The sequence below is a fragment of the Drosophila willistoni genome, assembly GCF_018902025.1.
Source record: "Drosophila willistoni isolate 14030-0811.24 chromosome XR unlocalized genomic scaffold, UCI_dwil_1.1 Seg144, whole genome shotgun sequence".
Classification (NCBI taxonomy): Eukaryota; Metazoa; Arthropoda; class Insecta; order Diptera; family Drosophilidae; genus Drosophila; species Drosophila willistoni.
In genome coordinates this window covers 8,428,442-8,688,658 of record NW_025814057.1, presented here as the reverse complement: position 1 = coordinate 8,688,658, position 260,217 = coordinate 8,428,442, and the positions used below count along the sequence as shown (strand labels likewise).

The 260,217-nt window shown below is 37.0% G+C and overlaps 33 protein-coding genes and 2 long non-coding RNA genes across 54 annotated transcripts; 17 read left to right on the top strand and 18 right to left on the bottom strand.

Moving 5' to 3' along the window:
- Positions 1-13,921: 13,921 nt before the first annotated feature.
- On the bottom strand, positions 13,922-14,573 carry LOC6639292. Its single transcript, XM_002061816.4, has one exon. It carries the CDS (start codon positions 14,430-14,432, stop codon positions 14,091-14,093), a length of 342 nt encoding a protein of 113 aa, XP_002061852.3. The 5' UTR covers positions 14,433-14,573; the 3' UTR covers positions 13,922-14,090.
- A 7,961-nt stretch (positions 14,574-22,534) lies between these two features.
- Positions 22,535-35,850, top strand: LOC6639293 (semaphorin-5A). The gene is made up of 10 exons (XM_002061817.4): positions 22,535-22,692; positions 23,519-23,618; positions 31,817-32,024; positions 32,127-32,300; positions 32,367-32,498; positions 32,559-32,761; positions 32,827-34,598; positions 34,658-34,813; positions 34,877-35,082; positions 35,154-35,850. The coding sequence occupies exons 1-10, from the start codon at positions 22,536-22,538 to the stop codon at positions 35,364-35,366; spliced, it is 3,321 nt and encodes a 1,106-aa protein (XP_002061853.2). The 5' UTR covers position 22,535; the 3' UTR covers positions 35,367-35,850.
- Positions 35,851-48,887: 13,037 nt separating this feature from the next.
- Positions 48,888-101,292, top strand: LOC6639294 (protein TANC2). 4 transcript variants are annotated; one of them, XM_047011994.1, is made up of 7 exons: positions 48,888-49,475; positions 78,187-78,441; positions 79,759-79,916; positions 95,687-96,218; positions 96,386-96,718; positions 97,557-100,924; positions 100,999-101,292. In XM_047011994.1, the coding sequence occupies exons 1-7, from the start codon at positions 49,256-49,258 to the stop codon at positions 101,290-101,292; spliced, it is 5,160 nt and encodes a 1,719-aa protein (XP_046867950.1). In that variant the 5' UTR covers positions 48,888-49,255. The 4 variants fall into 4 exon arrangements, with proteins under 4 accessions (XP_046867950.1, XP_023034800.1, XP_023034795.1 ...); XM_023179032.2 differs by lacking the exon at positions 96,386-96,718 and having other exon boundaries at positions 48,889-49,451; XM_023179027.2 differs by lacking the exon at positions 96,386-96,718 and having other exon boundaries at positions 48,889-49,475.
- Positions 62,000-63,817, bottom strand: LOC6638594 (trichohyalin). Its single transcript, XM_002061819.2, has one exon. It carries the CDS (start codon positions 63,677-63,679, stop codon positions 62,000-62,002), a length of 1,680 nt encoding a protein of 559 aa, XP_002061855.1. The 5' UTR covers positions 63,680-63,817.
- LOC124460670 lies at positions 78,734-79,763 on the bottom strand. 2 transcript variants are annotated; one of them, XR_006954679.1, is made up of 4 exons: positions 79,488-79,763; positions 79,235-79,396; positions 79,149-79,180; positions 78,734-79,074 (listed from the first exon to the last, which is right to left on the bottom strand). It is a non-coding gene; the product is annotated as an uncharacterized LOC124460670 (long non-coding RNA). The 2 variants fall into 2 exon arrangements; XR_006954678.1 differs by having other exon boundaries at positions 78,734-79,180.
- A 787-nt stretch (positions 101,293-102,079) lies between the features above and the next one.
- LOC6638595 (sodium-independent sulfate anion transporter) lies at positions 102,080-107,105 on the bottom strand. 2 transcript variants are annotated; one of them, XM_002061820.4, is made up of 6 exons: positions 107,057-107,105; positions 103,867-104,478; positions 103,520-103,795; positions 102,781-103,453; positions 102,538-102,717; positions 102,080-102,328 (listed from the first exon to the last, which is right to left on the bottom strand). In XM_002061820.4, the coding sequence occupies exons 2-6, from the start codon at positions 104,458-104,460 to the stop codon at positions 102,207-102,209; spliced, it is 1,845 nt and encodes a 614-aa protein (XP_002061856.1). In that variant the 5' UTR covers positions 104,461-104,478; positions 107,057-107,105; the 3' UTR covers positions 102,080-102,206. The 2 variants fall into 2 exon arrangements, with proteins under 2 accessions (XP_002061856.1, XP_023036129.1); XM_023180361.2 differs by lacking the exons at positions 102,080-102,328; positions 107,057-107,105 and adding an exon at positions 102,335-102,442.
- Positions 107,106-107,951: 846 nt separating this feature from the next.
- Positions 107,952-114,149, top strand: LOC6638596 (CCR4-NOT transcription complex subunit 7). 2 transcript variants are annotated; one of them, XM_023178197.2, is made up of 4 exons: positions 107,952-108,328; positions 110,267-110,613; positions 110,690-111,107; positions 113,110-114,149. In XM_023178197.2, exons 1-4 carry the CDS (start codon positions 108,320-108,322, stop codon positions 113,233-113,235), a joined length of 900 nt encoding a protein of 299 aa, XP_023033965.1. In that variant the 5' UTR covers positions 107,952-108,319; the 3' UTR covers positions 113,236-114,149. The 2 variants fall into 2 exon arrangements, with proteins under 2 accessions (XP_023033965.1, XP_023033963.1); XM_023178195.2 differs by lacking the exon at positions 107,952-108,328 and adding an exon at positions 109,307-109,398.
- A 1,135-nt stretch (positions 114,150-115,284) lies between these two features.
- On the bottom strand, positions 115,285-122,706 carry LOC6638597 (mucin-2). Its single transcript, XM_047012146.1, has 3 exons — positions 122,651-122,706; positions 122,342-122,574; positions 115,285-122,261 (listed from the first exon to the last, which is right to left on the bottom strand). Exons 1-3 carry the CDS (start codon positions 122,690-122,692, stop codon positions 115,346-115,348), a joined length of 7,191 nt encoding a protein of 2,396 aa, XP_046868102.1. The 5' UTR covers positions 122,693-122,706; the 3' UTR covers positions 115,285-115,345.
- Positions 122,707-133,409: 10,703 nt separating this feature from the next.
- LOC6638728 (cationic amino acid transporter 4) lies at positions 133,410-135,872 on the top strand. Its single transcript, XM_002061825.4, has 2 exons — positions 133,410-133,760; positions 133,876-135,872. The coding sequence occupies exons 1-2, from the start codon at positions 133,619-133,621 to the stop codon at positions 135,786-135,788; spliced, it is 2,055 nt and encodes a 684-aa protein (XP_002061861.1). The 5' UTR covers positions 133,410-133,618; the 3' UTR covers positions 135,789-135,872.
- A 7,394-nt stretch (positions 135,873-143,266) lies between these two features.
- LOC124460728 lies at positions 143,267-154,906 on the bottom strand. Of its 3 annotated transcripts, none has more exons than XR_006954744.1 (3): positions 144,831-145,054; positions 144,073-144,224; positions 143,267-143,601 (listed from the first exon to the last, which is right to left on the bottom strand). It is a non-coding gene; the product is annotated as an uncharacterized LOC124460728 (long non-coding RNA). The 3 variants fall into 3 exon arrangements; XR_006954746.1 differs by lacking the exon at positions 144,831-145,054 and adding an exon at positions 154,855-154,906 and having other exon boundaries at positions 143,268-143,601; XR_006954745.1 differs by having other exon boundaries at positions 143,268-143,601; positions 144,877-145,054.
- LOC6638729 (tribbles) lies at positions 145,110-150,848 on the top strand. The gene is made up of 2 exons (XM_002061826.4): positions 145,110-146,437; positions 149,644-150,848. Exons 1-2 carry the CDS (start codon positions 145,512-145,514, stop codon positions 150,317-150,319), a joined length of 1,602 nt encoding a protein of 533 aa, XP_002061862.2. The 5' UTR covers positions 145,110-145,511; the 3' UTR covers positions 150,320-150,848.
- Positions 154,790-156,350, top strand: LOC6638730 (F-box/WD repeat-containing protein 4). The gene is made up of 3 exons (XM_002061827.4): positions 154,790-155,135; positions 155,195-155,779; positions 155,840-156,350. The coding sequence occupies exons 1-3, from the start codon at positions 154,945-154,947 to the stop codon at positions 156,291-156,293; spliced, it is 1,230 nt and encodes a 409-aa protein (XP_002061863.1). The 5' UTR covers positions 154,790-154,944; the 3' UTR covers positions 156,294-156,350.
- A 6,116-nt stretch (positions 156,351-162,466) lies between these two features.
- Positions 162,467-172,461, bottom strand: LOC6638785 (pantothenate kinase 3). 3 transcript variants are annotated; one of them, XM_015179061.3, is made up of 8 exons: positions 172,346-172,461; positions 171,828-172,116; positions 165,870-166,048; positions 164,535-164,827; positions 164,329-164,454; positions 163,892-164,068; positions 163,689-163,824; positions 162,467-163,628 (listed from the first exon to the last, which is right to left on the bottom strand). In XM_015179061.3, the coding sequence occupies exons 2-8, from the start codon at positions 171,880-171,882 to the stop codon at positions 163,329-163,331; spliced, it is 1,266 nt and encodes a 421-aa protein (XP_015034547.1). In that variant the 5' UTR covers positions 171,883-172,116; positions 172,346-172,461; the 3' UTR covers positions 162,467-163,328. The 3 variants fall into 3 exon arrangements, with proteins under 3 accessions (XP_015034547.1, XP_023033979.1, XP_002061864.2); XM_023178211.2 differs by lacking the exons at positions 171,828-172,116; positions 172,346-172,461 and adding an exon at positions 169,679-170,477; XM_002061828.4 differs by lacking the exons at positions 171,828-172,116; positions 172,346-172,461 and adding an exon at positions 167,318-167,384.
- A 434-nt stretch (positions 172,462-172,895) lies between these two features.
- On the top strand, positions 172,896-174,479 carry LOC6638786 (charged multivesicular body protein 7). The gene is made up of 2 exons (XM_002061829.3): positions 172,896-173,445; positions 173,514-174,479. Exons 1-2 carry the CDS (start codon positions 172,981-172,983, stop codon positions 174,405-174,407), a joined length of 1,359 nt encoding a protein of 452 aa, XP_002061865.1. The 5' UTR covers positions 172,896-172,980; the 3' UTR covers positions 174,408-174,479.
- A 19-nt stretch (positions 174,480-174,498) lies between these two features.
- On the bottom strand, positions 174,499-181,722 carry LOC6638787 (rho-related BTB domain-containing protein 1). Of its 2 annotated transcripts, none has more exons than XM_002061830.4 (12): positions 181,345-181,722; positions 178,496-178,762; positions 178,129-178,430; positions 177,529-178,065; positions 177,196-177,454; positions 177,022-177,135; positions 176,858-176,944; positions 176,713-176,796; positions 176,407-176,649; positions 176,076-176,346; positions 175,495-175,696; positions 174,499-175,181 (listed from the first exon to the last, which is right to left on the bottom strand). In XM_002061830.4, exons 2-11 carry the CDS (start codon positions 178,682-178,684, stop codon positions 175,518-175,520), a joined length of 2,265 nt encoding a protein of 754 aa, XP_002061866.3. In that variant the 5' UTR covers positions 178,685-178,762; positions 181,345-181,722; the 3' UTR covers positions 174,499-175,181; positions 175,495-175,517. The 2 variants fall into 2 exon arrangements, with proteins under 2 accessions (XP_002061866.3, XP_023033976.1); XM_023178208.2 differs by having other exon boundaries at positions 175,495-175,675.
- A 222-nt stretch (positions 181,723-181,944) lies between these two features.
- Positions 181,945-186,252, top strand: LOC6638788 (insulin-degrading enzyme). Its single transcript, XM_002061831.4, has 13 exons — positions 181,945-182,261; positions 182,328-182,456; positions 182,521-182,655; positions 182,716-182,986; positions 183,045-183,273; positions 183,341-183,543; positions 183,656-183,741; positions 183,802-184,612; positions 184,680-184,911; positions 184,977-185,183; positions 185,252-185,544; positions 185,611-185,820; positions 185,877-186,252. Exons 1-13 carry the CDS (start codon positions 182,179-182,181, stop codon positions 186,105-186,107), a joined length of 3,120 nt encoding a protein of 1,039 aa, XP_002061867.2. The 5' UTR covers positions 181,945-182,178; the 3' UTR covers positions 186,108-186,252.
- LOC6638533 lies at positions 186,223-187,511 on the bottom strand. The gene is made up of 3 exons (XM_002061832.3): positions 187,196-187,511; positions 186,660-187,121; positions 186,223-186,590 (listed from the first exon to the last, which is right to left on the bottom strand). Exons 1-3 carry the CDS (start codon positions 187,479-187,481, stop codon positions 186,223-186,225), a joined length of 1,116 nt encoding a protein of 371 aa, XP_002061868.3. The 5' UTR covers positions 187,482-187,511.
- A 485-nt stretch (positions 187,512-187,996) lies between these two features.
- Positions 187,997-190,853, bottom strand: LOC6638534 (protein inturned). The gene has a single exon (XM_002061833.3). The coding sequence runs from the start codon at positions 190,711-190,713 to the stop codon at positions 188,014-188,016; it is 2,700 nt and encodes an 899-aa protein (XP_002061869.3). The 5' UTR covers positions 190,714-190,853; the 3' UTR covers positions 187,997-188,013.
- Positions 190,854-192,385: 1,532 nt separating this feature from the next.
- LOC6638535 (toll-like receptor 2) lies at positions 192,386-196,393 on the top strand. 2 transcript variants are annotated; one of them, XM_023181369.2, is made up of 5 exons: positions 192,386-193,142; positions 193,427-193,660; positions 193,762-194,010; positions 194,146-195,877; positions 195,944-196,393. In XM_023181369.2, exons 1-5 carry the CDS (start codon positions 192,812-192,814, stop codon positions 196,170-196,172), a joined length of 2,775 nt encoding a protein of 924 aa, XP_023037137.1. In that variant the 5' UTR covers positions 192,386-192,811; the 3' UTR covers positions 196,173-196,393. The 2 variants fall into 2 exon arrangements, with proteins under 2 accessions (XP_023037137.1, XP_002061870.2); XM_002061834.4 differs by lacking the exon at positions 193,762-194,010 and having other exon boundaries at positions 192,387-193,142.
- A 255-nt stretch (positions 196,394-196,648) lies between these two features.
- LOC6638741 (DNA primase large subunit) lies at positions 196,649-198,388 on the top strand. Its single transcript, XM_002061835.3, has one exon. The coding sequence runs from the start codon at positions 196,716-196,718 to the stop codon at positions 198,336-198,338; it is 1,623 nt and encodes a 540-aa protein (XP_002061871.1). The 5' UTR covers positions 196,649-196,715; the 3' UTR covers positions 198,339-198,388.
- LOC6638742 (vitellogenin-1) lies at positions 198,385-199,956 on the bottom strand. Of its 2 annotated transcripts, XM_047012026.1 has the most exons (4): positions 199,563-199,956; positions 199,245-199,504; positions 199,031-199,166; positions 198,385-198,974 (listed from the first exon to the last, which is right to left on the bottom strand). In XM_047012026.1, exons 1-4 carry the CDS (start codon positions 199,762-199,764, stop codon positions 198,418-198,420), a joined length of 1,155 nt encoding a protein of 384 aa, XP_046867982.1. In that variant the 5' UTR covers positions 199,765-199,956; the 3' UTR covers positions 198,385-198,417. The 2 variants fall into 2 exon arrangements, with proteins under 2 accessions (XP_046867982.1, XP_046867983.1); XM_047012027.1 differs by lacking the exon at positions 199,563-199,956 and having other exon boundaries at positions 199,222-199,296.
- A 63-nt stretch (positions 199,957-200,019) lies between these two features.
- Positions 200,020-201,424, bottom strand: LOC6638743 (DNA/RNA-binding protein KIN17). The gene is made up of 2 exons (XM_002061837.4): positions 200,374-201,424; positions 200,020-200,305 (listed from the first exon to the last, which is right to left on the bottom strand). Exons 1-2 carry the CDS (start codon positions 201,343-201,345, stop codon positions 200,105-200,107), a joined length of 1,173 nt encoding a protein of 390 aa, XP_002061873.1. The 5' UTR covers positions 201,346-201,424; the 3' UTR covers positions 200,020-200,104.
- Positions 201,425-201,555: 131 nt separating this feature from the next.
- LOC6638744 (cysteine sulfinic acid decarboxylase) lies at positions 201,556-204,817 on the bottom strand. Its single transcript, XM_002061838.4, has 4 exons — positions 203,816-204,817; positions 203,160-203,350; positions 201,843-202,818; positions 201,556-201,779 (listed from the first exon to the last, which is right to left on the bottom strand). Exons 1-4 carry the CDS (start codon positions 203,999-204,001, stop codon positions 201,591-201,593), a joined length of 1,542 nt encoding a protein of 513 aa, XP_002061874.1. The 5' UTR covers positions 204,002-204,817; the 3' UTR covers positions 201,556-201,590.
- Positions 204,818-205,503: 686 nt separating this feature from the next.
- On the bottom strand, positions 205,504-211,110 carry LOC6638745 (eukaryotic peptide chain release factor subunit 1). Its single transcript, XM_023181756.2, has 8 exons — positions 210,921-211,110; positions 210,283-210,629; positions 209,026-209,201; positions 208,491-208,960; positions 208,270-208,425; positions 208,008-208,205; positions 207,562-207,709; positions 205,504-205,734 (listed from the first exon to the last, which is right to left on the bottom strand). Exons 2-8 carry the CDS (start codon positions 210,366-210,368, stop codon positions 205,652-205,654), a joined length of 1,317 nt encoding a protein of 438 aa, XP_023037524.1. The 5' UTR covers positions 210,369-210,629; positions 210,921-211,110; the 3' UTR covers positions 205,504-205,651.
- A 221-nt stretch (positions 211,111-211,331) lies between these two features.
- LOC6638835 (retinoblastoma-binding protein 5 homolog) lies at positions 211,332-213,478 on the top strand. Its single transcript, XM_002061840.4, has 7 exons — positions 211,332-211,515; positions 211,583-211,803; positions 211,871-212,077; positions 212,145-212,326; positions 212,394-212,513; positions 212,572-213,200; positions 213,262-213,478. The coding sequence occupies exons 1-7, from the start codon at positions 211,497-211,499 to the stop codon at positions 213,348-213,350; spliced, it is 1,467 nt and encodes a 488-aa protein (XP_002061876.1). The 5' UTR covers positions 211,332-211,496; the 3' UTR covers positions 213,351-213,478.
- Positions 213,479-213,565: 87 nt separating this feature from the next.
- LOC111519305 (serine protease inhibitor 77Ba-like) lies at positions 213,566-215,061 on the bottom strand. The gene is made up of 4 exons (XM_023179408.2): positions 214,709-215,061; positions 214,380-214,644; positions 213,955-214,308; positions 213,566-213,891 (listed from the first exon to the last, which is right to left on the bottom strand). The coding sequence occupies exons 1-4, from the start codon at positions 215,059-215,061 to the stop codon at positions 213,625-213,627; spliced, it is 1,239 nt and encodes a 412-aa protein (XP_023035176.1). The 3' UTR covers positions 213,566-213,624.
- Positions 215,062-215,801: 740 nt separating this feature from the next.
- LOC6638837 (serine protease inhibitor 77Ba-like) lies at positions 215,802-218,847 on the bottom strand. 4 transcript variants are annotated; one of them, XM_023178767.2, is made up of 5 exons: positions 218,772-218,847; positions 216,979-217,411; positions 216,648-216,918; positions 216,208-216,576; positions 215,802-216,131 (listed from the first exon to the last, which is right to left on the bottom strand). In XM_023178767.2, the coding sequence occupies exons 1-5, from the start codon at positions 218,830-218,832 to the stop codon at positions 215,865-215,867; spliced, it is 1,401 nt and encodes a 466-aa protein (XP_023034535.2). In that variant the 5' UTR covers positions 218,833-218,847; the 3' UTR covers positions 215,802-215,864. The 4 variants fall into 4 exon arrangements, with proteins under 4 accessions (XP_023034535.2, XP_023034525.1, XP_023034528.1 ...); XM_023178757.1 differs by having other exon boundaries at positions 218,790-218,847; XM_023178760.2 differs by having other exon boundaries at positions 218,750-218,807.
- A 510-nt stretch (positions 218,848-219,357) lies between these two features.
- Positions 219,358-222,288, bottom strand: LOC6638838 (alpha-soluble NSF attachment protein). The gene is made up of 4 exons (XM_002061843.4): positions 222,043-222,288; positions 221,067-221,382; positions 220,681-221,001; positions 219,358-220,621 (listed from the first exon to the last, which is right to left on the bottom strand). Exons 1-4 carry the CDS (start codon positions 222,132-222,134, stop codon positions 220,472-220,474), a joined length of 879 nt encoding a protein of 292 aa, XP_002061879.4. The 5' UTR covers positions 222,135-222,288; the 3' UTR covers positions 219,358-220,471.
- A 595-nt stretch (positions 222,289-222,883) lies between these two features.
- Positions 222,884-225,640, top strand: LOC6638839 (serine/threonine-protein kinase polo). The gene is made up of 5 exons (XM_002061844.4): positions 222,884-223,267; positions 223,585-223,809; positions 223,891-224,670; positions 224,731-225,159; positions 225,232-225,640. The coding sequence occupies exons 1-5, from the start codon at positions 223,169-223,171 to the stop codon at positions 225,424-225,426; spliced, it is 1,728 nt and encodes a 575-aa protein (XP_002061880.1). The 5' UTR covers positions 222,884-223,168; the 3' UTR covers positions 225,427-225,640.
- Positions 225,641-226,045: 405 nt separating this feature from the next.
- On the top strand, positions 226,046-226,876 carry LOC6638840. Its single transcript, XM_002061845.4, has 3 exons — positions 226,046-226,236; positions 226,294-226,587; positions 226,648-226,876. The coding sequence occupies exons 1-3, from the start codon at positions 226,093-226,095 to the stop codon at positions 226,855-226,857; spliced, it is 648 nt and encodes a 215-aa protein (XP_002061881.3). The 5' UTR covers positions 226,046-226,092; the 3' UTR covers positions 226,858-226,876.
- Positions 226,877-227,641: 765 nt separating this feature from the next.
- LOC6638841 (DCN1-like protein 5) lies at positions 227,642-234,960 on the bottom strand. Of its 3 annotated transcripts, none has more exons than XM_002061846.3 (6): positions 234,538-234,960; positions 233,964-234,024; positions 233,604-233,896; positions 228,520-228,865; positions 228,241-228,448; positions 227,642-228,175 (listed from the first exon to the last, which is right to left on the bottom strand). In XM_002061846.3, exons 3-6 carry the CDS (start codon positions 233,708-233,710, stop codon positions 228,096-228,098), a joined length of 741 nt encoding a protein of 246 aa, XP_002061882.1. In that variant the 5' UTR covers positions 233,711-233,896; positions 233,964-234,024; positions 234,538-234,960; the 3' UTR covers positions 227,642-228,095. The 3 variants fall into 3 exon arrangements, with proteins under 3 accessions (XP_002061882.1, XP_023037059.1, XP_046867967.1); XM_023181291.2 differs by having other exon boundaries at positions 227,745-228,175; positions 234,517-234,960; XM_047012011.1 differs by having other exon boundaries at positions 227,745-228,175; positions 234,561-234,960.
- On the top strand, positions 230,531-232,501 carry LOC6638842 (lysosome-associated membrane glycoprotein 5). The gene is made up of 5 exons (XM_023181286.2): positions 230,531-230,897; positions 231,102-231,184; positions 231,257-231,505; positions 231,618-232,027; positions 232,102-232,501. Exons 1-5 carry the CDS (start codon positions 230,768-230,770, stop codon positions 232,142-232,144), a joined length of 915 nt encoding a protein of 304 aa, XP_023037054.1. The 5' UTR covers positions 230,531-230,767; the 3' UTR covers positions 232,145-232,501.
- A 417-nt stretch (positions 234,961-235,377) lies between the features above and the next one.
- Positions 235,378-240,608, top strand: LOC6638843 (tectonin beta-propeller repeat-containing protein). 2 transcript variants are annotated; one of them, XM_002061848.4, is made up of 6 exons: positions 235,378-235,680; positions 235,761-236,903; positions 236,968-238,406; positions 238,464-238,727; positions 238,797-240,075; positions 240,145-240,608. In XM_002061848.4, the coding sequence occupies exons 2-6, from the start codon at positions 235,851-235,853 to the stop codon at positions 240,181-240,183; spliced, it is 4,074 nt and encodes a 1,357-aa protein (XP_002061884.1). In that variant the 5' UTR covers positions 235,378-235,680; positions 235,761-235,850; the 3' UTR covers positions 240,184-240,608. The 2 variants fall into 2 exon arrangements, with proteins under 2 accessions (XP_002061884.1, XP_046867948.1); XM_047011992.1 differs by having other exon boundaries at positions 235,757-236,903.
- Positions 240,609-240,917: 309 nt separating this feature from the next.
- On the top strand, positions 240,918-242,142 carry LOC6638844 (protein FRG1 homolog). The gene is made up of 5 exons (XM_002061849.4): positions 240,918-241,034; positions 241,103-241,294; positions 241,352-241,550; positions 241,612-241,811; positions 241,877-242,142. The coding sequence occupies exons 1-5, from the start codon at positions 240,976-240,978 to the stop codon at positions 242,022-242,024; spliced, it is 798 nt and encodes a 265-aa protein (XP_002061885.1). The 5' UTR covers positions 240,918-240,975; the 3' UTR covers positions 242,025-242,142.
- Positions 242,143-243,941: 1,799 nt separating this feature from the next.
- Positions 243,942-244,904, top strand: LOC6638845. The gene has a single exon (XM_002061850.1). The coding sequence runs from the start codon at positions 243,942-243,944 to the stop codon at positions 244,902-244,904; it is 963 nt and encodes a 320-aa protein (XP_002061886.1).
- The last annotated feature ends 15,313 nt before the right edge of the window (positions 244,905-260,217 follow it).

Sequence of the window (260,217 nt, the reverse complement as noted above, 5' to 3'; positions counted from 1 at the left end):
TTATCAGGCTAGTATTAGTAAACAAAGAAATTGATTCGATTTTTGTGTCAAGTGATGATTTAAGACACATTTCATTATAGTTGACTTTGAAAACTTTGCTAAAATTTAGAAATTGTTAAACAACTTCCAAAAAGAAAGAAAGCTGTAGCTCTGCAAGAATGTAGATCTTAAAATGCAAAGAAATCGAAAAATGTGTTTCATTAATAATGAAGTCTCCTTATCATCGCCAAGTCTTTTGGCCTTACTATTACTCTAAAAGATTACAGGCATCCACAACATATTGTTGAAGTTGAAGCAAATGTTGACTTGAGAAGTAAACGGTCACGGAATCAAGTCACAACTTCGCATGAAGGAGATGCGATGATGGCTCAACGGAATAACAATCTCTATACGATGCAAGGGAAAACCTTGCCCCATAAATACAGACGAATACCCGCTATAGGGTGAAAAAAATTAAGGAAAAGTCTTTGTTAAACGTTATACTGGAGCATGCACATCTCCCCCAGAAATTGCGTATTGAGTTTTTATTAGTTTATAAAATATTTTATTTAAACGGCATTCAAAAAATTAAGGAAAAATCGTTGTTACTGGAGCCTCTCCCGAACTTGCACACGTTTTCGAGAATGCGCATCGCCCGCAGTTGTTGCATATTGAGTTAAAATTGGGTTTTAATCAATAATTTATGTGGGCTTCAAAAAAATTAAGGAAAAAGTCTAAGGTTATACGTTTAAACATTATTTCAGCTATTTTGTTCTGCTTTTAAACGCTTTAAGGAAATGTTTGAGGATTAAAATCCCTTTAAGTGGGTTTAAAAATAAAAGGGAAAATAAAATTAGATGTTTGCGTGTTGAAGGTAAGCAACTGAATGAACGTATTCCTGGTCCTATTCCAGCTTTTATAGAAGTTGGAAAGCTGTAAAGTCATTGCCTACTAGAGCTGTTTAACTTTCGATAACAGTGTATCGTTTCGTTATCGATAAACCAATTGTTTAAAACTTTCGATTGATCTTTCTATCGATATAGATTACAATCGTTAGCAATTTGGTCGTACTTATAAGTTTAAACGCAAAACTCTGAATTTTTTATAAGACTTTTTTTTTCCTCTCCTTTTCCTTCTATAGTTGATTTTTAACCTTTTGGGATTACGCTACAGTCGAGATGAAAAGGGTGTTTCGACTTTTTAAAGATATGAGTAAAAGTGATAAAAGATTTTCACAATGGGAACATTTTAACACAAGGTCAGAGTAGAAGTTGCACATTGAGTTAATATTTTTTAATTCAATATGTTACTTTAACGGAATTCAAAAAATTAAGGAAAAATCGTTGTTACTGGAGCCTCTCCCGAACTTGCACACGTTTTCGAGAATGCGCATCGCCCGCCGAAATTGCGTATTGAGTTTATATTGGTTTATGAAATATTTTATTTAAACGGGATTCAAAAAATTAAGGAAAAATCGTTGTTAGTGGAGCCTCTCCCGAACTTGCACACGTTTTCGACAATGCGCATCGCCCGCCGAAATTGCGTATTGAGTTTTTCTTGGTTTATAAAATATTTTATTTAAACGGGATTCAAAAAATTAAGGAAAAGTCTTTGTTAAACGTTATACTGGAGCCTCTGGCAAACTGGCAAACGTTTTTGACAATGCGCATCGCCCGCCGAAATTGCGTATTGAGTTTTTCTTGGTTTATAAAATATTTTATTTAAACGGGATTCAAAAAATTAAGGAAAAGTCTTTGTTAAACGTTATACTGGAGCCTCTGGCAAACTGGCAAACGTTTTTGACAATGCGCATCGCCCGCCGAAATTGCTTATTGAGTTTATATTGGTTTATAAAATATTTTATTTAAACGGGATTCAAGAAATTAAGGAAAAATCGTTGTTACTGGAGCCTGTCCAGAACTTGCACATGTTTCGACAATGCGCATCGCCCGCCGAAATTGCGTATTGAGTTTTTCTTGGTTTATAAAATATTTTATTTAAACGGGATTCAAAAAATTAAGGAAAAGTCTTTGTTAAACGTTATACTGGAGCCTCTGGCAAACTGGCAAACGTTTTTGACAATACGCATCGCCCGCCGAAATTGCGTATTGAGTTTTTCTTGGTTTATAAAATATTTTATTTAAACGGGATTCAAAAAATTAAGGAAAAATCGTTGTTACTGGAGCCTCTCCCGAACTTGCACACGTTTTCGAGAATGCGCATCGCCCGCCGAAATTGCGTATTGAGTTTTTCTTGGTTTATAAAATATTTTATTTAAACGGGATTCAAAAAATTAAGGAAAAGTCTTTGTTAAACGTTATACTGGGGCCTCTGGCAAACTGGCAAACGTTTTTGACAATGCGCATCGCCCGCCGAAATTGCGTATTGAGTTTTTCTTGGTTTATAAAATATTTTATTTAAACGGGATTCAAAAAATTAAGGAAAAGTCTTTGTTAAACGTTATACTGGAGCCTCTGGCAAACTGGCAAACGTTTTTGACAATGCGCATCGCCCGCCGAAATTGCTTATTGAGTTTATATTGGTTTATAAAATATTTTATTTAAACGGGATTCAAAAAATTAAGGAAAAATCGTTGTTACTGGAGCCTCTCCCGAACTTGCACACGTTTTCGAGAATGCGCATCGCCCGCCGAAATTGCGTATTGAGTTTATATTGGTTTATGAAATATTTTATTTAAACGGGATTCAAAAAATTAAGGAAAAATCGTTGTTAGTGGAGCCTCTCCCGAACTTGCACACGTTTTCGACAATGCGCATCGCCCGCCGAAATTGCGTATTGAGTTTTTCTTGGTTTATAAAATATTTTATTTAAACGGGATTCAAAAAATTAAGGAAAAGTCTTTGTTAAACGTTATACTGGAGCCTCTGGCAAACTGGCAAACGTTTTTGACAATGCGCATCGCCCGCCGAAATTGCGTATTGAGTTTTTCTTGGTTTATAAAATATTTTATTTAAACGGGATTCAAAAAATTAAGGAAAAGTCTTTGTTAAACGTTATACTGGAGCCTCTGGCAAACTGGCAAACGTTTTTGACAATGCGCATCGCCCGCCGAAATTGCTTATTGAGTTTATATTGGTTTATAAAATATTTTATTTAAACGGGATTCAAGAAATTAAGGAAAAATCGTTGTTACTGGAGCCTGTCCAGAACTTGCACATGTTTCGACAATGCGCATCGCCCGCCGAAATTGCGTATTGAGTTTTTCTTGGTTTATAAAATATTTTATTTAAACGGGATTCAAAAAATTAAGGAAAAGTCTTTGTTAAACGTTATACTGGAGCCTCTGGCAAACTGGCAAACGTTTTTGACAATACGCATCGCCCGCCGAAATTGCGTATTGAGTTTTTCTTGGTTTATAAAATATTTTATGTAAACGGGATTAAAAAAATTAAGGAAAAATCGTTGTTACTGGAGCCTCTCCCGAACTTGCACACGTTTTCGAGAATGCGCATCGCCCGCCGAAATTGCGTATTGAGTTTTTCTTGGTTTATAAAATATTTTATTTAAACGGGATTCAAAAAATTAAGGAAAAGTCTTTGTTAAACGTTATACTGGGGCCTCTGGCAAACTGGCAAACGTTTTTGACAATGCGCATCGCCCGCCGAAATTGCGTATTGAGTTTTTCTTGGTTTATAAAATATTTTATTTAAACGGGATTCAAAAAATTAAGGAAAAGTCTTTGTTAAACGTTATACTGGAGCCTCTGGCAAACTGGCAAACGTTTTTGACAATGCGCATCGCCCGCCGAAATTGCTTATTGAGTTTATATTGGTTTATAAAATATTTTATTTAAACGGGATTCAAAAAATTAAGGAAAAATCGTTGTTACTGGAGCCTCTCCCGAACTTGCACACGTTTTCGAGAATGCGCATCGCCCGCCGAAATTGCGTATTGAGTTTTTCTTGGTTTATAAAATATTTTATTTAAACGGGATTCAAAAAATTAAGGAAAAGTCTTTGTTAAACGTTATACTGGAGCCTCTGGCAAACTGGCAAACGTTTTTGACAATGCGCATCGCCCGCCGAAATTGCGTATTGAGTTTTTCTTGGTTTATAAAATATTTTATTTAAACGGGATTCAAAAAATTAAGGAAAAGTCTTTGTTAAACGTTATACTGGAGCCTCTGGCAAACTGGCAAACGTTTTTGACAATGCGCATCGCCCGCCGAAATTGCGTATTGAGTTTTTCTTGGTTTATAAAATATTTTATTTAAACGGGATTCAAAAAATTAAGGAAAAGTCTTTGTTAAACGTTATACTGGAGCCTCTGGCAAACTGGCAAACATTTTTGACAATGCGCATCGCCCGCCGAAATTGCGTATTGAGTTTTTCTTGGTTTATAAAATATTTTATTTAAACGGGATTCAAAAAATTAAGGAAAAGTCTTTGTTAAACGTTATACTGGAGCCTCTGGCAAACTGGCAAACATTTTTGACAATGCGCATCGCCCGCCGAAATTGCGTATTGAGTTTTTCTTGGTTTATAAAATATTTTATTTAAACGGGATTCAAAAAATTAAGGAAAAGTCTTTGTTAAACGTTATACTGGAGCCTCTGGCAAACTGGCAAACGTTCTTGACAATGCGCATCGCCCGCCGAAATTGCGTATTGAGTTTTTCTTGGTTTATAAAATATTTTATTTAAACGGGATTCAAAACATTAAGGAAAAGTCTTTGTTAAACTTTATACTGGAGCCTCTGGCAAACTGGCAAACGTTTTTGACAATGCGCATCGCCCGCCGAAATTGCGTATTGAGTTTTTCTTGGCTTATAAAATATTTTATTTAAACGGGATTCAAAAAATTAAGGAAAAGTCTTTGTTAAACGTTATACTGGAGCCTCTGGCAAACTGGCAAACGTTTTTGACAATGCGCATCGCCCGCCGAAATTGCGTATTGAGTTTATATTGGTTTATAAAATATTTTATTTAAACGGGATTCAAAAAATTAAGGAAAAGTCTTTGTTAAACGTTATACTGGAGCCTCTGGCAAACTGCGCAATGCGCATCGCCCGCCGAAATTGCTTATTGAGTTTATATTGGTTTATAAAATAGTTTATTTAAACGGGATTCAAAAAATTAAGGAAAAATCGTTGTTACTGGAGCCTTTCCCGAACTTGCACACGTTTTCGAGAATGCACATCTCCCCCAGATGTTGCATATTAAGTTAAAATTGGGTTTTAATCAATAATTTAAGTGGGCTTCAAAAAAAAATTAAGGAAAAAAGTCTAAGGTTATACGCTTTAACTTTTTTTTTTGCTATTTTGTTCTGCTCTTAAACGCTTTAAGGAAATGATTGAGGATTAAAATCCCTTTAAGTGGGTTTAAAAAAAAAAGGAAAATAAAATTAGATGTTTGCGTGTTGAAGGTAAGCAACTGAATGAACGTATTCCTGGTCCTATTCCAGCTTTTATAGAAGTTGGAAAGCTGTAAAGTCATTGCCTACTAGAGCTGTTTAACTTTCGATAACAGTGTATCGTTTCGTTATCGATAAACCAATTGTTTAAAACTTTCGATTGATCTTTCTATCGATATAGATTACAATCGTTAGCAATTTGGTCGTACTTATAAGTTTAAACGCAAAACTCTGAATTTTTTATAAGACTTTTTTTTTCCTCTCCTTTTCCTTCTATAGTTGATTTTTAACCTTTTGGGATTACGCTACAGTCGAGATGAAAAGGGTGTTTCGACTTTTTAAAGATATGAGTAAAAGTGATAAAAGATTTTCACAATGGGAACATTTTAACACAAGGTCAGAGTAGAAGTTGCACATTGAGTTAATATTTTTTAATTCAATATGTTACTTTAACGGAATTCAAAAAATTAAGGAAAAATCGTTGTTACTGGAGCCTCTCCCGAACTTGCACACGTTTTCGAGAATGCGCATCGCCCGCCGAAATTGCGTATTGAGTTTATATTGGTTTATGAAATATTTTATTTAAACGGGATTCAAAAAATTAAGGAAAAATCGTTGTTAGTGGAGCCTCTCCCGAACTTGCACACGTTTTCGACAATGCGCATCGCCCGCCGAAATTGCGTATTGAGTTTTTCTTGGTTTATAAAATATTTTATTTAAACGGGATTCAAAAAATTAAGGAAAAGTCTTTGTTAAACGTTATACTGGAGCCTCTGGCAAACTGGCAAACTTTTTGACAATGCGCATCGCCCGCCGAAATTGCGTATTGAGTTTTTCTTGGTTTATAAAATATTTTATTTAAACGGGATTCAAAAAATTAAGGAAAAGTCTTTGTTAAACGTTATACTGGAGCCTCTGGCAAACTGGCAAACATTTTTGACAATGCGCATCGCCCGCCGAAATTGCGTATTGAGTTTTTCTTGGTTTATAAAATATTTTATTTAAACGGGATTCAAAAAATTAAGGAAAAGTCTTTGTTAAACGTTATACTGGAGCCTCTGGCAAACTGGCAAACATTTTTGACAATGCGCATCGCCCGCCGAAATTGCGTATTGAGTTTTTCTTGGTTTATAAAATATTTTATTTAAACGGGATTCAAAAAATTAAGGAAAAGTCTTTGTTAAACGTTATACTGGAGCCTCTGGCAAACTGGCAAACGTTTTTGACAATGCGCATCGCCCGCCGAAATTGCTTATTGAGTTTATATTGGTTTATAAAATAGTTTATTTAAACGGGATTCAAAAAATTAAGGAAAAATCGTTGTTACTGGAGCCTCTCCGAACTTGCACACGTTTTCGAGAATGCGCATCGCCCGCCGAAATTGCGTATTGAGTTTATATTGGTTTATGAAATATTTTATTTAAACGGGATTCAAAAAATTAAGGAAAAATCGTTGTTAGTGGAGCCTCTCCGAACTTGCACACGTTTTCGACAATGCGCATCGCCCGCCGAAATTGCGTATTGAGTTTTTCTTGGTTTATAAAATATTTTATTTAAACGGGATTCAAAAAATTAAGGAAAAGTCTTTGTTAAACGTTATACTGGAGCCTCTGGCAAACTGGCAAACATTTTTGACAATGCGCATCGCCCGCCGAAATTGCGTATTGAGTTTTTCTTGGTTTATAAAATATTTTATTTAAACGGGATTCAAAAAATTAAGGAAAAGTCTTTGTTAAACGTTATACTGGAGCCTCTGGCAAACTGGCAAACATTTTTGACAATGCGCATCGCCCGCCGAAATTGCGTATTGAGTTTTTCTTGGTTTATAAAATATTTTATTTAAACGGGATTCAAAAAATTAAGGAAAAGTCTTTGTTAAACGTTATACTGGAGCCTCTGGCAAACTGGCAAACGTTTTTGACAATGCGCATCGCCCGCCGAAATTGCTTATTGAGTTTATATTGGTTTATAAAATATTTTATTTAAACGGGATTCAAAAAATTAAGGAAAAATCGTTGTTAGTGGAGCCTCTCCCGAACTTGCACACGTTTTCGACAATGCGCATCGCCCGCCGAAATTGCGTATTGAGTTTTTCTTGGTTTATAAAATATTTTATTTAAACGGGATTCAAAAAATTAAGGAAAAGTCTTTGTTAAACGTTATACTGGAGCCTCTGGCAAACTGGCAAACGTTTTTGACAATGCGCATCGCCCGCCGAAATTGCGTATTGAGTTTTTCTTGGTTTATAAAATATTTTATTTAAACGGGATTCAAAAAATTAAGGAAAAGTCTTTGTTAAACGTTATACTGGAGCCTCTGGCAAACTGGCAAACGTTTTTGACAATGCGCATCGCCCGCCGAAATTGCTTATTGAGTTTATATTGGTTTATAAAATAGTTTATTTAAACGGGATTCAAAAAATTAAGGAAAAATCGTTGTTACTGGAGCCTCTCCCGAACTTGCACACGTTTTCGAGAATGCGCATCGCCCGCCGAAATTGCGTATTGAGTTTTTCTTGGTTTATAAAACATTTTATTTAAACGGGATTCAAAAAATTAAGGAAAAGTCTTTGTTAAACGTTATACTGGAGCCTCTGGCAAACTGGCAAACGTTTTTGACAATGCGCATCGCCCGCTGAAATTGCTTATTGAGTTTATATTGGTTTATAAAATAGTTTATTTAAACGGGATTCAAAAAATTAAGGAAAAATCGTTGTTACTGGAGCCTTTCCCGAACTTGCACACGTTTTCGAGAATGCACATCTCCCCCAGATGTTGCATATTGAGTTAAAATTGGGTTTTAATCAATAATTTAAGTGGGCTTCAAAAAAAAATTAAGGAAAAAGTCTAAGGTTATACGTTTAAACATTATTTCAGCTATTTTGTTCTGCTCTTAAACGCTTTAAGGAAATGATTGAGGATTGAAATCCCTTTAAGTGGGTTTAAAAAAAAAAGGGAAAATAAAATTAGATGTTTGCTTGTGGAAGGTAAGCAACTGAATGAACGTATTCCTGGTCCTATTCCAGATTTTATAGAAGTTGGAAGGCAGTAAAGTCATTGCCTACTAGGGCTGTTTAACTTTCGATAACAGTGTATCGTTTCGTTATCGATAAACTAATTGGTTAAAGGTAAATATTTACTTACGTTTCTCGGGCCCAAAACAGCCTTAAACTACATAAATTAGACATCAAATGAGCGAGAAAAATTTCACGAGAACGACTTTAGGTGCGCCTTGGCGATTTATTATGTAGTTTTTGTGTAATTAACAAAAGATAAATTGTGTTTAAGCGGGATTATAGCTAAAAGTAGCTATTTCCGGCTAAACGAAGCTGACAAATTTAGAGATAGTGTTGCTAAATGCCAAATTTCGGATACTCGAATACGCGGGCGTTTTGAAACTTTTGTTAGCACTATTCTCAACAAACGAAAATATTGTTGAGTTTACAATATTTCTTGATTTTAGAGATCAAATATAGTTGAGAATACAATATTCGGCTCCAAGAGCAGTCGAATATTCCCTAATTCAGAGTAAAATATTTGGCTGCCAGGGCGGTCAAACAACGCGCCATATAAAAAATAGCATTTGCCAACACTAAAATCTCGCTTTAGCCGATTTTTTTTTTACTTTTCAACACTGAAATCTCGAGTAGCTTAAGTAAATATTTACCAAATAATTTATTTAAACGGGATTCAAAAAAATTAACCATGACATCAAATCAAATTGGTATTAATCGTTATGCTCTGTCCAAAAAAGATGAAGGGAGAGAAGAGCGACAGGAGAATTTGATGCATTTTAGGAATCATATTTCTTTAAAAGGTCGGGGAAAGAGCAAACTAAAATGAACTCGTGTAGGGTATTTTAAACATCGGCCACATCAACTTGCAATGTTTGCAGTGATTTTTAATTTCCTTTAAAATGTAGTTTGCAAAGCCTTGTAATGCGATATATGTATTTTATATATATATATTTGCCAATTTTTTGTTTTGTTTTTGATTTTGCTTGGTTGGTTCCCATCATAAACTTGTCGACTGGTTTCCTTTTTGGCCACTGCGATCGCTCCGTTTCTGTCAGTCAGTCAAGTCAGCGAGACCAAAATTGTGATTTTCTTCTTTCTTTTTTAGTTATTTTGTTTTTATATTTTTTTTCGTAATTTTATTTTGATTTCATTTTTGGGGAGGTTGGGTTTGAGGTTTTTTTTTTTTTTTTTTGGGTTGGTATGTGGGTCAAGATGCGACACTTGGGAGCTCAGCAGCAAACATAATGTCTTGATGTATTACAAAAGTCGGGTAGGTAGCTCCTCTTCCTCCCTCTCTCTCTCTCTCTCTATCTTCTTCTCGCTCTGAAACGATAAGGCGTGCAAAAAAGCTGTGATTATGTGTTGTAAGCAAAATGTATTTATTATCGTCCAAGAGAAATATGATTCGCAATTACAGACGAAGTGGACTGGGTTGGCATTAAGGTAAGAGACTTTAATATCCTCGACAATGAGGCTAAAGGAATGTGTCTGGGAGATGAATTAATGACCCACTAAAAAAGCATTAAAACGGACCAAGCACAAAACTGCAGAAGTTACCAGCGAGTTGAATTAAAATTATAGATCTCTCTTTTGTAACATGAAAATGATGGAATGATTTCAGTCCGAGTTCATTTTGATTGAGTTTCAATTGACCAAGCCCAAGGGTGTGGAATAATTTGGTCTTGGAGGAGAAAATACGCAAATCCGACCCTGAAAATGTGTTTCAAACGAATAAATCTTTGTCTAATGCCAATTACAACGGACCAACTAATTGTATAACCTTATATGTATAGTATTAAGGTCTAATTGTAAGTGGCATGGCGCCAATGGGGACTTGAAAGTGACACAAATCGAGATTTATATCAATTGCAAATTGTTCTCGTTACAACTAATTGCATTAAAGTAATAAATTCTCATATTAATTATATTAACATATTCCCAAAGACAAGTTCCAACTGTACCCCCTACCTCTTAATAATTACAATATCAAAGAGTTTTTTCCCTTGAACATTTAAAAGGTTTCAATCAAAATCATTAGATGCAAGCACACCTTTCGAGGGTGAAGTGGGGGGAGACCTCTATGTATTGCATAAATGCTCAAATCAAAAAGTTAAAAAAAAAATAATAAAAAAAAAAAACTTTCTACAATTATTTTTCAAAAAAGAAACAAAATGTATTGAACTTTTTCTTCTACTTCACGCTGATTTACGCAACTTTCACGGACGGCTACAACAACCACAGACAAACAAAAAACGAAAGAAGAAAAAAAAAACCACATCGAATTTATGGCCTCAGCAGCCAATCGCAACGAAATGAAAAGCTCAATGGCCTGGCCCACGCAATGCAACAGCAACAAAAAGTAATGGAAAACGAAACCCTTTAGGAAATTTTGTAGTAGAAAAAAAACAAACCGAAACTTGCCGCTTTCGGCTTTATACATAAATCCGTTTCAAAATCGCATGAACCGCAGCGCAGCAGCAGCAGCAACAGCAACAGCAACTGCACCTCCAACTGCAACACTCAAACTGCAGCAGCAACACCAACGCAACGATGAAACTTTGGCCTGAGGTTGTAGGCACACTGTGCGGGCGGACGACGACGTCGACGACGACCGACGACCAACGATCTCACCTACTAACAGTGGCTTAAAACTGTAAAGATATCTCGTCTCACAGTTTGACCTTTATTTAAGACCCACTAAAATGATTTTAGAACTAGTTTTGTAGATTGAACCGGTTCAGATGTATCTAGAGATATGTTGTCTTTTCTGATTTGTCACAAACAAGAGTGTGCTTGGTATAGATCATAGAGATGTATCATATTTTGAACCACAGTGCAGCAAATTGTTGATACTAAAAATTTATATTGAGGCCATGTGGATATGGCTTAGATCTGTATTGTAGTGTTTTGGTATTAATGAGCTTTAGACGCACGCTTAGCACAACGTCGAAGACTTTTGCGGATTAAGCGGGTGTATATACTACTATATCTTGTTGGAGGCGTCAGCATCAGATCATCATCATTATTGTTGTTGTTGTTGGCGTTGGCAGTCACTACCTGAGCCACCACCTCTGCGCCACCAAAAATATTATATGATGGCAATCTTCTTATTATAATGTGAGTGGGGGAGATCATGATCATGATGATGATGATGGCGATCGTGATCAAAAACTGGGGGCGAGCGCAAGCAAAAGTATTTTTTTTCTTTGATTTGGCAAGTGTCGCACGTTTGGCCCTTGTTTTTTTTCCCCCTGATTAATGTCTGCTAATAAAGCAGTCCACTTATTTCCCATATATAGCATATTCTACATATATATGTATAATCATATTGTAAAAGCCATTAATCAAATGATATATAACAACAATTTTGTGTTTTTCATTTTTATTTTTTGTAGCTCCACTATTTTCGCGGAACATTTATTTAATGAATGGAATCGTAATAGAGAGGTGAGTCTGCAGATTAATTAATCACAATGAACTACATAATAGAAATAGATGTGTGCCTACTACCAGTCTGACTTGCCATTGAACTTGATTTGAAGCGAAATGTTTGTTCTAAATAAGATTTAGTCTGAACTTAACGTGAAGCACATTAAAATGAGGCAATGAAGGCTCAATGGAAACTATTTTCAATTTAGATCATTTAAAATATAATTATTCAAATTCAACGGGTTCAAAGTCGTTTTTATAAACAACTATCTTTTGTTTGCAAAAATTTCTGAAGTTCTGAAGAAGCGTTTTCGCTTCTGCGCTTCCATTTTTTGCTTTATCTAGTTGTAATTCCCAATTAGCATCGGTGATGAGTAAACTTGTTAGTTCCTGAAATAGACCTCCATATGGTAGACAACCTGCTTATTCTTCTTTGCTCTACAACAGACCAATTCTATAATAGCTAAGAAAAAGGAGTCGAATCAAGATAATTGAAATTCTAACAAAGAAAAGTACATATTACTGCGATCAAAAACTCTTAATCTAATGAATCCAATATTTCTAATTGATATTTTACTTCATTTCTATCCGTATACCAACCAAAAATGCATTTAATTTTTGGTCAACACAAAACTCGATTTAAAGTTCTTTTAACTTTGTTTATTTTTAGTCAAAAACTAATCAATTATGTATTTCTAATTCAATTTCATTGATGATTTTGTAATAGACATCTCAAGAGAGCTAGCAAATCAACAGCGGCAGGTTCGTTTTAAGGAATTCTGTATTCTGTTTTGAAAAATTAATTGTATATATTCATTATTTATTTTCCGGGGCCTTCCAATTACGTTAAAATTATTTATGTATGTTGGATTTTTCAGCGGCATTTATCACAACTGACAGTTGACAGCGTTTGGCACGCCAAATCGCCGCTGGGCAGACAAAACTCCATTTTTTTCTCTCTCCTCTCCCCCTTTATCATTCGAATTTTATATATATATATACATATATATGTATTTTAACCAATTTTGTCTTGAATGCAAATTTTTGTGTACATTTTTAATTAACGTCAAGTTTTTTTTTTTTTTTTTAAAGCACTTGTTTGGCATGAGTTTTCTTATATTTTTTTCGGGTTTCTTTTTTTTTTTGTGGTTTATTTGCTGATTAGACAAAAAAATAAAAAAATACCGAATCCGAAAATCAAAGAAAATCAACATGAAATCTTATATTGAATCACGATAGTGTGTTTCGTAAAGCCGAGCAGTAATTTGCTTAATGTTTACTTATGCTAATCGCAGACATTAATCAGACTTGTTAACAACATTTTGAGCACGAGTCAATCGTGAGGGAGGAAGGTAGATGAATGGCGATCGGGGCAAGAGGAAAGGGGAACAATAACGCCCTAACAATAACCCAAAAAGAAAAAAAAAGACTCTTCGATGATATGAAGATGAATTATAAAAGAAACGGGGAGGAGGGAAACGCATATGAAATATAACAATGCAAACGTAATAACACACAAAACGATAAATTCAGATGAAGCAAAGCAAAACCCCAATTGGAAATGAGATTTCAATAAGTGTACCAGGGATTATCGACTAGTTCAGGCAAATACAAAATCTTAAACAAGCTAAGAGTAAAGTCACTTCCAGTCGGGCACATTATAGTCATAACTGGAGCATTTTGGACAAGTTTGTTATTACTTTTGGTCAAAACTTTCATGCTATACCACATCACATGTAGCTGAAAGCGGCTGCAGTTTTTCCACTAGGGCAAATGGAAATGTAAGCACGTGCCCCCATTGTTGGGCAGCGAGAAGGAGAAACACAAAAGGCCAGTTAAGAGAGTTAAAAGAAGAGTTAAATAATGAAACAATAATATAACAATGGGACACAGACATCAGAGATCCGACGACTCTAACTTCGGTCTACGCACTTTTCGCTTTTAAGACAAGCCAAGCGGAACTAAAACTCTCTTGGCCCTCTGATGATGAAATGTGTTTACGAATTTTCTTCAATTTACACAAGTTACCCACCTGATGCTCTCCCTCTTTCTCTTGTGATGGTCTTTCATGGAAATCGACATCAGCTAGGTGGGGAGGGAGAAACCAAAAAAAAGGTGTCGAAAGTCCAAGACAAATACAAAATTACACATTTAATTATGCTAAAGACAAGGCAGAAGATGTTTGTAATCACTAAGTTGATAAGGAAAATTTGCAGAAGATGTTTGTAATCACTAAGTTGATATGGAAAATTTGCTTTTTGGGCTACCTTGTCCTTGGCCTTCGCTTCTTCTCTCTATTGATTGGCCACTTGTCGATCCACATTATTAAAGAATGCTGTGTGGACATGACGCATGCGGCGCTGGACGCGCAACAATTTGCGATGAGTCTTCAAAAATGTCCTCATTACGACCGTCAAATGTCCCGATAGAGCTTCTCGCACCGTTCGAACATTGGCCATTTGATATAAATTGTTAGAGGCTATCAGGCAAGGTATCTCATCATCACGATGCTCAAATAATTGTAGTTGTTTTTTCATTTTACGTAGACGCTCCTTAAGTTGATCTTTCTTGGCCATTAGTTCACGTTCACGATTCCGTTGAACCAATAGATATTGCATTACATCAAGTTCACTCATATTACTTAAAAATTTTGGCAAGAATTTATTATATTTTTGTTTTTATTTGTGTTTTTTTATCGTGCACAATTTTTACACTATTTGTTAATTTTGAAATTTCAGATGTTTCTGTATTGATTCTATGCTAAACATTTGCAGCTTCCTTGAAAAGTTCAACCTACTGAGAATAGAGATTTTTGAATATAAAAAATTTCACACCTCACAAAGTGTGATGGGCAAGAAATTTAGTAGGTAAATAAAACAATGCCCCGCTAATAATAATCATAAATTATCCACACCTTCGAAGTGAAGCCACACACTATTATTCTAATCATGTGTGTGTGTGTATGGTGTGAGTTGGTGTTTTTTTTTTGTCTTCTCTTGTCATAACGATATATTCTATTTAAATTGATTTGGACAATAGCATCAATAGCTTGCCTACATATGTAGATAAATTTTTGATATTGATTTATGTTAATTTTTTATTGTTTTGTCTAATGGCCTTTTGTTGTTGTTTGTTGATATGGCTGATGTGCTCAATGCTCAATGTGCTAAATGGTAAAAACAATTTCTAGCCATCATAATGGAAAAAATAAAAAAAAAACCCAAAGTTTTTCACCTTGAAGAAGTTTGTTTGTATTCCTTTTCCTTTTCTAATTTCAATTATTCCAAGAAAGCTTAGACCAATTTTTGCAATTTGGGTTTACTATGTTTTTGTTGTTGTTGTTGTTGTGTTTGTTTTTTATGGACAAACACAACCGCTCCCACTTGTTTCATTGCATTTGGTTTAGTAGTTTAATAGATTTGTGCTACTTTTCATAACATACATATGTATATGTAAATTGTATATGTATGTGGAGACGAGCCCGGTCGCTTGGCCAGTTGTTGTAATTGTAAAAAAGAAAAAAAACCACAACAACAACAACTTGGACACACAATATAAACAAGCCAAGATCCATTACAACAATTTTCCCTAGACGAAATGCTTTTTGGCCCAACGACCACACATGATGTTAAAGGTTTGTTACTTGTTTTTTTTTTTTCTTTTTTGTGTGTGAAATGTTGTCAAGTCATAAATGTAAATAGAAAGCTTACAATTACAACTAATTGTAATGACTGAGAATAGCGAGGGCAAGACATTTGGCTCTTACTCTAAATTCAGAAGCAAAAAAAAATTCAGAAAGAAAAAAAAAACACAAAACCCTCAAGAAATTTACATAAATTTTGTCTCAAATTTTTTGGCGCACCTTCTTTTCTTTATAATAATGTCTTCATTCAACGATTGTGGGTGTTTTTGTTGTTGTGTTTTTTTTGTTGCTGTTGTTGTACATTGACAGTGAAAGCCATAGAAATATTCCATGAATCGGATTGGCCATATAAATCAAATTGTATGTATGTCCCCGTATGTTCCGTGCCATGCGCACCCTTTTTTTTTGTGTTCGTTGCCTTTTGGTGTTGCCCAAAAGGATTAAATGCTCATAAGTGACCCCTTCATATTGCGTGTGGTCTTTGGTCATAAAACATATGTACATTGCATATGACAAAAGATATAAAAAAAAACCAAACTTGTTTCATACATTTTTCCACTGAAAATGCAATTGTGAAAGTTTTTTCTTTTTAGTAATTTGAAATCAAGTACACTCAAGGAAATTAGCTCATAATTTGGTAACAATTTAGTTACTGTTTTAATTTCACAGCTCTAATATAGAAGCTTAAGATATAAATCCATCCATCCATAAATCATTTAAATCTTCCTATCCAAAAAAAAACTATGTAAATACAGTAAAACTCCAACTTCTCAGAAGTTTTTCTATGATTTGAAAATTTCGGTTTTTTTTTGGCAAAAATTGAGGCTAAATAACGTTCCATTTTCTTTATGGTTTTAATGGTATTTACAAAATAGTCACAAAAAAAGTCATAAAATGTAAGGTAAGCTTGTTTAATATTGGCAAGATAATAATGGCCGACAGTTCAAAGCCATTGGAAAGAGGAGTGTTTTTATTTATTTTGACGAGAAATCAATAAAATAGATTTATGAGCACATTAAAAACTAGAGTTCTTAATGTCCACTTTTCAAATAGACAACCAAAAAGTCTTGGAATGTTTAAGAAATAAAAATTTAGATCGTATGCATTTAATAATATCAGAAATTCTGCATAAATTCACATTCAAAGAAAAATGGGCTGCTGATTTGTAATTTAGTTTAGTGAACATTTGTTGTTCGCAGTTCTCGGTTTAATTTGCACTTTGGCTTGTCATATGCTGAATGGAGTAGGAGATTTAGCAATTGTCAGTTTGAGTTGAGGCCATTAAGACGACGCGACATTTGCTGTTATTTTCCACAATAAACACGTACATATTGCCAGGCAGACACTGACTGGGCCGTTTTAATTTGACAACTGAAAGGCATGAAATGACACCAGGCCAACCAAGCCATTCAGCTATAGAGCCATTCGACTAGCCACTCATTAATCTGTCTAAATAAAGAACAAAACTGAATTCACTAGAGCAAAAGTTGTAAATTGATTTCACTCCAAATATGGCCAGACAGTGTATGTACACGACGAGCTCTAAATTTCAATGTTTCAAATAAAAACAAAACCGCAAAACTTAAAAACCAAAAAATCTAACAAAATGGAAGCTCTACCCCCCCTTCAAAAACAAAAAATTGGCGTTTTGGGAATGTTTAAAGATCCCATCATCATTAGAGCCACAGCAGGTGGAATTGAAATAAAACTTTTTTGTATTTTATCAAACATCTAAACTTTACTACGAAGATTTTATACTCTTAGAGCGTTAATGTTTCCACAATCACATTTACTTGGATTCGTTTTCTAGAGCTATAGATCAAGGCTGATGTTTGCCAGAGCAGTTAAAAAGGACACAAATTATTATATATATATATCAAAGTAACTTCTTTTTATTTGCTATGCCCCAGCATATATGCCCATTTGACTAAAGAGTATAGTGGCATAAGAGATTCAAATGGTGTTTCTTTGGTTTATTCGTAAATAACAAATTCAAAAGCGCCAAAAAATCATCATTTGCATAATAATCCAAAACCATGGGGACACACACAGTAAATAAGGTGTATGAGATGTGAGTGAGTGAATATCGATGGCGGCGAGTATGGTTAAAATTTATTAATTTTATTTGGCAGCTGCTGAGCAACAAACGCATTAGTTATATAAAAAAAAAGGGAAATTATAATAAATTAGTTTTATTACAATAAATTGTCAATTTAAATGAAATCATGGTAATGTAATTAATATGCAAATCGCTTTACAAAACATTAGGGATGCTCAGCGAATGAGTATATCATTGATAGTTGTAATAAAGACGAGTACTAAGTTGGATCATAGATGATTTATATACGATTTTGATTCTTGAAGTAAACTTTGAAATAAGATTCACTAGGCATAACCTTGAATACTATGCATCTGGAGATTGAAATGGTATATTAAAGTCTCCAACTTGTAGATAATAATAAAATGAACTTTCAAATGTTTCTTAGACTGAAGTCATGTGAAATCTCATTATGTTTAAAGATAAGTCTGCACTTTTTGTCTGGAAAATCGAAAATCTGTTAGCTTTTATTTTACAAAATGCTACAAAAAAGTTGAAATAATCGCTTTTAGATGGAAGTTTCTTTAATCCTATTATCTATCAATCCATCTATCATTTTGTCTATCTAGTCCTTTGTCCATCGATTCCTTTATCCATCTACTCACTTATTAATCTATCTATCCAATAGAACTAAAAGTATCTGTCTGTATTGCGGACGTCTTGTAAGAATTTCAGATATTTTTAAACAACATTCCACACCTTTTTGTTAAATAAAAGGAGTAAACAATTTGGTATTTCCTTGTTTTTTTGATTTCTCATTTCGAGCCACCCTAATGTCATAAATTAATCGATTGTTCACACACACATACACATACACACCAGATACATAAATAAGTATATATACATATATTTGCATTATTTTCTTAAATTAATGACTGCGCTTAAATGTTTTAGTTTGTTCATTTTGCTCATTGGCGATCGTCGATCGATGCCATTGGTTGGCGTTGGTTATTTATTGATATTTTCGACACTTTTATATTGTTACGATTTTCCAAATTTGAAAATCATATTCGAATATTAATATTATTTGAAGCGGTAGTCGAACACAGTGGGCAGTAGGCAGCAGCCACTTCGTGTCGCCACGTGTCGATGGTTTTTTTGGTGGTTGGCGGTTGGTGGTGGGATGTGGTGTTATCGCTACCAAAATTGGTGTCATAAATAAAATGATTTTTCTTGCCCAACTTGAGCTTGAACCTCGGTTCGACTCTCTTTCGACTATTTAATTTATTGATTTAACACGACAACAACAACAACAACAGCAGCAACGAAACAGCAGCAACAAAAACTATGTATAATGATAAGTGAATTGTGTTTTTTGTTTTTTTTTTTGTTAGTTGTTTTTCCTTCTATATCTTTTTACGAGTCGCTTTATGTATGCATTTTCTTTGGAAAGTTTGTAAGGCGGGGGTTGGTTGGGGGGTAAACCAAAAATTAACTATGCAAACACCAACGCATTTTAATTGTCATGAAATTTATGACTTGGTGTGTCCCCAATCAGCGGAATTGGTCTTCATTCTCAGTGATAATTCATTTCGACTGATCGTTTTGCGTTTGTGTGAGAATTCTTCATTGGCTTCAATTCTATTTTAAGGTCTTTTCAATTGGCGCAATTTTGATTGAAATCGTGGTCGAACGTGGGTCTGTCTGTCTGTCTGTCTCCATCTCTTATTGCCTATCAAGTATTCTGCACTGTGCATTTCAATATTTTATGATTAAATTTATTGAATGGCCATTAAATTTTGTTTTTAGTGTGTTTGAAAGTTTTATGTAAATAAATGATTGCGACAAACGATTCGAAAGAGTTGTCTTTTCTTCCTGTCCCTCAACAAAGACGTTGATTCATAGACATATCAAGAGAGAGAAAGAGAGGGGAAAAGTAAAATGTTTTTAGAAGAGAAAGGGTATCCAGTTTCAAAAAAAAAATAAAAACCACATGAAACTAATTTTTGTTTTATTGATAAAGACTTATCCAGATCAAACACACACACACACACATACAGTCACACAATCGATCATAATTCATTTTTTTTCGTCTTTTTTTTTTTTTGGTAAACACAACTGTGCTAACTAACTAACAACCCCTTTTTGAATGGAACCCTTTGTCAAAAGGCTCTGATAACCAAAAAATTGACAGGTGAAAATCGTATACCGGATGAGGTGGGATGGGAAGTGGATTGTGGGGGAAGGGGAATGGGGACTTAGAATGCATTTTTGCATAGAATGCAGCATAAGGAGTGGATAAGGATATACATACAGTAGTTAAATTTATGGCCATTTCCTTGATGACTCACAAGCAGCCACATAGCCATCTACTGGAAGGAAGACCTACCTGAACCTATTCAATGGTTGACGGTTGATGGTTGACAGTTAAAGTTAAGCTGTAAATTATCGTTACGAGAAGTAAAGTAATTAGCATATTTGACCACTGTTCCTTTGCTCTCCCTCTCTTTGTCTCTCTTTTTCTATGTCTCTTTTGGCTTTTGTGACCTTTGCCAGAGAATAGGTTTAGGTAACTCAAGGCACGTCGTTTCGGTGCGTGTTGTGGCATAAACAAACATTAACTGAAAACGAACTGAAAAGAGAGTCCCCAGGATCGTAGAGAATCGTGTTGCAGCAGCTCAGCATCAATATCGGTACAATTGATTCATCTTTTGTTGTCTTTTCTCTGAGAATCCAGCTGTGTTTTCACACTAGCTAAAAGTCAAGGTTAGTATGTAGGTACATATACATACATATATGTATATGGACGACTTGTTGAAAGAAATGAGAATGAAAGTTTAGCCTAGATCATATTTCGAGGGACTAATGTTTGAAAATTCCATCAAGTGGTCGCATCACATTCGGGAGAGTTGAAGTGGATAATTTTTGGCCTGTTGCTTTGTGTTTTTTTACCTAATATTATATTAAATATTCTGCTCAGTGGTTTTTTGTGCTGATGAATCAAAAACAAACACAAATTTTCGACCCTGATAATGAGATACCATCTGGGCCAGTCAGTTTCTTGTCGCGGCGGTTGGCTATAGAATATCGCGTCGTTTGCTGCTCTAATGTCAATTTGTCAGGCTACCAGAAACAAAAACAACACCACACACACACACACAACAAACGGCAAGTGTGCTCTGAGCTCTGGCCCTGGCCCTGGCACTGACAGCGATTCTCTTCCCTGTCTTCGTACCTATCTGTGTGTCCTGACCGAAAAATCTCATTTGAATGCAGCCACCGGGCGACGACGATCCTCTGAAAAGAGATTCTGAAGAGTCGTCGTCGTTGTTGTCGCATGATATATGAGCGCGCCCTACCCCGGCTATTGCCACTGCAACCGCGCCCATAAACGGAATATATATGTATATATCTACATATATAGTAGTAGTATCTTAAGCCTCGCAGGCAAACCCAAACTCAAGCCGGTTCTTCTTACAGCAAACTCAAAAACAAAAAGAAATAAACCAGAGTTGGCCAGGCTAACTTCGGCCACGACGATGTCTGTATACCCTTATATAATGTATAGTTATCCCATTTTTAATCAAATTTGGCAGTACTAGAGTCTATTATCCATGAATCCGTTAAACGTTATTTAAAACAAGCGTTTTAGGACCAAATTATTACTATGGGATTTATATGTTGTAGTTGTCCAATTTTGTTGAAATTAGGCACAATCATTAATAAGTGCACTGAACTAAAATTTCTTAAATTTTTTGAAAATCACTTGGAAAATATCAAAGTTATTGTGCAAGAAGTTGATTTTCCTATCATAAGGTGGTTGAATCTCGATAAAAATTGGTTGGGAACTCACAATTATTAAGTTTAATATTAGTTTCGTGAAAAATAATAAAGTTATGTCCTAGGGATTCTATATGATATAGTGGTCTGATACGGTTAAGTCTGTGTAATAGAAAAGACTCTAGCCTGAATTTGAGTTGTTGAGATAGACAGTAGAAAGTGGTCACTGTACGATCCCCTCTCATCGTGATGATTAAGAAAAGATATGCTATGAACCAAAGTTAAAATGCCCTTTAATGGTAAAGGTATTGAAAAAACAAAACACCATCTCCATCTTCGCGTCGGCGTTTCGTTTCGTTTGGCTCGTTCGTTTAGTTTGGTTTGTTGCTTTGCTTTTCAGTTTCTCTCTTTTTCTCTCTCTCTCTCTCTGTGTGTGTGTGTGTATTTTTTCAATTTTGTTGTTTCCACTGCTCTTCGCCTTCTCCATTATCGGCTTCGAGACTCCGACTGACTGACTGTATTTTTGTAAAGTCTCTCGGTTGCCTCAACAGTCAGTTTGTTTTGACTCGTCGCGCGGTTAACTTCGCCTACTCTGGGGCATGCGCGACTCACTCAGAGTTCTATAGATTGACTCCGACTAGAAGAACCGAAATCCAAATACGACGAGCGGCTAAAAAAAACAACATACATAACTAAAACTGAACTTAACAGCACAACAAAAAGAAAGAAAGAAGAAGAAGAAAACTAAAACCCGTCACGTATCTCAATCTCCGGTTGTGAGCGGTTGTCGTTTCATTTAATATTATTTTTTTTTAGTGTCTTACTTAACACACAGAAATAACAAAACAAAAACAACAACTTATAGAAATTAAAATTTCGCTATAAAATAGAAGAAATCTATTGATCAAGAAATATTATTATTATTATATATTGGGTGTCATTGGTGTTGAAAGTGAAGTGCTTCATTTTATAAGAAAAGTAATGGAATCGTACGAATAACGTGATCATATATATATACACTAGACAGAGAAGTAAGTGTATTTGTGTTTTAGAAAAAAAAAAACACTAAAATATAATCCATTTGTCTATTTCTATTTTGATTACAAGACGAACTTGACCTTTCACTTAATTGAAATCAAAAACTATTCCGAAATATGAATTAATTACCCAAGAGTGCCATAATTTAGTTTAAAATTGAATAATTAATTTTAAATATTAATTATATAATTAAATGAAATGTTTGTTAATTTTTCTTTTATTTTTGTTTTGTTTTACAGCATGTTAATTTTAAAATTTGCTAAAATGCCACACTTAATACAGTGGCTTCTACTTTTGTTAATCGGCTCAATACATGGACTGACCTTTGTGGGTGATTCCCGGACACAACCGAATTTTGAGCTATTGGAAAATGATTCGCGTTATATCACATATCAAGGTAAGTGTAAGAGAGAGAGAGGGAGACAAAAGAAACTCATTGTAGATTATCAAAAGAAGGAAAACTATGTCAATTGCTGGGCAATCAATCAAGACCAAAAGTAAATCTACTTGAGTTAGAGTACTTACATTAAAATTGGGTTGATTTACTTCCATCTGCTGTCAGGTTTTTTACATTACTTTTGTTAAGAGTCTGCACTTTGATTGTGCAATCTTAAGTGAGAGAGAGATAGAGAGACAGACAGACAGACTGGGAGAGATCTGATCAGATCATATCGCATATTGCAGGTTGTTGCTGCTTAAATCCCCCGCCCAAATAATCCCACACAATTTTGTTTTTCCTTTTAACAAGAATTTCAAAGCCAAACTGTTTGTGTTTTTATATTGTTGAAATATTTGCACTTTTCGCATGGAATGCGCAGCTTGAAGTACGCTTCAGAGAAGAGTAAACTCAGCAAAAAAAAAAAAAACAAAAATTATGGATAAATATGAAAATGAAAAAACAAAAAATAACACCGATTTATTTACAATCGTTTTCAGTTTGTTTTTGATTACTTTTGATGACTGACATTATCCAGTGATGCTCTAAAGATTTGTGTATAAAGATTACTATATGATAGCAAATTAATATTTTAAACTAAATAGAAGTATGTCAAATTAGACTTAAACGAGGGCTTAAATCATAGGCTATTGATTTTGAATATCATTAAAATCAAACTAATCGAAGTTCAATCCTATATATGTTAAATTTGGCATACAAATTTTCTACTTAGACTTTATTTATTCATTTTTTTTTTACATATATTTCTTTTCCGTTCTCTTTATAGATTTAATGTCCACAGCTAAACGATTTTACGATCCAAATACAACATGGTATTCCGAACTTCTATTCGATGTGGGCAGAAATCAAGTCATTGTGGGTGCGAGGTGAGTGTTCCCACAAAATAGAGTCTTAAAATTGTATTAACTAGCCATCCGGTCAGTTTGACTCACAGTTTAAAGTCTTTTATTTTAAGTCATCATGAGTGTTCGCTACCGAAAATAGAGAATACAGAAACCCCCACCAAAAAGCAAAAAAAAAAAAAAAACGATTAAACAAAAACAAATTAAGATAAATGGGTCAGCACATTTTGAATTGCTGATAAGTGATAAAGTTTGGCTTTTTTTTTTGGTTCTTTTTGGGAAAACACCCCCGACTAGGTACACTATAATTGTCGACTTTTTTATACCCTTCAACCTGGTGTAACACATAAAGCTTTATCGGTCCACTTGTTCCCTTTAAATTCTAGCTTTAATTGTTGTACTCTACTCTATCAGTTAGTTCTTGTTTTCAGTTGCCTCTGCTAGATTAGGCGACTATATAGAAGTAGCTTCTATCGAAACCATCGATTGGGTCTATGCTTAGGAAAGACAAAGACTAAAATAGCATCTTTAAACTTCAGTTTTGTCGACCTTCATTATCTTAGTTAATCTCAACATGTCTTTGAAAAGCTATATCTTAGGTTTTTTGTTTTAGAAGTCCCTGATCCACTCACATATATTTTGATCTATCCCCAAAGGGTATTAAAAAATACGTAACGTTTTGTGTTTTTTTTTTAAGGCTATCAGCAAAAGTATTGCGTAAACTTAAACAGATGCAATGTGTGTTACAAATTAAAACTGATAAAGTTTCGGTCGTTCTTTATGTTGTGGTGATTTTTTTTTTTTTGCTTTGCTTTTACCTCTACATTATATACCAAAAAAAAAACAACAAAAACAAAAAGAACCACAGAACATAACCCCAACCCCTTAACCAGCTTTATCTCAAGTACCTGCGTGCATGGTGAATAAATAAAGATAATTGAGCGTAAAAAAAAGAAAGAAAAAATGAAGTAAGTAAGTCGTCTCGCCGACTTTGGTATACCATACACCAGTAAAGCAAATATTTCAAGCATTTTCACATGCTTCTTACAAGCATATCTTAGTATCTCGCTCACTCAATCATACGAGCACCCTAGCGCCCCCACCAGCCAACGGCCAACTCCGGCCTTATGGAAAAACGTTTATATGCATAACTCGGCTGTTTTTTATCCGATTTTGATCAAATTTGGTATTTTGATAGATATTAGTATTAAATTGAAGTGTGCCAAATTTGATTGCATAAGGTAAAAAAATACGAGAGATAATCAAGTTTTTCAAATTACGGGGGCGGAAAAGGGCGTGGCAAAATTTTTATACATACAAAATGTGTGCATTTACTAAGCGAATATACATACCAAATATGGTGTCTCTAGCTAGAATAGTTTTTGAGATAAACGCTTTTTTTAAATTGCGGGGGCGGAAAGGGGCGTGGCAAAAATTTGAAATAAACTTGATCACTCTACATACTACACGAGTCTACATACCAAATTTGGTGGCTCTAGCTCTTACAGTCTCCGAGATCTAGGTGTTCATACGGACAGACGGACGGACGGACAGACGGACAGACGGACGGACAGACGGACATGGCTAGATCGACTCGGTTGTTGATCCTGATCAAGAATATATATACCTTATGGGGTCGGAGAAGCTTCCTTCTGCCTGTTACATACATTTTGGCGACTTTAATATACCATTTCACCCTATGGGTGTATGGTATAAAAATTGAAAGAAATAAAAACTAAAGAAATGAAAACCTGAGGAAAAAAACAGAAAAAAAAACATTGAGAGACGAGAGACAATTCTGCTTATTTGTTAAGCAATTTGATGTATCTTCAACTCGTAGTATTTCTCATACAGTTTACTTTACATTTACGCTGAAGAAAATAAAAGAAGAACTATCACGAGGTGGATGGGGGGGAGGCGAAGACGAAGCCATGTACTATAAATGTGACACCTTCTCTAGTGTGTGTGTGCGATAAGAAACACTATGTACGGATCATCGTGTCTTGAGTTGAAGAGAATATTTAACCCATTGTCGCATCATACCATGGTTGAGAATTGGTTTGTGTAGCATGCGGCATAAAAGTCGTCAATCATTCGTCAGAGTTGTATTTTCTTTTTTATAGGTATATTTTCTACTTTTTCCTTTTTATTTTCTTATTCTTTATTTTGTTGCTTTATTACCTATGATATTTTTTTATGTACTCTATTTCACCTATTTTCTACTAGAGTTTTTTCTTTTTTTTTTAACGTAACTAGTACTTTGGTGATTTATATATAGATGATGTAGGTGATAAGAAATTGTTGAGATATTAAGCCATTTAAACGAAGGGCCTTGTGTGGCATATAAAAAAATAAACATATAGTAAGTAGGTAGATAGCCAGGTGGGTTTTTGGTTAACTATGTGGCACAACAACAGCAACAACAACAATAATAATAATAATGTGTAGGATTTATTGATAAAATTACAAACTATCTAGGGACAAAGACTGGTTTTTTTCCTCTTTTGAAACAAGTGGGTTGAGATTATAAAAGTCGCTCCAAGTCTGGAGAGATGGCAATTCCAAAAGGTTTAGATACATATATCACAGAAGCATTCCATTATCTTTATGTTATATATCTATGTATATAGAAATCAAAATTTGATCCATTTTATTAAAATGGCAAGTTACTCGACTCAAGTAGAAATTCTAATTGAATGGTGTTCATTTATTTAAAACCAGATTCAATGTATTCGTTTAAAGCACTTTAAATTTCCAGATTCCTCCTAAAGAACTAAAAATTCCCAAAACATCAAAATTTACGATTATGAGTGAGAAAGGCTTTAAAATTTCTGTTTTGAATATTACTAAATTGTGCTTTGCAAAAGAAAGTCTAGATAATGTCTGACCAGGTGAAAAAGTGACATGAAAATGTCTGTTAGGACGAAAAAAAAGGATGTCCACTTAGACAAACGATTGCAAATTGACAATTACAAGAAGAAAAGGCTTAAAAATTGGATATTATTTCTACTCTTATATTTTTAAGGAAAATCTAAGCAAAAAAGACTTTAAAATTTTCGATTATACAAAAATTTTAAATCTATACGAAAGAGTGGATTATTTCTATTTTGAGGATTACTAATTGAATTTACGTAATCTTTATTGTTAAAAGTTGACTGAATAAGCTTAAGAGGGAGGATTTCATTTCGTTACAATTCATGCGGATAATATTTTTTTAGAGTTTTCTGTGTGTTTACTTTAATCTCTGATGAGTTTGCCATATGGATTATTCCTTGTTTTCCACGAATACGTAATCATCATATGTATATAAACCAAATAAATAAATAATGTTTAGCCATATGTATAAACATTTCAAATGCTTCCCACAAGAGCGGGTCATTTGCATGCTCCATTTGCGCCAAGTCAAGCCACAACAATGCTTCAAGACCGACGAAACGACCAAACGTCCGACGACAGACAGTCCAAAAAATTATAAAAAAAAGGGAGTTCAAGGAGGGTTTGGGGGCGGTGGCAGTGGCAGCAAAATAAAAAAAAAAGAGACCCATGGAAAATGAAAACAAAATGGCATATTATTTTAATGCAGTCTATATCAAATTTCGGGCCAGTTGCTGCACTGTTACTTCATGTACAAGCGCAATGCAGCGCAGGCGCTATACATTCACTACTTACTCATTCCCTCCTTTCCTTGCCTCATTCCCATCAGTCGTTGTCGTCGTCGTCGTCGTCATCGTCATCTACTCCACTCGTCATGGGACTCCTCTCATTTGTGTTGCGATGTAATCGGAGCCGATGGTCGTGTCAAGTGGTGGTGGCCTGTGACCAGGCTTTGAAGGAGCCATGTCATGCCCGGATCATCCAACTTTTTGTTTCCTTCTCTTTTCTTTATTTTACGAACATACACTAACCGCAAAATCATAAAAATTATAAAATTCTACAACTAGTTGTAGAGCGCATATGAAAGAGTGAAATATAACAACACAATTATATAGCCATAATTAAAATGCGGTTTATGGGCAAATGAGTGAAAGAGTTAAACAAAAGAGTGAGATGGCAAAACGATATTATATATGATTAACGTTGTGGATTTAGTGGTTAAATTGTTGTAAAAGACAACGACTTGAGGGTCATTTGGTGGCTTTCGCTTAAGGCATTAGAGGCATACCGAAAGGCAGTTGTGGGTCTTCAATGATCCACATTGTCTACATTGGGAAATCATAGAAGCATCCATTTATGAATACAAGAAACCACGTTTAACTAGAGTTACATACAGATTTAGCAAGGTTTTATGAAAAAAAGTTTCGATATTATTACAAATGGCTTAAACTACATAACTTAACCCTGAGATAGATTCTCTTTTTTCTGTTGAAACTCCAAAGATCCAAAACTTAGATGTTCAATGTATTGGCCGCTTTTTATGACCCTTTAATAATTTGAGGGCTGTTAGTCTATATACATATATCTATCATTTTCCTTGTACGAATTCGTTTTAAAGATTCGAAAACTTAAGATTCCTTAGCTTTTCTTTCAATTATTTGCCCATTTGTATCCTGTTATATGGAATATTTAATTGAACAATGCATAATATTCGATTTAAATGCACATATATGTCTGTAATCTAGTTTCAATTTAGCCATAAATGCTTCAGTTTCGTCGACCATTATATATATACATACATATATCCCATTAAAAGATACAAAATGCACCTGACAGTTTTTGTTGCCAGTCAACGTCATTTTGGCAGCTACTGGAACAACGAAAATTGAAATCAAAATTAATCAAACCATGTTACACCTAAAGTAGGTACCCAGGCCAGGCCAGGCAAGTCAACCAGCCCCCTCTCCAACTCTCTAACTGACACAGTTTAAGGCATTAAAGGGGGAGAAGGAGGTGGTGCTGGTGGTGGTGAAGGAAGGTGGAGTAGGAGGTAAAGTCAGGCAGGCAGGCGCTTTGCATATTTCTATTAAAAAACAAAATTGTGTGACTTTTAAACAGTCAGCGCCAGTCTTTATAGAAAAAAAAGGAATGCGGCAGCGTAGGCAGTGCAAAAATCTGCAAAAATTGAAGTTTGTTTCGAATACACAAAGATTAGGCAGTCAGGCGCAGGCGCAATGGCCAGTCGGCCAGCCAACCAGCCAGCCAGCCAACTTTTAATTACAACCTCGCCTTGGGGTCCGCCGCCGAGCAGGCGCGCTCCAAAACACCCACACACAAAGCGACTCACAGATACAGATACAGATACACATTTTGGTTTGATCTAACTGGCCAAGTTAAAGCCAAGTTGCCGCCATTTACAAAAAGACCATTTTGTTATCTTGTCTCTTGTCAATGATCAAAAACGGTGTGGGAGGGGGTTGGTCAGAAGGGGGGGCTAGAATGCCCGCTCTGCAAGGTGTGCAAAATATGTGAATATTTCTACATGTTCAGTTCAATAAATGAAGTCAGCTTCATTTTTCCCATTACCTAACAATTCGAACAATCTGCCTTCATTTGAGATATAGGGCAGTGTATTAAATGGGAGGAAGACCTTGTCGTATGATTAATACACGTATAAAGTGTATGTAGACACACGTTTTTAACTCTCTTTTAATTACTTCCTTAAGCACTTATTATTGATGGGGCGACATGCTTGGAGGGGCGCATTAAAATTCCATGGAAAAATGTTGCGATAATTTTTCATAGTTTCTCTCTTATTTGCACGCATACGCTTCGCTTGGGTTAATGACAAATAAAACAAAATTCAACAACTGACAAAACAAAAAATAAATATTTGAAGAGCAAAAAATAGAGAAAAACATATGTATCACAGACATTTTCACACCTACTACAGATATACCTACAATATTTATGTATGTATGTATGTCTGTGTATGTATGCATACTCTACTCGTAAAGTAGAATATTTGCTAGCTCCATTGGCATGAAGTGAAACGAGAGATAAAAATTGAATCACTAAAAAGAAGGCTGAAAAAGTTTGCCTTGCCTTTACCCAAACGAGCGTTGCCAATGCTAATTGACAAGGTCGTTTGTTTGGTTGCTTATCGCTTTTCAGAGTGAAAGAGCGCACATTGAACTTATCATTAGAGTTGAAGTGATGGTTGCTGGTGCATCAACAGGTGCGAAGAACCTCTTATGCTTGGCTTAGAAAAATTTCTTTGGCCAATTACTTCTCTCTGGCTTTATTTGGGTGAAGCATAACCATAAATGTTCTTGCAACACGGAATGTGGCTCGAGAATGCTACAACTGAAGAATTTCAATAAAAACTAAGAAAATATGTGCTGCATTAGGAGATGTTTTTGAGGTTAAATGAGTTCATTTAATTACTTTCTTAGTGAATGAGTAAAGTTTGCATTAAATTTGAAAACTCTAAGCACAAATTAATCGATTAGTCACAGAAGAAACGTTTTTCTTGGATGAAATTTCACGTTTCCTTGCCATTCAAAACGGAACTAGTTTTAACCAATTCAGAAGACAAACTCTTTTGACTGTATCTTTGGTTGGTTACAACAGAAACGTTTCTGAGTACATTTTTGATGAAATTTCACAACGTTTCCTCGACACTCGAAACGGAACTAGTTCCAATCATTTCGCTTGTATAACACTTACGTAGGCAAACTCTTTTGACTGCATCTCGCCCTTCGTTTATCTGTTTGCTTTTGCGGTAAGAAAGTAAGCAAAAACACAATGAATTAAAAACAAACACAAAAAAAAAAACTTTTTCCGCTTTCTGCTGTAGGCCAATGTAATCACACCGTAAAAAAAGTACTCAACAATAACAACAACAACAATAACAACAAGTGTGCACAATCAGCAATAATTAATATTTTGCAGCCGTTAAGTCTAGGCCCGATTTGTATACAATATGTATATAGTATATATGTACGTTAAATGGTTATTTCGTCTTTTTTTTTACGCGACTTTTGTCACGTCACTTTTTTTTTCACATGGTGTTTGTTTGCTATTTCCGTTTCGATCTTATCATTGCTAATTACCCGGGCCGCTTTAGCGCTTTTACGTATCAAAAGTCAAAATCCAATTGATAAGTAGAGAGGGTTCAGAGAGATTTCCCGTCAAGTTGGTTAGACATTTAAATGAAATGCATCTGCCAACGCTCCAAGTCCGCTTCAACTCAAGTGATTGTCAACTTTTGTGGCTTGGAGGAACACACCTTTTGCGGCTAAAAATTTGACTTGCTGACAGCTGGCAAATAAAAAACAAAAATTAAATAAAAAAGGGCGTTTAACTTCTTTGCAAAATGTTGGCGTGTTTATTACCTCATCACGTAGCTAAACACGGTGAAGGAGACGGAGACGAAGATGGGAGGGTGAGAGGGAGAAGGAGATGAAGGAGGGGAAATACTCTTGCACACACACACACATCAAGCACGCATTGAGCATCGAGGGGAACCTCTCAGGTTACCAACCACCTGAACTGAGCCACGCGCCAATCGTGTAGTCAGCTGCCAACTACATACATACATACATATATGTAGTCTACAATATATATGATATATAGATAGATATACATATGACTGATTGATATTGGGCGAACCTGGTTACGTCTTAGAGTTGTTTCAAAATATATTTTTCTCGTTGAGGCTGCTAAACTCAGCCTCAAACTGACCATTAGATGGCTGACATGTGGTGGCGTGGCGGCGGCTTTATGGCGTCGTCTAGCCGTCGTCGTTGTTGTCGTCGTCGTCGTCGGCATTCCTTCAAGCCTCCCAGATCTTAAGGGGGAGGGAGGTGGGCCAGCCAGCCAGCCAGGCCTGGCGTTCTTTGCCGTTCGAGATGTAACCATTTAACGTTTGTTTCGCGCATTGCACTTGATCTCCATTGATCTTTGTGTTCGTTTCTGCGTAGCACAGTGGTATTTGGCTCTAAGAAAACTTTGATTTGTGGCCAACAAATGTTTGCTTGGCACACTGTGCTTGGGACTTGTTACCTGTTTGCCTTGCAGTTCAATGCACCGGCATCGGGGCGGCCAACCAGTTGAAAATTATGACAACTGGCTATATGGCTAAACGGAAAAGAGGGGCTCTGGCAAAGATGTTGGGGTAGGCAGGCGGCAGGGTGGCAGGCAGTAAGGGGTGAGGGGGCGTCTAAGTCTGCCTTATTTGTAAACAATTGTGGGCCGCGTCTGTTACAGTTACTCCTGTTACCATTCCCAACTACATATTTTAACCACATTTTATGTGTTGTTTTTTTTTTTTTTCTCTTTCATAGAGACACCTTGTACCGCATGTCTTTCGATTTGGAGCCACTGGAGCGAGCCATTTGGGAGGCGACACCATCACAGATTGCCATGTGCCAGGCGAAAGGCCAGTCGGAGCGTTGGTGTCGCAACTATATACGCGTGCTCCATAGCAACGGTGAGAACCAATTGTACGCGTGTGGGACGAACGCCTTCCAGCCGAGCTGTTCATGGCGCCAGGTGAGTGGTGGTCGTCTTAGTCTTCGTCGCGACAACTAAAAACAAGCGTCATTTTGGCATGTGTTTTTCGCATATGTTTTTTTTTTTTTTGTTGTTGTGTAGATGGAAAACCTTAACGTCACCAGAGTGGATGATGGTGTGGTCAAGTGCCCATTTCATCCACAAGCAAATAGTACAAGCTTACTTCTTAGCAATGGCAATATGTTTGTGGGCACTGCAACTGATTTTTCAGGCAGTGATGTGGCTATACTTCGTACTCAGGTGCAGTCTAATAAGGTAAGTCAATCCCTCCCCGTTTGAATCATCAGATAATTTATCAAGTTGCATCTATTTCTTCTTTAGCGCTTTCTACGCACCAAACAATATAATAATAATTGGCTAAATGGTGCTCAATTTGTTGGCAGTTTTGAGGCTGGAAATTTTGTTTACTTTTTGTTACGCGAATCGGCAGCAGAGCATATGACATGTGGCAAGGTAAATGGCAATACTTTTTTGTTGAATGTCCTTGATAAATTGCAATTCAATTTCATTTAGGTCATCTATTCACGCATAGCAAGAGTTTGTAAGAATGATGTGGGTGGCGGTGGACAATTGTTGCGGGATAATTGGACCTCCTTTTTGAAGGCACGCTTGAATTGCTCTCTACCTGGTGATTATCCTTATTATTTTGATGAAATTCAAGGCATGACCTATGCCGAATCCGAGCATCTACTTTATGCCACCTTCAGAACATCGGGGTAAGAGTTTGAGTTAACTGATGCTAATGTACTTTCATTCTAATCCTTATGAATTTCTTATTTAGATCGAGCATTTTTGGATCAGCCGTATGTGCTTATAATCTAACTGCCATTAATGATGCCTTCGAGGGTGCTTTTCGTCACCAGGAGCATGCGGATGAAGCCTGGCAGACGGTAAATACACGTCAACGTAGCCAATTCCAGTGTGCTAGTGGAGCCCAAGGATTTGATCATTGGTTAGAGAGTTCTCGCTATCAGTTAATGGATCAAGCCGTACAGCCAATCGGTTCTCAGCCGTTATATCATTCGAAGCTCGAGCAATTCAGTCACATAGCCATGGATGTGGTGCAAACGAAGACGGAGCAGATCCACATGATCTATGTGGCCAGCAGTGGGAATCATATTAAAAAATTATCAGTGAAATATGGTGCAAATGGCAATGAGTTGGCTCAGACTTGTCTTGTGGAATTGTGGCAAGCAGATGACACGGGGAGCAATACGTTCCTTAACATGGCCTATCTGAAGGTCAGTGATTCACTCTATTTGGGCACAGATTTGGCTCTAACAAAGATCCCAGCCCAACGTTGCCAACGTCATGTGTCTCAGTCAAGTTGCCTCAATGCCATGGATCCCTATTGTGGCTGGAACGAGTTGGTCGAGCGTTGTGTGCCCCAGCCTTTGGAGGCAACTTACTACCAGCATTGGCAACAGGCTCCCGTGTTGACTTGCCCAGTGGTCAATGCCCCCATCGATGGGGCTTGGTCCGCGTGGTCGCAGTGGGGCGTGTGCCAGCAGCATGAGCAGCCGGACAGTAATTGCATGTGCCGTCAACGGAACTGCAATAATCCGCGGCCTCAGCATGGTGGTGCTGCTTGCGAGGGAATCGCCACAGAGGTTACTAATTGCACCCAACACGGCGGATGGACGGATTGGTCGGCTTGGTCGCCATGCTCTCAGACCTGTGGCATTGCGGTGAAAACTCGAAGACGTACGTGCGGCAATCCAAAGCCAGCTTACGGCGGACGCACATGTGTCGGTTCTGAACAGGCGGAAATGTATTGCCGGCACTTGCCTCCGTGTCCGGTGGCCAAACCACCATCGATTGACGGCGGTTGGGGTCCTTGGGGAGAGTGGAGTGAATGCAGCGCTCAGTGTGGAGGTGGTTTTCGTATGCGCCTCCGTGAATGCAATGATCCCCAACCCCAGAATGGTGGCCTAGAATGTCCGGGATGTCGCCTGGACTATGAGGAATGCAACATGCAGAGTTGTAGCGAAGTACGAAAGCTAAGTGCTTGGACTCCATGGCTAACAGCTGCACCCACAGTTCCAGCTGGTGACAACAACAATTCATCATCGACGGATGCGATAATAATCGAACGACGCTTTAGGTATGCCTGCCGGGCAACAAGCCCCGACGCCAGCTCGGTGCGAATCAGTTTAGCCAAGGAGGATACACGCAGTTGTCGCTCGGATGGCATTTGCCAACGACATGGCGAGCACGAATCCCCCAGCACTACGGACAACGATGCCGACTCATGGTCGCCGTGCAGTGTCAGCTGCGGGGGAGGCACTCAGCAACGTCAACGTGGACGTGGTAGTACCCAGAGTAGAGCCTGCAATCTTCAGGCTTGCCCCACTGACTCCGATACGCAACCCGATAATAGCATTGACAATGAATTGGACCATGAATGGGGCTGTTGGTCGGAGTGGTCACCTTGCTCAGTGACTTGTGGTCTAGGCGTACGCAGACGTACACGAAAGTGCCTGGGAGGTCATGATCGTTTATGCCAGGGACGAGCTCTAGATGAGCAAAAATGCGAAATGGTTCCATGCGAAGGTAGGACTAGTTGACTATTTCAAAGTTCTCTTGTTAAGCCTTTTTTTTTGTTTCTGCAGATTTCCTAGGATGGAGTACATGGAGCGAATGGTCCTCCTGTTCCAGTGATGGCATACGACTGCGTCATAGGCGTTGCCTCGTTGAGCAACCGAGCGCCATGGAGTGTCGTGGCGGCGAATTCGAAAAGACAGCTTGTGTGCCTGGTGAATGTGAAGGTAGGTTAACTCCTCCTGCACCTTATCTTACAATATAACTGATTTGTTTTTTGTCTTTCTTAGACCAAACCCAAAGTGCCTCTGCCATGACTGTGTCCATTGTCATCTTTGTATGCCTAATTTTCACGGCGGCCTGTTGCCTGGCCACATATCGTTATGCCAAGCGTCAATTCTTAATTTCAAGTGAAGAGGCTCTTAATAAGACAACCACAACGACAGCAAGTTTTGATAGCTATCCGAATCAGTACTCCAGTTTGCCCACCAAGGATGTAAGTTGCATATAAAATCACTAAAGTTGACCAAATTGATCTTTACCTTTCGCTTCCTTTCTTTTGCACAGTACTATGATCAACGTCCGAAACGACAGTCCAGCTTCCGTATGCCTGCCAAAACTAGCAATATAGGCAATGGCACACTTAATCGCAATAATATGCATCATAATAATACACCAAAGGTTCTGGCCAAGACCTACAATGACTGTGAGACGGGCACACTAAAACGACAATCGGCCTTAAATAATTGCCGAAGCAATATGGACGATGAGAAATTCTAGTATATAGAATAGAATTGCGAGAGAGAGACTCTGAGATCAGATCAGATCAAATTAGTGCCATCATTTGCCAGAGTTCATATGGGAATGTTACAACGATAACGACATATATATATATGCTATATATTTATATATATATATACACACATTTTGCTTGCAAAAAGTTCCTTTATATTTGACTCATATTGAGTCGTCTCGTAATTAAGATCCAAGTTGTCTTTAATCTAAGTTAGTTAGTTTTATCATTTAAGTAATAGTTATATACGTAAATGATTTAAGGACTCTCCATGGATCGTTTTTTTTTTTAGTTTGACTTAAGTTTAATTTTATTCGAGACTGAATGACCCCCCAAAAACCCTCCCTTCCCATCCTTTTTTTTTAATTTTACATATATAAATAGTATTTAAAAATTTTGCTCAATCCAAAATTTATGCCATGCAACGATTTGAAGTAATATTTTGTTGTTGTAGTTGTCCAAAATATTTCTTAAATTTAATTTATCAGTTTTTTTGGTTTTTTTTTTCTTAGTCTAAGCTACAGTCTAATATGTTGTAAAGTTTAGTATTTAAAAAATGAAAACAATGAATGAGAGCAAAAAAAAAAACACCCATTGAAATTTAAAATATACATAATGAGTTTTACTAACAAAAATAAAATGTGATGAGAATGGGAATATTATGTACATGGTATGTATGTATTAAATCAAAAGCTTAATTTGCGATTTTTGGATGAAATTTTTAAATATAGCTAAAACGTTCGTAAAGAAGAGATGGATTGGATCAGTCCAAATGAACTTTATGAGTGTTATCAGATAAGGCTTTTGCCTGGTCGCAAGACACGGACAAGAGGTTAAAATATTTTCACATGCGTTTACTTTAATAAAAGAGAAATGATTGTTGCGATTGAGTGGTTTCAATACGATAATGGTCTATATATTCATATTAATATACACATATGAGCTTACCTCAAACGTATCAAATCAAAAAGGTTGAATTTATCAATGAATCTATTCTAATGTCGTTTTTTTTGTATTTTGTTGTTGGAAATCCTCAAAGATGGATGATATAATATTAATTAAAGGAAAAGTAGATCAAGGCCTAACGAATTTTAGTATTCAATTGAAGAAAAGTATAGGTTCAAACAAAATTAAGTGTTTTAGACTTTCATGTTAATTTTCCCTTTGGATGATTAATGAATATAGATCGAGAAAAATTCCCTACAATTCTTAAAAAACTCCTTATCTTTGTAAATTTGTTTGATAATTTTCGAACAATTTTCTGGAATTTTTTCAATTTTGTTACTGGAAAGTGATTTATTAATTCGTATACAAAACTCGAAAACTTATAATTTTGCCAATTTGTGCAAAAAATTTTAAGCTAAGTCATAATTACTTTTAAAAATCAAGCCGAAAACTTTTTAAATTTGAAACAAATTGTCCAAAATACAGAATGAAGGATCTAGGTAGATTGACCAAAAATGTAAAATGAAAAATAGAATTTCATGTTCCTTATGTCGTATGGAGACCTTGACTTGGACTTGATTTCTCATAAGTTAAACTCATTGCAAAATTCTTTGAGATAGTTCTAAATATTTATGCTTTTGTTTCCTTCTGAAAATGTTCTCTTCTAAATATTATTTCTAAAATTGACTATTTCCTCTATAACTATTGAATAACCGGTTAACTAGATTCTTGAATATGTATACATACTGGAATGCTTTCTAAGTTTTAAATTTCTGTTCATATCATATTTCATTTATGATCATGTCATTACAAATATTCATGTCGGAAAAGCTTTTTTTCTCTGTACAGTGAAACTTCGAATAAAAAGCTTTTTCTTTTGGTGCATAAACTGACTGCAAAATCAGATTTATTAGCTTTTGAAAAAAGGGTAGCATATTTTTCGCATGTGCTCCTAAAAGATGCCACAAAAAACACAGAAAACGTAATTCGAACTTCTTGGAAACCAATTTTCAATGGGAAATGTCTGAAATTACATGGATTTGAATTAAATTGTATAATCTTATGAATATTTTCTTGAAAATCCCATCATACGATGCATATAATTTTCCTACGCTACATAAATTTATGAGATTTTCCCACAATAATTTATCATAGAGTCAAAAAAGCCATTCAACGAGAAAGAGGGGGAGAAAGAGTAATTCTTGGTGTAAGAAAAGTCCTTGAATTATCTACTCCGGATGATAAAGATTATCAGGCTGCAAGCGTAGGAAAGTCATCAAAAAGGTGTCACAAATCATTCACCCTCGTGCCCCGCTCTACCAATCTCCCTTCCTCCCTCTCTCTCGTTGGCTCTCCTCCCCTAGCACCCATTCTTATCCTCCCCCGTTTTTGATCCGGTGGCTAGGTAATGTAAAAGTGGAAATCAAAATTTTTGTAAATTAAAACAACCAAAGATAAATACTACGGAAAAGAAAGGCGGCAGGCAAAGAGAAATTGAAACAGTTGCTTGGAAAAATCAAAGAAAAAAAAACCAAAACCCAACATCCACAACATTTTCTCTTACGTTTTTCCAATGAAGCGCATTTAGTATTGTCGTGTAATACAATCCGTGCGTAACTAGAACTACTAAGTGCATCTGTATCTCGATATTTCTCTCCTCCAAGGTGAACAAACTCCGAAACGCTGCGCATGCGTTGCAATCGTTATGAGATAAAAGAGACAGGAGGCAGGGGCAGACACCTCCTGTTGCTGTCATCTAATTTCAAAACATGAAAAATTTGTACTAAAGTTGAATGAACTAATGGTGGGGAAGAGATCCTGTGAACACTAGAGGTTAGAACCGGTGGTTTTTCTTCTTTTTGTGGGGTACATTGAACTTGGAGTTTAGAGAATCGTTGCTGTCAATTCAAATAGTAGGTACAGTTGCTAAAACAAAAATAATTTAAAAACTTGAATTAGTTTTTAATGATTGACTTCTTGCCCATGGAAGGAGGGAGGGACTCCCGTTTCAGACATACAGTAAAGATTATGTGCGAATTCATGTATAGAAATTCGTTTAGGCAAAAAGTTTTTCCCTCTTTCTGTGTGTGCGTGTATGTGTGTGTGTGTGTGTGTTAAGGCATAAAATCTGTATTTTCAGTCCTGGGCGGCAATTTAATGGCAACCAACCGTATACATATACCACAGCTCTGACTCTATGGGCTCCAGGCTCTCCCCCAATTAGAAATTGCAACGGTTTTTGGCGACTTCGCGGGGTGCTAACCAAACAACAGACGCATCGTCTGCCATCGCGGGGAAATGGAATCTAACAACAACAACACCAACGACAAGAGACGAACACAAAAAAGTGACTGCACACGTCCAAGACTTGATACTATATTTAGATTTTAGATGGGATATGCTGTGACTGCATCTTCGTCTAGTTAGTATCATCTTGTTGCTGTTGTTGTTGTTGTTGTCGAGGGCCGTGCCGTTGTTCCGTTCTGTTGTTGCGTCGTTTCTCTGAGCTGAGCTGTCGCAGTGCTGCCTGGCAGCATGCTCGTGGCCATGATCGTGATCTTCTTCTCGCTCCTCCTCTCAGAGGACTGCTTTTCAATTTCAATTGCATTCCAGCGCGCGTTCGGTACGGTACGTTATACGGGTGGATACTGTTTTTACGGAACAAACATCTAAAGGAACCTAATACCAAAGAAAAACTCCCAAAAAAAACCGTTCGCACACACACTCACACACACACACACAACAGTACGGAAAACACCTAAAATATATATATATATACAAATTTGGATTATCAGTGCAAAAAAGAAAACCCATTAGTGCAACCAAAATGCGAAATATAACTTTAATAAATCCGTAAAGTTTACAAAATTGGCCATACATATATATTAAACATCTGAGCAAATCGGTTGCCAGTGATTAATTTCTTTTTTTTAAGTTCCTATAAACAAGCAATTGTGAATGAAAACAAATCTACTTCAACTATTATTATTATTTTTAATATTATCAACCAAAGAAATCAGACAAAGATTTATATCTACAAATATTACACACTATATTTATTACAGAACGAAGACAGTTATATCGAAGGTATGTATGTACATATGAATATTTATTCGAATTATTCATTCATCAGTATATTGGATTATGTTGTTTGACTATATTTAATAATTAAAATTTGAATTTAAGATTGTATTGCTTAGAATTTGATAGTTTCACAATGTTAGATAAAGTATTTATTGTAGAACTATTATTAATAATACTTAACTTTAGAAATGTGTGTTTAAGACTATAAATATAGACATTTAGGACTTAATTGACATTTAAAATTTCGATTTAACAAGTTTCGCAAATTAATCTTCAACGGATTGGAATAATACTTTGGATTATACTTTTAAAAACGGTTCTTGGGATTTTAATTTGTCGTTTTTTCTTAGCTTTAATTTTAAGATTACTTTTGAAATGAAAGCATCATTCTTTTGATCAGGGAGATATTTTTTTTTTTAGAAAAGTGGGGTAAAAACCAAACAAATTTATTGGTTTGAAATTTGAATCGATCTGTGAAAATGTCTGAGAATTTCCAAACGAAACTGAATGAGTAATGCCTTTGTAATTTGTTGACAGCGCAACTTGACAAAATTAGCATGCCTTTTCCATGTTATCTCAAATCCCTTCACGACAGCAAGCAAAGACAAATATAGATCCTTCTCTATATATGTAGATACAATATATATACATATATTGTGAAGTGACCACATCCCAATGCATTTAAGTGCCAATGTCTGGAACAGTGAACCGAAATAAATGACTAACCGAAACAGAGGACGGCAAACGAACGACGAAAGAACAGAGTTTTCAATTTAAATTGAAAATAAGAAAAATGTCGCATGTTTTGGGGAAACGGGGAGAAAAAAAGGCTCCTTCCTATCAACCTACCTCCCTCCCTCCGTTCTCAGTTTATTTCATTTCACTTTTCACCAAACCAAAACCGAACGGAAAAAAAATTAAAGAAAAATGTAAACAACACAAAAACACCAGAAAACAAAAAATAAAGAGATATAATGTAAAGAGTGAACGCAGCACAAGTTCAAGATTCTCACACATACAGGGAAAAGTAATAGCTAAAAGTAGAAACACACACACACACACACACATACACATAACTCGAAGCAATAAACTACAGAAAGTAGTTTAATGCAGTTTGCTGGGGATCCTAGACCCCGCAGTCCTACCCCTCTCCGCCTTCCCCTTTAGCCACCTTCTCCATTTCTATCTTCATCTCTATCTATGCTGCATCACCTTCTGCTGCTGCCCTCCTCTTCTTTTTCTCCTCCTCTCCTTTCCAGTTTGTTTGAGTTTCCCTGTTTGGCGCACGACAACAACCACGTCGCGTCATTTAGTTTCCTTTTGCCCCTGTCCCCCTTGTTTCCAGTCGTTCCCAATCTTCCGATCGTTTGCTTGATCTATTTTTGGTCCTAACCTATAGCTAGAGCCTAGGCTGGGGCATTGTGTGTGTATGTGGTGTGTGTGTGTGTGATGTGTGTAGTTTTTCGTCGCCTCAAGTAATTTGTTTGTTGCATTAGTTTTTGCTGCACCATCTCCATACACTGCAACAAATTTTATATCCTATATAAGTCGATATATAATTCAACCCACAAATATCATCTCACCTTTCCAAAGGTTCCACTAAAAGAGTCCTTGACAAAAAAAAACTAACAAAACAATCGAAATCAAGCAAATTCCATCTCTTTGATATGAGATATTGTTCAAGGATTCAGAAATGTGGGCAATGAAAATTTAAAAACTTTTAAAATTTGGTGACAAAATATAAATTTTCAAACTTTTTGATTAGAATTTAAGTTTTCCGATTGATCGGGTCAATTTAAGTGGAATGAAGGAAATTTGTTTGTTCTTTTCTTTCGATATCCAAGAACGATTTTTGCTCCAAAATTCCCGGTACTCTATCCCGATAGAAAGTAGCTAAGTATAGCCAAGGCTTGGCTTTCTATATATTTCATTTTTTAAGGTGTAATTTGAAAAATTTCAAAACCGCAGCCAAGACATAACAAAAAAACAACTAGAGAGAAATGGAAAACAGAGAAGAGCAAAAACCAATATTGTTTATTTAAAAACTGTAAGACAACTTCAAGCAAGCAAACCAAATAATAAAAAAAAATTTGCTTCACTTCAGCAGTAAAATGCAAAAAAAAAGAAAACAAAAAACAAACATCAGCTCTTAATACGTTAGTTTTGCCAATAGAATGAACTTTAGGGACACCTTAGAAGAGGTTAGGAGGATAGCTTACCTTTCTTAGTTATCACTTTCATGTTTCTTTGCAGAGTAATGGGTCATATCATCAGTTTTTGTCGGTCATTTGGATTTTTTCAGGTGGCAATTTTACATTTTTTGGGTTAATTTATATCTATGTAAGGAGTAAGCCGATCAGGAGCCCGTTGATCAAGAGCCGAGAGGCATATAGTCAAAGTGTGTTAGAGCAACACGTACTTGAGAGAATTTCAAGAGTGCGACGACATGCCAAAGATAACAGCAGCAGCAGCAATAGCAACATCAACGTTGACGTTGACGTCGGCAGAACTATTACGACTTTGAGTTCTTTGCACTGTGTGTCCCAGGCCATGTCAAGCATCTGCCCACAGACGCCGCCAGCAACAACAATAACAACAACTGCAGAAAGAATCGCTGCAGGGGGGCACACACACACACACATAGACCAACAAATGCCATCGAGATGCGCACCGCTTGTGCCCATAAATGGGGGAAGTTGCGTGCGCATTTACTCTACTCCATCCAATCCACCCCATCCACCTCATTCCCCCATCCATCCCCATCCCCATTCCATTCCATCCATTGCCATTGCCATTGCCACCACCTTTCTTCCCTTTATTCTCTAACTATTTGGGGGCCACTTCCGTCTGCGTTTGCTTCTGCTTCTGCGTCTGCGTCTGGGACTCTATTCCTCGTCTTCGTCTTCCATGTGCGCGCGCATGTCTGCAAACTGCTAGAGCGAGAGATTTATGTTGAAACAATTTCATGTAGTTGTTATTGTTGTTTTTGGTACCGCATTAAGTGGCATTAAAAGTGGAGCCTACAGCCCAACTGGGGGCTTGACGCTGCTTATCATTTACACAAGCTCGCACCTAGATGAAATTTTCTATTCCTCTCCTGACCTAACCTGAGCTCAGCTCAGCTCAGCTCATTTCCGTTTTTATGACAGGGAGAATGGGGGAGCAGGAGGAGGAGGAGGCGGAGGATCGTTAATGTTTAAGTTTTAAGATCTAAAATTACACAAAAAAAAAAAAAAATGTCAAATTATGTTTAATGCCCATAGATTAATATTTCGAGAAAGTACAGTTGCGTCAACTAGAAACAAAGTGAAGACTATCCCCGGAAGCCAACAGTTTATACTCTGCAGATAATTTAAAGACGTTTCATTTGGCTTTTAAGTAATTACTTTTAACTATCAATTTCTGTTTGCTTTCGCAGAATGACAACCGCCATGCAGTTGCCCATTGCCCATTTCGATGATGATGATGAGGATCAATTACAGACACCTCCATTGCCCATTAATCCACCGCCAGCGTTACCCAATGGCATCATCTATGGTTTTCGTACACGGCATTTATCCTGCATTGAGGAGAACGATTCGGATTCATTGCATAGCTCATCTATACCACATAGCGCTGCCTATGATCTTATGCAAAAGGCAGATGAAACATTTCAGAAACTAAATGCAACAAATAAGGCGGAAAAACGATGTGACCACAATCCCTGCACCTCGGACTGTGAGGCTCAAGAGGAAGAGGACGAGGACGAGGACGAGGATGATGCTGAAGCTGATGAGGATAATCTCAATGATACCATTGCCATGATAGATGAATCCCGTCTATACGATGCCGACTATTTGGATGAGCTGGTGGCAGCTGAATTGGCCGATTCGGGTAATGCTGAAGAGGATCAGGATCATGATGACTATTGGCAGCCAAGTTTCAATCGTAATGACATTATGATGACCTCCTGCTATGGCACATTAAATGGCTCATTTGGTTCCAATGAAATGTCAGCTACGGTTGGTCCATCAACCCACAATGATCAGATGTTAATGACAACGCCCAAAAAGTCCATGGAACCATTATATGCCACGCCAGAGAAACGTCGCGAATGTAATCGTAGTTTTGATTCGACATGTGCCTCCCAAACAAGCTCCATTTATGGTGGCTCAATGAACTCTTCATTGGACCTAAAGTACATGATGAGTGTTTCACTTGGCGGTGGTCTTAACGGTAGTGTTGGAGGTGTAGGTGGTGCTGGTGGTGGCATAAGCGCCACTAGCACATTGCGTGGCAATTCGGTGCCACCCCTGGATCTATCATTGATGTCCTGCGATGGAGTTAGTGCCCTCGATTGGGGTTCGGCAAGTGTTAGCTGTGTCCTAGACAAAGGCGGTGGCAATCCAGCCGAAGAATTGAACGAGGAAATGGCAGCCAAGTGTCTAAGTGCAGCCGAGAGTGGTAAGTTAAGAATATTTTACATTATATAGATCAAATTAAAAACTATCTAATAACTTTCTGTGCAAAGGCTTGACCTAGAAATGTTTAAACAATTTCTCTTACACATTTCCCTGGTTTGTTTGTTTGTTTGTCATTTATTTGAATTACTCCCTGTTTGTCTGCCTCCGTTGAAAGGCAATTCATCAATTGATCATTACCAATCCTTCATTACATAGACATACACACACATTTTAATGACCCACTCTGGCCGAACTCCTTTCAGTGTGTACATTTTGGCATTAGAAAGGTAGCCCGCAAGGCGGCGTCTGACCCCCAAACACAAAACTCAGGTACTACATCCACATCCACATCCACATCATCATCATCGTCGCTCATAAAAAGGGGATAAAAAACACTAACCTGGCCATTTGAATTGGCAATTGAGTAAACAAAGCCAGAGAAAGCCATTTCACACAGATGTTTAACAAGCCTTCCAAACCGTCCAGGGTCATAAATCATCAAAAATAAAAAAAAAAACAAAATATATATATATATATAAATACAGTTTTTATATATCTATTTTCCTTGCTGTTGTTGTTGTTGTTACTTTTTGACCGATGGGAAGCTAGTGTAATAGGATCGAGTATAAAAAAAAACTCCTCCGGGTGAAATTTACTGACATTGACAGTTTCTAATAAGAAAATTGCTTAAGATTTATGCCGCCGTCGATGATTTCGTTTTTAATTTAAAACTAATCAATAAAACGAGGAGAAATAACCGGCACACCAGAACACAACAACAAAGCACAACAAATTGCCAAATGATGCAGCAAAGTGCAATGTCACAGTAATTTACGTGCCATTTCGAAGCCAACTTCAACTTGCAACAACTGCAACAACAACAGCAACAAAACAACTGATGAAAATTTATGCAAAGGGTTAAGTGTCAGCTGCATATGGTAAGAGAGTATAGCCCAAAAAAAAAAATACATATGCATAGTGGATCAATTTGATGGTATTGTATGCAAAAAGTCACCTAGACCAATATTCCATATCATCCTTTTTATTGTTAGAATAAACTGTTACAAAAAGGAGCGATTTTCAAATACTTTAACGGAAGTAATTCAAAACCAAGTCCATGAACTTACGACAATTTTTTCTTGGTTCTTTAAGATGATGTTTTAGGCACAAAAAGCTTAAAACTCTGTTATTGTAAGCTTTGCCAAGCTTTTTTCGCTTAATTAATCTGCAATTCTCAACTAGTTTTAGCGTCAAGGATATGTTGTATAGCCATAACATTGTATTATATGCTGATAATACAAATTCTTAGTTCTTGTTCATTCTTTTGTGCAACCTATGAAATGATCTTCGATCCGTCTTTAAATTCAGATTTTATATATACATATAGCTTCTGGCAATATATATTTCGATGAATAGATTCTCTAGAAAAATACCATCATATTTTCAGTCCCATGGTGCAATGGTTCCACATTTTTAGCTCTTTATTTTTCTGCAGTCGTGCGTGTGTGCGCAAAAGTGAAAAGTCATGAATCATATACATCATGATCGCACCACACCATGGCAAACTAGGATGATGGTGACGACGACGATCATGTGGTGGTGGTGGTGGTGGTGGTTGGATGGTGATGATGATGACGCTAACGCTAACGCTAGAGTGCTGAACGATGATCATATGCTCAGGCCCACAGCTAGAGCCACAGTCAGAGCCATAGACACAGCCAAAGCTGCATGGCTATGGTTGCATAGAATTCGAGTGGTAGTTTGAGGTACCATAAAGTTACATTGCTTATCGCTGGAAAACTTTTAAAAAACACTTGAGATAGCGACTGAGAACGACGTGCAGCGCGACCAAGTGCAACTTAGTGCCGCCGCCACATAGCCATAGCCATAGCCATCGCATCCATGTGGACAGGTAGAAAACAAAACAACAAAAAAAAAAGTCAGAGAAAGATCGAGAGAGAGAAAGATCACGAGAGACAGAGAGAGAGGGCAAGAGAGAGGGGTAGAGAACTGCTTAGTGGCAGTGGCAGTCGGTTGTTTGGCTGCTTGTGTCTTCTACAAATAGACTCTCGAGACCTGACGGCCACAAGACAAAGTCAAACAAAAGATCCGAAACGGTAGTTGCCATGAATGGACCCCAAGCCGAAGCCGTAGATACAAACCGGCTGTGTCCAAACTCCCAGTATCTGACGGATGCTAGAGTCATAGCAACTAAGTTGCCCCACGGATGTTCTCTCTCTCTCTCTCTCTCTGTCTCTGGGTATCTCTCCTACCATCTCTCTGCATCTCTTCTCTTCTGTTGAAGTGTGTGTTGTGTGTGGAGCTAACTAACTATTTATGACTTTGAGGCGTCGTTGTTTAGCCCCACTGATACGATACGAATTCAATAAAAACCGCGCACGCACACAACAGCCCAGTCGATTTCCCACAATCGGTGATGGTTTAGACTTGAATTTGCAATTGGCCAATTGCTTTTGCGGTCGGCAATTTATGGGATAAGTAAACTATATAGTTAGTTCTGGCCAAGATAATGAAAGTGAAGTGGAAATTTAAATTGGGGAGACCCACTGCAATTTAAATGGATGGGAATAGAATTAAATTTCACCTTATCAATAAACGACAACTGATCGATATTTGGTTAAAATATATTTATGGTTTAAAAAAAAAAAAAACAAAAGGTGTCCACATACAATCTTATCTCGTATTGTATTATTGTTTATTGATTTACAATCCATATAGATTCTTGCAATTAGTCGAGATTTCCATTAGAAATGAAACCCAAAAACACATTACAAATCGCCATTGGCCCCATTTATCAAGATTGTGTCAAAGGTATTAGCTCATTTTGGGGTACCACTTGAGTGACTTAATGACTATGAACCATTATTGTCACTGTATGTACATATGTATGTGTGTATGTATGTACATACATATACACCTTCTGGGGCCGGGCTAGATTAAAAATGTAAAAATGTTAATTGAAATATATATTTCAATGGATTTGTGTTATCATCGGTAATGAAAGAAACCAACCAACAACTTGTTGCCAAATGTGGAGCAAGAAATGGAAAGCCCCAAACGAATAATAAATAATTGAAAAAAAAATTGTAACAGAGAGCATGGTAAACTCTTTTTGACTAGGCGATAACCCCTTTTCACTATCGAATGCTATATTTTGATTATGGTTTTGAAGTTTATCTACCGTATGCTGATCCTTTAAAATAAGTATTTTGTTCTATTTATTCTTAATGTATAAAATATTATTATTTTCATTTTCACTTACCAAATTAATTTGATGAGTTTATTCCAATTTCTAAAAGTAAAAACAAACGAAAAAGAAGTAGTTAAAGCAATTATCGATATCGGTTTTTTTAAGATAAACATAAAGTAAGTTTTGTATGGAATATCACATTTAGTAGTTTTTGTATTAGCAACGTCTTTCGGACAACCTAATTTCTCAAAGATTGGATCTAAAATAGCCACGCAATTCGACGCTAGAGGCGCCAAAGTGCTGGTGTGCTTGAAAGAGTAAGCAAGATAGCTTAAAACTTAGTTTAAAGAATTCGATTTAATAGTTTCACGGTATATTGAAGTTGTTATCGGTCTTCCTATTATTTTTATAGCTATGGTTTTATTTCTAGCATATCGACTCATAGAGAACCGATGTTTCGATGTTTACATTTATCGATAACATCAATTGTAAACAAGGAGAATAAGGTCCTTGAGAGTCCTTTAAATCATGAATCAAACAGTTACTTTATGAATTCAACAAGTGGTTGCTTATCAGCAAATTAATGGCTCGAGTAGTGTGTAGAGTCACATTTAAAGGTTTGCGTCACTAGTTTAGCCCTTCCCCACCCCCTCACGGAGTGTGTGCGTGTGTGCGTGTGTGTGTGTGTGTGAGCGAGCGTGCGATAAGGTAGCCCAAGACCAACGAGCAAACCTCAACATCATCATCATCATCACCTCAATCAGTCAAAACTCCATAAAAGTACAAATATAAATACAAAGCGTGAATGAATTCTTTAACACAAAATTAAAAGAAGGAGAAAGAAACACAAAAAAAAAAGAGTGTGATAGCCGAACTGATAAGCTAAAGACAACGACAACAACAACAACAACCAGGCAAAGAGATCGGCTATCAGACTACACCAACAATAACGAGACATTGCCTGGGAGAGACGGATAGAGGGAGAGAGAGAGGGCACGCGTGAGAGAGGTAGATTCTCTCTCTCTCTTTTGTAGACTTTGTTGGAGAGTTGTTCGCTCTACTCTGCTGCAACAACACTTGTTTGGCTTTGGCTTTGGCTTGGGCCAGGGCAGTTGGCTCAGTCTCGAAACGCATTTCAAAGCTCGTGGGTCGCTTTGTCGCTCGAAGCTCGGCGAAGCACAATTTATCGTTATTCGCGATTCCTTCGATATTGAACCCTCTCCATAAACGCGATCGACCCGGCATCTTTTGGATACGGTTTTTTCTTTTTTTTGGATTTTTAATTTTTGTCTTCTTCTAACGAATAAAATTTTTCTAACGAAAAATTTAAACTGCAAATATTGCAAAATCTAACGAAATTACGCCAACTTGGGTATGAGTAATGTGAGAATACATTAAATGAAATGTAATAATATACCTGAATATTTACCTAGATACAGGGTGAAGAGAAAAAAAAGAAAATGAAAAGAGAATATGAAGTGAAGTGAATTGAATTGAGTGTTTGTTTGTTGTATATGCATCATTATTAAAAAATGTGTGCAAAAGAATTTCTTGTTTTTTTATTTGGTAGTTAAGCAATAAATTTCATTATAAATATGACATGATAGAGAAGATATGTATTGTTGTTAACTGAAAAACCTTTTCTAATAGAGATAACGACTTTTTGCAATTCAAATACATTTCAAATACTTGGAAACTATTCACATTAATTGATTAACTTTTTCTAATAAATATATTGAACATTTTTAAATGAAATTTTATGCTTAACTTTAACAAATAAATTCATTCAAATCTTTGTAGTTATAAATCAAATTTTTTTTATCTGTTCTGTGAGTGCGTTTTGAGTAACGAAACGAATTGAATAACGAAAATTACAAGATTATAAGAAGAAAAACGTGAAAAGTGAATCAGCAGAGAACAATCAACGAAGAGGAACAAGGGATACAACAACAAAAACAACCACACATCAAGTCCAAGTCCAAGCCCAAGTTAGGGCAACGGACTTGAAAGGATTCGCCATACCATTGGCAGCTGGAATTGTATCTTGTATACACACAGCATACATACAAAACCGATACAGTAAAAGAGGATCCCTCTGCTTTTCCCCTCACCCCTTATACCGATCTTTATACTCCATCTTCATCCATGAGGCAGCAGCAACCCAGAAGACAGTGAACCGCAAAAGATACATGCCATGTTCCCACTAACCAACCGCTCTTCGAGTGGCAAAAGCAACAACGACAAAAATACCAAAACCAACATTAACAACAACAACAACAGCAACAGCAGCAACAACAACAACAACAATATTGGCACTAGCACTAAGGATCAAGTGAATTTACAAAATAATAATTGGAGCTGCAATAAAACAACCGGTCGTCGTGCTGGAAGTGGGTATAGCTACAGTTTTTTAGGTAACAACCAAAATCTCATTCACCCCATCATCAGCAAGAATTGAAACAAAAGATCAAAAATAACTTAAATTTCAAACAACATTCATTTATACAGTTAACAATTTAAGGTGGACAATTTCTTGTACGAATTTGGCTTGGCAATTTCATTTCTGTATAAATTCTTTGCAAAAGAGTTTCTGAGGGGTTTTTGTGGGGTAAAATATGAGTTTCAGATACTCAGTTATTTGAAATTTATCACTTTTTGTTTTAAACTCTTTGCTGATCAGTGTAATTGCAATTTCGTATTCTTTTTTTTTGGCGGCATTGTGTTTTTGATCTCGATTTACCATTATTACCCAAAAAGAGTCAAATCTCATTTAATTCCCTGGGGCAAGAGAATTTTAATTTCTCTCTCGACATTGTGTCTATCCCTTTTTTCATGGAACTTTTGCAGCAACAATTACAATTAATTGCAATTTTCTTTATTGTTGTTGTTGTTGTTTGTGGCTTTTACATTAAAATGCAAAATACTTTGCACTAATTTACATGTCGCGCCGTCTACAATAACAACAACAACAATAAAAGAGACCGAACAGACAGACAGACAAAAAGAGATAGATAGATTAAAGAGACAATGCAAGTCTTTTGTTGCATGTACTTGATGGGCCATGTCATGCTGCTGCAATTGGCGGTGGTAGGCGTGGGGTGGTTGGATTGGGGCGGAAGTGTAAGTGTGCATGTGAAATGCCATCAAAATTCCAAGATCACTCTGACTTTCTGAGACTGAGAGATCCAGGTTTTAAGTTTTATATTCATGTGCCTCTATCTCGCTCTCTTGCTCTTTCTCTGTCTAATTCTGTCTGTGTGTGTGTCTTCTTCTTCTATAGCTGCCCTTGCGCAATCCCCAAAAAGTTTGCCAAAAGAGTAGCCCAAGTAGAGACAGAACCTGTGGCAGGGGGAGAGGAGGGCGGTAGGTCAGACAATGTCGGCACATGCGCTTTGTTTGCTACTTACTTTTGTGTGTGTATGTGTGTGTTTGTGTGTGTGTGAAAGAATTCCCAGAAATGTTTTATTTCGAAATTTGTTAACAAGCAGACAATGCTGAGAGGAGTAGAACGAAGTGGAGATCCACGAGAAGGAGTGTTGTAGTAGAGTGTCTTGCCAGGAACAATGTTTGACCATTCGTTCTACATACATACATATACATATGTCTGTATATACCCTAACAAAGGTCTATATACATACAGATATCTATTATAATTTCAAATTCCAACTTCAAAACAATCATTTCCTAAGTTAATTGTGAGCTCGATTCTATTCAGTTCTAGTATTAAGCAAAAGTAACAAAAGGTTTTCCAATAGTTTTTGAAATTTTTTACTGTTTATTTCAAAAGAGAGTCTTAAGAGCCTTTAACCCTTTTTTAAACCATATATCAACTGAAGAAACAGCTTAAAAAACTTCTCATGATTCAATCGGAACAGTTGGAAATATTGTTTTCAAATCTTAGCTTGGGTTAAAGATTTGAACCCTAACAAGGTGGATCCAAGCTGTATACAAAGTTCTTTATTTCGTTCTGATCATTAGAATTCATGAATTTATTAGAGTAAACTGTAGTCGACTTAATTCTCATGTCTCATGCATGGAATTTTTGTTGTTTGAAGCATCTTTCAGACACACACACACGAAAAAAAGAAGAGAAAAAAGTGTATCAAGTGTTTGCGCTGGTTCTTTTGTTCCTTTTGTTGTTGTTTTGTTTTTTCTTTATTTGTTTATCCCTCACTTTGAAGGTTAAAGTTGAGTCTTGAATGCTTCGCCAAAGTTTTTTGCTTTCATTTGAATTGGCAATAGATGATATTCAATGTGATGGGTTTCAGACAGGTCCTTAATGTCGAGAACTTCTTGTCAAGCTAGTTCTAATTTTAAACTAAATTTTCATGGCGGCAACTACTCTGACTGCTAAGACAAACTAATAATTTATCTAATATATTAAATAGCCTTCAACAAATTTGAAGCAAACATATCTCATATGCAAATGTAAAATGCGCAAATGCAAAATGCAAATATAAATATTTGTACCAAATCGTGTTGGCTCATGTTGCCGCACTCTCCGATGTCGAGACTCCGACTCTGAGTCTGAGACTCTGAGACACACACTCGTGTTTAATTTTAATTGCAAAAATTGCAAAACTGACCAGTCATAACAAGTCTAATTAAGGCGCTGGCAAACAAATAACTTGCAAATGTTTTTTCCTTTTTTTTTGTGCTTTTTTTTGCATAGTCTCAATGTCAAACACAGCGACCCGCACAAATTAGAAAGGGAAATGGTGGGTGAAGAAGAGAAGCCCATGAAGAACTGCACAAAAGATAGTGGTAGAAAGGAGAACTCAAATGAACTCAACTACGTCGAGGACGATCACGACTCCGAGACTCCATGGCGAGTGGCAATGAGTTAATTTGCTGCCAAAACACACCCTCAGGGCTCATTAGTTTGAGTGAGATTTATAGGCAAATTAGTCGGAAATGCAAAACAACACAAAACGAAACTACAAAAAAAAAACTACAACAAATTGATGAAAAATGGGGAAACATTTCGCAAGCTCACTTCCTTCTTTTCAAAAGGGTTTTTGATGACAACATTTAAGGATAGAAGTTGGACATAAAAAGGAAGTTTTTTTAACAAAATGCTTTAGAGATAGTATTGGCTTAAGTGGCTTATATTATTTCCATTAAGAATAGAAATTTAGCATCGATTTCGGCAAATTTTCAATTTTAATTTTTAATTGGTTCAGCCATCAGCTTTTAAAATTTGAAACTTCAAAAAGACACAAACTTACCAAATTCTTAAAGAATTGCCGTAAAGTTTGAAGTATTTTATTTAGTATGTTAGCATCTTAAGTTGTACACCAATTTTTAAATGTTTTTCCTGAATCTAAACCAAACTCAATGTTAGTCGTCTTGTGATCTAACGACTATATAAGATTTTAGGTTGTAGGCTATTTCAGAAACCAAAAAGTTCTATTATTAGGAGACTTTACTAAAGTTATATAATATAATTATATATTCTTTTATTATATACTAATTATTATATACTTTTTTCAACACTGAAACGAATTGGAAATAAACTTACTTGACTTTAAACTAGCTAACACCCGGTTTAAAAAAGAGTCAAAATCTAGTCAAATTGTTTCTGAAACCTTTGAAAGTTTTTGTTTTTATATTTAGGTCATAACGATTGATAACGTGAAATGTGTGTGGGTTTCAGGAATTCTCTTTCAATCTAATTGAAAAACTTCAAAGGCTTGAAGGCACAAACGATGCAATTTTGGTTTCAATATATATTTCATGTGATTTATTTTTCAAATTCAAGTTCAATACAATTAACTGAACAATGATCTATTTAAAGATTATAGATAAACATATATGTACATATGTAACAAAAACTTTCAATTTTCTATAACTATGTTCAACTATTTGCTGATTGTTAAGCCTAATTTTTAAACAAAATAATTGCAAACATTACAAAAGAAAGGGAGGGAAATAAACCAAAGAAAAAAAACAAATGACTTTCGATTTATTTCTACTTTTGCGGTGACATTTTGAATGATTTGACACTTTGTCTGTGTAAGAAGAAGATATCATCCTAATCATCATCAGAGGCAAAACTCTTGTATATCTTTTCCTGCTTCCTTCTCGCTGTTTCTATCTCTCTCTCTCTCTCTCACTCTTTCTGTGTCACTGTCTCTTGTTGCTGGTTGGCTATGGCATGGGGCATCGTCTTTCTTTTTGCCGTTTTATTAACTCATTATTTTGAAATCAACTTTGCCTGGCAGGCAAAACATGTTGCAGAAGTTTTCTGCCGCCTGACAACTTGACTGCACACACAGAGGGACACACACACACACTTAAATGCTGTCGCTTGCACAACTTTCCTTTGACTCCGACTCCAAGTTGCAACTGCAATTTGCAATCCAGCAGTTGTTGTTTGGGGTGATTAAATACCCAGCACTCTTTTATTTTTCTTCCTTTTTGGACCATTTGGCAACAGATATAAATTGAATTCACATTCATTCATTGACATTCACAAGTTTTTTGTGTTTCCTTGCATATACCAATCAATTTAATATTTATATGTACATGTCTCTAATTATCGTCTTTACATGTCTATATCATCTTTCATAGCATCACCATAAAATCTCAAACGGATCATAAAAAAAAGTAGCTAGCTAGTAACTTTTTTTATTTTTAAACTTTTTGCATGAATTTTGAATGCTTTTTTTGTTTTTTTTTTGTTTTTTGTAAGATCTGAGGTTAAAAGCCGACATAAATGCGTGTTGGCAAACAAAAACAAAACAAAACAACAAAACCAATTAATTATTTGCACATTTGCTTGTTAGTTTTGTTTGTTATTGCAAAATGCCACAGCACACAACAACAAAAAAATAGATAAAAATTTATATTTCACATTGTTGTTGTTGGAGTTGGTGATGTCAGTGTGTGTTGTTGTAGGCATTGAAAGAGAGACACGAACAAGTAGCCGAGGACATGGCCACCGAAATGAATACAAGACACAAAACAATTCATATCGCATCTACATACTATATATGAATGCATGTATGTATGTACGTATATATGTTGGAGATAGGGCGATTTAATCAATGAACGAAATTTAATTGCTGATCAAAACAAAGAAAACCTTGGGTAACAAAAAAAAAAAACAAAAAGCCAAACACATGCTTGCAATGTGGGCAAGAAGGCGCCATCACAATGGGAAAAGACAAAAATGCATAATTGTGAGAATTTAATAAGCATATACATACTTATATATACATATCTTGTAGTGTTGGGTTGCTCATGAGTGAGTGAACAAAAAAGAGTTGTTCCTTAAACTGAGCAACTGAACATGTTCCTCTCGAATTGTTCTTTATTACTCACTTGCTCTTTTTTGCTCACTTGTTCTTTATTGCTCACTTGTTCTTTTTTGCTCACTTGCTCACTATTGTTAACTTGCTCTTTTTGCTCACATGCTCTTTTGCTCAGCTGTTTTTCAACACTCACTAGCTTTGAGCTGTTCATGAACAGTGAGTAACTGAGCAATGTGAATGAGCAACTGAGCAAAGTGAGCGAGTCGACTCACTTCGAAAAAAGAACAAGTGAACATGTTCACCAAATTGAGCAATGTTTACCCAACACTAATATCTTGTAAAGTGAAACATGGATTATTTCTACAGCCAAAACTACAGATCACACAAGAATCAATATATGTATATATTATATTATATTTAGTTATCACTGCTATTTTTATGAACAGCACAAAATGTTCATTTTTTACCGCTTTGCTCATTTCTGAAAAAGGGGAGACTTTTTGTTCAGTCCAAAATGGTAGTAATTTTATTATATATAAATATAGATTATAAATTTAAAAAATATTGGTGGATTTATGGTTTTTTTTAGTATGATTTAACAATTTTGAAGTCAAAGCTTAAGGGCACTGCTATTTCTTAGAACACATCTGTACACACATATATCCTTTAGGAACTGGAATAGTTAACAATGGTTGCATATTTAAATTTTTGGGTTTTTCTTCATATGTTTTTTCAATATATTAAAAGTTAATGCATTAGTATTTAAGGGGAAACCTTAAGAAAGGGTAATTATTGAGAAAGAAGAACTGCTTCAAATAAATCCGCAAGGTGGGTTATTTACCTTTATGGAAAAGCAAAAACCTTCAAATGAATTTTTACTCTAATTTCTAATCATGCAGAAATGTAGAGAAATTTTAAGAATTCAACTTAAAAGAAGAACAAACATTTTTAAACATTTAAACATGAACACGTTTATCTCTAAGATGCAAAAATATTCTATTTTAAAATTAAATCTTTCAAATTTAGCAAGGTGAAACTTTTTGGTTATCACGTTTTGATCACAATTATTATAAAACACCCTCCCACCCATTTGCAAAAATAAACAATTTAGATTGAAAATTAAATCAACGAGACGACGTAGTAAAATCTAAACATAAACAAAGTGGGAGACAGAAAAACAAACAAACAAAGAAACAAAAAAAAAAAACGTGCCAAAAACGCTTAAAAATGTTGGTCAAACATTTGTCGACTATGCAAATTTAACAAGTATCTTTAATATTTGGTCTAGAAATGCAAAGTACAAAACTATTCATAACTATGCGACAATTTGCAAAACACACAACCGAAAATAAGGGGGGAGAAAAACTGGCCAAAACACGAAACAAGCAAAACCAATTATCGTTTTTAATTATTTGTAAATATTGAACAAAAGTCGGACGCCGCTCAGTTTAGTCCCGGCACGGCGCGACGGCGCCTACCCACAAAAAAAAAACACCTTATCGAAACGTAGTGACACTCAGCAACAACAACAACAACAACCACAGTCGAGAGAGTCACAGGTGCGCCCAATCAAAGTTCAAGCCACACCACACACACACAAACTCAAACCCATTGACATTTTTTTGTCCCCTTTATCTAATCAAAAGGTCTTTGCATTTCGCGTGCCAAAAACAAAAAGTAAATGAATCATCATCTCACCAGGGGAAGGTTTTTGAGGTCATTGACAATAGAATTGGAATTGCGGACATTAAGTTTAAGTTCCGGTATCTACATATTCCTCAAACCGAACTTATTGATACCCTTATTCTGCAGCTTCTTGAACAATAAATTTAAATTCTTTAAAAAACGTATAAATATTTTCTTAGTTCAACAACAATTTCCTGTACAACAAAAAAAAAAGAGGCTTGTTTGCAAAAACCAAAAAAAAACTCACATATTGATTCAACACTTTTGCAAATTTTCAAAAATTTTCTCCTCTTTTTTTCTCGAGGACAAACAATGAGAGCTTGAGCGAATCTGTGTGTGTGTGTGTTTGTTCATTATCTTTGATTTTACATCGAGCAAATTTGTCAAATATTGTTTTTTGCCAAGACAAAATAATTTTGGTTTTTTGTCTTTTGCACGTGGGCGCAAAAAAAAAAAAAATACAATTCATAAAAATGACAAGTGCACTTACAAATTTAAATTTTAATGCTTAACTTTTTCCGCATCTTCAGAAACCGGTTGAAGTAAATGTCATAAAATTATATATATTTATCAGTCACAAGATAAGACCGAAGAGTCTATACTCTGTAAGGCAGATGTTGTTGTCCTTAAGAAGCTGGCCTCATTATCATCCATGTACCCCAATTTCCGAAAGGGTAAATCACAACAATAACAACAAAAAACGACGCCATTTAGCTGACTAATTTCCTATATAATAATTAAGGCACTTACCTTTCTTGTGGGCGTGGTCAAAATTGTTGTAATTTATTAAGTGTTTCTGTGTGTGTTTTTTTTTTTTAGTTTGTGATTTGTTTTAATTGCTAGCACAAATGATTTAACTAAAACTTTCACTCGAGTCAAATTATGGCCTAATGACTAAACACTTTTCTCCCATTGTTGTTATTTGAAAAAAAAAAAGTGAGAGAGAGAAAAAAACTTAGAGAGATTAAAATCAACTTTATAAATTCTGGGAAAAAAAATCATTTGTGCATTTTCTCGAATTGCATTTTGCACTTTCCACCTCGATTGAATTAATTTATCAAAAAATTTACCGCTACACAGTGTCAACACCAACCAAAGGGTAAACGGGAAGAGAAAAAGAAGGTGGTGGTGGTGCGGGGGGTGGTGCAACAAAAAGAAAAATAAGCATAAAACATAAAAATATTGCAGCATTAAAAGGCAATAAATTTGTGGGACAACTGGCTGACCGCCTCGAACCTGGAACCAAACACTTCCAAGAAGAACAATCAATGTTGTGGTGCAGAGGTGTAAAGAGGGGGGAAGGCGAGAACTGACCGATCGACAGCAAGAGAAGGCAACTTGATATGTGACTGAACACTGACTCCAAACCCCATAACCGCAACGACCAAACGAATACCCTACAGTCATTTTTTTAACTTGAACAATGAGTGAACAGTGAACGAAACTGCATCTACCCTACTTTTCTTGGGTATCACATATTTTTGAATACCCACAAAATGTTACTTTGGTTTGAAGAAAAACTCTCGCGCGCACGGACCAAAGTTTGATTTATGCGTTTTAAGAGATGTTGCGGCTGCTGCTGATGCTGAATGGCCGATATGAAGCCGGGCAATGGCCACAGCAAAGGCAACGGCAACGGCAACGGCAACGGAGGACCACTACCATCTCTCTTTCTCTCTCTTCAACCCCATCTCCATTCCCATCTTAGTCAACCAAGAGAGTCAGTCCAACAAGTTAAATTTTCATAAGACTCAAAATGGCACGACTATCAAACGTTTTGTGTTTAGCCTGGCTGGAGGTTATAGTAAATGCAGTTAGACATAAATTATAAGGCTCACAGAAAGACTAGAGTACACCAAACACAGACAAAGACAAAATATAAAACAAAAACTATTTAAGCCATCATCTCTGCACAGTGGTACAAAAACTAACACACTTAAATTAAACTAACTTGAAGTTTTACTGCTCAAGTTTTTATTTTCTGGTCGTTATTTCTTGATTTCTAGAGAGAATATTAATAAGGGTCGGTGTTCTTTTGTCCATGTGTTTCTTTCTAAGCAATCTAGTCTCTCAGTCAAGGATACAAAATGTTGATTTATCCTTATTGCTATTGTCGCACAACTATAAGATATATAGAAATCGGCCACAACAAAAATGCCAATGAGTGTTAAGAAGACAGATAGTTGGTGTATTTCTAGCCTAGCCGTTCAGAACAGAGAGATAAGATTGATAGAGAACGACAGGAAAAGAGATAGACATATAGATGAGTTCCTTCCAATACTTTGACACTTGTAGTTTGCCTTTTCTGCATCACTGTTTCAATGGCTTCTGGCTCTGGCCATTTGTTGCCTTCCCTTCCTTCTCTTGGTCTATGCAATGTGTGTGTGTAAATACTTAACGAAAGTCAAGCAGATGCAAATATGTATATGTAATATATATGTATATATATATATTGGAGGGCTCGGACTCAGGCTCCTCTTATAATCGGATGCCTTTTTGGCTGCAACACGACAACTTCAACAACATGTTGTTGAGCGCCTGTGTCAAGTTTAAGCCTTTGTCTCGTAAATTTTCAACATTTTATTACTATGAACTTATATATGTACATTCATATGTATGTATGTAAATAAATATTGCATCTTTTCTCTGACAGTTTCCCTGAGTTTCACACACAATGAGCGATTTATTTAGTATGCGAATTGATTAATTACAAACCGGAAGAGGCGAGGCGAGGTATTGTTATGGATAACGACAACGAATCAAATCATTTAATCAAGCTTTACATTTTGATTTGGATTATGATTATCATTATTTGTTGTTGGTATTTATTTTTCTTACACGCAAGCAAGTTTTGTAAAAACTGAAGGTTTTTTCGGTTTCTTTTTTCTGTTTTTGTTCTTTTCAATACCCTTCGCAGAGAGAATTCAATATTTCTGACAATATTTCTAAAAATATATAGAGTCATGTTTGGATCATAAAATTGAGCGTAAAGTTATGTTAGTTTCAAAAGGTTTTTTTTCTACTAAAAGCTGATTTGATCGGTGATCAATGTAATTTATATGAATTTATATAACCCTTTCTATGATTATTAATTTGGCTTGCTTTAAACGCTTGAGTCTAAATTTTGTAAAATTATGTAAATTATTCTAAAAAAAATTGCCTTGTGAATTCGCCATAATTTTCTGTTTCCAGTGTTAGGATCTGGAATTTGGCATATTTTCGACGAATGTCAAAACAATTAGTTCCAAATGGTTGCCTTAAAAAGTTGGAAAAAATTTAAGTAAAGTGTTTGGAGTGAAAAACACAGAGATGTAATTTTAGGGTGTAACTTTTTGTCAAGCAACATATGATTATTCTTGATCAGGTTCAGGAAGTCTCTAGACTTAAAAGACGATAAGACAAATTTTAGATTTATAAGTCACAAAATCAAAAAGTATATTTATTGTTTAAAACAGATCAAATTATTAGTTTTTGTATTTTTCTTTGTTTATTTTTGAAGTTGAATGTGAGATTTTCTTCCTCCCTAAGGTGAGATTTTAGATCCCAATTTAGTTTAGTTGGCTGTAATTGATAATTATAAGTTAAAACCCATGTATGTATAAGTTGTATATTTTTCAAAAACATTCGTATTTAGGGACACCCTAATGCACAATGGGCACATAAAAATTGTCAAATGTGGTTTTAATGTCACATAGATGAAAACACACATACACAAACACAGAGTCAAATATGTGTAAATGTGTTTATTTTTATGATTCTGTGCCACTTAAATTGTATGGAATTTTTTTTTTTGTTATGAACTATTTAAAAAATGTTAGAGCTGTAAAAATGTAATACTTGTGTCTTTTTCTATTTCAATTTCTTATATTTTCTCTCTCTCTCTCTCTTTGCAGGTAAGTGTTCTTTTTGATGATAATTATATTCATGGCTGAGTTAGTAAGTATTTGGCTAAAATCAATATGACAAACGACATATATGTACATAAGGGCAAACATTGGAAACATATGGCAAGAGAGAGGGAGCGAGAAGGAGAGACAGAACTCGTTTCGTTTCGCCTCTTTTGTCGGCGCGAAAAAATAACAAAACTATTTACACACAAAAACTATTGACTTAATGATTTAGTCATCAGTTTATATATATTTACGAACTTGTATGTATTGTATTAGACATCTTAGGTAAGACTGTTTTCTAGTCCAGAATTCCCCCTCTCAGCACTCCCTCATAAAGTAAGAGCCACCTCGGTTTGCCAACTCATTTAACATAATTAGGTCCAAGAAAACCAGTTCCTGATATTGCAAAATCCTTTGACTAATTGGCCAAAAAATAAATAAAGAACTTTTTTGCACTTCAGAAGGCAAAAAGCCAACAGAACAGAAGGAAAAGATTTCGTTTACCTGCAAGGAGAAATTAAATATTTTGTATACCCCTGGAAATATAGTTAAGAAAAGATCGGGCATATAACATAACATAAATATATCTTGGAATCATCTGGTATAAAAGAGGAAGCCCGAAACAGCAGAAAGTTTAATGTACAGGGTATCTTTAAGTTGACATTGTGATTTAAAGTCCAAAAACTCTTTCAAAATTTGTTCTTTGTTCTTAGAATTTGCCAAGAAATATATGTACATATGTATATATCTGTGTATATAGATGGATTTAGGAAAAAAAAACATATGTCTATATGTCATAATTCTGTCTGTGGGTAAAGCCAGACAAATAAATTTTAAAGTTTTTTTTTTTGTTTGTTCGCTTCAAACTTCCTTCCTTTTTTTTCGACTCTTTTGCAGCTTCAATTTTTAAACATGGCTAAAAGTATCTTTTTGGCAGGGTATAAAAACTTCGTCGTGGTGTGGATAGGGGTGAGGATGAAAGATTGGCCCTCTGATTGTTTTTTATTTGCAATCAACAAGAAGACGATACATTAACCCTAATGTTTAGTCATTTTGACAATATTTTTTAACACATTTTGTGGCTGTGAGTCTCGTTGCGCAAATACAACAACAAACATACATACATATAAGCAAACAACCATACATATACAACAGTATATAAATGTATGTATGTATACACCTAACTTGATACATAAACACATGAATGTACGTACGAGACTTTGTATCTAAAATCAACAAGTTCATGACAACAAGCATGAACAAAAAAATATAAGATAAAAACTTTTAAGCATCAGGCAAATAGAAACTCACACACACACACACACAAAAGTATATATATTAATACGTATATATGTATCTGTATACAAATGGCTTCATTCATTGCTAGGCCGTTTGGTTAGAAGGTAAACAGAACCCCCAAAAAAAAAAAAAAAATTAAAATCCAGTTGACTGACAAGAGTTTACCTATACACTAAGATATACATATATAAACAACACGGAAAAGAGAGAGAGAGAGAGAAAGAGATTTACGCTTTATTGGGGTAGAATTCTCTTCTCTAAAAATCAAAATTGATTATGTCACTTGACGAAACTGATTCCTCATTTTATGACAGATGATTGATATCCGTTTAAGTATGTCAAAAACTTTTGACAAAACAAAAGCCATAGGAAACAGCGTTGTGTTCTCTCAGCCCAATTTCTCATCATCATTTAGAGGAATCAATCTAATCAAGAAACAACACAAAAACTAGTGGCAAAGCCTTTTTTAAATCAACACTGCCCCCCTCTTAAATCACCTTATATTTCACTTTCACTTACACTTGAGATGCCTATATGTAATGAAAAGGAATTCGATTACCCTGCGCTGAGTAATGCGCTGACATTGGAAATTAATCGCATTGTCTTCAATTCGAATGGAATTCAATACTCACTTGAAAAATATTTGGGTTAACTGAAATCGATATCGAATTTTGAATTCAAATTACACCTGAATCCACCAAAAGTAATAAAGAGTAAACTTAAGGGTTTTCTTTGTAATTGTAGATTGTAGAATTTGTTTTATGGGGAAGTTTTGCCAAAAACAAAAGCTCAAACTATAAGTTGTATTTATTTCTTTTCTTTCAACTTGGCCTCGGCCAATATGAAATCTTCAATTTTCTTTAGATTCTCGGTAATTTTCTTCTTATGTTCGGCTTCCTCTTGGGACATCGTTTTCTCCTTGTCATCTGTTTCGGATGGTTGTTTCTCTGCCTGACTGTCGCCCTCTGTGCGCCTGCCCATTGTAAGTCTTGTGACAAGATGCGGTGGTATCCTGATGCCAGCTCCTATGCGATTATCGTTTTTGTATTGGCCCACGGCGCGTATGAAGGGTTTGAGGGGATGTCCTTTGGCCTGGGCCTCATCCATCAGCTGGCGGGCATAGTCAAAGAAAAAGACATCCTCACGCAGGCACTCCAGCTGAGCCTCACGATTGTAATTGCGACCAGGCCGGGTCTCTTCCTCGTGGCGTTGTTGCACCTGTTTATCCAGTTGTTGCCGCAATTCGTGCATACGACGCAGGTGCTCCTGGTGTTGCTCCCGCTTGAATTGGACCTGAATGAGATCGTTCTTGAGACGCAGCTCAATGGCTTGTTGTCGTTCTTGAGCAGCCTGCTGCTTGCTGGCCTTGACCAGTTCTTTTTCCTGCTTCTGGATGTTTAGACGTTGAGTTTTAGCCTCTTGACGTTGCTGCTGGCGTTTGGCCTGCTCGGCACTGCGAGCTTTCCGCATTTCCTCTAATTGCCGTTCATAGCGGGCATGATCCTGGCCAGCACTGTAGTGAAGACGTGGTGCAAGATTCTGGGCTAATTGGTCGTTTCGGCGTAGACGTTGTTGTATGCGATTACGAGCATGATCTCGTTTTAGTTGCTCCAAATGACCCTTCGCCTGATTATGCACCTCGCATTGAGTATCCTCTACCTCATCCAACATTTGGAGTCGTTGTTGCACCTGCTCTGACATTGCTAGTGAAGCCAGGGCCTCCTCTCGCCTCTGATGACGCTTGGCCGTTTGAGTTTCTTTCATCTTGGTCAAATGCTCTTTGAGTTGTTGCTGATTTCTCTCTCGCTCCTGGCGGGCTGTTGCCATTTCGTCAGCTTTTGCCAACTTACGCTCCTTCTCCCGCTCGGCAATGGCCTTTAATAGCTCCCTCTTGTGCTCACCCAACTGTTGGCAGCGTTCGGAGCGATTTTTCTGTGCCTCTTTGATGCCATTTATAACTTGCTCCTGAAAGATGCATTTATCCCGTTCATTTGCCAGCTGCTTGGCCTTGGCAAATTCCATTTGGACTTCCCGCTGCGCATTGATGCTGCCCAAAACTTCACTCTGCAAGCGGGCACACTGCAATTCGCGGGGACCTGGACGCAGTTGCTCCAACAATTGTTGCGCCTTGGCTATGCGTTCTCGTTGCCGACGCTGTTCCTCCTCTCGTGATGCTTTACTATCTTCCAAGGACTGTCGAGCGGCCTCCTCTTTATGCTTCTGCTGCTGCGATAATTCCCTGACACATTCTTCCTCCTCGGTGATGCACAGTTTGCGTCCGCCAAATTGACGTAGCAACTCCTCGCCACCCAAACGCAGCTGCTCTTCATATTGACTACGCTGCTCATTTCGCAATTGTTGCTCTAATTTCGTGGCTTGTGTGGCATTCGATTGGATGCGAGAAAAACGCTTTTGAGATATAATCACTGGTGGCTTTTCTCGTATGATAATTTGGCGACGTTCCTGTGGCAGCCAAGAATACTGCATGGTTGCCCCTAAAACTCAAAACAAATGAATGTTGAATGGTGGCAAATTGTTTAGTCAAAGTTGTCATGGTGCGAGGGGGCCGGCGGTTGTCCTTGAGACAACTCGTTGCAGAGGGTTGTAAAGTTGAAATCAAATAATAACAATGTTGATTAACTCGCAAATATAAAAAAGTGTTGACAAATCTCAGATGACTCTCAAATGTTTAACGATTTTTACTTTCAAATTTCAAAACTTAACTACTGCTACTCCATACAATCTCAAATCTCATCAGATTGATGTTGTTTTACCATTTGGAATTTAATTAATTACTCTCTCGGCTGAAAACAACAACACAAAACTGTCAACGTAAATGGCATTTAAACATTTTACTATTTTTGTGCAATTTGATGGCTTAATTATGTCCAAAATGCAACATGCTGAGGTCCATTTGGTGATGCCCGTGCGTACATTTTTGATATTTTTAATGATGATTTTTGCAATTACCTTTTAGCTCAATGATCTGTGGTGAGTGCTGATTGAGTTCATCGTTTTATGAAAAGTTTTGTCAACTCATTTCCTGATTGATCATTACCCTAAACCCTTACAAACCAAATCTATTTGGTGACGCTTCATTTGCCTCACATTCACATTTCGACCAACCAAAATAGGGAAAAGCGAGAGAATCGTAAATTTAATTAACACTTGACTGTGAATCGTCGAAATATTTAGGTATTTACGTCTGCCCAGATAGGTAATGCCCTGGACGAATACAATGAACTGTTTATAAACTTTTTTTCTTTCTTTCTTTTTTTTTTACGATATAAAGTGGAAACAACACGCACTGAAGCGAGATACACCAGGGGAAGGGGAATTGGGTCAGTGAGCTTTGTCGCTTAGAAGGTTAAAAGCCAACACAATAAGCCCTATACACAAGATAATGGTTAAGCGTCGTACCCACGAAATGATTGTAGAATATGTATACCTACATATATATGTATATAGAATAGAATAGAAGTGTATCTATTTAGGTCTAGTGGAGCGCATTAAGTTGGAAGACACAAATATTGTGCATTTAAGAGGTCTTTTGTCGAGTGGTCATTTGGAGTGACGCTATTGGGTAGTTTGAGTATTATTATACTGAACAATGATAACGAAGGCTAGAAGGAGTCGAAAATTAAATCGGGGATTAATATTCGACAGACAGTAATTGGTTGTACAAATTAATAGTAGTTGTGGGTTCAATTTGGATGGATTTCTACGCATCTAAAGATGAAGCCAAAATTGGCAAAATCAAGAAGTTTAGGTGGAATATTTAGCAATGGAACTTTCGCTTTTCATGCCCAATTTGAGGGCTCAGCGATAACCAAAGTTTGTAGACGACCGAGAAAGAGCAAATGAAAATAGACCTTATCCTTATATTTACTTATGTACTTCTTACTTGCAGCAACCTCTTCAACCATTTATTCCCTTAAACTTATCTTATCATGAAACTTATTGATTCCTCAATAGACATCAATTGATAAAATGTTAATAAAACGTCTGTCTAGTCTTCTGTATATGTACCTATATATGTATCACTTGATCGTCAAGTGCGAATGACAGACAGTTGAGAAAGAAGAAGTAAGAAGAATAACAAGCAAACAGTTTGCACACTTCTTCAACTCCTTCAATTCTTACTCCTCCCTTTACACCTCCGCTTCCTCTTCCTCTTTCAGTTGTGTCCAGTGTGTCCATTGGACTACTGTCCAGTTTCTTTTGCTTCCACTTGAATGACTTCATGTGCTGCTGACGTTGCTGTTGCTGCTGCTGCTTCGGCTGCTGGAGCCTCAAGCCATTGGAAAACTTGAAAAACTTGTCTTTGTTTCCAGAGGCAGTCGCAGAGCCATAACCACCGCAACGAACCACCAGAGTCAGAGTTAGAGCCAAGCACACGTACTTTTAGCTGGGTACTTGCACTTAACCAGAGAGAAAGAAGAACCTCAATAGCTCGCTAGGGCAACGACAGAACAAACAAACAAACAAATGAGTGCAACTGTTTCTTCTTGCCAAGCCAAGTCCAAAAGACTGGCGACAGTCGGGCCAATCCAGTTTTCTACTGAAAACCAGAACACACAACTCACATCAGAACGAAAAAACCCATTTTGACCAAAGTTGGCCAAGTTGAATCTTTTGCTGTCCCGATCTTTTTTTTTTTTTTGTCTCATCTTCTCTGCTTTGCTCCACTCGGCTTGTCCCGGCTCTGCTGATGTTTAGGGCAATTAACAAGCAATTAAAAGACGGGTATAGGCCACAGTCACAAAGAGACAGAGCGAAAATTGTAATTCAAGCATTGTAAACACACATTTTTATAAGAGTTAAAGCGAACTTGCCTTTGAACAGCCCGAAAACCCTCCTCCTGTTGGACGCGATGATACGAACAATATTTGCACGTAGATAGCATAAAATAATGAAAGATAACTATTACGTATCGCAAAGTAGTTACGCATACTTCTTATCGTTTAATGCGATCATCCAGCGGATGTTAAAATCATTTCGTAAACAATTCAATTAAGTAAATTTAAGTTATGGTTAAGGATTTGGTGGATTATGAGGTAATTAGTAGTTCTCGAATTGCTACAACTGGTTGGGAATCATAACTAAATAGGCTTAAATGAAGGATTAGGCAGATTATGAGCTTGATTTGCAGTTCTTTAGTTGCTAAGTCTGCTTGCGGATACTAAAACTAGCAGTACTTCAAAACTTAACTAAATCTTATCAACTTGAATTTTAGGTGTATTTATCTCAAAAGATACATCTAGTTGTGTGTTTTAAGAGATACATTTCGAATTTAACATATATGTCACCTGAAAAATGACCCTTCAAAGATTAAATATTTGTTTTCGTGGCGGTTATGTAAAAAACATTTTGCTTATAGAACTTTTATTTGATTGATTATTCATCAAAGGGGTTAGAAATAATGTAAATTTTGTTTTGTTTTCTGATACGATTATCCACTTCGATCCCTCTACTCATGTATCTAGCCCCATTTATGTATATGAATACTCTATATGTTAAATTTGATTTATTAACCCTGTCGCTCAAGCAATTTACAATCATATAAAATGTTTAACATTTACTTTTGCAGTGCTGAAGTATTTTCAGTGGATGACATAATCTCTGGTAGAGACCGACATTCTTTTACACCCTTTTTAAAAAACGAGCACAGTGAATTGGTTACAAAGTTTGCTCAATTTTAAAGTTGGTTATCACTTTTAACCAAGTTCAACTCCTGAACACACGTACATATATATGAGTGTATATTGTATAGGGTATAAACAGTTCATCAAGATCGGTTCCAAAAGCATTCTGTTCTTAATACGCCATTAGAACACAGAGAGCCAATCAAAATTAAAGTAATGTGCGTTTCGTTTTTCGAGGCTTTTCAATTTAGTTGGTTTTTGTTTATTTTTTCGTGGGGTTAGATCAGTTGAACCCTTTCATTATCAATTGAAGTATTCTCTCCCACAGTCTCTCCCTCTCGTATTTCGTTTGATTTCATAATTGTGTTCATAAATGACTTTTTTCGTCATGCTGTTTTGTTATTAAATGTTTCAATGTCAACCCGATCACGTTTTTATTCGTTGGCTGGCAATTTGTTTGGTTAACAATTTGAATTTTGATATGCTCTAAACGGCTTGGCAAATTGCATAGATGTAACTGACTTTTGCCTGTGTGTGTGTGTGCTTGAGGTTTAGCTTACATGAGCTTTTACATTTGCTTATTGTCATACCTGATTTTTTTGGATTAAAAAACATTTTTTGTAACCACTTTGCTTGCGACAATTTTTTTTTTGTGTGGAGGTCTTTGAGGTTTCTCATCGATGATAAAGAAGAAGATAATGACGATCTCGTTCAGTTGGTTTTGGTTTGGTTTAGTACGTTTTGCTCTATTAATCAAGTGGGCAATAATTTATAAAATCAACCAAGAAAATCTGGAAACATGATCTCAAATCAAGGCAATTCAATGACATAAATCAGACTAATCAGCCAACACAAACCAAAAAAGATTGAACTAACTTTCAATGTGATGGGATTTGGAATACCCTTGGACCTAAATGGCGTTCCCTGATGTTTTATTTGTCGAAGTTTGGAATATATTCGTGTTGCCTTCTTAAACTTTATCTTAGTCGGTTGTCAGGTAGTCAAAAATCATTCATTATACACATTTTATGTTTTTCGGTCCTTTCGATTCTGACTTAATACCTTTTTTTGGCTAAACAGTTGGCTTATTTTATTGCTCTTTCATTTAGGTACCATAAAAAGTCTTACATCAGACACGTGTCTTTGTACAAATTTCCAGATCAAGTGCCTTCATGTACATATCATGATTTCACAATAAAAAAAATGAGGAAAAAAAAACACAAAATGTAATACCCGTTTGGCCAATTCTTTAAGCATCAATCAAAGAGTATTAAAAAATGTACAAAAAAAAATCAATCACACGCTCTATTTACAACAAATTAGAAAAGAAACAACAAAACACAAAAAACTGAAACAAAAGCCGACGGCCGTGTAAAACAAAACTAGCCCAAACATAACTATTTATGTATATATGTATATGTGTTATGTGTACGATATATTGGTCAAAATATTTACAACCACGCCCATACACCACACCACACAGAAAGGAGAAAAAGAGAAAATGTGGGCAGAGTGAAAGAGAAAGAGTGTACAAAATGATATGATTAATGATAGACAGACAGTGGAAATGATGCCTTAAACATTATCAACACCAAATGAAACGCCAGAGGCCAGCGGATCGGTTTAGTATTAAAAGTGCCAGTAAAGTGTTGCATTATGTCTTTCCCCCCTTCTTCTTGTCCCTATCTCACGCTCAAGTGGCAAGACGGCGCCCACACGCGACTCATTTGTATGCAAGTCCAGCTTAGTCTGTGCCTCTCTCCATCTCGATCTTCTCCTCTCTCAGATATCTATCGTTTTGGCTCTTGGCGCACTGCTGTTGCTTGTCGTCGTCGCATAATTCCCAAATCGACAAAACTTCTGGACTCTAGTTCCCACAAGAACTTCTACAACTTCTGAGTATATGCAAATTTATTCATCAAATTGTCTCTCTCTCTCTGTCTGTCTCTTATACTCCTTTAGTATATAATTTGTTTTCCAAGTTAAACCTCTTCACGAACAATAACCATTAGCATAATGGAGAGCACAAGGCAGCTAAAAACCAGCAGCCAGTCAGCCAGTAGAGAACCCAATGACAAAATATGGTAAAAAAAAAACCAAAATCAAAAATCAAAGATCTCTTAACGATGTGCTAATGTCGTTACCCCAAACCAAAAAAAAAAACAAAAAAGTTGACAACCAAGAGACATAACAGAAAATATTATTATTAATAATAAATAGATGTAGAAGAAGAAAATGTAAAGTCCAAGACTTGTGCCCAATGGCACATTATAATAGAATAAATATGATAAATATTGACTATATTGGCATTTATATTGACATAAAATGAATCATTGATTAGCATTGAAAACGTTTGTTCTAAGAGCTTAGATACGACCACTAACTATTGTAAATGGTTTAGAAATTTCTAAAAAGAAAAAAAGTTCATAAAAAATATAGAAATTATTTTAAAACAGTTTTGTTTTGCTTTTTTGTCAATTTGTTTCTCACATTCAGATACTTATCAGGTAAATTAGGAGCTCTTTTTTTTCAAGTAATTAAGATATGCTAAAAAGATTTATGTTTTTTTTTTTTTTTTTTGTTTTAGAAACCAAAACAAAACGGAAAAGAACAAAAAAACACTAGAAACAAAAAAAAAATTAGCAAGGCAAATATATTTTTTCAAGATTTATTTGTTAACAATCGAAAAGAATTCTTCTCTAAGCCACAAAATTAATACGTTTTCAATGAAAATGAGCATTTAATTTGCCCGGCAAGAGCAAGAGGGAGAGGGAGAAGAGCAAGCAAAAGAAGATGGGGCAAAAGAAATTCGAATCTCAAATTAGCAACTTAATTGCGTGAAATTAATTTCAAACTAATTTGAAAAGCCTTTAAGCTAAAGCTTTTTAAAAAATTATACGATCTATCCCAATATGTATATAAATATATATAAATATATGTATGTATTATGCATAATTATGCATTTTATTGATGGCAAATGAATGGATCGTTTGGCCCGGCCCTAAGGTCGACATCAACATCATCATCATTATCATCATCATTTGGTTTACAGATGTTATTTAGTAATATTGATTTAAATAAATTTGATTACAGTGTGATTACGAATTTGTTGAATGGTCTGAACGGTGGGTCAACAATGTGATTAGGAAATATTATATTGCATCAAGATTGTTAGATAAATAGCGATAAATGGAAACCCAATAGGGCAGCAAATATTTTTTGTAGAGAATTTTAGACAAAAAGACTAAATTTGACCGCCATTTGACCCAATTTAAGTATATTTTGCGGTTGAACTTCCACTTCAGTCATAATAACTCTTTAGCTTAAATGGAGAAATGGAAACCCTATTCTGACAGCAGCTGGAAAAGAAAAGAAAGCATGTACAGCACAGTAAACAGGTGAGGCAGTAAGTAAAAATCAAATTAAGCGCGAAATTGCTTGCATATTCGTTCTCTCTCTCTCGCTCTTTCTCTGGTCTCAAAAGTAAAATAAAAGAAAAAGTGTCATAAAAGCTTAAGACTTGGCTCAGTCAGTTAAATGAGTCGCAAACAAATCGCCAACTCATAAATAACCCAAATGCCCGTTCGAATGGCAAATTTCGTGAGATTCTGCACTTTGATGCGCGCTTCCCCCCGAACAAAATTCGTGAAATCGTGAGAGGCTCGACGAGAAGAGAAGTTGGACAGAAAAAAAAAAAGAAGTTACCTAAGCATGGCCCAAAGGGTTTTCAGTTTTTTATTTTTTGTATCCATTTTGTGAACTTAACTGAACTGAACTGGTCAGGAAAATTTCAAGGCGTTGCCTTAACTAGAAACCACAAAGAAATAGAGAGAGAGAGAGAGAGAGATAAGCTTGGGGAAGGGGAGCTTGCTTAGAGTTTTCATGGAAAACCCATTTAAAAAGAAAAAACTTGCCAAACACACTTGGCTTCAATAGTGTTTCAGCTGTCTATTTGTACATTTTTTATTTTTTCATCACTCTGACATCAGCACAAAAAAACTATTATGAAATTATATTATAGCAAAAAGTTTTTATGTTGTAATAGTTGCCACAATATATATATATAATTTTTTTTTTTTAACAATTAACAAATTTTAACTGGAATTGACCTTAAGGATGTGAAAAAACTTGTTATTTTATATTTTGTGCCATGCCATTGGCCGACTGTAAAATGAAGGAAAATTGCTCCCTTTAAGTATGCAATAGGCTGAAAGTGTTCAATATTTGCAGAAAGTTCATAACTTCTCGTCTGCCTTGTAACTTAATAAATTTTGTACAATTAATACTTCAAACTTCGTTATATGTTTCAAAAATCGAATTCTTGGTCGACTTATTGTATACTTTTTGGAGCAAAGTTCCCTCATTACACCCGCATAGATCCCCCTATGTGCTATGTACATATGTGAGAGCGATAAAAATCTCTGATTCAACAAAATATTCGCCAGTATTGACTCTCCTAACTTTCCTTTAACTTTATCTCTTTCTTTTTGAGGTATAAAAAATTTGGTTTAGCTGGCATTAGGATCCTTAACATTTTCCCGCTTAGATCAATTTCTAATAGCAACTCGTATAGCTGAAATTATAAGTTTTCTCTTACATATTCTAGGTATATAGCGTATACAAATATTTATATGTCCATCTATATATGTACTTATATACCCACTTGATATCAATTCATTATCTACCCACATTATAAACGAAAACGTGTAAATCAAATTAAATCAAATGACAGAGAGAGAGAGAGAGAGAAACTTAAGTATCAAATAACATTATTTGGTTTAGTTTTCTTGTGTTTCTATTTATCTTTGTCAAAGTATTTATCTAAACTTTAGCATTGACCCAGTTTGACGGAAAAAGCAAGAAGCATCTTCAATTTGTGTAGGTGATAGGTGAGAGATGTCTCAATTAGTAATGGTAAAAGATAAGTGCAACTAGTTGAATTTAGTATACACATATGTACTTAATATACTTATATAGGTAAATAAAATTTATATTTATGGCATTTTAAATGTGTGTCAACTGGCGGCAACGGCCGGAAATTTGCCAACTCATATATATATATATACACACACACACACATACAATCGCACACACGCAATGCGAATTCGAATAAATCAAATGGAACTTCCGCTGATGCGTGGGCTGCAATGGCTGCTGCTGCTGCTGCTACCCGAAATCCAAAATGAAAAGTGACAATTTTATTTGGAAGACAGACAGAGCCAGACATCGAGTCAGACAAACATCGAATCAGACTCTCAACTCTCAAGTCAATGCCGCACGACGACAACGACGTACTTGTAAAGTATTTGATTTTATTGCAATTTTTGCCTATGGGTGGGAAACCCACACGCTACCTACCCAGCTGATTCATTCATTCATTCATACACTCACTCACTCATTCACTCACTCACACGCTTCGGTTTCCATTCATGCTTAGCGTTTTTCTTTTTTAGTTTTTTTTTTTTTGGGAGATACTGCCCATAATTGGCTATGGCCATCGATCAGTGAGTTTTCAACCTCAACCTAAACTGATGTGATGTGATGTGAGGATGGATGATGCGGGCCTCTTGACTCTTAACTTGGCTATTCTCCAATGTTTTTTCAGTGGGCTAAACGACAACGACGCATAATGCCAATTGATTTAATGCATTCGCCTTGGCTAAAGCCAGCTTAGTTTGGGCCCAACTTAGTTAATATATGTAGAGGTATTCATGCAGTTTGAGAAGCAATTTGTTTTCAAATATTTAATTGACCCAGCATGGCGCATTTGTGCGGGCTTCAGGAAGAGCAAGTTCATCAAGTTTTTGGCAAATAGAGATCATCATTAGCATCAATAAAAACATAAAAAAGTATACATTTTTGATCATCATAAACATTTAAGCTGATTTCTCAAGGGGAAAATAAAAATCAGAAGCACAATTATTTAAAGCCTCTCTTTGCAGGCTTTTTCCTCTATATAATTTTCAATGGAATGTTAATAGCTACCGGAAATGCAGTTTTCCTAGTTCCTTTTTTTTATTTTGGATTCTATGGAAAATTTATCTCATTGTAAATGCAAATTGCGAAACGCAGGAATATTGTATTCTCTGTAATTATTCGCTCTATCTGTGGTTTTTGCATAATTTTGCTCTCACTTCCTATTCGGGCCAAGTCTGAGTCATATTGACGGTGATAATGATGACGATGATGATGACAAACACAATTTACACGCAAGTGGGATAGAGGAGGGGGGGGAGACAAAAGGCAACCATGACCCACGCAAAATCTCAAACAAAAGCCGCAAAAGAAGACAACAAATTTCTGCTTGCCCACGCATTGAACTTGAAAAGTAACTAAATGTCATGTTTGCCCTTAACAATATGTATATAGATAAATAGTTATAGAAAATTATCGTGATATTTAGAAAAAAAAAACATATAAAATATGTAATTAAACAAAAAAAAAATATACAAAAGAGACCAAAGTCAAAACAATTTTGTATGCCTTTGTTGGCGACTCTCTACATGGAAATGGTTCCATTTGACTGAATTTGCTTATTTTGCGGAATTTTGTAGGGTATGATGAAATCGTTTATACCTCTACGACAGATACAATGGTCGAAACTATTTAGAGGGTATGAAAAGTTTGTCGATTTTTATATTGTTCTCTTTTTTTTACCATTTTTGATTTGTTGCTAAAATGAAAAGGAAGTTTAATTGAACTTGTCGAACTTGTGGCCTGTTGAATGGCTGAATGTATGTAGTAAATGGTCCATGGTCCGTTGGATATGCACTTTGTTGGACTTGTGAATGGTGTGTGTTGTGTCCAAGAGTTGGCTTGTATCTAGGCTGTCAATCAATTGTAATGAATACGCATTGAATCCAACATTGTATATGTAGATCTCTCTCTCTCTCTCGATCTCTCTGCGGGTGTGCTCCTGGTCAATTAACCCTGAGCTGTCCAAATTCAAATAGAGGTAGAACTATTTGGCCCTGACCTGCCCTGCTAACAATTCCCCCAACCAATTCCCCAATGACTGTCAAACTACAAAAATACTTTACACTAATTGCAAGTGATTATTCATTTATTACAATTAACTAAACTATAATCTATTTTTCATACATATCCCATAATATAAAACACTTAACAGTTGAAATTCGCCTGAGGAAAACCAATTTCTTTGTGTTTAATATTTCTTTGAAGCTAAAGTGGACTGAAATTTAATAAGGAAAGTAAAGTAAAGTCTGCTGTCCGTTTAAAGGCGTTTTCACTGTTTGTTGCTGTGACTCACAAACTGTAAACTCAAGAGCTCGTTTATCTAACATTTTCTTCTGCCCTTCTTTATCATACATAATGTTTTTTTTTTTGTTATGACTTTTGTTGTCTTACCTGTTTTATTTTTTTATATTTTTTTAAACCATGAAAAATTGTGTGTTTTTTGTTTAATTTAACAATTGGACATTATGTTTACAAAACTAGTTTTTCTGAAAAATTCTATTCTTGTAACAAAAAACTATAAAAAACCAAACTAGACATTAAAGATCTCTTACGTCAGATATATAGAATAAATGAAATAATTCTAATGATATATAATCTGCTTAACATCTTCCTATATATATCTACACATACTCTTTGTGAATATTTTTGAAAGTTGCCAAGCACTCGACCTTTGACATTTTGAACTCTTCTTTTGCGATTTGCATTCCTTGGAAATTTAGCAATTTTCTTATTCGACCGCAATTTGAACTTTCTCACTTGCTACTTATGCACTTAATTTTAATGCAAGTAAATTTTTTTAAATCTCAATTTTTTTTAGTTCTTCTTCTTTCTTTGTCTTTTAACTGGCATTCCTGGGAAATGGTTTCCCTGGGTTTTTTTTTCTGCAACAAAACCACAAATTGAATTAGGCTCCAAGACAGAGACAGACAGAGCCAGAGAAAGAGAGAGAAAAACTTGTGTAGATTAAGAAAATAATTTGCAAAGAAATTACATAAAATGAAAACAAGTGCCAACACACATACACATACACAACGCCCACACACACACACACACACACACAGTCACTGGCAACCGCAACGCGCGCGGTTTGCCAATTTAGTTGAAATAAAACGCCCACATGGCCCCCTCTAAACACGAGAGCACAAAGCTCCATTGAGGGAGACCCGGCGACATGGCTCAACTTGGAGGAAAATGCAGCGGAAAATTCAAATCAATTTAGACTTAGACCACAAAACCAACCAGCAACAAACTGAAATGAATGCACAAATCTAATATAGAGAGAGAGGGAGAGTGGGGGGAGAAACAAAAACAAAGCAACTAATAAAATCGTATGCGTAGATTTTTTTTATGGTAGCGCATAATTTAACAATTTACTTGTTATGTGAATTTTTCACATATTTCTTTTTGTTGCATTTTTCTAGAGCTGTAGCTATTGTTAAGCCCAAGCTAAGTACATTGACTTTAGCCTTATTACCACCCGCCCCCGCGTTCTCATTCCCATTCAACACGTTGTTGCCTCATTTAGAAGCATAATTTATGACCAAAGATGGCGAAACTATATTACTAGGCAAATTAATTTGTTTAAAATCCATGAAATTATTCAACTATAACTAGAAAAACTTGTAAACGAAACTTCTGCGTGTCTAGAATAGATAATCAGAACTGGATTGAGGGCAGGGGGCGAAGAGGGTTAAGTTTACGTGGGAGATTCTAGGTAATAGGGCTTAAGAGAGGCCAAAAACTCGCAACACACTTCGGGAGATCGGGTCTAAGCCTAGGACTAAATGACTCGGCCAATTTTTCCTCCACACTATACGTGATCTAATTTTTTGAGTGGGATATTTTCCATAAAGGATCCTTCAACTCTTATCACCTTTCACACGACGACGACGACTCACACAGGTGAGAGACTGTTGCTCTTGTAAGTTTTTTTCCTCCAATCGATTTTCGAGAGCCAATAGTTACAGCAGCTGCTGCTGCTCCATGATGCATGACTAGAGTCTAGCTTAAGTCGTTTCATATTCTACCTCCTAGCCATTCGAAAGCCAAGCGCGCAGACAAACAAAAACGAAAATCCTGTTTCTTGATTTGATGAGTGGGGGGCCGCTGCCATTGCCGCCGCCAACGAGAACCACGTCCGGTCGTAGTCGTCATGGCAAAGTGGATTACATGCTTAGAGCGCAGTCGCAGTCGCAGCCGCATAGGCTTCCATTTCCCATTCATGCCCACTTGACAAAACACTCACACACAAAAACAGAAAAAGAAAAAACCTCCAGCCGCAAAAACCACATTGCCTCTTTGGCTTGAGTTTTTGCCTTCGTTATTTATGGGCAAAAAAGAGCGCGCGCGCGCGCGTGGGCAGCCAGCTGCCAGACAGGATCGAGGGAGACAAGAGAGAGAAGGAGAGAAAGAGGGAGGACACAGCCCACATTATTTCATTTCATCTTTGAACTTCACCACCGTTTGAACTTTCCCCCTTTCAGCAGGGCAGAGAACCCTTTCCTGCTGGCACATGGCTCAACTTGCAATTAGTTGGAACAGTTGTTGGACAACAGACCAAAGACCAGCTCATCTTAGTCCACATCCATCCCCAGCCAGTCAACAACAAGTGACATTTGTTTAGGCAAAAAACAATTTACATATCATTTTTTTTGTTTTTGCGCCAACTTGTCGGTGGCATGGCATCTGCCATTACCAGCAGAAACAACTGTCAGAGCCATGCAACACATGCGGTGGCAGCAATTGCAACTGCAGCCATAAAAATGCCCATATAATTGGGTTAATAGTTGGCTCCTGGAGGCAATTTAAAACTGAATTTTATGTATAGGTCATTATTCAAGTAGTAAAGCCAAGTGATCAGAACTTGTCTACATTTAAATGATTCATCCGAAGACTAATCTATGCAAAGTCTTAAGAGGTGCAAGAGACTCGCTAGAAAAAGATATGAAAAAAGTTCATAAGTTTGTCAGTTAGACAAACTGTTTTCAATCAGTCAGGGGGACTTTTATGTGTGAGTTAGTAGACTGTCTTTGTCTCAATGATTCAGCGACTAAATGTTTCAACTCTTCAACTAATTTCACCTTAAACATAAGCTCATATGAACACTTTTAATCTTGAAGACTATTCATTACAAAAACTGTTTCTAAATTCTAATATAGATAAGATTACCTTCAATGGGCAAATCGTGATTGATATTTACTTAAGAATGTAACTCCATTTTCCATACGGATTATTGCAGAAATGATTAAAAATAAAAACACAAAAAGCTGGGGTAGCAAAATTTTTACATAATATTGACACAGAAAGACAAAGTGCTAATAGAAATAATAAATTGAAGCGCGGCACAAATTAAATCAATTAAATCAACGAAACCAAGAACCAAAGAATTCCGCTGATTGCCTCTCTTGGCATTGAGACTTGATCGAGCGAGGATTGTTGCTGGCTTCTGAGTGAAACTGATGTTTCAAACAGGGTGGGGAGGGGGAAGCAATGCTTAAAGGGGTGCAGCGAAAACCTGATAAATCATTGCAAGACGAATACTTTAGTTCAGTTTTTCTCATTGTTGACAATTGACAGTGGCAAAAACAAAGAAAAACACAAACGAGATTTAATTGACAGAAACAATTTATGCAAACGTTTGCAATAATCGACGTAACAACAACAACAAGTGCATTGAGATTTGCAAAACAGAATCTGTATACGCGAGGAGGGGAGGGGGGGTAAGAGACACAATTGAGTCCAAGCACTTTCCAAGAGCAACAAAGTGGGCACATTAAAACTCTTTTTAGTTTCAGTTTTAGTTGATTGAAGCACCCAATGAAGAGCAGCCAAGATCGTTGGGCCGACTTTCGTATACCCTGCAGTTCCAGATGCTTGGGGAAGAAATTTAAGAAAAATTTCCATCCCAAGAACAATCTTTCAACTTTGAAATCTAATATATGAAGAGTTTACAAATATTAAAACCCATCGACTTGCCCTTGAATCATTGACCAGCAAAGTTGTGAGACCTTTGGTGCACATTTTTGTTATCAGCGTCCATGTTTTGAAGTATAACTCTGTCATTTTCATTCTATTCCTCATGAAATTTGTTATACAAATACATTTTTGATCCTTAATGCAGAGTACAAAATTTAAATACGATATTTAAACTATTACCTACTTAAAATATAGTACGAAGTATGGAAATAACCCAAAACATATTTCAAAGAACAATATTCTTGGCTTTGCAAGCCAAATTTAATGCCTCATTAACTGTTTTGATTAATGAAAGTGTATTTAAAACTTCGGTGCTTGGGCCTAACCCTTAAATACCTTTTTATACTTTTAACATTTAATTCATACTAATTATTTCCATTTTTTTTTTTTTTGCAGATCTTCAGTCGATTCGTCGTCTTTTGGAACACGATGCCGGCAGCAGCGGCATTGGCAGCAGCAGCAGTAGCAACAACAACAGCAGCAACAGCAGCACAGGCAGCAGCAGCAGCGGCTCAGTCTGCCCCTCATGCCGCATCTCCTTCGATAAGGGCAAACGACGGAAACTGATCGACACCTGCGGCCACGAGCGTTGCTATTCCTGTATGTTCCGCAACGATCAGTGTCCCATGTGCATGAACAGCTCGCTGAAAGGTGAGTACCACACACACACACACACATACACGTGAATACCAAGTGCTGGTATTCTTGTTTAACATATCTCATATCTATAGGTTTCCCATATATGGCATACAAATATTCTGTTACAACTTTGCTTCAAAAATTGCACTGAATGTGCAAAAAAGAAATACCAACAAAAAAAAATGCCAAATGTTCGAAATTGTTATTTACATTTGTTTTAAATATCAAAGTTACAAAATTTGTTGCCGTGTTTATTATAGATAGAAATTCGAGAGAAATCGGTAAAAAAATTTCTCAATAACATTGTGGAATGTTCTCAATATCCTTTTCTGTTGTTGAAATTAAAATAGATATAAACCTTTTAATTGGGATTAGATTCATTGAAATTATTATTATTATGTTATTTATTCTCAAACAATTTAGGCTGACCACTTTCACTTGTTCGTCTCTTTTATTCTCCATTAACTTTTCAAACTTTTCGCAGCTTGTTTTTTTTCTTTTCTTTCTCTGTCCTTGATCAAATGCCAAGCATGTGTAGATTGATTATAATCTTTGATCGGATAACAAGAAACGTACCGTTAAGCTTAACTCCTAAAGAATAATAATGATTGAAGTTCATTTCCAGAGAGTTAGGTGTTTCATGTACTAGAAATGTTTGGAAAATGTTTTAAGATTTAGCACACGATAACGAAACGAAACGAAATGAAGGTAGAGCTCACTCCATACAACACCTGGTTAGATCCTCCACCTGCTGAAATACCATATCGAGTTACTACAACTACTACTACTACAAAATGCCACTTACCTTTGTTTAGTGGGTCTTTGCTTGCAATTTGGTGGCTGTTAAAAAATTTATATGCCAATTGTGTGTACAACCAAATTGTTTAGCATGCAAAAGTCGTCGTCGTTGTAGCTTCGTTTCGTCGTTGTTGTTGTTGTCGGGGAAGATCACACAAAACGAGACCGTCTATATATACATATATGTATATATAGGTATTTGTTTATAATATATACATTACACATTGCCCATGAAAATTCAAAGTTATAGCTAAACTTACCGTTGAAATTGATCAGTTTGTCACTTGGTTGTTTTTTTCCTGAGAATTTATGAGCTGCTGTCCGTTTGTTCGTTCATTTGACTATTTGTAGCAAAGTATGAGGCGATTTATTTATGATAATGTTTTCTTTTCTTCTTCTTCTACTACTCAATTAGCATACCTAATTGAGTGTGATTCAGTTCAAGTTGTTAAATAATTATATATGTATAAAAAAAACACACACAATTTGCACCAAATTTTTAAATTTATCTCTCTCCGTTTTTTGTTTCAGTTGTTTTCTTTCCCCGAGATGTTGATGGCGCCAATGCTCAGGGCTATGATACGGGAATCGGTGGTTCGACATCAACCATAGTGAGTCCATTGGGTTCACCACAGCCGCAACTTAGATCTCATGCACAGAGGAATGCGGCATTGGCGCGCTATATGCAGGTGAGTGACTTAAACTTCAACTTCAATAGTGAGGAGTGAGCGCAGATCAATCGAAGATAACTCTTCCTTCTCCACACAAAAAATAAACCCTCTTTCTCCCTCCCCCCCCTTTTACCACTTTCGGCTTGTGTGTGTTTACTTTAATGGCCACTTGATTATAGGCATAGAAAATACATACATATGTGTGTGCCAGACAAAAGATAATCAACAACAAACGAAGAAGAAAAATCCCAAAAAGGTAAAACGCTTTTGTAACTGTCAAAACGACTCTCATTTCCGCTCTCATCTCTTTTTTTTTTTTTGACTTGGGCTTAGCGCCTCTTTTATCTTTGATTTTTCACTTTTTTTTGTTATGCCTATAACATATATGGATGGCATATGTGAGACACAATTTGCCCTAGACACCTTTTCTGGCCATCTTTTGTCGTCAGACGAGACGCTGTAGGCGTTGGACCGTTTATGGGTCCATTGTGAATATTCTAATGGAGTTTAAGACTTTAACGAAGACTCTTCTGGCTCATCATAAAAGTTGTTGTCTCTCAATCAGCAAGAGAGTGTGAAACAATTTGTTTTCGTATCATAAAAACTAACAGCTTTTGGGTGGTAAATTCTATCAATCGATCTATTTGATAGTTAGTTAATTACACATTGGGTTTATGTTGTAATATGTGTTAAATTATATTTTAACATTTCGTGGAGCGGGAAAGGGGGAAAAAAGTGTCCTTTTAGCTACGATTCCAACAGGGCCATCATAGTCTAGACCTACCATCTATTACGATCGATGAAGAACGCCTTCAGAACCGTTCATAACTTTATGTGGGCAATACTTTGAATAATGAAAGAAACCGATAAAATTTTAAAAGAAACAAAAAACTGCACGAATTAAGTTGTAAACCCCAATTAACCCTTTCATAGCCTTATGATTTGCATAGCGCAACCGTTTAATCGATCCAAATTGTAGGTAGATCATTTTGAAATTTCCCAAAATGATCAATTAACCTATGAGTGGGAGAGTGTCTGATCAAGTTCAACTGATTTGGCTCAGTGTACAAGTTTTTTTTTGAGATTGATGTGATGTATTTGTACAAAACAATTATAGTCCTCACTTATTCGCTTTAATTAATTTAATTTGATTTAACTTTAACGTGTTTGGCCTGCAATATCAAGATCTAACCAATAGAAGGCCCTAGCTAGAAGTAAGCGGATGAATGGAAAAGGGGACGGGGAAGGAAGCATCACCGCCGTCGTCGTCGTCATCGTCATCGTCATCGTCGTCTTTGTCGTTGTCTTTCAGCAAATGTCACTTTAAATACGCCAAAACGGCGCAAAAGTTTCAATTGTCGGCATTAGATCGTCAGTGCCAGATACTACTACTACTATATATACATATATATCTATAGCTGGTGGACTCTACTCTGCTGCGGCCAGGATGAATGAGTGAGAGAGAGACAGTAGCTGGCTGCTTGGTTGGTATCTCATATCTTAGCTTGTGTATCTCAAAGCAACTGTCAAATGGTTAAACTGACAGTTTGTTTTTCTTCTTCTCTTTTTTTTGCACTAGAGATGAAGATGAAGTTAATGTTGTGTGTGTGTGTGTGTGTGTGTGTGAATTGTGGGGGAAATTGGGTCAGTCAAGCCCGAGTGGCCTCTAGCCATGTCTTGGGTGTCTCCTCTTCTCTTTTTTGCTTTCTAAGCTCTGAAATTGTTTTACTATAATATTTTGTATGTAATATTTTGCATTCTTCAGTTTCTTTATTTTTTCATTTTACAAACATATTTATTTTATTTGATTTTTGTTGTTTTTTTTTTTTTGTATGTTGCTCAAATTGATTTCTGTTTCAAATGCCGTGTGCCTGCCGCTTGACACGTGACATGGGATTTCACTTAAGACTTTAATACGAGGCATAAACGTGCCAAGTCTGTTGGACATGGACACATGACATGGACACACACACACACATGTACATATACATACACACCTCTCTTTACATCCAGTTTTCCAGAGAGTCTTAGACAAACAATGGCAGATCAAGTCAAGAGATGTAAATTTTTTTGTAGTTTTAAATCCGACGTGTAAATTGATTTCAAATTTGCTGAGAAAGTGGCAAAAAAAAAAAAAGATTCAAGTTGAACAAACAAAAAAACTTCAACGTTATGTTTAGGTGACCCCGACGCTAAAGAAAAAAGAAGAAGAAGCAAGTGCCATCTATCGAACCAGTTGAAAGAAAGTTTCCTCTGATTAATATGACTTGCCTAGATACCAACCAAACCGATAGATACAATTCAATGTGATTCAATTTGATTTCATGACTCTGATGATGTTGATGATGATGCGCCTTGTGGAAAAAAGTAGTCCAATGAATGAGTTCTCATTGTGGGTTTTCCTTTTTTAGATGAAAGTGTCGGAAGTGTGTCAGAGCAAACAAGCCTAAGCACTTTACATAACTAACTAACTAGCCATCCAACTGTATATATGTATGTAGGTACATATATCTATCTATCTATCTATCTATATCTATCTATTGGTAAGTAAAGCAAACCAGAAGTTGTTTAAGCAATTGCCAACTAAAAGTTGATCATAGAGTTAACAGGAGTACAAAGACAGAGTTAGAGTCAACGTCAGAGAGTCCGCAACCAAGTTGGGGTCTCATTTTCAATGGGGCGTGTGGAATGGATAACTGTCATTAGATTAAGTGGCAGCTGGCCAGTTCTCTCTCTCCCTCTCTCGATCTCTGTCTAATTATCGTTTGGAAATCGTGTTATGAGCTAAGCATAGAAAAAACCAACGCCAAGTTTGCGAAGGCTGTCCTTAAAGTTGCAAGTGAGACTAAGTAATAAATATAAATTTGTTGGAAATTGTAAAAGAACTTAGACGAGCCATAAACCAGGAAAATTTTCAGTGAGAAACAGATAGATACTTTTTCTACCTATAGTAATTATTTTATATTTGTTTCAAGTGGAAGTGAGATTTTTTAGGATTTTCTTGGGCTCCTTCCCTTGATTCGAAGCCCTTGTAGCCAATAAATGTTCCCTAAAAATGAAAGCATCTTCCTTCCGAAAGTTATGTAGTGTCGGATCCTTGATGGAAGATGGAAGCGTAAAGAAGAAAACAATTATTTCAATTAAGAACGAAGTTTGACCTGCTAAAATATTTTCCTAGATTAACCACAAAAGAAGGAAACTTTTAAGTCAACCCTCGACATGGATATCGAAAGTTTCTATGTGATTGACATGCACAGGCGACAAATCAACTCACTGAAAATGTGTCTTATGCGAGATTCAAAATAGTTTTGCACATGCACACACACACACACACACATACATATGTACATAGGAACTACATTATATGTTTATATGTATCTTAACTACATGAAAATGCCAAATAAAGTCGACTTTGAATGGTCGGAACCATTAGCAAACCGCGATTTTTATCTCGCATGCAATTTATTTTGTTCATTTTGGTTTCATTTGAGTTTGTGTGGAAGTGTGTGTGTGTATGTTTCTTCTTATTCACGTCTAATTGTCGTCGTTTTGACTAGCTTGAATGCCTGCCTGGCTGACTGCAAATATGGCGTTAATTATACCACATTTTCGATAGCATCACGTATTAATGATTAGTTAAATTCAACTTGCAACGTACAAGAAATAAATGCAATCAATCAAATGGATCACCTTGTGGGTATCTTTTACTTTGTGGAATGTCAAACATTGTAATTGGTCTTCGATTACCAGCCAGACATATGAATGTATGTATGTCTGTACATACATAGGTATCATTAGTTGTCACCCGATTTAAAAAGAGATTTATGTAGGTGACTCTGACTAACTGACTGACTGACTGAATGGGTGACACCTGCATTGCAGTTGTCTCTCTGTCATCTCTTTTTAAAATGTTGCAACCTGCTGGGCAATTATTCATTGCTTATCCATGTTTCAATTATTTGACAAACACACACACACACGCACAGGTTAAAATTAAGGTTCGTTTAGTTTAATTCAACTCACGTTGTGGCGGCCAAAATTTGCTGTGAAATACTCACCACAGACCATACAAATTCGTTATAGTTAACCATAATTCAGGATCAAAGGGGAGTTCTTAGCCAAGTGTGGAAAAGAAAAACTCACCTTTTGGGTGGGTGGCCAATAAGGAATACGTTAGAAAGAAGTGAAACTGTGTAGTAAGAACAAACTCACCTTTTGCAAGTGGTCAAAATGGACATCTTTTATCTCTTTTTCGCTTGTTTAACACTGATGCTGTTACCACTACACTCACAATTACCAAACAAAAAAGATAGCACAAAAACATTAAGGAATTAACCACAAATAAAAAAACAAACAATTAAATATATTTGGAAACTTCTTTTCACCATTGCAACATATTTTCTGAACAAAAACAAAAAAAAACACACACATATTTGCAAATTTTCTACATTTGTTGCATTTCAGCCGCGGCACACTTCACTAACACTTACACACACACAAGCAAATGGATGGCAGAGATTACACCGATACAAATATTAACAGTTTGCTGACTACTTAACAGATTTAAGTATTTTGCCATTAACACAATGAATTCATTAATATGACTTTCCACCGACACTAATTAGCTAATAAGCTTAGTTAAATTGATTGCAATTAAATAAAATATTTCTAAACACCGCGCTTTACCAATGACAATGACTTAGAAGAAGAAGAAGAGAGTGGGTGAGAGTGCGTGAGAGAGAGATCAAAAGCCAAAGGAGCTTCTGCAACTGCTGTCGATATACATATGAGTGATCGATAATTATGCAAATGTTTTCTATCGATTGTTTAAAACGTCCAATTGGATATTTAGCAATTACGTTACGTATTGGAAATTTCTAAATTTCTCATATCAAAATAGATATTTTTAGCTGATACTTAGATTCTTTTTGCTCTAAAAATTCCCAACTCTTATGCAACTCTATATACCAGGCAAATGCTTACGATATGTCCAATTAAAATGCATTTAAATTTCGCTCACATTAGAACAATTACTCGTTAGCTTAATATGATTAAACAATAACTGCAATTAAGCTTAAATGCCTGATAATGAAATTACATTAAATTGTCCATATCATTTACCACACTAATCCATCATTGTTTTTTAGTCGCCGAGCAACATGCAACTTGTCGCACTGTTTTTGTCGCGCCACCTGTTGTTGCACACACACACACACACACACACACACATACTCGGACAATTCGTTTATTTAAGCGCCCTCTAATTAACACAATGCAAAACTACCAATTTATCAATTTATAAACAAAGAGAGACAGAGAGAGAGAGAAATAGAGACAGACAGCAAAGAAAAAACTAAACACTAATTAGCTAGTCAGTTAGTTGTTGTTGTTTTGTTGATCGAAAAGAATTTTTTTTAGCTGCTGCTGCTGCCTGCCATTTTCTCTCTATATCGCATGCAATATGCAAATTAGTTAAATGTCGAGTTAGTTGTGGTTGACTAATAAACGTAAATTGTTGGAAATTGTTGTCTAAATAGCCACGAAGAAAAAATAAATATAAAACAAAAATGTAAAATGTTCATTTGGCATTTAATAGAACTACATACATATACTATATAGAAGTGGGCGTGACCGCTATGGCAATTTAATTGTGACGAATGTGTAATGGCATTAAGTATTTATAAAAGATTTTCATGGTTTTGCACTCTCAAAATGTGAGGACAAAAACTCATAAAGTCAGTCTCGGTCTCGACTCTGTTTGAAAAAACCAAATCTATAATCTATAAACGTTTGTTTTTAGTTAACAAAGTGCATCTGTTTAGAGAGATCCCATAAAATGTAGATAGTGTAATGTATTTAGTTTAAATATTTGGTTTGGGGCTTCAAAAATAGCGTGAAATGGTTTTGTGCTTGTTGGTCAAAACAAATTTGAAACAATACCCACAGCATTATATAGTTTTTATTCATGTGCAATGCCTGTAAAGTCGTTATTAAAGAGGTTATAATAGTATATAATGGAATAGATTCTGAATATATTACGTATACGTCAAGTATACGTATTAATATGCAATGTTATCACCCAATTAATCTGTCTATATCTATCACCTAAAAGGCAAAGTAGTTAATCACAGAATGCAAATATATGGAAAACCCTTTTGGCCAAGGATAAATAGGACAATTTCTACAGAAAATTCTAAGAAATATATTAGAAATTGGCATTAAACTTATTTCTTTCATAAACTTAGTTAACTTTTGATTTTAGTTTATCCTGATATAGTTTTCTTTTTGTTTGCTCTAAGTTTTGTACGTATACTTAATATTTGCTGAGTATCTGAGATGGAGAATTAAGTTATTTAGCTTCATAGATTTCTCTTTGGGCCGTTTTCAATTGACTTTCCTGCCAATTTCTCTCTCTCTCTCTCTCATTTCCTTCTCTCTGCCTCCTGCTGTTTCATCTATCCTTTAGGTTGGTTATCATTCATTTCTATCGAAAAGGTGTCAACATGTTTTATGCTTTTCATTTTGCACTGTTCCACCTTCAAGTCAAAGATACAAGGGGCACGGCCTTTTTTTTGCCATTCATCTGCCAGGGCTGTCAAATTAATTTCAGTCTTGAAATTTATTTCGCCATGCCTCTGGCCAGCTAAATGATTAATTTGAACATTTCTTTTCTGCTGTTTCTTTTTCGTATATCATTTTTTTTGTTTTTGCATTTATTGTGTTGTGTTTTACTTTTTTATATAATACTACAAAGTTGTTGTATGTACATACATACATATATCTGGCAAGATAATTTCATATTTCAGGGGAACAACAATAACAACAACAACAACCACAACAACAAGAGCAACAACAGTCAGTAAGTCAGTCAGGCCCTGTTTTTTATTTCAACTTTCTTTTTAATTTATCATTTTTAACCTTTTGCTGTTTTTGTGCTTTTATTTCTTTTCTTTAAACAAATTTTCATTCCTTTTTTTTTTGCTTTTTGTTTTATCTTTAATTGCATTTCATGGCAGGCTTTAATTTACTTGTTGGCAAATTGAAATTTGGGCCAATAAAATAAAAATAAGACAAGCGCAAAAAAAAAAAAAAAATATACAAAATAAAAGAATATAAAATACACAGATAAGACTGGTAATTTGTTTGTCTCTCTCTGTCTATATGTATGTATGTAGGTACTCTACCCCCTCTACCCCCTCACCCCCTCTCCTTCACAAATGTGGGCAGAGCAAAGTTGAATTCAGATTTCAGCAAGTTAAAGTCAATTTGCAGCGATTTAAGGTGGGTGTGTGATATGGTCAGTAAATCCAAAATTGGATTTAAGCAAATTTGGGTTAAGTGGCAAGAATGATTAACTTTGTATAGAGACATGCCCCATGCCACAAAATGTTTCCCTTCACACACGAAGGGCCTAGTTCATTTTATTATTGTGAAATTTAAATATTTTTCGTGTCAAAATTACCAATTTCAATCGTTTCCTTCATTAGATTGATTGATTGAAGTATTTATTAGGTGTAGGTGACGACAAATGCGTTTTCAAATGATTAACACCTAAAAAATGAAATTTATGAAAAGAAGTGCTGAAAAATTTCAATGCAATCAACTTGAGGCCCCTCTAATTTGGCTTTATCGAGAGCACACGGCTCTTCAGCTACCATTTTAAAAAGGGCTTTCACTTTCTAAGCCAAAACAAATAAACATTATTGAACCCAAAACTGAAACCAACGGAGCCAACTCAAAAAGGTGTTACATCTAAGGTGTTGGCGGCATTTTTGTGTTGATTTTACCAAATTGTTGCTAATTAAACAATTTGTTATTTGCTCATCATAGACGGATTGCATAAGGTTATATATAAGTATTTAGAGGGAGACAGAGAGAGAAAGAAAGAAAGACTTTATCGGCTAATGAAAATTATAGTTTTCCTTGAGATAATAATTTGAATTTTTAGTTAAGGCATGTGATTTAAAACTGTTTTGCCAATAATGCAATTATTTATGTTCTTTTGACTTTCCCCGCATTTATTATAAATGGTTTTTTTTAGGTTTCTATTTGTGCGGGGAGGGGGCGAGAGGGGGAGGCTTTCTTTTGGTCATTAAACATGACCCATAAGTCAATTATGTGCCGAGACAATAGTCATCTCTTGAGATTAGTTACACTTAACTAAGCTTCAGCTCAGCTTCAGCTTCAGCTTCAGTTCCATCTCCAGTTGAAGTGTTTCTGTGTTTTGACTCTACATACGTGTGTGCTTCGGTTTCGGTCATCAGGTCGTTGTAAGTGCCAACACTTGATAGTTATTTACCGTAAATGCTTCGTCCATATCCATTTCGGAAATTTCGGCATGCCTAGCACGTTTCACACATGTCGAGAGAAGAAGAAAAAGAAATAACTAACAACAATAACAACAGCAACAACAGAAACAACAACCAACTGCAACAGTAAGAGGGTCATAAATGACCCATACGGTCGATCTCTCTCCCTCTTTCTTTCTGGAACCTGGGTACTAAGTCTCCATCTCCGACTCCAACTCGGACTTCATTTCGACTCTGGAGCAAAAGAGGCATTAGAAAGCTTTATGGTTGCAAGTGCAATGGATTTTATGCTCAACTTGTTCTCGTTACGTTAACATTTTCAAAATGCATTTCACTTTCCCAGAAATCATTTGCCATCAATACACAGCACAGCTTGATTTGCACTCTCTCTCTCACTTACTCTTCAATACACACACACACACACAAACACACATTATTTTCTAACTCTGTTGCACATTATAAAATGCACTTTAACTTAATTAAACAAAACTCTATGGCAACAATCGAAAATTTTCGTTGATTAACCAATGGGAAAATCTAGCAATGAAATTTAAAGAGAAGACTTGAAGTTACCATTTCAATTCCTAGGAATCATAATTGAATAGGTTTAGGTAATTAAAGCCCTTTGGTTAATTTTGCAGCTATAAATGAAACAACTAAGATTTTGAGTTATCAAGTAGAGTTGGCTACCATTAAGTTATAAATTTTCTGAAATCCTTTCGAAATTTCTTGCATTAATGGACTATAAGAAAGTACAATGCAGTTTCGATATAAAATAGACCTATAATATATATCCAAAAATTTAGCTTAAGTATAAAAGATTTCAATCTTTGGTAGAAAACTATAATTATAGGATTACATGTCGTATGCTTAATGCATTTTCCAAATGTGATGGAAAAACTAATCAAAGGATTACATATCGTATGCGTAATGTAATAATAGAATGATGAAAAGAGTAAAGTAGTTTGGAAAAATAACCAAATATTCCAATTTTTTTGTTCTTTCTTCTATCATATATCAAATATATATATAACAATTCCATTTAGTTCTAATTTACACAGAAAAGAGTAAAAAAAAAAAGTTTAAACCAATAAATTAGAATACTTTTCGTTCCATTTTTTTGTTAAGAAAACCAAATTCAAACAGTGAAAAAGCAAAATGACTGCAATAGTCCAAGCTCAATATACCCCATTTTGTTGAGTTATACAGGGTATTTGCGGCTACAAGACTATTGTTCCCATGTAATTTGATGAGCTTCATTTTTATGATCTTCAAGTGCTTTCTCAGGTTTATGCTCGTATTTCTGTTTTGTTTTTTTGTATTTCTTTTAATAGGTGAACTTTCAAATGTTTTTGACTTCTGCTGAAGCTTCTTTTGACCAAAATACCAAAAGGATTGTTCGCTTTCCCAAAATGCCATAAATAAACGAACCAACTAACAAAGATACTAACTAAGTAAATGAAAAAGAAACCAAACGAATACAACAGGTTAATTTCACTGTTGCCAACATATTTAGCATATATTCACATGATCGTCGTACTTTATTATTCAGTTGGGCTTGGATATTTTCTCACCCCTTTCACCTCTTTCAGAGGTTATCTTTACACTGTTTGGCATCTATATCTGTCTCTCTGTCTTAGTTAGTTGTTGTTGTTGTTGTTGGCATGTCGTCTCTCGTTTATCTCTGCCGCTTCCTCAAATAAATCGCACGGCATTTGCATGTTGAGAAACAATTTCTCAGGAGGAGGCCCACAGACCAAGTTGAAGTCAGAGCCTCCGCTGCTGCTGCTGCTGCCGCCGCCGCCTTTGATGGCGATGGTCATAATATTTTTTCGGTTAACTTCATTTCATTTTGCGCAATTCGGTTGTCGTCGAGCAGCTTTAGCTTTTATTTATCGATACCACGCATCGATCGTTCGAAATGAAATGCATTAATTTTCTTGCACTTTTTCGACATGTTCACACAGCATTTTTACCTCTCTACATACATATATGTATGTATGTACCTAGAGTATGCAATTAATTATGAGAAAATGTAAATGTGTTCAATTGAATATTTTTTCAATATTTTCTCACTCATAATATACACGAAACATTGGGTATATATGGATATAACTTTATTTGTTTATTTGCTCAACTGATTAATTTTGGTTGTGTGTGTGTGTGTGTGTGTGTGTAATCGGGCTTGGTATCAGGTTGGTGTTGGGGCTTTTGTTTATCGTTTCATTAGTCCAAGATTTTTGTTTCCCGCCCCGCCCCACTCGCCCCTTTGATTTGTGAAAGTTAAAGAAATTGTGTAAGAGTCAATGCATCTTTATGGCACAAGGAAAAATCAAAGATATTTCTTTGTATTGCATTTATAATGACAATCAATAATAAGATAACAATATCTTGATCGTCTTGATGGAAAATACATTAATTTGAAATTTCTTCTGCATTCTTTTGCTCCTTAAAGTATGCCACAGTCTATACAATAAATGTGCAATATCTTATATAGCTCAGCAAATATTCTTTCTTTATTTACTCTAAATGTCTCATTTGAAGGGTCATCATCTACATTTTCTTATGCAAAAATAACAAAATAGGTCCTCTATATAAAATAGAGTTGAAAAATTTTAATGAAAATATGTCCTTTATATAGTTTAGAGTTGATAAATATCCTGAGAGTTGACAAATTTTAATGAGAAATTGAGACTTTAAATTCTTTTGGCAGTTTTGATTTTATATGAAAAGAAAATTTGTAGTAAGTTATGGCAATCTTTTATCTATTCAAAGTTTAAATTTGTTTTTCAAATAAATTCAATAATTTAGCAAAATTATTGAGAAGAATGTAACAAAATTATGTAAATAATGAAATTAAAGATCAACAAGAAGTTTGATTAAACTAAAATTTATTTTTCTGCTATCTTAAAGTTGATTTGAAATCGAGATCTCACTAACATTTGTTTTCAATCAAAAGACAATAAATCTATTAAAGTTTAAAAAAAAAAAGTCCCCCTAAAGTTATGCCAAGTTATTTGAATTGTATTGCCAGTTAAAATTTCAATTGATTTCCATGGCTTTTGACATCAAATCAGAACTTCGTTAAGCAAACGAATCAAATGTCTAAAAATCATTAACAAATCTTATCGCCACTTCTAAATATACCTAAATATAAGTAGAAGTACTTAATGTTTTTTTGAGTAACACTCGAAATATTTCAACAGATATGCCAATCGTCTATGCTTATTGATGGAGAATGCAAATCAAATGTCTTGACTATTTAATATATTCCCATCCAAATGCAAAATGCACTTCTATGGGAATAAATATTATGCCTTTTGATTGTTGAATGGGCAACTAACTGATATACCCTTTACTCCAACTTATTCATATGTATTTATTCCAAAACAAATTCATCTTTTTGCTAGGGTATTAAAAATTCAGTGATCTTCTTTGATTTTGTATGCCACCTTGACTATGCATTTAGGTAGTTTACTGACTTGTTTATTTGCAGTTTGCTTGATTTTGTGTACGTTTTTTTTTTTTGGTTTTTTAATGACATTTAAACAATTATTTTTCACAACACAACAAAAACTGTTTGCCCACACCCTAAGCTAACTGGAGAGAACCAAGCCACGAACCAGCCAACCAACCAACCAGTCACCTGGCTGGCTAAGTTGGACACACAGACTCCAATTGGTGGTGTCACCATGTCTGGCACGGCCAAAAAATCTGTGTGTGACGCTGTTCGTGTTGTTGTTGCAGTTGTTCTTTTTACTTGCCCCCCAGCAAAAAAAAAAAAACATAAGATTTGCCCCCCCCTCCACCAAACCTTACTGCAACCAAAAAAAAATAATAATTTTGAACCTGTTTTCTTTTTTTTTTTGGGGGGGTTTTGTTGTTTCGTTATTGCATACGAAAATCGAAATTCTTGAATGAACCATTAATCTTGTTGGCGGTGTCCGCGTCCGCCTCCGGGAGCCGGGTGGATTTTCTTGGCCAAGGGAAGTAGGGGGAATATACGGGGAGGGTCATTAAATGGCTGCAGTAATTGCATGGCCGGCCTGCTGCTGCTGCTGCTGCTCAGTTTTTTTCGGCTTCAAATTTTATGGTTTTTGATTAAACGAAATTTATATATACCCTGTATTAAAATTAGAGTATATTAATATATTTTACTGAACAAAGATCAAGTGCTTGCAGGGTATATTGCAAGTCGTGGCCTCTACTTGACATTCATGTTTATAAGTTGTTTATAGTTCATTTTTTTTGTGGCTGTAAGGCAGATGGTGAAGGGGGGAAGGGAGGCCTCAAGTAAGATAATGCCAGGCTTTTATCATATTGCAATTACAATCTACTTGGTTACAGTTACACCTGCATTTTACATATATTTCTTTCTGGTTACCCAAAAATTGCGGCAGTTCTCCTTTGGTCTTGTTGTGGTTATTTTCAATTGCCAAAGTTCAAAAATTATGATGATTTTTATAGTATTTTCTTGGACAATTTATAAAGTTATCTTCGTAGATGATGTTGCCATTCAAAACTAAAAGTACTCATAAAAAATCAATTACTTTTGCAAACTACTCAACTACTTTTTTTTTGGGTATTAAACTAACATAATGAGACTTAATGAAGTGTAAAATCATTTGCTATATTACATATTTTTTATGGTTTAAAAGAACTCTGATTATAATTGCAACAACAACAACAACACTCATTTTGAAGTAATTAATAATTGGAAAATGTCATTAATGGTATACACATATCGAAAAAGGAAGGTCTTAAGTTTCGGTGAGTGGGTTGCCTAATTGAGGTTCATTCACTCGTTTCATTATGGTCAATTTGTATTTGCTGTTTTGTAGAAAAGTGAAAATCATTGCAGTTTTTTTCAATTAAAAGTTTTCCATGACATGAGACTGGGTGGTGGTGGTGTGGCTGGCTTCGATAGTAGTAGAGGCCGGCTATAATTTGTTAATTATTTTCCCAAACATAACTCGTGTGCCGGCTACAACTTAATCAAAATGATGTGGCCAATTAAAACGCCACCGCGGGATGCCGTCCACAAAACAACAACGACAACGACAACCAGCTTGCTCCAGCTTGAGACGATCAAAGCAAAAACTAGTTTAAAGAAAGCCTTTCTTTCTTTCTTTCTTTCTTTCTCTCCTTAAGCAACTAGCCAAATGGCAAAACGAATCGCAGAGTAACATAGCACAACGAACTAAAGCTTAATTACACCACACAAAGCGTCGAATCGATACGTTAATCTAACTGATCAATAGAGGGTTCCATTCGAAATGGCTTTAACTTAACGTATTAAAATGAAAACTGAAAACATCTCAAAGGAGATGTTTTTGCGATAAACGCTTTCAACTCGAGAGAGTTCATCACACACACACAGAGACAGAGACAGACGGAGAGAGACACAGGTGGACAGGTAGACACACACAGAGCCATCGATAGATAACACCCAAAGAGAAGGCGACAGCCTGTGGGTTAACTGGCTATATACCTACATACTCTGATGGCCAACATCCTACAACCACCATCCGCCATTCTCAACAGGAAGTGGGCGAGAAAAGCATCTCTTGATGCCTACTTGTAGTTGGATATTGTCAATAGAGTTGACAAATTCAACAAGATCTTACAAATCTAGTTTAGAATGTTCTATACATTCGTAGTGGACTTAAATATATGAACGGACATGTGAGAAGAAACGACTCTAGATGCCCTTTTCTTCTGTAACTATATATTTTTGGCTCGTCAGTTTATTTACAAACAACTTCAACACTTTTCCACATAAACCACCTTATTCCAATCCAAAATTCAATATTTTATGCAACTTTTTATCTTATGAAAAATCTAAAGAAATTTTGGCAGAATCCTTGTGGAGCCTCCTTTCCAAGCCACCTGCCTCCACAATTCTTCTTCTTGTTGTCTGTCTGCCTGGTTGGTTGGTTAGTTGGTTACTCTGTCTCTCAATTAAAGCCTGTGTCTGTGTCTGGACGACCAAAGCAGCCAACCAATTTCATCTTATTATCCCACACAAAACACGGGAACAGGTTTTCGGTTTTGGGTCCACTGAGGTCCAGACTGGGGGCAAGCAAACAACGCAGCCAACGCAGACAGCAGATACCAAATGATTTGCAGTTCATTAAGGCGAGAATCCCCCTTCTAGACAGAGAACTGACTGACTAGAACTGTGTGATGACTAAGACATGAAATTGATTTCGCGACGACGACCACGACGTTGGGAGATGGAGATGAGGATGACGACGTGGTCGTGGACGTGGACGAGGACAACAAACACAGCCAGCCAACGCATAGTCTGAAAATTGGACAGAGGCGTTCAATATGAGACTACGAAGATGAAAGATTATTGGTTTTAAGTCTAGCACAAGTCAGTAGATTGCACTCCAAAGTTGAAGATGGTCTGAGAAGTTAAGCCAAACTGGCAAGAGGTGATTTTGTGTTAACCAATTAGATGAAAAGAACATCTTTTAATACCAAATTGGACTTCAGCATAGTAACTAATTAGGTTTAAGTTTTGAATTTAATACCTTACCCTTAACATAAATGGGGTTAGATCAATTTGTAAAGGCTAAACAAATTGTTTTATAACCATCTTTTGTCCAGCTGAAGTTAAGAGCTTAAAGCAAGGAACAAAGTAGGAGAAAATGGATTTTTATACATCTTAAATACAAAATTTCTACTCTAGAAACTGATATCCAGAAAAACTGATAATAACAAATATATCTGCTAAATTTCGGCTATACAAAAATGGGTTCCATATTTTCACTAAATTTTAATTGTCTGTGTTAGAAGAAATGTTTTAATTTTTTAATGGTTTATCCTCAAGTGGAATACAATACAGGATACAGATTTCCATGACCCACAGAACTTGGTCAAGAGTTAACTGACTGGTACGGGCTTATACTTAAAGCATGTTAGACGAGCTATTTTTGAATATTTTAAAACTAAGAACTATAAGAATGCAGAGGAAAACTTTTCGAGATGAGTATTTTAAGGACAAGGATAGTGCAATTGTTTCTAAATGTTTAAAATGAGAGAGGATAAGAGAGATGAAAAGATTCAAAATACAGTTGAGATACTTTGGTTGAATTGTTCTTAAAATTCAGGTGAATATATTTGTATGCACACATATGTATGTACATATGTATGTATGTGTAAGCCAAACATTTCTCCTTTCTTCTTGGTCACTTAGTTATGCTTTCATTCCCGCCTTTAAATTTGTCCCACAGCTTGGGGCAGAGCACACACACACACACACACACACAGACACACCCATCCATCCATCCATCCTACATGACCAATCAATGAGCTACGCCTGCCTTGGCTTTTGGTTTTACCCAAACCTATTTGGGCTTCTTCGCGTTTGGTTGTGATTTGTTGAACTTTCATCATTGATAAAACAAAAAACCAAAAAAATTTGAAGAAATTTTGAGACTCATTTTTTTTGACTCATTCATCTATTTGCAGCAACATCGCCAGGAGTCGCAGTCACCGGAGTACCATCGCTATGCGAGCATAGGCAAATTGCCACGGGCCACAGCTGCAACGGGCGCAACAACAACAACAACAGGAACACCAACAGCAATATCCGCAGCAGCAGCAGCAACATCGACAACATTGTCTAATAATGGCAACGGTCATATACAAACCGTCACTGTCGATGTACACCAACAACATCCGCATCATCATCATCATCATCCTCATCATCTTTATTCCCAGCAGCTGCAGCAGCAGCAGCAGCAGCAACATGGTCATCTTGGTGCAGGAGGCAAGCAGCAAATTATCATTCATAGCAGCAGCAATAACAACATTAGCAGCAGCAGCAGCAACAACAATAACAACTTGCCATATAACGACTTGGCACCGCCAGCCTTTGCCACACCACCAACGCGTAGGCGTTTCTTTAATCACAAAAATCTGCGCAGCGCCCTGACCGGACATCGACGCACAGCCTCCAATGGAGGTTGTCCCATTGACACAGCATCGATACTATCGGGAGGTAAGTTTCACTTGTTCATTCATTCATTGTGGTGGCGGTAAATAAACTTGGGGCGGGAGATGGGGGGGGCTAAGAAACCGCGACATAGAACAACACATATGAAAATACATTAATCCCCGCACCTCATCATCAAATTCCTCAATACCTCAATCATCATCATTGTCCAGATAACCAACACGAACATCATCAGCATGAGCATAACCATCATCATCATCATGAGCACCATCGTGATCATCAGGCAAAGGAGACAAATGCTTTGAACACTTCAACATGCTCGGATTCGGCGGTCACTCGTCGTCGTCGCAAGAATGTCAGTAATAATAATTTGAAAACCTCGGCGGAACATGGAGCCAGTAGCGAGAATCGCTTAAACCGTCTAAGCTTGGCCGGCACATCGGTCTATGCGGGTCATTTGTCATCCTTGGTCTTTGGCAAAATTAAATCGCTGTGGAGCGTCAATTCATCAAACTCCAGCGAAATGGGACTCAATCAATTAGCAGGCATGGGCTCAATGTCATCGTTTAATAATTTCTAATTTCTTATATTTTGCATGGTTTCTATTTTTTTTCGTAACCCCCAATACTAATCCGAAATTTAAATGAATATACATATATAAGATTTCAATAGGGCAAAGTAAACCATATATGAAACTCTTTCTGTGCCTTATTTCATTACAGTTCACAACTAGTTTAAACATTAAAGTCGAGAACATAAACTGTCTATTAGCCTTCTTTTATTTATAATTCACAACGAGTTAAAGCATTGCCATTTTAGAATACAATTGTGATTCTGTGATTTTCATAGCCTAAAAATGGTTTCAATCAAAATCTTATATAATTTTTAATCAGATTTACCAATCATTTGACAATAAAACATTTCGAAAAGTGAAATTTTTCTTTTGCTTCATTTAGTTGTAATTCACAACTAGTTTAGGCCTATGCCTATAGTCGAAAACGTGAACTGTCTATCGTGATTCACCCTTGAGGCTGTTTTAACTTTAATTTAATATAATTTTAGATTAGGTCTACCGATTATTTACTTCAGTTTACTTCACTTACCATTAACTATGAAGAGAACATAGGATCCTTTGCTCTAAAGAAAGTGATTTCCACAAATTCCTTATAGGAACTAAGATGTTTTTTATTTTATTAACTTTAGCATGTTCCTTGGAATGTCCTTCAAATGTTTTCAAGATCGATATCATGGAGAGACCTCTTAAGTTGTTTGACTTTACTCCCCATGCACTTGCAACTCTAACTCATAAGCTAATGTGTCTTGTTATTGAACCCAAATCAGCTTTGAACCATTGACATTAAACTGAGACTTTTCCATTCACAGGTAGCGATGTGCTTGATCATCATTCCTCGTTGCTGCTAAGCGAGAAGCAGCAAAAGGATCAGCTACATGCTAGATTGGGGCTGCTCTTGAATGACAATTGCAACAATGGCAACAATTCCAGCAGCAGTGATCCTTCGGCGCATTCGACCAGCACGACCAGCAGCAGCGGCGTTGGCGGCGGTGGCAGCGGCGGTTGTGGCACCACCAGCAGCACCACGACAAGCAGCTCCTCCCAGAACATCAGCCCTGAACAGACTCTGGCCAGCGGCGGCTTACTCAGTGGCAGTCAATTGTCGGTGGCCACCACCCATGCCAAGGATGATGTCCTGAGTTTATCCAGTAAATTCAAAATGGGTTGCGCCATGCAAGATCATCACGTGTACGAGCCGGGCAAATCCCGTAAGCCGGCTACTCGTCGTTCAGCCAGATCAGCCCAACAGACTGGTCCATCGGCTGGGGGCAGAGCGGCAGCAGCTGCTCACGCAGCCGTTCAGCTGGCTCTGAAACCCTTGTTCTTTGAGGTGCCGCTGCAGGAACCCGACCCACCGTATGTGGGACGCCAGTGGCTGGTGCAGCAACTTTCCAACATTCTCCTGGGCACTGAGACACGCGTGGTGCTTATCAACGGACAGCCGGGCACGGGGAAGACTGCCTTTTGCCTGCAGCTGGTGGATTACTCTTGCTTTGGCCGACGACGACGACAGATGCCCGAAGATCCGGATGGCATTTACAGTCAACTGCAATTACAGCTGGGCAACAATGAACGCATGCGGGGATTGGCCTCCCACATGGTGGGCTATCACTTCTGTCAGGCGGATGCCAATCTAACCTGCCAGGTGCCAGATTTCGTTCACTCCCTGGCCGCCCAGTTGTGTCAGGCACCGCAATTGACTGCCTATCGGGATTACTTACTGTCCGAACAGCATTTACAGGATATATTGAGTGTGCGCGAATGCATTGCGGATGCCGAGCGAGTGATGCGTTTGGCCATCTTGGAGCCCTTGGCTCAATTGCATCGCGGCGGCAAGATACCAGCCAAGGTGGCTGTTATCCTGGTAGATGCTCTCTGCGAGGCGGAATACCATAGGCCCGATCATGGTCATACCATAGCAAGTTTTCTGGCCAAAATGACGCCACATTTTCCGACATGGCTCAAGCTGGTGGCCACTGTGCGTACCCAAATGCTGGAGCTGGTCAAGGCGCCGAGTTACACGCAATTAACCCTGGATAGCTGGGCCAGCAGTCAGTCCCTGCAGCAGGATATGCTGGACTATATCAGTGCTCGTCTCTCCCACAGTCCGGAGATCCAGAATAATATTGTCGGCGGCAATGGCATGGGTAATGGTGGCAGCCTGGGCCTTGGCTCCCAGTCTCAGCCAACCAAATTTGTCTCACATTTGCAATCATTGAGTCGCGGCTCAATGCTGTATGCCAAGTTGATATTGGATCTAATTGCACGTGGTCAATTGGTTATCAAGTCCTCGAGCTACAAAGTTTTGCCCGTCTCCCTGGCCCAGATATTTTTGTTGCACTTCAATTTACGTTTTCCGACTGCACGGAGTTTCGAGCAGGCGGCTCCCATACTCAATATCTGCCTAGCTGCCCTCTATCCATTGACGCTGGACGAGATCTACTACAGCATAGAGGCTCTCACCCACGGCCAGGAGCCGCTGAGTTGGCCCGAGTTTATGCAACGTTTTAAGCTCTTGGATGGCTTCCTGATCAAACGATTGGACAACACATACATGTTCTTTCACAGCTCCCTAAGGGAATGGCTGATGCGCAGGGATGAGGGCGAATCCACGAAATTTATGTGCGATGCCCGTTTGGGTCATGCAGCCATAGCGTTTCGTATGTCCCGCCTGCAGGCTCCATTGCAGCCCCAACTGACCCTGGAATTGGGTCATCACATGCTCAAGGCTCATCTTTATGGAAGCGCCAGTCAAGCGATACTCTCACCCCGGGATTTACAATCATATTGGCTGGCTGGGGCAGCGGATAACATTTCAGCTGCTTTGGGTTCCCTACGCAATGTCTACAGTCCCAATCTGAAGGTGTCGCGCCTCGTCTTGTTGGCTGGAGCGTCGCCAAATCATCGCACCGACTACATGGGCGGTGCTCCCATTCTATGCATAGCAGCACATGAGGGAATTTTGCCTATGGTCAGTCTTTTACTGGAATTCGGTGCGGATGTTGGACTAACCAATAGCCAAGGCTGTTCACCACTTGTCCTGGCCGCCATGCGTGGCCATTGTGATGTAGTGCGTCCCCTGGTGGCTGCCGGCAGTAGCCTTGGTCAATTGGATATCACGCAACGTTGTGCGTTGGTTCATGCCGCCCGCATGGGTCATTTGAGTGTGGTCAAGTATCTGTTGGCCTGTGATTGGACGCCACGTCCCAATTCGCAGGATGTGTCACGGTCTGTCGCCTTGCAACAGGCTCTGATAGGTGCCGCCGCCCAGGCCCATGTTAAGATACTGGAAGATCTCTTGGATCTGAATGAGAACGAATACGATCTGGATATAAATGGCCTGGAGCCGAGCAGCGGGGAATTGGCCCTTACAGCAGCCGGACGACATGGCTGTGTGGATGTCATAAATATCCTTTTGTCCCGTGGAGCACAGATCAATGCCAGGAATCGTCAGGGTTTCACAGCCTTGTGGCTGGCCGTTAAGGAGGGACACTTGAGTGTTGTGGAACAATTGCTGCAGCGGGGAGCCCTTCTGGACGAGCATTTGGGCGAGAATCGTAAGACGCCACTCATGATTGCCGCCGAGGAGGGTCATCTGGAACTGTTGGAATTACTGCTGGCACGCGGCTCTAACTTGGAGGCCCAGGATCACGAGGGATTCACTGCCCTGAGCTGGGCTTGCCTGCGCGGGCATTTGGCTGCCGCGAAATGCCTCATTGAGCAGGGCTGTAATCGCCATCACGAAGATCATAATGGACGAACGGCTCTGGATTTGGCTGCCTATCAGGGTGCGTCCAGCATGGTGCTCTATATACTCGAACAGGGTGGCAATCTAGAGCACATTGATGTGCATGGCATGCGTCCATTGGATCGTGCCATTGCCTGCCGCAATATCCAAGCTGTGCAGGTTTTCCTGCGCAAGGGGGCCAAACTGGGACCCACTACATGGAGCATGGCCATGGGCAAACCGGAGATTTTGGTGGTTCTACTCAATAAACTGCTGGAAGATGGCAATGTATTGTATCGCAAGAATCGATTTCAGGATGCCGCTCATCGTTATCAGTATGCTTTGCGTAAGATCTCCGGCCTTGAGCAGCTGCTGGAGAGGAATGCCGTATTTGCCCAGTTGCGTACGAATCTTTTGCTGAATCTGTCACGCTGCAAGCGAAAATTGAATGTAAATATGACATATCTAATCAATGCATATGCAATACTCACTCATTCACTTTCTCTCTCTCTCTCTCCCTTTAGGAACTTGATGCTTCTATAGATTTGGCCACGCAAGCCATTCTCCAGAAACCCAACAGCTATGAGGGCTACTATGCCCGGGCCAAGGCGCGCATGGAGCTGGGCTCCTTGAACGAGGCCCTTGTGGATGCCAACGAGGCCATGCAACAGGCTGCCCAAAGCGGTGTTCTCTGCGAGGTGGTCGAGGTCCTTAAACGCATCCAAGCGGAGCTGCTAACCCGCATCTCATCCAGTGAGGATCACAATCTGAATGCCGGTGCCGTCTATGAATCTCATCAGGAGATCACCGATTTGTAAATCACACACAAACACACACACACACACACACACACACGCATAATCTATATAACTAATTTTTTAACTAAACAACAATCTTAAAATTAGTCTCCCTCCCCACCACACACACACACACCCCCCTTAAACCCCTTTACTTAACTATTTATTCTATTTTTTTTTTCGAAATATTTGCAATGATCTATATATACATATATATACAATATTTTTTTTTGTTTTTTTTTTATCACTCGCATGTAAAAAATTAAATTAAATTTAAATGTTAAGTTTCAATTCTTATGCGAAATAAGTGCGAATTTTTTTTAAGATCAAATAGAAACTATTTAAATAAAAAACAAAAAAAAAGGCAACAATTTTTTATCTGCATTTCAAATTTCATAATTTAATGAGACTCAAATCTATCTGTCTCTCCATCTCTTTCTATACATAGAAAACATTATACAAAAAACAAAAAAAAATCAACTTATTCCTATATATATATATATATACAATTTAGGTCTAAGCGATAACTGATTCGAAATGATGAACAAGCAATATATATATATTATAGATGGAAATAATTGAATAGGAATGTAAAAATTGATGATGAGTTGTTTTTTTTTTTTTGTTGGACTTATACATATAGGAATACTAGAAACGGCAGAGAGTTTAATATGGGTTAATAAATTAAAAATCAAACACAATACCCACATAAATATAGTACATAAATAACACCATAGAAAGTAAAGAGAGCTTAATTTAGAAGCTAATATTTACGGCTTAGGATACTCAATTTTTTCAAAGGGTTTGGTTTGTTTTTGAAAACATTTTTAGATTTAAATCGAATCCCTTAAATAAATCTTACAAAAACTAATAGGTAAAATGTTGTTGTTGTGTAAAAATAATTTGTGATCCTGACACAAGTTTCAAATTGATGTTTAGGTTCCAGTGCCATTCAATTTACTTAACTCGGTGGGCTCGTCGACTGTCGGATTTCTATGGATTAGCTGAGATTCCACTAACGGAGCTGTTACCTGCAATTGCAGCTCATAGTCATGGGCTAGAAAAAGAAAACGGGAATAGTCAGAGAGCAATCAGAGATAGCTAACAATTATGAACTGGGATGACGGGTGGATGATAGATAGGTGAGCCAATTAACAAGCAACTACAGAGGCTGTAAATGAGAGCATGAAAAGCAGAGGTAACTTTAACAATTAGAAAGGGGGGAGAACACAGAGAATGCATATATGTATATCAATTATAGCTCACTTTGCTCCAGCAAACATTCCAAATCATCGGGTGTATCGATAGTGGGAAAATCTATATTGGTTGACTCTTTCAGAATTAGGCCAATATCCTTGTGAGCGCTCATTAGGAACAATGGAACATTAGCCTTGGCAAGCTCTTTATAAAGTGAACCCATGCCACGTGCAGCTGTAAAATCAAAATCTGCAAATGCAAACGATTAATTAGTTGGTCATAAGCATAAAGTGTCTGATTTTGGGAACTCACCATGAACATGTGCACAGTCTAGGACCACGGGAGCTGTTCCATGGATTGACAACGCTTTGGATATACCCGAACGCACCCATTCGATGGCTGGGAAATATAATGAACTATGCTTGGGACGTATGAGTATATAGTTAATGCCATTGATTGTCTGCAATTTGGATACACTTAGAACAGGACGTGCAGCCCGATAGACTAAGAAAGCCACATCCGCTCCAACGCCCAATAGTAGGCCAATTTCCACGCCCACAGCTAGGCTCATCACGAATGTAATGGCTCCTGGTAACAATTCACGACGACTGCAACGCCAAAGTGGTTTAATAACTTCAAATTCAATCATAAATATCACAGCTGAAATGATGACCGCACTGAGAGCTGCCTTCGGTATATATTGGAAATATGGAGCCAACAGTCCAAGGGCAAGCAGCACTAGAACACTGGTATAGCAACCTCCAATGGGTGTTCTCACGCCGCTGGCATGATTGACAGCACTACGGGAAAATGAACCAGTCACTGGCATCGAGCTGCAGAAGGCACCGCAAATGTTACTCATCGAGAGGGCCACCAATTCCCTAGTCGGGCTCAGACCAGCTCCACCGAATGCTTTCGAAATGGCCACATTTCCAAGCACAGCAATGATTGGTAATATTATCATCGATGGTCCAAGTTCAGAGAGCTAACATAAGAGATAAAGAAAATGATTTTCAATATAAAAATCGATTGTCAATCTCTATTAGCTTACCATGGCCTCAAAATCCTGTGTTATTTGGGTACCATTCTTGCCCAGAATTGTTGTCTCAAATTTAGGTAAGGCCACATTTGGTAAACCGCTCTTAACCTTGCCGGTAAGAATGTACGGACATGTCTCCATCTGCTCACATGTGGAATAGGCCAGGACACTGGCTACTAGAACAACCAGAGCATTTCTACCAGTGGCTATAACCCAAATTGTGCCACTTATCAACTGTTGGGCACGTAAACTGCGCACTCTATTCGCCAGTTTAACATTTTTCAGTTTCTAAAAGGAGTTGAGAAAACGTTGTAAGTTGAAAAAGGAAGTTTTTTTTTGCATGGAATTTTATGGCTTACCCGCAACAGAAGCAACACCATAATGGAAGTCAATCCCAGGGTAACATCACCCTGTCTAACGTGCTGTAAATTACCAAACACGGATTTCATGGTATTAATAAAATCCGAGCCCGAACCGCCGCGCAATCCAAGCAATCCCTTTAACTGCGAAGTGCCTATTATAACCGCTGTGGCTGAAGTGAAACCTACTGTCACTGGCAGCGATATAAGATCCACCAAGGCTCCCAATTTTAGCACAGCCATGGCCAATTCCACTACACCCGATATCAGGCACAACAGAATGGCATATGTTGGTCCCGAACCCAAACCGAAACCTGTATGCCGACTAGTCATCAAGGCCAGCAATGCTGTTGGTCCAATGGTCACCTGACGACAGCTGCCAAGCAGAGCATACACAATCCCGCCAACAAATGCCGAGTACAGGCCATATTGTGGTTCCAGACCAGCTAATGTGGCATAGGCCAGACCTTGGGGCAGAACTGTGAGGCCAACTGTAATGCCAGCAATGAGATCAGCCACCGCATCCTGGGCGGTATACCCATGCAGCCATTTAAGGCCGGGCAACAGGCGATAACCCAAATCCTTTAGCGGCATTTTGTATATAACAAGGCTCTGTAATAGAATAAGAATATATATTAATTTTTATTGAAATGATCCTGAAGGACTTGCCAAATATTGTTCCCTTTTTTGCCCTCTACTTCTACAATAGTTGAGTTTAACGAGGCCTTAAACTGAAGAAATCGATCCCAATAAGTTTCGGAGTCTTTTTTGCACCTTTTCTTTACCTAGACTTTAAATTTAATATGAAAATTTGAACGAAATCGACCAACTAAAAACCAATTTCGATTGCGGGAATGCCTAAAGACTGTTCGGTCGTCTTGATTATTATTATCAAATAACTTTTGCTCACAACAAAGTCAGAAGGCAAAATGATATCTTTATGCTCTGATATCATAAATTTTGGACTATCGATTATGTCAGTTAATGCTTTACACACTTTACAAACTATGCGAAGAATTGAGAAGTTCAACGACTGGATGAGATATGTATATTTGCATATATCAAAAAAAAAATAATACCATATCAAATATATATTTACATGCAAATGAGACAAGACACTGAATACCAAAGAAGTTGATTTGTATGCAAAATTGAAAATGAAACCAGAAACGAAATGTCTAGAAATTTACGTAAACCTTCTAAATGGATTGACTCAACTAAGAATTTGGCCGATATTATGTGACATTGATTTATTTATTCCTAACTCACGAAATGGAAGAACACCTTAAGGGCTAAACATAATATTAACAAATTGTAGTTGTTGTTTATACATTTTTTGTGATAAGAGTTCCTCATGTAGAAATTTCCTTCTCAATTTTCATTCAATTTTTTGAAAAAAACAAAATAACTCGCACAAATATTTACACAATTGTTTCTTTTGACACCAAAAAAAAAAATAAAAGCACGTTCCACAGAATTCGAAAAATAAGAAATTATACAAATTGTATTCTAGAGCCAAGAGCTCTCTATATATACTTCCACTTCGGCAGTTGGCCAAAGACTGAGGCAGCAGAAACCTCGTAAAAATCTCTCGTTAGCCAGGCAACAGTCAGTCAGGCAGATCGCGTGCCGAAGATTGCCACTGGGTTTGGGTCACACGACCATTTCCATTTCAATTGGGTTTAATAGGCGGAGGAGAGTCGTATAGAAACGTGATCATAGTAAACGCAAATTAAATTCCAAGTGTTTTGATCAATGATTTTTGCTTTGTTTACAGACTATTAATTTTTCTGCAATTGTGATGATGATGAATCAATATATTGGTAATGGTGTGTGTGTGACTATGACAAGCAAGAGCAAGAATGTATTATATATATGGGGACATACAATGTTATTTAACATGGACGGATCTAGAATATATATATTACGAGGGGGAATGAACAAAAAACCACTTTGAAATTTTACTAAGCGTAAAGGAAGTCGAAAAAATTTTAAAAAAGAGGGTGAATAGCCCTTCCGGACTACCCCCTTGGATACGTGCCGATTTTCATTAGTACATTCAAATGGTTAAACGATATTCAAATTTTTTTTTGAAATTTTTTGTTGCATACTTTAGGTATTGTTTATAAGCTAAAACCAAAAATAAGAAAATATATCGAGTATACGCCATATAAGCTATTGGAATTCGTATGAGAAATAAGACGAGTAGATAAATATGTATGTAATTCTAATTCGATAATGAATATCGTATTCCGTTGACGTCGTCATTATCAATTTTCACGAATATACGGAAATCAGTTGGAAACTTTTTACAAATCAATTGAATTCAAGTGGGTCTAATCAGTACTTCGAGATAACGGGAAAATATTGTGTATATGTATGTGCTTAAATATTTCATTTGCATGTGAAATTAAAAAAAAAAAAAAACAGCCAAAAGTCTTTTTTTTTGCTTTGCTTCAATAACAGTTTGTTAACCCTTGCCGTGTATACCCTCTCCCGAAGAATCGAGATTATTCGCTACATTAAAAGCTAAAGAAATAACAACAGGATCGAATGACTATAAGCTATGGAGAATTTCAAGATTACTACTTTAGTCAGGGTATATAAATGTGCTGCTTTGAAAAAAAATTTTTGATGGGCTTTCTGTGTAAGTGGAGTTGGTGAAATTGCCGCCAATGGGATTGGGGGCTATCAAAAAACTGAAGAAATGAAAAAAAGAAGAGGATAAAAAGAGAGATGGTGCTGTGGGAAGGGGAGGGAGACAATACATAATTGTTGATTGTTGACATCGCCGTGATGGAATTCGCGCTTTTTTGTTGCTGTTATTGTTGTCGTGTCAATGGCCAGACAGACAGTGGTTAATAAAACAAAACTAGTTTTTGTTAACACTCCAAAACAAAAACAAAAAAAAAAGAGTAAATGAAGTGAACAGAAAAGAGCAATGAAAACAGGTAAGACGTTTCTTCAGTTCGAGGAATTTATTTTTAAAATTAGCTAAATTCGCAAGATGCCACAAATAGGCCAAGGTACTGAAGAAGGTATCACACACACAAATGCACACACACACACATATATATAAATAAACAGCACAACAACACAACACAACAGACAACACAAGATTCGCCTTTGGCGTCCATATATAAAACTTGTAAATCAAAATTTATTTAGTTTAGTTTAATATTTTAGTTACCGGCAAATTGTTTGCTGTTTTCTTTGATTTGCAATTCCTTATTGGACTCCATGGCTAATGATGGGAAAATTATCGATATAATTGTATTAATTCGCGATTAAATATAATTCAAAAAAGGCACTCGATTAATCGAATACACAATCGATTATTCGATTAAATAATAGCTCGAGGGAGTGAATTTCAGCGCGAAAGTGAAAGATATTGGCGCCGATGCAAAGCAAAGTGTGGAAATATTAACACAAAATAAAGCGCAGTATACACAAAATTGTATACAGTTGCACTAGGCTACTAATCTCTGCTAGGCAACATCTGTACCAGCGGACCGCCTGTTCTCAATAACGGGAAATACGGCAGCCGAGAAAAAAAAAAACAAATTAACTACGGAACATCTGTCTAAATTTTGTATGCCTTACTACAAAAGAGTTTTTATTAAAAAACGTTTTAATATATGAATTAAAAATACGTATAACTCTTACTGCTTTCTTTACTATTTTTGCTATAAAATATAGAAGAAATTGTAAAACTCATAACAAAAATAACATTATGAAAATAATCGTTAAATTATTAATTGGTAGTCAAATGATACAATAATCGATTAATTCATTTTTTGCGTTTACGTTACGTCGTTTACATTACGGTATGCTACGTGCTAATCAGCTGTTTAACAACACTATCTGAATTTATCGATATATGAATTAACCGTAACATATGTTTCTCTTATACATTAAACAAAAAAAAAATAATATAAAAGAAATATTTTATTGTATACACGTGCACCTACGTACATATGTACAAAAAGTCACAATTCAAAAATCTTAGAAATTCAAAAAACCTAAAACTGTCACACAAATTTTGTGTGCAGCCCTTGAATTTTGCTTGTCGACGACTTCTCTCACGCGTTGTCCAACCCTGTCGTCAACAAATTGTCTTTAACCCACACTATTCATTATTTTTCTTTAATATTTTTGGCAATTGTCCGACTCGCAAATTATTCACCAAAAAACCATTCGAATAAAGAGCCGCAAGGGGTCACAGAAGTGCCTCGCTAGCAGGTAGTGGTGCATCCAGCCAGGAAGAAAGAAGCCGACTTGAGTAATACAGCCGAAAACCAACTATCGCATCCCGCCACAAAATTTCTCCCCCGCCCATCGCTTGCTCCGGGACGCCGCCGACGACGCTGCTTGCTGTAATATATAATTTAATTGCGTTAAAAGTGCATTAACTAAATAAAAACAACGGACAAGTTGGAGAAAATTATTTACTATGAAATGGGTAAGTCATGGAATTGTATCTGCTGGGAAAGATTGGCAACTTATAGATTTTCCATTTGTGTGTATTAGACCTCTTGTGTGTTGGCCTTGACATGCAATTGGGTGCATTTTACATGCCTATGCAATTGTGTTGTTGTTGTAGATGGCACTATACGTTTGTGTGTGTGTGTGTGTGTGAATAGAAAGAGGAATGATTGCGACCCACTCTCGCTATGGTCCACTTATAACGGTTCTTTTTGGAATAGGATACCCAATTGACCCAATTACGATTAATATTTCTTTCGCCTACTTGACAATTGCTTTCTCTATCCCTCTCTTTCTATTCAGCATAGTGCCGGTCTATAAAGAGTTAAATTGTTTAGTTCATTGTTCGAGATTAACTAAAACATCCGTTTTTTCCTAGATGTTATTTTAGGCTATACGTATGTATGTACATATGTATATGTAATGCCATCGTTTCCTCTTCCAATAATATTTACGATTGTGAAATTGTACCGTATGCAACAGGTTCAACTTCCAAAAATCTCTCGAATCTCTAACATCTCCCTTCCGATTCTCAAGATCACCCTACATCTGTTGTCTCCCTCTAAATTTCTCTTCCCAATACTTGGCCATGTTTCTATCCCTTTCTTTTTGACATCCCAAATGGGATTAGCTTAATATCATCGAAAAAATACCTGATAATTTTTTCTTTGATTTAAGCTGCGATTTTTTATTGATTACACATATATCTATGTATTATCGATTACTTTCTCATACTGACAATTGCTTTCCTCTCAGCTTAAATATTGTCAATTTCTCTAGAATTTTCCACATCGTCGTTAGCAGCAAGTCAAAAAAAAAAAAAAAATTTGAAATCTGTAAAAAACAAAATCCAACAAAACCAAAAAAAAAACAAAAAAACACACATTTAAATAAAAAAGTTTTTAAAATCTTTATAAATAATATCGAAAAGTGAAAAACACTTGTGTTGCTTAAGGCTTCAGCTTAGGGCAGTGGGAAGAGGTGGCTGAAGCGGTTTCGGTACCAACTCCTCCGCAGCGGCAACAACAGACGACGACCGGCGACGATGTAAGTAGCACCACTACTCCATCTCGTGTTAACCTCCAATTCCAATTCCAAAAGCAATTCCAAATATACTCAACCTAAAGTTTTGTTTTTTATTTTTACTATTTTCTCCACCCTCTCTCTCTCTCTCTCATTCTCTCTCAATCTACATTATCTATTTTTGTTTATTTCTTTGGACAATATACTTTGCAGTATATATAATAATATATAGATTTTTACAAATCTTGTCCGTTATGGTCATATATTCTTATGATAATTGTAGAAAAATTTCTTTGAAATTTCCTTCATTTTCACAATTTTGAAAAAGAACTTGCATAATTTAAATGATAAATCAAATTCAAACCAATAGTTGTTATATTCGTAGAAACTGCAAAGGTATTTATTTATATATAAAACTTCGGTGTTTCGAGGTTGGCTTTCGGTATGTTTTTTTATTGCTGTTTTTATCACCACCCTAAAAACCGTTTTGATTTCATTTTCTTTTTCGTAGCAGCAAAATTCTTCTAACTGCAAATCAATAAATTGGCTGGCAAAATAACTTAAATAGTATATATAACTACCAAAATTTATTTACATCATATAAGCAAAACCAAAAAAAAAAATAGTATTGAATTTCTGTTTAGTTTAAGGCCTAAAGTGTCTTTTAATCAATTGGTTCGGCTATATACATATGCATATATATATATATATATACCTATATATTGATAATCCATCCACATGAACACCCAATCAACACTTACACACACACACACTACAAACAACACTTACCCGCATATTGGCATTTAACCCACTGACACACACACACACACACACACACAAGTATATCGAACTGTGTTTTATCCTCTTTTGCTACTTTCGTCCTTTTCGATAGCAAATGCCTTCGGCCATTAGTGGCGCGGCTCATGGCCAAGTGCATATACCCAGCAATGAGGAATGTGGCATACGTGATGTCTGGAAGCATAATCTGGAGGACGAATTCCGCACAATACGCAAAGTAGTGCAAAAATATCATTATGTGGCCATGGACACAGAGTTTCCCGGCGTTGTGGCCCGACCTGTGGGCGAATTTCGATCCACAGCGGATTATCATTATCAACTGCTGCGATGCAATGTCGATTTGTTAAGGATCATTCAGCTGGGACTGACATTTATGGATGATGAGGGTAAAACTCCACCGGGTTACTCAACATGGCAATTCAATTTCAAGTTTAACTTGAGGTAGGAGGAATCTCTTTATTTCTTGCTTGGCTTTTTTTCTCGGTGTACTACTAAAGACATTTTGTTTCGTTTCCAGCGAGGACATGTATGCCCAAGACTCGATTGATTTGCTACAGAATTCGGGCATACAATTCAAGAAACATGAAGAGGATGGCATAGATCCCACTGAATTTGCAGAATTACTAATGAGTTCTGGTATTGTGCTAGTGGATAACATTAAATGGCTTTGCTTTCACTCTGGCTATGATTTTGGTTATCTGCTAAAACTACTTACCGATCAGAATCTGCCCGCCGATGAGGCGGACTTCTTTGAATTGCTACACATCTATTTTCCCAACATTTTCGACATCAAATATCTGATGAAGTCATGCAAGAATCTTAAAGGTGGCCTTCAGGAAGTAGCTGATCAATTGGAATTACGACGCGTTGGACCGCAGCATCAGGCCGGATCGGATGCATTGCTAACGGGCATGGCGTTCTTTAAAATGCGTGAGGTACAGCTAACAAAGGGTTTGGACTTTATGCTAGAGAAGCCAAATAACTTCTTTCCTTATTTGTTTGAGAACACCATGAACATAAAGCCTACATGTGCCATAATCAACTTGCTTCGCAAGGCCAACACTAAAATGCCATTAGATGTTGGTTCATACTGTTGTAAAAGTTGTCATGATGATGATCACCATCATGATCATGATAACGGTGGTGATGATGATGATGATGATGATAGTGATAATGATAATGACAATAATGATGCTAATAATAACAATGTTAATGCTGCAGCTGCTGGCAGCAGTAGCAGCAACAATTGTTGCTCTCCAACGTCAGCAATCATTGGTAGCGAAGGGGAAACTATCACCTCTTTGGAGTTGTTAATCAAAGTTTTTACTAATCTATCACCACACCATGCTAATGTCTTGGAGCCATTAACTTCTCAGGGTGCAACCCATATGCCCAAGCTCTAGTTCTTTGCATTCTTTGTTGATACCAATTTCCATCATCATCATCATCATCATCATCATCGGCGCTATAATCATTTAAACATGGGAGCCACAGGCTCAATTTTCATTCATTTACACATTTGTAAATATATCATCTATGTGTATATTGATATTAATTAGTTTATAGTTTTGGCATGCGGTGCCTTAAACACTTTCTCACATTTCTAATCTATTTATCTACCTATTTCATTAATTTAATTCTAAAACGCATAATTGAATTCAATGACATAAAATGAAATGAGAATGAGCGATTCTTGTTGTCAACTCAACTATGAAATTAATATGTCTGTTAATTTTTAAACAAAAACTAACACTATAACTAACCAACAACACTAAAGTTGAAAGAATATTTACTGAATTTAACAATATGGAAAATTAAAACACACAAGAATTTAGCAATTGGCATTTCTTTCGTTTTTATTTTTTTGTTTTTTTTTTGTTTCGTTTTTAACTACCCTTAACACAAGACACAAAACACAAAACAATTCATCAATATAGTATTTTGGCATCTCATCTGTCTAAATTTTACTTTAAAGTGGTTGTGTGTCTTATTCTCCGCTTATTTTTAACTTTGAGTGCATGGCAAACAACATCTCTTCAGCTAAGTAGATAGATAGAGTATTGAAAATTCTGGAAATCTTAGATTGCAAGCCAAAGTGGGGATAATTTATCAGTCTGGTTGGTTGCTATAAAATGTAAAGATATGAAAAATAATGGGGTGTATAAAACTGTGATGGATATATACATATACATTTCAATATTTATGTAGTTATTATTAAATATTTGCTTTATTTTGCTTTCCCAGCTTATGAATCGTAATTTTGACAACTTTTAAAACATTTCAAAATGTTGGCAAAATTTTGAAATTCATCTCTCTTTTTTAAGAAACTCTTAGTATTATATATATGTGTGTATATTTTACGTATATACAGATATAGTATTCGTATTTGTGGCATTTCTCCGTTTGCTTTCAATAATTTTTTTATAATACTTCAATTTGATTAACATTCCACTGATTATGTTTATTTTTATGTTTTCGATTTATTTGTTGTTGATCTATCTTTCATTTTTATTTTGTTTCATTAATTTTAAGCTCTTTGTTGAGGAACATATAGAATCACGTATTGAATATTAAAAAAAAAAAAAAAGAAAAAGTATAGAGCAAGTGCAAAAAAAAAATCGTATCGAAGAAATTGTCAAAACTAGCTCTCTAAACTGAAAAAAAAGATGTTTAAAAACTATTTAAAAAAATGAAACTAAAACGAACACTTAACATCGGTTAACGGTATGTAAAACTAACAATTCTTTACCAACAAATGATTAACCTCGTGTACTTTTGGGCGCTTTTCTGTGATTGTGGCATTATTATATGTATGTCTTACCATTAGTCAACTTTCGCAAAAGACGCGCTATTTATGTGTAATATTTGTCCTAGCTCTATATTTGTAGAAGAAACTAAACTACGAGATTTAATTTTTTGTGATTTATTATATTTCAGATGTTCTTTGAGGATAATATTGATCATGCGAAATATTCGGGACATTTATATGGTTTGGGCACATCGTTCATTGTGAATGGCACCAATTTCCATGAGAATAATGGCGAAACGAATAGCGCCTCATGATTTATCCTGATGAGTAATGTTGTTGTACCGGATAAGAAATTTGAACACGAATCAGGAGGTGGTGGTAGTGGTGGTGGCAGTGGCGGTAGTGGAAATGGTGGAGGTGTATTAGCAGATGCAACAGCAGCAGCACTAACAACAACAACAGCAGCAATAATGACATCATCATCATCATTAACAACGACAACAATACCACAAATAGCAGCACCACCAATAACACTAACAACAACAACAATAGCAGCAGTAACAATAACATCAATCTCGTCGCCAACTCCAGTCAGGATAATCAATACCAACAACAACAACAACAACAACAACAGCGGCAGCAGTCAACAACAGCATTCAGCCGCTTTATTGCAATAATTATTTTCTTGTTTTTTTATAACATAAGAATTTCTACACCGTTTATAAACAAACACATAGACACACACACACACACACATACACCCAAAAACAGCACACACCATCACAATGTAACACACACACATACTTCCCTTGGTGAGCGTTTGTAGTAATCCAATACCAATTGCTACGCTAGGATCTTCTTTTTCTAAATCAAACAAGAAAATTCGCTACAAATTCAATTCAATTTAAGAACTAACAAAATACATTTAAAGATAAAACAAAAACGCTAAAAAAATATTTGTAAATCCAAAAGGAAAAAACTAAAACCAAAATACAATTTCAATTTCTGCATGTCTTTAAATGTTGCAACACAAAACGAAAAAAAAAAACCATACAAAAACAAAACAAATTAAAACTAAGTTAACTATTGTAAGCCCCACAGATGGCGGCAACCAATCTAGAATATTGTGTATTTGTATCAAAAAACAACAACAAAAAAAAAACAAAGGAAAACGGAAAAACCGTTTTACAAAGTAATATATAAAAAAAATATTTTTAAATTAGTGTAAACACTTTTGTTTGACATTTAAGTTGGTTGGAATTTAAAATCATTTAGATTTGGAAATGTTTATTATTCAAAGAGAAGGTCTGTGGGCATGTGTTTTCAATTATTTCTCAACGTTCTGAATTCAAATATAACGGGCTGAGCCAACAATTTTTTGTAAGTCTGGCAATGCTATGCTCAATCCTCTCTCATTCAGGCTCTCGCTCTTTCACTTCAGTTTTAATGATTTGCTCGCCGTTAGGTTAATGGCTATTTCATTTTTTTTTTGCGCGTCAAAGGGTAATTTTTGTGTTTAATTTGTTTTGTGTCAAATATGTATTTATTTACATACATATGTATGTATATGTGTGTGTAGAAAAGTACTAAAGGAACAAGATCAGAATAAAACGAATTTTCACCCACACTGTCTGGACTTTTGGAGCACTTGCAGCAGCAGAAAGAAAGAGGGCGAAGTATGGATGCGATCAAGTTCCCTTGTTTTGTTGTTGCTTTTTTTTTTTTTTGTGTTACGAAGGACAAATAAAATGAAGGAAAAGAGTGCAAAGTTACCTGTGAATTATAAGGTAAGTGGCTTAATGCTTTGCTTTTTCTAAATGACATATTCAAACACCATGCATTAAGAGGAAAACGTATTAAGAAACGTAGAAACGTTTTAATATACTTGACGGTTAACTGTATTTTGTAGCGAATTTCTTTTTGCCAGTGCAGTATTGCTTTTTTGACAGCTAATTTAGTACAATCGATTGTAAGAAAGTATTTTTATTATTATTTTTTTTTTTTCAAAAGTCATTTTCGATTTAAGAAGAATTGGTGGCGAACCATTTTGAGATTTTCTATATACTCGCAGTTTGAGGTTACCTCTGATGCGGCATTTTCCACAGGCTGGAACGTATCAAACTAATGGTTCCCAATCCGAGAAATACCAATGTTAATTTCTAGACATAGAAATTGATGCAAAATGATTAACCTAAAGTGAAGAGCCCATGTTGTGGAAAAAAATAAACTTCTTCATTTACATATTTATGAAATAGGAAGCGAAAAAGACGCGTTGTATATTATATATAACGAACAACTGAACATACATACATACAAAAATATATATATTTTTTTAAATAGGCATAATAATGAATAACATTCTAAGTAAAATACATATCGGTTTAGGGATGAGTATTTCTAGTGTATAATTTTCATACTATCTGACTATTTCACATTGATCCCGGTCCGTATGCCGAGAGTCAGGGAAATTATTTCCTTTTCCGGTGGACGTTCACTGAATTCACGCTTCATAATCTTCCTCGATAATAGATCATCATCGCTTTGATCAGCAATTATGAGGGGATTTAATTCGGCATCCAGATTAAGATCACGTTTACTTCTCTTTAATTCGCTCTCATCATCTTCGTCTAGTTCAAAGACATTGTTGTTCGTGGAGGCCAATTTGTTGATTTCATTGAAGAATAAACTTCTCGCATCGCGTATGGTCCTATCATAGCCTGGATCACTCAAAGGAGGCAAGTATGTGGCTGGAATGCGGCTTGTGCCCTTATATCCACTATCAGGACAACGAGGATCAATGGACCCTGGATAGCAATAAACAGGAGTCGTTGCAGGTTGACTTGTTGTGGTAACTAAGCTATGAGCACATCGCGGATCCGGAGATCCTGGATAGCAATTTGGTTTTTGAGTGGTCCTTGGCTCCTGTGGGCATCGGGGATCTGTGGATCCAGGGTAGCAATTCGGCTGTGCAGTGGTCTTGGGTACTTGTGGACAACGTGGATCAGTTGAACCCGGATAACAATTGGGTCTTGAAGTAGTTACTGGTGTCCTGGTAGTTGGTGGGAGGTATGTAGCAGGTACACATTCAGGATCATTTGAACCTGGATAACATCTTGGTTTTTGAGTGGTTTTAGGCTCCTGTGGGCAACGAGGATCTGTAGATCCTGGGTAGCAATTGGGCTTTGGAGTTGTCCGAGGTTCCTGTGGACATCGAGGGTCTGTGGATCCAGGATAGCAGTTGGGCTTTGGAGTCGTCTTAGGTTCTTGTGGACAACGGGTATCTGTCGATCCTGGGTAACAATTTGGCTTGGGAGTGGTTCTTGGCACCTGTGGGCAGCGGGAATCGGTGGATCCTGGGTAGCAGTTTGGCTTCGCTGTTGTTATCGGTATTTTAGTAGTTGGATTTCGCGATGTTGGAGGCAGGTAAGTAGCCGGCTGACATTTCGGGTCATCTGAGCCTTCAAAACAACCTGGTCTTAAAGTTGTCGGAACCTTGGGACATCTTGGATCTGGGGAACCAGGGAAGCAGTTGAGACAATCCGGATCGGTTGAACCCGGCCGACAGGATGTTAAAGGAGGTTGAGTTGTCTTGATAAGTATTTGACAATCTGGATCAGTGGATCCGGGATAACATCTTGGCTTGGAAGTAGTTGTTTGTACTTTTGGACAACGGGAATCGGTCGATCCAGGGTAGCAGTTCGGCTTGGGAGTAGTTTTTGGCTCCTGTGGGCATCGTGGATCTGTAGATCCTGGATAGCAATTGGCTTTAGGTGTCGTTATTGGAATCCTTGTGGTTGGTGGGAGGTATGTGGTTGGTTCACACTCAGGATCATTCGATCCAGGGTAACATCTAGGCTTGAGTGTAGTTCTAGGCGTCTGTGGGCAACGAGGATCAGTTGACCCCGGATAACAATTGGGCCTTGAAGTAGTTACTGGTGTCCTGGTAGTTGGTGGGAGGTATGTAGCAGGTACGCATTCAGGATCATTTGAACCTGGATAACATCTTGGTTTTTGTGTGGTTTTAGGCTCCTGTGGGCAACGAGGGTCTGTGGATCCTGGGTAGCAACTCGGTTTTGGACTTGTCCGAGGTTCCTGCGGGCATCGGGGGTCTGTGGATCCAGGATAGCAATTGGGCTTTGGAGTCGTTTTTGGCTGCTGTGGGCAACGAGGATCTGTGGATCCTGGGTAGCAATTGGGCTTTGGAGTTGTCAGAGGTTCCTGCGGGCATCGGGGGTCTGTGGATCCAGGATAACAATTGGGCTTTGGAGTCGTTTTAGGTTCTTGTGGACAACGGGGATCTGTGGATCCTGGGTAGCAATTCGCTTTTGGAGTAGTTCTTGGTTCCTGTGGGCATCGTGGATCGGTTGAGCCAGGATAGCACCTTGGCTTCGATGTTGTCACGGGAATTCTTGTAGTAGGAGTCCGCGATGTTGGGGGCAAGTATGTAGCTGGTTGACATTTTGGATCATCTGAGCCCTCAAAACATCCTGCCTTTCGAGTAGTTGGAACTTTTGGACATCTTGGATCCGGGGAACCAGGGAAGCAATTGAGACATTTTGAATCGGTAGAACCGGGACGACAGGATGTTGAAGGAGGTTGAGTTGTCTTAATAAGTATTTGACAATCTGGGTCAGTGGATCCGGGATAACATCTTGGCTTGGAAGTAGTTGTTTGTACTTTTGGACAACGGGGATCGGTTGATCCAGGGTAGCAGTTCGGCTTGGGAGTAGTTTTTGGCTCCTGTGGGCATCGTGGATCTGTAGATCCTGGATAGCAATTGGCTTTAGGTGTCGTTATTGGAATCCTTGTGGTTGGTGGGAGGTATGTGGTTGGTTCACACTCAGGATCATTCGATCCAGGATAACATCTAGGCTTGAGTGTAGTTCTAGGCGTCTGTGGGCAACGAGGATCAGTTGACCCCGGATAACAATTGGGCCTTGAAGTAGTTACTGGTGTCCTGGTAGTTGGTGGGAGGTATGTAGCAGGTACGCATTCAGGATCTTTTGCACCTGGATAACATCTTGGTTTTTGTGTGGTTTTAGGCTCCTGTGGGCAACGAGGGTCTGTGGATCCTGGGTAGCAACTCGGTTTTGGACTTGTCCGAGGTTCCTGCGGGCATCGGGGGTCTGTGGATCCAGGATAGCAATTGGGCTTTGGAGTCGTTTTTGGCTGCTGTGGGCAACGAGGATCTGTGGATCCTGGGTAGCAATTGGGCTTTGGAGTTGTCAGAGGTTCCTGCGGGCATCGGGGGTCTGTGGATCCAGGATAGCAATTGGGCTTTGGAGTCGTTTTAGGTTCTTGTGGACAACGGGGATCTGTGGATCCTGGGTAGCAATTCGCTTTTGGAGTAGTTCTTGGTTCCTGTGGGCATCGTGGATCGGTTGAGCCAGGATAGCACCTTGGCTTCGATGTTGTCACGGGAATTCTTGTAGTAGGAGTCCGCGATGTTGGGGGCAAGTATGTAGCTGGTTGACATTTTGGATCATCTGAGCCATCAAAACATCCAGATTTCCGAGTAGTTGGAACTTTGGGACATCTTGGATCCGGAGAACCAGGGAAGCAGTTGAGGCAATCCGGATCGGTCGAACCAGGCCGGCAGTTTGTCAAAGGCGGTTTGGTTGTCTTTCTTATTGGCTGACAATCGGGGTCGGTGGATCCAGGATAACATCTAGGCTTGGGTGTGGTTTTAACCGTTTGAGGACACCTTGGATCTGTGGATCCCGGATAACATCTTGGCTGTCTAGTAGTTATCGATGGCCTTGTTGTTGGTGGGGAATTCGTAGTATATTCGCATTCCGGGTCGCTTGAACCAGGGTAGCATCTTGGCTTAGGAGTTGTTCTTGAATCCTGAGGACAACGCGGATCTGTAGATCCGGGATTACATCTGGGTTTTGGCGTGGTAGCAGGAGTCCTAGTGGTTGGTGGTAAATATGTAGCTGGAACGCACTCAGGATCACTTGATCCAGGATAACACCTTGGTTTAGATGTAGTTCTGGGCGTTTGTGGACAGCGGGGATCTGTTGACCCTGGATAGCACCTTGGTTTGGCAGTAGTTACAGGTGGCCTAGTTGTTGGAGGGGGATTTGTTTTAGGTTCGCACTCAGGATCGTCTGAACCAGGATAACATCTTGGTGTTTGAGTGGTTTTAGGCTCCTGTGGGCAACGAGGATCTGTGGATCCTGGGTAGCAACTCGGTTTTGGAGTTGTCCGAGGTTCCTGCGGGCATCGGGGGTCTGTGGATCCAGGATAGCAATTGGGTTTTGGAGTCGTTTTAGGTTCTTGTGGACAACGGGGATCCGTCGATCCTGGGTAGCAATTCGGTTTTGGAGTAGTTCTTGGTTCCTGTGGGCATCGTGGATCGGTTGAGCGAGGATAGCACCTTGGCTTCGATGTTGTTACGGGAATTCTTGTAGTAGGAGTCCGCGATGTTGGCGGCAAGTATGTAGCTGGTTGACATTTTGGATCATCTGAGCCATCAAAACATCCAGATTTCCGAGTAGTTGGAACTTTGGGACATCTTGGATCCGGAGAACCAGGGAAGCAGTTGAGGCAATCCGGATCGGTCGAACCAGGCCGGCAGTTTGTCAAAGGCGGTTTGGTTGTCTTTCTTATTGGCTGACAATCGGGGTCGGTGGATCCAGGATAACATCTAGGCTTGGGTGTGGTTTTAACCGTTTGAGGACACCTTGGATCTGTGGATCCCGGATAACATCTTGGCTGTCTAGTAGTTATCGATGGCCTTGTTGTTGGTGGGGAATTCGTAGTATATTCGCATTCCGGGTCGCTTGAACCAGGGTAGCATCTTGGCTTAGGAGTTGTTCTTGAATCCTGAGGACAACGCGGATCTGTAGATCCGGGATTACATCTGGGTTTTGGCGTGGTAGCAGGAGTCCTAGTGGTTGGTGGTAAATATGTAGCTGGAACGCACTCAGGATCACTTGATCCAGGATAACACCTTGGTTTAGATGTAGTTCTGGGCGTTTGTGGACAGCGGGGATCTGTTGACCCTGGATAGCACCTTGGTTTGGCAGTAGTTACAGGTGGCCTAGTTGTTGGAGGGGGATTTGTTTTAGGTTCGCACTCAGGATCGTCTGAACCAGGATAACATCTTGGTGTTTGAGTGGTTTTAGGCTCCTGTGGGCAACGAGGATCTGTGGATCCTGGGTAGCAACTCGGTTTTGGAGTTGTCCGAGGTTCCTGCGGGCATCGGGGGTCTGTGGATCCAGGATAGCAATTGGGTTTTGGAGTCGTTTTAGGTTCTTGTGGACAACGGGGATCTGTCGATCCTGGGTAGCAATTCGGTTTTGGAGTAGTTCTTGGTTCCTGTGGGCATCGTGGATCGGTTGAGCCAGGATAGCACCTTGGCTTTGATGTTGTTACGGGAATTCTTGTAGTAGGAGTCCGCGATGTTGGCGGCAAGTATGTAGCTGGTTGACATTTTGGATCATCTGAGCCATCAAAACATCCAGATTTCCGAGTAGTTGGAACTTTGGGACATCTTGGATCCGGAGAACCAGGGAAGCAATTGAGGCAATCCGGATCGGTCGAACCCGGCCGGCAGTTTGTCAAAGGCGGTTTTGTTGTCTTTCTTATTGGCTGACAATCGGGGTCGGTTGAACCCGGATAACATTTGGGCTTGGGTGTGGTTTTAACCGTTTGAGGACACCTTGGATCTGTAGATCCCGGATAACATCTTGGCTGTCTAGTCGTTATCGGGGGCCTTGTTGTTGGTGGTGAATTCGTAGTATATTCGCATTCCGGGTCGCTTGAACCAGGGTAGCATCTTGGTTTAGGAGTTGTTCTTGATTCCTGAGGACAACGAGGATCTGTAGATCCCGGATAGCATCTTGGTTTTGGCGTGGTAGCGGGAATCCTGGTGGTTGGTGGTAAATATGTAGCTGGAACGCACTCAGGATCACTTGATCCAGGATAACACCTTGGTTTAGATGTAGTTCTGGGCGTTTGTGGACAGCGGGGATCTGTTGATCCTGGATAGCACCTTGGGTTGGCAGTAGTTACAGGTGGCCGAGTTGTTGGAGGGGGATTTGTTTTAGGTTCGCACTCTGGATCGTCTGAACCAGGATAACATCTTGGCTTTGGAGTAGTTCTAGGTTCTTGTGGACATCGAGAATCTGTTGACCCGGGATAACACCTTGGCCTCGTGGTAGTTACGGGAATTCTTGTAGTAGTAGTCCGCGTAGTTGGTGGCAAGTACGTTGGCTTTTGACATTTCGGATCATTTGACCCCTCAAAACAACCTGGTTTTGGAGTAGTTCTCACTTGAGGACATCTTGGATCTGGGGAACCAGGGTTACAGTTAAGACACTCTGGATCAGTGGAACCAGGGCGACAAGAATTCAATGGAGGTTGAGTTGTCTTAATAAGAATTTGACAATCTGGGTCTGTGGAACCAGGGTAACATCTTGGTTTAGTTACCGGTAGTCTTGTGGTTGATGGAAGATATGTGGCGCATTCTGGGTCGGTTGAACCAGGATAGCATCTTGGTTTGAGAGTAGTTCTTGATTCTTGAGGACAACGGGGATCAGTGGATCCTGGATAACACCTTGGTCTTGGTGATGTTATGGGGACCCTACTAGTCGTTCGCGGCCGGGTTGTTGTGAGATCAGTTTTACCGCAATTGACATTATTGGAGCCAGGAGGACATGGGTCATCGATCAAATCACCACAGGTGTAGTCCCGCTCACAACTGCCATTACATAATTCAATATCGCATTTTAGATAAACCTGAGAGCGGTCTGGGAACTTAAATGCCTTGAGCGTGTTATAAAATGTTGAGGTCTGTCCACCATTCGAAGATAATTCCAATTTTTTCCATTCTCCGAATATTTTTGGTTTCAATGAACAGCCTCTCTTATCGGAGAGCTTAAGCCTCTTGGTGTTGCGTCCATCGAAATCGGTATTATCAGAGGCATAGCACTGAAGGATATTCACATCCCAAGTCTGTGTTAAATGTTTCACATTGATGGTAAAGGTTATATCGGTGCCCAGTTTCAGGGTATAGTTTATGGGCTTAATATTTGGCGGTATTCCTGTACCGATTTCCATCCAACACTCAACCGGACCACTTGGCGTATCCACAGAGACAACTTCCAGCATGTCCACAACGAAGGGCTTAAAGTAAACGGTTTTCTCCTGCTCATCGCCGCGACTGCACGATATCTTACGGGCTATATCCCAACTCTCCTGAACGTCCTCATCATTCTGAATAATTAGAATATTATCAACAGAAGCGCACAGGGAACAAGATGGCTTGCTGCCACAGCCATCGAAAGGAACATTAAAGATGAATGTACGTTCATTGCTGTTGGCCTTTACATAGCTGCAGCGGAAAATAAATATATATTTATGTACATATGTGTATAGGGATTGACAATTAGATATGTATATGTATGTACTCACTTGCATTTGGGATCACTAAAATAGCCCTGACTGTAAATGACTCCATTGAATATTTCATTGAATTCAACTTCAACTATCATGCCATTCGCTTGATCGCATTTCACATCGATTTTCGCAATATTTTGAGCTGATGTATCCCTAATAAAACGGCTAAGAGATCCATCCAATTCAGTAATATCATTGATTGAATCATCGTCATCATCGTTAATAGCCATCACACCTGCCGCTATGACCTTTTGACAAACCCCGGACCGGAGCAAATTATACAGTTAGAGGTATAATAAATTGACTTTAACTAATTGAACTTACCAAAACCTGCATTAGCAGGAAAATATGGCCGATGTTGACCATCTTGAGGGTGTGTCGGAACCAAGCTGAGGTAAAAACAAAAAATAACACAACATTTTTATCATCAAGTTTTATAGTGATGGGTACACTCCCACCTATTAATAATGTTTTTTTGTTTCTGCTTTTATGTTTCTGGTAGGTACTTAAAACAAGAATTGTAACCCTAATTCTAATACGTACTTTATGTAGGTACATAAAATGCAACCAAAAACGATTTGCACAATCATTTACATGATTTTTTCTTCTTTTTTTTCGTTTCTTGTTGTCCCCTTAATTTTTTTAGCATTGTTTTTTCCTTTTTTGCTGATTTATTTGTATTTGTCAAATGGTTAATAGCTCATAAATTACTGGGTGAATGGTAGTACCAAAAAAAAAAACAAAAAATGGAAAAAATGTCCGTATGTATGCACTACACCTTACCCTGGGTAAGGTAAGGTAAATTGCATTTGCTTGGGCCACTTGAGCACTAAAACGGGTTTGTTTTGTACTTGTGTTATTTTTTTTTTCTCTCTTACTCTTAAATTTTAAATAATACAACTAACCTTTGGAAAATAAATAAATAAAAACAGGAGGCGAGAAAAGAAGGGTGTGGGGGGCGTATATAGAGGGGGAGGTAACTGCTGATTTCAAAATCCATAAATTCAAAAACTCACAGACAAAAGCCATTGGAATTGGGAAGAAAGACGAAGAAACAAATAGTTACGAGTGCCTATTACTTATTTGTATGTATAGATGGTTTTTTTTTTTTTATCCGCTGCTATTGCTGCTGCTCTAAAGTTGTTAAAGGGGCCTCAATTTAGGGGCCTTTTGTCTGGCATTGGCTTCTGCAATTTGATGGTTATTTGTTTGATTTGCTTCTTCATTTTTTTTTTTGTTTTGTTTTGGTTTTTTTGTTTTGTTTTTCTCTCTGATATTTAATATTTTATTTCTTTCATCAGCAACAAACGGAATGATTGGGTACTTTTGAGTCCTACTTTGGCTTTTTTTGGCTAGGTTATGGCAAATTAAATATGAATATATTTATGGTTATTACAACATTGAATCTAATCATACATACATACGCCTACCCACATAACAATTTATTTATTTATTATTTGGAAAATCCTATGCTCATGTATGTATATGCCAAACATATCTTTCAAACTTAATCGCTTGAATATTAAATTTATCTATGTTAAACACATTAACTGTCAGTTTTAGCTTTGATCTTGACCATTTTTATCATCAATTCTTAATCGATATAGCCAAATTGATTGACTTGTAATTAGAAATTTTTTTGGTGACCTCATGGCCAGTCGACAAATGTCAGAGATCAACACGCACACATATACATATGTAGATATATATATTAAATATGTGAGATTATGTTCCATAATATTAGACACGAAAAAAAAGACACATAAAAGCTACTTTTATGATAGAAATTTGTATCTATAATGATTATCTAATCTTTTGCTAGTCTCATGTAAAATTCTATATTCCTATTTATTATAGATATAATTGTAATAATCTTACAAATTGCTGTTAATAAAAAAAAGATTCAACATTTGATTTTCAAGTAAAAAGTTGCTTAACTTTAAGTGGCCAAGGTTTGGAATTTACTCCCGCCTTAAATAAAAAATAAAACTCTAATTAAATGACACGTTGAAGTCTAAGCTGGAGGTGTCTACATCATCAGCATCATCATCATCGTCATCATCATTATAATCATTACTGTCATCATCATCATGATCATCATCGACCACATTATCTCATTCACTTTCGTGGAGCTTAAGCAGCTTGATTACGTTTACAACTCCACCTAAATACATTAATAACATATTCCAAAAAATTTCTGTGTGTGTTGTTTGCTTTTTATTTGTTTTTTTGATAATTTTTTTCTCGGTTTTTTTTTTTCTTTTTTTGCAAAATTAACACACACTCGGACAAACAATATTGTTTATTTAATTTGATTGCTGCTTTTCTTTTCATGCCACAACCTTGAAAGTGTTTTTTTTTCTTGTTTGTCTTTTTTTTTTTTTTTTTTCTTCCCCCCGGTTTACGTGTGTGATTTAATTTATGCATATTTTTATATTAGGTACCAATATTAAATTTTATAATTATTTAGAGGAGAGGTGTGTGTGTGTGTGAGTGTGAGTGTGAGCGATTTTTAGCTCATTTGTTTGTTAATTGTTGAAATGTTTTTTTGCAGTGGCAATATTTATTTCTGTTCGGGGACTAAATCTCCCCAATCCATAATTGTGACCAACAATTCATTGCTAATTAAATGAAATTAGTTATCTACTTTTTAGTATATAAATAGTTGTTCTTTCATTTTGAAATCCGGGTTTTATTGACTGCTAGATCTTGTTAGGTGATTTAACATACAGTTAGCAAATACATATATATGTATTTGTTTTTATAACCAACAGAAATGTATTCTTAATTGCGATACACCAATCAAGATAAACGTATCAAATAAAAATCTATACAAAAACAAAATATATATGTTAAAATTCTGGAATTCCTGTTCCATTTTGCGCTGTCGATCATATATCACTTTCTTTCTTTAATTTCAAAAGATTAGAAACAAAAAAAAAGAACATAAAAACTTTTGTTTGATATGAATTAGAACCAGAATTTTAGTACTTTTACTTTCTTTCATTTCTATTTTTGATTTACGTAGTTCTACATACTAAAAAAAAGATAAAAGATTAGGTTAAAAAAAAACACACACACAAAATGATAAAAACCTTTGTTTTGAAATGAATTAGAACCAGAATTTTAGAATAACTTTGTTATGAAATATGATTTGACGTACATTCGCATCACTTTTACTTTCTTTCATTTCTATTTTCGATAAATACACATACATATGTATATCTTTCTATTGCGAAAGATTAGAAAACAAAAACAACATATTAAAATCCTTTGTTTAAGATATGAATTATGATTTGACGCACAAGCATTGATATTTGCGTCAAATTAGTAAACGTTGTTTAATTAACCAAAATATTAAACAAAACGTTATTCAAATTCAAAACAAATTCAAAGTTGAATCAAAGCCTGTTTTAAGACCACAACAGTGGCAAATTCTATTTTCATAGAATTTCAATAGTTATATACGCATATTAATAATGATCTGACTCCTTAAGTCACTATTAATATACTAATCGTATATTATTTATGATCTAAGAAGCCCGTTATATTTCTATAACTATTTGAAATTGTATGAAAATAGAACTTCCTACTAAAAGAAGATAATATTATGATATGTGATTAAAAGTCAAGACAAGAAAAGGAACATTAAACTATGTTGGTATTCTTGCCTAACAAAAGTTATTGATTTTAAAGTCTTTTATATTAAGTCTAAGGAAATCCTTGAATGCGTTTATAGCAAACGAAAACGGAAATACATGACGAGTGGAAATAGTAATAATAATAATAATAAACTTTTAAAGTAAAGCTAATGAGCACAATCAACAAATTGCTAAAACATCTTCAACTCTTTACCAACATTGTCATCGTCATCTATGGTACAACGTCGTCATCATCATCGATGATCATTGTCATCATCATCTCCAGCTTTGGCTGAAAGTCACGCCTAAACGCTTGACCACACACCACACCAAATCAAACCAAATGCCCAATGTTTCAAATAGTTAAATCAGTAAAAGAGAGAAATATTAATAATATGTTGAGGCATTGATTTGACTCTTTTGCCATGAACTTTTGACATTTCGGTTAGCCCGGGGAGTTGGATAGATAGATAGATATATTGGCGGGCATGAGTTGATTATGAGTTTTGGGTTGGGGGGGGTTTTCCATTTGGTGGGTATGGCTTGTTTGGGGTATTCATATTCGTCATGGCAAACAGCTAAACAGGTGAGATTACAACGCGACAGGCGCAATGCCTCTTGCCGCGGTCATTAAAATGTATTTATGGTCCGGTTCGAGACATCTCAAATGTCTCTTTCCCCCGATCCCTCCAACTCTAGACGGAGGGGTGTGATCTAAGTTCAAAGAACAAAAACGCACAGAGCTTCCATTTGTTTAAACAAATTGTTAGCGGCTGCTTTTTTATTGGTTTTTTGTTTTAGTCTTTTTGGGTTTGGGATCGTCATTTCAACATAAATTGATTGCTTAATTTGGTTAGAAAAGAGACAAATTAGGAGAAATATTGTGTACACAAAACACAAAACCATCTCCGAGCCACTTTTGATAAATTAATTCGCATTAAGTGGGGAGGGGCGATCCAAGGGGATCCCGTGGACTATCTCCCCATATAACTATCTATCCATCTATCTATGTGAATTTCCTTTACCTTTTGTTAACTGTATTTCAGTTTTTGTTAACTCTTTTTTATTTTTTTGTTTGTGTGTTATATGTGAGTGTGTGGTTGGGCTTAAAGTGGAGCAGCCTTTTTTGTCTGTCTCTGTGTGTGTGTGTGTATGTTGGGGAACTGGGGACTGGGTCAACTTTTTTGAGTTGTCGCGTGTTAGATAATGATTAAGACGAAACGAAGGAGAAGGAAGGGAAAAAAGCAAAAACTCGGTTAAAGATTAGTTTTGGTTCAAGATGTTGAAATCATAACCATAGGTTATAGCTCGTTGTGGCTAATAATTATCATCAAGTTTAATATATTCAGAATAGCCGCAGAGTAAACACGGATCTCGATGTACGTGAATATACGAATCTAACGTACGGGCGGTGCGTTTGACATTTGTCATACATATCCACATAGAACCAGTTGCTTGGTAAGCTGTAAGTGTTTGTTCATATTATAGTATATACCATACTATATAAATATATATGTATATGATCACATACAAGTTTTTACATTGCATATACTTGAGTGCTCATCTATAAATTCAATTAGGTTCTTTTTTTTTATACATGATAATTAAATGCGGCAAAATATCTGTGAATTGAATTCAATTCGTTTTCGTTCGATACTTGCCAAAAACAAATTACCGTTAAGAAATTCTGGTTTTATTCATTATAATAAACGTATGCGCAATATATTGAAACAAAAAACAACAATATACTAAATATTTTTAACAGACATACAGAGAGTGAGAGTGGAGAGTATACAGGCATGGAGGGGGGGCATGACCAGCAATGACCATCGGAACTTGATTTTAATAATCATATTTTAAATCGAGAACAACATTCTTGAATAAGTGTAATAATTTTCAATATATGTCAATAAAAAATTGATTATATGGCCACAATCCTTTTGTGTAGAACCCAAAATATCAAGTATGTTTGAGTTTATTCACAGATCAAATCGCAGATCAAGTACATTTGAGTTTGTTCACAGTAATATATATTTATAATACCAGAACAAGAAACGTATATATAACAAGATGGTTATCCTGAACTTGCCTAACTTGAAGTATGAATCATTGTTTATCTGGTTCTTGAATTTAAACAAACAACAATCTAAGGCTAAGCAAACGAAAATCTTATACTTAATGATCTGGAACCCTTAATATGAGATCAAAAGGGCCGAAAAAGGAAGGATTGCTTTAAAAATTAACATTTAAACCAAGTGGAAATAAAATTGTTTGATTTTTCTGACTTAATGATGATGAAACTACTTAATGAAAGGAATTTTAATAAGTTGTTAAAAAAAAGGAAACTGAGTTAGCACATACATATATAATCCTGATTGGAAAAAGAAAGGACTTTCATGGCTTATTTTTTAAAAGAGCCATAATACGTTAAAATGAATGAGAAATGGATATAATTGAAAGAATTAAGAAAAACATTCTTTAAAGAAACAAAGGACATCAAAAAGAGAGGAAATTATAAACAATTGAAAACCGGCAAGTTAATGCAACGATTGTTAGCACGATTATCACCACACATATATCCTTATTATGACTTAATAGTCTGCTATTAAGGTTTTCAAACGAAAGATTGTTTAATATAAAGTTATAAGCCAATATAAGAATACCTTTATGTAATTTAAGAATTTTGCACAATTTCAACTAAGCAATTTAGTTGTTGTTTTCTGTAAAACACAAATCACACCAAAACTTAAAGAAAAAATATGTAAAAAAAAAATCAATTAAGAATCAAGAGGTCCTTTAAGACTTGTTGCCATGCCATGCGGCTTATTTATGTTCACTTTTAGTTCACTGGATTACATAATTTTGCATTACTCTCATGCTTTAGTCGCTTTGTAAGTAGATGACACTTATTTGATACACATTATTAACATTTAATTGATTAGATTTCATCACTGAACTTTAACGTTTTTGTTGCTTTTTAATTGCACTTGTCGTGCCGTTGTTGCCGGACTTACTGCACTTAGTAGTTGGCTCCCTGCGTGAGTGTGATTGTGTGTGTGTGTGGGGGAGAGGAACAGGTGAGGAACAGTGGTCGGCCGGTGGTCGGTGGTCGGTAGACGGCAGTAGTAGTCGATGGTGGTTTTGGATGCAGCTGGTTAAGTGGACGTTGTCGCACTAAAGCGCCAAAGAGACGCGTCTTCGTTTTTATACATAACACACGTTCGTTGTATGATTTAACAAAAATCGTTTTGGGGATATTGCTTCAAAAATCCAAAGCCACATCAAGTAAAACGACAACAACAGCACCAGCAACAGCAACATCAACAGCAGCAGCAGCAGCAGCATCATCGGCAGCAGCAGCAGCAGCAGCGACAGCACCAACGCTTTGGTAGCTAATATATTGTTGTTTATTTAACGCTTTTCGGTTGATGTTTTCTATAAGCAAAACTAACCAACACTAAACACTATACAAAAAAAATATAAATACATATGTATGTGGCTATATAAAAATGGGGGTATATCAATTTTAGTTACATAGATAAAACTAAAAAAAAAAACCTCATTACAACATTACAATGAACACCTCCAACAAAAACAACAACAACAAAAAACCTTATAGAATGCAAAATCTTAAAAATAAAATACCCAAAATAAAAAACCTCTATAAATCCCGATCAGACCGCTAAGATAATGACAAATGACCCGAACCAAGAAAGCAAGAAAAAAAAGACATAAAAAAAATATCAACTTGGTAATTTTATAGTCCTTCAACATTTTTTTTTTTTGTTTTTTGTCAAGGTCTTTTACCCGATGACCTCATCATCGTTCGCAATCAGTTTTTTTTTTTCTTGTTTACTCTGGATGAATCTTATGATCATAATAGTCAAACTTATGCCAAGAGTTTTAAAATTAATATTCCTTGTAAATTGATATTAACTGGTAACTAAAATCCTGTCGTAATATGCAGTTTTCAATTCGATTAGCTATCATCCAAATTGGCATAGGTTCTGCAATGAAACTTTAAAACTTATGTTTTAGGCTCTGCTTAAAGAAAATCTTAAGAAAAGTTGAAAATTTATACTTTTTGCTAGAGAAAATCTTAAGAAAAACAGAGATATTCTTTTAAAAATTCTTCCTACAAGAGCAAAATTTAAGAAAAACATAGATATATACTCAACTTTCATTCTACATAACATGGAATATAATTAACTACTAACTTGGCACGCTATAAACCTAATCTGGAATACATCAAATTGGATCAAATTGAATAATTAAAGAAATCAGCAAATTAGAAATTCAAAGGAAATTCATAACAGAAATGATCAGAAGTCAAAAAATGAAAATCTTTGAGATTAGAAATGATTCGAAAGAATTTTCTAGATGAGAAAATTTCTTTTGGTTTACATCATTTAATTCTACTATTAAATAAATTGCACTCAGCCAAAAAAGAAGAAACAAAATTAATCAGAATGAATATTCCAGCTGATCAAAACGAAGTCTTCTAGATCGTTTTCCAGATTAGAAATGATCGGAAAGCCTATTTTAGATCAGAAATTAGAAAATATCCTCTAGCATTCAACACCTACATAACTTTATTAAATAGGATCAGAGGAAAACAAAATTTTTACAAAGAAATGGATTTGTGTTTTTTATAAAATCCAAAAAGGGCATTGAATCTTCGACAACATTGCATACTATATTACATATAAGTAACCCATGTATGCACCTAAGACATAAATTCATAATATCCGTCGTCGTTTTTTCCATTCATCTTTATTTCGTGCCCGCCGAGAAGACAGCCACACGTCAAGCCGGAGAGTCGAGCTGAGAGTTAGCTGGCTGTGTGCTTTGCCTATACCCTATTGCCTATTGCTATATTGCTATCTTGACCCAATGCTGCGCAGACGCGACTGCGACATTTCCAGATGGAAAAAAAAAAATACAAAAAATAACAGCAACAACAAAAATATGAAGATGCGCCATGAAGCTAACGCCTGTATACAAGTTTTTAGGGCCCCCAAAAAAAAAAAAAAAAAAAAAATGAGGAAAAAAAAGCAGCACACCAGACACCAAGAAAAATTCGTCATTCATGTACCTACAATCGTGGCCAACTTCGACATCGACTTGTGGATGTTGTCATGCAACTAACTAATACATACTGTACAGCCGGAGCCGGCAACACCATAACCACGACCACCATGGGCCTGGTCATCCCGAACAGGTATTAGTTAGTCGAAAAAAATATTTTTGGGACGCCCAGCGTCCGCATCGTGATTTTCAACCAAATGGCAAACGGTCATGGCGACTCTGAGATGGCGATGCGGCGAGAGATGCGCCAAGATTGCGCTTGCCACTTGGCTTGATCGATTGACGAGGCTAGGTGTAAGAAGAATCACTAAATAATGACGTCGTAGTGGATCTGGAGATGCCCACGGACACGACTACACGGACCCGTCTACACGTATTAGTAGTAGTCATGAAAGTGACATTCTTTTTGTGTGTTTTTTTTAGTCGCACACACGACAAGCGGCGACATTGTTTAATCGATTGCGATACCGGAAATTAAAATATTTCAAATTAACATTTAATCTCCCCCAAAAAAGTTCCCTAAATCTAATACTTTTGAACTACTTCTAGTTACAATATTAACAATTAAAATCCGAAATTTGACCAAATCATTTACATATACATATGTATGTACACATGTATATAAATTGCAATGATTGCAAAAAAGAAAAAAAAAAAAAACAGCAAAGATGTAAACCTGTTTTAGTACTTGATTCCAAGTAACCCAATGCCCACGTAAAGTCGCTGACAAATTTCATTGATGTGTGGAAAAGACAAGATTGTGTCAGTTGAAAACTTACTCATTGTCAAATCCAGCCTTGCCGCAACCCACGAAATGAAAAAAAAAGAAACCAATAAATGTCTTTGGAGCCCTCTTGACATCAGATTATATATATTACATATGTACGTCTATCTGTCAGACGGGCCTACAAATTAAGAATTATGCAAATAGATGGCAAATTGCAAAACAGAGCTAATAGAACACGCTGTTATTGTGTATAACAAGTTTTAATATAAAGGTATTTTTAAGTGTTTGCCCTTTGATATTTAAATCTAGAAATTAAATATACATTTTTACTTTAAACAAATGAGCGAAATTACAGAAAAATGTTTGTGAGGATTTTAAGTAAATAAAATGCTATGCCATGTATTTGATATTTTCCGATTCACTATAAACTTGTCAAGACATTGTTTTTCTTTCAAAAGAATGTTCAGAAATATGTAATATTATAGGCTCCGACCCTAAACTAAACAAAAACGGGAAAAGGCTTTTACATCGTGTAATTCTAAAGGTCTATAAAAATCGTTACAAATTTATAAAATAAGCTTTGCGTATCTTATAGACGCTTCCCAAAATAATTTTTTCCTTTTTTTTACCTTTGTACACAAGACAAATTCAAATGAATATGATTTTTATCGTTAAAGTCAAAAAAGTTATGATTATGGGGAAAGAATATGAAGCAAATAACACAAGAGATACATATCCAAAATGGATTTTTAACACTCATTAGAAAGACCTCGATGATAATGGAAAATTTTTTCATTTCCTATTTATTATTTCTACTAAGCTAGACAGAAAAATTTTCGAATTATATTAAGTTTGTTCTATTGTATTGAAAAATTAAAACACAGACTATTAAATTGGAATATTCTTTCGACCTCGAGCTAGCAAACAAAAGGATTTGAAGGATAATGTGAATAACAGACCTCTCTGTAAATAGACTGTTAACTAAATATTTGGCCTGAAAGTATGTGTATAAAAGAAACACAGCAAAATATAGAAGAAAGCCTGAAAGTATGCTTAACTTTTTTTTAGTTACCCAAAAAAGTCAAACTCAAATAACGATTTTTATTACATAAACATACGGCAACTTATTATCTTTGATTTTAAACCTTAGTTTTAGTTATTAAAAAAAACTGTGTAGTTTTATTAAATATTTGAAAATATAAAAGCACAAAAATCGAGTAAGTTACAGAAGTCTAAAACATAATTTGAAATATTTAAGACAATTTATTTACTTTTTGATACTTTTTATTTAGTTTATTAGGAATATGTTCTTCCAAAACAATTTTCAGCATATCCTTGAGGTTTTCTTAATACTATAAAATTTGCGTTTGTTATTAACAGCTAAGATTAGTTCAAAGTAAATTTGAGTTGATTAAAAAGTACATATTTGAATGGTATCAAGTTCCCGCCACAACAGCTTGTGAGGTTTACTGGCAAAAGCTAGTGTCTATATAACTGAAAGCCCAAAAATGAATATCTCCAAAGCTCTGGCATGGACATTACAGGAAAATTGAGCGGGTTAGGAGAGGGGTTGGTCGGGGGCGCTAAGAAAGGAAGAAGGAAAAATCGATTTGCTCACAGCTGTTTCGTGTACAACAAGTGAAACACAACGTCGACCAAGCTGAAAGTGCCGCGTTAAAAGGCGTTAAAAAAAAAAGAGGCTGAAAGGAAAAGAAATATATTTACAAAATTAGACCCTAATGGTCGAATAGAGAGGAAACCACTGGATTCCAAATTGAGGATTGATTAAAGAAGCAGCTACTACACTTGAGGAGGGCAGTCAGGCAATTAGACGAAATGCCAAGTTCACGACGTGCCATATTGGGGCACATAATGTCGGGGCTATGTACGAAAATGAATCGCACTAAGCCGGTGCCCGCTGACGTCATGGAGACTCCATTGAAACGATGTTTGAACACCTTCGATATAGCCTTACTGGGTAAGTGGGATCAGCGAAAATCATCATAATTTAATCGATTGGGACTATCTCTGTATATAACAGAAGATACATGTGAAATTATTTGGTGTCGAATCATTGACATTGACATTTCCAGGTATTGGACATATGGTGGGAGCTGGCATTTATGTTCTAACTGGCACAGTGGCCAAAGAAATGGCTGGTCCTGGCATCATTGTGTCCTTTATATTGGCCGGTTTCGTATCCATGTTGGCTGCTTTGTGCTATGCTGAGTTCGGGACTCGTGTACCAAAAGCTGGATCTGCCTATGTCTATACCTATATATCGATGGGTGAGTTCTGGGCCTTTGTCATCGGCTGGAATATATTGCTGGAGCATATGCTGGGCGCCGCATCGGTGGCCCGGGCTTGGAGCGGTTATGTCGACTCGATGCTGGGCGGCTGGATTGGCAATACAACGCTAGCGGTGATGGGTGGCATTCATGAGCCCGGATTGGCTCAATATCCGGATTTGTTGGCATTTCTCGTCTGCATTCTGTATGCCTCCGCCTTGGCATTTGGTGTCAAGGCAACCGCCGTGTTTAATAGTCTGCTAACCTTGGTCAATATTGGGGTCATGATGTTGGTTATCAGTGTGGGATTTTGGTATGCAGATGCAAAGAATTGGTCCGAAGCGGAGGGTGGCTTTTTGCCATATGGTTTTGGTGGTGTTATTGCCGGTGCTGCAACGTGTTTTTATGCCTTTGTTGGCTTCGATTCGATAGCCACATCGGGAGAGGAGGCCAAAAATCCATCTGTATCGATACCAATAGCCACAATATTGTCCCTTTGTGTGGTCACTGTGGGTTATATTCTGGTCAGTGCCGCTTTGACCCTAATGATACCGATAAGTGAGATAAATCCGGCAGCATCCTTGCCCGAAGCCTTTGGCCAGTTGGATTTGACATGGGCCAAATATGTCATATCGATTGGAGCACTGTGTGGCATGACCACAACCCTATTGGGTTCTCTATTCGCTCTGCCCAGATGCATGTATGCCATGGCTTCGGATGGTTTGCTATTTAGTTGCTTTGGCCGTGTCAATTCCACCACCCAAGTGCCGCTCTTGAATCTGATTGTATCGGGCTTGCTGAGTGCTTTGTTGGCTCTGGTCTTTGATTTGGCCAAGTTAGTGGAATTCATGTCGATTGGCACTCTATTGGCCTATACCATAGTGTCGGCTAGTGTGATAATTTTACGCTATAGACCTCTGACACCACGTCGTTTGGAACAACCGATCTATGCACCAGATACACCTGACACAGCCGAAGATGATGACGATGATGATGAGGATGAAGATGCTGTTTCGCAATCAAGTAGCATCGACTCGGCCTCCTCGCCCACCAGTGATCTCATCGAGGGAGCTCTAGCCGGACGCCTTAAGAGTCAATTTCGTTGGCTTGAGCCATTGCTGGGTCGCTTTGAACCGGGCTCTGTGGTGTCGGCGGCTGTGATACTATTCATTGGTCTCAGCTTTGCCATCTGTCTGCAACTGAAAGTATCCTGGACGGAGCTCTACACTGGCACCTGGTGGGCTCTACTCATCTATGGCTTCATAATATTCGCTGCTAGCACATGTGTGGCCATCATGGCGGTTCACAATCAGAATACTCGCGGTCTTAACTTCAAGGTCCCACTCGTACCCTTTGTCCCAGCTTTGGGAATCTTTTGTAATATCATGCTAATGGTTCATCTTGATGCCCTGACTTGGGTACGTTTCTTTGTATGGGTATCCATAGGCATGGTTGTCTATTTTCTCTATGGTATTCACCATAGCAAAGAGGGTGAGTCTTGCTCATCGTATGCCATCTTAATGACCTCTTCGGAGGCCACTAAATTACCCTGGGGTTCCTTTAAGGTGGCGGCTAGTGGTGGTGGTGGTGTTGGTGTTGGTGGTGCTAGACACACAGTTCTTGAACGTTTTATGGGTCGATCGAAAGCCGACAAAGTAGATAAACAACCCATTGTAGAGGCAGGCGAATATGAAAATGAAGCGCACAGTCAATCCTAAGAAAATAAATCCTGTAACACGAAACAAAAATTACATATACAATTTCTATCAATATATATATTTATTGGAAATGGATCTCATATATATACATATATATTTATAAAAAACCTCTATCTAAATTATATAGGATGTAACCTATTAGGTTGTAGAATTTGAAATTTTCTTCAACTCGCGTTTTTCCCATTTTTGGCAGTATTAAAGTATAAAAAGACATCTACGCCTATTTATATATGTAGGATCCATTTTCATTTCCATATCCATTTTCAAAAATCTATCTATATGTATATTTCACCGATATTTAAACGAAACAAAGCTCGTGGGGAGCTCTGGAAATTGAGTATTCTTAATTCCTAATTCTACTTCTATTGTATAGTTGTCTATTATATGTTATTTACATATATACATACATATACATATATACAATTACAACACGATTAAGTGTTGCAGTGTTTCAATATACCAATATCTCAAGATATATATATGTATATGTTATATCTATATATATATATACATATATATATACAATTGTTAAACGATTATACTAAATGTCTATAAATTGTGTAAATTTATATGTATAAATAAATTATTTATGTTTATGTATGATGCATAATGTACCTAAAAAATGTTTGGTAAATTTATTATTGGAATTTCAAAATACAGCAGTATTAAGGATAAAAACCAACCAACCAACTGAAAAAAGGAGTTATATATATCAAAAAAGTAAATGATGCTTGAGCAATCTTTTTTTCGCTTTCCTTAATTGTGATTCTCAACTAGTTTTAGCGTGCATAATATGGTATGACCATAAAATATGTAAAATTGTTTTATAGGTCATTTAATTGTCATTCTTCACTAGTTTTAAGTTAATTTAGTTGTAATTCCCAACGAGTTTTAAAGTTAGAGCTGGTTAATGTATATCAACTAAAACTTTTATCAAAAAGGAGACAAACTGGACTTAGAATATATTAAAGGAGACTTGCCAAAGCCAAAGAGCCTCCTTTTGTTTTTGTAGCTATATGCCTTTTGTTTTTGCTCTCTATTTTCATGAAACTTTAGATTAGGTCAAGGTGATTAGTTTTGATATCACTCTGTGGGTATATTGTTTCAGGTGGCACACGGCATGTGTCCAAACTCGAGCCGGAATCGCTGTCAATCAGAGGGAATATGAAGACTATTGAGAATACTAAAAAGAAGAAGTAGTAGGAGAAGTGTCAAGAGAAAGAGACCACTCGAGGAGCCTGCATTGCTGCCACCAGCTTGCGCCTGCGCATTAGCCACGCTACATATATGTATAATATATATATATGAATGTTTGTGGCACCAGCGCCAGCTGCACACAAGTCCCAAAATCGGGAATCGCAGCAGCCCAACAGAAATAAGATTCAGCATCCATCGGTAACAGGAAGCAGGTGGTGTTGCGTCGTCTGTGCATTTTAAATAATACATACAGACAGAAAGACATGATCTCCTCAACTCTCACTCCTCCTGATCTCGAATCTTGTTTCTTATATGTATGTTTTTTTTCGGTTTTTGAACTCAAAATATATATGTATGTATACCTACATGAATGAGTGAGTGTGTGTGTGTGTGTGTGTGTTGTCGTTCTTTTTTGGCATCTTTTCAGCAAATATCAATGATTGAAAACGACGCAATTTTTCCTCAGAACTCCTCACAGAGGGGGTAAAAATTGTTTTCTAATATTCCCGAAATTAGCCACTTTAGGCAAAGGGTTATTGCCCTCCCATAGAGCGATAAGTGTTACGTTCCGGAAAACAAAAGAAAACTACCAAAATCGTATACAAAAGACACCAAAAAATGTGTAAAGAAAAGATGGGAAAAGCAAGGGTAAGGAAATTTATACAAAACGGCGCAATAACCCAAAGGCCAAAAAAAGGAAGCGCGTAATAAAAAGGAGGCCAAAGTTCATTTAAATCTATTGCTCTGAAAAACTCATGGAAAATTGAACAAAAAATGAAAGAAAGAAGTAGAAAAACTCTCACCCCCCAAAAAAAGAACAGAAAGACACAAGCGCGAAGGGAAAGACACAATGATTTTCCGGTCGCAAACCGTATGCAAACCGGTTACTTTTTCGCTCTTTTCGCAGGATTTAACAAGGCATTTTAGTTAATAGTTTTATTGGAATATACATATACATATATCCTTTTTTCGTCGCCTTTTCCACCAAAAGATGAAAAAGGCGAAAATTTGAAAAGAAAAGGGGTCACCCTTCTGTCATTTGGCCAAACAATACCATGAACAATAGAATAGAAAGAAGAATAGAAAGAAGAAGAAGGGTTTAAAATTTGTTCAATCTTTAGGGATCAAACTTAACATTTTCGTATTTTTATTTGTGATGAGTTTATCTTTTATTTGGACACAACAGCCACCAAATTTCAGAGAGTTTCATATATTTTTCAGCTGTTCCTGCGGGACTGTACTTTTCTGTACACGATCATCATTCCTTTCACCCACACACACTCACACACACACACACACGTGATTTCTACAATGAAATTTGCAATCATGGCCTATAAGAAATGAAAATGGTTGCAGGAATACAAAAACCCCCACAAAACGAAACTGAACCTGAACAATCATTCTACACATTTTCTTATTGTGTGGTGGTGGTGCAGAGAAGAACAAATGAAGAAATGCACATGGTGGCATAGTGAAACGGACAGACATAATCCTCCACACATACACACACACACACACACACATGGCTTGGGAAAAATCAGAAATTATCCACATCTATCTGCATCAATCTGAGTCTCTGGGTAGTAGGTACAGATGACACCAAACATGCATAGCTCAGATTTCTTGCCCTTGAGAGTGTATATGCACCCCCGCTTAAGGTACACACACACACACACAGAGATAGATAGAGGGTGAAACAGAGACAGAGAGAAAGAGAGAGAATTCGAAACAAAAGAACTGGGACAATCTGTTTTTACTATTTAGCTGAGAAATAGAAGACCAAAAAATTTTCCCATGTATGCATATGCATTTTATGGGTTCTATTTGGTTACATTTTGTCACATGTAGGAAAAACGGATTTGTCAAGCATCCTCCTTCTCCTCCTGCTTCGTCTCATATGTTGTAATTTACCCAACTGATTAGAGAGAGCTCTGAAAGAAAAATCATTTCCCACACTCAAACTCAAGATCCACTCACTGTCTTTATTTCTTGAATCTAAATTCTGACCAAACAATTTGAAATACCTTTCGAGATAAGTACAAACAAAGTCTAAAGTTTAGTTTTATCTATAGATCCAAGGTCTATAAAGAGGATTTTACTTAAGAAGGGCAACATTTGGGGGGGGGAAAGGGAGCGGTACCGACCACCTGTCAAGTCCTACTCAGAATCGGTTAAATGTTGGTTTTCTGTTTTCAAAATTAAAACCTACAACTAGTTGAACTAACTTTAAGTCTTACTCCATTTGTTTTTTCTTATTTCTTGTTTTTCTCAATTTTGTTTGTTTGTTTTTGTTGTTGTTTTTTTTTCGTCGTATAATGAAATTGAGATGACCTTACGTTTAGAGCTAGCTCCACACGACTCCAACACAATATTGTGTTGTTGTTGTTGTTGGTGTTGGTGGTGTTGGTGGTGTATATATGTATGTATGTACATTTCGATTTAGCTTTGGCTTTGGCTTTAGCTTTTGCTCCGGCCGATGCGAGGGCGCTTGGCAATGAGCTGTGTAAGCCATTCGGCAAATTGGTTTCATTGTATCTATGTGTAGGTATGTCTGTCTGTATGTTTCGTTCAACCTTTTCAGTTTTTTGTATTTTTTTTTCTTCTTTTTTATAAACAATTTTTTGTATTTTTTGTTTTTTTTTTTTTTAGGTTTTTGGTACAATGCTGAAGCAGCGCCAAAAGCAAGCTACTCTGCGCTGCTCTCAAATTGTTTTGACTGCAGCTTCTTGACGGCCATGAAACCAAATTACATCAATGATGGCAACAAAAGGGGGGATGGCGGCGGGATCAGGCCACGGAATGGAATATTTGACTTTGATTTTTGTAGCTTTTTGATTGCCAAATCTTAGAAATACTAATATTATAACGAATTGTCTGAGAATTAAGAGTGAGAAAGGCTGTAAAGATGTAAGATTTTGTAATAACTCTAAGCTTATGAGCCTCTGTCCGTACACTTTCATACACTTTCATGGGGTTCAGTGCACTATTACGAAATGCCATAGAAGGCCCAAAAAGACACAAAATGAAACAAACGAAGTAAACAGAAAAACAAAATCCAGTCATAAAAAGCCATAAAGAAAACTCTCACTCTCACTTTCTTCGAAACAAGCAAACCAAACCAAACCAAACCACAACAAAACACATCATCATCATTATCATCAGCATCATTATCATCATTGTCATTAACATTATCATTATTATGAATGCAAACAATGGAAGTTTCAAGACCATGAAAGAAATCAAAGCTTTCGCTTATGTTTAACGAATATTTACTTGTAATAAAATATATAGTAAATGTTAGAAAAGACTTTGTAGAGTTGCAGAATTAAGTGCCATGTAGAATTCCTTTTGTTAGATTGATAGTTTTAGGTTTATTTACTTGAAATTTTATCAATATCTTTGATATATTTATAAACAGAGACTTCTATTGTCATTTGTCATGACCATAATGTATAAGTTCCATGAAAAGTAAAATGAAATCTATTATTATTTTATGAAATTTGAGTATATAAATACATATATACTATAGATTTGTTCGATCTAAGGTATTTAGTATGATGAATTTCTGTAATTTTAGAAGAGTTTGAGTTATGTACGTATCTTATACTGTAGTTTGTACTAAGAGAGTTATAGGTGACATTAGATGGCAGTGGAAAATAGGCAAAACCCTTGGATTAGAGATAATTGTGCTAATCTCATAGAATCCCTGTTCTCTATGATTAAGAAACTATAACAACCCTCCATAAGTAATTAACTACTCGTTAGAAACGCCGAGAGGTTCGGTTAAGAGGATCTTACAGTACGGATTTAGCACCACGTGATTATTACCTGTTTTTGTCCATGGTCAACAATTTAGCTTGTGGAAAATACAGTTTTCAATAGAGATTTGCAAAAATCGCTTGCTACAGGTTTAACTACACCTTATGCAGATACATGAATAAGTAGAAACCTTTCGTTTTAGGCGTTAAAAATTCAATTTTTACTAGAACATACATACATACTAACCTCAAATATAAGAAAGCAAAAAAAGGTCCAAGATCATCGGCCTAAGTAACCTAGATATAAAAAATGTATTTATCTAATATTTATTCTTTTTGTGATATTGAACTAGTTAGAAAATGTTGGGAAAATTACTGAATAGAAAACCATTTGTAGTTTCACACCCTTCGATGACTCGACAGACATGATAAATACGTTACAATTTCAATGATTATTTTGGACTTTTGAACAATAATTTCACTGACTGTGACGATTGAATGAATGATGGGTGCCCAGGTACAGACATATTGTACGTACCATGAACATTCCGTAACGGAAATATATTCGTGTGTAAATACAACTGGTTAGCTGATCTGTTTGTTGGTCGATGGAGAAAGTGTCACGCTTACAATAACATCAGATCAGGTGCATTGACCACATAACTTGTACTCTACTCGGGGCGGATGGAGGTAGGGAAAGAGACAAACACACACACACACACACAAATACACTCGGAAAGCGAGACTGATAGCATGCAACAGAGGGAGGGACAGAGAGAGTGAGAGAGAAATGGGGGAGGGTGAGATTTTCACAGTTTATAGATCTTAAATGTTGAACTATAACTGTAATGATAAACAAAGTTAAGTTAAGCTTAACAAACATAAAACAAAACTTTCTTTTTTTCTCACTCTCTCTCTCTCTCTCTCTCTCTCTCTCTCTCTCTCTCTCTCTCTCTGTGTTGTCTCGATTTGGGGGAAAAGATGCCAGGGCATTGAACTGAACAGACTGAGTCAGTTTTTCAGATTTAAAGCGAGTAGTGAGTAAGCTGACCATGAAAACTGAAACTCCATTGGAGAAATTGATATACAGATGTAATTGCAACCACTCCAGAGAAATCACCTAAAGATAATAACAATTAGAACCAACTGTAATAAAAAGTCGAGGAAAAGTTTTTAAAAATCTGTTTTTATTTTTACTTAGTATTCGGTGAGTTTGCTATTTGTTTCTATGAGTAAAATTTCCGTATGCAGATAATGAGCACATGAAGATGACTTAGCCTATCTTTATGATATAGTAGATTTTATTTCTAGATTCTTACTATACAGAATATGATATTTCATTATATTGCATTACATCCCAACTATGTATTTGAAATCAGAATCATGCATCATCGTGTGACTCTAGTTCATGCACGTGAATCTCATCCGTCTCGTTTTCTTCACGGTTCAGAGCAAGCACGCCTTAAATTTCACCTTTCATTCAATCAGTCAGTTAAAGATTTCGTGCAAAACTGAAACTTTCAACTTGCATGCACATACAACAAACAATATATCAGTCTGTCAGTTCCATACATACATATACATATACACTCATACACTCACACATATGCCTGAATGTCTGTCTCTCGGGTCTCTGGCCTGGAATGTCATGCCAGAGAGTTTCAGTGATTAAGCCAAAGGCGCTGAAAGGGATGTGGAATAGCCAGTGGAGTGGGTGGAGGAAAGAGAGAGAGAGGCAAAGAGGGTTGGAGACCACTTAAAAGTATCGTCATCGCAAAAGTTCTCGCAATTGATGACGCAGCCACACGATGACGCATGCGATTCTTCTTCTTCATCATCCGATCACCTTTTTTTTGCCACAGTGAGTGAGGCAAACCAAACAGAGAAAAAAAAAAACTACTTCATAGTACGTTTATGAGCTTAGCAACAACAACACAAAAAAGGCAAAATTTCATCACAATTTTAAAGTCAAAAACTTGTTCCACTCCCGCCCGCCGAACAGCGCAGCTTTCACACAGAACGAAAACAAAAACAAAACAGAATGCGATAAAACGTTTCAAGTTTAACGGCCCGATAATTTCAAATTTGAATTTAAAACTTAACGTCCGCTTTTAAAAAGGTTTTTTAGCGCGCATGGCGTGACTCCTTTGTACAGTGGTTCCCAATTGCAATTTCCCAGTGTGGTGTAAATAAGTTTTCACTTGAGAAAATGCAATTCATTTCATGATAATCATTGAAAGTGACCTTTGTCGTCACCATTGAAAGCATTAATGATTTTCAGAGAGACATACTTAATAAAAAAAAAAAAATAATAACAAAATTGAAAACAAAGGAAATTTCATTATATATGTACATATGTACATATATATATTTGTATATATGTACATACATGTATGTACATACGTAGACCTACATTTATTTCACAATCACAAGTGACTGATATAGACATACAAATGTATACAATATGAACAAAGTTTCCTTCTCGAACAAAATATAATATATAAATACTAGTTGAACACTCACAATTTAGAGTTACTCTAATAATTTTAACGTGATGTTTCACTTTAAGTGTCTATGTATTTTTTATTTCACAATATTTAGAAAATATACATAGAAAAAGTGAAGGTTTCTAACTTGTATAATTCGGTTTAATTTGCAATCTATTGAAATTCAAATATTTATGAGGAAAAAGTTAAGAAACAGTTTGATAACAAAAAAAAATGATTAAAACGAAAACGAGAACAGGCCTACATAGGTGTTTTGGTGAATTTTAGTTAATAAACATTGTAATTATTAATTATTTTTAAAATATTTCATTCAATGTTGTAAAATCCATTAACACAGTGTGGATATTCCATCTAAAAAGAGAGAAAGAGAGAGAGCGGGAGGCAAAAAATCATTATTTATTCTTCCATGTATGTAGCTTTCGTAATTCGAAGGACAAACGGAAACAGAAAAAGCCGTTAAAAGTTTAAAAAATAAAAAGCGTTACATTTCGTTTGAAATCAAATCTGTTGCTGTTGGGGCCCACAAAACGAAAACAGACGCCAAAAGAAAAAAACGGCAACAGCAACAACAACCAGAAAGCAATGCAATGAATTCCAAAAACAACAACAATAAGAAAGAAAGAAATGAAATACTTGGAAATCACCTTGCAACAGCTGCAACTGCAACTGGTACAGTACCCGGTGATATTATTAGGGGTTGAGAAATAGAAATACATACACACATGCATATGTCTGTGTGTATATGTATATGTATTTCTATATGTATGTGCATATCTACCTGCAAATAAAATGTGCGGTGTTGGTGGTGGTGGTGGTTCCTACCTGCTTTATTCCTGCATCTGAAAGATGCTCTGTCTACCGTTGCCTGCTGTCGTCTTCCTCTTCTCTGTTGTCGTCATCGCTATAGACGGGACGTCGTAATTCCTGCGTAGAGCAATGATCCTTTATGGCTGCTCCTTATACAGCCCCGACAGCTGCAAAAAGGGAAAATCATAAAAACTGTTGCCCTGGCACGGCCAATAATTACAACTACGTACATATGTACATATGTATGTATGTATATGTATGTATGTATGTATTTGTATATGTATATGTGAAATACAGATTCGCCTCTTTATAATTGTCAATTTTTGATATTTTATGCAGGTTTTGATATTACAAACTCTTCAAGGACTAATGGCATGTCCATGTATGTATGTATAGGCATCTCCCAGTGTGTGTGTGTGTGTGTGTGTGTGTATGTACAGTCATTTAATATAGGGGTTGGGGTTGATTTTAGAAGAGTTGTGTTTTGGCATTCAAATACTTTTCAATTTCATTGTCAAATGTGAACGCATAATTTCACATAAATGTGTATTGTTCTTATGTACGTGTGTCGAAGATTGTATACCCTTACTTGTAATTTCTAATTTAAACTAATTTCCATGAAACTAAGCCCAGTTCTTTTCTATTAATCTTGATCAAATAGAGTAAGGATATTAGATGGCTAAAAAATAATGACTAATTCTTAAAGTAATTTTCAAAGTTCCACTATATACGCAGACAATTTTGTTTTATTTCACCAATCTAGTAATACACACTTGCGTTACATATTGCAATTCTAAATTGTTATACTGTTTATTATACCCTTCATAACGCTCTCTCCCTCTCTCTCTGGGTTCGCTCATTCGTACGGTGTTGGTTCGTGGTGGTTTGCGGCTTCGTGGTGGTTTGAAGCGAACATTGAGTCGAGCGAATTCACTTCGGTCGAGCGAATTCATTTCGGCTGAGCGAATCCATTTTGGTCGGCCGAATACTCACTTTGGTCAAGCGAATACGAACGTTTTTTTTCAAATCGTTTTCAACTGTCGTGTGAATCGGGTGTCGTGTCGGTGATTTTTTTTTTGTCGATTTGTTTTAAAATCGTGTTGAGAAAAAGCGAGAAAATATACATAAATTGGAATTGTTTTTTTTTTCGGTGCGAGAATTTCGTCAGCTAACGGTAGCATTGCAACACACACACACACACCAGACACAAAACACACACATACATATAAATAAATAGAATAATATACGAAACGTTAAATGTCAGAATATATAAAAAACGGCAAAATGTCAGTCGTGAGTTAAGACACAAAGCACAATAACAAATAACGAATAACGTGAGGGAGAGCAAACGAAGCTAAACGAAGCAAAAGCAAAAGTGATAAGAAGCAAAGCGAAAATTGTGACAAAAATAAGGAACAAAAAGGAGTATCAAAACATTGTTAAATTACAGCACTATGGATAACAGCGGCGTCCGGGGTAATGGTGGCAGCGGAAGCAGTCGCACCGCTACAGTGGTGGTCAATAAAATAGTCAACAACTACTCCCTGCCAGCGTCGCCAGTGCCGCCCGTTACTAGCACCAGTGGCAGCAGCAGTCCCACCACGTCTTCCTCCTCCTCCAGCAATGGCTCGTCAGCGGAGTCTTTCGTGACCCCCAAGAAGGATTTTCCTCCCAATGCGAAAATTTTACAAACCATACGGGAGAAACTATTGACACCTGGCGGAGCCTGCGAACTCCTTGCCCTGGGTATCTCAGCTGAGGATATAAGCAGTACTGGGGGCACCGGGAGTAGTAGTTCCAGTGTCAATAGCAACAACAGCAGCAGCAGCATCAACAACAACATTGAACCAGCCGTCAAAGTGATCAAGAACCGTTACCTAATCAGTGCCCAACCTAGTCACATCTCGGCCGCTGCAGCGGCCAAAACACCCGCCTCGTATCGCCATCTCATCGATCTCACCTCCTCGAATCTGAAGTGTGTGGATGTCTTCAGCGGTGAGCAGTTCCTCTGCAAGATCATCAACGAACCACTGCACAAGGTCCAGCGTGCCTATTACCAATTGCAGCAAGAGGAGACTCTGTGCCGGAGCACCCTATACAATCATACATTGATCCGCGCCGTGCATGACATAGTTCCACTTTCCAAGGATCGTACCTACATCATTATTGCCCAGGCCCAGCAGTGCAAAGACTCTGTTGGTGTCCAAATGGGTGTCTATGAGAACCTTCACACCTACATTCGGCATCAGAAGCGTCTCTGTGAGGCAGAGGCTCGGGCAATATTTCATCAGATATGCCAAACCGTTCAGGTGTGTCATCGCAATGGGATTATTCTCAGGGATCTCAAGTTGAAGCGCTTCTATTTCATCGATGAAGCAAGGTAAGCAAAATTATATATGTACATAAATACAGTTATTTGTATATGGGATAAATAGATAAGAAAAGTAGGCTGGATGGATGGAAAAGCCCATGGTTGAAGGGAACCGGTTCAACATTCATAAGTGGTTCATTTGAAATCTTTCCTGAACCGCTGTAAAAGTGGTTCACAATATATTAACTGTTTTTTTTTGTTTGTTTTTTTTTTTTTGGGTGTGTGAGTGTTGTGTGGGTTACCAATAATTCTGTATTTCTGTTTTTCTTGGTTCAGAACAGGTTTGCCGTCTGTCCTCAGAGAGGAACACCTTCAAAATGTAAGCGCCACCAAGCACATATATACACACACACACACGCTCAACCTGCATATGTTAAGATTATTTTGCAATTGGATAAAAAAAAACTCGTTATGAGCAATGCGAGAGCTTTTTTCATACCCGTGGCTGTATCTCTGTGTATGTGTGTGTGTGTGTTGGTAGTGCCACAATTGTTGCTCTTGTTATTGGCCCATGTGTTGGTTGCTTGTGGCTCGTCGTCGGCGTCGTCGTCGTCATCGTCAGCCGTCGTCGTTGTTGTGGGTAACATTGAACATTTAACAAGTGTTGCAATCAAATCACCAATAGGCCAAAAACAATTACACATACACACACATACAGATACATGCATACATAGAAATAAGCATATCGGAGGCACAAGGGCCAATGTGCCACAGTGGCGGCACAAAATTGTTGAGCCAATTTGAAACCTTGCCTATTTAGTGGGCCCTGCAGTGTGTATATTGATCAATTTCAAAAACTACAGAAATTGCGTATGACGCTTCAACTTTTGTGCTCAATTTTTGTTGTTGTATCTGTTTACTTCTCTTTCGTTTCCATACAGTGGCAGGTCATAACATTGGGTACACCACCATATTTAGCACCTTTAAAAAATATATCATTTAACGACGAACATTTCGCAATATTTCAAGAACTGTAGCATCCCCTCTCACTCAGTTTCTCTCTCTCTCTCTTTACCTCTCTCAGTCTCACCCTCACCCCCTCTCTGTTACTGTTTGGTTGTATCTGTTATCTCAGGGGCGGAATGACTCTCTGAATGTTTGTAAATTTCGTATAACGCAATATTTGTTGAATTTTTCAACATTTTCGCTGGTCTTTGCTTTTGTATACGTACATACTTGTTTATGTATGGATATTTGTGTGTGTCTGTGTGTGTATGTATCTACGTGTGAGTTTTGCGTTTCCATTGCCAATGCAATTTGCAAATTTATTGCATTGACGTTTTCCGCTTTTTATTGTTTTTCGTACTGTGAAATGTTTTTTTCTTTTATTTTTTTCTTACGACTTGCACATCATTTTAAAAACAAAAAAACCAAAGCAGACTGCAGTTTGGCATATTTATGCACACATACACACATGAAGGCAAGTGCTGAGACAGCTGTGTGTGTGTGTGTGTGTGTGTATATGATTTTACCTGTAACAGTTTATAAACAGAAAAAAGAATACAGTTCCGCATATGTTTCATTTTTGCACTTGTTGCGTCAATATATGAATATATGTATGTTGCAGAATTCAGGGTCTACCTGGTAGTACGAATTCCTATATAAAAATCAATTTGAGTATCAATGGAAGTTCTATTTTTAAATAATTGTAAGATTAATTGAGCCATATGGAATCTAACTTTAACAACCATTTCGATCCGCCCCTAATTTTCACAAGAACGTTAAATCAGCTTATGATTTTAATTTGAAATTATTTTTTTGGTCAATGTTGTATCTCTTACAATATTGCCTTTTGTAATCAAAATTATATTGCTTATGTATACAAAACACAATAATCCCATTTAAATAAACCAATATATGTATGTATATGTGTGTATGTATGTACATACGATTCATTAATATGTATTTGTATATATTTATATTATGTATGCATATATCTATACATATATTTTTAAACGCACACACAAAATTCGATTTTAAGGTCAAAATGTTCAATGGCCCTGACTCTGATCTTCTGTATTTTTTTTGTTAATATACACACATACATACATATATCTATATACATGCATGTATGTAAATTAACACATGACTACATATACACATAATTTTTAGTATTTACGTGTACATACGCATATACATACATACATATATATTTCGTACTATAATTTCCTTATTTTCATTGTGTGTTCAATTCGTTTCACCATTGCACGTGTAATATTTTGAGGTGCCTCTTCCTCTTTATTGTGTTCATGTTCTCCGGCTCCCCACTCTCTATCTTATTGTTGTTGTGCTCTCTCACTCAGTGTCGTCTCTCTCTCTCTCTCTCTCTGACTATGAGGCGAGGTCGCCGACGTTGTAACTCACTTAAGCACACGCTCTGTCTATTTGTTTCTCTTTTTCTCTCACTATCTTTCGCTGTTGGAGCTTCTGTAATTTGTTTGATGCCAAGTGATGGAGTGAAGGAGGGTGGGGAGAGCGCAGCTTTTTGCTCAGGGTCAGTTCGAGGTTTTTTTTTTTCGTAGTAGTTGTTGCTTTTTTTGGGTTTGTTGTTACTGCAACAAGTTGTTGCTCACCGCCGCACCGCACTACGTCACTTTGTGTACAGCTGAGCTTAGCCTGAGTTAGGCGCTTGTCATTGTTTCATTGTGTGTGTCTCTCTGTCTCTGTGTGTGTTAGCCTATTTTTTGCGCACTCGAATGTGGGCCAATGTCAATGATGGCCGCCGCTGCTACCGCTCTCTTGTCTTGGGTGTATGTTTGGCTTGGGGTCGCATCGTCGTGAGCTAAGCTTTCGTCACTCAAAATCTCTCACTCCCTCTCACTCACCACACATACACACACACAATCTCCCTCTCTCTCTCTCTCGCTCGCATATCTCTTGCTACGCCAACGCAATGTTTGATCGATTTACCAAAAAACAATAATAAAAAAAACAAAAAAAAAATCAAGGTTGTGCAACATGCAGACAGATTGCACATTATGTTTGTTAATGATGGGATAAAACCATATGAAAATCAAATATCAATAGCAAATGGTTTATAAGTAAAGATTTCTCAAATACATTTGATCAAATAATAAATTATCCACACATACTATGTATGTATGTATATTTGTATGTACGTGGATATTCCACAATATTCTTTAAGAGGATGGGAGAAACCAGCTAAGAATTCAAAACACTAACTAATTATGATCTTATCATCTTTGTGATTACAGAACGAAATTGCAATATGAATCATTGGAGGGATCGATGATCCTGGATGGCGAAGATGATACGCTTAGCGATAAGATCGGTTGTCCACTGTACACGGCACCGGAATTACTTTGCCCACAGCCGACATATCAGGGTAAACCGGCGGATATGTGGTCTTTGGGTGTGATACTCTATACCATGCTTGTTGGCCAATATCCATTCTATGAGAAGGCCAATTGCAATCTGATAACGGTCATAAGGCACGGCAATGTTCAGATACCGCCAACGCTCTCCAAATCGGTACGTTGGTTGTTGTTGTCACTGCTGCGGAAGGATTACACGGAACGGATGACAGCGACACATATCTTTCTGACGCCGTGGCTAAGGGAGCAGCGACCATTTCATATGTACCTGCCAGTTAATGTGGAAGTGGCCGACGATTGGGATGAAGACGAGGATGATGAGGACATGGAGGAGAGCGATGAGTCCTGTCTGAATGGAGGCGATGAAAGCGGCAGACGATTGTGTTCACTGAACGGAGATAAGCATCATCAGGATGAGTATGAGGATATTGGTGTGGAACCATTGGACTATACCCGCACCACATTGCAAATGAGCCACCAACAGCAGACCCAAACGACGACGCAGCCGCAGCAAACAGTGGTTGATGTTGTCGATGTGGATGTGGATATGGGCTGACAATTATCTAGTAATAGTATCAAGTCAATCGGGATACGCTCTCTCGGACACGCTGGCGCGTGAACTGCATCTGCGGACCGGCTGGGAATGGGTTGGCTGCCCATTCCATCCATCGATTCGATTCTCTGGCAGTTGCTCCTGCAGATGATTTCCTACGGCTAATGGGTTAAACCCACGCCAAGCGTCGACGCTGATAGCGCTCCATACGGCAACACACAGAAACCGACACCGACACACATACACATACACACACACATTCATCCACCTAAAAACTATACAAAAAAGACTTTGAAGCCTCGCTCACGCTCTTCACGTTCTCCACTGTCAGTCAGTCACTCACTCACTCAAAAACTCACTGCCTTCCAATTTTTTTATTTTTTTTAAATGAATTTAAGATTCAGTTTAACTTTAAACCCAATCCCTAAAAAACAAAAAACAAAAAAAAACCAACTCCTCGTTCTTCTTACTTATACATATATATATATATACCCTATGTAGATGTTATATTAAAACCCGCCACTGCAACTGATTCTTCCTATACATACATATATACCTAATATATATATATATATACATATATATATATATAAGCAACTTATGTACAATGCACATAATTTTTTTTTTTTTAATTTTTTTTGCTCCTTGTAAATTTTTTTTGATCATATGAAAACGATCAAAAACAAAAATATGAAATTGCAAATTGTTATTTATTATTTAAAAAAAAAAATATTTTTTTTTTTGGTTTAAGAGAAAGTGATGAAAAAAGTTGAAAAAAAAAAACTGAAACCAGAAAATAATGTAAAAAAAAAAGAAAATTGAAAATTGTGAAACAAAAAAAATAATTTACATTAAAATTTTGATCTCACTTGAAAAAATTGAATTAAAATTGAATTGAGTTTTTTTTTTGGGGTCTTAACCCGAATACCCATAATGAATTTATGTACATATTTACCCATTGAACTGAACGAATGATTTTTTGATGTTCGTTTTTCTGTTCATTTCGTTTAGATAAGCCTTATCGGCAAGAAGTGACACACAGTCTCCTTTCAATGTCACATTGTAATTGGATTGACTGACGAAAATTATAAATCAAATTTCATGTTTTAATGAACTTTTTGAAAATTGATTGAAACTGAATTTTTGGTTGTGTGCTTGGGGGAATTTTAAACTTGACGAATATTAACAAAAAACCCAGAACTTATGATATTTGCCGTTTGAAAATGCATAAGAACGATAAATATTTTTAAATTTATGTATAAACTAATGGCTTCTGATCAAAACATATACAATTTGTATAAGTATGTATTTGTATATGTACATGAAAAAATATTTGTGAATTTCCAAGCATTAAAAATTGCTAATTTAACAAGTTCTAGACTCATTATCATGTCTACTTAATAACCTCATATAGAATATATGTATGTACATACATATGTGTACTTATATCGTTGTCATAAGACCTCATTTCGTGTATGTCAATTAATATTCTTTATAGGTTTGTCTATATGAAATGATGCTATCATAAATAACTAGCTCCTTATGCCCTTACAAATTGGATATATTCACTTTGAGTGAATGATTGTAACACATCTTAGGAATGAATTTAAGAAAAATTAAAAAAAAGCTAAGACACAAACATAGAAATAGTTAAAGGGGCTCGTTAAAAGAGTCCTTGAGATACTACAAACTATCTAAATACCTTTTGTATTCCATTTATGATTAAGTATACACTTTATACTACTCATACATACAAACATTGATCCGGCCAATATAACTTTCGCATGTGTATATTTATACAAAGTTCAATATTTGAGGTGTACGTGGCCTTCATATGGTAGGTGGTTGGCTTTACCTTCTCAATTCATTTTATGCCTTCAAAAACCTAATATTATTCTGAGATAACAACAATTTGAAAACTACACACACAAACACACACACACACATGTGCAAAAAACCAAACACAAAAAGACGAAAACAAAAAATAGGAATCAATGGCATTTAAAGTTATAATACGAATTGTGTATACCCTGGCAAATAAATCAAATGATTTTAATTTGGATAAACAGAAATTAAAGGCAAAATATTTAAGGTTTATAACTTTCGCGTTAAGTTTATAAACATATAATTGTATATGTTGATATATAGGCCCATTGAGGCCGATATCGGTCGATTGTGGGGAAATTTCGAACAGTCGTTCTGGGTATTGAAGTTGGCGAACGTGACTTACAGTCGAGGAATATAGAATTTTTTGACTTTTGATCTGCCCAACTAACTGGTATTATAAAAAAAAAACCGTAGGGTGCCTTTTGCTAATATGTACGACTAACTAACTAGTGGCGACGTGACAAAGTTGCTTGTGTATGCGTATGTGTTCGTTCGGTGGGTCGTACGAGCGGTTTTTTTTATACATCAGATTATGAAATTGCTGCGAGAGAATGAGAATTGCACGAGGTTACTGCGTAAAAAGCGGCCAAATAAAACTGCTGACAGACATTGTGACGGGGACAGGTATGTCAGATAGGTGTTTTTTATTTTTTTTGCTTTTGTATTTTTTGCGGTGAGCGAGAGAGCGAAGTTCTTCTCTATGGTCGTGACAAGTGCCACGCATGAACTGTTATTCTAGATACAGGTACTAAATTCTAGAACTTCTTGAATATTGTAAACAGTTTTATCAACAAAATACAGAAAAGGAAATAACAACAATAGCCAAAATGCATGACGCAATGGGAAATCACAGCGCGTCAGTTTGTAGTTAAATGATTATGTATGTATTTAGAAATTCATCGAATACGTTTTTAAAAAGATGACTGACAAAAAAACGGAAATGACTAGACTCTCCCCTTTTATCTCTCCTTCTCTTCCTCACTCTCTCTCACTCTCTTGTCTAATAATAATAAAATGCGTTGTTGAATTTATTTTATAAATTTAGCTAAATAAAAAAAGAAATACGTAAACAAAAACATAAAAAAAAGTGTTTCTAATTTTGCAAAAAGAATTCACGTTTCCAACGCTTAAACTAGAAAAACTTTTAATAAATTTAAGTACAAAAAATTAGGCAAACAATATAATAAAAGACAAAGAAAAAAAGAGAACAAAATTCACTTTTTAAACATTTAAACTGGAATAGAATTACCAACTTTTTTTTTGGGGAAAGTGTAACAGAAAAAGTATAAAATGCTAGACTGGAACTATGTCAGCTACTTTCCCTTAAATTAAGCGTTAGAATCCAAAATGGAGGAGACAAATTCTAAGTAATTGTATGTGATTTTATTTTGAGCAATTCAAGAAACGTTTGTCCAAATTCTAAGTACCGATGTCACCCTGTGTCACAGATTCCAATGCGTCGGTGAATACATTCTTTTTAGTATATTTTTAGAGCGTCAAACTCTATTTTATTTCAGGTATTTAGCGCAATTCTTTCGCCAGAGTTTTCCCCCTCACTAATTGCAAAAAATAAAAACCAGTGCGCCAAATAACTTTGTACTCAGAGAGGGAAAAAATAAAAAATAAATATATACATATATATATGTATGCTATGTACACTGTATTCGAGAAATGTGCATTTCCCGATCATTTTCGATTTATTTTTAGCTTATTCTGCTGACGTTGCTACACAGGCGTAACACAGGTTAGTTTTGGCACCTCCCTTTAAAATGGTTTATTTTAGGTACTTGTGTTTCAGCCCTCGTTTAAATATTTGCCTAAAAGTAGATAGTCTAGTGGAATCAAGTCATTTTCAGCCTGCAATTTCTTATCATATAGAGATCATGACTCAGCTATTTTGAAATATTAGTTGTCACAATTATTAATAATCTGTTTAATGTCAAAACTAATGTCAATATGTGGGAGAGCGAAATTGAACGTTCGTTAATACCATATTAAACAAATTATCATTAAAGACAGATTGATTACCAAGTTAAGTTGAGCTAGTTGTCATGCCGATTATGACGATTGTGAATATGTATTTTACGAGATATAGTAAAAATTAATGAACGTGTAACACAGCTACAGATAAGGCTTAACTGGATGATATAGGCAAAATTATATGCATAGAATAACAGATAACAGAAAAATGAAAGGAAAAATTGTTGTAGGAAAGTTTGGAATGCGCTGACGTAATTTAAAAACCAAATACAATGAATAAGACATGTTTGTGAAAGTTAAGGAATAAAAGAATTTGCATGTTTTTAAATTTAGAATGTCCAAAGTAATTGTTCGAATATTTAAAGTAAATTGTTTTACGGCAAAAATAAATGTTGGAAATACATTACATATGTCATATTTGAATTTTGATTTTCCGTTAAAGCTTCATGATGGCCGATCTGGTAACTCTACTTACTGAGGGAGCTTGCTGAGCGAATTTAAATCAAAAAAGAGAAGCAAAGTCCCCCCAGGGCGAATTCGTGCACGTTTGTTTTTGTTTTTTTACAGGGACGGCAAATCGAGAAAAATGAGTAAATTTGTAAACAAATGAAAGACATAATCTGTTGAAAATTAAAAAATGTACAATTTTCATTCGTAGCAAACATACTTACAAGCAGGATATTAACTACAATTGTATCTGACGACGACAAGAAGACCTTCATCTAACGGCAACGGCCCGGGAGGACAAATGTTCTAGCATTATGTTGAAGCTTACGGACTTGAATACAGACTGCCTCTTGAAGATATTTCAATATTGCTCGGAGCGGGAGTTGGTTGCTCTATGCCGGGCAAATGTTTTTCTATGCGGCATTATAGAGAGACACATTTTCTATGGCTTGACGCAGGATCTGATAATGTGTGGTCATCGGAATTCACCTAGCATAGAGGAGAGGTGACTAAAAACGAATTGACAATTGAATCGAACTAAATGATTATATTTTTTCGTAACAGAAACAAAACACAATTGACCTACTGGGAGAGATTGAAAGTGTCAAAGAATTGGGTGAGCGGAACTTATCAGGAACGCCCGTACTATCATCATGCACAAATGTTTCCGACCAAATTGTGCCTGGAACGAGATAACTTATATATAACACATACAAGATATTTAAGACGTTATCGAAGATCAAGCACCGATGGTCTCCAGCGGCGTTACGAAGAGGAAATCCGAGCACCCACCAACAGTGACATTTCAGACTTTGTTAAGAAGGATGACACTCTATTTGCGGGTCGAGTGTGTGGCACATGTTTTGTCTGGGATCCCGAAGAAGGCATCACGGAACAGAAAATGCATCAGGCTAGCGAATATTTGTATTGTGTGGATTTTGTCAATGAACTTTATACAACTAGCACAGATAAATGCTGCAAAGTGTGGCATCGATCGCAGGAGTTTGGCTTGACCCATTTCGATTTGGTCATTCAGTTGCCACAACATTCATTCAAATCACTTAAGCTCAGCTCAGATGGACAATGGCTCTATGGTGGACTCTACACAGACAAAGAAAGGAGAGCTCTGCGTGCCATACATATAGAAAGGTAGATCATTTGATATCAAACATAATTTGTTAACTAATTTGTAATATTTCTTTCTTTTAGCGGCGAGGAAGTTGTATTTAATTCGAATACCATTTCCATATACGATCTTAAAATCAAAGATGACAACATTCTATTCACTGCCAACTTTGATACGACATTTCGGCTATTTGATCGTCGTATAGATCGAGATGTCGCCATTTATGAGGATCCGTTTGACTCATCCTTCTATTGTCTGGAATATGATGGATTGTACGGTGTGCTCTGTGGCACCAATCGTCATGCCCGTGTCAATCTTTACGACATTCGTATGCCCAAATATGTGCAGCTTTACTTTCCCGGCCGAACGCGCCAGCATAATAGTCGATCGCCAGTTTATAGTCTAGCCTGTGATAGTCGCTATATGTTTGTGGCCACCGATCATAATTTACGTGTGTTTGACTTTAAAACAAATTGTGGAATTCAAAGGGATTATGCCAACATGTACGACCAAACCCAAAGATACATTAAAGTGTAAACAAAACTTGTACAAACCACCAAATCGTCCTAATAAATTGAATCTGTGAAAAAAATACCGAGGGGAGAGTTCCTTTTTATGGGGCATGATAGAAATCCTTGTCAATGTGCATCTATTGACATCGCCATATCTTCAAATGTCCTTTGAAATGTTGAGAAAGGAAATCATCAGGAGATCATCAAGGACATCTTAGGAAACCATGTCCTATTGTCCTGCGCCAAGATTTGTGGATTCTAGAGCTAAAAAACGAAAAAAGGATCATTTTCTCAAGACCCTATCTCCGCAGGAAATTAGTCGATTTCGAAACGACACCTTCTTCAGGATTTTCCAGGATCAGGATTCTCGATCTACAATCAAGGATTTTCAATATCCTTCCAAAAATATTACTCGAATTTTTTGTAAGGGGGTCAGAAAAATGTAAAAAATAGTAAAAATACAATAAATGTCCTTATTACACAGCCATTTCAAGAATGATCAGGATAACCATTAGTCAGATGGTAGTAAATCGGGAAGCTAAGATAAAGTGATTTTTCTCTTTGAAAAAAAGGGTAAATATCTCGTAGGTCCTTTGAAGGATCAGGACGATATTGATGTCGAAAAATTCCAATCATCAAGGACTATTGTTGGTGCAAAGGACATCGTGATAGTCCTGTGGGGAGCTGAGATATCAAGGTTTTTAAACATTTGACAATAATTTTAAACCAGCCACCTACTCAGTAATTCTGTTGGCCTGGTATTTCATATTTTCTTCAGAACAAATTTAGTCGCTAAAACTTCAAATTTCGTTGCCCGCGAGATTCAAAAAATCCAACTGGCAGTTGAATTCGAAAATTCAAATGCCGAAAAGTCCGTTACGCATTTAAAAATAATATTAGTCCAGCCACCTACTAAGTAATTCTGTTGGCCTGGTATTTCATATTTTCTTCATAGCAAATTTCGTCGCTAAAACTTCAAATTTCGTTGCCCGCTAAATTCAAAAAATCCAACTGACAGTTGAATTCAAAAATTCAAATGCCCAAAAGTCCGTTACGCATTTAAAAATAATTTTAAACCAGCCACTTACTAAGTAATTCTGTTGGCCTGGTATTTCATATTTTGTCCAGAGCAAATTTCGTCGTTATAACTTGGAATTTCGCAGCCCGCTAAATTCAAAAAATCCAACTGGCAGTTGAATTCAAAAATTCAAATGCCCAAAAGTCCGTTACGCATTTAAAAATAATTTTAAACCAGCCACCTACTAAGTAATTCTGTTGGCCTGGTATTTCATATTTTCTCCAGAGCAAATTTCGTCGTTATAACTTCGAATTTCGCAGCCCGCTAAATTCAAAAAATCCAACTGGCAGTTGAATTCAAAAATTCAAATGCCCAAAAGTCCGTTACGCATTTAAAAATAATTTTAAACCAGCCACCTACTAAGTAATTCTGTTGGCCTGGTATTTCATATTTTGTCCAGAGCAAATTTCGTCGTTATAACTTGGAATTTCGCAGCCCGCTAAATTCAAAAAATCCAACTGGCAGTTGAATTCAAAAATTCAAATGCCCAAAAGTCCGTTACGCATTTAAAAATAATTTTAAACCAGCCACCTACTAAGTAATTCTGTTGGCCTGGTATTTCATATTTTGTCCAGAGCAAATTTCGTCGTTATAACTTGGAATTTCGCAGCCCGCTAAATTCAAAAAATCCAACTGGCAGTTGAATTCAAAAATTCAAATGCCCAAAAGTCCGTTACGCATTGAAAAATAATTTTAAACCAGCCACCTACTAAGTAATTCTGTTGGCCTGGTATTTCATATTTTCTCCAGAGCAAATTTCGTCGTTATAACTTGGAATTTCGCAGCCCGCTAAATTCAAAAAATCCAACTGGCAGTTGAATTCAAAAATTCAAATGCCCAAAAGTCCGTTACGCATTTAAAAATAATTTTAAACCAGCCACCTACTAAGTAATTCTGTTGGCCTGGTATTTCATATTTTGTCCAGAGCAAATTTCGTCGTTATAACTTGGAATTTCGCAGCCCGCTAAATTCAAAAAATCCAACTGGCAGTTGAATTCAAAAGTTCAAATGCCCAAAAGTCCGTTACGCATTTAAAAATAATTTTAAACCAGCCACCTACTAAGTAATTCTGTTGGCCTGGTATTTCATATTTTCTTCAGAACAAATTTAGTCGCTAAAACTTCAAATTTCGTTGCCCGCGAGATTCAAAAAATCCAACTGGCAGTTGAATTCGAAAATTCAAATGCCGAAAAGTCCGTTACGCATTTAAAAATAATATTAGTCCAGCCACCTACTAAGTAATTCTGTTGGCCTGGTATTTCATATTTTCTTCATAGCAAATTTCGTCGCTAAAACTTCAAATTTCGTTGCCCGCTAAATTCAAAAAATCCAACTGACAGTTGAATTCAAAAATTCAAATGCCCAAAAGTCCGTTACGCATTTAAAAATAATTTTAAACCAGCCACTTACTAAGTAATTCTGTTGGCCTGGTATTTCATATTTTGTCCAGAGCAAATTTCGTCGTTATAACTTGGAATTTCGCAGCCCGCTAAATTCAAAAAATCCAACTGGCAGTTGAATTCAAAAATTCAAATGCCCAAAAGTCCGTTACGCATTTAAAAATAATTTTAAACCAGCCACCTACTAAGTAATTCTGTTGGCCTGGTATTTCATATTTTCTCCAGAGCAAATTTCGTCGTTATAACTTCGAATTTCGCAGCCCGCTAAATTCAAAAAATCCAACTGGCAGTTGAATTCAAAAATTCAAATGCCCAAAAGTCCGTTACGCATTTAAAAATAATTTTAAACCAGCCACCTACTAAGTAATTCTGTTGGCCTGGTATTTCATATTTTGTCCAGAGCAAATTTCGTCGTTATAACTTGGAATTTCGCAGCCCGCTAAATTCAAAAAATCCAACTGGCAGTTGAATTCAAAAATTCAAATGCCCAAAAGTCCGTTACGCATTTAAAAATAATTTTAAACCAGCCACCTACTAAGTAATTCTGTTGGCCTGGTATTTCATATTTTGTCCAGAGCAAATTTCGTCGTTATAACTTGGAATTTCGCAGCCCGCTAAATTCAAAAAATCCAACTGGCAGTTGAATTCAAAAATTCAAATGCCCAAAAGTCCGTTACGCATTGAAAAATAATTTTAAACCAGCCACCTACTAAGTAATTCTGTTGGCCTGGTATTTCATATTTTCTCCAGAGCAAATTTCGTCGTTATAACTTCGAATTTCGCAGCCCGCTAAATTCAAAAAATCCAACTGGCAGTTGAATTCAAAAGTTCAAATGCCCAAAAGTCCGTTACGCATTTAAAAATAATTTTAAACCAGCCACCTACTAAGTAATTCTGTTGGCCTGGTATTTCATATTTTGTCCAGAGCAAATTTCGTCGTTATAACTTGGAATTTCGCAGCCCGCTAAATTCAAAAAATCCAACTGGCAGTTGAATTCAAAAATTCAAATGCCCAAAAGTCCGTTACGCATTTAAAAATAATTTTAAACCAGCCACCTACTAAGTAATTCTGTTGGCCTGGTATTTCATATTTTCTCCAGAGCAAATTTCGTCGTTATAACTTCAAATTTCGTTGCCCGCCAAATTCAAAAAATCCAACTGGCAGTTGAATTCAAAAATTCAAATGCCCAAAAGTCCGTTACGCATTTAAAAATAATTTTAAACCAGCCACCTACTAAGTAATTCTGTTGGCCTGGTATTTCATATTTTGTCCAGAGCAAATTTCGTCGTTATAACTTGGAATTTCGCAGCCCGCTAAATTCAAAAAATCCAACTGGCAGTTGAATTCAAAAATTCAAATGCCCAAAAGTCCGTTACGCATTGAAAAATAATTTTAAACCAGCCACCTACTAAGTAATTCTGTTGGCCTGGTATTTCATATTTTCTCCAGAGCAAATTTCGTCGTTATAACTTCGAATTTCGCAGCCCGCTAAATTCAAAAAATCCAACTGGCAGTTGAATTCAAAAGTTCAAATGCCCAAAAGTCCGTTACGCATTTAAAAATAATTTTAAACCAGCCACTTACTAAGTAATTCTGTTGGCCTGGTATTTCATATTTTGTCCAGAGCAAATTTCGTCGTTATAACTTGGAATTTCGCAGCCCGCTAAATTCAAAAAATCCAACTGGCAGTTGAATTCAAAAATTCAAAGGGATTATGCCAACATGTACGACCAAACCCAAAGATACATTAAAGTGTAAACAAAACTTGTACAAACCACCAAATCGTCCTAATAAATTGAATCTGTGAAAAAAATACCGAGTGGAGAGTTACTTTTTATGGGGCATGATAGAAATCCTTGTCAATGTGCATCTATTGACATCGCCATATCTTCAAATGTCCTTTGAAATGTTGAGAAAAAAACTCATCAGGAGATCATCAAGGACATCTTAGGAAACCATGTCCTATTGTCCAAAAAATCCAACTGGCAGTTGAATTCAAAAATTCAAATGCCCAAAAGTCCGTTACGCATTTAAAAATAATTTTAAACCAGCCACCTACTAAGTAATTCTGTTGGCCTGGTATTTCATATTTTGTCCAGAGCAAATTTCGTCGTTATAACTTGGAATTTCGCAGCCCGCTAAATTCAAAAAATCCAACTGGCAGTTGAATTCAAAAATTCAAATGCCCAAAAGTCCGTTACGCATTGAAAAATAATTTTAAACCAGCCACCTACTAAGTAATTCTGTTGGCCTGGTATTTCATATTTTCTCCAGAGCAAATTTCGTCGTTATAACTTCGAATTTCGCAGCCCGCTAAATTCAAAAAATCCAACTGGCAGTTGAATTCAAAAGTTCAAATGCCCAAAAGTCCGTTACGCATTTAAAAATAATTTTAAACCAGCCACCTACTAAGTAATTCTGTTGGCCTGGTATTTCATATTTTGTCCAGAGCAAATTTCGTCGTTATAACTTGGAATTTCGCAGCCCGCTAAATTCAAAAAATCCAACTGGCAGTTGAATTCAAAAATTCAAATGCCCAAAAGTCCGTTACGCATTTAAAAATAATTTTAAACCAGCCACCTACTAAGTAATTCTGTTGGCCTGGTATTTCATATTTTCTCCAGAGCAAATTTCGTCGTTATAACTTCGAATTTCGCAGCCCGCTAAATTCAAAAAATCCAACTGGCAGTTGAATTCAAAAATTCAAATGCCCAAAAGTCCGTTACGCATTTAAAAATAATTTTAAACCAGCCACCTACTAAGTAATTCTGTTGGCCTGGTATTTCATATTTTCTCCAGAGCAAATTTCGTCGTTATAACTTCAAATTTCGTTGCCCGCTAAATTCAAAAAATCCAACTGGCAGTTAAATTCAAAAATTCAAATGCCCAAAAGTCCGTTACGCATTGAAAAATAATTTTAAACCAGCCGCCTACTAAGTAATTCTGTTGGCCTGGTATTTCACCAAAAGCGTGATGCTTGATGTTTCTTATCTGCCCCAAATAAGAATGCAACACTTTTTTAAACAAAACATTTTATTCACCCTAAAAGTATGCTACATCAATTTCAAGCTTACAAGTCCTAAAACCAAAAAAGTGCTAAATGTCCTTCGAATTGTTGAGAAAAAGGACCTTTTCAGAAAACTGTATGTTCTGCATCCTTAGATGACTCCAACTTTTTTTGATTCGAATCGATAGATATCATCAGAGACATCCTAGGAAACCATGGCCACTCGTCCTGCGGAAGGATTTGTGGATTCTACAGCCAAAAAAACCAAATAAAAGGATAATTTTCTCAAGACCATATCTCCGCAGGACATTGATCGATTTCGTCAGAACATACCTTTTCTGGCCCTCGAGGATCAGGACTACAGATCTACATTCAAGGATTTTCGAAAAGGAAAAAAGGAAAAAATTTTCAAGGAAAAAATATTACTCGAATTTTTGTAAGGGGGTTATAGTCAGAAAAATGTAAAAAAATCGCGAAAAAAAAACTATAAATGTCCTTATAACTCAGCCATTCCAAGGACGATGAGGATGTCCTTTGGTCAGATGGTAGTCCTTAAAGACCAGCTTCGACAGATCCTGTAATGTCCTTCGGGTACCTGAGATAAAAGGATTTTTCTGTTTAAACAAAATTGGTAAATATCTCGAAAGTCCTTTGAAGGACAATGTTTCTGATGCCTATCTATAGAGATCTTTAAGGACACACTGTTATAAACTCTTTTTATAAACAATATATTTTCATTTTATTCACCTGCCGACAAATTGGAACCTTACATATTAAATGACCACAAACTTATCGCCTAATCACACAAAAAAAAAAAAGGAATAGATAAAGAAACACAAACAGGAAACTTTAAAAGGATCCACTTAAAAATCATGTACACTGACATAACTCTAAGGTAAAAACTTAGTCTTGTATGCCTGAATGACTATGTATGTATATGGTAGGTATATGTATGTATATATAAAAGGTATTGTTATTTATATATGTATGTATAGTAAAAGTCAAATTATATGGGTTATGTGTCTAGAATATAACTATATACACATACATATACATATATGTACATATATATAGATACACGCGGTTATACATGTGTATGCGGAAAATGTACTTGAATTGTATTTTTATAATTTGCCATTTGATGATGATTTCAAGTATTTGTAATACTTCTTCTGTTTAGCTTAGATTAAAAGAGTAATTGTTTATTTAGAAACAGAATGATTTCAATTTTTGAGAATGAAAATTCTAGCTTAGATTGAGCCGAAAAAAATTCGTTGCTTGATCAGCAGGCACTTTAACCACGCTATTTTTGTTTGTTTTTGTTTTACGAAATTTGTTGCATTTACAATTTTTGTGCGCGTTCTTCTTTTTTTCCTTTTGTTGTTGCAGTTGTTGTTCTTTTGATGGACTATAGCCGAAAATAAGTATTAAGTTAATTAGCGAGATAATTGATTAAAGGGAGGGAGGGGAGAGGGAATCGATCTATTGTTATTGCCATATCCATTATCTAACTGTACATGTGAACTACAAACGTTTGGAGACGGAATGGCACATATTTCGTCTGCCACTGGCGACTATCTAGTTGTAGGACAGTTTGTATTCTCTGAAGGATTATCCGACGATGGCCGGATATTATCGGAATTTGTTGGCACTTCAATTGTTTCTTCTCCCTCACAGCCATGGTGATCTAGATTATCATTAAGGGCAGCTGCCAATTCACCATTAAACTGCAGCAGACATCCGAGGGCACCAAAATAGCCCTCATGCTCAAGGAACAGACCCTTCATAGTGCCATTTGACCAGAATTCCATTGCATAGGCAAGCAACTTCATTGAGATTGGATTCACACGCAGAAAATTGCCCACAAAAACAACCTAAGAACACAGAAAAACAACATAAGAATAAAAAATCATTTTAACAATTATATGACTTACCCTATCAATCTTCTCATTCAAGGCACACATACGAGCTATGGAGCCAATGTTATTGGTTATAGTCACTAACGTGGCATTGGCCAAATCTTCGCGGGATACCGACACACGTTTGTCGTTGATGTGCATTTGGCCAAAACTGGAAATTCAATTTGGATGGGTTTTAATATTCAATTTGTTATAGCTAAAAATATTTGTTCTCTTACCTAGAGGCTACTAAATCGCCGGGCAAACCAAAACGATTATAGTCACCGCCATAAATATCCTTGACGAGTTTATCCACCTTTCGATTGTCACCTTTGGTAGCCAATTGAATGGCTTCTTCAAATGTTGTGCAGCCTGTTAGCAAGCAACATAGTCCCAGGAATGTTCCTCCACCCAAACTATGCACAACAAACGAAAGAAAAAAGGGGAAAAACAAATGATTACAAATCAAACTTCTTTGGAGAATTCCCATTCAGTATCAATTTTCTAGTAAACAATATCTAAGGTTGTGATTAAAGCTTTGTCCCAACACAAAAGTGACGTTATCTTTTAGTTTTAAGAACACTTTTCATGCATGTGGCCCAAGTTCAAAACACTTAAGCTTGATTGTGTTCCTAATAACCTCATAGAAAGTATTCAGTTATATTTTTATGTTCACCTTGTGCCCGAAATGCGTTTGTAATTATCTGGTCCATAGACAGCCAATATTGATACACCTGATCCCACATTTACCAGTATGAATGGAAATGGTTGAGAGAAATTAAAAGCACGCTTCTCGCTTTTCCTATAAAAACCAAAAAAAAAACAATAATAAATATGAGAATCAAAACACATCTAATTAAACAATTTTTGTTTACAACTTACACAATATCTCGGGCATTTTCATAGTAATAGCATTCGGTACGATTGTGTAGATCGGCAAATAGTATGCCCTTAATTAATGTATCCAATTCATCGAATTTAGCCAATTTCATATTGACTTGATCACGAAAATCTTTTTCAAATTTGAATGCACCACCGCCGGTGGCACAGACAGTGGTTACCAATTCGGCCATGCCCTTTTGCTTGGCCAGCGATAGAAAATTGCCCATATCTGTGGTCTGGAATCGTATGAAATGCAATGAGCCGCGTCGCTTTCGTATTTCCACATTGTCCATCTATATAGAGAGGAATAACAATACACAAAAAATTTGCATTTAAATAATATTTCTATTAATAAATTTTCTAATAGTTATTACATAACAGCACGTGGCACAATTAGGCCTGAGACAGACATTCTTGACCACGAAAATTGTGTGTGTTGTATAGGGAAATTAGTTACGCAAATACAAAAACTGAACGACGAACGTACAGCCCGACAGTCGGCAGTCAAAAGTCAATGAATGCGACGCCATGTAAACTTGTTGACGCTTCTATATATTATACACCAACTGACGGACAATCAAAGTTCAAAAAATGTGGCGAAAGTGTTGGAAAAAAGAGAGAAAAACAATTGTAAAAACCAAAGAGCTAAATCAAGTTTTGATTTTATGCCGCAGTTTTTATACCCTTTTCCTTTTTCTCTCCTCCTAGAGGGTGGAAGGTGGATGTGGATCCTTGTGAATCGTTCTTGCCCCTTAACTTTTGATATCCAAGATCAATTTCCTACTCTAATATTATCAACTAAAACTCATTGCTACAACGTCATTAGATTGATTTGCATATTTTGGCATTGAAAAGGGATGCAAATGCACAAAAAAAAAAAAAAAAACAGAAACATCTGGCCTATCCGAATGTCTGTGAGTGGAGAGTGTGGATCATTTTTGTTTTGTATACATTTTGAAGGTCGCTAAAGCAAACGAGCAACGTACAATATTATAAAGTCAGCAGACGACCCCCGAGATACGAGATCCCGGTTCGAAACCGATAAGATGACGATCATGATCATGATGATGATGATGATGATGATGACGATGAGAGACGAGCAAGCCGATCAGATGCGATGCTAATGCCCTGCCTGGCGTATGTACATACATCTTGACTTTTGGTTACAAAATCACTAACTAATACTAACTTGACTTGTTTGTTTCTTAAGTTCGTTGGTTGGTTTGTTTGGTTGTTGTTTTGTCGTTCATGTCGCTCACTCATGTCGTTGTTGGGCAATGTCTAAAACATCAACCTTGTGCCGTGTTGCCTCTTACTCTTCTCTTACACTCTTACCTGCAAGTGCGTATCTCGATGTCCGGTTTTGCCATATGCTGAATTTCTGGTCAAATAGCGTCTGATATTTCGTAGGATGCCCGCTTCGCGATCCTGTTCATCGGGCGTAATATCTTTTGGCTCAAAGTATACCAATTTTGTCAGAGTGCCACCAATGTCCATGCCAAACCATGGCATTGCTGTAATAAATATAAACATTTTCAATTAATATCAATGATATGAAGTTGACTTATTTGTTTGAAATTTCAATTCTTTTTTTTTTTTTTTTTTACTATTTATAGTAAATTTGAGCATCAACAATCTTATAGAGTATTGGGTATGTCTGATTAGGGACAAGCCCTTGCGGCATTTCCGGACATACATAGATGATGATGTATTTCATCCGTGGTAACTTAATCTAATCATAATTTATATATCATAATCAATATTATCCGGAAGTGTAAAACTAATACTGTCAATTTTCTAGAGGCAACAACAATAAATAAAATAGAACAAATTATTATGACAGCTTCTCTTGAGATAAGGTAACACACCTCTCGAATTTCATTCGATTGTGTAGCACTTTCTTCATTTGTCAAATCGAAAATACTTAAGGGAAAAACAATAACACTTGAATATTATTTCTCTTTGCTTTTGTAAACATTGAACACAAAATGATGAGTCAAAAATGAAAATCTATTTTGTTTTGTCCATCAAATGAACCTTATTACGAATTATCTGAAGATAATTGTAAAAATAAATCGTTATAGTATAATCTTAGCTCTTCAAATGGCTTTAGTGATGAGTAATATATATTTTCCTTTTAGTAGGTGATTTTTTTTGGTTTTAGAAACTCACACTTTACTTTTAAGTACATAAACCTTTAAAAGGGGCATTCCGGATCAATAGTGTGCTTAAAATCAACTTAAAACGGGGCTAAAAGGTCGCAGACAAAAACATTAAAATTTAATTACATTGGGAACTACTAGTTAACGGAATGTTTTAACTTATCCCAACAAATTGCGATTAGATCATTCAAAACAATTCTCACTTTGATCAGAGACCCTAAGCAACTTATATGAAACTGTAACTATGGCCAATTCAATGCCATTCTCTTCGGTTCAACAGGGCCAAGCGCAACAAGTTTGCATAGAAAACCACTCTGGGCCGGGGGGGTCAAGGGAAGAAGAAAAACGTTTAAAATGTGAATTTTCAAATAACATTTTTTTTAGCTAAACACAATCAAAAGAGTATTAATCTATATATGTATAAGAACTGTCCTCTCTGGTTTAGTGCACTATAAAAAAACACAAATCAAAACGAACTTTAAGCTGCAAAGTAGTTCAAGAGGCTTGTGTCTCGGTTTCTGGCTCATTGATGGTGTCAAGATCAAAATTGGTGGGCAAACAAACAGGTGTAGAGAGAGCGAGGGAGATGGAGAGAGAGACTATATATATCGATAAACGCACCACTTTGTATGATCAGATCAAAGATCGATGTAAAATGCAATGCTTCAGGCATATTTGATGTGACTTCCTTTTGTTTTTATTCTAGTTAGTTAGAAATCGTTGCACATGAGCTTCAATTGTAATTAGTAATCACTGTTAACACGTTTCTTATTTTTGTTTTCACCGATCTATAGACTGAGAGCTCACATACATATATATATATACTTTTTATATAGAAAGTTAATAAGTGTGTGTGTAAGTTTTTTTTATTATTATTGTATGTAGGTTGGTCTAGAGCGAGAGCAGCAACCAAAAACCGGAAACATTTTTACTCAATCGGCAGCAAAACAAACGCGTCAAGCGCAACACATTGATGGCCACCAACCAAGCAAACCAACTGACTGACTGCCGGGAATGATTATATATTAGCCGTAAATACACACAATTGAACTGAATATTGGCGAAATTGGGAAATCATATCGAATACTAAAACGAACCATGTGCGATGCGCCACCACCAACAATACTAAAAGGTGAGTACAAAAAAGAGTTGAATTATTGGTGTGGCAAAGAAGACAGACAGAGAGAAAGAGAGCGAGCGAGAGAGAGAGAGAGAGAGAGAGAGTGACAATGGGCTAACACACACACACACACACACACCTTTCTTATCGGGGGCACTTTAGCTAACGAATAGCTTATCGCAAGTTGAAAATGTCCAAAATGACCATAGAGATATTGCTAGTTACACCACACACCACACACACACACACACACATACACAGCCATATACCCATAACTATATCCACACCCAAATACTAGGTAAGAGGGAGAGAGATCTCCAATTGACGATTTTATCAACAAGTGCCCCATCATGTTGTGCTTGGAGTATATCATGTACTTGTATCTCCCACCCCCTCCCTCTCCGACCGACACCGACTAAACATATGTATGTTCCACATAATCACTGTCAATCCAATAGTCAAAAGTCGTCTGCCAATCAAAAATGAGTGGGAATTTCTTGGATGGTTGATATCTATCTAAATTCTGCAAATTTGCACTTTCCAACCAAGCAATATCAAATCAATAACAATCAAAGGTGATTCCTATTTCTTATCTTCTTGCAAGAAAATTATGACGAATTATTATTATCATCATCTATAAATTATAAGTAGCTAAGTAAACTAAAAAACACAAGGACCTTACTATCATATTAGTGATTCAAAAATAGCCAAAGTCCTCAACATTAGTTTGAAAAATTGTTAATGATTAAAACTCATCTTATTCAAAATTTAATATTTAACATCTTCTTGAAAAAACCAATTTAATTTCCCTCATATCTGATGAAAAGAAGTAGATATATAAATTACAAAATATTTGCCATTAATTATTTTACAAAGTAAAACAAAAACAAAAGGTTGAAAACCTAATCACATTTAAAAATAAATGTTTATTCTCATTATTAATTTAGCTGGTCTAAATACTTTGTAGGTAAATGACTGAATAAATATATGCATATAGTTAACCATTTTGAACTTTGTCTGAAAACAAAAAAAAAAGAAACCTAGAAGAACTCTGTTCCTTTTTTTTTTGTCTAATTTGTATTGTTAATTTGTCAAAGGTTAATAAAATAAGTAAAATAAGGGAGATTACAAAAGGAATTCTTTTTTGAAACAATTTATATATAACCCAAGACTTTTAGTATATAGAAATTTGCAAGTTTCTATATAGAAATAAATGTGCTACTTTAGAGTGGCATATCTAGGAAGAAGGAAATGAGGAAAATTTCGCCATGCCCGTCGATTTTCACCTACTTTGTAAGTCCTTTGTTTCAGAATGGCATATCCTTACATGATCAAAAACAGTGACTTGAAATCCAAGTGCACCCCTTGAATATATAATTACATTTACAAATATATGTATATGTATATAATTCAACGGTTTTTGCGATTTTTCTATATTAGTTTTGCTTATGAAAAATTGTGAAAACATTTACGTCAATCGAATTGAAGGGACCTTGTTAGATAACCCCTTAGATAACCAAAATTCTAATTGGGGGTGTGCTGATAGTAAAACCCTAATCGAAATTACTTATATATATATATATAGAGGGGGCAGTTAGTTGAGGGATACGACGATCTCTCTCTGTTTGTGTGGCAGAAAACTCCCCCACCATCCCTCTCCCAAAATTGCATTTCTTTTTTGGAAATTTCTTCCCTCAATGGAAAAGTTTATAAAAAAGAAACACAATGTTTATTTAAACCAGAGATAACCATGTCAGATAGACAGACAGTGAGGGAGGGAGAGGGAGAGGGAGAAGAGGGCATGAACAAGTGGCACACGCCGATTGAGTGTGTTCAGTGATTCAATTGATTGTTCAACTTACACATCAGTTCATCAATGTGAGGAGATGTAGGAGAATTTGTGGAGATGGTCTGATTCTGATTCTGTTTCTGACTGGGATTGGTATTGGGATTAGCAGCAGCAGCAGCAGGCGACATCATGCGATCCGCGACACTCTGATGATAATAACATTTCTCAACTGACTGTTCCGATTCGATGCTATTATTATTGTTATTATTATTCTTGTTGTTGTTGCTACTATCCGTTTTTGTTGTTGTTGATGATTTAAGCTTGCCTCCACCACCTCCGTTGTTGTTGTGGTTGTTGTTGTTATTATTGTTGCTAGTACCGAAGGCAGCACGCCATGAAGCCCGCCATGAGTTTCTTTTTGCTGAGATCACAGGTGATGATGATGATGATGATGATGTTGGGGGATTGGCTGTGGATGATGCCAGTGAGGCATTCGTTGATTTCTTATCGTTATGCAATTTAAATATTTTCAAATTGAATGAATATTTCGTGTCGCGAGTGGGAACTTTCATTTTGCCTCGTTTTTTAGTTGTTTGTTGTTGTTGTTGTTGTTGTTGTTATTGTTATTGTTGACTTGACTGACTAACTGACTGACTGACTGACTGAGTGAGTGAGTTACTTAAATGAATATCGCCGCTTAGCACTTATCACAGAGATTATTTTTTTAAAGCATTCGCAGCTTTTTTTTGTATTTCTTTACAACTTCATTGAAATTTCTCAAAAAAAATATATGCACATCTGCCGTAGGGAGGGCGTTGTAGCGGAAAGAAGGGAGAAAATCTCAAAGCTTACGCTTTTAACACTCTCAAATTCGATCCGATTTGAAACGATATGTTGACCGTTCGAAAACAAGCATGAAACGCGTTTGAATGAAATTTTATTTGTCACTTCGTCGTTGAAAACGATGCGACGCAAGCGGCGCGAAGTCGAAGTCGACGTCGACTTTTGTTGAAGCGCGCTGCGTCGTTGACGACGCTTCGTTCGCATATACATATGTATGGTCGTGTATATACACCTGTACCTGCACCTATATACGTAGGTACATATATGCATGCTCATTAAGACAGACAAACTGAACTTAAAACATTACGAAAAACTCAATTTTAAATGAAACCAAAGCAATGACCAGATATAAACCCTACTTTAAAGTGTCGAAAAAGCTTAACAAAATTTCGCTGTTTCTTCTCATTCCCTCTATTTCTTCTACAATCATACAGCCAGCACCTCATAAGGCCAATCACCTGTTCCCATCTTTCTCTCTCGCTCTATCATTCTCTCTGCCGATAATCAAACTATTGTATTGTAACCGCCAAAAAAAAAAGGCAAAAGAGAGAGAGAGAGAGGAGAGAGTGGGTGTAAACAAACTTTGATTAGCCAAAGATCTACTACTTAGATTGGATTTTATTGTTAGACTTTCCATTCACTTGTTGCAGTCACTCGTCACTCTTCTAATGCCTGGTTCAATAATGTTATTTAATCTATGTCTTAGTCTATGAAATCATCTCTCAGACGCGTGCTTTCAAAAAATGCATGATTTCGATAATATTTCTAGTACATACTCATATTTGAATCATGTCCAGACTTAACTATGGTATAAACTAAATGAAGTTTTCAGAATTTTCGAAAATACTCACACATTGTCTATATTTCCAAATATTGGAGTGATCTTACATTGACTTTTTCGGTCATCTTTCGTTTTCCAAAAGGTTTTGAATGAAGTAAATTCAGTCAAGTGCTTGTTAAGTCTGCATTGACGTTCTTTTGCTCAAAATATATGTACTCTTTGGACTCAATTCGTATTGAGTCTCGGTGGAATAATTACAAATTTGCTTTACTTTATATAGAGACGATCGCATAGTAATTTTTAATTCTTTATACGCACACGTTTCCTGGACGTCGACGACATCAATTACATTCGAATTTGAATTATTTTCAGTGTCATAATTAACGTCAGAAAGGTTTATACATTAAGAACTTAAAAAATTGATTAAAGATATATCAACAGACTAAGACTGATTGAGAGAAGAATCTCCCTTTATCTACAAAACCAGAGCTATCCTCATCTTTGTAAAGACTATACGCATTTTAGAGTCGATACGAACAACAACATATTTGGGTAAACATATTAAAATAAACTAAATACATGCAGTTAATGTAATTACCTTTAGCCAACTGCTTCTTCAGGGCTATATGATCATCTTCATCCAGCATTTGCATGTTGATATCTAAGATGTTCTAAGTGGGTGGGTGGTGTTGAGCCAAATGCCAGTTTTGTTTTGGATACACGGACTTCAAATTCACTCTCGAAATATCTCTCTTTCTCCTTCTCTCTCTCTGTCTCGCTCTGTCTCTTTCTGGTTAGGCTCTTGCCACAAAACAGAAGAGAACCGAAGCAAATCTCTGGCACCGGTCGGTCAATTTGTTATCGCCAAAGACAATGGGACCCGGGAACTGTAGCAAAAACAAATTGAAAGCGTGACTCAGCAGCTGGTCGTTTTATTGAATTGGGTGGTAATGATAATGATGACTGAGATGTTGATGTTGGCTGCAAAGGAGGTGGCGGTGATGGGAAGGTGCAGCAATAGCAGCGCATCGGGGAGCACGTTGAGAGCACAGGTTCCTCTTTTTTTGTATTTACAATGGGAAAGATGAATGTTGCATTAGAACATTTTCAAGATACCCAAATGATACGATTCCAAATCGAGCCAAGCGAGATAAATTATTAAATATCAATTGAAAAACACTCTGGCCAAAACTTGAAAAACTGTTTTTCCACATAAATTGTAAATCTAGTGGCCTTCTTTCACAGCTGTTTTTTCTTCTTAAATATTAAGCCCTTAGTACTGGTATCTAGAACTGGTTCTCGATGGGATTACATTTGGTACATTTTAAAAACAAACTTTTAACTTACAATATAAATCAATATAAAGTTATTTTACGACATCTACATATATGTATAATAAAATCGGGTTTGAATTGCTTTATCTAATATTGAGTTTAATGCAAAAGCAATTTAGATGTCGACATAAAATAGAGAAAAGTTGAAATTTTATTCACATTTATTTATGCGCAAAAGTCCAATTGCAATATCCAATTTAAATGCTTGTACTGAGCGTAATTCTATTTAGATTAAAATGTTTGGTTCCATAATGAAATGGAATCAGTAAAAAAATTTAGAACAAAATATATCGATATGTTTATCGAAATTAATTTGTGCTTGCACTTTCCAATACTACTACACACAGCTGAAGCAGCGAAATCAAAACAAACGCTTTTATTATTTACAAACCTTTCGAACAAAAACTCAATAAAAAAATGCTTAAAACACATACTCAACAAAATTCTAGAAGTTTTACTTTTCCGGATAAATGGCAAGACAACGCGGAAATGCAAATGCTATTTGCCATATTTCGTCCGCGACATCTCAGCACTGAAGATTACGACATAAAGATGAAATTTTGGAAGGATCTAATTACGCATTATTGCAAATTTCATAGAACATGCAGTTTTAGTTTACAAGAGCTGCAACTGCAATTCATGAGAGGTGAACAGGTGCCTGCTTGTCTTAATTCTGTAATTCAAGAGATGCACGAACAAAAACAATTGCGACTTCTCAGTGAATATGAATACGATTCGTCGATTTCCTGGAGTAGTTGGTTAATCTCAAGCCTGGTGCAGCGTCCCCTTTCTTGGGGTTGGCAGCGACTTAAGAATACCATTGTGCCTGAGACTTTGGACAGAAACTTATCTATGGAATGGGTACATTTAGAAGTTTTACAGGTAAAAGAAATTAAATGAAAATTTCTATAATAACAAATTTAACTTTGTACCTCATTATTCTTTTTTAGAATATTTGCAATGAAATAATTGATAAAGTATTGCATAAAAACCGTGGAAAGTTGCTACATTTTGACGGTTTCAAAGACCTTTGCAAGGATTCCGATATATCTACAGCCACTGATCGAGATTTAACTACCTGTATACGTCACTTAAATACTCAAAATCTGATTGGATTGGAATTCATAATGAAAGAGGCAACCCGTTGCATTCATTTAATAAAAATACCTGCAGATAATAAAGATAAACATAATCTCGTAATCACAGAGGCCGATCATGCCATGCACAATCTTCAGATGACCCAGTCCAATCTTCTCCGGCAGCTAGAAACTCTTGAAGGAGATATCAAATTCAATGATGATAAAGTGCGTCAATATCTCAAAGAGAACAAAAGGCAAATGGCCAAAACCTATTTACGTAAACGACATCTATTGGAAAAGAATCACGAGCGTCGAAGCCTTGCCTTGCACAATATTGAATCCTTACAATTGAGTGTGGATGAGGCCCAGAATAGTGGTGTCGTCCTGGATGCCTATAAAATCGGTTCGAAAACGTTGCAGAAAGTTCTCAACGATTCGGGACTTAAATACGATAATGTTGATGAAATATTGGCCGATGTACGTGACACTTTGGATCAGCATAAAGAAGTTCAAGACGTTATGTCCAACACCGCTGCTCTCCAAGATGAAGATCTGGATCTAGAAAAGGAGCTTACAGATCTTCTCGATGAATCGAAGGAGGAGAGAAGAAAAACTACTCCTCCTTCCGCCAAGGCGAACAACAACAACGATCGGGTAGAAGTTTTAATATCCGATGAAGATATGCTTGCCATGTTAGACGAATTAAGCGTTGAGGAGGGCAGCATTGGGGAGCAGGCAGTTCGTCTAAAAAAATTGCATACATGAGATTTAAATGGATGTTATGAAAGTATATGCATGTGTAAAACAATGAAATTACAAGTTATCAAAAAATTCAAATTGAAATATGCAGTTTTTCTTTTTCTGTTGGTACTTTGTCATCATAATTGGATTTTTATTTTTTTTGGTTTTGTTTGTATTCTATATCATTTTTGTACAAAATGCATTGTTACTTATGAGATATTGGCTTAGTTGCTAATGGCTAGACAAATGTTTCCGTAAGTTGGAATTCAAAAATATACACATACATATACATACATGGCTATAGGTAAAAGTACAAATGTATATAGTAGGGGTATTTTCTGTTCACGTTACTAATAATAATAATATACACCAAATGTCTGAGGGAATTCGATTCCGGTGCATATATGTATACATATATGCATACATTTATAGGTATATACATACATACATATATATTTAATATACCAAAGTGTTGCATTAGATTTAGGCATAGGTATATATATATATATATATATATGTAAATATCAAGAATCAGAAGCAATTTAGCAAAATACTTCCTTGTTCGGCAATCAGCTAATTTAGTATCTATATATATAGATAGATCGATTCATCTATGGTAATCACTAAGGCAAAATTTTTGCGCATTGTCACAAGCAGACGCGGCGCCATTTCCAACTGTGTGCTCCGCCCCTCCTCCATGAGGTTTGTTATGTGTGGAATTGGAAAAGTATCAAAATACTTAAAATTGTACAGATAAAACAGATCAGTACCGGCAGGATCACAATGAAGCGCAGTGATCTATATAAAAAGAAATTTAAATCATGTATTAAAAACGATTTAAGATTATCGTCGTCATGTAAGCCAAAAGTTTGAAACCCCTTTACAAATTTGCCATACTCCCCCCACCCCATTGTCGTAAATATTGTAAAAAATAAACCAATATCGTTTCGACTTTGAAAGACGATCTACATAATGTATAGGGATAATTTTGTTGGCACTTCGATCAATTCCAGGGATATGCAATTCATTTTTGACCTGATCGATGATGCAAACTCTTGGGTTTTCAGAAACTATTTTGGCATTTTGCTCTCATTCTCTCTTACTCTCTTACCTGCCAGGCCCTAAGGCCGGGTGTCAGAGATTCAGATCCATATCGGCTTCCAGATCAATGTGATTTATAGAATTCGCTGTGCTATTAAAGATTTGATTATCGCCCGTAGTGCTATCCGTTGGTGCATTGCCCGCACTTCCACCTCCAGCTCCAACGGCTCCACCTGTGCGCTTGGATTTACCTAACAGCCAGCAAGAGAACACTTTGTCCAAATATTGCATGTTAATAAATGTGATTGGATGATATCGGGTTGGGTTTATCTTTTTTATTTTTTAGCATGATCAAAACAACAAAAACAAAAAAAGGAAACGAAAACACACAAAATATAGGAAGGACGCGTAGGCGTTGGTAAGATAGGAGAGGACAAATACAAACCACTCGATCTAGAGGGCTCTAGCGAAATCCATTTCGTGTGGAAAATATACAATAGTTTAAAAAAGAGCTAACCAATTAGTAAATAATTGATTTTCATTCAAGAAATGAAATCAATTGGAAATGGCAAGGATGTGTGTGTGTGGTTGTGAAAATGCTTCTGTGTGTGTGTGTGGGTTATGGATTTGAATTAATGATTAAAAACTTACCCCCAGTAAAGCATAAGCAACCTTCATCATCGCTTGGTGAATCCCGTCGAGATGTCTTTTGCTTAACCTCCTTATTTAGCTCATTTAGGCATCGTTGATAGTAATCGTAATCCTTTAGATACCAGACAGGCGGCCATCTGTGCTCACGCAAATATTCCTGATTATCCTGATGCAAAGCTTTTAAGCCCTTGAGTGAGAATTTACAAATCATATTGTAATTGACGCATAGATACGACATGCACCATTCGGCCAGCTGATGGGCATTGTGCAACTGCAATAAAGGATAATTAATACGTTTAAGAGAATTTCATTTCGTTTTCATTTCACTTACCTTGACTGGCTCTAGCAACTTAAGGCAATGATCCACCGTCTCATTGGTTTCGTTCTGGGAAATCAGTGTGAGATCTTCAATGACACGACACTCAACCAAATTGAGTAGTCGCGGCAGACACAGTCGATTGGCCAACTCCAACAGATTAAGGCATTTCACAGCCGAAATTGGCGGAATCTGGTCAGTATATAGATAGCAGAGTAGCTTATGGAATGTATAAATTGTAACTCCAGGGAAAACAATCTGCAAAGAGAATACTATTAAATGGACGACTTGTGATTATAAAGTGAAAAATTTTCGTCTTACCACATTGGAGTGTGCCTCACGAAAATCGCCCAATAACATGGCACGCATTACATCGCAACGACCCACCAAAACAGCGCGATGTGCCTATAAATTTCATAATGATTATAGTTGATTACAATTGAGGTATATTCAGTTCTTTTGTTACCTTCATAAGACCATCGTCTAGCTCAAAGGTTACATCGCTAAAACAACCGTCTCCAATGCAATGACGTTCCATACTCTCTTTGATGCGCTAATAATAAATAAAATAGACAACTGCAATTAGTTATAGAACTCACATATATATGTATATATATGCACGTAACTTACAAGACAAATGTGAGGATTTGGCTCGTCATTGGGACTTTCTATGATGCTTTGCGGCTTGGAAAGTAACTGAGTTAATTGCGGCAGTTCTAATAAATCGGCAGCTTCTCTTATTTCCTAAAACAAGCAAAATAATGAAATGTTTATATGAAATGAAAATCATTTCCATTAACTTACTTGCAGATTATTACAATCTTTGTCAATGGTTCCCGTATATATGAATCTCAGACATTGATGCAAAGCCTGTGGTGAGATGAGCTTACTAAGCGCCACAATTGTTTGCAAGCCACTGACTCCTCGTTGATTTTCCACTTGGACTAATCGTATACTTTGCAATACAGGATGATGCAGTTCCCTATAGAGATCACTCGAACGTTTGGCCTCCACAAGCGGCAAAGCCTGATAGCTGGAGCGTCGCTTCAGATGTTCCCACATTCTATGTGTGAGAGGATTAAAAAAAGAATGTATTATTCTCTTGATTCTCAAAATTCGTTGAGATTTATCTCTCACCGTTGTGTGCGTGTTTCGTAGCGGATTAGAGATTCTGTGTCATCGTTAAAATCCGCAATGGTCGCCTCACCAAATGTTGAGCTAACCATGCTTGATTCACTGCTACTCCGTCCGCCCATATCGCTGAGCTCGGTATTTAATAGTCGTTGGAAAATACTGGAGGCCGCCGCAAGCATAAATCTATGAACGGCAAATTTAATGGCACCTCCAACCACTAGAATGAGATCGGTATAGGCTTGCGAGAGGAACATATTGTATATGTCCTGGCGATAATTGCCAACCATGACGGTAACCTCCGGCGGTGGCGGTTTCGGTGGTCGGAATGGGGCTTGTAGTAATGGCTTTTGAACCTTTTTCAGATTGGTCATCCAGAATCTTTGCTGGCGTCGTGCAATCAATGCCGAGCGTATAGCATTCTCGAATACCTCATTGACACCGAAGTAGGTAAAGACACTGGTCTCATAGTAGGCCACGCCCAGTTCCTTGGCCACAGCACGCGCCTCATCGGGCATCACAAGATCGCTCTTCAAAGCGGCGCTACAAAAATACACAAAAAATTGAATTCAATTGATTTTCCCATTACCAATTGGTTTAGCTCACCGAACAAATGTGCCCTTTTCACCAAAATACGATAGATAATTTTCATCACGATACATATATCGTAAATCGTTCTTACATCCAACAAGTATGACGGGAACATCGGGACAAAATCTTCGTATCTCTGGATACCACATCATTTTACAGTTGCGTAATGAAATGGGGCTGGCGATGGAGAAACATAATAGAACCACATCGGATCGTCCATAGGCAAAACGCCTATCTTTGTCATGATCACCGAATGTGTCCCATAGACGTAAAGATACATTAACACCATCCACAACTTCCCACGAACGCTCCAAAACCTGCAGCAATGAATTAAAGTTAAAAACTAATAATAGTAATAGATCCATTCATAATTTGTACTTACATCTTTGTAGATGCGATACTGATCGATTGCCCAGACTGTGGGCACATGAGTTGATAGCAATTGGGATAGCGACACGTGCTTATTGCATGCCCTGGCGCAGATTAGACGTGTCTTACCTACCGCAGTATCCCCGACCAGTACACATTTGACCAACTCTTGATGTGGCTGCTCGTTATCCATTTTCGTCATGCAATCAAAGACTGTATTTGCCTACAACTGCTGCTGGGATTACAGTGGGTAGCGGCGGCGGCGCCAAGAGAAGATAATCTATTTTGCAAATGAAAAGATAAAGAGTAATAGGAATAATCAGACGCAATTGCACGATAAGTATGTACATATATGCACATTTACATTTATCTTCAATACCAACGTCAGAAAAGGGTTTTCGTCTTGATCTTTAAAGTATTGTATGTAGTAAGTCCTAATCTCAAATGATTTATAGCCATCACGAGGGGCTTTATGAATTATTCACTCTACCTACATATGTATATCTAATTCCAATAAGTTTCTTACGACATAATCAGTTTGGATTAGATTTAAAACATGCTAATTAATCGATGGTCTGGTGAATATGTATGTTTGATCTTGTATGAGTGCTATGAATCAAAACATGCTAATTAAACTCGTATTTATAGCATAAATATGTATGTATGTATGTAGATGTGACACGTGAGCTTTAAATTTTGAATAAATTCGTATCTTGTTGGAGAACTAAAATACAATCGATGATGATCCTTTGCTAGCAATCATTGACCCGCTACGTCTGAATTCGAACGCATTCCATTCATGGGGTAAAAGAAAAGTTCAGATATATATGCATATATACATATGTATATGTATACATTCATATAACCGATGGCGTTGCCGATGCCAAAGCCGACGCTCTTTTCGGACTCTAATTGAACTCAATTGAGATTGCAATAACAATATCTGCAATCAAAATGCGAAGCCACACACAATGGGCCGACGCCGGCGTGCGTGTGGGGAGCAAGTGAGTCCATGGGCCGATTTGTAGAGCTATTTTTGGAAACTCTTAAAACGCAAAATGTGGACAAACAGACAGACAGTCAGCGAGACAGACAAAAGGACGGACGAACAGACAACCAGTTCTTTTAGCTTAAATAACAGGAAACTGAAAATTTGCAACAATAAAAAAAAGAGTCCGTCATTAAGCCGCCTCAGGATGGCCGACTCCTGTATACCCTGTTAAATCTCCCAAGAAAATTATTGTTTATTGTGGTGAATTTAGTATCCTTGTGGGTATATATCTACAAGAGAAGTTCTAGCCTATTTATAGCAATTTGAATGTGTTGTTATCCAACTCAATGGCATATAGTTTATGTATGAATATATCTTCTTGGTTCTGTAAATACATTATTATTGTGGAGGACCAAGCTAAATATATATTTATTTATATGATGATTTGTTTGTCTTCATATGCATGGGATAAACAAAAACTATTTATAGTTTTGCATGGCAATCTAGAAGCATAAAATACAAATTGAAGCCAAATAAAACCGATTACAACAAGTTTTGAACCGATTATTATCTAGAATACATGAAAACGCTATTCAAATTGTAAAACGCAGCTGCCTAGGACAATACATTTTTTATATAGAAATTTTTAATTTGATTAAATTGTTAGTTCATATTCTTTTTTTATGTTTACCCATTGGCTGAGACATATTTCAAATAAATAACGGTTATTTGCATTGAAGTCTTTTGTTTTTCGCCACAAAATTAAAACAGTGTTGATAAATGCTGTTTGAAACAGTTTAAATATATCATAAAGTTTGTTTGTAACGGTTAAATTCAATTTGGAGTTATTAACGGTATTGACGACTAACTTTCGTTTTTGTTAAATGTCTTGAGAAACCTTGAAAATAAACGATGACTAGGCTAGGAAAGCAACAGCGGAAGTGGGAGGAGAAAGAGCGAAAAATTGATGACCAATACAAATGAGACAGTAAATATAGGCCTAACTGTTAATGGATAATACATACATATGTACTTATCTATATATGCCAATATAACGCAATACATGTAGAACTATTTTCATGCGCCAAAAATAACTTTGAATTGTTTTTAATGTAATAAATTTTAGTAAACTTGTGTGTATGTACATGCATACATACATATGTATGTATGATAAATCAGAATCATTGTTGTTTGCTTCCAGCACAAGCCGGCGCCTGAAATGTCTCCGTTATTTTTTTGTTTTTTTTCTTGTCATTTGCCTTTTTTTTGTTGTTTTTGCGAGCTTATTGATTTTCTCATGCCAATGCTGCATGGGGCATGTGGGGCAGGCAACTCGACCGTCACCGATTTTCAAACACACACACAAGCACAGACACAGCAATCTGCATCTGACTGACTGGCACTTATTTCTCTCTGTCTCTCTCTCTCTTTAGTTAAGCTCATCATGATGTTGATCATCAATTAAATTGAAATAGTCAAGAAATATTTAATTTTAATGAATCGTAGAATATAAAATTTGGCAATTCAAAGAAACAATTTCCAATTGTCAGGTAAAAAATAAATCAATGACATTCACTTGCACTTTTCTTTTCGTCATATTCTCAATTGCTGCTCTGCTGCAATTCCCTATTTATTTGTTGTTGTTGTTGTTGCTCCGCTTCTGTTTAGTAGTAGTGAATAAACAATTTGATTAGCATTTCATTTGATTGATGGACAGAGCAGTCACAAGGCATACATACGTACATATATGTATACATATAGGCACAATAACAATAGTATAGAATATAGAGTAGTATACATAATACTATATATATGTATATATAATATAATTTATAAATATAGATGGATAAAATTATAATTATTATAAATACCTTTTAAATGACTGCTTCAATTTGATGTGTTGCGGCTTAGTTGCTGCTCTCCGTCTGTTCTTACTTTTGCGTATTGCACTTATCACATACACATGCACTTACAGATAGAGGCGCACTTACACATTCACTCACACACACAGCACAAAAACAACAACATATTTTTGCAACAATTAATATTATTTGCTATTTACATATTAAAGAACATATAATGGAGCTTGAAGACGACACGCTATATGTGGAGAGGATGCCGATTTATGGATATGACAGCTCTACTGCCATCGTTGTGCTTTAGTTGCGCAGTAAATGTATTAAATTCTTTCTTATTTATGCGATTGCGGAATACCCGACCGTCGGTTATATTAGGGTTGTCCAAGTCAAATGCAATTAGGGTTGTCCAATAGAGCTGTCGAATTGCCGTTATTTTTTTATCCGACTCCCAGTATTTTATATCTGACTCTCCCCTTTTACTTAACCTTGTTAAATTCTATCTCAAAATCAAAATATTATGAAAAACGTCTAACTCAGATCACATAACTTTTGGAATATTGTCAAAGAAGCTTAACAAAAATTGAATTATTATTATTTTTTTTTTAAATTAGCCGCTCGATCGAATTAGAACCGGAACCGGAGTAAACATAATACACATTATCCGGCAGCCCTGGTTAACATATGTTTTCTGTTCCCGTGCAGTTATTGCGAAACGATTAGTGAGCAATTTCTACAAATAATAATTATTCTTTTGGCCCTCTGTTTAAGAGCCAAGAATATTTTTAAAATTCTTTTAGTACGTTATACCACTACCAAATCGGTTTATCCTATATTCAGTTATCATCTATGTTTGCTCGGCACGCGTGTCTAAATCTCTCCAATTGCAGCTCATCGATTTTTGCCGTAGCAGCTGTTCTCAGGTTTCGAAGGTATTTTTCGCCAACAAAATTTCAAAATCGAAAAGCTAATTTATATTTTAATTTCTGTTTTTCTAGACCTGGAGGCAGCAGCATATTACTAGCGCGTCGAACTTTAGGATCATTAACTAAACCCAAAATGACTATAGCAGATGCACAAAAGGCAGTGCCCAAGCGGCCAGAGCAGTCATTGGAACCAATCTTAAGGTGAGGCAAGAGTGAGAGTTGAATGAAAAACACATTAATTTCTAAATTATATTCTCCTTCAAAGATTGAACAACATTGAGAAATCGCAACAAGACAGTCGTGACTATCGTGGCCTAAAGCTGGAAAATGGACTCAAGGTACTTCTGATCAGTGATCCCGCTACAGATGTTTCGGCAGCAGCACTCTCTGTGCATGTTGGGTAAGTAGTGAATGCCATTATTCTGCCTTATTCAAACGATATTAACTCTCTTCTCCTCAGTCATATGTCAGATCCTGACAGTTTGCCTGGTTTGGCTCATTTTTGTGAGCACATGCTTTTCCTTGGCACGGAGAAGTATCCGCATGAAAATGGTTATACAACTTATCTCTCACAGAGTGGGGGTAGCAGCAATGCAGCCACCTATCCTCAAATGACAAAGTATCATTTTCACGTGGCACCTGATAAGCTGGATGGTGCCCTGGATCGTTTTGCTCAATTCTTTATCGGTCCTCTTTTCACTCCCGGCGCCACGGAGAGGGAAATTAATGCTGTAAGGGAATTCTACTCAAAAAAAAAACATTATTACACTAAAACATTTTTTCTTGCAGGTCAATTCGGAGCACGAAAAGAATCTATCTAGCGATTTGTGGCGCATAAAGCAAGTCCATCGGCATTTGGCTAAACCCGATCATGCTTATAGTAAATTTGGCAGTGGCAATAAGGCAACACTTTCCGATATTCCCAAATCTCGGGATATTGATGTCCGTGATGAGCTTTTGAAATTCCATAAGCAATGGTATTCGGCAAATATTATGTGTCTGGCGGTGATTGGCAAAGGTTGGACAGATTATTCTTTGACTTTATAAAAAGAAATATTATATATATACTTTTTGGTAATTCACAGAATCTTTAGACGAATTGGAGGGCATGGTTATGGAAAAATTCTCCGAAATAGAGAATAAAAATGTTGAAGTGCCAAAATGGTCGCGTCATCCGTTTGATGAGGATTGTTATGGCCAGAAAGTGAAAATTGTCCCCATCAAGGATATACGCTCATTGACAATAAGCTTTACCACAGATGATCTAACGGAGTTTTACAAATCTGGTGTAAGTTGTATATATATTTTTATAGTGCTTTACAATTGTCAATAAGAAAGAGATAGCCTGAGATACTCCAATTTAATTCCAACTAAAGAGTTTGCAATAATTTAAATTTCAGCCCGATAACTACTTGACTCACTTGATCGGACACGAGGGCAAGGGAAGTATATTGTCGGAACTCCGGCGTTTGGGTTGGTGCAATGAGTAAGTGAATGCTAACCCATTTTTCATGGTCCTTGTAATCTTAGATATGTGTATTTTCAGTCTAATGGCCGGACATCAGAATACCCAAAATGGTTTTGGTTTCTTTGACATTGTTGTGGATCTAACACAAGAGGGATTGGATCATGTGGATGATATTGTAAACATTATCTTTCAGTATTTACGCATGTTAAGCCAAGAGGGTCCCAAAAAATGGATTTTCGACGAGTGTGTGCGCTTGAATGAGATGCGTTTCCGTTTTAAGGAAAAAGAGCAGCCCGAAAATTTGGTCACCCATGCGGTATCATCTATGCAGATATTCCCATTGGAGGAAGTATTAATTGCTCCATATATGAGTAATGAATGGCGACCGGATTTGATATCGGGACTGCTGAAAGAACTGGTGCCAGCAAAGAGTCGCATTGTCATGGTTAGCCAGAGCTTCGATTCAGAAAGTAATGAAGTGGAGCCGTACTATAAGACAAAATATGGCGTTGAAATGATACCCAAGGAAATATTGAATCGCTGGGAGAGCTGCGATCTCAATGAGAATCTAAAGCTTGCACTGCCAAACAGCTTTATACCAACCAATTTTGATATTGCCGATGTGCCCAGCGATGCACCCAAACATCCGACCATCATACTGGACACACCGATCCTACGGGTATGGCACAAGCAGGACAATCAATTCAATAAACCAAAAGCATGCATGACATTTGATATGTCCAATCCCATTGCCTATTTGGATCCACTCAATTGTAATTTGAATCACATGATGGTGATGCTTCTCAAAGATCAGCTCAATGAGTATTTGTATGATGCCGATTTGGCCAGTTTGAAGCTCAATGTGGTTGGCAAACCATGTGGCATTGATGTGAGTTGTTGGCCTTGTAACTATACCAAATTGTAGTATATTGTTATATATATTTTTTTTTTCACAGTTCACCATACGCGGTTTTAGCGATAAGCAAGTTGTCCTTCTTGAAAAGCTGCTGGATCATTTATTTGATTTTCGCATTGATGAAAAACGTTTCGACATACTCAAAGAAGAACATGTGCGTACATTAAAGAACTTTAAAGCTGAACAACCGTATCAGCATTCCATATATTATTTAGCCCTGTTGCTAACTGAAAATGCTTGGGCCAATGTAGAGCTATTAGATGCTATGGAGTGTGAGTGATTTTATGAGAAATTCGATTGAAATTAGAAATTAAACCAATTTTGTTGTACATTTCAGTGGTAACCTACGATAGAGTTTTGAGTTTTGCTAAAGAGTTCTTCCAACGATTGCACACGGAATGTTTTATATTTGGTAATGTGACCAAACAGCAAGCTACTGATATAGCAGCACGTGTAAACAAACGACTGGAGGCCACCAATGCCTCTAAATTGCCCATTTTGGCACGTCAAATGTTGAAGAAACGGGAATACAAACTTTTGGCGGGTAAGATGTTACATTAACACTCTTAGATGAATAGATTTTTGAATGTGGAATACTTTCTTGATGTTTAGGTGACAGTTATCTGTTCGAGAAGGACAATGAATACCACAAGAGCTCCTGTACTCAACTCTATTTGCAATGTGGCGCACAAACCGATCACACAAATATTATGGTTAATTTAGTATCTCAAGTACTCTCAGAGCCATGCTATGATTGCTTGCGTACCAAAGAGCAATTGGGTTACATTGTCTTCAGCGGTGTCCGCAAAGTAAATGGAGCCAATGGCATACGCATCATTGTACAATCAGCCAAGCATCCATCTTTTGTTGAGGATCGCATTGAGAACTTTTTGCAAACTTATTTGGTAAGAAGTAGAATAATGGTAACTGATAATTGGAGTTAATCAAGATTTTGTTTATCCATTGATTAGCAAGTAATTGAGGATATGCCACTAGATGAATTCGAACGCCATAAGGAGGCTTTGGCCGTTAAAAAATTGGAAAAACCGAAAACTATTTTTCAACAATTTAGCCAATTTTATGGTGAAATTGCCATGCAAACTTATCACTTTGAGCGCGAAGAGGCCGAAGTGGCCATTCTACGTCAGATAAGCAAATCCGATTTTGTGGAATATTTTAAGGTGAGCATTGGAAAGTCTTCGTGTTGGTTAACTAATTCATAATAAATGTTCTTTAGAAATTTATCGCCAAGGATGGCGAAGAGCGTCGTGTGCTGTCTGTGCATATTGTTTCAACACAAAATGATGACAATAGCAACGAAAACGATGCTACTCCTACTGAGATAACCAACATGGACCGTCATCAGACCATTAACGATATTGTGGCCTTCAAATCGTGCAAAGAATTGTATCCAATCGCTTTACCATTCCTCAATATCACAGCTAAGGGGGCACGCAGTAAACTCTGAATCCAGCCGTCTCCTCTTCTTCCACAAGCAAAGCGGGTCTACCAAGTTAATAGCTTTAGGTCATTGGTTTGGGGTCACTCTCTCTCTGTATCTTAACGTTTTTAATGCTAATCATTCATAAATATAAAAGAATTTGTATTAATAATGAATTGCTCTTAATATAAGTACTACCAAGTAGAGCACTATGCGGTATGGAGAAACCCATATCTAGTTTAGTTAGCTCCTGTGAGCTAAGATCCTGGCTGCGATGCTGATGGCTTTGATATTGATCCAATATGGAAATTTTATGTTTCAATGTCGCCTGATCGGTCCATTTCAATTGCTTAAAGAAGCCACCCAAGCCCATGTCTAGCATAATGTTGTTGTTGTTGTTGTTGTGATGACCAACTCCTTGCTCTGGTGTGGAGAAGGCATAGCCTAATTGTAAATTCATCATTTCGCGATTTAAATGATGAAACGTGCATTTCAATTGTAGGGATTTTCCTGTAAGTCGAATGTATAATATATATATATACATATAGTTTTAAGATTCCCAATGCTTCTCTTATTTACCTCGTATACTAAATATGGGGCTATTGATTGTAGTTGTTGTTAGATTTGCAATACGTTGCGTAAAGTTTTCCAATTTCCAATAATATGTAAATAATTTGACATCCTGATCGGCCAACATGGTATTATTGAACTTATCAACTTCCTGTTGTCGTTCTCCTCCACCTCGTGCTCCTCCTCCAGCACTTTGTGGCATTTGCTTATGCTCCATTTGAAGTAATTTTAATTTGGGTATTTTCTTAAGACCCAGTTGATCTTTTGGTATAAGTTCATTTTGGCTAAATTTTGGAATATTAGTTATTGTTGGTGTTGTCGTTGTTGTGGTGCTCTCTATTTTTGATGTATCAAACTTCTTGAAGGTTTCATTAACCTTAACCTGAGTCAGTTGCTCCAACATTAATTTAATTAAACGTAACTCTTCATAGAGTTTGGCCTCCAATTGGCGAAAGGCCAGATTCATTTCATCTAAATGAAGAGTGAAAGATCTTTGAGTTTCTGTATAGCAGCAAACAGCAAAATATATATATATATATATCTACCCGATCCACAAACGCCCTTTAATGTCTTTGTAGTCACAGCTTCGGCAGAAGCTTTAACTTCACCTGCGGTGACCGTACAAACAGCCTTTTGTACCTCACTGGGCAATTTGGCATCTGGATCTGGATCTGGATCATCTGGATTTGAATCCAAATGAGAAGCATTTGTGCCATTAGTTGATCCCTCATTCGCTTCCTCCAGGCTAAAGGCTGTAGTCGCTGTGAGTAGAGCATAGACCATGAATAGTATCCACTTTGTAGCCAACATATCGTATATATATGTGTACATATGTATGTATCCAAGAAGGCAATTAATCAAATGATGTCGTTGAGAACAACATCTTACGCGTTCCGTTGGCCAGACGATCTTAGTGTGAACTGCGGGCAGAGAAAATAAACCACCAGGGAAAACTACCTTGAGCCTCATATATCTGTCTGTCATCAGAAAATGCGCGTGTCGTTTATTCTTGGTATTCTCGTTCTCATAAATGTAAGCAACAGCATGTATGTGGAAGTGGTTCGGAACCCTCCCACAGAACTCTATAAATAGTGTTAATACTTTTTTTTTCATTTCTTTTTCTGATCACATTCAAAAAAAAAAAAACCAAAACTATAAAGCTGAATGAAAACTAAAGAAAACTATTTTGCGCATTTCTACATCAATTGCCAATATATTAGGCGATACGATCTGACTAAATAGAGTGATCATTTTGAGTAAAGATTAAAACATATCGTATATAATATAAATTTATCTAGTTATTATTGATTAGATATTAAAACAATTTAATTAAAACACATCCCATTTTAAATATTATTGTGGCTTAGCCCATTGAGAAAAATGATAATCTGAATGCCATTTCGATAATATTTTGAGGAACTTCGGCACGGTGGCAGACATAGACCTCTTTGGCAGGTGATTGAAATAGTCGTCCAATGACCACAATTTGTAAACCATTCCCAGTCAGACCTTCTCCTTGAAGATTCAATGTGATGCCATGCTCTTTGGCCACAGATTGGCTATGGCTGCTGGACGTAGATGTGGAGGATTCCATTGATGGTCTACGATAATGTTTGGAGCGTTCCAGTACGGAATGTATTATGTGGCAAGCTTTACGTATCTCGGAAAGAAATGGCAAACTCTCTGACCCACTATTGAATGGAGCAAATAGCGAACCATTGGCCAAATCAATGTAAACATAATACAATACTGAATTTTTCCATCCCGCTGAAATTTTCACGGGCACCACATTGTTAATCTCCTTCCACATGGATTCCGTCATTTGGCTTTGACTTTGATTTTCACCGAAATGCAGCGGATGCTGAACAGCAAAGTTTTCCCAATCTGAACCGGAATCCGAATCTTCGCCAGGACCGGGACCATGTATGGGTGTAAGACGGCGCCTTGAGGAATCATCCTCACTGGGCGTTAAACTATGTATAGACGAGCCGCCCAGTGAGGAGCACTGTTGGCCAGTCTCCTCATCCCCTGCCGCCGAGGAATTCGTGTTGGTGGAGGACAAAACTGTGAGCTTTTGTTTCAAAAACGATTCCAACTTATGGGGTACAGTCTCTTCCTTCTCTGGATCTGGCACAGTGCCCGAGGTAGCAGCTGCATGCTCCTGCATTTTCTCCGCCTCATTGAGGACCTCGGGTCGTTTGTTCGAAATGGACCAAAACATGGCCAACGATTCGATGCCACATTGCACTAGATGATCCAAAGTCTCTTGGATTTCTTCAATATAAAATAGCGAGGGCGGAACTATGGCATCTGGAGCCATGTCCGGGGCATCGAATATCTTTAATATTACTGCCAAGCTAAGATGATTTCGTGTGCATACAGTGAGGAAATAACGACCTGTGGCATTTGGCATAACAATCTCCTCCCAGACATATAACTCTCGTACACGAAGTTTTGGATTCGCTATAAAATCAAAGATGCCGCGACAACGCAGGAATCCCTCCACTTGGACACGCTCGGAGGCAGGCAAGAGACTGGCCAGCAGATAATGTTCATAGTACAAGGCGCTTCCATAAATGAAGAACTCTCGATGGGTGGTCAAAGGTTCGTCATTCCAATTCCGATAGTCCATAGCTTCCATTTCACTAAGAGCATCGAATATTCGCAGTTGAGCCTCTTTCGGCAAAGGCAGACTGCAGGATTGTCTCAAGAGCTGCTCGAACTGTATGTGTGGACCGGAGGAAGAGGTGGCTAGCAGACGACTTCTTTGAATGCTACAAAAGTGGCGCAGGAACAAACGTAAGCCCTCATCCGAGCCACCGCCGCCGCTGCCGCCACCATTACTAGTAAAGTTGTCCAAGGTCAGGCCAGGCAGAGAGAAACGTATATAGCCCATTAGTTCATCGGAACGCAGATGACATTCCGCTTCGGTAAAGAGATTCGATGAATAGGCCAGGAGGACTAGAAAACCATTGAGACGTCGATAGTTTACATGATAGATCTGTCGATCGTCACCCACTCTTAAACGCGAGGTCAACGGTTGCGTCTGCAGCTCACTCAACACGGCATGCAGGGTGAGAAATGATCCGCGAGCCTTGTATAGGAAATTAGTTGACGGATTTTCTGGATAGTAGTATAGAGAATCTTTATGCTGATCCTGTTGATAGCATTCCGGCGGTAGCAATAGCAATGCAAAAGGCATGCTACCAGTCTCTGAACTGGTACTGGATGTGGGCACCATCATTCGCTCGAATTGTTCCGCGAACATGGCAAAATTAACCACTTTACTAATCTGCTGATGATGTCCAGCCGGCCCCGGATTATCTGCTTGGTTTTCAGCACCACCACCCTCAGCAGTTGCTTTGGCCAAATCGCGTTCGTCGTCGTTCTCCTGATTGCCCTGGAATCCCAAACACACCTGAGTTGGCTCTATAAATTGTTGCAGCAACTCATCCACATTGCTGGCATATAACTCAATGCCATTTAGGGATTTAAACCAATCGCCACGCTTAATGGTGCCACCCTGATGTTGCAGGGCACTAATATCATGGACAAAACTCTCCACCATCAGGCATTCGGGCTGATCGGGAAAGGGCTGGACACGGAAACCCAAAATTGACTCCACCGCTGTGGAACGTCGACCAAAACGAAAACGATCCGCTGCTGTTATAACCAACTCCAATTGTTTGTGACTGTCGCTGGTTTTCAACTGTGAGAATCGGAATTCTTCGGCATGACTTTGGCTTTGGCTTTGACTCTGGCGATTGTTATGACTCTGTGGCGTTTGCGGTTTTTGTTGTTGTTGTTGTTGTTGTTGCTGCTGCTGTTGGCGTCTTCCCGACTTCTTTCCCAGGCGCATAAATTCCACACGACGTTCGGTCGTTCGCGTAGCATTTGGCATGTATTCGGCATAGAAAAGGCTACCATCATCGGCCACGTATTCCTCCCAGTTGGCCAAATCACTGCCATCGCTATATGAGGTTGTAAACGATGAGCTGGAGCTTGAAAATGCCTCCGAATTGGCATCCATGCCAAGGCCCAGACCCAAGCTAGCCTTACGCATCCCACAATCTCCTTAGACAATAGATTGAATAGTTCTTCTTTCCTCTTTGTTGAATTGATTTGTGTGACTTCTCCGACTCCCACCACCACCACCAACATTGGCTTACAATAGTAGACTAAATGTTGATCTCTATCTGGAACGTTAACTGGCCTGGGCTCATACAGAAGAAAACCAGTTTCCAGCTCCAGCTTACTCTCTCTCTCTGTCTGTCTCTGTGTTGTTCTCAGCGGGTGAGGCTCAAATACCCAACATACTGAGACTGGAATTATAGCCATAATGAAGAATTTTCACTCAGCCAAGTGACCCACAAGTTCTTAAGAAACATTTTAGGGTTCTTTGCCTTTCAACTACTAGCCAACTACTAAGAAAGATCATTAGACCCTATTTACAATTTTCTCTTTTGGCTCTTTTATACAAAGGTTTTTCATTTTGACTCTGTTTAATCTTAACAGATCAGACAAGTTTCACAGGCTCTCCTAATAGATTTGGTTTAATATAAAGCCTCCGAATTGCGAGCCACATATCCATATTATCTTAGTACAAGGTTTAAATAAATCGAGAAATACCTCTAGGGCTCTAGCCCATCCAAGTAAAATTGATTTTCCTACCTATTCAAGGTAGATATATTAGTATGAATTTCAAAAATCGGTCGAAAATTACCATTACAGGTTCACAAAGTTAGGTTTATGTGAGAATATTTGAGGTTTTTAAGATTTTCCTTGTAAAAAATACTTAATTTTTACTAAATTGTGATTTTCTCAGAAAAAAGTAAAATTTTACTTTTTGAAGGTCAGTCCTCAACCCCAACTTTGTGAACCTGTAATAGCGCCAATTTTCGACCGATTTTTTAAATTCATGCATATATCATCTTTAAAAACTTTAAAATTTAAGACTTTTTCATTGTGAACTTAACTTTACTAAAATATGAATATTTAAAGTAAAAAGAGAATAAATATTTTGTACAATATTAGGATCTACTTTTGATTTCAAGACAGATCCGATGACTTGACTGATTTTAATGATAGGAATTTCGGGTAATAGAAACATTTCTTATACGTAAGGAATATGTATAGGTATAGTAAGGTATTTTTATGTATACTTCAGCTGTTCGTATCTTGAAAACTAAACTGATTTGATTATTTTAGATTTAGTTAAACCATCGTAAGAAAGAGGAAAAGAGATGGGTATAAAGAAAGAGTGTTATCATTCTTTTGTTTTGAAAATCTACAATAAATCAAATCCAATTATATAGATGACTGGACGGGGGCCATCATAAACATAAGCTCTCGTATATGGGCAATCGATGTCTGAATTTATGACTATTGGTTACACGATCACCGCAATTTAACGGGCCCAGTCACTACACAATTTGGCACAACAAAATAAAGAGAAGGAGAGAGAGAGAGAGAAAAAAAGAGACAGATAAAAGAGCCAAGTTCTTGTTTTGTTAATATCCAAAATAACACAAAATGGATCAGAGAAAACTATCAGAGACTAATCACCGTTCGATAATTATCCGATAAGGTAACATGTGGGCGTATGGGTTCCACTGCAGCCGTATTTACTGATAAAAATCCATTGAAAATCCAACATTGCCAAAATTGATAAGCACGGCAGGCATATCGGAAAGTTCGATTCGCTCCTGACCATTAGCCAAAATAATATGGACGCCAGTTTGTGTCCGGAGCGTCAGAGAAACGGTTGGCCAACAAGAATAAAAATAAAACCCCATAAACGGATTAAGTTTAACTAAAAAGAGAAAGAGAGGGAGAGACAGAAAGTGCGGCGGAAATGCGAAAGGCAATAAACTGGGAGCAGACACCTCGTCCCATTATCATTTTTTTTGTTCCTTTTTTTCTTAATTTCTAAATGTGAAAGTGCAAAGTGAAATGCCAAGTCAATGGACATTGGCTTATCCCTCGTCCTCCTACTATTAATTATCATCATCATACTGGATATTTAACTACAAATGACAGTGAAAGAGAAAGTGAAAAGTCAACATAAGCCGATAATATAATATAACATAAGATAAATATAATTCACCACCTGTAGACAAACTCGATAAAAAGAGAAGAAAAAAAAAACTCTGATCTATAAAATGTATTTCAACAATTTTCTCTTGATATTCATATTTGTGTTTGGTTTGCTAACAATCCATGGCCGACTAGTGATACCCTCTGCATCGTCAAAAGTTCTCGACAAATTGGGTATCTCCAATTTTGATTTGGAAACCGATGAAAACGATAGTGGCCAAGAAACAGAATCGAATTCAGAGAGTCGCGAATCGGATGATGAAACGGATTTGAAATCCATTTTACTCAAATACGATACAGACGATGGCAATTCCTGTCTATTGGATTTAATTAAAGATGAAATTTTATGGTGGACATATCCAAATGGTAGTCTAAAGGAGGTCAATCTAAAATACTGTGAGTACACTGAAAATAGATATGCCAAAACCAAGTTTTATTTTAACCAAAAACACTTGAATGTATCATTCCAAAATTAACATATTTTTTTAAAGTTTCTAAAAAATTTCCATATTGAAAACAGACTTAAAATATTTTATTTATTTAAATGCCCTAAAAATTGTTTCAAATCTTTACTTTCATTAGTTACTCTTGGGAGTCTGCAGTTATGAATTTCAGTTTAGTTCTTTAAAGATGTTACCACCCATTTATTTTTTTTTTTGTTTATTTTTCTAAAAACACAGCCAAGAACTTGTATTTGGATATGTCGCATGGTAATCTAGGAGAAGATGTTGATTTGTTGCAACAAACGGAATTGCAATTTAGATTCCTTGGCTTTAGGAAAGTGGAAATATTCTCGGCAGCCTTTAATCAGTTAAGCTCAGTGCCTTATGACACGCTTGGCACAATTAGGAAAAGCCTTAAGTATCTGTCATTGCGAGGCAATGCATTTTCCGATATTTTACCCGATGCTGAAGGTGAGTTTTAAGATGGTTTTATATTCTAAATGAGACACAGACACATACAAAACATACAATACAATATATATGTATCTTCATATTGATCTAAAATATTTCAGCATTTGAGAGATTTTTAAATGAGACACGTTATGAAACAGCTAACAATAATAATCACAACCAACAAACACAACACGAATGTGAGCAAATATTGGCAATGAATAACACTGATCTATATAATCGGGAATGTATATTATACAACAACAACAACAACAACACAAACACTAACACCAATACACACATTAGCCAAAAGACATATGAAGATTTTTTGCGTTATTATGTGAAACAATTGCAACTTCTTGGAAGACCAAGTAAGATTAATAGATAAAAACAAATTTTGATGAAACTTTTTTGGCATAGGCACACATTAAATTGAACAAAAGAAACAATATGAATTGAAATTAATTATAATATTTATGTTTTTATTTCTAATTTAATTGCATTAGAGAAGCAGACAATGGCATGGGCCACATTTCCCAAATTACCACGTCTCATAGAATTGGACATTAGCAATTGCAGCATAGAGTATATATCGAAAGAAACCTTTCAAAATATCACCAATCTGAGAAGACTTTTCATGTCAAACAACAAGATAATGGCCATTAATGGGGATACGTTTGACTATATACAAAAAGTGCAATATTTGGATTTATCATTTACCAATGTTTTGAGTTATAACTATCAATGGACCAAGACCACTTTGGAGATGATTGTGAATCTTGTGTATGGCTTGAAGGTACATCAAAATACGTTTAAACTGCTACCCGAGCTAGTCTATCTGGATCTATCGCATTCAAAAATGACACGTAACAGTGCTGTGGCCTTTACTCATTTGGGCAATAAGCTGCGTTATTTAAGTCTCTGCTATACGGCATTTCCCATGGTTAGCAGTGCCATATTCAAGAATACCGCACTCGAGGGTCTGGATTTGTCGGGCAATCCATTCATCTCGTATAACATTATTGATGATGCCTTTGATGGTATAGCGGATACATTGCAATATCTATATTTTGAACGCTCCAATTTAAAGAATATCGCTTGGTCCCGACCATTGGCCAAGCTAAGGGTTCTTGGTTTGGCCGGTAATAATATCAATGCATTGAGTCCCACCACATTTGAGCCCCTCGAGAGTCTGCAATTACTGGATTTAAGCTCGAATCATGTGGGCAATTGGTATCGAAGTGTATTTAGCAGAAATTCGGCATTGCGTTTCCTTAATTTACGTAGCAATAACATCAATGTTCTTACGAGTGAAATGCTTAAGGACTTTGAGACATTATCCTATCTGAGTTTGGGCGAGAATAACTTTATTTGTAGTTGTCTATTGAGAGATATCATCGAGGTGGCTGCTGGCAATAATAAGGATGCAGAATGTTCATATAACCTTTTCAATCGTTACGAACTGAATGAAAGTTACTCCAATTTGACACACAATCTTTGGCTGGAACGCTATGTGCCACAGCTTACGGAGAGTTATCACAATTTGCTGAATTACAAGCGGGTAAATCAAAAATTTAAACTACGCTTCTTCTCTCAGCTCAATTACAAATCCTTGTTGACCAAATGTCCGGCTGAGCAGCCATATCAATTGAACGAATTTCTTAATGATACGACACTAAAATTCCAATTGCTCGACTATGATGCGCAGCATTATTGGTGTTTCAATGAGACAGATCAAGTTCTGTTGGTAGATCAATTGAACTGTCAGTCACGTACGCTTATTATCCTTGAAACGGAATTGCATAGCGTGACCACAATAGTCATTGCAGTGGTGGCCTCTATAGCGGGTATATCCATGCTGGCATTGATCATTTATCTCAAACGTTGGCACATCCATTACTATTATTCGTCATTGAAATCCGCTGCCCTGCTATCAAGTGCATCCAAGGAGAATCCTCCATTGTTGACGCCTTTACAAGATCCCAATGTGGTTTACGATATATTCATTAGCTATTGCCAAAATGATAGATCCTGGGTTTTGGAAGAGCTGCTGCCAAATGTAGAAGAAACTGGCGATATATCAATATGCCTGCATGAGCGTGACTTTCAGATCGGTGTCACAATATTGGATAACATTATCTCCTGCATGGATCGTTCGCATTCCTTGATGCTAATCATATCATCAAAATTTCTACTAAGTCATTGGTGTCAATTCGAAATGTATTTGGCCCAACATCGGTGAGTATCTGTTACTATTCTCGCATTCCTTTTTTATATTCTTTGCCTTCCCTTCATGTCCTTTAGCATCTTTGAGGTCAGCAAGGAACATTTGATACTTGTCTTCTTAGAGGATATTCCACGCAGTAAGCGACCCAAGACATTGCAATACCTAATGGATGTGAAAACTTATATAAAATGGCCAGCCGGTAAAGGTGATAAACAACCAAAATTAGAGGAGCGTAAACTATTTTGGAAACGCCTAAGAAAGTCATTAGAGGCAATTGGCATACATTCCACAGAATGGCGGCTCTGATAGAATCTAAAACTTACTCAATAAGAGGATCCTAGTCAGTTATTTAAGTACCTGAAGTTTATTTATATATGTACATACATACATACATATTTGGCAATCCGTTTGCCTAATTGGACACCATTATTTTTTACCTCCGAAATTCGGGGCTTGACCTAAGATAAAATGAAGAAAATGTTTTTAAGTACTTGTGTAGAAATTCATATAACCGCGATTAGCTTACCAGATCATCTTGTATTAAACTCCTTCGCAATTACTCAAAAAGCTTTTTATTTATTATTTTTGTCGGGGCTGTACTTTTCTCGAACTGATCAGTATTTCTTCACCCGCTTTTCACCACAGTATATCGATAACAAAAATTCTTATTCATGACGATTAGTGTTTACTTATCTAAAACAGTGTTCGATAAAATACATTTCAGTGTTGAGAAACTTTATGCCTATGTTATCGATTTTTTGATTGTTTACCAGCTGATCGATTTTCTTTTACGCGCCAAAACAATCTGCATGTAAATAACAACACGGTAAAGTTAATTCTATTTTTGCCATGGATTTTCATTTAAAGAAACGAGCTCGTAATGAGATTAAAGTTGAGGTGGTTAGCTTGGAGACCAAGTATCCACACAATGTAATGATCTACAATTATCCACCTATTGATGATATTCAAATCGAGGAGTTTGAGGACCTGGCTCTGGAACGGTTGCGTCTGCTGCGCATATTCGACCATGCCGGAGCAAAGGGATTACGCCTGCTCTCCGATGACTGGAAGGAGTATGTGAACGCTGAGCTCTCACGCGAGGGACTGCGCAATTATCTCCGCCTCTGCACGACCAGCGGAGCAAATGCCACCGGCGCCAAACATGAGGCTGATATTCAAACGCGTCGGCGTGACTATTTGTCTCACTTTATATTGAGGCTGGCCTACTGCCGCTCCGAAGATCTCACTCGTTGGTTTATTGGTCGTGAAATGGAATATTTTAAGTACAAATTCTCTGCTCTAAGTGGGCCGGAGATTAAACAATTCCTGGAGGCAAACAATTTTCACTTTCAACCGTTGACCGAATCACAAAAGGATGAAATCAAAGATGGATTATATGAGAGTACTGCGGGCCAGAGTGTAACCAAGATTGAGTTGTTGGACTTTTACAAGGTGCCCTTTACCCAAGTGCTGGATCTTGTGCGTGGTCGTCGGTGCTATCTAAACGCTGGCTATGCTTATGTCAATACCCATGACTTGGTCTCAATAGTGGGAACGAAGCAACAGGATGAGATAGAACAGGGACTGCAAGCGGCTAAACTTCTCATTGACGACGTGGAGGCGGACGAGCGTATTGCCCGCATGCTAAAAGCCTTGCATACCTCATACACTGGCAAGGATTATACAGTAAGCCGAGAAATAGCTGTGCCAATTGAATCCTTGGATCAGCTTTCCAAGACCTCGATGCCATTGTGCATGCGCGTATGCCACGAACACATACGCACCCAGCATCACATAAAGCACGGCGGCCGCATGCAGTATGGACTCTTTTTAAAGGGCATCGGTGTCACCCTGGAGGATTCGATACGATTTTGGCGTGACGAATTTTCAAAGAAAATGGACGTGGATAAATTTACCCGCAGCTATGAGTATAACATTCATCACAACTATGGCAAAAAAGGTTCCATGGTTAACTACAGTCCCTACTCGTGCTTGAAAATCATTAAGGAAATGGCCGCTCCCGGTGACTGCCATGGCTGCCCATACAAGGCTCTTGACCAAACAACACTCAAGTCGAAGCTAACGTCATATAGTCTGTCGCCGAGTGCCTGCGAAGAAATTATGTATTTCGTATCGCGTGGCCATTATCAATTTGCCTGTGGAAAGTATTTCATGCTCACACATAATTCCCAAACTGAAGTCGCCATCAATCATCCTAATACCTATTTCGAGGAAAGCCAAAACCTTATGGGTAATCGTCAGAAACGTAATCCTTCATCTCAAGCTTCGCAGGCCAAGTCGAAAATTCACCAAAATCTAATCAAGGGACATGCGGACAGATCAATGCTGATGGGACAAGACGATGATGAGCTGTGGCGCATAGCCGAGTCCCAGGAACGGGCCTATCAGAGTCAGAAGGGCATCAGTGAGGCTTTCGATGATGATCTAGATCTTACGGAAATAGTAGATTAACAACTTTTGATTAAACAATAAAATTATATTTAATTAGAGTTAGAATTCTAGTTAAAACTGTTTTTCTTTTTCTTTTCGACTACGACGATGCTTGACACAAGTAACAGTGACGGGTTCTAGGATCTTTGACGGATGATCCTTTCAAATTTCGTCCGAACGGCGGCCAACCGTTTACATCCACATAATATATACCACGAGCTGCTGTATCTATAACATATCCCATGGACGATGTACTGCCTGCTGTGCAATCTCTGCGTCTAAGCTCATCCCAAGATTTGCATTTGATGCCAAGAAAATGTGATTCTTGCCCCGAATAGGCACTTTCTGCCAAATATTCAACAGCTCGTGTGTGAGAGCAACCGATGGTTAGACAACCAGGCTGTATGGGATGTGCTCCACCTGGATAAAAATCAACATCGCCGAGAGGACCTCGTTTTGCCAAAATGCCAATATTTGTGTGTACAACATCCACCAGTTGGGCATCGCCACGCTGCAGCCCGGGCAATGCCTGTTTGTCACGCCTAAAACATGGTTTTGCCGGATCTAATCCAGTGATGCGAGGCACCAAACGTCCTCCCGTCAGACGCTTAAATGTCCGTCCTGCGTTTCCCATTATATGGGCGCCCAATGAATGACCTAAAAATCCAAAGAATCGTTCGGCTATGATGTCCATCAGAAGTTTAAGTACTTACCAATTAAATGTATATTTTTTAAAGGAGTTAGCTTTATCAAATGGGTTAAGCCCACTGCTATATACTCGCCAATCAGATCTGTATTCAGAGCTGACCACTTGTATAACGTGTCTACATAGTATGCAGCATCTACAATCTGAGAAGATAAATTAATCCCAAGATTAAATTATAGAATATTCCAATCGACTCACTACACTTATTTGCATTGTCGTACCACAAAATTAACATCCCTTCGGCACATGAAAGCCTTTGAAATCATTGATACAGCCGCTGAATCATTCACGGTATTTGTCCAACCAGTGGCCAGAATAACCACTTTTCGTTTCTTACTGAATTTCGAGTGTTGCCAAAGTTTTTGGGCATCCAGCAGAGGAACACTATAATTATAGCATGGTGTCATGTATTGAAAATGGATTTTCTTAATATCCGGCGTAATTTGTGGTGGCACTCGTCCTATAAAAAGTGTTGATGTACCTGAAGAGAATACGTTTTGGCGTTAAAGAGTTTAACAGACCATCGATGGGATCCTTACACAACGCATCGATGGCATTGGCGGCCAATTCGAGTGGTCCAGCTGTAAGAATATTGGCCTTCATGGTGAGAATATCAGTTATTACTCTCGGCACTTCCTCCCACCAATTGCTGGCGGTTGTGTTTAGTTGGGTTCCGGTTTGATTGACTAACAACATCAACAAGATGCACGCAAAGCCCAATAAAACATATGATCTTAACATATTAATGCTAGTTCTACTTCTATATCGTAATCGACCGAAAATGATATGTAAAATTTTTGCAAGCACAAGCTTTTTTTTACTTTTATTGTTTCCCAAAAATCAACTGTCTTTACTGGCCTCAACCGCAAAATTGTAGTTTTAGTTTATTTTACCTACATACAATCAAATGAATGCCATTGCCAACAGGTGTTGATCTATAGGTGACCTGAATGCTTTGCTTGGAAAGTTTTTTGTTTTTTTGGTAAACATTTATGCTTCACAATATCAAAAAATCTATAATTAACTTATTATTTTTTCTTTTACAATTAATGCTTCTTATTTACATAGACTAAAACTGGAACTAAACGTCATATAATTTCGATACATCCTCATACTGTACGTTGTCGACTATTCGTCCTTTAAGTGGACCTCGTGATATTTCAATGCTCACTGCGTATTTACGTTCATCGAGTTTTTTGAGAAGAGCCTCCGAGCCCCGGTAGGCGCCATTGACCACCAGAATTGGTTTATCCAGAGCCGGAATCACAGTTTCCAAATGGGCCTACAATCCAAATAGAAATCAAACATTAAATATAAGGATTTATTATTAAATTTATTGTTATTACTTACTTGGTCTACTTTCAATTTTTCACCAGTATCAAGAAATTTAATTTTTGCTCTGTACTTGTCAATGACTTCCTGGACAACGGCTTTTTGTTTATAGTACTTATCGCCCATGGATTTGGAAATAAATTTAACCACAATATTTCTGTGTAGCCAATAGTCTTTGCGATTCTCTCGCTCCTTTTTCGCCTCTTCAAGCTTGATGATATCATCCAGAGCTGAACGAGCAGGCTCCGATGTTGGAACTTTGGGCTTCTTGAAAACCTTTTCGTCCACTTCTGTTGAGGAACGTTTGCTCAAAAGCGCTGATTTACCCAATATGGATTCCGGTTGAAATTTCTTTTCTAAACGTATGTCTAGCTTCAGGGGTTCTTCAGCAGATTCCCGCTTGAGTTCAGTATATTTCTCCTGTTCGTCTTCGTCGCCTTCTTTCGATTTGGCCTTCTTGATTTGTTTCTCAATGAAATCAGTCATTCGTTCTTCGTCGTCCTTTTCCATTTTCTCCTTGCGATCGGCTTTAGCCTGTTTCTCCATTGCCTCTGGACTACGATCGATGTAGGTGACAAACCAGCCCTTTTCCGTCTCATCGGCCACCACCTGACCAGTGCGTCCAAGCCATTTAACATAGTCTGAGAGGGTTAGCCATCGTGTGGCATTCATGTGTATGTGCTCCTTGTGGGCAATGTATTCCTGATAGATTTTATTGGCATTGGTCCGCTTGGTGCCGAAACGTCGACGCAGCAGTTCCATATAGCCATCGGAGAATTCCTTGGAGAAACTGTGCAGAAATTTGCCAGGGGAGTCAGCAAACAGCAATAATTGTCGCTGATGTGATTCGCTCATTGTATGGCATTTGAACCCATTCTCATCGCGGCATTGCTTTTCGCACATCTGACAATACCAGCGCAACTTCTGCAAGCCCTTTGCCTTCATTTTGTTGGCAAGGTACTTGGGAGTACCCACCTCAGCTTTTCCCATTTTTTATTATTTATAACTTTTTTTTACTAATAAAATGCCTAAACGATTGCCGTTTACTTGTTTTCAACAATTGTAGAGTTGCCAGACTACAGGCACTCGCTCAGCTGTTTCATGTTTCATCTAGTGTTGCCAGACTAACTAATGAAGTTTTCATTTAAATATCGTAACGTACAATTATTGTGTGTTGCCGTTATAAAGTCATATAATTTACATAAATGCATTTTAGATTTTTATTAACAATAAAATTAAATAACTATATTCTCGCCAAGACGTTCAATCTCGTCCAATATAAAGTCCAACTCGTCATCCTTAAGTATTGGAAAGCAAGTGAAGACCATGCGAAAGAAATTACCCAAATTCTGACTCTTTAGAGGTGAATATCCGATCATTAGAGTTCCACTATATGCCATTTGCTCTTTGATTTTAGGCGCAACCTAAATAAAGAAAGAATTCTGATATTACAACAACCATGTGGTTAAGGCTAACAAACCATTTACCGTGTACAAACGCTGCCTCCATTCCTCTGTCTCCTGCTCAGGGGCAACTCTTAATGCTTTTGGTATATACCAGAAACACACATTGGCATATTCATGTGTATCCAGCACAAGTCTAAAGCGATCCGCGCGTGAACGGATCTTATCCTCTAGCAAGCGGGCCACGTTAATAGCATGATCGACCAAATGACCATACTGTCCATAACCGCGAGCCTTTAGCATGAGCCAAAACTTAAGAGCATCGATTTTACGTCCGCATTGGACACTCTTATTACCCGTATCATAGGAAACGTCATAGAATTTATCCTGCTGGAAAAGATAGCTGGCCTCAACGCTATTACAACGATCAAGCAATTTATCGGATTCCCTTGTGAGGAAGAGTGAACACTGCAGCGGAACGCCGCAGGTCTTATGAGGATTCCAGGCAAACGAATTAGAACGCTCCAGGCCGGCAATCAAGGATCGATGCTTGTGAGCCATAAGTACAGCTCCGCCCAGACATGCATCCACATGTAACCAGAGATTATGACGCTCGGCGACATCTGCAATGCCGTTGATATCATCAAATGCTCCCAATACAGTGGTTCCGGCTGTGGCATTAATGAAAAACGGTTGACCGCCACGAGCTTTGGCCTCTGCGATCTTTGTCTCCAGATCGTCTAACCGCATTTGACCCCGAGCATTGGTCCTAACGGCCACACAATTTTCACTGCCCAGGCCAAGCCAATGGGCTGCTTTCTTAAAACTATAGTGTGACTCATCCGATGTGAACATCACCAGGGGACGCATGCCAAACATCCCAGAAGTTTTCACCTCGGGAGCAAATTTGTAGCGTGCCAAGACTATGCCATACATATTGGATGTCGAGCCACCAGGAGCAAAAATTCCATCACCAGTTTCATAACCGGCCAGTTTTCGTACACTCGAAATGATTTCCGTTTCAATTAGACTGCACACTGGCGCCACCTCGAAGGTATAGCTGTGAAAATGTAGGATACAATATTTCAAGCAAATTCATATTCAAAAAGATAAATTTAAAATATCTCTTAAAATTATATATAAATTATATTATATTCAGACTATGTACGTTCTATTTGAAATCTCCAAGAATCAAATGTTAGTTTATCAATAAATATCAATTATTATTGCTATTATTAGGCTTCGAGAAGTTCTAATGAATGTTCATTTTTTTGTTTTGTTTTTTGTCAAATCATCGTCTGCCTAATCAATCGTTTAGCACATATTCGTATGGTATATTCTATAGTATTCCTATCTGTATATATGTATATATATTCATAGATGTATATGTATTGTTCTTACGCGCCAGCATTCAGGGCCTCGGTGATCAATGCTCCAGCCAAGCCAAAGGGGTCGAGCTGACCAAACAGTTGATTGTGAAATCGTCCATGCGAAGTTTTTACTGAATACTTGATCACCAACTGGCACAATTGCTCGATCTCGTCAAGTGAATGTGCTTGTGCCTCCTCTGTTACAGTGAGATTAATTAATTGCTGAGAGGAGAGTAGGGAGATAACAAATATATATATATATGATCTAAAATAATAAATGATATATTCAAATTATGCACATGGGGTCACCTCTATGTTGAATGAATTAGAATACAAATCAATTAAATCGAGATACAAATCGCAATCTCAAAATGGTTAACTTTAGGAACGTTTTCAAATTGCAAGTACTTTGGAAATTATATTCATTGAACTCTTTTGCTTATTAAGTGAGTATAATTCCTTATCTGGAACGTGCCAGACACTTGATAGACAGGCTCAAAATCAAAGAAAAAAATTATATACTCTACAATGTATGTATAAACAGAAGCGGCGGATTAACCCGGTGTGGGGACTTTTGGGGCACTCGAGCCCTCCTCCCAAAGTATAACAAAGAAAACTTTTTGCTTCATATGGTAAATCCGCAATCCGATAGTAATATACAAATTGGATCAATGGATCAATATTCACCTTTAACTTTTCCGGCTGGAAGAATTCAACAATTTTGCCTTCATCCCATTGCTGGGGTTGTGCCCAAAAGGTTTCCTCCCTTTGCATTAAACGAAAGACATTCTCCAGGATATTCCAATCGTTAACTAAACCATCTCGGAGTCTTTTTACTATAGCGGCGGAGCCATCATCGTTTGCTGCATCCATGATGAAATAACCAAAACAGAAACAAAACCAAACAAAAACAAAAAACCGAAAAAGAACTAATTGACTTTTACTGTCAAATTGAACCGACGTCGTTGAGCACTCAACGGGGAATGCCAAGCCAAATGTGCAGGCCGATTATATTTTATGTTTGGTTGGTGTTCTCTTGATCAAATTCCCATTAGCTTGTAAATTACACACACACGAGCGAACGTTCGGTAAGTAGGTAGTAGTAGTAGTGTGTGAGTGTGTGTGTGTGAGTACAAGTTATGGGCAATGGTTATAGGTATTATCATTAGGATGGACCTGTTTGTTCTTCTGCATTGCAGACATAAGTATTAAGTACGAATTTTTCAAAGGTCGTCTCTCCATCACACAAAATCCAAATGTAGGTAGAGTGGATTGAGTCGGTCGACCCGGCCATATCTCGTCTTGTCTTGGAACACGTTTAACCTTTGCGCAATCATTATACTGCAAATCTTCAACTCTATATGTACATATGTATGCATGTATGTAGGTTTACAACCAATTTATGTATTCCCATTAAAATGCCAATCACAAAGAGTGCTTATCAGTGGCATTTAACAACAGTGAAATGAGTCCACGAGCAAAGTATAAACCCATATAATGCATACATATTGCAACAATCAGTGTTATGTACGTAGACAGACAACTCTTCCGTCTTCTATCATCATCTAAAATGCTGATTTGGGTCTTTGAAGGGAAAGTTTTCCCAAATCTCGCCGCACAGATCTTTTTGTTGTATCCTCTAATAGTTTAGTTTCTTTTCGGGTTTAGAGTTTTTAAAATTTTCGTTATTTAATAAAAACTTTCTATTAAATATACTTTAAAAAAAACAAAAAAAAAAAAGAATTTCGGAAAATTGTTCTAGCCAACAAAAAAAAATTAAGTAAAATGCTTAGAAATATAGTTTTTCAAAACGTTTACAAATGAGAAGGTAAAGTTTTTCGTTTTGGAATCGGAGTTAAAGAGACAGAAAGAGAGACAGGGTGTGAGAGAGAGAGCTAGCTAGCTAATTGAAACTACTTTCACTTTGCGTATGAAAATAACATATTAACCACATAGGAGGAATATGTAGCTAATCCTGAAAACGTTTTCCTTTTCTTTTTTCGCAGACTTCGAAATGTTGTTTGGATGTATATTTAAAAAACAATAAAATGTTTGTTGGTTGTTGTTGTTGGATTACTTTTCTTTTTTTTTTCATTGTTTCTTTTCTGTTTGTATGTTGTTTTGTTCTGTGAAAAAACACAATTTATATTTGTTTTTTCTCAATTTAACATTATTATCTGTTTCTTTTTTATGTTTTTTTGTGTTTTTCTTTTTTGTTTTTTTTTTTAGTTTTTGTATATGTTTTTTTTTATACGTATAACTATTTGAAATTTTACATTTGTCGCCAACAACGTTAAAATGGAAGAAGGTTTGTGTGTTTCTTTCTTTCTGTTTCATCAGCATTCCCTTTCGTATTTTTAAAATTATATAATTAATTATGTTTCTTCATCTGTATATTGTTTCGTTTTTCTTATCGATCGACGGTAATTGGTTAAAGGCAACAACATCATATCAGATCAGATCAGATCAATCCATAATCAGCATCAGCATCAGCATCAATATCTCATCTCATGATGATTACATCTAGTATTCATCCAAATCGAAGCAGTCATTGTCCAGCTCATCAAGTTGCATACTCTGGAAATCGACCTTGTAACGCAAGATACCTGCATGATGGAAAAACATTTCACTTTAGTCAAGAATTTCTTCATTATAACAATAATAATTAAAAGTAATTAACAAAAAAGCAAACAAATAAATCGAAATACCAAATGATATGTGAAAGAAAAAAAAACAAAACAAATGACCAAAATAATGACTAAGAAAGTTAAATAAGTATGGGAAGATGGGTCTCACCTCTATTGTCAATTTAGCAGAGCATAAGTTTAAAATACATTATATATGTAATTTACACTAGATTACAAAAATTACAATCTATATTTTTGTCGGCAGAATTATATCGAAAAAAAAAAAATCATTTATCCTAATCCGTTATATACAATGCGAATATAAATCTTAAAATTCAGTAAAATTCTGATTCATCTGTAGATCTGCTGAAATGCAAAGTTGAAATCTGATACGACCTTGACAAGTCGAAAAAATTATTGAAAAAAACCAAAAAAAAAACTAAAATTATAATTTTCTTCTTATCAAGTATTGAAAAAAAAATCATTGTAGAGTAAATTAGTTACCGATTAAATTAAGTAATTCAACACTTTTCATGGCGTAAGATTATTATATTCCACCCTACATGAATTTAGCATTTTTTATATGTTATTATGCATGTTTATTTAATTCTTTCATTTTTATTATATTTTACTTTTTGTTTTTTAAGGTTCATTTGTTTTTTTTTTTTTTTGTTCTTTTTATTACAATTTGTATTGATTAGATTTGTGTATTTTAAATATAAATTTTAATTGTAATTGTTTCTTTTTTTCTTCTTTGTTTTGTTTTTGTGTTTTTATGTTTTTTTTTTTTTTTTTTTTTGGTAATTTGAACAGGGAAAACTTGGTAAATGGAATTTAAAAAACGAACACAAAATAAAATTTTTCGCTTTTATAGGTTCATTATATGTCAACTACATATATATATATAATATATATATAGGGACGTAGTTCAAATTGAATCGGTACACGCGACTTAATTAAAATTCTTGTAAAAGATTATACATAGCTACATACAATGTGGTGTGGTGTGTGTGTTAATATATTGAAAAAAAGGAGTGTGGAGGGGGGGTAGGACAATATGGGTGGCCTGGGAGGAAAATGCGAGACCATACTAATATATGGTTCTTATTGGTTTAAGTCGGGGTAAATATTTGTAACGGCTACGACGACGACGATGGCGACGCGGCAAGTAAATTGGTTCCTAATCAATTTTTGAACGTTTCTTATATATTTTCCATTTGTTATTTGTTCAGATATATATATACATCATATATATTGTTTCTGCTTTTGTTTGTTTTTTGTTTGGTTTTCTGAAAGTAACGCATTATTGAGAGCGAGATCCTTAACTGAATCTACAAATTCATATATAAACGTATTTTTAATAGTCATCGAGATCGACATCCTCCAGCGGTTCGTCGGCTTGTAGTGATTGAAAATCTACCTTGTAGCGTAAAATGCCTAGTTTACAAGACACACACACGCACACACATACAGATATATTTATAGGATACATACATATATATATAAGGAGGATATTTTAGCGTATTTAAGCAGCATGATTAGGAGTAGAAAGAGAACAAGAGAAAGAGAGAAAAACATAGAGAGAGTGATAAACAAAGAGGATTGGCAATAATGGAAACCGTTAATTGGAGTGATTATGGAGAATCTCTTGTCCATTCATTAGATTAGCTTACAACTCAAACTACATAAAGCGCGTAGTTAGAGGATATATAAATACACATAAATATATACATTTGTATATATCTATGGTTATACACTTAGAGAATTCAAAGACCCGAAGGTTACGAATGATAATGTGCAACTTACCACCAATCCCACCGAATCCTCGCACAAACTGGCTACCCTCCTGAGATTTATCCGTAATTATCTCTAAGGTGGCTCCAAACATTTTGTAGTTATTTGCCAGCCATTCAAGCAGCGGTTGAGACTCAATTAATTCCATCTCGACGCCACTCTAAAACATAAAGAGAGAAAAGTAAATATATTAATAACAGAATTACACACACATATGTATTTGTATATATGCATATTTTAACCAAATCTATTCTCCCAAGTCGCTGCTGTAACTTACAAATCGTCTAAACCAACAAACGTAATCAAATTTGCCAACAACAACCATTGTCTTTTCGCTTATAACTTGCATATCTAAACTTGTTGGCCAACAATAATTCACTTAATCGTGGGAAAATCTTAGTTGCTCACTAGCTGTCGTTCTTGCACAAGCACACAAACTAGACTAATATCAAACTCACCTCCTTGTCAGTGAAGTGCGATTTATCCTTTTCTTGCTCCGGCGTCAAATGTAATACTGTCGTTGACGTCGAGTTGGCATGATTCTTTAGAACATAACGTTGAATATCCAGATTTTCCCAACAAATCAATGTCTCTACAGAGCCCAGTTCAAGTGCCCGCAAGGTATCCTCCACACCAAAACAGTATTTACCCGTATCCTTTTTGTAGAATAATAAAACACATTAATTATTTTAGGTATTGACAATTTTTGCATAAACTCACCTGAGAAATTTCATCAAAGTAACGCCCAATGAGTTTCTTTTCCTGTATAAATTTAACATTCTGCAACGATTCGGCCGCCAATTCGATGGCCTGATTGAAACCATTCTCCCCACCATATGACACATCCACCAGTTTAATCACTTTTGATTGTAAACGCTATTAAGAGGAAAGACATGGCGTAAATATCGAGAGAAACTATATAAATTGTATATTGTACTTACGGGATCAAACATATCCGATTGGCTTAGTTCGGTCTTGAAGTCCGCACTACCAGCTAAAATGAGACCCGCTATATTGGGCTTATCATTCGTAATGAACAGCTGAGTGGCCACCTCGGCTACTTTGCGGACATAATTGTGCCGCTTCTCCATACGCAGACGGGCAAAACGCAACGCCGACTGACCACCACGTCCGTGCTTCTTCGGCAGATCGACAGTGAATTTGTGCAGAACTTCCCGTGTGTTGCCCTGCAGTGTACCAAATAAGGCACCATTACCATCCATCACAATGAAGCCAAATTTATTGTCATCGGCTAACAAGGCAGTGAGGGCCTCCGTATGGAACTTGTTGTCACAGAGATAAAGCGATGTATTTATAGGCTTGAATGGCTCGAAATCGATGTTAACTTTCTTCTCTTTGCCCTCCTCTGTGACAATTGTGCCGCAATAGATGACCAAACCGTTGGGAGGCACTGGAAATCAAAATAGACAAGATATAAATACATATGTCCATGATCCATAAGATGAATTTACTTACCTTTGGTGTATAACTTAAGTCTGTGCTGCACCGACGTAATAGCGCCGAGGACGGACAAACGATTCACGCGCGATTTGATGTTCGAGGCCGTACCAAATTCATCGGCCAACATTTTGCTGACACGTGAAATTTGATCTTTTGGTGGAATAATCAAAGAAATCATACTTGTTCCATTGCTGCAAAATGACAAATAGCAAAAAAATAAATAATTAATCATTTTCAATCGCATAAGGACGAGAGAGAGAGAGAGAGAGAGAGAGATAAGAATTCCAACCACGTGCATCATCCTTGCAGGAAAAAAGTCACAAACAGCGGCTGATAAATACTTTAGAGGGGAAACGGGGTCGTAACATATTGCCTCCACTGCACCTCTCTCCGACCAATTACAGTGAACAACCGGTAAAGAGAACCGTTATGCAAATCATTCATTTGGTACGCTGGCTTTGTCTTGGCACAATTGGTAAATAGTAAATGTCATCAGACTTGCGAGTTGTTATTATGTTGGCCTTGTTAGGCAACCCCAATAGAGGGAGAGGGAGGGATAGAGAGAGCGAGAGCAGGCCAGCAAAAATGAATTACAGAAGGTAAGAGAGAGAGAGAGAGGCGGCAATGTGCCACATACACTCACACACACACACACACATTGAAACAGTGAGAGTAGTAAAAGGGGGGCAGGAAGAGCGAAAAGTTTGGCCCATTTTTGGCATACAAATGTTGGCAACAAAACAAACGACAGTTGATGGTGTTGGATTGTGTGGTGAGGGGGGTAACCAAGGAGAGGAGAGAAGAGGCGACGAGAGAGAGCAAGAGAGGTTAGCCGCCACGAGGCGAGTTAGACAAGCGACACGCATTACTCACTCACTGACTGAATTGCTGGCTGCTCTGTCTCAGTCTGGTTTGAACTGATAATAACCTGACAGTCAGAGAACGTGTTGCTCTCTCTCACACACACACACACATAGACGGTAACTCAGGCCCAGCATGGCGAGAGTGTGAGAGTTAGTTGTGTTTTTGTTGTTGTGTTGTGTTACCAACTCCTAGCCACGCACATTAAATCGAAGTGGTTCAAACCAAATCGCTTGGCATTTCATACAAACTCAAACAAGAAATGAAAATTTTGCAGGGTGATTGCTGCTGGCTATGCCGCATCTAACTCCCACCAAAACGGATGCGCAGCAGCTTTGTATGTACCCCACAATGGGGTTGGGTTTGGGTTTGGGGTAGGGGGTTGGGATAAATAAGAGACCGTGGACTCACCCGCGTGCCATTTCCAAACTCTTGATGAGCTTCTTTATTTTCCAGATTTCCACATTGCGATCAGCGGACGTTTCCTCGCCAGACATTTTGATTGCTTTTGTTGGTAATGTGTTTGATCTTTTTGTTGGTGTGGTTGCTGCTGCTGATGCGCTGCTTTCTGTTCTTGCCTTTGTTTTTCTTTACAATTTCTTTTTTTGAACTTTTAGGGGGTTTTTGAGGGGGGGGACTCGACTTTTAATGCTCCTTGTTGTTATTTGCACTTTTGTGTTTCTTCTTCTTCCTTCTCTTCTTCTTTTATTGTATTCACATTCACGCTCTTCCTTTTAACGTGGTTGGCGATGAATACACTGAAAATATATACAAACGCACACATGTAAATAATACATAAAGAAAGCCAAGTGAAGGCAAGAAAGGCCCCCAAAGTCAGTAAGCCAGAAAGAGATAGCGCAACATAGAGAGTTCGATTGAACAGCGAAATACTTTTTTTTGTACGAATGTCAACGCTTATTACAATTATTTCCTCTGCAACAGGCCCAAAATTAAAGGTCCACAAAATTAATTTAATTTTTAGTAATTTTGAGACAATTTAAGCAAAGGAAATCCAAAAACAGACAGAAGTAACTTAAAAATCTGCTCACATTTCGCAAAAAAAAAAAAAGGCAGTGAGAGAGGGAGAGAACACAGCCACGGTGATGGCAAGGGGTTGTTGCCAAAGGTGACGTCGACAAAATGCAGTTTTATGCTTAAATGTTGTAATTTCCGTTAAAACTTTAATTATAACACACTTCCGGCACCGAACCACTTATATGAAACAACAATTTCTTGAAGTTTACTACCAATTTAATGGTACATTTAAAATAATTCGAAATTGTAATTTTTTTTACCTACAACGTGCGGAGCAAAAGTAGGGTTGCCAATTCAAATCGATTAGTCGAATATAGCTTGAAAACTATCGAATGCTGATATCGAGCAATTGCCGCATATCGAGTGGTTCTTGTGTATTTATGCTTTTGACACAAATACATGACATGTAGATAACCATCTACATGAGACACCTAGAATTCTTTCTATTTTCAGTCTATGGTTGTTGGTGTGCATCATGGAAAATTAATCCAAATATTGACAAAACCGGCTCGACCAAATCTAGTGGCAGGAACTGATTAACTCCACTTTACTTAGGCAAGGTCAAACGAACTATATATTTAGGCAACGAAATGAATTTGGAGTTGCTTGGTAAGATTAATAAACTATTGCGCATAGTTCCCGCTTTAAATTTTGATTTGTTTAATTCAATATATAGAGTCCTTTGGTCAGAACTATCCAGAAGAGTTTGATGGCTCTCTGGACTGCATATCTCTGGCTGTTACCTGCGCCTTTAATAAATATGGAACTTTGCTGGCGGTGGGCTGCAATGATGGCCGCATAGTAATATGGGATTTTCTAACTCGAGGCATAGCCAAGATTATATCCGCCCATGTACATCCCGTTTGCAGCTTAAGTTGGACAAGAAATGGTCATAAGGTAAGCGCATGACATACAAAATAACGCCAAGACACGGGCTTGAACCTAAAAATTCCATTTATTTCAGTTGCTCTCCGCCTCCACAGATAACAATGTCTGCATTTGGGATGTCCTTACTGGTGAACTAGAGCACAAATATCGATTCCCATCTCCGGTGCTGAAGGTACAATTCGATCCCCGCAACGACAATCGTCTGCTGGTGTGTCCCATGCGATATGCAGCAGTTTTGGTTGCAATTGGCGGGACTCATCGTTGTTTGCCTTTGGATTCTGATGTAAGTAGCTATCATATTAACAATGGTGGATTATGTTCATAATTGTACGTTTGTTTGTTGTTTTTAGGGTGACTTAAATATTGTAGCCTCGTTTGATCGCCGGGGTAAACACATATATACAGGCAATGCCAAGGGAAAGATATTGGTTCTAGATGTGGAAACGTTTGAGGTGGTTGCCAGTTTTCGCATCATAGTGGGAACATCTAGTGCCACAGCCGTGAAGAGCATAGAATTCGCTCGACGAGGCGAGTAAGTTTATACTCCGACCAGTACAGAACTAGAGCTATAATTTTTACTAATTTGGATCTACCTACAGTGCCTTCCTCATTAATACCTCCGATCGTGTGATACGAGTCTATGACTCTAAGGAAATCATTGCTTTGGGCAAGGATGGTGAGCCAGAGCCTATACAAAAACTTCAGGATTTGGTCAACAAGTAAATTTTTCAAATTTTTTAAGCACGAAATCAATAAGACATTTTTCAACTCTTGCAGGACTACTTGGAAGAAATGTTGTTTTTCTGGCGATGGTGAATATATTTGTGCTGGAAGCGCTCGCCAGCATGCCTTGTATATATGGGAAAAGTCTATCGGCAATCTGGTGAAGATTTTACATGGCACAAAGGGTGAACTATTGCTGGATGTTGTGTGGCATCCAGTTCGGCCAATTATAGCCAGCATTAGTTCGGGTTTGGTTTCGATATGGGCCCAGAATCAGGTTGAAAATTGGTCAGCTTTTGCGCCCGACTTCAAGGAGCTCGACGAAAATGTTGAATATGAAGAACGTGAATCGGAATTCGATATAGCTGACGAGGATAAATCGATCGACTTGAATGCCGATGCTCAACAGGACGAAGAGATTGAGGTCGATGTACAGAAAGTAGAACCAGTGGCTGCATTCTGTTCATCCGATGAAGAAGGTGAGGATGAAAATGCCTTACAATTCTTGCCAATGGCACCAGAAGTGGAGGATCCAGAAGATGGCTGGGCTGCCCAGGAACCTATTGAAGCAAATGCAGCGCTACTAAACAGTGATCCTCAAGATTATGAAGATGAAATTATGGCCTCCAAGCGTCGGCGTATGCAGCTGTATGATGTCAGTCTGCCCGATGCACCAATTGATGGTAAATTTCAATCCAATTCATTTAAAAGAAATTACAAAACTCTATTCTTTCTTGTTAATAGAAACCCATCCGCTTATATCGAGTAAGGCCAGCAAGGATAAGCAACAGCCTGTGGGTGGCAAAAAAGCAACCGGTCGCACTAAGAAATAAAACCAGAGCTTAGATAAGTTAAGGTATTGAATTAAGTTAATGTTAACACAAGAGGTTTGGCCCAACTTCGGCATTGCCGTAGTTTTTGCATAGTTATCTAGAATATACTTTATGATATATTTTATAAATCATCATGTACATACTTACTTTCTATGATTGGAAATGCTATCTACTTTTAGACAGTTCTTGGTACAACAATTGTAGGGGAAAAAAACTTGTTTAACTACTTTTTTGTTTAATCGAAGCCATTTCAATTATTTACAATCTCAGAATTTTAGGACTTTAAGGGATTCTGAACTTGACCAGCAAAGAGCAACAGATTACTTGACTTTTCCACAATAAGATATTGGAAAGGCTTGTTGATCATAAATTTCGGTGGTGCCGCCTTATTACTGAGTGTTGCCGCACTAAAAGCAGCTGCCGCAGTGCCCTTCTCATCGACAATAATTGTGGTGGAGTGAACGCAGGTTTTGACAAACAGATCTCTGGCCATGCGACTAAGATTGGCTCGATTCTCATCAAATAGATCCCGAATGCCCATCTGCAAGAAGGCAATAATTTATAGAGTTAAACCGACAGAGCAAGAGACATTCGGAAAACTCACACTCATGAGCACAGTCTTCAAGTCGATGTTGGTGGTGGTGGTAAATTTGGGTATTACAATCTCTGCCATATTACTATTAGCATTTTTTAATTTTTCCATTATGGGTGAGAGACCAATTGTCTTGAGATTTTTAGTTATTTTATATAGTTTGATTCCTGGCCTGGGTAGAATTATAATCATGGAATGGCTATCGTTCTCGCCATAAGGCAATTCCAAAACATAACCATCTAAACCATCAATTTTGGTAGCAAAGGCAAAATTGGCAGTATGAGTCATCATGGGTACTTGGCCGATAACTTCACCATCCTCATTGAAAAAAGAGTCCAAATATGTTAGCGACTCATCAAAAGGAAACTAAATCAATTGAGTGAGTGTAATTTGATTAAATGTGTATAAATATAAATAAACCATCAATTATCACTAACCTTCCAGAGACCCTTGAAATACAGTGAAGAGAGTAGAAACATTTTGGCTCCATATATATTCTGTTCGTGGACTGCATCACTTATTAGACCTCGTGTACTCTTTTTGATGTCTTCATTGATCCGCATCACAGAATCGGAACTGAAAAAATCCACTGGCTGCACCTGATAAGCCTTAACCACATCACGATAATTGCTATTGATTTCGATATTTTTATCTGTGTAGACAGCCAACAGAGAGGCAATCTCAATTGTGGAGCTGCTGACGCTGTAATAATTAAATTTCTTTAGCATGCATATAAAATATTTAACTCTAGACAATGTCAACTAACTTCAAATGTGAACTCCATAAGCGATTAGTTGATCTTAATTGCTCATCATCCACACCGATGCGAAGTGCCTGACGCATTTGTTGATATGTTGATCCATCGGCACCCTCATACAGTAGATAAAGCAACGACCATATCGATAAGGGTGATATTATAAAATTGGAGTTATCCTTTTTCGATAGATATGAAATGCGTCGTAAAAAACCCAGACCAAAGTCCTCAGCTCCTATGGAATTTGATGGTCGGGCAGAGGGTTCACCCACCGTATTGGCTTGAGGCTTTTCATTCTGTTTTTGTTGGGCCGTAGAAATAACAACCAGCAGAGAGATGCAAATAATGCCACCCAACGCAACCATTTTGCCTGAGAGAGATTAAATATATAGAAAATATTAGCAATAAATATGCACATATAATTTTGTATGCCATCTATATTCCATAAATTTATGCATATAAGCCACGATTCTAAATAGTATGAATATATTTAATCATATCTGTACATCAATTGCACGTAAATTTCCCTTAAACCGGTTTTCAATTCTGATCTAAATTCTTAAATAATATCTAATTGCGGAATAATATTACAATAAGTTAATCTTTTTCAATGAACTCGCCTAACTATTATAAACTGTATACTCGTTTCTATTTTTGTATGACGTCTTTAGTTTGATGTGAGTCAATCATGTAGATATAGTATATGGAAATAATTTATGTATATTTAGAAATTCATATGTGTAAAAGTAGGATTTCCGTTGCTGAACTGGAATTTCTTAATAGAAACAATGAAATATGTTTTTGAATTCGAAACTTCAATTTGTTCTTCAGTTTTGGCAGTTTTTAAATCTATATATATACATAATATACTTATATGTATCTATGATGTTTTTCTTCTTTTACCTGGCAATAATTAAATCGCAGGTGTATCTTAGAAGTCGTACTTAACACACGGAGATCGCTGTAACAACTGAACTGACTCAATCCAATCATCATTCTCGAGAGTGAGATTAGAGATTGAGCAATGCACAAACCTGTTGGCTCTGCTCTGTTCTATGGCAAACATTAAAAAGATTAGTTTCCTTCTTTTTTTTTGTTTTTACTATTTAGATTAAAAAACTGTTTATTCGTACATAAAAAAAAAATAAAATAAAAATATTACTCAAGCTTAAAGCTCCTTAGGGTTACGAACTTGACCAGCAAACAGTAGCAGATTTGTTGACTTATCCACAATTAGATATTGAAAGGGTTTATTGAGAACGAATTTTGGTGGGGTAGCCTTGTTGACAAGTGATGCCGATGTAACAGCGGCGGCTGTTGTGCCCTTCTCATCGACAATAATCTTGGTGGAATGGATACAAACTCTGGCATATAAGCCAGAAGCCATGCGATTGAGATTAGCGCGATCCTCATCGAACAGGTCTCGTATGCCCATCTAGAAGAGGATACATACATATGTATATTTACATTTTAATATGGACTTTCTATACACGTATTTATGTATTACTAACCTGATTGAGGACATTTGTCATATTAAAGTCTGTGGTAGTAGTGAATTTAGGCATTACCACCTCGACAAGATTATCCTCGGAAGCAGAACGTTTAAAAGCCTCCAAACGTTGGACTATAGGCGATAGACCCATATTCTTCAGATTGTTGGCAATATCATGGAGTTTAAAGCCCCGTTTCGGCAATATCACAATCATAGAGAGACGATCCTCCTTGCCGTAGGGCAATTCCAGAACATAACCATCCAAACCTTCGATTTTTGTGATATATGCAAAGTCGGCCTCCTGCACCATCATTGGTATTTGGGTAACAACCTCTCCGTTTTCATTGTAGAAAGGTTCCGTACGAGTAGCTGACTGATTAAAGGGTAACTGAAAATGGAAATTGGAAAATTACCAATCTGTGTATGTATGTACATATGTAGATGTGTAGCCTAACAAACCTTCCACTGTCCCTTAAAGAATAATGAGGAGAGCAAAAACATTTTAGCACCCACAACATCCTGCGGCAGGACCGTGTATGGTATTAGGCCGCGTGTTGAACGATTTGTATCCTCATTGATCTGTATCACCGATTGCCGACTATAGAAATCCACTTCGATCGGCTGAACATTATAGTTCTTAACAACATCACGATAGCTGCTCTTCAATGGCGAATGACTGTCCGTGTAGACAGCCTGAAGGGATGCCACCTCAATGGTAGAGGTCTTAACGCTGCAATGATTCAAATTCCATATTCATTAATGAGTAAAAAAGATTATAGTTATTCCTTACTTTAAGTATTGACTCCACACCTGATAGACGGCTCGCAATTGCTCATCATCCACATTGATGCGAAGTGCCTGACGCAATTGCTGATATGTTGACCCATCGGCACCCTCGTATAGAAGAATGAGCAAGGACCATACCGAAAAGGGGGATATCATGAAATCGGCATTATCCCGCTCGACACCCTCTGAGATCCGCTGCAGTAGATCCAATGCAAATTGCTGAGCTCCCTGAGATATGTTGCGCAATAAACTATCATCGAAATTCGCTCGCAATGAAGTGATGCTCGCCGTTCGCATCTCAAAGGCGGAGGGTGGCGTTAAGGCCTCTAAAGGACCACCCAGTGACAAAGGTGGATACAAGGGCTTTTGTTGGGCCACAACACCCCCAGATATAAAGACCAAAACGGTAACTAAGCCAATTGAGCCAAGCATTTTGTCTGCAAAAGACAACACAATAATACAATTAAATATGTTCAGACTTTAAGTTCAAAATCAGCTACTGATATGCATTCTTAATTGATTTTACGCATGTATGTATGTATATATGTACATATGTATGTATGTATATACATATATGTATGTACATACATATGTACGTATAAACATTATAAATATTTACACGACGATAATAAAGGTCAAAAGGCGACCTTAATACGTCTGTGTACATACATTTGTACATATGTACATATGTACATACATATGTATGTATGTGTATGTTTGCAGGTTTATTCATGTGCTTTCTAGTCAGTTTTCAAAAAGGACACACACATGTAAACAACGTACAAAACAGTTTCAAAAAGAAATTTGCACATGCATACATACACACATATGTATGTGTGTGTATGAATGTAATATCCACTCATCTGTTTTGACGGTGGGGAATATCCCCAATCCATATACATATACATAAATCTGATTAGTAATCAATGGCAATGCAGGAAACTCTACATACATACATACATACATATACATACATACATATGTATATTGATATATTTTATATTTGCACATACAGTATTTCACAGTTGTTTACGTATAGGCGTTAAATTCACAACTTTAATATGACCGATTAAGTTAAGAACTTCCGAGTCTCGTTTTGCAAAATGTATGTATGTATGTATCACTCTTAAATCATGGCAAAAAACCAATTTATCCATTAAGTGAATTTTCCTGTCCATTGAATGCTTGTATTATAGTTTTTTCATAACAGTTTTCATAACAAATGATTATAAAAAAGGATGTACATATGTATGTACATATAAAAACAACTTAAAAGAAACATTTTTTTTGTATGTATGATTGTAGTTACATATATACATACATATATACATGGGTAATCTCTTTGTGTATTATGCAAAATGAAACAATAAATTATTAGTTTTAAGCAATTATTGAGGGGAGTTTTTCTCTTCGTTTTGGGGAATTCCAGGGTTTATTATGAATTTTAAACGAGCCCTGCCTGTTCGCAATGAATATAACATTGGTACATATACAATAAGACAAGATAGTATACGTATGTATACATATGTATATATATATGTATGTGCTATATATTAATATAAACATTTTTGTTGTTCCAAAACCGGAATGCACTGACGCTTTATTCACACACACACACACACATAGAGAGAGACACCACACATACAGTAAGAGTGTGTGAGAGCGGATTATAAAGATGCTTTTGTATTAGTTTTGTTATTGTTGTTTCCATAATTAAGGCAATCTTTTAATGATATTTATTTATTTGTCATTTATACATATATACACATACATACATATATATACTCAATCAATTACCCCCTCCCAAAGTCGTACTTAACACACGGAGAACGCCGGAACAACTGAGACATCTCAGCATCGTGAGCTTATAAAAAATGCCTGGCTCTGGCTTCAATGTGTGTCCAATAGGGGACCGACCGATGGACAAAAACAACAACACTCTACGTCTGATATCAGTCGTCATCGGTTGAGAGTATGCCCCAGCGGAGCGGTGCGGGCCGGAAGGGTATCAACTGAAAGAGAGTGGATAGAAACGGATTCAAGCTATGGTTAAGGTAGAGGTTGAAGTTGTGCCTCTCTTTTTTAGCCAGTTCCAGGTGCACTTGATTCGACTAAGATGACGATTTCCGAAAACCAGTTGGATGGCTCGCCCCACAGTAATCCATTTTAGGTGTGTGTTCTCCATTCGTTGAAATATTAATGATAACATTCTAATCGGTATTAACAATCTGGAAACACGGCTCTGCGAGTTCAATTCCGGTAAAACTTAATGAAACGAATGTAAGCCGGGGTGGTTATAAGATTCCTTCCATTGTTATTAAGCTATTAAACAAAATCGGTTTTTTTTTTCTTTCTTTTTTGATTACAATAAGATAAGTAAATATTTGATTTATATCTTTATAAGTAGTATTTTATTTGCCTAAATAACACTCTTTGGCTTTCAAAATCGGTTGGAATATTTTAACTCCATTTACACCGCCGCAGATGATGATTTATTCAAGCGATTAACTTTATTGAATCGGTTAAAATTTGAAATACGTAGTAGTAGTATCATTCTGTCTCAAGCGCATGCGATTTTAAGAGCCTTTTTGTTTTATTAGGTGTATTCATTTTATGTAGTAGGAAAAATGGTTATTTATATAGAACTTGACATTTGAATGTTATTACTTATTACTTGGTATCTGCAGCTTCAAAGTTTATTGATCTACTAAACATTTATATAATATATATATATGTATCGATTTCTTTATATATATATATATAATATTTATTCACGTTTTCTGCTTTCTGCGAGATGGAATTTTCAAATAATGTGACCCTCAAGTTTTGTTTTGTTTTTTCTTTTTGTTTTGTTTTCGTTAAGAACATTTTAATTGTGTTTTGTTTTCTTTTTCCAATAGTTTTATATATATTCATAGATAGCATATGTTTGCCTAAACTCTTGATGTTGGTTTATATATATATATATATCTATGTGCATTATCAATGGAATTATATAATTTGATTGAAATTCATGTTGTTCTTGTTTAATTTTTCATTTAAATATTTCTCTCTTTTTACACATTTATAATGCAAAACCGAAACACAGCAGCTAATTTAAAATTTGGCTAAGTTATACCACACATTCTACATAAAATTAACAAAAAAAAAAAAAGAAAATACCAATTAATCGAATATATGTATATATTCATATATAGTAGTAAACATAAACAATTGATTTGTAACTGTAACAAAAATCTAAACCTGGTTAACATAAAACAAAATGTTGCCTACAATTTTTCGTTGCTTATATATTTTCTTTTCTTTTTTTTTTAAGTGTTCGGCTAATTATTTCGCATTTGCAACACATGAAATTTAATCATATATATTTTTTTATATATGCATATAGATCGATTATAATCGAGAACTGAATTAATAGCATTTAATAAATGTGTATAATTTGTTAGTGTTGTTGTGTAAGGTGTATTTAGAATTGGATTTCATAACTTATAAATTGTTTATCGCAAATCGGGATCCTCGTCGGCGGCCTTCTTGATGCGCAGCAATATTGTGGTATACCATTGATCCAAACGCGAAATGCTATCATAATCCTTAACTGCCTCTGTGAATCCTTCAATATTCTGCTCCTCCAGATGCTCACACAAGACCTTAAATGCAAACAACAAATGGAATGAGGGGTCAATTTCTTTTGATTTAATATCTTTACCTTAATAAGCTTGAACTCCCGTGAGTCCTGGAATGCTGGATATTGTTGGGCGTATTTCTCAATGGCATGCTGGGCATTGAGCAAATCAACACTCAAATGACACAAAGCTGCTCTAAAGAAGTACTCCTTGGCGCTATATTTAAGTAGAGAGCTCTCTAGCGATGATGCAGCAACCTGCTCGTATATGGAAATCGCTTTCTCATAGTCCTCCAGTTGGGCGGCATATTGGGCCACCTTGAGCATACATTTGTTGGCCGAACTCACAGACTCCTCACCCTTGAAATAATCAGCTGCCTGCTCATAATGTTGAATGGATTTGGCCTGATACGATATGATATTATTAATTTCTCGTACATATGAAAAGTATCAAATATAAATATAATTACCAGTGTATTTGGGTCTCCCTCATACATTTCAGCAATGCTCTGATGATGCTTAGCAGCCATGGTGAAGCGTCCCATGTCGGTGTATATATCAATGGACTTCATTAAACAAGTTACTGCACTTTCCACGTCCACCTTCTTGTAGCAATTGGAGGCGTCTACATAGCAAGTGCCGGCATCATGCCGACTCCCAGCACGGGCATGTAGAGTGGCTGCCTCGCAGAAACATTCGCCAGCCTTGGTCCAGTTTTTGGACATTTTAAACATATTGCCTGCACGCTGATAACATTCGATGGCATCTTCGACTTTATTCGAACCGCTGAAAAGATCAAAAAATTGATGACAATTAACTTCAATCCTTAATAAAAACGACCACTATGCGATTCTGATAAGAACGTCGTTAATGACACTATCCCAATAAGACTAGGCTGACATTATCGTATTTGATTTTGGAGAATGCAAATTATAGAAAATGATTCATCAGTCTAATTTGCGTTAGTAACGTGGACAACCACTGAGTTAAAATAATACAAATATATATGCCTATATATATATATATACATACAAACCCTAACACCTTGGCTGAGATAACCTTTATTGACTCTCCTTTAGTCCCATAGGGTAAAGGTTATTTACACAGTTTTGTTTGTTTAGCTTGTCTTTTACAATTAACTGAAAATCAACAACTACTAAAAAATTTATTTCTTCAGGGAACTGATTGCTGCCAAAAGAATGGAAAGGGGCGTAAGGAGGTGTGTCAAAACAACAAGAACAATGCTTCTGCGCACCCCAATACACCATTTCTTTGTCTCTGTGTGCGTATCACTGTTATATACTTATATATATACATATATATATGTGCGTATATAAATAGAGGAGTGTGTGTGTATTCAAGACAGAAGTATGTAAATTGCAAAAAAAGGTAAAACTAATCAATTCCTAAGGCAAATTCTGCAATTGCCAAATGGCTATTACTAACCCAAAGAGAGAGCCGAGAAAGCCTTTTTGTTGTGTCAGCTTCTTTTCAGCCTCGGCCATCAGCTGAAGAGCTTTCTGCTCGTTGTCGCCCATTGTTGAGAGTTAGATTAATCTCTTCTTCTTCACAACTTGCATTTAAGTGTATGCACAGTGAAGTCTGTTTTCTATTTTGTTAAATTTCTTGTAACTTTACTTCGTCTTGACTTTCAAGAAAAATAGTTAAAATCAATATTCACAGATTAGTGTTGCCAGATGACAGTTAATTTATAAACCTGTATTCTGTCAACACTAAATTAAACCAATATTGTTGCCAGATGCCAAAAATCACTGAATTGCGTGCTGCCAGTCAAAATTAATTCAAAAAAACCGTTGGTAAGCAATTGTAAAACTTATGTCACTTTTAAATTCACTAAACAGCTCATAGAAAAAAGAGACTTTTTAAGGAAGTGCAAATTTTGAAGTATTGATAAATAACTAAACATTATGGATTTTTGAAACTGCGTTGGCTGCGATTTTTCTGACAAACTAGTTTCAACTTTGAACAAATAATTCCGTTAATACAAGGTTTCCTTACTATCGATAACATCTGATATATAACAACTCTGGGCTTCGATATCTTTAACAACTTTTAATTTAAAATAACAAATCCCAGATGGTTTTTTAAATTTACTACCACTTTTGATTTAATTTCCACGAATAGACATTTATATAAGTGCGTCCAGATAAATGTTGTATTGTTATTTTGATAGAAAATTCGGTACTTCGCAAAAGTAGCAGTGACAAATAGCAGTTACCTGTGATTTACTACCATCGCTAAGGCATTCCTTTTTTTCAAATAAATCGAACGGTTTCGGCGCGTTGTCTGCTTTGTGCCTATTTTTCGTAGTAATTTTTTCTCCTGCTGGTCGTTGCAGCCTTTTTTTGTAGATCTAAGAATTTGATATAAATTCCGTTAAGTTATTGTTAAATTGTGTTTGAGTTTTCATATAATTTGTATTAGCACGTGTGGTAGCACCGTATAAGAGGAGTGAAAGCAACGGAAAAGAAATAATTTTTGTGCTGGTAATTTTGATTTGGTGGAACAGAAAAATAAGCGCAAAGGGCAATACGAGCAAAAAGCAAAAAAGATGGCCGCAAAATCTGATGATAGGACGACGGATATACCGGATCGTCTATATGATTCCACTCAACGTAAAACTTATAGTCGAATGCGCTTCTTTGGCAAGGTGAGTCCTTTGTATGCTGCCGATATGAATGAAAGAGAGGGCGATCCTAAGCCTGGCCAGCCGGCCAGTCAGGTTCAGGTTCCTCCTTTTTTTTTTTTCTTTTCTTGCACACACACACACGCACAAACAAACACACTCTCACACAGATGCACGTGCCTGTAGAGTAAGCTCATATTTATATATGTATATATGTGTGTGTGTGTTTGTTTGTATGAGTGACGCGATTGCCAATCTTTTATGGTCTTTTGGCGGGATGCTTTTAAATGTTATTATATAGAGTGCCCATTTGCCCCATTTTTGTCCTTCCATTTTCGTAGGGTGGCTTTGCCAAATGCTACGAGATCATTGATATCGAGACCAATGATGTTTTCGCCGGTAAAATTGTATCCAAGAAGCTAATGATCAAGCACAATCAGAAGGAGAAGACTGCCCAGGAGATAACTATACATCGTAGCCTCAATCATCCAAATATTGTTAAATTTCATAGCTACTTTGAGGATCCCCAAAATATTTATATAGTGCTGGAGCTATGCAAGAAGCGGGTAAGTGTCCATTGACAACGACTTCCAGCTGATTGAGCTTACATTTTCGATTTCCTCTATAAATATATTTGTATATTTTAGTCTATGATGGAGCTGCACAAGCGACGCAAGAGCATTACGGAATTCGAATGCCGTTATTATATATATCAAATTATTCAAGGTGTCAAGTATTTGCATGACAATCGCATTATCCATCGTGATCTGAAGCTCGGTAATCTCTTTCTGGATGACATGTTGCATGTGAAAATTGGTGACTTTGGCCTGGCCACACGCATTGAATACGAGGGCGAACGAAAGAAAACATTGTGCGGCACTCCGAATTATATAGCACCCGAAATTCTGACCAAGAAGGGGCATTCATTTGAGGTGGATATTTGGTCAATTGGTTGTGTTATGTATACACTGCTTGTGGGTCAACCGCCATTTGAAACGAAAACCCTTAAGGATACCTATTCAAAGATCAAGAATTGTGAATATCGTGTACCCAACTATTTAAGGAAACCAGCAGCTAATATGGTCATTTCCATGCTGCAACCGAATCCTGAGAGTCGTCCCGTAATCGGTGATTTGTTAAACTTTGAATTCCTTAAGGCTACGCCAGTGCCTACATTCTTGCCCAGCTCTTGTTTGACCATGGCACCACGTCTGGGCGCTAACGATACCATCGAAGATCCCAATCATCGCAAGCCATTGGTCGAAATGAATGGGCCAAGGGATGATACACGATTGGAGTCGACGTTCTTGAAAAATAATCTACATGACGCCATCACAGCATCGGCTCAAGTGTGTCGCCACAGTGAGGATTATCGCAGCGATATTGAGAGTTTGCATCAGCAGTTAACCACTTTGATTAATAACAAGGTGCGTCCTTTTCGCCTCCTTCTGTGACGACATTTCCTTATTATCTTTTTGGTCTTTTAGCCCCGCCTTTTGCAAGGCAATCTCGGGGATGAGAACACCGATCCGGCCGCTCAGCCTCTCTTCTGGATCTCCAAATGGGTCGATTATAGCGACAAATATGGTTTTGGTTATCAGCTTTGTGATGAAGGCATTGGCGTTATGTTTAATGACACCACCAAGCTTATATTATTGCCAAATGAGATCAATGTTCATTTCATTGATAGAGATGGCAAGGAAACTTATATGACCACCACGGATTATTGCAAGTCGCTCGATAAGAAAATGAAGTTAATGTCCTATTTCAAGCGCTACATGACCGAGCATCTGGTTAAGGCCGGTGCCAATAATGTGAATATTGAGAGTGATCAGATCTCGCGTATGCCGCATTTGCATTCATGGTTCCGTACCACATGTGCTGTGGTCATGCATCTCACCAATGGCTCGGTGCAGGTAAGCAGCAATTACTTGGCTTGAACCCCACACACACACACTTACTTACTTCTTCACTGTTTTGTGTTGCAGCTTAATTTCTCCGATCACATGAAGATCATATTATGTCCACGCATGAGTGCCATCACTTATATGGATCATGAGAAAAATTTCCGGACATATCGTTTCGCTACCATTGCAGCGAATGGCGTCTCCAAGGATCTATATCAGAAGATGCGTTACGCTCAGGAGAAACTTAGAAAAATGCTGGAAAAGATGTTCATCTGAAAAGGATATATAAGACCCGCTCATCAATCATTTTATCCCATTATCCTCTTTTGTCTATCAACATTTTCTGAATCATTAATTCGTTTTTTTTTTTTGTTTGTTTGGCATGTTTTTGTCTTAAAAAAAGATGCGAAAATGCTTAACCGCCGAAACATCCTTTATAAATACACTCACACACACACACATACACACACACACACACACACACACACACATACACACACACACACACATACACACACACACATACACACACCCACATATACATATATACAAATATACATAAATCGTTCTTTCTATATTTAAATATATGCCTGTTCTATGTTTAACGAAAAACAAATAAAATGATGTATAAACTAAGCAAAAAGAAAAAACAAATATGAGACAACATTATGGAGCATTAGTTAAGTAATCGAGCAGACTGTAATAGCCCTATTAATCGGTATATCCTGTCTGTTTGAGATGAGGGCTCAAAGATATCGCACAAAGTGATTTAATATTTTGATTTCTGGTCTTAAACTTTGTTAAATCATATGAATTGATATATCTTTCAAATAGTAAGTCTCATTATTTGTGTGAAATGAGCTAAAACAATAACAAAAAAAAAAAAAAAAAACAAAAAATACACAAACATAAAACACAAAAAAAAACATTTTTATTAAAACGATGAGTCAAAATGGATCTGTTATTGAGACCGAACCGAAAACCCGCGAAAAAATCGAATATTCAGCACCGATATTTCCAAAAGTTTTACCAGTTGTGATACCCGGTGGCCAATATGATGAGTTGGGTTTCTCTCTGACCGAAAAGGTTTGTCCTAATGAGCTCCACCGAAACGTTTAGCGAACAACTAATCCTTTTCAACAGGTGGCCCTGAGGCAAGCATTTGATTTGATTAAGCCATTTCGCCGTAAGATGGGCAAAGATATATTCTATACCTATTTGGTTCAGCATGAAGACGTAATTGATATATTTCGAAAAAACGGAGATCTCGATGAGAAAATTAATTTAACCGCTTTGCATAAACACGCCCAGACCATGATGCGTACAATACATTTTGTAGTTAATAAGGGACTCGATGACATGCCCTCGTTTCACATGATGGCCCATGATATTGTTAATATCCATGTCGACCATTGGGTGCCTAAGGCCCATGTCCAAGTATGTCAAAAATGATATATATATATAACAGAAATCTTTCAATAACAATGTATATATCAGTTACTGGGCCTTGCCATTCGAGATTATGTGTTGAATGTAATGTCAAATCGTTGCTCTGAATCGTTAATAAGCGGATTCGATAAGGTTCTGAACAAGTTTTTGGGCTGTGGAGAACCTGCACCCAAAATACGTACACACAATCCAGTTGCCTTTCGAGAGGTCTCTGTGTTTGAAATCTCAGACTCCAAAGACAATGAAGTTGTAGAATAAAATTCAATGTGTAATTAAATTTTTAAGTTGTTTGCTTTTACTCTACAAGTTACGGATACGGAGGAACAAATACCGGATAATGTAAAGCCTATGTCTGAAACGAATTCATCTATATTATAACCTATATGACCATCCATTCTAGGATTCCTGGTCTAAAACAAGAAATAAAACCTATGGGAAAGTACAAGGAAACAAAGTCCTCAACTCAACGTCCTGAAATGTATCCAGCCTATAATATAGTACTACTCCCAAAGAAGAGTAAAAAGCTGACCAAAAGAAAAGTTATATTCTCTTTCCATAAGAAAGAGGCCGAACTCAAGGTAAGTTATAATTTTTGACTTAATAAATTTATTAAATAGTCCCCAAAAAATGTTTTTTTGTTTGTTCTGTGGTTCTTTTTCTTGGGTTTCACATGTGTGTTGTTGTTGTTATTATTGTTTTTACTACTTTTACTTCTGATCCATATGTGTGTATAAGGGGGAGGGGGGATTATATGTACTATATACATATATATATATATATATTTCGGATGTATAAGAGATTTGCAAACATTAATTGATTTGCTATTTGACTATCAGTTGTTGGTTTTTTTTCTTGTTTTGCATAATTTTTGTTTATTTATAATTGTTGTTCATTTTCATTTGTTATTGCGCTCTCTATCTCTCTTTGTTTAAAGTTTTCATCATTCATCAGCAGTTTCCCCCGGAAAATTGTTACTGCCCTCTTTTTTTTTTTTTGGGGTGTGTATCGCCTTAAAAATAGAAAATTTGTAATTGTAGTGTTGGTTTTTTTTTGTTGTTTTTTTTTAGTTTTGTTTTTTGTTTAGTTTTAGTTAATATATAAATTATTACATTAAATATATTATCAATAGTGTAGCATTTTGTTTTTTCTTTTATTTCTTGTTTTTATATAGTTGGTTTTTATTTTGCTTTGCCAGTTTGCGACGCAGTCTCTCCAAATGCGATGATTCTCTGTATTTGTTTTTTTTTGTTGTTTTTTTGTGTGTGTGTGTTCTGATGATTGGTGGCGAGAGGGGTTAGTGTGGGGCTATAGGGTGGGTGGATGTGGCGTGTGTGAGGTGTGGTGTGGTGTGTTTGTGTCTTAGATCCGCTGGTCTCGGTATCGGGGGTTTGGTTTTTCGGGTCTCGATCATCGAATAATTATAATCATCATGGTTAGAGCCCAACTGAGCTCTTTTTAATGTTGAACTAGAAATAGGCGACTCGATGCAGAAACTCTCAGCTAGAGCTTGAACTGGCAATGGTCAAGCTTCGCTGCAAGCGCTGCCATTCCACAAATTCATCCAGCATGACAGGCCCTAAAAACAAAGTTAATGTTTCTTAATTGAAATTCATTTTGATTTTTATAGTTTTTACTACTTACATGCTCCATCGATATCGTAATTTGATAAATCATTGCAAATAGTGCGAGAGAATTCCAATATATTACACCACTGATCCTTATTAATTACCTTGTACTTTGATTGCTCTAGGAATTGGGCGAATTGTGGATACAATGGCCAATGTTTACCCAATAGCAACTGCAGCATGGCCTTGGCCGTCATAATATCCATACTACGTTGATCTGAATCCTAAAAAACAAGAGAAAACAGTTAGTTTAAGGAAAAGGGAAAACTGGAATCAGGTATTCGAATTCTTTTACCTTGGCAAAATCGTAGGCATATCTGTAGATACTTTTAAATGAGTTGGGATCGTTGAGTATGCTGCGCAGATAGTCCAGTTTCACAACCATTTTCGCTGCCGAGTCACACTCGAGCTCTGTGAGACCCTTTAACCATTCACGCTGACTGAAAAATCCCATTTGGGTGGCACCCATTTTATAGGCGAGAACCAGCATCACAATATTTTCGGGCTCGACGCCAACATCCTCACAGAATTTCTCCATGCCATCGGGTCCCAATGTTTCCGGTTCATCTGGTGTTGTATACTCCTGGAACCATGTCAGACAACGTTTCTGGCTAAAGCCATCTTCTGCTCTGATATGGCGTCTGCAAGAAGAAAAATGAATAATGCCAAAGCCAAACGAATTCGTTTATCAGAAAGTGTTTTTACTAAATCGATCTCAACGCACTCTGCCATTTTTTTTTGTTTTTTGTTTTTTTGATTGATAGAAATTGCTTCAATTCGATATACAATTTTTGATTTAATAACAATTTGTTTTCTGACTATACTTTTCTCTCATTTGTTTGTGGTTTTGTGTGTTGTTTGTTGTATTTGTTGTTGTTTAATTGTTGAATTGTTGAATCGTTGTGGCCTGTTGCTGCTTTTGTTTTTGTTTGATTTTCAATTCTCTTCTTGTTGTGTATTATGGGGCAACTAAAAATAGCCTATAGTAAACATGAACACGGGGACGACGGCGACGACGACGACGACGACGAGGCCAATGCCAAGAGCAGCAAGCTAAGAGGAAAATAATATACATATATATATATAATTCCCACCAGTCAACCCCAAAAAGATATGACAAAACAAACGCACAGACACTATATATGTATATATATATATATATGTATATAGCTATTGACTGCTGAAAAACGTCCAAATGAATATTTGAAAATTATCCAGTCTATATCTTTTCGTTGCATGTGTCAAGTAATCCGTAACATTTTGTGATTTTTACGAATTTTTTTTAATAGGTCTTTAGTTTTTATGATAAACTGATGCTTATTTTAAAACTCTCAATATTTTTTGAGTCGTTTTAGAGATGTATTTAATCGATCGATTTAAAGATATGTACATATGTATGTATGTATGTACTTCAACGATTTCAAGTACGAAAAACGTGGAAATTTTGCTCCCGATTTACCGGGTTTTTCGGTCCCGGATAATCGGGTCCGGGGTATTTCGAAAACCAGCCCCATTTTAAACACAAGTTGTCAGTTCATGCCTAATAAAATTTTAAACTCAAAACCAAAATGCATAATTATATCATTTAAATATTTCTAGAAATATATATTAGGAATATGATAGAAATGTGTCCGATGGCTAATCTAGTTTAATTGACTCTTGTTCTACAAATTCTAGAAAGCTTATTATCATTCATTGAGTTAAATGTGAACAGTAAATCTATTTTTCCCTTCATATTGACGAAAATTACATAAATTTAAAAAACTATTGCAATAGTTATGTTCTTCCGAATGGCAAAAAGATTCATTTATCACATAAAATCGTTACAAAATCTTTGTTGAAGCAACATTCAATTTGTTTAAAGAATATCTTAATATCAGTTAAACAAATTTAATAAAAAAAAACGCAAAAAAAATGGTAAGTTAAAAGTTAAGCGTGGTGGTAATTAATAAAAAGTTACTTGGATATATAACTTTCAATTGTGCCGATCGACAAGAAACTTACAACGAAAATTAAGGAATGAAAGGATACGCAATGAAAAGAATTTTAAAATGTTTGCACGTATTTTCAGGACAAAAACCATACTAATATAAAATTAATGGTGTTTAATCTTAAAAATAATTGCATAAAATCATCTTTTGTTTAAATTCTTCTCCTCAAAAAAAAAAGGAGAAAAAAAAACACACTTTAAGCTTCCTTCAGTGTATAAAATCGTTAAATGCAAATGCGATTGCGCATAACAAAAGTGAGAGTGAAAAATCGAATTTAAACGGACTGTGTGAAAAGGATGAAGCAAGAGCAGAAAGACGAAGTGGAAGGGACGACGATGACGACGACGACGACGACGAGGAGAACGTTCGGCACGTTTAGGCACATAGAACTAAATGTACGGCCGTATAAGCAGCCAACAGCCAACAGGACACAGTTGTGCGCAGGACCCCAAGCGAAACACACGTCGCAAATTGAAGCTAAATATATCATATCATTTGAAAGAAAACTAAAGTAAAGTAAAGAAAAGAGGAAAAAAAGAAATCAAAGTCAATATGAAAATGCTAAAATTGTCAAATCGAATTGATGCAAATCGAAAGAAAACTTCGTTTGCCTCAATTCTCAATAATCCTTTTAGCCTCAATGTAAGTGGGCTTATTGCTGTTATTTTGGCTTTACTAATGGGTAAGTATATAGTAGCCTGTGTGTGTGTGTGTGTGTTTTTTTTTTGTGGGGGGTTAGGGGGGAAATACGCGTATACAAAATCAATACTGTCGAGGACATACGGCACTCACTGTGTGTGACACACTGACTGAAAAAAGAAAAATTGTGCAATTCTTTCTTTCTTTCTTTTGCCGCCCTCCACCCTTTTAACTTACTTCCTTACAGTATCAGCAACTCAGGGTTTACAATTGAGCGCATTTACAACAAAAACGCCAAGGGTCACCAAATTTACAACCAAAGGGCCATCGGTAAGATTGTGTTATCCACAGATGAGGAGAAGAGTTTTTATTTCCTTTCTTTTTTTTTTTGGTTGTTTTTAGGCCTCGTCAATGAATCATGAAGCGACCACTTCGATTTATCGTTTTAATGCCACAAATGGAATAACCTGCATTTTAATGCAAGTTGACGGTTTAATTGGCATTAAATATCGCAATAAATTGGGTGAGGATGTTGAAGCCGATCTATATATGCCGGATACCCCACAATTGAGTGGCGAATGTGTTGAATCAAATATGGAAATATTAACAATGGATTTTAGGGGTTTCCGTCTATCCATGACATTCAAAAAGGTGCGTGGGTTTTTGTGTTCCTTCATTGTTGTCCCCCCTCCCTTTTTCTATCTATTTTGTGAAAAGGTCACTATTTGACATTTGCTTTTGTTGTTTTTCTTTCTTCCTACAGTCCTCTGGCGGCGAAGGCTGGTATATAAATCTATTTGAGCTGACCTATTCATCATCTAATTCACTTTTTGAGCATCCCGATCGTCCTGGATTGAATGTCAAGCTAACTTCACCTGTGCATCAGCCAATGTTTTTCCCAACGCCAGTGGGTAAATCCTATGTATGCGATAAGGAGAAAACTGTCATTATGTATGCTCCACAAGATTCGGGTGATCAATCGGGGCATATAGCTCGTCTGTATTTGAGAGATTTGCATATGCAAAGCTTCATGTTCAAGGAGAGCGGCAAATGGGGACCATCATTCCATTGCAGTGCCACCGGTTCGTATCGAGATGAGACAGCTCCACTGGCTGTGGGCACAGCCCTGGCCATTGCAGTTCTATTGACCATTTCGGGTTATGGTGGCTGGCGGTAAGTTCATCCCTCTTATAATATACTAAACAAATTCTATATATTTGTTGTTGTCTTTTTTCTTCCCCTTTTAGTTACTTTAAAATCAAGAAGGTCCAATATGGTTCCATGGAGTAAGGATCCAGAACAAAAAACAAAAAGAAAACCAAATAATATTCAAAGAGAAAGGACTAAGGACCTCTCTCTAATTCTCTTGTTTTAACTTATCAACTTATTTTCATCATATCTTTGTCTACATATCCCCCCAAAAAAAGAACAAAAAACAAATGTCACTCTATATATCTCGCGCTCTACTTTTTCTTTCCCGATGTTGGATCGATCTAAGTTAGATAATGATTGTGTATGATTGTATTATGATGATATTGTGTACCAGCGATTAATTGAATGCAACTTAAGATACATATACTATATACATATATGAGAATTGCAAAATGTCTTCCATATCGTTAATGTATAAAAACAAAAACTAAAAGAAACAAGAAAAAAAAGAAACAAAAAAAACCAAAAAAAATTATAGCAAAAACCGTATATAAAAATTATTAAATTATATATATATATACATATAATATATATATATAAAGATATCATGGTTAACCTAAAAGAAAGAAAAATCCTATTGTCATATCATATATATATATATAGATCAAATGTTAGCTGATCTCTTTTTATATTGGTTCCAATTGTTAATGTTCAACTGATGAAAAAAGATGCCAATAAGAACTTTACTATTAAAACAACAACAAAAACAACACACTGTAAATCCAACAAAATCAACCAAAAATTTTGCTGCACCTAAACAATTTTTTTAAATGAAATCTCACACGACACACAATTATTACAATTATCTATTTATAAGAATCTTTTCAAAATTAACAAAACAAAACAAAAAAAAAAACTGTTTGCCAATATATGCCCCATCAAAAAGAAACCAAAAAAAAAAGATTAACTATCGTAACTATCGGAACACTTATCCTTTCAATAAATGCAGTTATCAGAAAACAAACCAAATATTCAAAATCATCTAAAAATCTCATGACTATCAAACTGAAAAATTGTTAGATAATTTCATTAGAGAAAGGCAAATCAGGCGATTGGATGCTACTCAATTCAAGTGATTATCATTATGTATTATTTACATTGAGATATGTAAATATATATTCTCCATTTTTTTGTCTACAGACGAAACGTTGATAATTTTCCATGGAAATGGAGTGAAGTGAAGGTGTCTCACATTTCTGGTTGAAATTCGATTTAGATGTAGCAACTCATTGGTAGTTCTAATGAAAATTGTTTATAGCAAATGCTCAAATTAATTGCCTATACTTCCATATTGATAGACCTGCTTCAATATTATGTAAATATAAAGATGAGCCCACAAAAAAAGAGTGATATTTGACTACCTTATCTTTGCTTATGCCTGGTGCCGTCTATATTCTACTAAGGATTCAGAATCGTATATGTAGTCGTAAGTACTACTTGATGATGTTTGAATTTACATTCTCGATGCAATCCTATTACTGTGATATTTATGGACTAATTTGAGGGGCGGTGGGGGGGGGCGGTTCTTTCGTCTCACCTGCTGCCTTGTTGTGTCGGTATGTTTGTATAGCTGGTGCGGGCTCTCTTTGATTGACTGTCCATATTGTCACCGATTTCAGGAGCTCGACGTTTACCCCGTGGCATGACTTTGTTGTGATGTGTGTTTGATAATAATTCAAAGATAACTCCAGAAAGCGTCAGTCAAAAAAAAAAAAAAACTAAATAAACACAAAGATAGAATAAGAAAGAGAGATTAAGATGGAGAGAGAGTGGGTGAACACTCTTATTTCCTTCTCGGTCTTCTTCTTTCAACAAGAAATTTTGTTGTAGCTGTTGAATGAGAGAGAGAAGGATTATGATTTGATTCTGTTTTAGGATTATATGCAATTAAACTTACCTGCAGTCTTTTCGTTTTACTGTGTATATTAATATGCTTGCAGCTTCATTTAACTGTTTAACTGTTAAATTGGACAAAAAGAAAACAAATCAAGGAAATTTTCGCGTTAAAAATCGTTATTAGTGGACTTCGTTGTCCGGTGTAAGCACACACACATATGCAAAGGAGTATGATTTGTTGCTGGTTACAGTATATGTAGTTATTTTGTCCAGTTAAATATTTTGTTGTCGTTTTGTTTTATATCCGGCACAACTGACATGTGTGTCTAGGGCTGGGGCTCAAATCTGGGGAGCTATTTGCTGCTGCCCGAAATGATTTTTCCCACAAAGGCGACTAAGAAGTTTCACGGGATGCACAGGATATTGTATGTATGTACACACACACACACGCACACCAACCCGCACACAGAATAAGAAGTGCAACTGTATAAGTATGGGTGTGTGTGTGTGTGCATTCGCGTAGTATAATAACAACAACAAATGGACTCTCGCATATATATATGTATGTGTGTGTGTGTGTGGTGGTGTGTAATTGTATGTGTGAAAGTTTTTACTATTTCTATGTATGGAACTACCGGCTGCTTGCAAGGACTTGTACTTTGGGTTCGGGCACTCGGGTTTTCAGCAATCTTTTTCCTCTTTCCTCTTTTTTTTAGGAGCCTTTTATAGAGGTTTGGGTTGCTGTCGGTGTCGGCGGTGCCACTTCGTGGAGCCCAGCAGCAGCAGCAGCTGATATGACTAGCCTGCGCGTGCTCGTTTTTTGTGTTTTTTTTTTGTATTTTTTTTACGTCGCCACGCCGTATAGAATTTTTTGCAGTTGAATTTGCCGTCGCAACTGCAATTTGTTGATGGAAATTATTTCCCTTTGTCACTATTATTTGCACAAATTTTCATGTTTCTGCATGAATGCAGTGCAGGTCGTGTAGTTTATTATAGTTTAAAACTAAAATCTGCTGTTTTTCCACTGCTGTTTCCAGGGTTGGCAAATGCCCATCGATATATTAAGTCGATAACATCGTTATTGTCAACAAATCCTCAAATATCGAAAAGAAACAATCGGAAATCGATTGGAGACCGGCTGCCACTATTTTTTCCTTAACTAACATTGCAACGAAAAGGTGCTGTTAGACGCAACAGCTGTTGATGTTGGCATCACTGCTGAGAGCGCTTGTTGGATTTCAACACTCTCTTGTCGTTCTCTTTTGGTCGATGTTCGACTCTTTTGTTGCATGTTCGACTCTATTGTCGGAGTTCGACTCTTTTGCTCGACTGAATGGTCGGAGTCTGACTCCTTTACCTGATGTTGGTACTATTTTTCACGATTTTTACTCTTTTGTTCGAAGTTAGGGACTCTTTTGCATGAACTACGCTCTTTTGTTGCATGTTGGACAGACATGACAACATGTTCAACAGAGCAATCAAACATATGTTTTTTGTTTTGTAAAAAATTGTAAATATATAAATGTTGTAAGTGCTGGTAAAATTCGTGAATTGGAAAATATAGTGCGAACGGAGTGTGTGTGTAATAACGGTAGTGCTAAACCCAATGTTAAATTAAAACATTGACTATTTTAACGGCCGATGATAAAAAGGAAAAACGGTAAATCCAACCGAAGTCTGGGTGGATAAATCAATTATTTGGGGTAATTTCGTTTTAAGTCAAAAGGAAAAAAGTCATGGAATAAATGAAAAAAGTTACAGCAACAACAGCAGCAGAGGTAAGAATGGAAAAGCAAATATTTTTGCAAAGCATGTTTATCAACAAAGTATTTGTTTTTTTTTCTCCTTGCCCAGGAAGGCTGGGTCTGGGTTTTTAAAACCATCTCATTATCTTTTCTTGTAACTAGACAAGACTAGTGCTTCCCCCCATCAAAGACTAGATAAGATTATGCCTTGCAGCTATTTATTTGCTACGAGTAGCGAGGGACGCGTATATACGCTCTCCACTAGCTCGGGAGCATGGCGCGAATTCCCCTACCTGGGATTGGAGTTCAAAAAAATCTGTGCTGTGACCAATTATATGTGGGCCATAGGCGGCGATCGTCAGGTTTATGTGCATGTCCATGGCCTGGATGTACCCATACGGGTGCGTGAGGAATCTTTTGAGAATGAACGATGGCTGCCAATTGAGGGTTTCTCGAAAACTCTGTTACCCACCGATCGATACAGATACTCTTCGGCCGATGGCAGTGTGGAGAGAAGTGTGGATAAAATACGTTTACCTTCAATGGCTTGGCAGTGGGATGGAGATTGGCATTTGGATTTAGAATTAGATGGCCAACAGTTGGCCGAAGATGGCTGGATGTATGCTTTGGATTTTCCGGCATCCTATTCTGCCAAAAAGTCCTGGAACTCGTATGTTCGTCGTCGAAAGTGGATACGCTTTCGGCGCTATGCAGCGCTCAATAGCTGGTGTGCTGTGGCCCCTTTGCACAAAGATCCTACACAAGAGCCCTTCATTGATGTAGCCATTGGGGGAGTTAATGTGCCAAATGCTCCAGCCGGCACACTTTGCGTCTGGGCTATTACGGCGCACGGAAGGGCCATGTTTCGTACCGGGGTAACAGCCACATCGCCCGAGGGATTACGCTGGACAGCCATACCCACGCCGACGGGAAGTGAACTGGCCCAGATTAGTGTGGGAGCAACTGGTTTGGTCTGGGCTGTTCTCTACAACGGCCGTGTCATCGTTCGCACTGGGGTAAGCCGGGATAATCTCTCCGGCGAGGCTTGGCTGGATGTTAAGACACCGGGACCACGGATCGTTCATGTTTCAGTGGGCACAGATGCCGTTTGGTGTGTAACCAATGATCATCATGCCTGGTTTCGACGCGGCATAAAAGGCGAAGCGGCTGGCATTAGCGAGGACTCGGCCATAGGTAAGGGCTGGGTGGAAATGGTGGGCAATATATCCATGATCTCTGTGGCTCCTAATGATCAGGTAAGAAAATACTTATTTTCTTCCTCTCTCTCGCTCTTTAAATAAATAAATCATTTAACTTTAGGTCTTTGCCGTGGGAGCTGCTGATCGAGCTCTTTATTATCGATCAGGTGTAACCTCCGCTGATCCCACCGGCAAGAAATGGCGCCAAATCCAATGCCCCATGCAAATAAGTCGCACTTCTAGTTCCATGTCCATAGTTTCGCGCAAAAGTGGCGGCAGTAGTTCTACACCTGGCTCTAAACATCAGAGTTTCTCCAATCTCTACTCCAAAGAGAAGGAGAAAGGTGTTGTCGAAACATGCGCTGTAATTGAGACGGTATTGCCAAGTCCCGGTGGCAGTGGCAGCACCGGAGGAGTCTCTAGTAATGGCCGTCTCAAGCATGAACGTTGGAAGCTGAGTGCCGATTCCCCACCCACTATTGGTAGCTTGAATCTAAATGATCGTCATAAACATAGGACAGCGGCCGCCTTAAGGGATTCCTCTACGGGCCATGCTTCCAGTGCTCCGGCTGCCGATGTGGCAGAGGTGACTGGCAAATTTGAGACACAATTGAAAAATCCACGAGCCTGGTCACCTGTACGCAGTGTGGGCTCAGTGGTTGGCACTGAGGCACATCCGGAAAGCGATTCGGCTGTCTTTGAATCCGATTCGGCCCATCACGGTTCGGATGTTTTTCTAGGCGAGGATGATGATCATACAGGCTCCCAATTCTGGACCGAGTGTGGCATCCTTTGGAGTTGTGTGGCCACTGGAGCTGTATGTTTGGATGTCGCCAATTTACCCAATTGGTTTAATGAGCAATCATCTAATGATAGTCAAGTTGATATCAATGCCAATTGGCGGAAAGATATCTTAACTAAACTACAATTACGACAGCAAAGATTGGCCAAAATGCAGGAAATGGCCAAATTCGAAAAGGCTGTCGAATTATCATCGTGGATCAAATCGTCGGATGCACGGTATCAGCGTCCTGGCGGCGAATACGAAGACTGCATCATTGAGCTGGAATGGGTCAGTGGTGCGAGTGGTGTGAGTTCCTCAACCACCGGTGCCACCGGAGCCACCGCTGACACTAATGACTCCGGCACCTTCACTGTGCTCAGTCACGATGGTTCATCAACCAAAATTCAATTTCCCCTCTCCGACATCACCTGTGTGCAATGTTGTAGTGAGGCCGGGTCTCCGCGTCTGGCCATACATGCACCACATTTGCCGGTCAATTGTACGCCAGTGAAACTTCAATTTCCCAGCGATGCCGAAATGGAAGATTGGCTCTCCCACTTATCCTCAGTGTGCAGTCAAATAAATACACTGATGGGCAAACCGGCAAGCAATTCCATTTGGTTAACTAGCGACCTGGGCGATGTTTTCGTATTCGATGCGGCCAACATGAAGACCCAGCAAATGGACAAAAACATAGCCGGAGATGCCGGAGGTTATGTGGAACGTATGGATGTTTCTACATGTGAAACTCCCTACTATAATACGCTTTATAATGGGTAAGACATGAATATAATATACACAGGGATTCAATTAATTCTATAAATCTCTTCTAGGATGCCATGCGGCACAGAATTGGAGATTTCCGGCTGTGTCTATGATGATGCCGATCAAATTCGTTTCGATTTGCAATGTCATTCAACGGTGCGTGTCCTGCCCCATCGTGTGGAGAAGCATCGTGTGATTGCTATGCATTTGAATCCACGTTTTAATGAACGCACTACAGTGCTCAATTCCATGAAGGCCTCGGAATGGCTAGAAGAGATACGCAATGATAAGATGGTCTTTGCTCCAGGTGCCACATTCACATTAAAGATTAGGTAAATGAATCAGCATTGCTTTTCTCATTGTTAAATATGTAATAATCCCCATGTTGTTCCTTTTGGCAGGGCCCTGCAAAATCACTATGAGATCAAGGTGAATAATATTCCGTATGCCGATTACAAATACCGCACAGATCCAGAAGCAGTTACACGTCTATATGTGAGTGGTAGGGTTAAGTTGTTCAACATATTGTATCGTTGTCCCTCGCTCATTGTGTCCATGGAACAGATGCATTGGCGTCAAATGGGCGGACATGTGAAACGTGTCTATAATAGCGGGGTGGATGTGATTTGGGGTATTTCATGCGATAATACCGCTTGGGTCTACAATGGCGGTTGGGGTGGCATGTTCCTCAAGGGTTTGGAGGGTTCGGGCAAGATAAATCCCATGATTGACACTCACACCTATTATGTGTATGAGAATCAGAGATGGAATCCTATCAGTGGTTTTACAGCCAAAAGTCTGCCCACCGATCGTCACATGTGGAGCGATGCCACTGGACGACAAAAACGAAGCAAAGAGCACACGAAATTGCTCTCAACGCACTGTGAATGGATCTCGGATTGGGCCATAGATTACAATATACCAGGAGGAGCGGATAAAGAAGGCTGGCAATATGCCATTGATTTTCCAGCGGCCTATCATGCTCACAAAAAGCTCACCGATTGTGTCCGTCGACGTCGCTGGATGAAGAAATGTCGCTTAAGCAGCAGTGGTCCGTGGCAGGAATTGAGTCAATCCAAAATTTTAGATGCTGCCCTTCAAGTGTTGGACGACGATGTCGATAGCGTATGCAATGTGGATGATGCTCCAGTTACCGCCTGGGCTATAGCCTCCAATGGCGATGTTCTGATCCGACATGGTGTGAGTACACTAAATCCACGTGGCGATGCTTGGGAGCATATTGCCAGCGATCAGCCATTAATAGCCATTAGTGTGGGTCCAACTGGTCAGGTGTGGACAGTGGCCCGCAATGGCATGGTCTTCTTTCGCTATGGCATCACTCGGCAGAATCCCTGTGGTGATGCTTGGCAACAGATCGAGGCTCCAGCGGGTGTCAATTTCAAGGCAATAAGTGTGGGTAGATCTGGCATTTGGGCGTTGGACAATCAACAAAGGCTGGCCGTTCGTAAGGAGATAACACGCACTTTTCCCGAGGGCTCCCATTGGCAATTTCTTCCAAACGCTGTCAACATTCCGCCACATACAGAAACCCATTGTGGCTTCCGGTCAGTATCGGTGGGCAAAGAGGTTTGGGCTGTCTCTCTCAATGGCATAATTTGCCGACGCTGCGGCATCACAAAGGAGAATCCAGCTGGAGTGGGCTGGAATCTTGGTGTGGCTGTAAGTAATCTACTTTACGTATTTGTCATAGATCAGTCTAATTGAAATCTATTTTTTCTCTTTTTGCAGGGCCAATGGCAACATGTTTCCGTTGAAGGTTATTTGTAAAGGCCATCTATGTCTATGTCTAGTTTCTATTTTCATAAATTAATTTCCTAGTTATTTTGAGCTATTGCTATATACATATTTATACAATTCCTGGCATAATGTATGCACAATATGTATGCTTAAGACACATATAATCGTATATTCTTGTATTCCATTGTACGTGTGTACATAGATTTATGAAATAAGTTTAAAAGTTGTAAATTACTTTACCCATTATTGATCTGATCAGAACTACGATATTCTCAAATACTAAATTATGATTACGCTTGCCATTTAGTTTCATGCGTATGCCAATTTTAATATTTATATTTGCCTAAGTTAAACCTAATTCTAGTCTCTATTTTCCAATTGTCATTCCCTAAATGTGATTATGAATATACATGAATGTACTAAATAAAAAGTATTTATGAAATTGCTTCAAAAAACATTTTAAATTAAAAGACAGTTATTCATGAACTGCGATACTTTTCCTTTCTGTTTTTCGAAGGCATTTGTTTTTAGACATTAAATTTATCAACTGAAAGATCAGTGAACAGTGTTTGCTGAATTGCTTTTTATTTGTTAAGTGATAATTTAATTTTTAAATTTCTGGATTTTGTGTGTTAATATTGTGTGACCATCAAACAACTTAATATAAAATTGTGTGGTCACACTGACCCGAATCAATGAAGTTGTTTGTTGGTCACACTGGTGAAAGTAAATAAATATTAGCACAGTTTTGTAATTTGTTGCACACTAGTTAAAATAAATAAATATTAATACAGTTTTGTTATTTGTTGAACATTTTGTACAATGTCCGCCTATGATAACATTCGCATTAAAAAGTTGGTCTTGAAGGGCGAGAAGCACAAGTAATATATATAAATTATAAATGTTAAAATCGCATTCCATTCGCATACTTTTAACATCTGTATTATAGAAAAAGCAAGAAACGCAAGAGAGATAAGGAGCACAATGATAAACCAGAGGGCAGTAAAAAACCAAAAACTCAAATTGATCAGGACGCCGAAGACCATGGCGGTTGGTGGTCAACTAAGGCGGCAGTGGACATAACGGGAACTGTGGCCATAGAGTTTGGTGAGCGCTGTTACCTCAAGGCTCTGGACAATGGGTAATAAGTTGTTATTCCACATTGGATCAATAGTACTGCAATTCATCTATTTTGTAGTTTATTCACTTTGGGAGCTCCACATAATCAGGGTGATGGTCCAGATCCTGAAGAGATTTTCACAGCATTTCCCATTAATGAGCAAAAAGTGTCGTTTAAGTCAGGCTATGGAAAGTACTTGAAGATTGAAAAAGATGGAATGATAACAGGACGATCTGAGGCTGTTGGAAGCATGGAACAATGGGAGCCAGTCTTTGAGGTAGGTCATTTCGGGAAAACCATTAAATATAACAAATTACAAATTTAGTGTTTCTTTATAGGGTCGCCGAATGGCTCTACTAGCCGAAACGGGTCACTTTATGTCCATTGATCCCGAAGATGATGCTTGTGTGGCTTTGCGTAAGAAAGTTGGGGAACATGAAATCTGTGTAGTACGTAGTAATGCAGCACGCAATGTGGTCATTGATGAAGAACCCAAAGAGGAGAAGGGCGATTTAGTGGAAGTTGAAAAGAATTATGTGTACGTATGGACACATGCAAATTGTATGCAATCTGATATTTCATAATTTTTTATTATTTTCTTAGCAAAAAGTTTCAAAAGTTCCAGGACAAAAGAATGCGGATTAATCAGAATGGCATTAGGGAGCTGGTTGCTGCCAAGGCCGATGGATCTCTGCATGAAACTCTATTGGATAGACGCAGTAAAATGAAGGCAGATCGTTATTGTAAATAAGTCGTTGGATGATATTAACATACACACACACAAAACACAATAACTAATTTTAGTTCTTTAACAAGGAATACAAATCCGACACATAAAATAAAGGTATTTTTTATTACCATTAAAACTATATGCATACATACATCTTACAGAAAATGTGTCTTAAAATGTGAATCATTTATATAAGCAAACAAATCTGAAGACAAATTTTATCCCATAGTTACGATTTTACTTAGTTTTTAAATGAATTAAGCGACTATTCAGTAACAGAAATCAAATACGTCTACGAAATTTTTGCATTACCGTTCTGTACTTATGTACTTACTCTTTAAGATATAATAAGCTAATTATAAATAGATATAAGAAGAGACTAGCATTTGACATTCGATTATGTTGCTTCTGATTCATTCATGAAGTTGAGAAGCTATTAATCATATGCTTTGTAACATTTTGTGATTTGGCTAAAAGGATTCAGTTGGCAATCAGTTGATAGTTTGTATTAGCAAATGTCCGGCAAATCTTTTTCACCACCATCGTTGCCGCCACCGCCACCTTCACCGCTGCCGTTATCACCCTCCCTTTGTCATGCTCCTACAGACGGCGGCGCGTCATAACAGACGAACCACCCAAGCCACCCCCTTGATGATGGTCCTCCCATGTTGTTGTTGGTTGTTGGCGGCGGTAAACAACCACCATTTGCTTTCGCTCCAGTTTCTCTCTTTGCTCTTTGTCACTCTCTCTCATTCTCGCTTTGTCTCTCCTCTCCATCTCCTTTGTCTTGCTCACTCACTGCGCACTCCTCACACCCGTGTGTGCCAGTGCGCCTTTCGCTTTTAACAGGGTAAACCCTCCTGTCTCCTGTCTAGTGTCTCGTGTCTCGAGTCTCATGCTCGTGCTCGTGCTCGTGTCGTGCGCTCGTGGCTAGTTTCAGTTTGCACTGTGGCTGTAGGATTTAAGTCGCGTGCCTGTCAGTTTGTTGTCGTCGCCGTACGTGGGTGAAAGTCCATTTTCAGACTGTCGCATGCCCATTTCCAACTTTCTAATAGAATATATTTGTGGGAAATTTTGCCGGCTTTGCGCGTTTCAAATATTTTTTTTAAGAGTGAATCTCAATTGTGCTACTAGTGGTGAAGTGGCACTCGAAAAATTGTCAAAATTCAATTTGTTTTACCATTTGCCAACAACAAAGTGAACACAAAACCAAAAAAAGGTCCTTTATATTGTCATGACGTTCATTTGGCCGGGCAAATTGAAACCATTTTCATAAAGTGTTCTCCAAAACAAAAATACTTTTCCTGTATGAACATTAAGTTTTCGAAAAGAACGAAAAAAAAAAAACCAAACGAAAAGGAAACAACAACAAAAGTGGATTTAATTTTGGGTAAGCGATCGTACAAATTATATGCAAATGAAAAAGAAAATCAAAATTTTGTCTGTCTGGCGGTACTTAAACATTATTGTTTTGTTCGGGTGGTGTTCTCAGGATATTTGCCAGCAAATATATTTTGAGGGTGTGTTTTTTTGAAATTGCCGCATGGACGGACAGGAGGACAGGTCACAGGTATGGGTTAATCAATTCTCTAGCAAGGATAACAGACTGCATTAGTCTGTTTCATTTTTGTGCGATTTCTTTTTTTTTCGTATAAAAAGAGAAATTTACTAAACTGTTGAACTAGTTAGCCTTGTGTGTGAAATGTCAAACAAAAATGTTATGATACTAAAGTTCTCTACACAATTTCTTCACTATTTCATCAGATCTTGGAAAAGAAACATAGAAAATAAATCTAGAAAATAAAATTAGTTAAAAACTATTCCAAAACAAAAGTCACAAAAATTTTAATTTTATTTTATTTTTTCTTTGATTATATCCTGCTTACGTTTTTGAAAAATTTCTATAAAATTAATACTTTTATTATTTGAAAAAAAAAAATGAGTGAACCGCGCGAGGACCAGACAACAAACAACAATACACCGAATCCTTTTGCTGAGATTGTGGAGATGGCAAATGCAACAGAGATGTCCACAAAGGAAGCCTATTTTGCCAGTCTGCGGGAGTGGGCCAAGCAAGCATATATTGCCCAAACCGCAATGCCCATCTGGTGTTGTCCTGCTTGCAACTGGCCGTCGACTGTGCATGCAGGGACTGTGGATGCAGGGACTGTGGATGCCGGGACTTCAACTCCACAATCAGATTCGCATCCAGATGGATCATTCCCAATTGCAATGCTGTTAAATGCCGATCAGTTGGTGCAGTCTCCGGGTGGCTATCACTATTCAGTGGCTCCAATGGCAAAACGTTTCTTGGCCGAATTTATAGATATAATGATCACACTTTTCATCAAAGTCTTCGTGATGATAATGTTGCTGAATTTCGTTGAAATGGAATTCGGCAGGGAGGAGATGCAAATGGCTCTGGAAGAGGAATTTGCCTTTGGCTTTACAAGAACTTCCTCAGATCTATGGATCATTAATTTGATAGTCGCAATACTAGCATGGGTATTTGAGGCTGTCTGCGGTTCAGCCACACCGGGCAATCGTATTATGCAGCTCCGTATCCTTAAAGTGAAGACTGTAATGTATCTTCGAGATGGCTACGAGCCGGACTACCAGGATTTTGTCAACTTTCAAAACGATGAACCATTGCATGTGCTGATATATCCGATCGAGACGCCTAGTGTACTGCGTATGTTTTTGCGTGCTGTGTTAAAGCACATAATAGTTCGGGCATTTTTTGACAGAGTGCTATTGGTCATCTTGTTACCCTTGTCGGTTGTGGTAATGTTCTATAATTACAATCGCTCCATTCACGATGTTCTGACGTCAACAATTGTGGTGGAGAAGAAGCCGAACCATCCCTATCGTTTTCAGGTCCCAATGCGGCAGCGCCAGTAGAGAAGAGGACGACCCTGAGATGAAAGATTATTTCTACACATAAAAAATAAACCAAAAGCCGTCCGAATTAGAAACCCTGTGTTGTCTTCTCTTCTCTTACTGGTTTAGGTCGATCTGTAGAATCTGCATTGAATAGTTGTCCCATTGTTTGAATTCTGATTTAAAGCGTTGAAAACCGCCAATTGCCAATGGAAAAATGGAAAAATCTTGTAAGATTTGTGTTTTCTTTTTGTCGGTTGGCTGGGGAAACATTAAATTGAATTGTACATTTGCTTTGACAGAGCTCAAACGTTTTCCTTTTCAATTTGCCTTTTGTGTTGTCTTTTGTCCATTGTGATGGCGAAAGAAAGCAGCAAGAAAGTAGGAGGAAAAAGAGGATGAGAGAGCAACCAGAGCGGAACAAAGTCACTCAAAAGACAGATTGAAATGGATAATCAGACAAAGAGTTGAAATCTGACAGAATTTTTTTTCTCTTTCGCTGTTTTCTTGTACAATTTGGTTTGAAAGCCATTTTAGATTTTAAAAACCTAAAGTATAAAAAGGGTTTCTTATTTTTATTAACAATTTAGTGGTAAAAATAAAAATGGAGAATAGGCCATTAAAGAAAATCCCTTCGAAATGGTTTCGATAGACTCAGATTTATCATACTAACACTTGAAATTCAAAATCACAACACGCTGACAATTTACCTGTAGGTGAATGTGGAATATTTATGTGCTTATGCTGCAACTCGACTATCTCCATCTTCATCTGTCGCTGTCTCTGTCCTGGTTCTGGTACGGGGTCAGCACATTCGTTTTATCCTAAAAACATCAGTAGAAAGAGAGAAGAGCATATGCAATTTGTACCCTGTGGGGATACCATCCATCCACCTGGTATGAAAACAAAGTGAAGTGAAAAACGTAATGAATGAGCGTCCGTCCAAGGACCAAGACCAGGACCAGGACCAGAACCAGGTAACGGTAACGATTGGAGTGCGCAGACTTCCGTGAGGGTGGACCCCGTGTATTCACAAATATATACTACCCCCAAAATAAACCCCTATAGGGCGTCTCTGTGTGTGTGTGTGTGTGTGTGTGTGTGTGTGTGTGTGTGTGAGTGTGTGTTGGTTTGAACATATGGTGAGTGGCGAGAAAAGAGTATAACTCTAACTTTACTTTATTGTTTGGTTCCCTATTTCCTTCACATTTTCTCACTTGGAGTTAATGCGGGGTTAATAGCCATCCACATACATACGTGTAAGATTCCTTTCTTCCATTCGAGCAACAGTGAAAAGGTCTCGTATTTTGAATTTTTATAAGATTATTTTGGATTTTCAAAAGTGTTAACTATATTTTCCACACCAGCGCCCCAGTCCCAACCAGTTTAGACACCAGACAGACACACAGCCACATCTACCGACTCATCCACATGGACACACACACACACACAGAGAGAGATGGGAGAAGGAACAAAAAAATTGTTGGCTTTCAGTTGAAAATGCGCCGTATTTTTCCTATCCTTGTGCAATACTCTACTTTATATACATACATATATATTGCACGGGGGGGATGAAAAGGTTTGGTGGCATTGGTTGGTGGTTTGTGCCACGATATAAACAGCTGATGGCCAAAAAATGTTTTACATCCAGACCAGTACATGACACCCCTACTCCTGCTCACACGCCTCATCACCCCACCCACCCTCTCTGCGAACCATTCTTGCCCTTACCATGCAAACCACTCTATCGTTGGCATTTTTATGTCCGGGGTAACTTACTCATACACCGATAAGCAAGTTTTAAAGCAATTGTCCTCTCCTGTCTTCGCCCTTTCCCTCTACGTCTCTCTCTGTGTCTCCCCCTCACTTTTGGTCTCTTTGTGTACTTTTTAACCATGGTTTCTTTTCTTTTGTGTTTTATTTAATAGGTCTTTAAAGGAAAAATGAGTTGCTAAAATATTAAAAAGAGATAATTATCTTAATTATATTATGTTGAAAGGGAAACCAAGCAATGTGAAACCGGGAAATTAGGTAGAAGACGTTAAGATTATATGAAATGAAAACAAAACAAGAAAAAGGAAACCCACAATAGTAGCCTCAATTCCATTAACTTAATTTCATATTACCGGCTACTTTCTCTACCTCTAACTGTTCTACCGAAACAAGTCACAAACTCTAAATGCATGAGAAAAATTGTTGAATTTTCAACAAAATTAGAAAATTGACAAAAAAAATCTATAAATTTTCAACAATTTGTTGAATCTATCATGAAAAGTCATAAAAATCGATTAAGATCGCTGATCCCTGATCATGATCAAAAAAATTTGCCTACTTAGTGGGGTTTGGGGTGGGATTCCCCCCGCATACATAGATGACATTTCGTTGCATACTTATGGGTATAAGAAATATATTTCTTATTAAAATTTAATAGACGCTTTGCTCTGTCTATGAATAAATTTTTGGTTAAACAAATTTCTATAATTAATGCTTCTGCACACACACAAACACACACACACACACACACACAAAGAATGTAATCAACGCAAAATGTTTGGATATTTATCTATAAGAATTTTTTTTTGGCCAGAGGGCAATTTTCTATTTTCACTGTTGCCAGATGCTGCTGATGCCTCCTCTTGCTTGCCAATGGCGGCCACTCATAATTATGGCAAATGACTGAGAATGAATCTAATTTGAATAAAAATTGGACTCATTTATGTGCAACAACACGAAGTTGTTGCGCGTCCACGTCTGGAACTGAAACTGGGCATAGACCTGTGCACAGGTAAAGCAAAATATTATATGTATGCGTGTGTGTGTGTGTGTGTGTGTGTATGTGTCACAAGGATGATGGCACCTTAGAAACACATGCTTAGGCCTGAGTGTGTGTGTGTGTGTGTGTGTGTGTGTGTGTGGTGGGCACGAGGGGGGAAACCTGGTAACCACCATTCCAATTTTCCTCCAAGCTCATAAACAAAATGCCGTAAAAAAAAAAACCGAAACGAAAGAAAAAACGAAACAAGAAAATTGTTTTGGGGGTGTTTGTGGCGCTTGGCGCTTGAGACTGACTTATGACGCCCTCCATCCCATTCCCTGCTTAACTGTGCCCGTTCACATCCCGGAAGCGGAAGCATAATGAGAGGAGTCATTGGAGGTGCTATCATCCTTCCTTTCTTTCCATCTCATCGTCGTTTGACTCTCTTATTAAAAGGGGAGAGATGCTGACTTCGATTTATGTCTGGCACGCGCCGACAGCCACCAAAAAGTAAATGAAATTTGAATTTTCTACTTGTTGTTTTTTTTTTTTTTTCTTGCTTCTTTCATTTTTATTACGAAATATTTTATTTTATTTAATCGTACGGCTGTTGAATGTTGAACGTGTGTGTGTATTTGAGTGTGTGTGTGTGTGTGTGTGTGAGTGGCAGAGCGAACTCTGTCAAAGGTAAATTTTTTGGATTTCTTGTGGATTGTTTGAAGGGGGAAGGGGGAAACGATGTTAGTAATGAGGTGTTTTTATATGTCATGTGGATTGTCTTCGGTTGTCTTGTTGTCAGCACATTTCTGTCTCTTGATTATTTGTTTTTTGTTATATATATATATATTTAAAATAAATAAGCACACATGAAGTTGGGATACTTGTTTTGCTTGAATAACTTGAAATAAGCAACGCAAACATTGTACAACAATTTAAAAATTAATTTCTTAAAAATACCAAATAATTTTTGTCTTAAAAAATTGAGCAATTTTCTTAAAATTTCTTTAAAATCTCTATACATTGAGAATGCAAAGTATAGACCTATCAAATAGCCATTCTTTTTTTGCAAACTGTTTAATTTCGACATTCATTTTGATGGCTTTCGCTTTAGTTTTCACACTAAATTGATGTTAATGAAACTTGAAATATTTAAATGTTATTACCCATTGAGTTTATTATAGAAAAATGCTTTTAACGTTTAATATAATTTCGAAAGAAAAAAAGAGTCAAAGTCACAACTTGTGCAATTAAATTAAACTGACAGCAAACTTTCCTATTCCTTCTCTCTTTGCCGTAAATAAATACTACTCGACTATGAGATACCCATCTAATTAAAGCGAAATGCAAATCAAGAAATCTCTCCCCATGTCTCTGTCTCTCCCTCTCTCCCTTGTAACAATAAGTGACCCCAAACTATCTTAAATTTGATTTAAAGCAAACTAAAGTTCGTTTGCCATAGGTAAATACCAAGACGTTGCCTTGCCGAGAAGGTATATGCATAACCGCATCACTCTGAAGTTCTTCTTTGGTTTCTTTTTTTTTTTTTGGCTGGTTTATGCAACTTTCTCTGACTTGCATTCACTCTCTCTTTCCCTTAGTAATGTTCTTATTCTCAGTCTGCACGTAAAATACATTTAAATGGCAAAAGTTAAAATTACAATTAAACATAGAAAGTACAGTCAGCCGGTCTTGCTGAGGGGCACCCACTGCCGACAACACCAACAGCAACAACAACAACAACGAAGCCGTCTAAAAAGTTGGGCTCAGTCGTTGGTTGTGTTGTTACTCGATATCCTTTATAACAAACCAACTGCAGCAAGGAAATGAAAATGGAAATGGCCAACTGCACTCGGTTGCTCTGCTTTTGGGTCTGCTCTTGCGAAATGCAAACAACTTACCGAACGAAGCCCTATGAAATGCGTTAAGCAAAGTAAATTGTTGGCTTAACAAATTGCTAATCCACTTCCACTTGGCGATGTGGAAGTCGAGAGCACTGAAAGTTCACCAAGTCCAGATATATATACATACACTCTACCTACTGGAAAAAAAAAGGAATCCCTTTCTCTAGAGAGATTGCTGCACTGGCAAAGTGACTGTGAATTGGTTTAAGCTTAATACAAATGCATGTTAAATGATGAAAGTTGTGATTAACTTTCAGTAAATTAAATACTCATTATCATAAGCCAATTGAAATTCATTTTGAATTGCTCTTTCTGCATAATGTGCAAGTTCACAATGATAGAAATTAGTAAGCAAGAGTCTCTTAATTCTAGTCTAGGAAATTTAATAAATTGAATAATTTGTTCCCCATTTTTTCATAGTTTATATATTGAATTATATCTCTATTAAAAATTTTAGACTAAATATTTTTTAATTAAGCTAGTTAACATACCAAATTTAATGTCATTAGCTGTCATAGTTTATAAGAAAATCTGTTTTATGTGAATTCCAGGGGCGGAAGGGGGCATGGCAAGAAATTTGAACAATTAGTTTCTGCGCGCTAACTAAACGAGTATATAAACCAAATTTGATGTCTCTAGTTGTTATAATTTTTATAATACAGTTTTATGTAAATTCGGGAGGCGTAAGGGGGCGTGGCCAAAATTCCAATGAACTCTATACATTTACATGCTACACGAGTATACATCTCCGATATCTGCGTGCTCATACAGACGGACGGACGGACGGACGGACGGACGAACGGATAGACAGACATAGCTAGATCGACTCGGCTGTTGATCCTCATCAAGAATATATATACTTTATGGGGTCGGAGAAGCTTCCTTATGCCTGTTACATACATTTTGGCGGCTTTAATATACCATTACACCCTATGGGTGCATGGTATAAAAAACCTAAAATTATTATTATTATTATTAAAGTATAGGATATAGGTATAAACTATCAACCTAACTAGATTTTACAAGCACTGGCAACTAAGGCCTTCGGCTTAGATGAAAACTACATCTACTGAGGACTGCAAAAACCTAAAATATTCGTGTGATTTCTCATTTTTTGAGAAATTTTTGGGTATCAGTCTTAGTAGTTTTTGTTTTTCAAAAATTTGTGTTAATCAAGTTAAATACTACCTGAAAGTCGGATTTAGAGATTGGGAAACCCTCTTAAGTTGGTCTTAAGCTCAATGTGTGACACACTTCACATGGAGGGAGAGAAAAAGAGAAAGAGAGAGAGAGAGAGAGTGAGAGAATTTCGCACTTGACTGCAAACTAACTTACTTTCTGCAAACTTAAATTCAAATAATTTTAGTTTAATTGTGCATTTCTTTTTTGAAGAACTTTGTTTTTACAAGTTATTTCAAGGTTTTAGCTATGCATAGGGGCTAAAAATGGAAGGAAAAAAAAGGTCATTTCGTTTAGCTATAAAGAAAATTAGTTAGAAATTAATTAAAAAGATTTTTGCCACAACTTACTAAGCGTTAGCTTGGTTGCTTGCGCTTTGTGCTGCTGTTGGAACGAAAGTTGGGATAATCATGGCAACCACCAGGCAGCACTAGCAAGCAGCACCTCATGTCGCACCACCCATTCCCATTCAGCCATCCATCTGAACCATCTCAACCATCCTTCCGTCCGTCTGTCTAACCGTCACTCGTCAAGTGAGTCTGAGCCATGGCTTGGGTAAAGAATTCTGTACACTTTTTAATAGTTCTCAGTTTGGCCAACCACAGAAATAGTTGTGTGTTGCTGTTTTAAATACTTTTTAGCTTGTTCTTCCTTTCTTCCTTGCCACCATTTAAGGCGAAATGCAAAATGGAAATTACATAGCAAAAGGTAATCCTGGAAAACTCCTGTTTCCTTGCTGTGTAAAGTGTGTTGCCATTTTTGTAGTACTCACATGGAATGTGTGTGAAATGCATTAATCCGCCATTTTGATTTTGTATAGAAATAAAATCTAACAAAAAAAAAAAATGGCAGGAAAAACTTAATCACAATGTTCATGTGAGAAAAGAGAAGGATGAAAAGCGTATAAAAATTAATTGAAGTGCTACTCTACAAACACACACACACACTCTCACACACACACACATATACAAAGAGAGAAGGAAATGAGAAAACTCATTTAAACTTTTGCATAAAAAACACCTTACAAAAAACTTTGTTTATTTGTGTTTCTTACATTAATTGTATGCAGTATTCATATATGTACAGTATGTAATAGTAGTTGTAATATTCACCTAACTGATTCACTTCACCATTCACTTGTTCTTAACATGCAAAAATATTTTTGGGAGTAGCAAGAGAGAAGAAACAAATAACAAATTTTGAAGCTTCAATCTCATTATCGTAATGGAAGTTTTTGGGGCCATTTTGTATGGGGGGGGGGGGGGGGGGTGCTATAGATGTTGTGGTTGTGTGTGGGGCAGGGGCGGAGGGAAGTGGGAGTTGTGCGCATTCCATTAATCATGGCCAAAGGCATTATAACAGCTCGCAGGACCAAAACCATGAAACATAACCACAAAATCAACAACAAATGAGGCGAAAGGCAAATGCGCAATTCATGGGCTCGTTTTAAATTTCAATCCTTGAGCATTTTTCATTGGAGATTTTGTGTGAAGGAGTGAGAACAAGTGTGGGAGAGGAAACAAACACAAACCGTTATCGAGGAATTAATTCTCAAAAACCGTTTATCGTTTAAGTTGACGTTGTGAATTTATGTTTAGGACATTAAAGCCGAAAAGACGTTTGGGTAATTATGAGTGGATATAGGCAAACTGACACACACACACACACACACACAAACAGAAACACTCACACACTGCGTATATCATGAGAGATTGAGAAATGGTTGAGTTAACATTATCCTGGGGTAATTCAATTGAATTGCTCCCTTTGCTTTGTCGACCAAAAGTAAATTATTGCTTTTTCACACTACAAAATTGTCATCGAATGAATTATGTTTGTTTGAAAAAAGCAAAATGTTAAGAATAGTAAATAAGATTAAAAGTTTTCTATCTTCATTCATATTGTGGAAAATTGTCCTTAGATGTGAATGGGATTAATAGTTAATTGGTTTCCTGCTATAAATTGCTTGATCCCATTAGCATTTGAACTGTTTGATCTCTTTAGAAAAAACTTGTATAGTTTTTATTGTGTAATTTCTAAAAGAAAACTCCTAACAACTCACATACTTTTGTTTCTTTTTACCAATTTGTTGATCAATTTTCTCAAGTAAGAAAATTAGGCTAAGTTTTTAACTGCCCATTTAAGATATGAATGAACTAAGATGATGTATTTTAAAGCAAATTCCTCAATTGCCAATATTTATGGTCAGAAGGTGCAGCCTAAATATGCATTTGTGGGCCCAGTGGTAACTAAATGTTACCATTTTGATATTATTAGGTGCAAACAAAATTTAATCTTGACCCAAATGCATATATATTCACGAATATGTATATATGTACATACATATGTATGTATCTATGCATTTGGAGTGCAGCTAAATCTATTTATTCGTGTTCAATTTGTATCTCGAGGGCTGTGACTGTGTTTGCCAGGCACGTATTTAGAGAGGTGTAGGCCCAAGGGGCTACAAATTGTTCAAAAGTTTCTAAGATTTACATAAATAAACCACATGGACCTCATTTTTTTTGACTTCTTTTGTTTTGCTTTTGGCCTGGTATACTGTACGAACTGTAACAACAACAACAACAACAACTCGTTGCCCAATGGTTGTTATTGTCATTTTGTAAGGCTCCAGGGCAATAGCCCTCCCAACTAAATCTGGTCCTGATGATTGTGTATTTGTTCAAGTGGTCCCAACATGCATTTTGTATGTATTTGCTTTGGTTCGTGCCAATGGGTTATTTGTGGTTACAAACAATAGAAAATTTTGCAGTAATTATTGTTATTTGCTTTATCATTTTTCCCATGCTAAAGCAACAAACATATTCCTCCACAAATTTTATGGCCAGACACTTTACCCAGTTAATGGACAAATGAGAGTTAATTGAATTGCGTATCATAAGTACATATAGCATATAAATATCTGTCAATTCATGGTCTCTCCATCTCTATACATTAGAAACTTTTTCTTTCCTCGCCCTCATTTGTTTTTTTTTTTTTTTTTTGCAATTTTCTTTTGTATATTTTTCTCTTTGGCTGTCAGTTTGCTTTGGCGCCCGAATGACTGTGATAAAAATTGACAAATCAACTTCCAGCTGTTTTGGCGTCGAACGGCAATATAGATACAGATACTTACACACACACACACACTCGCAGTGTTATACAAACACACACACACACACACATTGTCTCCAACACATAGTAAAACCATCCGTCTGAGTTGATCCTTGATGCTCCACGGGATTTAATGTAATCGTTATGCAAATATGAAATATTTTTGCCAACATTTTTTTCCCCAACACTTCCGACAATCAACTTCACTGATTTCTTATTTTCCCAGCATAAACCCGCATAACTCACCCCAAAACGGTTTGTTCAGTTTTAATGCCCTTTCTAAAAATGTGAAGTATGATAACTTTTATTTGGCGTTTGTTATTCTTCTGTTCTGTCATTTGTCAAAGTATACTGCTTTCTCCTGTGGGGCAGAGGAAGGGTTTGCAATGCAACGGCTGTTTTAATATGCAATTGCTCTCATTCACATTGCTGTATTCACTCTCAAGCACACAGAAAATGAGAGAAAAGCATTCTCAGTCACTTAATTTCTTACTCTCTTGCATATGTGATGACGTGACAAAGTGATCTTTTTTTTTTTTTTTTTTTTTTCTAAAAAATTTGTATATTTGGTTTAAACTAGTTTGCTGATACCTTCAGTGGCAACTTAACCTAGCTTTACATTAAAGGGAAAATACAATAGATCACAGGTGATATTTACATACGATGAACAACGTTACATTCAAAATTTACAATATTACATTTTTACAAAATTTACAAGGCAGATTATTTCATTAGTCATGGGACCTATTAGGGAGATCCGTTGGGTGGTATCGCTTCAGTCTTCTCTTCCTTGGTTTGGCAGTGAGACGTCTGGCTAGGCTGTTTAAGTGACCACCGAGGCGTTGCAGATACTTTTCTGCATATTGCTTCATAGCATCACCCACCTTAGGGACGCCCAGGTCCCTTTCAATATCCTTGTTTCGTATATACCAAGGTACGTTGGATATACGCCTTAGAATTTTTGACTGCGTCACAACTATTTTCTTTAAATTGGATGTAGCTGCAATTCCGTATATTTGTACTCCGTATTTCCAAATGGGGCTTAGTATGGCTTTGTAGATTGTCACTTTGTTGTGCAATGACAATTTATTTGTAGGTGCGAGCAACCAAGCCATTTTCCTTGTTTTCGCCATTATAGACTGCTTGACCATGGTAATGTGGGATTTGAACTTTAACTTCCTGTCCAAAATGACACCCAGATATTTATAGGAGCTCTTGTGCTGAATTGTAGAAACAAAGTGATCACAATAAAGATTCTTTTTATATGCGTCTAAGCAGATGCTCCCTATCTCTCTCTCTAATGCTGCTCCATCTGCTACTCTCGCTACTGATTTCACTCCCTCCCACATTTAGAGTGTGACACTCTTATTGCAAACATTTACCGGTGCAGTTTTTTTATGTGTATCATGAAGAGCAGAATGAAATAAGAGAGCAGCACTCTCGAATGCTTAAATTCTTAGACTTGCAACTCCTTACAACAAAATACAATTACGATTACTTTTCAAGCTACTTTTGCAGAATCCTTCAAGAATATGTTCGCTTAAAGACTTGTCAGTTCAAGCAAACACCTTTTTGGCTTAAGTTGTGTTAACCAATTCAGCTAATTCTACAGACTGCATCTGAAGTGTTCATCCCTTAAGAACAAAGAGTATTTATATGTCGGCATTACCGCTGCTTCGGCCTGGCCCTTTTGGTTTTTGCTGATTTCGGGGTTTGTTTATCGGCTTCATTGTCTGATATGTGCGTGCGTTTCGGTGTGAGTGCGTATGTGTGTGTGTGCGTGTGTGTGTGGTGGGAGCGGATTGAATCCAAGAAATGAGAACATTATGAATTTGGGTCAAATCTAAATTGATGGCAATTTTCGTTTTTCCTTGTTGTTTTTTTTTTTTTGGTCTCTTTTTGGCATTGCGCTGTAAGATAAACAAACATAAATTGTAATTATACTTTGAGGTTTTCATATCGCCAAATTCTCCTTTTTTTTTTTGGGGGTGTGAGTGAAACGCACATTACGATTGCAGCCATTGATTGCTCAAGGATTGACAAGATCTAACAAAATTTATGGGATTTTAAAATTATAAAAAATCAATTGTATTAAATTTCTCCAACACATCCCCAGTTTTTTCCTTTTGAAACTCTGCTTATCAGAGCTTATCTGTCTCGGGCATTGCGGTGCAGTGTTTATTGTATTTTTCAATTCGATAGTTTTCTTGAAAAGTTTTAGACGGTTTTTTATCTATGGTCTGAACGAAAGGTATGCTTTTCAGGGTCAAAACTTGAGAAAAAAAAGTGCATTTTTGGTTTAAAACGATTGATTTTAAATGCTATTTAAGAATATTCTGAGATATCTCGAGCTCCACGACGAATCTTTGCTTAAGACGGACCTCGGCATATGAAGTTCAGAACATTCAATATTATTGGATGAACATAAGTTCGGCTAAATTCGATTTAAATTTCAGTCGTAAATCTAACCAGATGAACATAAATACTTATTAAGGAATTCGTTCCTTCATATTTTCAACTTGTTCATTCATATTTGCTTGGTTTTAGAGTTTTTGAAATCCATTTAACACCTTTAGATATTTTACATGAGGTCTGAACTTTAGGTTTTGTTAAACTGTTAAAGTCACCAGTTAATTTACACGTTATTCCTAAACAAATGCTTTGTCTGTCTGTGCCATTGAGCTATAGATTGCACTTTTACGATCAATTTCAACTGCAGTTTAACAAATTGCTCAGCGGGTGGAAATCGAAACCCAGAGGGTAGAATAGAAAATTGAAAATTTTCGGTCATATCTGGTAAGAGGGAAGGTGGGGGGTGGACTGGAGCGGAAACTCGCGCCCATAGCTGGGCGTTGCCTCCACCTCCGCGGCTGCTTAACAATGGCAATGCAGTTTTGTGCCAGACCCTCATCAGGATTATCGATGTTCAATGGGCAAGTGGATAGCAAGCGGGGGGGAGTAAAAGTGGGGGAGACATCAAAATACTATTAACTGCACGAAACGGAGGCGGTGCACTGATGTGGTCCCTTCAATGCGCCATTATCCTGCTGATGAGGCTGACCATTGACCAGCGCGAGGCATCCCATCGTTGCCATTGCTTACTAATTCGCCCAGCATGTTCTAACTGTTAGGCCGGGAAAATTGTCACAGCATGGAAAATCAAAGCGATTGCGGCAGAGAATTATCGGCCTTACGTTCAACACTATCCACTTTCTCCCTCACCCTCACGTTTTCCCTGATCCACCCGCACCCTCTGGACTTTGCAGTTCGCACTACCTAAACCTACTACTCCGCCCTACTCCTCCGCCCTATGCTCTTTGGTTGTGCTAAGGGCCAGTGTAAGCGAAAGACAAAATGTCAATGCCCCTGTCTGTGTTTCTGCCTTTCTATTTTCCTATTTTTTCCACCCTCGCACCCTGGGACCTTCATTCTCTTGTTGCCTATATCCTGTGCTACCCCATCGGCGTGTGTGTGTGTGTGTGGGTGTATGTGCCTGTGCTTGTTATTCATTATCCTTTCTGCTTCGACTTTCGCCCATTTTTATGCAACATTTTTCCCAAAAACTCCCACAACTTTTCGGTGGTGGTGACTTTTCACGACGATGACGATTTCGCACAACTTAAAAAATTGTGTGCAAAAAATTTCGCAAACGCACACACAAAGGGAGTCATAGAGAAGGAAGAGCAAGAGCAAGTGCAAGAGGTGAGGCAATGCTGGGGGGAGGGGTCAAAGTGAAGAAGGGACAAAACGAAACGCTCGGTTTGAATATTCAAACATTTACACGCTCTGTTTACTGTTAATCAGTGGACATGGGGAAAAAGGGATTCAGCTGAGTTTGCACTTAAATGTCCATTTCCTTGCCCGCATTCTGTGGTAACCTTTTCACATTGTACCTCACAATATTTTTACAAAATGTTGTTTGAGGTTTTACAAATTGCCTTAAAAACTTTAACCCCCATTTCAGGTGGAGATTAAGCACACACACACACACACACACTCGCACACACAGCCGTATGCATGTGTGTGTGCAATGTAATTAATTTGTTACCTTTTAAGTGAAAATTGTTGTAAAATTTGTGAATTATGCTTTCTGTTTTGCTTCATTTAATTGACATTTGCTGTGGCAACGCCAAATGCATTGTTCAGTCCTTAAGGACATACATATTGTCCTGCATATTGTCATTGCAATTTAATTGATTTGTGTTCCATCAATGTGTTATCTTGATTGTGCATACAGAGAAAACATTTTACAAAGACAAATGAAAACAGACTGAATGTCATTCCATTAGATAGATTTCATTTGATATAGTCTTCATTTCCTTTTTACAGAAACAATCTCTTGATCAAAGTTTTGGACTTCTAAAAAAACTTTGTAAAGAAAATGACTTCATTTAATTTGATTTCAAAACTTACAGTGCTGACCCTTATAAAAAGGCTCAAAGTCAAGAAAAAATGTAAAAAATTGATTAATTTTGGTCTCTTATTGAAGGAAAACCAAGTTTAGGAGCTCACCTGGGCTCACCACATTTTTCATGGCGTTTCCAACTTATATATATGAAAATATAATAACAAAAATGTTGTATAGTATATTTAGTTTTCTTAAATAAATTTTAATTAAAAAGGCTTGAGGTTATTTATTAGAGCAACCGCAAAATGAAAAGTCTTAGAAAGAAACTTAAAGATTTTAATTTCATTTCCAAACTAAAACGATAAAGAAAGACAAATTCACAACTCACAGAGTTCACCTTAAATCGAATACATATGTCAACAAAATTGTTTCCGCAAAATTAGGAAACCAATTAATTGACCAAATTTGGGTATAAAATTTAATTTTTGTCTTTAATATAAAAGTCATAAACTTGGCCATCTTAGTCTACTATTTTGTGGACTCTTGTGGATGTACCTTAAAAAGCAATCTCCGCTGTATTTTTATTTTTTTAGATGACTTTATAAATATGCTGACCTGACCTGAGCTGGCGACAGCTGCAGCAACAGCAAGCAAAAGCGTTAGCAAAAAAGAAGGGCGGGCGGTCTCACAGTGTCCTCAAAACGCACAAAAAAGCAAAAAAAAAAAAAAAAAAACAGAAACTGAAACAGAAAATAGAAAGAGAAAAACAAGCAACAAACAAAACGGATAGTAGATCTAAAGGATGCTGACGGGGTGAGAGATGGCGGACAAGAAGATTTTCCATGCTGTCGTTGGTTGCACTTGACATCAAAACCACAAAAACCATAATGACTGTGACAACGACAACGGAGGCAACACAACAGAGGCGATAGAAACTATAGTGGACCCAAAGTAGGAGTAACCCAAACAGATGTTATGCAGAGCTGTTAATTCAGCAGAATGAAAGGATATAATAATATTGCGTATACGCCATGTGTCCAGCCTCCGACCTCCACAATCTGGGTGGATAACAAAAAAGTTAAAGCTAAATTTAAAATTCCTATTGGCATTATGTTTTACCAACTGAATGCAATGAAAAAAGAATCTGTATATGTGAATGGCTGCTTATACATATGAAATTGACGTACCTTCAATTTGTCACTTCATGGTGAAATTATCAACAACATTTTCCTGTTGTTGGCCACCACCGAATCCCCGACCCGACTTCCATTCCTCCACCGAGTTGGCTTCACCTTTTATATACGCTGTATTGCATTTTCCACAACAATAAACTCAACCGCAAGTTGCGTGCCAACTGCAATTGACATTGACGGTGGCGCCGTGCATGTGAGACTACAACAACCAGCCGCAACCTTTTCACTTCTAGCAACTCTTTCATCATAACTAAGGGTTTTACTTCCTGGCAAATACATGCATGCATTTATACCAACATACAAATATGTACATATGTATGTATGTAGTCGGTTTATATGAAAAGCTAAAAAGTAAGCAAAATGTATGCATATTAAAAAACAGTAAAGGAAAGGAATGGAAAGGAAGGCAAGTTCCTAGCTTGCCTGACAGCGGATAAGGTTTATACGCCAACATTTGCCGTAGCATTCCGCGACTTTACTGGCAGGAGGCATAAAGGTGTGATGAATGTAATGCCATTTCGATGCACACACACACACACACCATGCACCTGTATATAGCTTTATATACTCAGACAGTTAAAAGAATGGGAGAGATTGGAGTGTGCTAAGTATACACTTAAAAAACAACCATTTAAAAGTAAATTAATACCTAGAAAAAGGAAACCTTTTGTGCAATAAGCCCTCTTCAGCTTGTATTAAATACACGCAACACAATCGAAAAGGTTTATTAAGAACAATTGTCATTCCATAGACTCTGAATTAAAACCGTTTTTATGTATAATTTTGCCTTTTTTTTTGTTGAGTGTGATTTGCCTTTACATTGAAGCGTAATCGAAATGGTTAA

Coding starts and splice junctions, on each gene's coding strand:
- LOC6639292 (XM_002061816.4), bottom strand. CDS start 14,432: ATGAGTGAACTTGATGTAATGCAATATCTATTGGTTCAACGGAATCGT.
- LOC6639293 (XM_002061817.4), top strand. CDS start 22,536: ATGTTAATTTTAAAATTTGCTAAAATGCCACACTTAATACAGTGGCTT. Junction 32,025..32,126: donor CGAGCTGTTCATGGCGCCAG/GTGAGTGGTGGT, acceptor GTTGTTGTGTAG/ATGGAAAACCTTAACGTCAC. Junction 32,301..32,366: donor CTCAGGTGCAGTCTAATAAG/GTAAGTCAATCC, acceptor TTTCTTCTTTAG/CGCTTTCTACGCACCAAACA.
- LOC6639294 (XM_047011994.1), top strand. CDS start 49,256: ATGTTCCCACTAACCAACCGCTCTTCGAGTGGCAAAAGCAACAACGAC. Junction 96,219..96,385: donor AGCATCGATACTATCGGGAG/GTAAGTTTCACT, acceptor ATCATTGTCCAG/ATAACCAACACGAACATCAT. Junction 100,925..100,998: donor GCTGCAAGCGAAAATTGAAT/GTAAATATGACA, acceptor CTCTCCCTTTAG/GAACTTGATGCTTCTATAGA.
- LOC6638594 (XM_002061819.2), bottom strand. CDS start 63,679: ATGCAGTATTCTTGGCTGCCACAGGAACGTCGCCAAATTATCATACGA.
- LOC6638595 (XM_002061820.4), bottom strand. CDS start 104,460: ATGCCGCTAAAGGATTTGGGTTATCGCCTGTTGCCCGGCCTTAAATGG. Junction 103,454..103,519: donor CACAGGATTTTGAGGCCATG/GTAAGCTAATAG, acceptor CTCTTATGTTAG/CTCTCTGAACTTGGACCATC. Junction 102,329..102,537: donor GGAATGTTTGCTGGAGCAAA/GTGAGCTATAAT, acceptor TTCTTTTTCTAG/CCCATGACTATGAGCTGCAA.
- LOC6638596 (XM_023178197.2), top strand. Junction 110,614..110,689: donor AATTTCAAGTTTAACTTGAG/GTAGGAGGAATC, acceptor TTTCGTTTCCAG/CGAGGACATGTATGCCCAAG. Junction 111,108..113,109: donor CGTTCTTTAAAATGCGTGAG/GTACAGCTAACA, acceptor ATTATATTTCAG/ATGTTCTTTGAGGATAATAT.
- LOC6638597 (XM_047012146.1), bottom strand. CDS start 122,692: ATGGTCAACATCGGCCATATTTTCCTGCTAATGCAGGTTTTG. Junction 122,575..122,650: donor TCCTGCTAATGCAGGTTTTG/GTAAGTTCAATT, acceptor GTTTGTCAAAAG/GTCATAGCGGCAGGTGTGAT. Junction 122,262..122,341: donor TTTAGTGATCCCAAATGCAA/GTGAGTACATAC, acceptor TTTCCGCTGCAG/CTATGTAAAGGCCAACAGCA.
- LOC6638728 (XM_002061825.4), top strand. CDS start 133,619: ATGCCAAGTTCACGACGTGCCATATTGGGGCACATAATGTCGGGGCTA. Junction 133,761..133,875: donor CTTCGATATAGCCTTACTGG/GTAAGTGGGATC, acceptor TGACATTTCCAG/GTATTGGACATATGGTGGGA.
- LOC6638729 (XM_002061826.4), top strand. CDS start 145,512: ATGGATAACAGCGGCGTCCGGGGTAATGGTGGCAGCGGAAGCAGTCGC. Junction 146,438..149,643: donor TATTTCATCGATGAAGCAAG/GTAAGCAAAATT, acceptor TTGTGATTACAG/AACGAAATTGCAATATGAAT.
- LOC6638730 (XM_002061827.4), top strand. CDS start 154,945: ATGTTGAAGCTTACGGACTTGAATACAGACTGCCTCTTGAAGATATTT. Junction 155,136..155,194: donor TCACCTAGCATAGAGGAGAG/GTGACTAAAAAC, acceptor TTTTCGTAACAG/AAACAAAACACAATTGACCT. Junction 155,780..155,839: donor CGTGCCATACATATAGAAAG/GTAGATCATTTG, acceptor TCTTTCTTTTAG/CGGCGAGGAAGTTGTATTTA.
- LOC6638785 (XM_023178211.2), bottom strand. CDS start 170,177: ATGAAAGTTCCCACTCGCGACACGAAATATTCATTCAATTTGAAAATA. Junction 166,049..169,678: donor TCACATTGATGAACTGATGT/GTAAGTTGAACA, acceptor TATTTATTACAG/CAATGCCATGGTTTGGCATG. Junction 164,069..164,328: donor AAACGCATTTCGGGCACAAG/GTGAACATAAAA, acceptor TGTTGTGCATAG/TTTGGGTGGAGGAACATTCC.
- LOC6638786 (XM_002061829.3), top strand. CDS start 172,981: ATGCTTAAAACACATACTCAACAAAATTCTAGAAGTTTTACTTTTCCG. Junction 173,446..173,513: donor TACATTTAGAAGTTTTACAG/GTAAAAGAAATT, acceptor ATTCTTTTTTAG/AATATTTGCAATGAAATAAT.
- LOC6638787 (XM_002061830.4), bottom strand. CDS start 178,684: ATGACGAAAATGGATAACGAGCAGCCACATCAAGAGTTGGTCAAATGT. Junction 177,455..177,528: donor TACGAAACACGCACACAACG/GTGAGAGATAAA, acceptor TCTCACACATAG/AATGTGGGAACATCTGAAGC. Junction 176,945..177,021: donor CAAATCCTCACATTTGTCTT/GTAAGTTACGTG, acceptor ATTTATTATTAG/CGCATCAAAGAGAGTATGGA.
- LOC6638788 (XM_002061831.4), top strand. CDS start 182,179: ATGTTTGCTCGGCACGCGTGTCTAAATCTCTCCAATTGCAGCTCATCG. Junction 183,742..183,801: donor CGTTTGGGTTGGTGCAATGA/GTAAGTGAATGC, acceptor GTGTATTTTCAG/TCTAATGGCCGGACATCAGA. Junction 185,184..185,251: donor GGAATACAAACTTTTGGCGG/GTAAGATGTTAC, acceptor CTTGATGTTTAG/GTGACAGTTATCTGTTCGAG.
- LOC6638533 (XM_002061832.3), bottom strand. CDS start 187,481: ATGTACACATATATATACGATATGTTGGCTACAAAGTGGATACTATTC. Junction 187,122..187,195: donor AAAGGGCGTTTGTGGATCGG/GTAGATATATAT, acceptor CTCTTCATTTAG/ATGAAATGAATCTGGCCTTT. Junction 186,591..186,659: donor CCCCATATTTAGTATACGAG/GTAAATAAGAGA, acceptor TTCGACTTACAG/GAAAATCCCTACAATTGAAA.
- LOC6638534 (XM_002061833.3), bottom strand. CDS start 190,713: ATGCGTAAGGCTAGCTTGGGTCTGGGCCTTGGCATGGATGCCAATTCG.
- LOC6638535 (XM_023181369.2), top strand. CDS start 192,812: ATGTATTTCAACAATTTTCTCTTGATATTCATATTTGTGTTTGGTTTG. Junction 193,661..193,761: donor TATTTTACCCGATGCTGAAG/GTGAGTTTTAAG, acceptor AAAATATTTCAG/CATTTGAGAGATTTTTAAAT. Junction 195,878..195,943: donor ATGTATTTGGCCCAACATCG/GTGAGTATCTGT, acceptor CATGTCCTTTAG/CATCTTTGAGGTCAGCAAGG.
- LOC6638741 (XM_002061835.3), top strand. CDS start 196,716: ATGGATTTTCATTTAAAGAAACGAGCTCGTAATGAGATTAAAGTTGAG.
- LOC6638742 (XM_047012026.1), bottom strand. CDS start 199,764: ATGTTAAGATCATATGTTTTATTGGGCTTTGCGTGCATCTTGTTGATG. Junction 199,505..199,562: donor CAATGCCATCGATGCGTTGT/GTAAGGATCCCA, acceptor TATTCTCTTCAG/GTACATCAACACTTTTTATA. Junction 199,167..199,244: donor GAAGGGATGTTAATTTTGTG/GTACGACAATGC, acceptor TTATCTTCTCAG/ATTGTAGATGCTGCATACTA.
- LOC6638743 (XM_002061837.4), bottom strand. CDS start 201,345: ATGGGAAAAGCTGAGGTGGGTACTCCCAAGTACCTTGCCAACAAAATG. Junction 200,306..200,373: donor AAAAATTGAAAGTAGACCAA/GTAAGTAATAAC, acceptor TTTGGATTGTAG/GCCCATTTGGAAACTGTGAT.
- LOC6638744 (XM_002061838.4), bottom strand. CDS start 204,001: ATGGATGCAGCAAACGATGATGGCTCCGCCGCTATAGTAAAAAGACTC. Junction 202,819..203,159: donor GAGGCCCTGAATGCTGGCGC/GTAAGAACAATA, acceptor ACATTTTCACAG/CTATACCTTCGAGGTGGCGC. Junction 201,780..201,842: donor GGAGGCAGCGTTTGTACACG/GTAAATGGTTTG, acceptor TTCTTTATTTAG/GTTGCGCCTAAAATCAAAGA.
- LOC6638745 (XM_023181756.2), bottom strand. CDS start 210,368: ATGTCTGGCGAGGAAACGTCCGCTGATCGCAATGTGGAAATCTGGAAA. Junction 208,961..209,025: donor ACTTAAGTTATACACCAAAG/GTAAGTAAATTC, acceptor TTTGATTTCCAG/TGCCTCCCAACGGTTTGGTC. Junction 208,206..208,269: donor ACTTTGATGAAATTTCTCAG/GTGAGTTTATGC, acceptor TTCTACAAAAAG/GATACGGGTAAATACTGTTT.
- LOC6638835 (XM_002061840.4), top strand. Junction 212,078..212,144: donor GTTTGCCTTTGGATTCTGAT/GTAAGTAGCTAT, acceptor TGTTGTTTTTAG/GGTGACTTAAATATTGTAGC. Junction 213,201..213,261: donor GCCCGATGCACCAATTGATG/GTAAATTTCAAT, acceptor TCTTGTTAATAG/AAACCCATCCGCTTATATCG.
- LOC111519305 (XM_023179408.2), bottom strand. CDS start 215,061: ATGGTTGCGTTGGGTGGCATTATTTGCATCTCTCTGCTGGTTGTTATT. Junction 214,645..214,708: donor TTATGGAGTTCACATTTGAA/GTTAGTTGACAT, acceptor TAATTATTACAG/CGTCAGCAGCTCCACAATTG. Junction 214,309..214,379: donor ATTTCAAGGGTCTCTGGAAG/GTTAGTGATAAT, acceptor CAATTGATTTAG/TTTCCTTTTGATGAGTCGCT.
- LOC6638837 (XM_023178767.2), bottom strand. CDS start 218,832: ATGCTGAGATGTCTCAGTTGTTCCGGCGTTCTCCGTGTGTTAAGTACG. Junction 216,919..216,978: donor GTGTGGAGTCAATACTTAAA/GTAAGGAATAAC, acceptor GAATCATTGCAG/CGTTAAGACCTCTACCATTG. Junction 216,577..216,647: donor TCTTTAAGGGACAGTGGAAG/GTTTGTTAGGCT, acceptor TTCCATTTTCAG/TTACCCTTTAATCAGTCAGC.
- LOC6638838 (XM_002061843.4), bottom strand. CDS start 222,134: ATGGGCGACAACGAGCAGAAAGCTCTTCAGCTGATGGCCGAGGCTGAA. Junction 221,383..222,042: donor TTTCTCGGCTCTCTCTTTGG/GTTAGTAATAGC, acceptor TGATCTTTTCAG/CGGTTCGAATAAAGTCGAAG. Junction 220,622..220,680: donor GGGAGTTCAAGCTTATTAAG/GTAAAGATATTA, acceptor TTTGCATTTAAG/GTCTTGTGTGAGCATCTGGA.
- LOC6638839 (XM_002061844.4), top strand. CDS start 223,169: ATGGCCGCAAAATCTGATGATAGGACGACGGATATACCGGATCGTCTA. Junction 223,810..223,890: donor TGGAGCTATGCAAGAAGCGG/GTAAGTGTCCAT, acceptor TGTATATTTTAG/TCTATGATGGAGCTGCACAA. Junction 225,160..225,231: donor TCACCAATGGCTCGGTGCAG/GTAAGCAGCAAT, acceptor TTTGTGTTGCAG/CTTAATTTCTCCGATCACAT.
- LOC6638840 (XM_002061845.4), top strand. CDS start 226,093: ATGAGTCAAAATGGATCTGTTATTGAGACCGAACCGAAAACCCGCGAA. Junction 226,237..226,293: donor GTTTCTCTCTGACCGAAAAG/GTTTGTCCTAAT, acceptor CCTTTTCAACAG/GTGGCCCTGAGGCAAGCATT. Junction 226,588..226,647: donor TGCCTAAGGCCCATGTCCAA/GTATGTCAAAAA, acceptor TGTATATATCAG/TTACTGGGCCTTGCCATTCG.
- LOC6638842 (XM_023181286.2), top strand. CDS start 230,768: ATGAAAATGCTAAAATTGTCAAATCGAATTGATGCAAATCGAAAGAAA. Junction 230,898..231,101: donor TATTTTGGCTTTACTAATGG/GTAAGTATATAG, acceptor ACTTCCTTACAG/TATCAGCAACTCAGGGTTTA. Junction 231,506..231,617: donor TATCCATGACATTCAAAAAG/GTGCGTGGGTTT, acceptor TTCTTCCTACAG/TCCTCTGGCGGCGAAGGCTG.
- LOC6638841 (XM_002061846.3), bottom strand. CDS start 233,710: ATGCCACGGGGTAAACGTCGAGCTCCTGAAATCGGTGACAATATGGAC. Junction 228,866..233,603: donor CCGACACAACAAGGCAGCAG/GTGAGACGAAAG, acceptor TTCTTCTTGCAG/ACGCCATATCAGAGCAGAAG. Junction 228,176..228,240: donor TTACGATATCGATGGAGCAT/GTAAGTAGTAAA, acceptor CTTTGTTTTTAG/GGCCTGTCATGCTGGATGAA.
- LOC6638843 (XM_002061848.4), top strand. CDS start 235,851: ATGCCTTGCAGCTATTTATTTGCTACGAGTAGCGAGGGACGCGTATAT. Junction 236,904..236,967: donor CTGTGGCTCCTAATGATCAG/GTAAGAAAATAC, acceptor ATTTAACTTTAG/GTCTTTGCCGTGGGAGCTGC. Junction 238,728..238,796: donor ACATTCACATTAAAGATTAG/GTAAATGAATCA, acceptor TCCTTTTGGCAG/GGCCCTGCAAAATCACTATG.
- LOC6638844 (XM_002061849.4), top strand. CDS start 240,976: ATGTCCGCCTATGATAACATTCGCATTAAAAAGTTGGTCTTGAAGGGC. Junction 241,295..241,351: donor CTCAAGGCTCTGGACAATGG/GTAATAAGTTGT, acceptor TCTATTTTGTAG/TTTATTCACTTTGGGAGCTC. Junction 241,812..241,876: donor GAAGTTGAAAAGAATTATGT/GTACGTATGGAC, acceptor TTATTTTCTTAG/CAAAAAGTTTCAAAAGTTCC.
- LOC6638845 (XM_002061850.1), top strand. CDS start 243,942: ATGAGTGAACCGCGCGAGGACCAGACAACAAACAACAATACACCGAAT.